This window comes from Pseudopipra pipra, chromosome 1, assembly GCF_036250125.1.
Source record: "Pseudopipra pipra isolate bDixPip1 chromosome 1, bDixPip1.hap1, whole genome shotgun sequence".
Lineage (NCBI taxonomy): Eukaryota > Metazoa > Chordata > Aves > Passeriformes > Pipridae > Pseudopipra > Pseudopipra pipra.
Genome location: NC_087549.1, coordinates 96,355,457 through 96,618,293, shown reverse-complemented (window position 1 = coordinate 96,618,293; position 262,837 = coordinate 96,355,457). Strand labels below are relative to the sequence as shown.

The 262,837-nt window shown below is 41.9% G+C and overlaps 9 protein-coding genes and 1 long non-coding RNA gene across 26 annotated transcripts; 2 read left to right on the top strand and 8 right to left on the bottom strand.

Annotated features, from left to right (window-relative positions):
* Nucleotides 1–9,890: 9,890 nt before the first annotated feature.
* On the bottom strand, nucleotides 9,891–29,876 carry ADNP2 (ADNP homeobox 2). 2 transcript variants are annotated; one of them, XM_064666535.1, is made up of 5 exons: nucleotides 29,718–29,876; nucleotides 24,394–24,549; nucleotides 22,612–22,731; nucleotides 19,113–19,202; nucleotides 9,891–15,225 (listed from the first exon to the last, which is right to left on the bottom strand). In XM_064666535.1, the coding sequence occupies exons 3-5, from the start codon at nucleotides 22,717–22,719 to the stop codon at nucleotides 12,238–12,240; spliced, it is 3,186 nt and encodes a 1,061-aa protein (XP_064522605.1). In that variant the 5' UTR covers nucleotides 22,720–22,731; nucleotides 24,394–24,549; nucleotides 29,718–29,876; the 3' UTR covers nucleotides 9,891–12,237. The 2 variants fall into 2 exon arrangements, with proteins under 2 accessions (XP_064522605.1, XP_064522596.1); XM_064666526.1 differs by having other exon boundaries at nucleotides 24,390–24,549; nucleotides 29,718–29,875.
* A 20,850-nt stretch (nucleotides 29,877–50,726) lies between these two features.
* Nucleotides 50,727–59,520, bottom strand: RBFA (ribosome binding factor A). The gene is made up of 7 exons (XM_064666366.1): nucleotides 59,391–59,520; nucleotides 58,230–58,272; nucleotides 57,419–57,595; nucleotides 56,050–56,162; nucleotides 54,757–54,841; nucleotides 53,014–53,087; nucleotides 50,727–51,378 (listed from the first exon to the last, which is right to left on the bottom strand). The coding sequence occupies exons 1-7, from the start codon at nucleotides 59,507–59,509 to the stop codon at nucleotides 51,000–51,002; spliced, it is 990 nt and encodes a 329-aa protein (XP_064522436.1). The 5' UTR covers nucleotides 59,510–59,520; the 3' UTR covers nucleotides 50,727–50,999.
* Nucleotides 59,521–59,920: 400 nt separating this feature from the next.
* LOC135419692 (probable 2-ketogluconate reductase) lies at nucleotides 59,921–65,094 on the bottom strand. Of its 4 annotated transcripts, XM_064666423.1 has the most exons (7): nucleotides 64,991–65,094; nucleotides 64,682–64,751; nucleotides 63,607–63,991; nucleotides 62,518–62,689; nucleotides 61,321–61,499; nucleotides 60,659–60,755; nucleotides 59,921–60,279 (listed from the first exon to the last, which is right to left on the bottom strand). In XM_064666423.1, exons 3-7 carry the CDS (start codon nucleotides 63,986–63,988, stop codon nucleotides 60,126–60,128), a joined length of 984 nt encoding a protein of 327 aa, XP_064522493.1. In that variant the 5' UTR covers nucleotides 63,989–63,991; nucleotides 64,682–64,751; nucleotides 64,991–65,094; the 3' UTR covers nucleotides 59,921–60,125. The 4 variants fall into 4 exon arrangements, with proteins under 4 accessions (XP_064522493.1, XP_064522483.1, XP_064522480.1 ...); XM_064666413.1 differs by lacking the exon at nucleotides 64,682–64,751 and having other exon boundaries at nucleotides 64,991–65,075; XM_064666410.1 differs by lacking the exons at nucleotides 64,682–64,751; nucleotides 64,991–65,094 and adding an exon at nucleotides 64,500–64,622.
* Nucleotides 65,095–66,444: 1,350 nt separating this feature from the next.
* LOC135419686 (probable 2-ketogluconate reductase) lies at nucleotides 66,445–75,765 on the bottom strand. Of its 2 annotated transcripts, none has more exons than XM_064666378.1 (6): nucleotides 75,645–75,765; nucleotides 73,193–73,577; nucleotides 71,319–71,490; nucleotides 69,169–69,347; nucleotides 68,898–68,994; nucleotides 66,445–68,041 (listed from the first exon to the last, which is right to left on the bottom strand). In XM_064666378.1, exons 2-6 carry the CDS (start codon nucleotides 73,572–73,574, stop codon nucleotides 67,885–67,887), a joined length of 987 nt encoding a protein of 328 aa, XP_064522448.1. In that variant the 5' UTR covers nucleotides 73,575–73,577; nucleotides 75,645–75,765; the 3' UTR covers nucleotides 66,445–67,884. The 2 variants fall into 2 exon arrangements, with proteins under 2 accessions (XP_064522448.1, XP_064522459.1); XM_064666389.1 differs by lacking the exon at nucleotides 75,645–75,765 and adding an exon at nucleotides 73,980–74,087.
* Nucleotides 75,766–76,085: 320 nt separating this feature from the next.
* Nucleotides 76,086–84,671, bottom strand: LOC135419662 (probable 2-ketogluconate reductase). 3 transcript variants are annotated; one of them, XM_064666344.1, is made up of 8 exons: nucleotides 84,552–84,671; nucleotides 83,364–83,644; nucleotides 82,610–82,851; nucleotides 80,075–80,459; nucleotides 78,662–78,833; nucleotides 77,686–77,864; nucleotides 76,855–76,951; nucleotides 76,086–76,458 (listed from the first exon to the last, which is right to left on the bottom strand). In XM_064666344.1, the coding sequence occupies exons 3-8, from the start codon at nucleotides 82,802–82,804 to the stop codon at nucleotides 76,302–76,304; spliced, it is 1,185 nt and encodes a 394-aa protein (XP_064522414.1). In that variant the 5' UTR covers nucleotides 82,805–82,851; nucleotides 83,364–83,644; nucleotides 84,552–84,671; the 3' UTR covers nucleotides 76,086–76,301. The 3 variants fall into 3 exon arrangements, with proteins under 3 accessions (XP_064522414.1, XP_064522420.1, XP_064522424.1); XM_064666350.1 differs by lacking the exon at nucleotides 82,610–82,851; XM_064666354.1 differs by lacking the exons at nucleotides 83,364–83,644; nucleotides 84,552–84,671 and adding an exon at nucleotides 81,641–81,750 and having other exon boundaries at nucleotides 82,610–82,741.
* A 13-nt stretch (nucleotides 84,672–84,684) lies between these two features.
* Nucleotides 84,685–94,558, top strand: TXNL4A (thioredoxin like 4A). 3 transcript variants are annotated; one of them, XM_064666462.1, is made up of 4 exons: nucleotides 84,685–84,784; nucleotides 84,987–85,160; nucleotides 93,201–93,304; nucleotides 94,003–94,558. In XM_064666462.1, the coding sequence occupies exons 1-4, from the start codon at nucleotides 84,698–84,700 to the stop codon at nucleotides 94,172–94,174; spliced, it is 537 nt and encodes a 178-aa protein (XP_064522532.1). In that variant the 5' UTR covers nucleotides 84,685–84,697; the 3' UTR covers nucleotides 94,175–94,558. The 3 variants fall into 3 exon arrangements, with proteins under 3 accessions (XP_064522532.1, XP_064522552.1, XP_064522542.1); XM_064666482.1 differs by having other exon boundaries at nucleotides 84,688–84,796; XM_064666472.1 differs by lacking the exons at nucleotides 84,685–84,784; nucleotides 84,987–85,160 and adding an exon at nucleotides 86,385–86,462.
* Nucleotides 87,033–99,741, bottom strand: HSBP1L1 (heat shock factor binding protein 1 like 1). 3 transcript variants are annotated; one of them, XM_064666496.1, is made up of 4 exons: nucleotides 99,588–99,741; nucleotides 99,342–99,408; nucleotides 98,332–98,429; nucleotides 87,033–89,805 (listed from the first exon to the last, which is right to left on the bottom strand). In XM_064666496.1, exons 1-4 carry the CDS (start codon nucleotides 99,636–99,638, stop codon nucleotides 89,725–89,727), a joined length of 297 nt encoding a protein of 98 aa, XP_064522566.1. In that variant the 5' UTR covers nucleotides 99,639–99,741; the 3' UTR covers nucleotides 87,033–89,724. The 3 variants fall into 3 exon arrangements, with proteins under 3 accessions (XP_064522566.1, XP_064522572.1, XP_064522571.1); XM_064666502.1 differs by lacking the exon at nucleotides 87,033–89,805 and adding an exon at nucleotides 97,162–97,534 and having other exon boundaries at nucleotides 99,588–99,736; XM_064666501.1 differs by lacking the exon at nucleotides 87,033–89,805 and having other exon boundaries at nucleotides 97,162–98,429; nucleotides 99,588–99,738.
* A 7,893-nt stretch (nucleotides 99,742–107,634) lies between these two features.
* On the bottom strand, nucleotides 107,635–112,243 carry LOC135419740 (uncharacterized). The gene is made up of 3 exons (XR_010433130.1): nucleotides 108,610–112,243; nucleotides 108,159–108,490; nucleotides 107,635–108,060 (listed from the first exon to the last, which is right to left on the bottom strand). It is a non-coding gene; the product is annotated as an uncharacterized LOC135419740 (long non-coding RNA).
* A 789-nt stretch (nucleotides 112,244–113,032) lies between these two features.
* SLC66A2 (solute carrier family 66 member 2) lies at nucleotides 113,033–171,263 on the top strand. Of its 3 annotated transcripts, XM_064666437.1 has the most exons (6): nucleotides 113,033–113,235; nucleotides 120,775–120,908; nucleotides 123,352–123,405; nucleotides 125,093–125,146; nucleotides 152,535–152,751; nucleotides 168,458–171,263. In XM_064666437.1, the coding sequence occupies exons 1-6, from the start codon at nucleotides 113,033–113,035 to the stop codon at nucleotides 168,663–168,665; spliced, it is 870 nt and encodes a 289-aa protein (XP_064522507.1). In that variant the 3' UTR covers nucleotides 168,666–171,263. The 3 variants fall into 3 exon arrangements, with proteins under 3 accessions (XP_064522507.1, XP_064522517.1, XP_064522519.1); XM_064666447.1 differs by lacking the exon at nucleotides 123,352–123,405; XM_064666449.1 differs by lacking the exons at nucleotides 123,352–123,405; nucleotides 125,093–125,146.
* Nucleotides 171,264–175,136: 3,873 nt separating this feature from the next.
* KCNG2 (potassium voltage-gated channel modifier subfamily G member 2) lies at nucleotides 175,137–231,799 on the bottom strand. Of its 4 annotated transcripts, none has more exons than XM_064666298.1 (3): nucleotides 231,470–231,799; nucleotides 200,862–201,685; nucleotides 175,137–177,527 (listed from the first exon to the last, which is right to left on the bottom strand). In XM_064666298.1, the coding sequence occupies exons 2-3, from the start codon at nucleotides 201,615–201,617 to the stop codon at nucleotides 176,733–176,735; spliced, it is 1,551 nt and encodes a 516-aa protein (XP_064522368.1). In that variant the 5' UTR covers nucleotides 201,618–201,685; nucleotides 231,470–231,799; the 3' UTR covers nucleotides 175,137–176,732. The 4 variants fall into 4 exon arrangements, with proteins under 4 accessions (XP_064522368.1, XP_064522390.1, XP_064522379.1 ...); XM_064666320.1 differs by lacking the exon at nucleotides 231,470–231,799 and adding an exon at nucleotides 231,061–231,174; XM_064666309.1 differs by lacking the exon at nucleotides 231,470–231,799 and adding an exon at nucleotides 230,705–230,981.
* Between the last annotated feature and the right edge of the window lie 31,038 nt (nucleotides 231,800–262,837).

The window sequence follows — 262,837 nt, the reverse complement described above, 5'->3', positions numbered from 1 at the left end:
GCTGGTCTCTAATCACATCACGAAATGCATCCATTCTGAAATACTGCCTTCCTGGTTTTAGAAGGCTGCAACAGGAGACAGGAAAAACTGTACAGGCAGAAAGAGTCAGAGGAATTAAATCATATAACATAATTACTATCATCATCATTATCATCATCATCTGTTAGAAAAGGCAAGCAGAAAAGAGAGATGGAAACTATTTCCATCCATAAGTGATGTAACGGGGATGCACCATCACCAACAACCTCAAGCACACATTTTCTAGCCCTGCTCTGGGAGATGGCACAGCGAGGCAGTGCTAGTGACAACAGCAGAAGTCTGTAGCTTTAGTAGCAGAGCAGGCAAGTTATGGCATGTGATGAGGAGCTGAGCTACCTGTCTCCTGGGCCCATTACTTGTGTTGTCAAAGCATCTAACACAGTCCAGATTGTAACAACACCGAATTATGTTACTCCATTATTTTATATTTACTTTTCTTTATTAACAGTTGCCATTTTGCAAATCTGAGTTAAATTTCTATGTTTAATCACCAAATGCTTTCTAGCAGCACAGCTGAGCCTGAAGCTGATTTACTGCCTCCTGTTTAGCTATTCAGATCATAGTGGTCTGTGGCTGAACCAGCCATCTCTGGTTGCTATATTGCCCATGGAGAGAAATAAACATTTTCAGGATGAGTCATATGTGTTTTAAATATATGTTGTAGGATAAGAAAAACTGTGCCCTAGGAAAGCCTTTCTGGTCAGAGGAGAGCTGCTCTTGCTGACCTTAAGAACAGCACACAGAGTATCTCCTCAACAGCAATACACAGAGCCAGGTTGCTTTATATTTTTCTGAGAAGGATTTTGTGTCAGGTTTAAGCATACTCAAAAATATGCAAGGGCCTGATTACAATCCAGTAGTATGCATCCGTCATGTGCATGTGCAGAAGTTTCTGTTGGCAAGTGTTTAAAAAACTTCAGAGGCAAACATGGGTGTGGGCAAGGACCAGAGCCTCAGAAATTCTCTGAACTTTTCACATCACTGTTGCTTCATCAAGGATATGTGTAGTACAGAAACACAAAATGTTAACCATTACTCTGGCCCTTCTTGCTCTGATGGTGTCACTCGTTGTCCACTATACCTTGTGTTCAATTTCTGTTACATAGCTAGAAGAAGCACACTCACACTTGCAATCAACAAGTAAATAAAATAGCAAATACCCACATTAATAAGCACACTGAGTTAACATCACTGGACCAAACTCTGGAAATGAACCAGTTGTTCAGTACTTGTTCTCAATGCCAAATTTCCCAAATAGTTCGTCTGAGCTTTCTTCGTACAGCAGTACGTCAGCCATGAACTGATTCAGGTGAAGATAAAGGCATTGGAAGCGGGGATGTAGCAACTGTGTCGTCCTATGATACTCTGATTTTTAACAGAAGAGGAGATATTTCATACCAGACCATAGCAGGAACATTTATTCTTAATGACCAGAAGAGAGATCTGTACCAGGGACAGGTCCTCCTCCTTCATGGAGGCTCTGGTCAGGGTACATTTAAACACTGCAGCCACTTGTAAGACCATGAGCTAGGCAGAGATGAATGAACAAGTACGCTGGGTCCTGCACTTTGGCCACAACAACCCCATGCAGGGCTACAGGCTGGGCACAGAGTGGCTGGAGAGCAACCAGGCAGAAAGGGACCTGGGAGTTTGGACTGACAGGAAGCTGAACATGAGCCAGCAGTGTCCCCAGGTGGCCAAGAAGGCCAATGGCATCCTGGCCTGGATCAGGAACAGCGTGGCCAGCAGGACCACAGAACTGATTCTTCCCCTGTACTCAGCACTGGTGAGGCCACACCTGGAGTGCTGTGTCCAGTTCTGGGCCCCTCAGTTCAGGAAGGATATTGAGGTGCTGGAGCAGGTCCAGAGAAGAGCAACAAGGCTGGTGAAGGAACTCAAGTACAAGTCCCGTGAAGAGAGGCTGAGGGAGCTGGGGTTGTTCAGCCTGGAGAAGAGGAGGCTCAGGGGAGACCTCATCACTCTCTACAACTCCCTGAAAGGAGGCTGTAGCCAGGTGGGAGTTGGTCTCTTCTCCCGGACAGCTATCAGTAAGACAAGAGGGCATGGTCTTAAGCTGTGCCAGGAGAGGTTTAGGTTGGATATTAGGAAGAAATTCTTTACAGAGAGAGTAATCAGGAATTGGAATGGGCTCCCAAGGGAAGTGGTGGATTCACTGTCCCTGGAGGTTTTTAAGATGAGACTGAATGTGGCATTTAGCGTCATGGTCTAGTAACCCCGGCAGTGCTGGATCAAGGGTTGGACTTGATGATCTCAGAGGTCTTTTCCAACCCAGCTGATTCTATGATTCTATGAATCTGTCAGGTGTCAGTGGGATGATGGGCTGGAGCTCCTCTCCTCTGAGGAAAGCCTGAGAGACTGTTCAGCCTGGAGAAGAGAAGGCTCAGGGGGATGACATCAATGTGTATGGATGCCTGAAGGGAGGGAAAGGAGAAGCAGGAGCCAGCCTTGTCTCAGCAGATCTTGCTGATAGGACAAGAGGCAATGAGCACAAATGAGACACCTCAAACTCCATCTGAACATCACTTTTACTGTGAGGTTGGTCAAATCACTGTTTGAAACAGGTTGCCCAGAGAGGTCAAATATACCTTCCATCCTTGAAGATAGTCAACACATGATGGGACACAGTCCCGGGCTCTAGGCAGCTCTGGTTCAGCAAGAGGTTGGATTAGCAGTCAATACCTCCATAGCAGTCAATTACCTCAATAATGTTGTAATTCTGTAATAAAGCTTTGAGTAGATGAAAAGTACCACTATACATGCTGACCATTTTGCTATTCTCTCTGCTTATTTTGCACTTTTAAAACATGGCCATTTGCAGTATTTGAAGCTCTAATCCATGACATATTTTGTCTTTGCAAGTTAACTCCAGATCAACAATTCCATTGCAGCAACACATATCACAGAATCACAGAACACCAGGTTGGAAGGGACCTCGAGTATCATCTGGTCCAACCTTACTTGGCAAAAGCATGGTCTAAACAAGATGACCCAGTACCCAGTCCAGCTTAATCTTAAGTGTCCAATGTTGGGGCATCCACCACTTCCCTGGGGAGATTATTCCCTTGGCTGCTTGTTCTCATTGTGTCTAATCATAATATCAAGTATCTTCAAAATGTTTTGCTCTGTGCATCCAACCCACCTGCAGCCATTCCACAGCACTGTGCTGCATCCCCACACAGGTATCTGAGGCCCTTGAAAAAAAGTGGCACTGAGTCAGCAAGAAGGTTGAATTTGTCCAGTCCTTACCTATTAGAAGTAGCTAAACATCCAACAGCCCTCCTGGCTTGAACAACCCTCTTGGTTTGTATTATTTGGGGAATTCAACCCACAATCTAGTGACAATAGTTCTGCATTTGAAAAGAATCAGGTGAGTTGAAAATGCATTCTATGCATATTATTTATTTCTCAAATGTACACCTTTCCTCATATGTTATGGCCTTTCCTGTGTTGTGAAATGAAAGGTCTTGCCCAAAATACACAGGTTAGTGGCAGACTCATAGCCATAACCCAGATGACTTTACTTTGTATGTTTAACACTAAGATCACTTGTCTAGAGTTCAGGACTACTTGTGTTAAAGCTTCAGACCTATTTTTTGAACTTTGTATTTATTCATGGCTTCAAAACGTTAATCTTTTAATATAGAAATCCTCTGCTCTCCAAAACACATATCAATTTCACGGGTTCAAAATCACTGCTGTGATGTCTTCATCATAGATTGTATTATTTTGATGATTTTTTTACAAGGCAGATCCAGTATGCACTAAGCATTTTAGAAATGCTTCTGTGGACAGGAACTGAAAGAAGTTTATAAGTTGTATGAGGTGTTGGGTTCAGATCTGTTTTTGCTGACAGCAGTGTACTAAAGTTTCTGAGAAGGAATTTAACTTTCCAGAAATTCAATACAGAAATAGCTATGTACAGTGTGGGAAGCATTTATTTTGATAGACTCAGGGGGACATCATGTTCTTGTGGTTTTAAAACAAACCTTCAAACATAAGATTAAAAATCTAAATGCTGCGGCCAGGGTTGTGTTCCCCACAGAAATCCCGTAGGTGGCATCACAGCACAAGGGAAATTACATTTCAGCTGCTTTTGATTTAGAAGGAATGCAGCCCATCTTGGGATTTTTATTTTTTAGTTGTTTTTATTTAAAGATAACATTTTCTACAGCTTCAACTCAACTTTTTGTGTCACTTCATTCTCAATATCAAATCTGCACAGGTCTGATAAGTCTCTCTGGTTTTATGCAAATTTATTTCTTCCTGCAGATACCCATCAAAAGGGGCTGCCCCAAGAATGTAATTCTCCAGTACCTAAAGTGGCATGTCGCTTTTGAGTGCTTTTGAGAAGGATACCTGACATCAAGGACATGTATGGATGCATTAAATTGTTGGGATGGAAATTAGTCAAATCCATAGTGGTCATTTTTGTCACCAGTAATCTAAAAAGTTAATTAACTGGGTACTTCAAGAGGCAAATCAGACACAGGCACATACACACACACTCTCTCAATGTTTCAGCCTTTGAGAGCAAAGAAGTGAGTATTTTCTAAGATTTTTTAAGACAAGTCTGGTTGTTGAAAGAACTCGTGTGCAGATGTGAAATTATCATGAGTAACAGTAAATTAAGCATTATTGCCTTAATTCAGAAGAGGGGGAAAAAAGCAAACGAAGAAACCAAGTTGTAGCTGGAGATGTCACCAGAGAAGACCAGACAGGAGAAGAGCATCTTAAACCTTCCACAGTGTTTAGCAGTGCCGTGAGCCGCTGGATAGTGTGACCGTTTCTCAGAAAGAGCAGGATTACTGCCATTACCATCTCAACAATAACCAGTAGATGTCAGCACCATTTTTTGTCCGATATCAGGGGCCTCCACAAGGGGAAGACTGCGAAGACTTGTGAGGAGCCAAGGTGCACGGACTGCATCCAGCCTCAGCTCACCACAGGGCCATTCTGCCCCTGCTGATCGCCCTCAGGGCACAGTGCCCCTCACTCCAGTTACAGCAACGTTATTTGTTTGAAGTGCAACAACCTGGGCACAACATATATAATCTCCTATCGAAAAGGAAAAGGATGTAAATTGGGCTGCGCCTTGACTGGATGCCTAACCCCGACACTCTGCTTCTCCCTTGCAGCCCTCCATGTGGATTCTGGGACTCCCTGCACTGGCTGCAGCATGAGCAGATTGTGCTTGCTCTGAACCCCCCCAGCTACATACACAGAGTCTCAGATTAAAACTGAGTTTGTACTGCTCCCACCCATTCTCCAGGCATGTTCCTCCAGGGGAGGTATCTCCTCAGAGATACCCTAACTTCTGGAGGCCTCAGACTGCACGTCCAGCATTACAGAATGCAGCTCAGACTGCTCAAGGACATGGGGTAGGTCAGGGAAAGCTGACTTACTTATCATACAAGCAGAACAAAAAAAATAGTATATTTTTATTTAGTGGTATGGAAGGAAGGAAGGAAAAAAATGGAAAAGGAAAAAAACTCCCTTGCAGGATTTACCACCTTGCTCAGGACTTGACACCAACATAGTATTTCCACCACAACTTACCTCTCCTATCTCGGCTCAGTCTGCTTATAGGATTTGTGAATTCTTTTGTCTAAAACTGCCTGTGTAAATTTTTGCCCTCCTAATTCCTTTAAAAATCCACCTCCTTTCACCCACAGAGAGGGAACATGGCTGACCATATTCCATGGCTTAACATCTTCTAACAGTAAAGTCACTGTAATCAGAAGTTTTTATAGCTGCAGATTTCCTGAAGTCTGTATTTCTCAGCATGATGCAAATACTCCAGCAAAACCACAAGTAGATCTAACAATGTTCAATCACAAGTAGTACAAAGCAAAAGTTATGCAAGTAACAGAGATCTGGCAGACCTCTTCTCTTCCACCTACTCCAAAACCAGACATAAAGGGGATAATAAAATGCGGAACCTATGCCAAGACTTTCAGGTAGTTCTATGAGCAGTTGACCTCATTGCCCCAGAGGGACAGGTGGCTTAGGGCAACAGAACCAGTAGGAAGCATCTGCTCTCAGAAAATGTCTTTTTTTTTTTAATACATCCTTTTGCTAAACTCTGTTCCCCCAGGAATCTTGAACTATTAAGAGGATTTTATTGCTGCTGCTGTTGTTCTAGGTCACCCCCTCCCCCCCCAGAGTAAAGCATTCAGAATTTTTGAGCAATTTTTTAAATATTTTATTAGATTATTTTAAAAATATTTTATTTTATAAATATTTCACATTTTATTTCTTAGAAGAATATTTTTTATTAGAAAGCCTCTGCTCCAAGCTTTCTAATATAGCTAGTAAAGAACAGAAATGGTGTAAGAAGAATCCAGTGGCAGAAGTCTCACTTGTGGAAGGACCTTTGCTCTGCCCAAGACTACATGGGCCCCTGGCAGCCCCAACCCCTTTGGTGCAGCAGCACCAGCCAGCCTGGTCTCGTGCTCAGAGGGGCTCTGGAGAGGGTCCCCCATGGCACTGCCTGTTCCCACAGTCCCCCAGCATCCAGGGACCACAGCTCCTCTTCGCATTCCTTACTTTCTGCAGGGACCTGCTCAGACCTGCTGCCAGTCAAGGTTTGGCTTAAGTAATGCCCTTGCAACCCTAATTCTCTGACCAGATCAGGAGAGGAGACTGAGAGCTCTGAAAAACTTTTAACTCAGTCCTTGGTCTCTAGAATAGTGTATGATGTCAGTCCTGTGGCAAATGGATGACACTGTGTCTATTTGATATGCAAATTACTTAATGAATTGTTAAGGGCACTTGTCCTTCATGACCTGGAAACGATTTCACAACACAGGAAAACACGTCCTTACATGCCAAAGGCATGTAAGTTGGTGTCTTGGCATTTTTCCACCTATCCACAACTGTGGATTCTTCTTCAGCTATTCATACAGCAGCTGTCAGTTAGATGTCGGCCAGATGAGAATCAGTGAGGAGCAGAGACAACGGCAGTCTCACTAGGAAGACTGCCCCCCTCCCAAAACCTTGCCCTTTCATTCTCATGGATCTATGCATGACACCATCATGCTGAGTGCAGCAGCGTTACCTAAAGCCACAGAGACGTTCCTCAGCCTCACCCATGCAGCACATGGACAGCAACTCTGCTTTAGACTTCTTGCTTTGTCCGTAACTTAGATTATAAAACAAACTGACACTGACTCTGACAATACAATTAAGCAGATCTTTCTCCAGAAATGTCCATGCCTGATGGTTTTCCATCACATAGATGCACTGCCAGCTGTCCCATACTCCGCTTGCTTAGTGCACCTTGATGCATAAAACACCCAGCAGTCTCAGTCTTCAAGGATGGCAAGAACTGCCAGCACTCCTGTTTAATGGACAGGCAGCCAAAATAAAATAAGAATACCTGCAAAGATACTTGAGGTCTCTTCTCCTTATTACAACACACTACTAGGTAAAACACTGTGTTAATAAACAGTAGTTTATGTGGAATTCGAGGATGGGCACACAACCCACTTCTGCGTGTTCCTGATACCTTCTCACACACACAGGGCAGCACTGGAGGCACACACATACCACAGACGCCCCCTCTAACTCAGTATGTTAAACTGGACAAATGCAAAGTAAAAAGAACTACATAAAACATGTTTTGGGATCTGCTACCCAAGTAAAAAAGAGAAATGGTCACAGCTGCAGTCTGCTTGTCAGATCTGAACAGACAAAATGAGATACCTAGGGACTAAGGCAAGGTGTTAAGACTTTAAATGCAGCACCACAGAATTCTGCTTCATAGAATCATAGAATCAGCTGGGTTGGAAAGGACCTCTGAGATCAAGTCCAATCCTTGATCCAACACCTGAGTATTGAAAACTCTATTATTTCATGGTCACTGTGCCCCAGATGGCCTCCGACCACCACATCTCCCATCAGCCCCTCTCTGTTTGTGAACAGCAGGTCTAGCAGGGCCCCATCCCTGGTAGGCTCATTTACCAGCTGGAGCAGGAAATTATCCTCTATACACTCTAGGAATCTCCTAGACTGCCTCTTCTCTGCTGTGTGGAGTTCCCAGCAGACATCCAGCAGGTTAAAGTCACCCACGAGAACAAGGGCTGGCGATTTTGAGACATCTGCCAGCTGCTTGTAAAATAATTCATCACCCTCATCATCCTGGTTGGGTGGTCTGTAACAGACTCCCACCAGGATGTCAGCCTTGTTGGCCTTCCCCTTGATTCTGATCCACAGGCACTCAACTGCATTGTTACTGACTTCAAGTTCCACAGAGTCAAGAGACTCTCCCACATACAGAGCCACCCCTCCACCTCTCCTACCTTGCCTACCCCTTCTGAAGAGCTTGTAGCCATCCATGGTAGCACTCCAGTCATGTGAATCATCGCATCATATTTCTGTGATGGTGACTACATCATAGTTCATGAATACCCTCAATTTATCCTTTTCACATACATTTTGCAGAGCTATGAGCGAAAATTCTCCTGACCTTTAAAAAATGCCATGAATAATTTTCATTAAGTTTTTTTTGGTCTCTTTTTTTTTTTCTCTTGCTATTAGATTGCAACTTTTTCCTCCATGTATCTGTACTTAGGAAGTATCAAGTACTTTGCTACTTATCAAGTATCTTTTCTACAAAAGCATATCCAGGGTCAAATCTGACAAATCAAGCTGCAGTAGACAATACTTTTATAGATACTTTTGTATCTTTTATACCCAACACTATCTAAATAAGCCCCTGAGCTTTCTTGAACTTTAAGCACTGAAGGGGAAAAACGCTGGATGCAATGGTGAAGGTAGGCACACTCTACACAAGCATACAATACAGAAAACCAATCACAAAGGTGTTTTGGTTACTGGCCCCTTCCAAAACGACAGTTTACCAAACAATATTAACTTAACTCCCAGCACACAGGCATATACAGAAGAAACATGACCAAGTCACATTATAATAATAAACCTTCCTACTACATATTGAAATAATAGGTCATCACGCTATTTCACAAGAACAAAACTCATGCCACAACAAAATATTTCTCAGACATGGATGACTCTTCAGACCAATATATTTCACAAGCAGAATATACGTAGGTGTATTTGGTGTTCTTTCAGTCCCATAAGGAACAACTACTTGCTACAATCATCCTGCAAACCAATCAGTATTCTTCCCAACTGGGCTTCTTTTACAGTGTACCAGAGAGCTTCATCCATATGCTTCAAGGGCTTGTATTCGCAAAGTCCTTTGCAGAGGGCAGCTCCTTTGTTTTCCATTCCCGACAGCACATCCCAGAAATATAAGGCCCTGTCCTTAGAAAAGTGCCGGAGAGTATCTACCACACTGCCGACGTGGAGCCCCAGACAGCAGCAATAGTATCTTCCCAGAGTTAACACTTTCTAACCTAATTACTTCACACATGAGAAGCCTACAGCCTAATTTAGTTAAAGCCACTGCTTTTTATCTTGGCTGATTTCAAGATCCTTGGCTTTCCTGAAAAACATGACCACACACTGTGTTCTCAGTCACCATTTTCAAAATTTATCTGTTTTTTCTTTATTTCTACAGTACTCACTCAATGAGAGCAGGAGCATTTAGTGATAGCAAATTAGTACCAAGATTTAAGAGAATCAGTCTCTAGGAAAATATGCAGCTATCAGGATATGACATAATAAAAGATACTACTATCATGCACTTAGGTCTACCTAAAGCGTCTGGATCTAAGTTCTACGTCCTACTTTCCTTTTGTTTCTTTTAACAGCCTTTTGCACCAAAAGAAACGTTCACATTAAGTTCTCTGAATGTATTAAAAGGGGGAAGGGAGAGGAGAGGTAATCATTTGCACACATACCTAAGAGAAAGTTAGAAATCTGGTTTATTTAAAATTGTGAAATCAAAGTACAATAAATAAAATGCTTAACATCAATACTGGATACTATGTGGAAAAACTCTGGTAAGACTGCACTGTTCCCTTGGTGCCTCGAGCGTGGATGAACCCTGAAATAACTTCTTAGCTCCCCACAGCCATGCTGTTACAGCTAGAATCTTTCATCATTCATGGTAAGCCTTCCCCAGATGGACGCTGCCAAATTCCTCCATTGGAGTTTCACCTATACCAGCAGAACTACCCCAAAGATGACAGGGCTCACCGGATCAAGGCTATAAGAGTGAGAATGAGTGCCTACATTTCAGAACTTCTATGGAGCATCTCTCTTCCTCACTCAAAACCCTTTGGAAAGTTTCATGAACTGTGCTATGGTCAAATATAATTTTTTTTATTTTTTTTTAATGAGCTATTATTAGACTGTAAGAACACATTGTTTCTTAATCACTGTCAGTTTTTGGGGTGGGGTGTGTGGATGATCCCATTAATGGTGCTTACACTTGTTTAACCCTGCTATTAAAGCACCACATTTTTCCAAACAGCAGATCCTCTCTAGTAACCATACTTTAAATACATTAAATACATTAAAACTCTCTGAACTAATCGATATGAAAATATTAAGATTTTATCCAAAATATAATTCCAAAAAGCTTATAGAACCTCAGAGAGAAAGTTCTGCTAAAAATGTCACACCTGTTCAGAAACAGCAGTAAACACATTCTGCATCTGCTTTAAAAACTATTGCACTGGGCAAAAGTATGATCACTATTTTAAAAAACAGAAATAAGCTTGGGCATATCACCCCTTCCTTGTAACAAACACTGGCACCAAGTGAATTCTTCTATCTTCTTCTGACAAAAAAGGGTGGGGAGAGGGGGATGAAGAGGAGGAAGAAAAAATAATTCATCTTACAGGTCATTTATTATGTAACTGGCTGTTAATTAAGATTGGAGGCACTCTTTGACAAGCCAGATGAAAACAAGCATATCCAGAAAGAAAGGACAGTACTCAACAAGGCCTCAATGTGGCCACCACTTCATGCTTCAACTCAAGTGAACCTTCCCAACAGCTTTTCTGTGATCTGTAACAGGGATGTTCCTTCACATTGAAGATAAGTCTGTTTCAGTTTTATACTATTCTGATGCTCTCTATAGGCTAATAAAAAACAACCACTACATGAATATCATTGGTTCAGGTACTCAACACTTTAAAGTCTTGATGCTACCAATTAATCCAGTTTCAGTCTGTACAATTTCTCATCCAAAGGACTTCAAGCCAGGGATCTAATTTGCTGGGGAAGAGGTTCTGCTCAGTTCCTACCTCATAAAACAAATTAAGCAATTTAAAATAAAAGTCAGATTTTTCACCAAATTTTGGCGATATTTGGATAGGGTTTCTACAGGTAAGTGGTGTGCACAGAAGTCATATACTCCATGTATCAAAGCAACCTGACACTCTCCAAGGCAGCTTTTCTTTTTGAAAAAGAAAATAAAACAAATGCTGCTACCAAGCCTAGAACAATAGGTATTTAAACAACCAGGCTTCAACACCAATAAAAAGAGTAAACACTTCTTGTTAGCAAGATCTTTTTAACAGATAATGACCATTTTAAGTCAGTTCATTATAACACTTCAATAGGCACCTGCAAGCCCCTCAATCCTCACCATGTTAATACTCAGAAGAAACTACAAGTCACTAGACTTAAATGGCACAGGTATTTTGATTGAGGAGGAAAAAAAAAGAAAAAAAAGATTGCCATTGCTACCAGTGCATTGAGAATTTGAAGGGGCAATGAATGGAAAGGCCGCAATCATTTTTGCAGAATCAGGAGGACTTAAAAACACAAATAATCACATACATGTTTTTCACATAGTTTACCTCGGTATTTTAACCAACTTACACATTTTATTATTGAGAGAAGATGACGACATTGCAGAAAAATAAATTTTTTTTTAACAGGACAAGTGTTTTACATGGTGGTATAAAAAGTGTAAGGGGAGCCTGAAGGGGAAGAAAGGGAAATGAAGTGGAACAAAAAAAAATTCACAAATAAAAAACCCAAAAAACAAACCCCACAACACTACTCCAGAAAAAGTAAAATGCTAAAACAAATTCCAGATGTGTACGTCTGAAGGTTTTAGCTTTTTCAAATACACAACTACGTGTGCCTTTCACAAGAACAGTCACAACTGAACGATACTTTCTGTACTACTGCACCCTTCAACAGGTCAGTCTGCAAGTTAAAACAAATAATATAATAAACTGCTAAACTGGTAAGTATGCAATTATGGATTGTTTTTAGCTGTTAGAAAAAGCTTGTTTATGTATCTAATGGTTCATCATTTAATGGTTCATCATTGAAAATCAAACTGTGCTTAACAGTTTTTAGTTCAGACATACTGAAACCCAGCAGCACAGATGGCTGGAGATTTTTTATCGCCTTCAAGCATTTATTCCTCATTTTTCCAAAGAATGATGCAACATCAATTTTCCACGCATATAGCAGCAAGGAAAGTAATTCCACCTCTTTTTTAGAAGGATATGGCCTCTTGTGAAAATAGTCTAACAAGAACTGTTTTTGCGCCTCATACGAATTGTGATCATACTGATTAGGATCTACCGCCAGAAAGCGAAGATCCTCACTAGAAGGAAGCTTCCTCACCTCAGTCCTAATTTTTTGTCGTTTGAAAGGCACTACCCCTGAATTCACTTCTTTCTCTGGAGACAGAGCTATGCCAGCACTTAAGCTCAGAGCCTGCTGTTCCTTATTCCTTTGGTCTTCTGCAACAAAGCAGGAATCCGACTGCCTTCTTTTCAGTATCACAGAAACGTGCTTTTCACCATTCACAAACAGCAGCTCTTTCCTCTCAGTACGCTCAAGCTGCATCTTCAGGCTTGAGTTGGTGTCTTTGTCTTTGGGAGCACTTCTACAGCGGAGCAAATGTACAGCGATAGCTGTTAAAGTCATATTTCCAGTGTACACACCACAACAGTGGATGCACTTGAAAGCAGGAGACTTTAAAATTGTATGTACAGTTGGCATTATATGATGCCTCTCTTTCAAATGTTTTTCATAGGTTTCTTTACCAGCAAACGTACCTAAGCAAAAGGGACAGGTAAACATTTTTCTGGTGCATCTCCTATTCACTTCTGCTGTCTGAGGTTTCACTTTGATGTAAACAGGGACAAGAATTGTTGAACTTATTCCAACAAGAACTGCCAAATGTACTTCTCTTTCACCCATGTCTTCATTTGGTAACATTGTATTGAAATCAAAGTGTGGAAACACCAGGCTACCCTGCCCATCGTAAACCAGTTGAAATCCTCTGTTGCTGTAATTCGCATGCAATTGCTTTCTGCCATTGTGTCTGGTTTTGTTGTGCTCCACGAGGCTTTTTAAGTCATAGAAAGTACCTGTGCAAAACAAGCAAGATAAGCCATGCATGAAGAGATGTTTCATGAGCTCTTCCTCACAGAGAAAACATTTACAGGCACAACACCTGATCGCCGTTTGTGTCATCCTTAGAAAGGGTGCGCAAGCTGCAAGTTTGTCAGGTTCCGGGATTTCTACTTTTACTTCGCGTGGTTTGTGGGCCACCTCCATGTGCACCTCGTAGACATTTGATGGGAAAAGCTCATTGCAAACAGGGCAAGTCTTCCACTGCTTGGCCTGTCTGATAGCCTGGCTTGTTTCAGGACCAGGAGGGGAGGCCTGTAAGGACACATTCTCAGAGGTCAGAACCATGGGAGGAGAGGGTGCGCCGGCTGGAGACTGGGACAGCTGAGCCACCGACCCAGACTGCATGAGCTGGATGGGCACCTGCGGGGGTGCAACAGTTGCTACTCCACCACCGGGAGGTACCGGCAAAGTAACTGAAACTGGGGACAGTGTGTACGTAGGTATACCATTAACCTGCTTTCCAGTGGGAATCAACTGCCTCAGTATAGAGCCTGCAGTCAAAAAAGTTGCGTTTTGAGAAACCGGAGGTTGAACTGGCTGATTTACTGGGATAACTGCTGGGGCAACAGGTTGGTTAAGCTGAAGAAACCCAGGTCCAATGGGCTGTCTGACTGGAACCACACCAGATGCAACAGGCTGGTTAAGTTGGAGAACACCTGACCCAACCGTCTGTGCCACAGGAAAGACTCTGGGATCAATGGGTCTATTCATGTTCCCAAGCGACTGGCTGACAGAGAGAACTCCTGGAGGAACTGGTTGATTCACTGGGAGGACTCCTGGTACAACTGGTCGATTCACAGGGCCGACGGGTTGAGTAATAGGTAGTGTTCCAGTTGGAACTGGACCATTTATAGTACCAATGGGTTGATTAACAGGAAAGAGCCCAGGCCTGACAGTCTGATTAAGAGGAAGAACTGCAGGGGCCACAGTTCTATTTATGGTCCCAACAGAATGATTAAGAGGGAGCCCATGAGAAACAATGATAGGCTGGGAAGGAGATGGCTGAATACTAATGTTCTGACCTACAGGAGGATTGCTGGGTATGAGAGCGACGTGTGACGGCGTAACGACGGGAGCAGAAGTTGTATGTGGAAGGCTACCAGAGGCACTTGGAACAGTCAGTGATCCAACTGCGTTTTGAACTCCTTTTGGCTGCACTGCACTCTGGTTTTGATTATTCTGTGGAAATGAAAGCTGGATGCAAGCTGGAGCTGTGACGGAACCTGCTGGGACAACGGCAGGCCCTGCAGATGGAGCAGCCACTGTCACAGCTTGGAGAGGCTTTGGAGCAATAGACATTTTTTTCACTAGTCCAGGTTTCTTAATATGTTCTGAAATCAGAGACCGAAGTTTGTTCTCTAGGTCTCGGTGTGTTTCAGCTGTCAAGACATGATACATTAAAGAATCTGGGCTGTTTGCAGAAGCGTTACACTTTTTACAGTAGTACTCAACTGAATTTGCTGTACTGTCGTCAGGTTTCTCACCAAAATATATACTTACTAAGTTTTCAAAATGGTTCATCAGCACGTGCTTCTTCATATTGTAATATAAGGTGTCTGTGAAACGACATTTTAGACACGTGAAGTTTATGATGTCAGTCCTAAATTGTTTCATGCCATCCAAAATGCTGACTGTATAGTTCTGTATTCTTTTATTAGATGAATGAAACATCCGGATGTGTTTTCCTACTACTTTGGGATGAGAAGAAAACGCACATTTTGGGCAAGAAACCACCATCTCTTGGTCCATTTCATCCTCATGGTAACGATGCAAGTGATTCTTGAAAGAAGTAAGCAATTTTGATGAGAACTTGCATAAGCTACAGCAGTACGGCTTTGTTCTGTATCTCTGCAAACAAAACAAAAACAATCACTTAGAAACTGCCACTTCCTACATTGCTGTTATCTCTTTAAAACTAAGTCTGCACCATCACCTGTCAAAAATGCCTTCACTGGACATATAGCATGTATCTTCTCAGTTTCTTCTGGTTTTGAAAAGCAGATTTAAAGATGACATACTTAAAGAGAGAAAAATCTGTGCCCTCTTTGCTTCATTATAATTTATTGAGAAGCCTTAAGTGAGTTCATTTCTACCCCAGTTCAAAAGAAGTAATTCTGAAGCCCGTTTTTAAAGATGGGAATCACAGAACAAGCTAAGAAGAATTTGTATGCCACCATACACAGGAGGTTAAGCCTTAGCAATTAGGAATAGCAGCCCTTTTAATATGACCCTTTTAAAGCTTTATTTAGTTTAGGGCCAGCTCCCATCTACTACAGAAAGAGAGAGAAGAGAGAACAGGCAGGATCCTTCTTCTTCCCTGAAGAAGAGCCTACTCTTCCCTGAAAACTCTCCAGAAGTACCTTCCCAGCAAAGCCAAAAATGACTAATTTTTTAAGAACATTCTTTTGGAGCTAAAATAATAATAGAAAAGCATTAAACCCCCTTTTACGAAAAAGCAGCAACGTCCTCTTTGTATTGTCTCATACCAACTGGACATCCCATCATAGTACACTCTAGCACACTCAGTATACAGCCTACAGATTCTTCTCAGGAAAGTATTTTAACTGTATAAGAATATACCTATCTATCTTCCACTAAGCAGTGGTTTGGTCCCTCCGTTATATGTCACATGATAGCATGACTTTTTGTATCCGTGTGAACATTATTTGCTCTTTCTGAAAAACTGCTACCCTGTCAACCATTTTTTCTGATCAACTTCTGCCAAAAACTACAGAATCACAGCAACATCCATGTGACAAATGTGCCCCCTCAGACATCTAGTGGAATCTCTCTGTTCCCTCTATGTGTGTTGTTCACCTCATTGATTTCTGCCCCTTATGAATCCAAAGGGAACAAGCTGTGCTGCCAGTACAGCATCCAGCCTAGTCAGATCACCCACATACATCTCACTGACACATTATGAAGAACGGTAACGAAATATGTGCAGGGTTTGTTTTTTTGTCATTTCATATAGCCATGGAGGTTATAGTCAGTCATCTACAGATAACAGATAGTCATCTACTAGCAGTACTACAAGAATGACCTGATGCTAACGAAAATCTAAGCTCCAAATGCAAGGGACAGGGTCAGATAATGCCACTGGCTGGCTAAGGCTGCTGAAGAAGTACACTGCTAAGGTATCACTGAATTATCTTCTATTTAGACTCTTTCGGTGTCTAATCCCAGCTGCTAGTAAACAGCAACAGAGAAAACTAGAAGATGCATCAATCTTACTTTTAAAGTATATTGCCTAGAGAAAGGCCACTGACACTACTGAACTAATGGACCATACAGAACATCATTAAAAGATGCACCTTACTTCTGAAGGAGTTAAGTGATAAAGAGAGGTGACTGCTTATTTTAACTGGTTGTCCAAGGCTTAGAAAAACTTATATGTTTTAAAATATTGGGCCTCTTGACCCCTTAGTTCCATCCCCCGCCCCATTTCTGGTTTGGGTCTTTTTGTCCTCATAAACTTGTACCATAGTGTCAGTGTTTCCTTCCTGCAAAGTCTGAACAATTGCTGTTAGATGCAATGAGAACACTCTACAGGTAAGTGGTCCAACTGCTTAATTAATTTGCTGTTCTGTAGCAATGATGTTCAAACAAGTTTCGAACAGCCCCAGTGCCTGCATACTGATAAGTCTAGGGAAATATGTTCCATGTCTTCTTAGTTCATTCCGGTTTTTTTGATGGAGGTAAAAATTATGAGACTTCACAAAAGAACAAAAAAAGACATCTTAGAAATAATTTTGCCAGCATGTTCTTGCATACTCATCTGATCTGCCTTTTCTGTTCACAAGTGCTACGACAGTCTACCAGTCCATCCCAGTTTTATAGAAAATTTGACAAAATAAGAATTTTAAGCCCCTCAGGAAAAACAAAGCATATTAGAGATTGACCAATACAACCTTCAACTGTAAAATGGAATCCAAAAAAAGGCTTATTAGAGATATTGAGGAAAACTTGATTAGTCCTACTCTGAAGAACATACCCCAGCACATAGTAACTCTTACTGTTGTGTAGTCTCACATTCCCCACAACCTAGAGACATGCAGAAAGACAGAACAGCCTCCAAGAACTGAAGTTCTTCCCGAACCGTTCATGTCTCCCTAAAAGCAGTACTAACGCTGGAAACCACCAACTTCATTTAAATAGGTATCTTCTCCGGCCTACTGAATTTCCAGTGTAGCTCAAACAACTTCTTTTCCCCTTATGGCAACAACTTTGGAACAGAACATCCTGAAGGACCACTTCTTCTCTTTAAAGTCTAGGCAACATGATATGTGAATGATATATATCAAAGAACCATGATTGTCTAAATAAAATGGATAGAAACAAGTTTAGTAACTAAAAGAGACTGCTTGGCAAATCTGCTCCACAGCAACGTATCACCATCTCTGCACTGAATTTCATCGATCAGATTCTAATCTTGTTTCTTGGACAGATACAGACACAGTTGGTCATGCTGACTAGCTGAGTCAGGACACATATTTCTCCCTTCTGGTAAGCGATCAGGTCTCTGCCTTGTCTCCCTCCAGACAACAGGGAGGAAAGAAGATTCCCTCTCTAGTGCACATTTCCATTTTCACTGAAATCATTTTGCCTAAAGCACTGGTGAAGGAAGATAAGCTTCACTCGGTCTATCTTCATCCTATTCTTCCCTATTTCATGTTTGAGGAGGAGGGGGAACCTCCCTTGCTCATCTAACACAGATCTCCCAACACTGAACTTCTTTCTTCAGTCAGAAGGTAGAGGAAAAGGCAAAAGAGACAAAATCAGCGAGACCAGAGCTCAGATAACATGCTGGATGGGGTCAGCAGACCTGATAACAGAAGATGTTTTTCATGTGCATAAAGAAGAAATAAAAAAGGGGAGGGAAAAAGAGAAACCATCATAACAATTAACAGGATTTATTCTATTCACCTAAACTAAAGGAGGTACTGGAGGTAACTGTAAGCCTTATCTGAAGTGGCAGGAAGAGGCTAGACACAATGTGTCCCCAGTCAAACAAACAGTCACATTTGACTCTTTCATCCACAAAGTCAGGTGAACAGATCAACCTCTAGTCTTAAATGTGTGAACACAACTTCAGGAAGGGAGAAATAGGAGACAAAGCAGACAAGGGTCCTGATGGGCGGAAGGGATCACTTTCTACTTAATGACAGCTTGGCCAAGACTGAGTGGCTTTGTTTGCTCAGCCTGTGCGCTGGGGGCTGCAACTATTCCACTTCGAAGCCTTAGTTTGTTTTAAAGATGGTAAAGGCAGATGTTTTAAAAGCTGTTTCACATACACAAATCTAACTGGAAATAGTCTTCCACTGCCACCCTAGGCCAAGCCACCAATGATAATTTCAGCTTAATCCACTTGCATCTATGCAATCTCATTTTCACCCTTCCAATGAAACAAGAGCCATGTTGTACACAAGAACATGTTAATACTACACATCAAATTAGGCTAAAAAAGCAGAACATTAGTGTGACATCTTAAATACTGATGCTCAAGGTTATAACCTTAAAAACAGCAAATGACATGTAGTCCTTATAACCAGACACATAACAGGGAAAAACACAGGGAAATGTAAGATTATTCCCTGACTAATAGCACTTAGAAAAAAAACTTTAAAGTTATTTTTTTACCATAAAAAACTGTATTCCAATTTCTGAAAATTACAAAATTCAGCAACTCCACATACATGTCTACCCAGAATTTCTAACACAAATTTTATACATACTTTCCTTTTACCCACAGGTTCCCAAAGAGAGACATCGCTCCACGAAGTGTTATAAAAGTAGCTTTCACCTGCGTCAAAACTTTGAAGATTCTGAAAGAAAAATGGAAACAAAGAAATAATCTCCTTTTGCAGTCTGTTTTAAATATAAAGAAATTCTCAACAGAAAATAAGGAAAAATAAAAAAGGAAAACCCACATAAAGAGAGAATGACTCAGAAATCCATACAGTCTTCAGATATAGGTCCCAAAACTCAGTTAAAAGAAATTACTTCTTTGACCACTCTTTGATTTATTTTACCTCAAATATTTGTTCATATGTCTGGCTGGTAATAGAGCAGGAATTCTGAACATTTCATAGTTACTGAAAATAATATACGGAGTGAAAATATTTACACTTTAATTCCATTGTTTCCAGCCAAGTTCACAGTGAACACTGAAATATATTTTCCCCCTCTACTTTCCTCCACCTACATCTGTAATATTTCACTGCTTACTTCCCTTTATTAACTTACCACAATGCAACAGATTTTAGTATTAAATCTTCATAGCATTGCTATGCTTTTTTGGAAAAACAAAAGACATTCACAGAAGCTTGTTTCCAAGAGCTGCACTACTTCTCCTCAAGCTGTAAAAGTAACAATAATATCATGTCTGGAACACCTGTGTCAAGGGAAGCAACTTTCCTTATAGCTTTCTTCTAATCAATCCATCAGAGCAGTTTATGTTCCTCAAGCCAAAGCCAGCTATTATCCTAAAAATCCTAAAGTTCGTCTTCAGTTTTCTAAGGCCCGCACATATCCAAACACAAACTTAATTAAAAAAAAAAAAACAAAAAACAACAACACACCAAACTAGATTCCTGTTTCCTAGGTGTTTCTGAAGACCCTAGGCTAGCTCCAACAGCAGACCAGAGGGCCTTAGATGAACCACAGGCTACGAATCCAGGCTTTACCCACAGAAAACCAGCATCGCTTTGCCCCTCACATTCTCCTTCCCTTTCACAAACCACTCTTCACTCAAAATTCTGCAGATATCTAGAGAGAACTAGATGTTTTCAATTCTGCACCAAACACCACTGGAACAGCAGAAGCAGATAATAAATACCATTTAAGTTCAGATCATCTGACAAGAGGAGTGGAATCCATAAACCTAATAGTTCATGGTAAAAAAACCCCCATGCAGTATTTATGTGAAATTTAGCATCAGCAGAGGATATACCAAGCAACAAACAGAAACAAAGCCTCTAGCAATCAATAAAATACAGAATCCTACTTCATGCAGGCTCTGTTTGCACTAGGCTCCTGTCCTTGCAAATATGAGTATTCCTTTGTGTTTAACAAATTACAGCAAGACAGAACATCATGCCAGTGATAATTTGATTTAAATTACATTATCCAAGAATTTAGAAAAATGTAGCTGAGTTTGCAGTAAGCTTTCTAGCTTTTTCAACAGTCAAGTTTGCCTGACAAGAACCCAGAAAAGCTCAGGGCAACAATAAACAAATCTGTTTCCATCTAATCAACACCTAGACACTAAATGAGTCATCTATTTGCCCTTCAGCCAAACCTTCTTATAAAAAAACCCAGAAACACCTTAGAAAGAACTCTTGCATGGAACAAGAGTAATCCCAGAACTTCAGAGAACTACGTTTGATAGAGAAAATTAAGAGACTTGAGATTTACTAAGAATTCTTCGGCCAAATATGCTGGAGCAAATTACACACTGCTAAAAAGAGTTTTCTTAAAGTTTCTGGCTTATCCAAAAAATGTTTTATTTCTGGTTTGAGGCTCCTAGACTTAAACACCACATTCCCACAAGCCAAATGTGTGTGATAATACACATCTAGATAATTTTGCTGCAACAGCTATTTCTTACAGAGAAATATTTAATGACAAATGTAACCATTCTTATCAATACAATCAGTCAAAGGTGCAAATGTCTATTGTGAACACTTGGTTTAAACAGAGGTCTGCTAACTTGTCTTCAAAGTCCCTTCAAACCCAGGCCATTCTATGATTCCATTCTATTAAGACCTCACACACCCTATATTGCCAAAAAAAATACCATCATCATATGAGCCAAGTACAAATCAAACTCTAGAAACCATTCTTCCTGCTGCTAAAGTTGTACCAAAACCAGCCCCAGATTACCTGGAAAAAAAAAAAATCCCTAAAATTATGAACTTGGTTAAGGGAGAATTATTTGCAAAAAACCCTAAGATGGTATTTTTTTGGCACAAATCTCAGTGCTTTTTCTGAAACGGAAATGTTTGCTGGCTTTCCCACCACCACCATTTATTAAAAATGAAGCAAAACCAATAAAAAAGCACACTAATGCACACTACACCCCCCCAAAAAACAACCAAATACAAAACACCTCATTCCTCATTCACCAATAAAGTCCATGTTGCAATCAAAGAGACTGCAAGCATTTTCACAGTAAAATCCTGGCACCATCAAAACATTTTTACTTCAGTCAAGACAGACTCAGGTTCTGAGTTAGAGGACTGATTACAAAACAATACATAACACAATAAAAACAGTAAGCAAATGGAAATTACTAGACATTACAATTTTCCCTGAGCTATTATAACATTTAGATACATCCAACATTGTTTAGCTGCAATAACCAAGAATGTTCCAAAATCAGTTATGCAGGTACAATTTTTTTTCCAATCATTTGCTTATACAGTTTCAAAAAAAAAACACCACAAAAGACATAACAGCACTCCTACAGAGTATCAAACCTACTTTAGTTCCACCATACAGAAGCAATCCAAACTCTTGACTGTGGTCAAGGTGAAGTCATGAATAAACAGCCAAAAAGACTGTGCACTAGCTCACTGAAATACACTACTGTTTAGTCATCGAGTTGTACTACTGTGTCTGCACTTTTCCTGGTATTAGGTTTGCCAATCTGCCGGTGTGCATTCCTCCTGATTGTTGCATAGAATTTTCTCCAGGAAGGGGCAGCAATGGTACTAGGTTCATCTTAATCTCCCTAGTACACTTGCATATACTTTTTAAGATGCAAACCCAAACCACAACTCAGTAAAACAGTTTTGGTATTTTTCCCTGGTCACAAAGTTTAAAGGCCTGCAACGAGATTACTGGGTTTAATTGCCAGGCTGTTTTCAGAAATGCCGACAATTTAAAAAAAAAATGAAAAAAAGCTGCTGCATAGAACATAAATAACAGTTCTTTAGTCTGTGGTGTTTTTCTTGAGGCTGTACTGTTCCTTCTGTTTAAACATTACTAGCAGAGAATATGCAGCACCATCTATAACACATCCTGTTGAGAAATACATTTTCTTTCAATGCTACATACTAACACAAGAAATTCCTCCCCTGGCATATGATCAGTCACTAATGAGTAATTCTTGAAGTAAGGACCCCCCCCATAAAGATCTATGGCAGAGGAACATCATAAATACACTAGAAAGTGAAATATTTTTTAAGGGTTTACATTTCAGATTGGTTTACATTCTTTCAAATGCTTTACCTTCAACGATTCCCTGCAGCTGTCAAGCCCAAGATCCACAAGAATGTCCTTCACCTTTTTTCGAGCCTTCCTGACATTATCAAGATTTTGAACAGGAATTTGAAACATTTTGCACTTTTCCTGAGGAAAAAAAACAACAACCTAAGCACAAAAAAGTGACAGAATAATTGAACACAGGCACTTGCATTTAACAGTGTTAAAACATAAACTAAAATCCAAACCAACATGGAATAGAATCAGCACTGCCAAGTCTACCATTAAACCATGTCCCTCATCACCACACCAACATATCTTTTAATACTTCGGGGATGGGGACTGAACTACTTCTCTGGGCAGCCCATTCCAGTGCTTGGAAACTCCTTCCGTGAAGAAGTTTTTCTGATTACCCAACCTAAACCTCCCCTGGTGCAAGTTGAAGCTGTTTCCTCTTATCTCTTGCTCTTTAGAAGAAGATACTGACCCTTTCCTGTCTACAGCCTCCCTTCAAGTAGTTGTAGAGAGCAATGTCTCTCCTGAGCCTCCTTTTCTCCAGGCTGAACAACCCCAGCTCTATCAGCCATTCCTCACAGGACTTCTGCTCCAGACCCTTACCAACTTCATTATCCTTCTCTGGACATGCTACTGCACCTCAGTGTCTTTCTTCTAGTGAGGGGCCCAAAACTGAACACAGGATTCCAGGTGTGGCCTCACCAGTGCCAAGTACGGAGGGACAATCTGGTCCTCCTGGCCACACTATTTCTGATACAGGCCAAGATGCTATTTTTTAAATATGAAAACCCAGAATTCTTAAACCAAAGAACTGGATTCATTAATATTTCCCAGTAGATCACTTGACTATTCTTAAAGGAAACAGAATCTGAATTTTTGAGGAAAAAAGTTCTTTATATTTCTTCTATCTACATAAAATTCCAAGTTTTTCTTTCAGATCTCCTTGTATCTACATGGCAGGAATACTTGTTTTGTGGGGTTTTTGTAAAAGAACATGAACACTAGAATTGTATTAAGTTCTATTCAGAAAATTACTATAATCTCACCCAGGAAGGAGAAATCCAACATCTTTCACCTTGAATGTTGGCATCAAGATGAGAAGTCTTTGGTAAGTTGTTTTGCTGTCATGTATGTACACACTTAAAATATAATTACTAGTAAAATCTAGATTTCCTGTACAAGGTTGTAAAGTGATCAGGTATCCCATGGGCTTAGATTTAGAAGTATATGCCTTTGTCAACTGTGTCAACTGCTTCCTAGATTACAGCAAAGTCCAATTTAGACTGAGATTTAAGAAACTAAAATGGGCACAGAATACAAAAGAACTACCCTGCACTGAAAAAGGTCACTGGGAGCTTCTCAGGTATTTGGTTCTTAAATAGTTGGCAGAGGATCCAGGAGCATTTACACCACCTTAGTCCTTATTCCTAAATAATTCATCCATCCAGGACAAGTCTGAACAAAAAAAAAAAAAATAAAGAAAATCCCCAAACAGCACTTCATCCTTGACAAATCTCAAACGTCTTGAAAAGCTATACTTAACTACAAAAAGCAAGATCCCTGTCAACAGAAAATCTTTGCCTCAGATGACAAGACTTTCCTGTAAACAGCTGCAAAATCCCCTCGCATATAAGACACCAGCTACAAACGAAGCCTCAATAACCCCCCCCCCCCAAACCCCACGAAAATTATTAAAAAGGTTTTTACTCTGAATGTAATCCCCACAAACCTTAATTTATGTACAAAACATACAATTGAGGGAGTTTGTCATTAAAATTCAAACAACTCACATACTATTCTTCTCTTCTTCTCCCCCAAAAGGAAAGGTGTGTAGAGAGAAGTCGAGAAGGAACCCCATTGACAGACGCTAGTCTTGTTTTCTAATGTTCTTCATCAGCAAGAAGTCCAGAAGACATTCTGATACCATTGGAGTGAGTGTAGAACAGGACCCTATAAAGAATGCAATAAATCAAGAGTAACTGATCTGGCATTCCATTAAAGTCCAAGGAATAAAAATAGGACATAAAATCATCTTTTTAAAGTGAAGTCCACTGGGAATTTGCTTAGTCTCTGGTCAAAGCTTTATGATCACTCCCTCTGTGATAGACGGTTATGCACATCAACCCCCACAGTCCACTGCAGGTAACAACAGAGCTGGCTGGATGTCACCATGCTCAGATCAGCCAGAAGATGTGGTTCAATAAATTAAGCACCACTGGAAACCGTCCCTCCATCTCAGTCCTTCAACTGATGCTACTGAAGAAGGTGAAGCAGATTTTTCTTGAGGCATGTCTAGCTCATAAAATAAAAATATTAGTCTACAATGTCTACAAAGATGGTGTAGTATGCAACATGCATGTAACTCAAGTTTTCTTAATCAGTAATCTTTCTGAGATGGAAATTATTAATCCAGAAGAAAGAAAGAAAAACACACACACACATCAAAAAAGAAACCTGATACAAATTAGTTATTTCCCAGTTCTCAAGTAGTTGGTCTTCAATCCAAAGGCCACTATGTGCAATCATGTGCAAGGTTAGTCAGCTGGTATTTAAACAACCTGCTTGGGAGTAAGGCTCTTAAGTTATTCCTCTAACACCAGAATCACAGAATGGTTTGGGTTGGAAGTGACCTTAAAAATAATCTAGTTCCAATCCTCTGCCATGGGCAGGGATACCTTTCAGTAGACCAAGTTGCTCAAAGCCCAATCCAGCCTGGCCTTGAACACTGCCAGGGATGGGGCATCCACAGCTTCTCTGGACAACCTGTTCCAGTGCCTCACCATCCTCACAGTTAAGAATTTCTTCCTAACATCTAATCTAAAATCTACCCTCTTGTGATTCTCTCTATCCATTAGACCATCAATGCCCCATCACAAAGGTCACAAAATCTCAACCTTCTAAGCTTATTCCCTCTAGCCCTCAGTTTAATTCCCTGATTACTATGCAGTTTATTATCCATAATCTTTTACCACTAATTTGTTTTTCTTGTATTTTGGATATTCTTCAAGCCCTAAGTTGCATTTTGGTTCCATCAATAACTACCATTTGTTGGTACACATCCCATTCTTAGCCAGCAAATTCAACATGACTAAAACTAAATCAGAGTTACTCTAGCCCGAGTCTTGATCCTTTTACTGTGCTGCCTACTGAAAAGATAAATCTATCCTTAACTACTTTTAACTGGTTGTTCCCAAAAAACCTGATAATCCATTGAGTTTTCACAGTCAGTACCATTTCATAAACAGAACCAAGGCAAGTTAATAGCAAAATAAAAGAATAATTTTAGCAGCTGATGTCTCAAATCCAGTTGTAAAAAATCTGTTCAACTCTTGCTCAGGCATTTTATCCATCAATCTATTCTGTATTTGCTGCTTCTTAAGAGAAGACCTCCATAATGATACAACAAACTGAAGTTTTATGCAACACTACAGGTTCCATTCATTTCTACAACATTTGTAACCATAGACTGTAACATATAAACACCTTCAGCTTTTCAGCAAAGATCATAAATACAACTCTTTCCTTCCAGTAGTACTGCAGTATTTTAAGGCTAGCCTAAACAACAAGGTAACAGTATCTTAGTAGTCAAAGTCACTAGTCTACCAAGTACCTATCTTCTGTCGTTTCTCCTCATTAAGAAAAAATTGCAAAAATACTAATATTTCACCTCTTTAAAGTGAGAAGTCACCACGAAATGGAAAGTTCCTATTTCTCCTACTCCTTAGAACAATACTCCTTCACCTTGGAAAGGACCTCAAAAGAACACCCAGTCCAGCCTCCAGTAAGCAGGCTCAGCCATTAACTGTAATCAGAGCACTCTGTTTCTCTGTTTTGGCCAGTCAGGCCCTGAAAAACCTCCACAGACAGAGGTTTGACAGCCTCTCTGGCAACCTCTTCCAATAACAGCCTGTGCTCACAGTGAGAGCTTTTTTCCTTACATCAAATCAGCACCACTTTCATTTGTGTTCCTACAGAAAGTAGGCATTTGCAAGCAAATTAAATACAGAGTTGGTATGGGCTGGAGTGGGGAAGATGCACAAACGTGCCCTCAATGTGCATGCGGAAACTCCGAGCAAAACCCAGTAAACCAGATAATCAGGCATTTCTAGAGTATTCAGGAAAAGAGGTAGCTACAAAGAAACACTGTTAAGAAGATCCACAAGAAAGTAGCTGCAATGGAACCCTTTCTAGACACCAGATAATCCACACGGAAGCCAGATCTCCAGATGTGTTCCTAGGAAGCTGGGCTTCACTAGTCCATTATTCACAGAACTGCTTATAGTAGGGAAATTATGAAAGGCTTATGGTATTTTGTCCTTTCATATTATCTGCCTTAGTTTTTATATATTTTATCTAGTAACTGAGAAAGATTTTTACAAAGACTTTTGTCTTTATAAAGGCTTACAGGTTTTGGGACATTTGGGTGGGAATATTTATAAAGGTTTGTTTATCAGCTTGTATTTCAGCAGTTATCAGAATTGATATGCACCAATAAAGAATTATTATCATTTCAGTAAAATCATTAGAAGTTGATAGTATTAGTTGAGAAAACAGTAAAAACTGCTTTACTCCTGAAAATGAAATGAGAGTACGTGATCTACTATTTCTAAAAATCTAAAGCACAGGAACACTGGGTGGCAGAGAGAGCAGCAAGGAGGACATTGAGAAAGTGACTACAATAATGGGAGTTCGGCTTGGCCATGTGGAGTTTTACTCTCATCAATTTTGTTGTTTCTGATAAGCTTAGAAGTCCTATAAGAGGTCACACCTGGGTATCTGCTTAACCACATATTATATGGTCGGTTCCACTTCCTGGACTCTTATCTGTGCCTTCTGAGAGACCTAACCGGATTTACAAGTACATCGGCACCATCAAAGCTTATCCAGCCTATGGAGGGAGAGGGAAGAAATGCTTATAGCTTCCTATCAACTTCTCTAGGTGTTTTAACAGCTTTGGGAGATTTGATACCCAGAAAGAAAAACAGTCAATTGATTAGAACAGATATTCTTCTTGTTTATTATTGAACTTGTTGTAAATTAAAATATATCTTATTAAAAAACAACATGAGCAGTTCTGGTCAACAACATAATTCCTCTTTATCATCTTAAATTCCAATTTCTATCCAAGTATAGTGTGATAGAACTCTCAGGTTAAAAAAATATTAAACTTTTCTTTGTGCAACTAAAGCAGAAACCTTTGGAGATCTGGAATCATAGAACTCGTTCTAAAGTTGCAATAATTTTGCTGTTCTCATGGCTAGAAATCACATACCCGTTAAAAAGGTCACGTAGCCCAACACAAAGACAGCCATCATTCAACAGTTGCTTACACAAGGAAGAGCACTAAGGTATGTGACTACATAGATAAAGATAGAGCACACCAACCTGCATCTTGCCTAATAAGTCAAATCAAAACGAATTTAGATCACTAATCTTACTTGCTGTGGTTTAAATAACTATTGTGACGGTTCATTAACACACGATCAAATCCCTGTTATCCAAGACTAGTCAGAAGAAGGGACAATACCATTCAAACTCATGGAGCCTTCCTAGAGCACTAACTCACACAACACTTTGACTCCCTTGGGAGTCCCTTCTGGGCATTAGCAAGAACTTTAACCCAGCAGGATTCAAGTTCATCCCAGGTGACCTAAGCATGTGCATGGAGGCTACTCAAATCCTGCAGGACTCATCAGCCCCATGTGTATGAGAGCAGAAGAGTCACACACCAAGCCCAGCTACTCTAGGAGGAAGTACAACTGCATTTGTACTGCACTAGTCAGTTTGGTATGACCCAAAGACTCTGCACTTCACAGATGCACAGAACAGTCCACAGCACAGATAATACAAAACCTTAATAATTCAGTAAGGGGACAGAAGTGAAAAAAAACCAAAGCTGTGCAACAGGTTTCAGTAGAAGGACTGAAGTGTTCAACACAAGCCAGCTCTACCAGCGTTCAGTAGGATTTAACCCAAATCAAGGAGCTCCCAATGGAAAAACATAAGGTATTAACGAAATTCTGCGTGCTCTTCCTTGTTTCTGAAGATTTGCTATAATCTGGAGGGGGTGTTGTTTTTTTACAAAACTTTCATTAAATGAACCATAGGAATTACAGGTCTTCTTACAGCTTATAATGTACCTTATTTTTTACCCACAGTTTGGCTAGATATTGTGCTAAAGAAATCCCCATTTCTTGATCTAAATTTAACAGAAAGTTTATTAAAAGCAGCAATAGGATTTCTAGAATATAGAGTATATATTCCAAGAGTTGGTCTTTACAAGCACTTCATTTTAAGTCTTTACAGTTTTAGGGGATCAAAGACTTACTTTTGACAATTGAAAACTATTAAGAACAACAACCAATTCCTCCCCAATAATTGACATGTCAGAACTTTATCAGTTCTGAGTTGTTTGTAATTTTGACAATACAGAACTATGAACCGCTGCAGCAGGAGTCAAACACGTGCCTTTTATTTCGTTTACAAACAAGGACAGCTGAAACTCCCCATTACCTGCCCTCGAGCACAAGGCAAAGCACATTTGGATGGTTTTCAAGGTTTGCATCCTGCGGGCTATGTTTGTACACACTATTCATAAACTTACTCTTTGTTTTTAAATGCATGCATTGCTGAGGTACCACAAGGAGAGTCAACGTAATTTTGCATCCCACTGACTTTTGTCATTAACTGATCCCATTAACTGATGGTTAAGTGCTGATTCTGCCCGCATGCCATTCCCACCATCCAACTAACACTTTGCTACAAACTGCTTCAAATTAGAACAATCCACTAGAAGTAATTAAAAATACTCGTCCACAGACTTCGAGACAACCTATTCGGCCCATTCCTTACACACCCTTACGCTGAAGTCCGGACTGGAATTAGCAAATAAAAAGCGAACCAGCCGCTCACAGGGAGGCATCGCGTTTTCCCGCTGCTAATCGCCTCCCTCGATGGCCGCGGCGGGGGCTGCGGGCAGGGAAAGGGTCCCGTCCGGTCTCGTCGCTCCGGGCGAAAGCGCTCCATGTTCGCAGCTCCCGCCGCGCAGAGCGCACGAAGCCTCCGAGCGCTCCCCGCCCTCCGCCCCGCCCAGCCCCGCCCCGCCCCGCCGCACGTACCCGGCCGGGCTGCAGGGGGAGCCCCCGCCGCTCCTCCTCCCGATCTGTGCTCCTGCTCCTCCTCCTGCTGCCGCCGCCCGCCGCGCCGCGGTCCCGCACGGCCGCCGCCTCCGCCGCTCAAGGATACGGCTCTGCTCCCGGCTCTGCCCTCGGCTCTGCCCGTGCCGCCGCGCCCCCGCCCGCAGCGCCGCGCCCGCCGCCCCGCCCCGCAGCCCCGCCTCCTCTGCCGCCGCCGCCGCTGCCCGCCCCGCTCACCGCGCGCCCCGCCAGGGCGGCGGCACCGCCGGAGCCCCGCTCAGCGCCCCGCTCAGCGCCCGCCCCCCGCGCCTCCGCCCGCGCCGCATCAGCCGCCAGAAAGAGAAAATGGCGCTCGATTTGTCCCAGGAAGTGACGTCGAGGCTCATTTGCATGCCAGGGGACAGCCAATGGGAAGAGACTGGAGCAACGCTCCCATTGGCTGCCCGGAGGAGCTGGGCGCGGCCGGGGGCGGGGCCTCATGAGGGGGCGGGCCCCGAACGACGCAGGGCTCACCGGCGTCCGCAAGGGGCAGCAGTGAGCGCTCTCGCGAGAGCAGTGACGTCACCTCGGAGTGGGCGGGGCCTGCTGACACCGTGCCCACCACGCGAGGCCGCCACGTGACAGCCCATCCCCGCTGCCCTGGTTCCGGGGAGTGGTGGGCAAAGCCTCACCTGCATGTGCTGGAGGCCCCTCTCAGGTCTCCCAGCCAATGGGGTGAGGCAAGGCTTGGCTGCTGGGCTCCCCATTGGCAGAGGCTCCTGCAGGGCGTGGTTCACACCTCCCCACCCTGGCACCTCATTGGCTGCCCTGGCACCGTGGTTGGGCTGGGGCACCTTGGTATGGGTGGGTGAGACCCGTGGGGCAGGTCCTGGGCACAGGTGCCTTGCTGGTGACGCTGTCCGGGAGAGTGGCCATGTCTCACCCATGGTGCTGGAAGGCGCCAAGGTCTGGTGGAAGGTGCATCTCTGCAAGTCTGTCCCTTGAGTTGCGTCTACTAGACATCTCCGCATTGATCAGCTAACGCAGTTTTTACTCCTTCCTTGATGGCAGATGGTTTTTGGTGAACGCGAGATGGAAACTGGGGCTCTCAATTTAGATGGTGAGGCGCTGGAACATGTCCAAAGAAGGACAACAAGGCTGGTTGCTGGAGCACAAGTCCTATGAGGGGAGGCTGAGGGAGCTGGGGTGGTTTAGCCTGGAGAAGAGGAGGCTCAGAGGAGACCTCATCACTCCCCACAACTACCTGAAAGGAGGTTTTAGCCAGCTGTGGGTCAGTCTCTTCTCCCAGGCAACCAGCAGTAGGACAAGAGGACGCAGCCTTAAACTGTGTCAGGGGAGGTTTAGGTTGGACATTTGGAAGAAGTTCTTTACAGAGAGAGTGATTGGACATTGGAATGAGCTGCCGAGGGACGTGGCAGAGTCGCTGTTCCTGGAGGTATTTAATAAGAGACTGGGTGTGGCACTTAGTGCCATGGTCTAGTTGACCAGGTGGTGTTAGGTCATAGGTTGGACTTGATGATCTCAGAGGTCTTTTCCAACTTGTTTGATTCTGTGATTCTGTGAAACAGAACCAATCTCCTGTGCTGACAGGTAACAGCCGTACCACAAGGACCAAGACAAACCAGCCAAGACAACATCAGCAGCATGGGTGGCTCTCCAACACCAAGGCATCTGATGTGGCTCTGTGGTCCGAATAGGCAGGTTGTGGCAGGAGGTGCACTGCAATGAAGGCACGTAGGGCCCTGCTGGATCCCATTCTTGGCACACTGGGACCCGCTCCCTGCCTCTCCACCACCTTCCGGGGACAGCTTTCAGTCTTCCCCCTCCCCACAAGGTTGTCCTGGCTTTGCTCAGGCCGTTTCCAAAGGGTTCACAAACTAATTACTTCAACTAGAGTTTCCCTAAGTGTTTGCCATGCCAATGAAAGGCTTGTTGATGGAAGCCAAGGGAAGTTTTGCCGTGGGTCTTGGCAGCCATACAATTTTGCTGTTTGTCTACACACAGCTCTCATGTAGGTCAATGTGTTGGCCAACTCATTTCCAGCCTGTGAAGGCTGCAGCAGCAGACTGACTAGTACCTTCTCAAAAAGTAATACAAATAAAATATTCACATTGACAGAAAAGTGTTCTGGGGTTTTTTTACAGTAGTGGCCACAAGATTCATTAACCTTTGTAGTCAACAGTCCACTAAGTACATTGAAATATAATTAGTTCTAAGGTTTTTTTCTGTTATTAAAAATTTATATGATATAAATTCATTAGCTATGTACTTTCAGCACTAGTGTATATGTAATAAGGTTGTAGGTAAAAACATTTATGAAAAAAGTGGCAGCCATCTATGAAAGATAAATTATCCATAGTAGATACAGGACCACAATATAAAAAATTGTTCTTACACAGTGCAAGAAGGGATATGTCCAGTTAGTTAAAATATAGGATTTAAAATAAAGGTATTAACTGCTGTCTAATAATTCATAAAGTAAAATAATTGAATATATCTCTGACAAAATGGAAATGCCCAATGGCTCCCACATAATCAACAACATTAGACTTCTGTTGCAACAAACCCAATAATTGCAGTGTTTCTAATAATGGTTATGTTAAAGAGATTAAGCGAAAGGTTAAGAGAAAACATTTGTGAAAGAGTCTTTCGTGGCTGAACATTCCAGCAAAACTGTGGAATACGTCCTCATTTTCATAGAACCCAGAATGACTGAGGTGGGAAGAGACCTCGAGGCCATCTGGTTCAACCCCACGTTCTCAAACAGGGCCACCTAGAGCTGGTTGCCCTGAGTATGCCCAGACATCTTCTAACAGGTAGTAAGAATGGGAGCTACTATATAAAGGGAGTAAATTAGATGTACCCACGTAATAACTTTTATTGTAAATTTGTTATCTGTTTGTCACCAGCTGCCAAATCCTGCAGTATACTCAGCAAACTCAGGTCCTATTTAAACAGGATGAAGGTGGCACTCATTCACTTGGGAAAGGAGGTTACATTTTCTCATTGCAGGACTGGCATCAAAGTGTACGCATTGGAAGCAGGTCCATGAGCCTCCAAAGCCTAAGATTTTCCAAAGTGAAGCCTGCAACTAGACTTCAAATTCCTCCCCTTGTAAAAAAAAAAAAAAAAACAAAAAAAAAACAAACACACAAAAACCAAACCAAACAAAAAACCAAATCAAACCAAACAAAAAGACCCCAACAGGAAAGCAACATGCAAAATCAATTTAAGAGGAGGATTTGGAAGAATAAAAAAATGTACAAGGTTAAGAGGGAGGAGGGGTGTATGTATTCATTTTTCCTGTAAGTCAACAGCAATTTCAATAGAAAAATAACTGGGCTTGAGGACAACACAGTGAAGACAAAAGCAGTCAGATACACACAATGTGAAGAAGAGTAAAAACTAAAAATATCAGTTTTTCTTAGATAAAAGTAATATCTTTGTTCAACCAAATCCAATGGGATGAGCCATTTGCTTTGGACATGCGTTTGAAAATGAGTACTTTTCCAGCTAGGAGACATCAACAAATTTGGTGATTATGTTTCAGTTACATGTAACTTTGTTGTCATATGGGAGTTAGATGTCTGTCTCGATACTTCAACAAGTAACATTTAACAGAAACAAGTAATATTTTTGCTTATACTGTTGGGCAGTTCAAATCTGGAGACAGTGACAACAGCAAGAGTGTTTTGGCAGCTCACAGTGACTGGCGAGCATCTTAGCCCTCTGTTCTCCTTCCTGTGGGTGAAATTCACAACTTCAGCGCTTTCTGTTAGCTCTCTCCAAGCAGAACAGCAGGAGCAAAGAGCATCTGTCTGCAGGGGTACATCCAACACCTGGGTAGGCAGAAGGGACTCCTCAGAGTCTATAGAAAAGTCAGGAGAACTAACTTCTATAGCTGCCTTCCAGGTCCTGGAGTAAGATGCCAAAGCAGTATTGACCTAGACAACTCTTCTGAGAAGGTGCAAGAGGGTGGAGGGAAGCTCTGTCTTTTTAAGAGGATGTGCAGCCAATACATTTTTCCTTCAACTCTTCAGTACATTTTCTACGTCAGCTTATATTAACGTAAAGCCAGCAAGATTCCCCTTCCTTTTGAAGAACATGTTGCAGCACATACCAGTGATCATCTTTAAAACTGCCTGATGAATATGTTCATTGGCCTATACTAGGTGTTTAGGGATTAATGTAATTACTTTACAAAATCTTTTCCCAAAAAGCAGAAGTTACAAGGTCTCCCTTTGAATAGTCTTTATGCTTAATTTGTCAGAAAAATGTGTTTCATTGCTTGTGGTAGTGTTGCCATGATTCCAGAGAAGCAGAAGACCTGGGAAGAGTTTCTGAAGGAGCCGTGTGCCAAGCCTCCCATTGCAACACCAGTCTTTTGCTCCCCACAGGAGCCTTTCTCTAATTCCGCTGAAAGCCCCTTACTGAATGCGATAGCTTTTCAATGAAGTTTTTATCATGAAAGAAGGAACTTCTCTTCTAGAAGAAGAAAAGGAAACCAAGAAGCAAAGCATAAAGAAAAGGCAAAGCACAATGCCAGGCAAGCAGAAGTAATGCAAAAAGTAACCATACTCAAAAAGTCAGGTTGTTTCTACAGCTTAAAGCACATTGCCAAGTCAGTGCTAGAGAAATTAAAAGGATGACTGAGTTCAAAAACTATGTACTATTGTACAAATAAAAATGGAAAGAGAAGATCATTCCAGGGAGACTATTCTCTTATCTAGCATAATAAAAATTTTAATCACTGCTTGCTGATTTCACTCTTTGCTGTGAGACACCATCATAGATAGGTGGCAGGAGACTTTCTTTTGAGAATGCCTTAAAATTCAAACTCTCATTTGGAAAGTACACAATGGTTCTTCATTTTTGTGCTGAAATTAGACACATTAAAACCAGTAGTGTTAATATGCATGTCTCTAGACTCAGTCTTCATTAGGTAATATTAACAAAACCAATAGATCATGTCATATGCCAGAATACAATATCTAAGCAAAACTAACCTGTCTTCTATATTTTTCCCTAAATCAGTTGTAATAATTCAATATGAATATTTTTATATGAGTAAACTGTAAAGATTTCCAGAGGAAAAATTTATCACAAATCTTTGTGATTCTGGCTGAAGTAATATCACTTTCTTCACTAAACAAAACAATGTTTATCAAGATGTTTTTGCCTACAAAAATTGATTTAAAATTGCTGCTAAACTATGTGATTATTCGACTGTAAGAAAGATGGATCTTAAAAATCCAGGTTATGTTGTAGAAAGAAATTAATAATTCAGACAAGCAAAGATGTAAAAGTAACTAGAAAAGAATGAGGAATCTTTCCAAGTCCATCCACTAATTAGGATCTCTGAACGTAATTCACACTCAAAATTATTCAAATCAATTTCAGGTATTTCTGAATTTCAAATGTCATTGGCAAATTTTCAGTTTCATCAAAAGCACTTTAGCCAAATTTGAAAAGAGTATGTCTGGAAATATTAAATATCTCTGGTAAAGAAACAAAATAAAAAAAAATTTGTATGGTAGAGCAGAAAATGAATTCTTCAGTAGGTACAAATATTCTACTTTAAGAATTCCACTGGGAAATACAGTTCAGTCTGCTTTTCATAATTTCTGAAGACTGGACATGCAAACAAGGAAATGTTAGAAAAAACCAATCACCCCTACTTTTGCCTTCAATTTGCACATACAATTCTGATATTTTCTTTTTCAGATATTCCCTGTTTTTAGAAGAGGAATTAAAAACCAGTTACAACAAGATATTAGATATTGTCAATCACTGCCTTTTTAATGTCAAACATCCATTCAAGTTTGACCGAATTTTCCCCAGGTTGTTCTGGAAGTACAGGGGTGTATGTCTATCAACACCGAAGGTACATAACTGGAGTTAGGAGTACACATTTGGTTCACACAGTAGGGCTAAAAAGGCTAATCAAACCTACTAGAACTTCAGCATTTCTACATTATTTTGAACTTTATTAAACTGGAGAGGATAATAAAAGAATAAGCTACGTTTTTTCTCACCTGTATTTTCTCCTTGTGTAATCAGCAAATAACTCTCCTATACTTCTTGATGTCATATACAATTTGCATGACAAATAAGTATTTATACATGCAGATTCCTATTCACCTACTCAGCCTTTTTCCTATGTCCCCTTAAAGACAGTGTTTCCATTAAGCAGGTATTCTGAGAAAGCTATAAACATGGATCATATTGCTTCTTTCTGAATTATGTGCATATTGCGTATCAAGTATTTTTCTTTATTCAGAAATGTTGTTTATCAAATTCTTGGAATAAATGTCATTTGTATATATATTTATTCATACAGTAGTTTAGGATGTAGTCTTTAAGGACAAGCAATATTGTGGGAGGGGTACCTTAGCTCAGCTCAGCGTTGTATGCTAGACATTGGATGGGAGATAAGATAAAACCTAAAATAACTGATGTTTAACAGAGCTGGGGACTAGTCTATAAGGGAATAATTAGGGTTTTGTTGTCACTAGATTTAATATTAAGTGGAGGAGTTTTTTAAATTACTTAACCAAACAGATAATATTGTCTAGTCATTGGCCAGATGTAAAATCAACATACTTCAGCTAATCTCAAGAAGGGCTGATTTTGGACAGACCCTGCCCAATGTTTGTGGAGTTCTTTGAAATAAATTTCAAAGAACTCATTTTTCCGGTTAGCATGTTATACACATACTTGAAATAATTAAGAGAATATTTAAATGTCTGATCTTGTGCTATCCAGATATAAAGGAATTTTCCCATTCATTTGAAAAGTAATAGCTTTTGGTCCAAAATAATTAAAAATTTCATTAAATATGGTGTTCATGGTCATTCTCAAAAAGTTCTAAGTTCCTTTTTAAAAACAAAATAACCCCATTTGAATATTTCTAGGGTTGAAAATCCTTTGCCCTCCACATAAGATAACAGACATTGAAATTTAAAATTAGAGTGCTTTAGCTATGTGACACCCTGAACAATCCCCTATCTTGTGTGGATTCAGAGGTTTCCTGAAACATTGCTGGGAAAAAAACAAAATTAAACTAAAATGAACCCCCAGAAATAAAGATCCCTTACTGTGGAATCATTGCAACCTCTCTAGACATCTTACCCACTGTCCAGCACTGATGACTGGCAGACTTGGTCTTGGAAATTAGATGCTTCAGCTGGGTAAGTGGGAAAAAAGTTGTGGTGCTTCTTCTTCCAAAGCTGACATATAAATCCAAGTCACAATATCTAAAAAGGTTTAAGAGGTTATTCTGTTATACAGCCTTTCAGATGGCTTATCTTGACATATTCCTAAAGAAGATAGAAAGGTTTACCTTATATTTTGTGAGATTAAGTTTATGTTGAGAGTGAGAGGTACACATGTCAGCTGATAGTACAGCAAGGAGATAACTTTTTGGTGCCTGGTCTTGACTAAAAATATGTGCATTGGAAAAAGAATTGATTGATTCTGTCAATGTATCAAAGCAAACTCTGAATCATTTAGGTGCATACAATTTCTTTTCTTCAAATCCAATGTATTGCTTCAAAAGAACATCGATGAATAGGCCAATTAGATGATATTCTAAGACTGCCTTATCAAGATTAGGGTCTTCATGTTATCTTATCCTGATAGTTTGCCACAAACTGTGGTTTGGCTAGAGACATCCAGATGAAGACTACTGGAATCTCAGGAAACTTGTAAAGGTCACAGACAGTAGCACATTCACAGCCAACAAAAACTGTTCAAGAAAAGTGGAAAAAATGTGAGATTGTTGTGAAATTTGGCTTAATACAGCTGAATAGATTTAAATGGATCCAGTTGCAGCAAAGGAGGAGCAGCACGGTGATGATTAGGAAGCATGTATTACTTCAAAGCACAGCACCTAGGGGTGGTTGTCAGGAGCCTAGTTCTTAATACCAGGAATGTGTTTGAAATTTCTAATATGAACGTCTCCCAGACAGGTCATTTGTTCAGCTTCCTCACAGTTCTCTGGAGTTCTCATCCTATGTGGCTGCCTAGGGAATTCTCCTTGAAGGACCTATGTTTCACATCTAATTAGGAGACTCTGGATCTTTTTATAAGCTAATCCAACTATCAAAGTCCTGTTTTCAAGCAGGTACCAAAACTGCCAGTCCCAAAGTGTCTGGTACAGTTACTTGAACAACCATCACTGAGATAACTAGTGTCAGGGAAGTTCATGTTGAGGATATCTGGGTAAAGGACTGTTCTTCCTGGTTCCAAATCAGAAGGAGTATCAATATCCTAGATGAAAAAAATCCTAGCTGAGCATGAGACCTATTTAAAACAGTAGGGTTTACTTTTGAGAATAGATGGACTAATGATGTATGGCTTTCTTTATCAACAGGGTTTTGTCATTGGGTTTCAGTGTCTTTAATAAGGTAAAAACATCCCTCATGGCTTTCTCCACATCTGGGTCTGGCAGAACACCTTGCTCTTTGTCCTGGTTTCAGCTGGGATAGAGTTAATTTTCTTCCTAGTAGCTGGTACAGTGCTGTGTTTTGGATTCAGTGTGAGACTAATGTTGAAAACACACTGATGGTTTAGTTGTTGCTCAGCAGTGCTTATCAAGGGCTTTTCTGTCTCCTATGCTCTGACAGTGAGGAGCTGCACAAGAAACTGTGAGGGAGCTTCTTGCCCAGTATATATAAACCCATATAAGCCCATAGAGCTTCTTGCCCAGTATATAAACCAGGGGGGAGTTGACTGGGAGAGACCGATCTCTGCTGAGGGATGGGCTGAGCATCAGGCAGCATGGTGGTGTGCATCTCGTCTCAGTTTAGCCCCAGATGGTAACCAAGCACCACGCAAGCACCACAGTGGAGTGGGGAAGAGAATCAGAAAAGCAAAACAGAGAAAACTCGTGGGTTGAGATCAAGACAGTTCAGTAGGCAAAGCTAAAGCCTTGCACACAAGCAAAGTAAAACAAGAAATTCATTCCCCACCTCCCATGGGCAGGCAAGTGTTCAGCCATCCCCATGTGAGAAAACTCTCTTCTGTCAATTTATAGAAACGGCAAAAAACTTTCGCAGGACAAGGAAACTTACAGAAAAGGATCCTTTATTTGCAGCGCTGGGTGCAGTCCCAAGCCGCCCGCCTGGAAAAGCACACCCCTCCAAGAGCCCGCGTTTTTTTTATACTCTTCAGTTACTCAATATCTTGAATATTCAGCAGGTAACAAGCATTTTACCTTAAAAGGGTACTTTTCAAACCGGCGGGTGGGTGTCACCCTCCCACCTGATTGGTTCCTCACTTGATTGGTCCCACCTGATTGGATCAGGGCATACCCCCTGTACATCTTGATTGATTGGTGACGTACCCCTCTGTACATGTACAGGGGGACCCCCCTGCACACAAAGACACGTGGCCGATGTAAATTTTCCATCTATATATTGTATCCTACCTCGGCCGCAATATTCCCTTGGTGTACAGCCCTGACGGGGCCTTTCACCTTACAATCTTCGCGAGACGCCTGAAATAAAATTAAATGGGAGGTAAGAAGGAAGTCCCAACACCCCGCTTCCCACTTACATAACTTTACTTATAATAAAACCAGATTATTTTATTTCTCATACCCAGGACAGCAGGGCTCCATCCCGTGGAACAGTGACTTGGAAAGACAAATATCATCACTCTAAATATTCCCATTCCTCCCACAGCTTTATATGCTGAGGATGACACCATGTGGCCTGGAATATCCCTGAGGTTGGTTGGGGTCCACTGCCCTGGTCCTGTCCCCTCCCCACCTCTTGTGCACCCCCAGCCTCCTCACTGGCAGGGCAGTAGGTAAAGCAGAAAATGCCTTGGCTCTGTGTAAACACTGCTCAGCAATAATGAAAACATCTGTATATTATCAACATTGTGTTCAGCAGAAATCCAAAACACAGCCCCATACCAGCTAGCTTGAAGAAAATTAACTCTACTCCAGCCAAAACCAGAATGCTTGGGCTTTATTTTTCTCTTTTTCTGTTTTCTCTCTTTTCATCATCATCTTCATCATCAACATCGTCACCATAGTTACTATATTTTACTTCATTTCAGTTATTAAACTGTTTTTACCTCTAGCCACAGATTTTTCCTTTTCTTCCAATTCTCCTTGCCACCATGCCAGGGTATAGAGTTGGGGGAAAGTGAGCAGGAGGCTGTTTAGTATTTTGTTGCCACTTGGGGATAAACCACAACACTCTTCTTTGGATTTTCTAGTGCCAAGCAAGCTCCAAGTTCATGCTGCAGTGTTTTCTTTAATGAGAGTCCTACTGACATTCTCAAGAGTCAGAAATAGTTAACAATTTGCCAAGAGAACTACAGAGAATGAGAAGAGAGTTATGAAACAGGGTCTTCCCTTATCAGTGAAACAAGACTCAGAGTTTCAAAGGGGGGAACCTGAACAAAGGAGCACCTGGGTCTTTCTCTTGAGTCATTGGCTCCTGCTGTGTCTCCCTACTCGCTGATGAGCTTCCTAAATGTTTACTGTTAAATAACAAAAGGGGATGTTGGTTACAGTTAAAAGGGATTGGAAACCAAAAAAAATATCTCTTTGTGTCAGGGCCCTGAAAGCTCCAAGACACTCTGAACCTCTTGCCCCACCTTCACCTGAGGGTTTTGTCTGTCTGCACCCAAGTCCAGCTCTTATGCATCCCAGGTGACTACCTGGGGTTCAACTGCTGGGACTGCTGGAACAAGCCTCTAAACGCGGTTCTTTTTCTCCACTAGTCTGTAGGAATACCTCTGCCTTGCTGACTTGCTCCTCTGACTTGACCTCAGACATGCCTCATCCCTATGGACCTGTTTGGTGACTGCTGGAACACAACTGCCTGTGGTTACCATCATGAGCCCTGCTCTGGTCATCTTGCTCAAGTGCTGTGAGACCACATCTTGTTGGGGAGCCCTGCTTGCCTGCCTTGCTGTCTCCCTTGGCTTCTGGCTCCCCTTGCTCTGTGGAGCTACTGTGCTCTGGCTATGCTCTGACCCTCAGCTCGGACAGCTTGATTGTGACAGGCTTATCCTTGTCAGGATCTGTAATGGGGGAAAATATGTGTCATTTTCCACTGCTGCCATCATTTGTAGCAGAGCTTCTGAACAAGGAGGGACATCTACCAGAGGTTAGGTGCCTTCTCTAACTTCAACTATCTCCAACAATTGAGGAAAACAGATACGTTCTGCAGATACCTGTTGGGCCTATCATAAAATGCCCAGAAAGTGTGGTGTCAGGTGGTACTCCTCTACCCCTTAACACAACAGTTAGCTTTCCTAACTCCTGGTCACCTAGGTGGTCAGTTTTAAACCTCTTTTTGTCACTTGGATCTCTGAAGCATCTGCTCCCAGACTGACTCATCCAGCTCAGGCAGAGACCCACATGTCAGTCGTTCAGGTACGGTGCTCTGTATCATGGTCCAGGTTCCCAGTGAAAAGGCTTGTCATCTCCTGAAGGGACAGGGTTTTCAAGGTACCAATTTCAAATCACCTTTACCCTAAGACAGTTAAAACAAATAGAGGATTTATTTGCAAGATCTAAGAAAAGCAACACAATCATGTCTGAAAATAGCTGTAACTAAAGAAAGCCATGTTTTATCTGCCTCCACTCAGAAGAAATATGAAAGGTCTCTCTTTTCTTACTTCTAGCCAGCTGATAACACCACTCTCTTACTAATCTATATGGTCTGTGGTTGAATCCTCTTGTATTTGCCCTCCTCCATTGGCACAACAGGCTATTTTTAGACCCCCTGGGTTCAGGCACATTCTTTTCCTCCTCCCAGAGATTACTAAAATACAATAATGCTTGGGAGGTAATGGTAATGCTTGTAATACTTCTCCCTGACATAATTGACAGCTTTCACCTCTTTGGAAATGCTCGCTTCCCTTTGGCATGGTTAAAAGTGGTGAATAGTGGTCTGGGCAGTATATGTAGTCAGTCATCAGTTTTCCTAGAGCTTAGTTAAGCTACAGGCAATCACTAACCCATCGAGAAAATAATGTCTTTTTCTTCTGCATGGGATCCAGTGAAATTCACAGGAGGAAGCTTGTTTTTCCCCAGAAACACATACATAACATAAAATGTATAATTTGATAAACACACTTCACATAACCACAAGCAAGGGAGGACAGCCCTATAGCTCTTTTCCCTGAGTGAGACTGTGGCAAGACAATACAGGTAGAGAAGGGTATGGTCTGGACCAGTACCTCCAAGTCTTTCCTACTCACCTCAGTTTTCCTGCTTACTACATCTTGTGTTGGACCACTGCTGCTACTCTGTTATATCCAAAAGCACTCCCACACTTTTAATGCTCTCTGACCCAAAAGTCTGCCCTGCATCACTTTCCCCCATACCTGACTCTAGCAGCATGGGCTCTGTCCTGTTCCTTACTTCAGGTGCTGATCTACCTGTGTGTTGGATAAGAAGAGACCAGAGTTTCTGAACAAAGGTTAATTTCTCATTCTGCCTTTTGCATTCATTCACCAGATGGTATTTCAATCAGCAGTTTCCGTCCATGTCTTCCTGAATATGAGACACTTCCTTCTAGGGTGGAGTTTCAAGCACCGGGCTGACTAGGATCCCAAAAACCAGGAAAAGAAAAACATAGAAAGAACCAGACTCCTCAAAAGCAGATCCAGATGTGATCAGTGTTCATGAGCAGAGGACAGAAGGCTGTTTGCTTGGTAGACAGAATCAGTGCACTTAGTGTGGCTTTGCTTGCACACTCCAAATGTCACAGTATTTCTCAGCCACCTGCACTTCTTTCACCACCTTTGTGTCTGATCTTCAACACAAGCCCAGAAATGCGATGTGTGCATTAAACCTACATGTGATTGTAAAAGACATGGTTGCATACAATACAGGAGTCATATAAAACAGCTTTGACCAGGAGTTGAATAATACTCAAGAAATTATGTCCCGTGGTGGGCTAACAAGCTGCTTGGGAGATAGCCAGGTGTTATCTAGTCAGTTATTAGCATACTCAGGTTTGTGGTATGTTAGGTGCTTCTACAGTGGGACCAGACAATCCTTCAACATTTAGGACAAAGCTCAAAAATCCTTTTCATTCAATGGAAGGATTAAAGAATTCTTCAGAGGATTGCAGAAGATAGGAATCTAAATAGCCATAACCATTCCTAGAGAAAAAAATGGAGTGGCAATCCCTAATTCCAGATCATTTCCCATGAAGGGTAATGTAAGAGCACAGAATTGCTGACTGGCTTGTCACTCAGGGAGCCTTGAGCAGCAAGCAGCCCATCACCTTCAAAATGAGAGGAAGCTTAGGAAGAAACAGGAATGGCAAAGCTCTGCTTTCATTTGTTTCAATTTTTTGCATAGATTCTGCATCTCCTATGTTTGTATGAACATTTTTTAAGGATTCTACTCTTTTCACATATACCTTAACTTTAAATGTGAAAGGTGATTTCTGGGAATGGGTGGGAGATAGAGAGCTCAGTTCTCTTGTGAGGCCAATCCTTGTAGCTGTGATACATGGCCACTGATATGCTTCCCCCAGGCATTCAGCCAGTGAAAGGGTGTTCTTCCACTTAGTTTCATGGGGAACTGGAAGTGTGCTCTGTGGCAGAACTATCATGGGTACCAGATGTTTCCTGGCTGCAGTGGATCACTGGGGAAAATAAGCAAATTTTGAGGGCCACTTGTTATTTGTGACAGAGTTACATCATTTGACTAAGTATCAGAAGTCCTTCAAAATGAAGAATGCCAAATCTATGAACAGAAATTCACGTTTTCAGGTGACTTGGGCTTTCCCCACAATTGGTTCAGTATGCAAGATGTCATTATTGATCTAAAATCCTTCTTATATTGTCAACTGGGTTGTGAAGCCAGCAGGCTGTCTAGAGCTGGAAACTGTGTTGGTGTTTCATATTTGTCCCTGCTAGCATGAACCAGTTCAGAGAACAGTGCAGTGCAAACGTGTGCAATCAGGCACACATTTGGATGGTCTAATCGGCTTTAAGCCTGTACAGAAATAATCACCTCTGCTAGCACCTTTCAGCAATAATAACCAGTTAGGCAACCAGACTGCCTCTTCACTGAGGTCTACTCTTGCCCATAAAAAAAATAAAAGCATACAAGTACTGTGCACCAAGACTGAGAAACTAATTTTTAGATACTTCAATTACTTAGAAGCTGTACTTAAATATGCCCAGATCTTTGACAGAGAAATAAAGAATGGCTTTATTTTCCGTCTTTTTAAGCACTCTTGTAACTTGCCTGTCTCCCATTCCAACGTCTTTTTCTAAACAAAAATCCCAATGAATCCTGACAGATAATGTTTGCCCACAATTTTCCATGCTGGAATAACTATTCACTGTCTTGTGGAATAGTATTGTTATAGCAGTCAGATAGCTACATAGGAAAGGGTGCAGAAAAATAAATTGTTTTCTAGGTAACATAAATGTGTCTATTAGTAATGACTTATGAGTACTGATAATCATCTGCTAAGCCAAGAGAAGCTTTTATATTTGCCCTGCTAGTCAGATATTTTGTGACTTGGTGTAAATAAGTGGTTCAACATTTTTTATCCTGTCTTGAAGTAGATTTTTAGAGTGGTACTAGTAATCAGTTCTAAAGTGCATACACTCAACAGGTACATATATACAACCTTAAAGATCATCTAGTTCCAACCCCCCTACCACGGGCAGGGATACCTTCCACTAGACCAGATCGCTCAAAGCCCCATCCAGCCTGGCCTTGAACACTGCCAGGGATGGGGCATCCACAGCTTCTCTGGACAACTTGTTCCAGTGCCTCACCATCCTCGCAGTTAAGAATTTCTTCCTAATGTCTAATTTAAATTTACCATCTAGGATTTTCTATATCCATTAGATCATCAATGCCCCATCACAAAGGTCACAAAATCTCAACCTTCTAAGCTCATTTCCTCTAGCCCTCAGTTTAATTCCCTGATTATTATGCAGTTTATTATCCATGGTTTTTTACTACTAATTTGTTTTTCTTGTATTTTGCATATTCTTCAAGCCTTAAGTAACACCTTTTTTCCATGCAAAACCACCATTTGCAGGAATGGGGCATCCACAACCTCCCTGGGAAACCTGTTCTAGTGCCTAAACACCCTCACAATAAAGAATTTCTTCCTAATATCTAATCTAAACTTGATCTCTTTCAGTTTGAAGCCATTCCCCCTTGTCCTGTCACTAAATGACCTTGTAAAAAGTCCCTCTCCAGCTCTCTTTGTAGGCCTCCTTCAGGTACTGGAAGGTGCTATGAGGTCTCCCCAGAGCCTTCTTTTCTCTGTGCTGAACAACCCAAATCCTCTTAGCCTTTCCTCACAGAAGAGATGCTCCATCCCTCTGATCATCTTCGTGACTCACTCCAACAGTTCCATGACTTTCTTGTGCTGAGGACCCCAGAGCTGGATGCAATACTCCAGGTGGAGTCTCATAAGGGCAGAGCAGAGGGGACACACTGTTTTTGTTGCAGCCCAGAATACAGTTGGCTTTCATGTATCCACTCCTTTTATTTTATTCCCTTTCAAACAGCAAGGAGTCAGGTTTCTTTTGTTGACGTTATTTTTGTGATTAGTTCCTACTTCAACCACTTTGTATACAGTTAGGCTAAAAGGGGTAGCGTGCAAGCAGCAGTAGAATAGGAGAAAGAAAGGCAAGGGATAGATCAGTTTTCTAAACCTGTTGCTATGAAATTCCAGATACATCCACAGAGCACAACACTGCAGGATTTTCTCGCAGTTAGCAACCACTCAGAGATGTACTGAAAAGCTGCAAAGCACTTTTCTAAGGTTTTTGTGTTGTCAGCCGCTAACCTATAGTCACAATGGCAGATCTCAGGGATATGCTAGGGGTAAGGGGAGCAAATTCATGTAGCTAATGTGTTCATTTTCTGTGTAGTGCTGCCACTCTTTCCACCCCATACCTTGCATAGATGGAAAAACAGCATAAATGAGATAATCTCAAAACAGTGCAAGGCCCTATGGTGTTTAAAGTTATTTGTGTTTTTATCTGTGTATGAAAGATTTAAGGAGGGCTGTAGGGATGGCCATTTGAGAACAGAAATAATTCGTGCAAAGTTGTGTAGAGCCTTTCTAAACACATGACTGGCACAAACCTAGCTGTCACTAGTGTTCCTGGGAAGAAACAACTGGTGGAATATCTTTACTGGATTATCACCTATGTAAAAAAAACAAACAAAATAAAATAAAACTAGTTAAGAGAGGACAATCCATGGGTTCTCCTGAACTTATGTTACTTGTAGTCACAATCCTTCAAGTCATCCAAGAATGTTAGCTCAGCATACCTCAATTACGTATTTATTGCTCTGCTTTACAACTACTAAACTGAGTTCAGTGGAGAGCACTAACAGTATTATATGTAGCTCATCCGACAGAACTGACGCTTCCAGTAAAAAAAGATATCAAGAGGCAGATGTAGCAATAAAAGTAATTAATTTTAAGAGTAGGACACTTAACATTGATTCTACAGATTACTGCAATTCTCACTTTCAGCTGGCCAGCCACCATATTCAGAGTATAACTGTCAGGAGCAGGCTAATGATCATTGTGTTGAATTTTTTCTAAATGGAAGCTTATCCCCCTAGACAGCAGTGCCACAAACTGCATCACATTGACCCACCAGTGTTTCATCTCCTGGAGCTTTCTCAGTGACTGACACTTTCTCTAGGGAAACTTCTAAAATGGAAATTCAGTTAATTCCAGCTGTAGTTATTTCCTTTTCTAGGAGATATTCAATTCCTTCATGTTGGAAGCCCACTCACACCGTTGCTCACACAGCTGGCAGAGGGCTGGATCTGCTGGTTGTGACAGCATGGAACTGGACTCTAGTGGGCTACCGATGGGTGGAAGCCTCATTAACACATCTCTCGGACTTCACCTTTCAGGCTTTGTTGCCATCAAATATATGAATGAATGAAGTTCACGGTCAGGTCATTTGAATTTAGATTGCAGAAAACCATTGTTCAAGAAAAGCAGGTTTCCTTGTCCACATCATATTCTGGATTTCATGGCACCCATGAAACAAAAAGAACTGTATCTCATGATCTATTTCTACAGCCCAAATATTCCATACCAGCTGAAGCTCTGACAGAAGAGTTAGATCCTATGATAAGAACTCGGTTTGAAGCACTGCACTGTAGAAATAGGTAGAACAACATCAGGTGAAGTGCCATGGGTTTCTGCTCCAGCCTGGAAATATAGGAGTAGGCAAATGTCCCCAGAGGCATGAACAGGTCACAGGGTGTGGAGTTATTACTAGAATTACTGGGGAAAAATTATTGAGACTAAAGTTATATCCACATCCTAGGAGAAGTTGTAATCCTAAGGAAACTTCCAGGGTGGAATGTGGTTAGCATGTAAGGAATCTGTTACCCGAGCAAGATGGCCTGCAACCTTAGTTGTTGGCAGCACTAGGGAAGCTTGATGCACTGACCTTAGGAGAAATAGAACGGAGGGTGGAGCAGAGTGGAGACACCACAGCCAGGCTCTGTTGTAAATCATTGCAAGTATGCAAAGTTAATGGTACCCTGTAGCTGATAAACCGCATAGCTTCTGCCACATAAAAGATATATTGGTTGCTGAACGAGCAATTGCTTAATTTTATGGTAAAATCATGTCCTGTGGATGAACTTTGCTCATTATAATACCAAAAAACACCTCCACCCCAAAAGCTACCCATATCCAAGGTACGACCACCCCTCACTGAGCATGCGTTCTATATTTTTCTACTCACCTGTACCACTGTGGACATTTCTTATTCCTCAGGTTCAAGAAGGAGAAATCCTACCTGGGGTGAAGGCAAACAAAGACTAAGCAGCTGAGTAAGGGCATGGAGGGCCTACAGAATAAGAAGATGACTAGCAGGAGCAAGACAAAGGCTGAGAGGGCTGACATCAGTTTCAAGAAAGGTAGCAAGGATGAAGTCCAAAGAAGAAAAAGAGCTACTGAAGTACAAGGAAAATGATGGTCAAGAACACAAAACAATTCAGTACTTCTTTCCAAAAGGAAGACCTCACCATCAACAGTGTAGTAGCAAATGTCCCTTGGTGCATTGGGAAGGAATGGTGAGGAAATTATGCATGCTCTCTACATCCCTGCAGAGTTCATGCAGAAAGAACCAAAACCCTGTCTTTCAGCTCTGGCATCACCACAATCAGATGAACATCTGTGGTAGAAATGCCCTTATTTACAAAGTCTGAATGTACATACTAATTTTGTACCCAACGTAGAAAATTGCAAGAATAGTACATTCCGTCATCTTTCAAGACTCAAAATACTAAATTCTAAAGGAATAAGAGATTTACCAAGCTTTTGGTTAAACTTTGAACATTTCCACATGAATGGAGGTAGACAGCTCTCAGAAAGATTAAAGTCAACAATGATCTCTGAAAGTTTTACCATGTGACTGGAGCACATTTTGTATGCCATATCTGAGTCTTGTCTTTTAACGTGTTTCCAAGGGAAACAGCTCAGGCATTTCTACCGCTGACTACAAGGAGAAAAAAAAATCCGCAGGAAAATGAACATGTATTGCTCACATCAAATGGTTTGTAACCATTTAGTTCTGGAGCACCTCCTGCTCCAGACTGAGGATTGGTCTTAAAGCCCAGATCTTTGGTCCCCTAGTGTCAGAGACATGGGGTTTGACATCCTGTGGAGATCCAGCTAAACTGGATAAACACAGAAGACTTTCAAAATACAACGTTTCCATGTGCTTTTTGCAAATGTGTTTAAGTGGACAAATCATCTCAAGATGATGCACAGCTCTCACCCCCATCAGAAGGTACATGCCTCCTTGCTACAAAGTGACAGAGACAATGCCCAGGCTGGGACATGGCAGCCAATTCCATCCCTTCTCCAGTGCAGGGCTGGGAAGAAATGTCATCAAAGATTTCCTTAGCATGTACTGGTAGGGAAAGGAGAGAGCAACAGGAGTCAAATCAAATCAAATTGAATCACAGAGCTGAGCTGGAAGGGATGAACACTGAGTCCAACTGCCTGACCACTTCAGGGCTGACCAAACTAAAAAGCATAGTTGCTAAAAGGCAAGGGCATTTTCCAAATGCCTCTTTAACGTTGATAGGCTTGGGGTATGGACCACCTCTTTTGGAAGCCTGTTGCAGCAGGGTTTGATCACCCTCTGGGTAAAGAAATGTTTCCTTATGTCAAGTCTGAACATCCTCTGAGGGACATAGCTCTGAGCCGTTCCCACATGACCTGGCACTGGGTCCCAGGGAGAAGAGGGACCTTTTTCCCCTTCCCCTCCTCAGAAAGCTGTAGAGAGCAGTGAGGTTGCCCCTCATCCTCCTTCTCTCCTAACATGAAAAACTCAGTGTCCAGAGCTGCTCCTCACAGGAGCCCTTCACCAGCTTTGCTGTCTTCCTCTGGATGCATTCAAGGACCTTCACAACCTTTTGAAATTTTGGGGCCCAGAACCACACACAATACTCAAGGTGAGGCCACACCAACACCAAATACAGCAGGATAATCACCTCTTTTGAGTAGCTGGTGATGCTGTATTTGATGTATCCCAGGACATGGTTTGCCCTCTGGGCTGCTCAGGCACACACTGCTGACTGATATTGAGCCTGTTGCCAACCACCAACCCTAGACCCCTTTCTGCTGGACTGCTCTCCAGCCAATCCTCTCCCAGTTTAGACTTGTGCCTGGTATTACTCCTTCTTCGGTGCTCCAATCTATCCAGATCAGTTTGGTATCATCAGCAAACTCACTAATGGCGCATTCAACTGTTGCATCCAAATCACTGATAAATGTACTGAACAGAATTTGACCTAGAACTGATCCCTGATCCCCCACAAGGGACTGGTCACCAGCCAGATATAGCCCCATTCACTGAAACCCTTGAGCTCTGCCCTTCAGCCAGTTCTTCACCCAGTACACCATGAACCTGTTCATCCCACAGCTGGACAACTTGTCCCACAATACCAAAAGCCTTGCAAAAACTCAGAAAAACTACATCCACCACTTTCCCTTCATGCCTCAGGTAGGTGACCTTATTATAAAAGATACTAAATTACTTAAACAGGACTTTTTCTATATGAAACCCACATTGACCATGACTGATGATTGCAGTGTTCTTTAAAGGTAAAGGCGTAACAGTTTTAAATGGAAAGATTTAGATTAGATATGAGGAAGGAACTGTGCACTGTCAGGGTGGTGAGACACTGGAAGAGATTGCCCAGAGAAGCTGCGGATGCCCCATGCCTGGAAGTGTTCAAGGCCAGGTTGGAGGGACTCTGGTCTAGTGGAATGTGTCCTTGCCTATGGCATGAGGGGTTGGGACTAGAAGATCTTTAAGATCCCTTCCAACTCAAACCATTCTGTGATTCTACTAGAGTGTAACCTCCCCTGTGTTGTCTTTCTTTACCAAAGGAATTAAATTTTCTGTATTTCTCATAGAATTCCATTTTACTGTCTTGTTCATTATAATTTCTTTGAAGCTTCTGCCCTTCTGAATTTACACAGTCATGCTGTTATTTTTACGTGCTTGAGTCAGAAAGCTTTATTCTCACTTTTTATATAATCTCCTATTCATTTTCAGATCTCAAACAGTTACTGGGGCATTCTTGCCTGCTGTTTTTTCTCAAGTTTTTGAGTTGCTAATACATTTTTTAAGTCACAGTCAATGCTTTGCCTGATTTTACCCAAGGGATGAGCGGTTCTCCATTCTCTTCTGGCTGCAGTTTCCCTTGCACAACAGTAATTTTCTAAATTTATTTTCTTTCGCATTTGTAACTTTACTGACCATAATTCCAATGAGTTTCACCTTGTAGAAAGAGTTCCCTCCATTAGACTGGGTCCTCTAGAGAATACCCTGTCCTGGTCTTTGTGGGCTGAAGCCTGAACAGCACTGTCATTATTTTGCTTCCTTCTTCCTTCCTGACCTCAGAACAACACCATCACTTTGTGATAATTTTTATCCAAGTCACTCAAAAGAAAAAGGCATTTTCTTGCAATATAGAAACTATAATTTTATTGGAAATAATCAGCACAACTGCAAGAAGTTTTACCTCAGTGCTGCAATTGGTGTATTTTATTATAAAACTGCTCTCTTGTTCAAAGTTCCACAACTGTAGCAGCTTGAAAGGTGATTAACAGAATATCACAAATGGCATTTTTGTTTTTCTTACATATGGAAGTGGTAAACAGGTAAACAACCTTTCAGTGTCTATGGCAGTCTTTTTCTTTTGCTATTGGTATCCTCCACTTTGAAAGGAATGGCTTTTTCACTTCATTTTAGTTTATCAGCAGGATGACTTAAATGTTTGTCATCATCCATCTCCAATTCCTTTACCTCTTCCTCCAACTCATAGTCTGAGACCGATTCAGTGTTATCATCCCAGTAATCAGCGTCATATTTGTCCAGTAAGTATTTCTGTGGTGTAATGTCGTCATCATCAGGATTCTTGGGTTTTCTCTTTTTCATTTTCTTCCGAATCTTAGAAAGCTGCTGCTCCTGCTCTTGCGTCCAGGGAATACTTTCTATATGTCTTGACACTTTCAGTCTTTTATAGTCCATTATCTGTTTATTCAGCAGTTCATGGTCAATACCAAACAGATTAGACCGCATGGGTGGCCCTGAAGATTGAGTTGCTGAAGAGAACAGTTTACTGTGAAAAAGAAAACAAATATTGGGAGGTTTCTCTCGTGCATATTTCAAGGGGTAATTTTGACAGCTTGAGTAATATGGAAATAAACTGGAGTTTTCGGTTTGACTTTATAAATTCCCTGTGTTCAGCACTGTGCTACCCGTGTTAAGAAGGAAGAGATACCATTGTATTGTATGTCCAAGGACAGTCTGTGTATAAGCCTGTCAACAGATTTAATGGGGGAAAGCCAATAAAACAATGACATTCCAGATGAAACTGCTTGTCTCTTGAAAGAGGGGTTACACAGGTAACAGAGTGAACACTGGACCTGGGAGCCCCAAGGAATTTAAGACTTCTCCCGAGCTCTTCCAAGAAGTGAGAAGCAGCAGCCTGTGCCCAAAAGACATCAGACCCATGTATATATGACACTTTATGCTGGACTTCAGTATTTCCACAAGACACAGAGGAAGATGTTAGGTGTCATGAGGGAAATCTGTCAGCAATGACTTCCCACTGGAAGTTATTTCTGATTTGCCCCTGATGAACCATCCTGTGAGACGCCAGGGCCCAGAAGGCATTTCTACCAACAAACTGCAGCACCCAAGTACAAAGGCTGTTGGCTTTGAGAGCATCCAGTCCACAAAATCACTATTCCAATAGACTGTTTAGCCCTATCTCTCAATAGCCAAAAACCCCTCACAGAAGAATGCTAAATTAACTTAGGGAGATTTGTCAGTAAACTTGTAACTCACGTATAACACACCAAACTTATATCAGAAAAAAATGACCAAGTAGAGGAGCACTGGTGTTCTTATGAGAAAATTACCAGTAAGCAACAAATATTACTGCTGCAAAGCATTTTTTAAAAATTTGATTATCATAAACAACATCAAGTCTTGGAATCTTAGAAATTCTACATTCATTTCCCTCACAAAAACCAGAACAAGTATTGGGTCTGCAAGTAACAAATCTGATGACTATGTCACTCAAGGTATAGACATGAAACACAGCTGATTTCTAAGACTGTGTTCTGATACCACATTATGGGTGCCTCTGAAAGAATACACACTGTGCTGTGACAAGTGACAGTTCAGTCATTCTCCACAGTTTTACAGAGGTTCGCTTATATGTAATAAAATAGACCTTCCTTTTCCATATTTTGCAAAGCTGTGGTCAGACCTGTGTACAAGAACCAATGACAAAATAGCCTATGAAAATGTGTCTACTCTAAAATATGGAAGTAAATCAGAGCATACATAATATGAAATATTTTCCCTTAATTTTAATAAATGGGTGTAACTTCGGTAAAGAAACTTAAGTCGCAAAATAAAATGACGTCCTCTACATTTAAGTTCTGGGATGATTACATACTAGTTTTGTCCTTGGCTATTCTATAGTCTCTTACATAAAAAAAAAAATCAATTAAAAAAATCTTATCTCTTCAAAAGATGAGATACTTTTCTGGTAAGGTCTTCCAAACAGACTCTCTCTTCTACTTTTTATTTCTTCATAACATCATTTGCTGAACTCTGAGATAATAAAAATGTACAAATCTAATTAAAATATACTTTCTGTCATGTCAAATGATACCCAATTTAAGTCGGCCAACAAAGATGAAAATGGGCACTTGTACAATTCTGATTCAAAAAGACCCACCTTGAATCATTTTCAAATATTTCTTCTTCTTCTTCAGGAGGTCCAAAATCAGCAATTGCCAATAAGTCCTCGACCTGTAAACACATGAAGGCAACATATTTTAAAGATCCTATATTAAATCTACTTTATGCACACCTGAAAGAAACGTAGCAGGAAATATTTGATTTTCTACATGTTTGAAATATTTAGCAAAACCATTTTAAAATAGCCTCTTCCATCATTCCAATAAGCATGGAACAGCTTCCACTCTTTGCCTGGGAAGTTTGTATCAAACAGTGTAATGTATCCAGGGATTCCTAGGAAGTTTTTTGCCTTGTACATTATAAACAATTGGCTAGGGATTGTGTGACATGTAATTTTTGGTTTATTTGTTCTCTTACTTCAGTCTTGTGAATCCTTTTTCACAACATCCTTACATTGAGATTTTTTTTCATCTCTTCCCACTTTCTGCAAGTTTGCATTTCTATTACACGTAATTATGGAGTTCCCAACTCCCTTTTAACATGGCACATATCCAGTAAATGCTACAAATCTAGTATATTCAGTGCTTACAGACTGTACATAATTGTGAAAATTTGGTCTCATCTGAAATTTTTATTGCAACTTTTCTTTACATTAATTCCCTTCTAATTCAGTGCATTATTCTAGGAGTTTAATTGGATGGTCTTTCCTTGACTTCCGAAACTTAAAAATCAGGTTCCATTACATTATTTCAAGCCCTGTTATTTGAATCTGTGGTTGATATAAATCTGATGAATTGCGAAGTAGGAGAATATGATCCATCTAAGTGCTTTCCAGTGTCATTCCCTGACAGAAGCAATATAAGGAGAGTTTATACTTGTCTTGTGTGAAACCCAGAATTTTTTTGACCACAGAAAGTTCAAGCAGTTCACTGCATTTCTAGAGTCTAAAGCTCTTGCTATTCTTTCCAGCCCTGCTCACACACACTGCAGGAGCCCATAAGTCACTAACAGTAACTAATTGGTTGTAATAGTAACACATGTAAGAATAGGGCACTTCAGGGCACAGAAGTGTGAACTCGTTCTTTTCAACTTCTATTCACATCAACAGCTTGAGGAGACCTTTTCATTAAATTCTACTCATTGATGTCATTCTTCTCTGGAAATCTCACTATTTAAGAGATCTCGCTTCACAGTCCTAATGACAGCAAATTTCTAGGAAACATCATTGTTCTAGTAATATTTCAAGTAGTTAGAACTATCAACACCTTGATAGAAAATGTGAAATAGTAAAGATAATTTTAAAAGCAAAGGAAAAAATGTAGTATGAGTAAGCTTACATCCCCCATGTAAAGATCTGCACTTCCCTAAAAACATTTTAACAATTCACAGATGGAAAAAGATTGGGGGAAAAAAATAAAAATAAACAAGTCACTGGTTAGATTCACTGGAATTTTAAATCACGTAACATTTAAAATGTGGAAGAAAGTTCTTCCAACCTCATTTCTATTATCATGTACATCAGGCAACCCTATACTATTCCTTAAAAAGGTAATTAAATTTTTTAGAATTTCTTTATTGACCTAATGATACAACCTACAATTCTTTTACATGGTATAGAAGCCTCAACTTTACTAAAGATTGTTTGTTAAAGTGCTTTGGAACTTGAAGAAGAAAGGGTACGGATAAAGAGTGATTTTGAATATAGATTGGTAGAGGACTTGAATGATCAGCTCTCTCCTAAATCATCATATTTGTACACTGAGTCAAAGAATAGAATTACCTCTTTCACAGCTGCAGCTTCTTTGTCTTTTATAAATATTATTGGGGGTACATTTCCTAGAATTTGCTGACTCTTCAGAAGATACCTGGCAAAAATACAGCATTCACCAGTATGAGTATCAGTAGAGCATCTCCAAGACAAGTAAAATGTGTTAAATTAATTCTAACAGTACCGCACATTAAAGATATGGTTTGCAAAACTTACGGTCTGATGGGTAGCTATTCAAGTTAGTGCTAAGCAATACATCACTGCAGAATCCCAACTTTGAATGCATAACATACAAAAACTACCAGCTGCAGATCCCACTGAGTATTGATGACATTAGTATTGATGATAATAGATTGTCTCTATCTATATGCACAAGTCTTTTCCCCACTTCATTTGGCATCCTTATCCCCACTGTATGGGTGAGAGCAGTGGGGGATAGAGTCCTCAGAGCAGAGCAAGACAACCAGTCCTACATGCTAGCTGCAGAAAGGACTGACAGGGCTCCCCTTGTCTTCTTCCCAGCCAGCAACTTTCCTTTTCAAAAAGTGGAAGCTGTTGGGAGTAGAAAAGAGCATTGTGCTGGAGCAGGAATTACATAGCCTAGGGAAACAGGTGGAAAGTAAAAGGGTTTACAAGTATGCTCCTATGTCACCTTCCACATAAAGTTAAATCCTGAACTTCCAACCCACTGGCTTGATAGCAGAGGGGAAGCAAGAAAGAGGGAGAGACAAAAATCTCAATAATACCCTGAAAACTTCCTGGACGCTGGACTCTGTGCTGAAAAAATGGGTAAAAGCATCACAATACATGGTAGCATCCTGAATTTTTTTTTTAACTGGTGCTGTGAAGAATTTCTGTAACATTAGTCACCCCTTCTGGAGGTCTAAATTGTCCCTAGCAATCAGAATTGCTCAATGAATCTGTAAGGAGATACTTGGAATTGCCAGTCCATTGTGCAGCATGCCATTCTGGCCTTCTGTCACTCAGACCATGTCCAGCCCACCACCTCTAGTACAACGGAGTGAAACCTCATCCACACTCCTCTTGATTTCTGCTCAGCCCACTCCAGTCCTGGAAAAGCACAGAAGCCAAATAAGCCAGCTGTGCTCTAGCAAGAGAATACGCAGCTGGTCTGTCGCAGCCACCCTTCCCTGTGAGGCTCATCACAGGAGATGCTCTGACTCTAAGTATCTAGAAACCTAAAGCATCCCAATAGGTCAGATATAGACTGTTAGAAATCCTTAAGAAATGGCACTAGTCCATGGCTATGAATTTATGCAGCAGCCTGTTTATCCCACAGAGTACCGTATACGTGGAGCGCTCTTCCGCAGCACACTTTCCACATGGCTTTCTTTCTCCATAGTAGCAGCAGGATTCCAGTACACACGACATGCTGAAAAGTTTGATGACAGGGACACCTGTAAAAAGGCAAATATATCTTTAAAATTATATATATACACACACACACTTCATGTACAATGAAGTCTCTGATGGATTGCAGAAAGCCTACTAGAAAATTTCTTCTGATAACAGGAGTAATGATATTGTACCAGAATCAGCTCAGGAGTAAATCAGGACTGACCTACTCCCTGCCATGTCTCAGTGCAGCACAACTAAGCAGTTATAAAATCTGAATTATATTCGGAAGGAGGTTGTTTCTTTCTCTCTCTCATGTTATAAATTGTTTTGGTTACAGCAGTACTTCCTGAGAATGCTGTGGTTTGCCCACACCAGCCAGTATTTTTATGTGCAGACATGCAATCCAAGTTAGACAAGCAACCCTCAAAGCCCTAAGAGACAGAAATATTATATGAAGGGTACTGCACAAATAGAGCCAAAAGACTCATCTTGCCCATGTAATTTTAATCACTTGCCTGAAGATGGAACAAATTCAGCTGGCAACAGCATCTATTTCAGTCACAAATAACAAACCTTTTCTTATAGATGCAGCTATGATGCGCAATTTCTTTCCCATCCTTCTAATAAGTCCATCATGCTTTTAAGCCAAAAACTAGTATAATTTAGTCTTTACAGAACAGCATATGTGGAAGATAAAAACTACAGACAACAAACAAGAATGCGGAAACTGACTTAGTTCCTGAATCAGAGGTTTAACATCCCTTTCAAACCCACAAATTACAGCATTAGCTACAATTAGGTACAAATCCCAAATCTTTCTCGAATCTTGCTTTACAATGACATTTTCTTATGCTTGCCTTTTTTCTGAACTAAGCTCATCCCTCACTTAGGTTTTCTGCCTGTAATATTGCTGGTGAGTGACACAAGGAGGTAACAACTCTCACACAGCTACAAGAAGAAAAGACTCTTGGAAAGATACTCTGGTAAAACCAGACTTCTTATGAAAAGTCAAGGTAAAGAGTTTATATCTGAGTAACGGGAAAAAAAAGTCATACCAGGAGAATAACCATTTAGTTTGCCTAAGTTGTATTTGCACTAGAGTGGCAAAGGTCTACTAAGCCAAGTACAACAGTGACAAAGCTCTCCCAGTGTGTACGCCAGAGCCTGATCTGGCTGCATTCTGCCACATTAGAAGCAATGCAGTAAAACTCCCCCTGCACACATCACAACACCCAGGGGAGCTCCTTTGGCACACCATGCTGACCTCATGGCACAGCCAGAGTGGCTCAACACAAGATGTAGCTTTAGCACTTGCCTTGCAGATTTCCAGCTTGAGATCATAAAATTCTTGACTGACTTCACAGGTAGTCACCATCTGTGACATAGCTTTATGAATAAGACCATTCAAGACTCTGCAGCGTATGTTATCTTCTCTCCTAGTTTTTGTCTGCTCATTTTTCATTAGGGCATCCAACTTGGTTGGTTTATACATCTTAAAAAACGAAACAACACATTAATCAGTAGTTACACACTTGTACTAGGTAACTATATACAGTTCTATGCACTCTACTAAGTATGCTCTTAGAATGTCATTATTGCAGCTGTGATGGTTTTATATAGGTCTTATGTATCAAGTGTTTCAAAAAAGAATATTTCTGTTCATAAAATCTCTGACCTTCGTGTCTTACAGTCTAAGTTTCTTAAGTTTCCTTACTATTTTGTAGCAAGTTATACAGGTTAATAAATCTGTTTTCTAAAATACAGCATGTATTGACTGAAAAGGATTGCTTGTTTGAAAAACAAACATTAAAAAACTTTTTTGCTAAACTAAGCTTGTAGAAGTTTTAACATAGATCAGTTCTCTGCAATGTACTCAAGAGCATGCAAAAGAGCATTGATGCTGGCACAGATGAAAAATCAATACAGAGGAAGAAACAGCCATGGGGAGCCAAACTGCTTCTCTGGATGGCAATCCTGGCATGTCGCAGTGAAACTGGAGCACCAGTGTACATTCACGAAATTCTGCCATTTCTCCCTCAGAAAATGCTTTCCCCAAGGTTGGAATCAATGGCAGAACAAGAAGTTTTTTCCTACTGGAACATAACATCTTAAGAGCTTGCACTTACCATTTTAGATCCCAGGGTAGGGCTGTCATACCAAAATTTCTTTCTTTTGGAAAAAGGAAAGGAAATCAGTTTTATCTTTCAGCAGCTCAGAGAAACAACGTATTCTCTGTGTAATTAAATGCCATCTCCCTGAAGGCACACACCACCACCTAGGTTTTCACGCCCACAAGTAGTTTTCCCCCCAGCTGGGGTGCAGTAGCAATGCTTCCCATGCACATAGACAGCAGGGGGAGGAGGGGGAAAGAGTAAAGTTTCTTCAGTCATAGAACCATTAAGGTTGGAGAGTCATAGAACCATTAAGGTTGGAAAATATCACTAAGATCATTGAGTCCCACCATTGACCCAGCACTGCCAAATCGTGCCTCCAAGCACCACACGTACACGTTCTCTGAACACTTCCAGGGACAGTTATTCCACCACTTTCCTGGGGAGCCTATTCCATTGCTTGACCTTTCTTCCCTTTCAGTGAAGAAATTTTTCCTAATATCTAATCTAAACCTCCCTCAGTGCAATTTGAGGCCATTTCCTCTTGTCCTGTTGCTTGTAACCTGGGAGACCAATCCCCACCTGCCTAAAACGTCCTTTCACATAGTTGTAGAAAGCGATAACGTCCCCCCAGCCTCCTTTTCTCCAGGCTAAACGCCCCCAGCTCCCTCAGCTCATCCTCATCAGACTTGTGCTCCAGACCGCCCAACAACTTCGTTGCCCTTCTCTGGACACGCTCCAGCACCTCTATGTCTTTCATGTAGTGAGGGGCCGAAAAATGAACACAGGATTCGAGGTCCGGCCTCACCCGTGCCACCGTGTACAAGGGGCAGTCACTGCCCGGGTCCTGCTGACCACATACTGCTGATACAGGCCAGGATGCCATTGCCCTTCTCGGCCACCCGGGCACACTGCTGGCTCATGTTCAGCCGCTGCCGACCAAATGAGATCGGGGGTGACTTGGCACAACACCGAAGCACCGATATCCGAAGAGCCCCGCGGCACTGGAGGCGGTGCCCGTAGCGCGGCTCGGGGTGGGAGGTTCTCCTTCGTGCTACCGGGGACCCCACAGCCCCTCTTACACCCCTTGTCCCAGCGCCCACAAACCACCCCGCCAAGGCACGGCCCTGCCCGGCCCCGCAGGAGGGCCCCGCCGCCCGCCGGCCCCGCACCTACTTGTTCTTGCGGAGCATTTTGCGCAGCAGCAGGTTCCTGGAGGCGCCCAGGGCGGCGGAGCCGTGCAGCGCCCGGCACCACCGCGGCATCGCCGCCGCCACCGCCCGGGCACCCCACATTCCGCCGCGGCGCCCGGCCCGGCCCGGCCCGGCCCTACTGAGCTCCCGGCTCCCGCGGCGGCTCCCCCTGTCGGCGCGGCGGCCTGGGCCGGCCCCGGAGGGAGAGAGGGAAGGACGGGGAGAGGCCGCGCCGCCCTCGGTCACGGGCCAACCTGAGGCCCGGGCAGGGAAAGGATCGCACACAGGCAGAGCCGAGCCCCGCGCCGGCGCAGCTGTGCACAGGCTCGGTCTCAGGAGAGGGAAAATGCACCCGAAGGTCAGGATTGCTGCTGGAGCGGCTGGAGCAGCCGCTCGAACGCGCCTGGCTGTGCCAGGCAGTTCCTCTAACTCGCGATTTACACGTTCCTTTAATTCGGTGTTGCATCCATGGGCAATTGTAGGGGGATGTGAGCAAAATAAATTACACTGGTGCAAGACTCTGGGGTTTTTCATTGAAGGTCACGACAAAATACTACAGGTTTTCCAGACAGAATTGCTGTCTGTTATTTAAACAAATTAAACATTATATATTTTATCCGTATAATACTCATGGGATAATTACATGAAAAGTGATCAAATTACTGTTTTGTCATGCCAGGATAACCACTAATGGCATTAATGCTAAGTGCAAGCCACGTTATGGCAACACTTCATGAGGGATAGGAAGACCTGCAATGCCCGCCTGTATGCTTTCTGTCATTTCCTCCATCATAATGCGGCGTGTCTTCTTGGTGGCACTTCCGATGTGTGGAGTTATTATGACATTCTTCAGCTTTAACAAAGGGTGATCCCTGGGAAAGGAAAAGAAATACCGAGCTAGGCACTCACAGCATATTCGTTATCTATTTCATCACCTCCAGGTAAGTCAGGGAAATATTTAAAATAATTATTAAAAAAAAAAAGCCAAACAAAAACAATTACATGACCCAAGCATACTCAGAGCAGTTCAAAGTGCTGCCTAGGTTGGTGGGGTTTTATGCAACATATCCTCCAAATGAGTCAATGTGATTTTTGTTTGGCTGGGACAGAAGGATTGGGGACCTATTGTAGTCCTAGTGCACATACATCATATACTCATACTAACAAAATTATGCAACTTCTCATGTGCTCACAAAATTTTACTGTTTGAAACTCACACATACACTCATTTTATTTAAGTACATGTCCTACCTTGGCAAAGGTTCAGGATATGTCACGTCCAGAGCAGCTGCCTTAATAACTTTGTTTTGAAGGGCTTCCACCAAAGCATCCTGATCCACTACCAGACCTGGGTTACAGTAAGAAGGTTATGTTTATTTTCATATTCTGTACTGTTCTCTTACCATCCTTTTAGTCACAGTGGTTAGGCAAACAGCAGGGTTAGCCATGATCACAGTGCAGAAGCAGCAGCAGAGTGTGATGGAGTGGGAGGTATGTGCATCAGTGTTGAACAGCCGGGAATTAGGAGCATGAAATAAAGTACAGTGCCAGGCTTTATATCAGGCTGTGCCACTATATTATTATTATTATTTATTTATTTATTTATTTATTTATTTATTATTAATGTGCAGCAACACTGCATTAAATAAATAAAAAGCTTAAGTAGGAGGTTATGTAAGTATACGTGAGCTTCTAACACTCCAAGCTCACTAACACTTCAGAGACTTGCTTGCTCGTTTTTATGGGAACACTCAAATGTTTTACTGTGATACGACCACAGTCATCTAAATAATCTAGTTATCAGAGAATTTGTGGAAAATTTTAGAGTGATGGACTCCGTATTAGAGTTGAGTTTTCCCAGGACTTGTCATGCCAGCAAACCTCAATTCAGTTTTGTTTATGTTGCACCTCACCTCTGCTAATATTAATGAGAGTAGCAGTGGGTTTCATCAGCTCCAGCTCCCTCTTCCCAATCAGTTTGTGTGCCTGTGGAGTTAGGTTCACAGCCAGCAACACAAAATCTGACTGCTGGAGCAAATCATCTATCTTTTTACAGTAAACAGCTCCAACAGCACTTTCTTCTTCTTTTTTTCTGTGGGGAAAAAGCCAAAATTTAACTTCAGCACGCAAGAAACAAGAAAAAGATCAAATCACCCTTAGAGAAAAAGTTTCTTAATTGTTTTCTTCACTCCACAGTGCAAAGCAGTTAGCTGGTTATCTGACCGAAATTCAGTAAAGACTAATGTTAAGCTGTTTCCCATAATACCAAGTGAACTGTACACAAACATGCAGTTCTATATCTGTGGGGATGGAAAGTAAGAAATGAGTATCATGTAAATGCACTGAATAAATGATAAAATAAATTAATTTGTATCACAGCTTCTGGTTGTAACAGGGAATTTTTTTCCAATCCAAAAGCAAGACTGATGTATTACAAGAATTGCCTTCTCTGGGAAAAGTAACTCCTGTGAAAATTGCTGAGGAAACCCACAAGACAGAGCAGAGGTTAAATCTTCAGAAATTTGTGTCAGCAGCAGCCTAATTGCTCTGTGCATCAGCGCTGATCCACTGAAACCACAAGCACAGCAGGACCTGCTAGTGCATTTGATCCCTATCAGGACAAGTCTGGGGCATGAACTGCTTGGCTTTCTTCAGATTCCCACAAAAGAATAGGATGGGATGGGCCTGATGGGAGCAGAGGGGCAGAGAGCACAGCTAGAAGACAGTAAACAGACTGGCAAGTCTGGCTTTTTATTATCAGCTGGCTCTGGAAGGGTGAGATGTCTCTGCCTGAATCCCTGCTTCACCTAAGTTGCAGGACTTATGTCCTCCCAGACAGTTTTCTCCTTTCCTTAGTCTACTGTAGTGTCACCACCATGACAGGAAGGATCAGGGAGCCCCAACTCCCAGGGAGACCAGTGAGATATATCTCTTCCATTCCTTGCTGACTTTCTTTCTGTATAAATTGGGAAATTAATGACCATCCTGAAACAAGTGTATGTATTTTGGCACTTAAAATAAAGAGCTCAGTAAAAAGTGAAAGCACAGTACAAATAACGTTTAAAAGCAGTGACAAAATAGAGTTGCTATGGAGCTGCAACCAGCTTTACCTCTGACTCCTGTTGTGATACAAAATCTTCATTTCAAAGGCTTTGGCTCTTTCAGCCACTTTGTAACCAATGGTGCCCATTCCCACAATCCCCAGGGTCGCTCCAGAAACCTCAACTCCCAACCAGTCAGCAGGGAAATACTCTGTGTCAGGGGAGACTGCCATCTCATAGCCTTGGAGGAGGAAAAGAAGGAATTATGTCATTTAAAGGATGTTCTGGCATCTGGTTATTTTTTTTTTTTTTCACTTTTTGTTGTAGGACAAGCAGAAGCACAGAAGCAGCAACAAAATGTCATCGTGTTTCTGGACAAAAAGTGAATAATGCTGCACTGTAGATGACTGCTGACACTGATTTCTTGCTTAGGATAGAAACATATCCAGCCTCTCTTTGGCAGACAAGGGAGGTAAGGCCAAAGCAGCAACCTCCCTTGGATGTACATCACACACCTTGCCCATCATCTCTCTCTGCCTGCAGTACAGGTTATTGCACAACTGAAATGCACCTCAGCTGCTTATTCATCAGCAGGGGTAATGAAAGTGGCAGTGCCATAGATGTCACTGACATTGTAAATACTGAATGGTGGAACTGATGGATCAGTTGTGGGATCATCAAGACTTTTAGGAAGGCCATCTGATGCCCAGCAACCTTGAAGATACATCAAGGTTGGCAAGGAAAAGAAACACAGAGCATGGTGGACAGATTTCTGGACAGCTTGTTTGTGGTAACTCACATACACACACGGCAGCTTGGCAAAGACAGGTTTCAAGCCTCCTTGAAAATATTTCCTTTTAATCCCCTTTTATTATAACTTGAAAAGCAAAGCTGAAGCGAACAAGTTCAATGAATAAGTGGCTGTGGGCTGAGGGACAAGAGGCCTGAATTTAGAGCTGTCTGAAAAAAGAACACATCTACCTTGCTGTATATGCCTTTTTGGATATGCAAGTTATTGTTAACAAGACAGATAACATTTTCCTTGTCCTGCATTTTCCACATTTCTACTTTTAAGCTTACCTTTGCATCAGCACACACTGTCCGCAGGTTTTGAAGTCACTGTTTCTACAAAAACACTAAAACCATTTCAGTTATTACCTTCCACAAGTCTCCTGGAAGATGCCAGCATCAGAGCCATTCCCAGGTCTGCAGTGTCAGTGGAAACAATAAATGGAGTGTTGGACACTTTCACACCAAAGCTAGAGAGGAGGTTCAGGTCCAAGTGATCTATTCCCACTCCAGAACTTGCAACTATCCTCAAGTTTGGCAAGCTCTGGAGCAGCTCTTTGTTAACAACTGGTTTGTGATACCACATATAAATAGCTCTGATCTTTTTGCTGAGAAGTGTCTTATTTTCAAGATATTCTTTCATGGTGATGAGATGAAAATGTTTCTGCAGAAATCCAACATGGTCTTCATATACTCCATGCATCCCTCCTATACAGTCAATTAGCACATAAGGCAGTTCCTGACCCTCCATGCCCTACAAAAGCAACGAGAACCAAAAGGACATGGTCTTAAGCAATCCATTATAGCTTTTTTTTATTAAAAAACAGGAATTGATTGGCTTCATTACATGCTGTTTTCCCACTACGGAAGAGTTGGCTAAAGATAATCACTCCCACGTGCAGGAATTTTTCAGTTCTTACTGTGTTATTCAGAAGGATGTTCAATTTCCATATTATCTTAATAATACAAGAAAACATTGCTTCTGGCATGCCAACTATGCTGACACTTAGACAAATGAGTTATCAGGTGTTACTCATGTTTAATAGTCAATATTTAAAAGCCAAAGTCTTGATAATTTGAGAATGTGGCCATGTGAGTGGAAGGGTATACTTTAACCCCCAAGTTCTGCCTTTGATTGCCACTTCTGCAACTATATTCAATAATTAGCTCAGGAAAAAAAATCTCATTTAATGTTAACAGAGCTATAATTTGTCAACTACGAACTTTGGAATTGCCGATTTACTTCCTGAACATAAGTTTACCCTTTCTTTTTTCGGTCTCCTTCAGTGTCCTGACAACTCTTCACTCTGACGACTCCGGAAAGAACCAAGTCTGTGACCGCAGGTTAAAGACGAGAGACCCGCAGCTGCCCATCAGCCCAAGGCGCTCCCGCACCGCTCCCACACCGGCGGGTCAGCACCTCCCGCTCCTCCCCCGACCTCACGGAGAGTATTCCCGGTCCAGGGCCCTGGCTCGAGGTGTTTGCAGCTGTCCCGGCCGGCCTGCCAGTGAGACTAAAGATACGAAGGAGCTGGAGCGGAAAGGGAAGGGCTCCGTCCGGCCCTTAACGACGGGGGGTCGCAGAGGACCGCGGGAGCCCCCCGTGCCCAACGCGCTCGGTGCTACCGACGGTGCCACCGACCCCCCCGTGGGGCCGCGGCCACCAGAGTCCAGGGACCTCGGCGGCCACCTGGCAGAGGCGCTCCCGGTACCCCGTTCGGGGTCCTGCAGCCCCGCCGCAGCTCTCACTCACCCTGCTGGCCCCGCTCGCCGCCGCCGCGTCCGAGCCGCGCCCCCCAAGAGCAAGGGCGGAGCGGGACTCGCCGCGCCCAGCCGGGACTGCCCGGACGCCTGCACCCCCGCCCGGGCCGAGCGGGTAGGAGAGGCGGTGCAAGGGCACGGGAGCTGCACTCCAATCCCTCGGGAAGCCGAGAGACAGCAACGGGAGTTTGCAAATGGTTGTGTGGTTTTTAAAAAGTGTGTCGTGTTTCTGCGCTATTTGTGATTTCAAAATAAAAGGGATTTTGCATTAATGCCCAGCACACTTTTTCCCCCCACAGTGTCTTCAAAGGCCAGCTGTGGTCTGGTGTCTCTGTTGGTCATTACACATAGTCATTGCACAGGAGTTAATGTGGGATGAAGAGTTGTCTCTGACCGGCAAACACCAGTGATAGCTCTCATTGCACACACGAATGTTTTTTCCAACCTAAATGATTCTCAGAATATCCTCAAAACCTCTCTTTGAGAGTAAAGCAACTGGGCCAGGCTTAGGTCCTTAGGCACTACAGCTCTTACCCCACCCACAGGCAGTCCTGTGTGTATCCCAGCTAACAAATGCATGAAAATTTTCTAGGCAAGGTTACTTGCACTGTAGATCATACATTGTTTTGGGTTGGAAGAGACCTTAAAGATCATCTAATTTCAGCCCTCCAGCTGTGGACAGGAATGCCTTTCACTAGACCAGGTTGCTTGAAGCCTCATCCAACCTGGCCTTGAACACTTTGAAGGATGTCCCTCGACCTCTCTGGGCAACCTGTTCCAATGCTTCGCTACCCTCTGAGTTAAGAATTTCTTCCTAATATTGAAACTAAACTTAACATCCTTCAGCTTAAAGCCATTCCTCCTTGTTCTATCAGTACATGCCCTTGTAAAAAGTCCCTCTCCAGCTCTCTTGTGGGCCCCTTTTAGATACTGGAAGGCTGCTATAACGTTATCCTGGAGCCTTCCTTCTCCAGGCTGAACAACCCCAACTCTCTCTGTCTTTCCTCATAGGAGAGGTGCTCCATCCCTCTGATCATCTTCATGGCCCTTCTCTGGACTCACTCCAATAGGTCCATGTCTTTCCTGTGCTAGGGACCCCAGATCTGCACACAGCACTCCAGGCGGGTCTCACGAGAGCAGAGTAGAAGGGCAGAGTCACCTTCCTCAACTTCCATCCCTGGAGATGGAGGCTGGGAAGCACAGCTTCAGTACTGGGTTTACTGAGGGTGCATTGAAATGATCCTCCTTGCTGGTCAGCAGCCACTGGGGAGGAGGCCTAGCTTCTGTGATGCCAGCAGCTCAGGAGCCAGGACACACTACTGCTGTGGGCACCAGGAATCCCTCTCCTTCCTGCCACACTAAGAAATAACCAGCCATGGGGTGCTGCTGTGTCTCTCCTGACTGCTGTAGTGCTTTTAAAAGAATGGATTACAAAATCCCATCATCTTGAATTCTATCAAATACATTTTAATACGCTGAACATTAAGGCAGTCAAGATTAATACCAAATCCTCTATAAAATTACAAATAAAAAGATAAAATACAATAACATTTCATAGTAATTATATAAAACCACATATTGTTCTTGTTATCCTGGTAATGATTTTTTAGTATGATTTGCTTACATGAATTTCAAGTTCAGACATTTAAAGCAAAAATTCATTAACTAGCAAGTAGGAAAAATTTACTAGCAATTAACTAGCAAGTAGCAAAAATTCATTAACTAGCAACTAGATTCTTAGTTAAGTCCACTTGAATTTTCTTCCTTAAAAAAACCCGAACAAACTATAAAATGCTTACACATTACCTGTTTCATATCCAAAACTTCCAAACTGCTTTGCTGATAAGATGTAATGGGTGATCTTTTAACTTACTGCTCACTGTTACCTGAGATCAAAGGACCACTGTAAAGTCCCTCTCAAAGTTATTCTCCCTATGAATTGAGAACGGAGGCCTATCTAAACATTTTAGTTCTGAAGGAAAAAAAAACCACTGAAAGCACAACATGGGAGTTTTTTCCTTTATATATCAAATCAACAAATTTGAATGAACAAAATGAAGGAACAATTTGTTAGAGGAGCCAGAAAATAATAATTAAAGGAATGTTACTGTTTTTTAAGCAAAAATCCAGGACATACCTATCAAATGTGAAGAAAATGGGTGTGTTATGTGGTTAGATGTGGAGAGAATCAGATGGCTTCAAAGTTTTTTTGTGCAACTTGAACATCTAATTTTAAAGCTATAGTTCAGGAGCTGATACATCTCTATTGGAGATACATCTGTATAGCAACATATGTGACAGAAGAAGACAATTGTACAAGAGCACTACCATGTTCTAAATATATTTAATTTATAGAGTACCTTATAGACCTCCACATAGTCTGTTCAGCTAAACCACATTGTGTTGCTGTGTGCTATTAGTTTTCTATAATAGAAAGGGATCTGTTATACCAGCATTGTACAGAGCACTCTGAAATGGGTCTGTGGCTATGTGAAGTATTGCGTAGTTTGTGAACTTCATCCCATCATTAAATATTACCACTGGTGTCCATGTAATCCTGCAGGGTGAGCTGATGCCTGCAGTGTTAAAAAGGTGCTTGTGCAATAACTGTTTCTTAGGTTTAGGCTTTTGAAGTATTGCGTTACCCTAAAAGACTTTCATGCATTTCCCAGCTGGGTTGTATAGACTAGCTTAAGCATGAAACTGGACAAGGACGTACATTTCCTCTGTCTACATTATGTGTAGGCAAAAAAAGCTGAGGCAGGAAATCTATATTCATAAGCTTGAAATAGGTTTGTCTTAAGGGAAACAACATAAGAATAAAAACCTTTAGAGCTGATAGGGGGAAAGAAAATAATAAAAAGAGATGTGTTATCCTTTCACACATCAATTAGGGAGCACTTCACTGGGCATGGGGAGACCATTTAGAGCTGCTAGTATGTTTTCAACTGCTTCCTCTGTTATCATGTAAGTGGTCTTGTCTGTTTTAATGCCGAGGTGAGGCGTTATAATGACATTCTTTAATTTTAACAAAGGATGATCTCTGGAAAAAAAGAAAAAAGAGTTGTTATCTACTGTTGTTCATCCAAATATAGAGGACTCCTACTTTAGCTTTTGCACTTTATTTGAAGTTAATTTGATATAACAAGTCCCACTTAGAACCACAGAACCTGATCACCTGTGCTGAAGTAATTTTGGACTGTAAGAGGACACGTTAAGAGTTTATACTGTGCTCTTTTCTCCAGAAACAGATTTTTGCCATTAGGCAGCAATTCAAACTATGTCAGAAGAGAGGATTAATTCTTCTGACATATTCACACTACACAATGGTCTGAGCTTTAGTTATTCATTCCCACACAGGCATAACAAGACCAAACTCCTCCCAAAGCCAAAATGCAGCCAGCGCAATTAACTCTGAGAGGCACCATCCTGGTAGAGGCATCCTTTAACAGAAGCCAAGCAGCTTCTGGGCCCAAGAGGGCTACAGTACTTCAGCCTCATATTGTGGAAGGAAGCCTGTGGGGAAGGACATCTGGGGGCAATGCAGCAGGTCTCAGAAGAGATGGCTGAAGCAGCTTTCACCCATTCATGGCAAGTTGCACCTTCTAATAAAGCAATCTGCAAGTGAAGCACTGCTGCAGCTTCACAGGGTGATTCTACAGAGGTGGTCTAATGCTCTCCCTGCCTCCTGCTGTTTTCTGGCACCCAGGCTTCCCCTTGGCCTGTTATCAGCCCCAACATCTGATCTGCATTCCATTCATATTCATGGCACTTTTATCCAAACCCCCATCCCAGGGAGCGCTGTGGCTGCCTCAACCACATCCCTGCCTGCTGCAGGGATATCTTCAGCCTTGGCAGGGCTCACCCATCCTTTCCAAGAAATAAGCAGAGATGACAACCTGGGCAGTGGTTCTGGGTAGGTTACATCCAAAGCCGCGGCCCAGATAACACCAGTCTGCAGAGCCATCACCAGCGCCTCTTGGTCAACTACTGCACCTGGTTTGGAATAAGAGTGTCTGTGAGTGCAACTTGTGTTTCAGGTAATGAGCTCAGAGTGAAAGGAGAATGAAAGAGGAGAGAGAGGAATTTTTGCCATGCCCACGTGCACCACCTGCAGAGTGGCTGCAGCTGGCCCATGCTTTCTGGCCAGTCAACTGTTCTGGATGGTACCTCGGCTGATGTTAACCAGAGTAGCTGTGGGTTTCATTAGCTCCAGCTCTCTTTTCCCAATCAGGTTGCGTGTCTGAGGTGTCAGGCTCACCGCCACCATAACAAAATCTGCCTGCTGGAGTAAGCTGTCTATCTTTTTGCAGTAAGTGGCACCAACAGCTTGTTCCTCTTGCGCTTTCCTAGTGGGAGGAAAAGTATTTCAGGGCATCAGTCATGAAAATATTCTCTTCATTGATGTCACCACTATACAAACTAAAGGATCTGATTATCACATCCATGTAGCAAATAGGTGGCAAATTTAGGCTCAGCTGGATGTTTAGACCCTTCTGGAAGGCTTCAAGCCCTACAGCAGGGGATGGATTGCATGCCTGCCTCTCAACCACTGCAGTGCAGAGTCCAGGGGCTTCTTATAAAGTCTGCAAATGGACTAAGGCTAAGCACTGGAGCAGATGGCAGCACATGGTCCATTCTCCATGATTCCCAGTGGGGAAGGTGCTCAAACCAGAGCAGTGTTATTCACCAGAACTCATCCATGTAAGCTCTGAGGATGCTGGTGGTCCTCATCCTGTTGGCACCCTCAGTAAGCCTGTCATTTTTCATAAGTGAAATCAGCAAGGCAGCTCTTAGCCAGGCTTCTGGCTGTCCTAGGATTTCTACAGAGTTAAGTGTTCAGCAGAAAAGTTATCAAAGTAGAGAGGGATTTATAGTTTTAATTTTTCACAATAAAAAGGAATACTTTCCCATTCTTTGTAAATTTAGCCTCCTGAACTTTGGGACCTAAAGAAGCAATGACAGGAGATCCTGTGTACAATTTTCTGCTCCTGATTGCAAGAGAAGGGCTTTATTTCCTCCCTAATCTAGAAATAAAGAGGTCACACTAAGAAAATAACTTCAGAACTTTGGATCATGTGTCTCCTAACACATGCACTTCATTAGTTTCTTTCAGTGTACAGGTCAATAACCAGAGAATACGTAGGAACAGAACAGACTGGAACTACAGCCAATTTTCAGCATGCAGAATGCATCTTGATTCAACACATAAGCTTGAAGTGTAAAGGTACTTTAAAATAAAAAGGTTTTTAATTTCTGTTGCACTGCACATTGATCATTCATCACAGCACTCTTACATAAATATTACTTTAAAGACTGAAAAATATTAAACAGAGGAAGATAGTGATGATCCACAGGGAAAAAAAAAGAGTTGTGCCTTTTGTTATATTTGTTTTGAATGGTTTATGAAGAAATTCTGAAAGATCTTAAGGAGGGTGTTCACTAGTACTTTTTTTAATGTGAGTTTGCTCAGCTGTTCTTCTGAGTAACAGAAATGCCAAGCAAGGCTAAAAATTTCTGGCCTCATTCACCCTTCTGATTTGACTAGGGCTAGCTAGAGCAGTGACCCTCCTTCTGCAGTCTGCATATGGAGAGAATCACTGAAAGCCACATGTCCTAGCATTGCAGCTTCTCCCTTCAGTCAGAGGGAGTAAAGTTCTCTCAGGGTAGGTCATGGTTTGTTCTGCTTGTTGTCTGCACCTTGCCTGATTGGAAGGGCCTCAAGTTATATATGGGGATCTTGCTTGCTTTTACAGTGAAGAGTCCTTGTGCTGAATGTCTAACAAGGATCAGATTCCCAGACTCACAAGTTAGGAGGGGCTAAAAATAAAAGGTGAAATAAGGTTAAATACTTGCTAAAATGGCTTGAGGAGAAAGAGGGTTTTCTCAAGAATAGCTCTCAAGTTAATCAAATTGTGGCAAGTATATGTTTCTTAGTTTTCCAGACACTGAGTTTCAACAAGATCCCTCAAAATATGCAGTAAAAATAAACAAAAGGTAGAGTTATGTGTCACTATAGTATGATATGATAAGAATAAAAAAAAAAAAGTACAAGCTTGATTTCCATTTTTCTGCTCATATCTGCAGGAAACCTTGAAATTTCTAATATAAAACCTCAATTAAGTTTCCAAGTGTTTAATCACCAAGTAACTCTTTACAGGACTGATTTAAGGCAACTATTCTCTTTTTTTTCCTTTTGTTTCAATCTTGGCCCTATTCCCTCAGTTTTTGCTACACTTCTGACATAATTCCTTGAAAAGAAAATACTGGCTACCTAGAAGAGAGTTTCTGCTGCACTTAAGGTCAGGACATATATTTACCTCTGTGTCCTGTTGTGGTACAAAATCTTCATTTCAAATGCTTTGGCTCTCAGAGCAATCTTATATCCAATGCGGCCCATGCCAATGATCCCCAGAGTAGCTCCAGAAACTTTAACTCCCAGAATATCAGCTTCACAGTAATCCATACTTGAAGAAATCGCAATGTGATGGACTGCAAGAAAAATACTCAAATATGAGAAGTGAACGGAGTCCAACACAGAGGAACAAGGCAAAAGAATCTGAACTTGTTGTGCTACTACAGCACACTTCTAATGATTACAAACGCATGATTTTGTAATGCCCTAGGTAACTCCCTAATATATCATCTTTCCCTCCTACCTGTATATATGACTTTCTCATTTATTCTTACTATACTACAGAAAGCCTTTTGATGTAATTTCTCCCAAAAATCCTTTTACTGTTTTAGACTTATGAAAATATTGCCCTGTTCTTCATCAACAATCAAAATAATTATTGCCAATAACAATGCAGAGTTTGGAAATGTCACGTGGAGAACACCACCAGATATTTGGTTTGCTTATTTAGAATAAGAAGTTTCCTGTTCATATCTGTCACTCTGCTTTGAAAGAAAAGTGCAACTGCTTTAAAAATCACTATGGCAATTTCCATAATTACCTGTTAAGCCTGCACAATTTTGGATAGTTCTACAACACATAAAATACAGTTATATACACAAAGTCAGCACTTATTAATCTGCTAGGAAGATGACAAGCTTCTGATACTTCAGTCTTCTGATATTGCCAGCTTATCTAGAACATAAGCAGAATGTTGTTAAAGTATAAAAAAAAAGACTCAGGGGAAAAAAACTCAGTCATGTGAGGGCAGAGCTGTCAGAAATGCCACCAGGGATAGTTTATGTAGATGGGAACAAGGAATTAATCTCCCCTTTAATCTGTCTCCTCCTTGTGACATAGAAACAGATTTAGAGTGAGACAACCCTCCTTTGAGTTTCTACGAATGCTGTGGTGCAGGATTTGGCAAGTCAAAGTCAGGTAAATTTAATAGGATAAACCTGGGGGATCTTTTCCTGAAGCAAGAGGCATTCTAACAAAGGCAAGAGTAGCTCTATTTGGGGAAATAGCAAGAAAAAATTGTTGAAAAAAATAGAAAGGATGTTATAAGCAGAAAAGGGAGCAGCTGCTTTATTACTCTCTATTGCCCCTTAAATGCCCCAATTCTGCACCAATCCATTTCAGTCCCCAAGAATATGCCCATGCCTCTATCAGCATTGTGGATCCCTTCCAACTTATTATTCTATGATTCTATATACCCTTGTTCTGCTTCACTGTTGTCTCAAACACTAATTTATTCTGCCAGCCTGTGGCTCCAGCGATTGATCTTTGGCATCTCCTTCTTTTGGTTATAGCATTGTAACACTGTCACATTGAAAAGCACATCTTATGTCGGTCAAATGTCATAGTCACTGAAAATGCACTGCTGCAGAAGGTAATGGAATTTAAAGGTTTTGTATGCAGAAAGCACACATCAGTGTGTTGTTCACCTGAAACTGTTACATTAAGTCTACAGCCATACTTATTTTAAAAACTAAATTCCAATTTCTAGGAACACTTGGTCCATAAAGCAGGAAGTTGTATTTAAATTAATGTGATTAGATTCTGGTCAAGTATTTACAACCCTGTGAAAACTAAATTCATATGATTTTATTTATATGTGGTTGAAATATAGGTTATATATGTCTATGTATAATGTAACAATTTAAGTACATTTATCACACTTAATTCACATTTTATGTGAAACTATGTGCATTACACATAACTCTATAAGAAAATTCAAGTTAATGGTAGGTAAATCTTGTATGACTTTTAGAAGTCACAAAAGAATTGAGATGTTACCTTCCACTAGTCTTCTAGCAGATGCTAGCAGCAAAGCCATCCCAGCATCTGCTGTGCTGCTGCAAACAGCACGTGGAGCATTAGCCATCTTCACACCAAAGCTAGCTATAAGTTTCAGATCCAGGTGATCCATCCCCACTCCTGAATTTGCAATCACTTTCAAGTTTGGCAGGCTCTGGAGGAGCTCTTGGTCAATGACTGGTTTGTGCCACCACATATAGATTGCTTGGACCTTTCTGCTTAAATGCTTCCTGTTTTCAAGCAATTCCTTCATGGTGATGAGGTAGAAATGTTTCCTCAGGAATGCCACATGGCTGTGCAGTATCCCACGTATGCCACCGATTTCATTTACCAAAAGCCCAGGTAGTTCTCCTCCTTCCATGATCTGCACAAAAAAGAAAGACACAAATCATCAGAAGACAGACATGTAATTATTTCCAGACATTTTAAAGAATAATCACTGTCATGTCCTGTTTCATGACATCTATAGCAAAGAGATCCTATAAACCATGTATTTAGATAGGAAAGTAAGCAAAGCAAGACAAGAAAGCAGCTGTTTTCAATATACTACCTGTTACATACATACATACATACATGTGTACACGCACACACATGGATATTCACACAATCAGGCCTGAACAAGTTCTGCCCTCCGTGGTCTCCAAGATTTCATATTACTGCTACCATGCTCAAAACACAACAGTTACTTCTCATCAATTACTTAGCTTCAGACCATCAACAGTCTAGTGCAGTAAATCTCCTTTGCTACCCCAAAATCAAAAATCACCTTGTCTAAGTAGTTTGGAAAAATGTCAGACCAAATCTAGTTCATGAAAATAAACTGCACAGTTTCATCATGAACTTTGAGTTACCAGGTTAATTTTTAAATGCATCATTGCAGATATTTTTGCAGTCTCCTGTCCTGGAGAAATCCCAGTGACTGCAGTGCCTTCTCCTGAGCCTATCATAAATTAACAAAATAATAGATGCTAAGGCAAGTGTTTTCCGAGAAGGACTTATGCACTCAAAACTAGTTGATATTTTTGGTTTTTTTCAGGAATCACTGACCATCTGGTTTTGGTTCCCAGAGGGTCTGTGAATTAACAGTTGCTTTTTTCGTTTGTTTGGGTTGTTTGTTTTTGTTTGGTTGGTTGGTTTGGGGTTTTTTTGTTGTTGTTGTTGTTGTTTTAAATAGACTATTTATAGCTGCTTTGATTTTCTACAGCAATCTTGGGAAGAGTGGGGGGTCGAGTGTTCAAGGGCTGAAGACCTTGGAAACCCCTATAGCAATACTTTCTGTTGCCTTGTTAGTAGTATTTCAGTATTTGCATTTGAATGTCTAATTCTTGGGTTTGTCTACACTTCCTGTGCTAAAACTTCATTTTACCATTCCTTCAAGAAGCCTGACCATATTGCAAAATAACAGAAAGGCTTCCTGACTTTAGGGGGGTGACAAACACTTTACTGAATTTTCTGACTTTGTTGCTTGCTCCTAGGAAAGAGAATGTAATAAAAAGCTTGGCCCTGGGCTGCAAATTAGGACTGACCACTTATTTCGCTTTAGGCTGTGCTCTCACCCATGTGATTTCAATGGTAGTTCACCATTGTTTCGTGGCCAGTCAAGATAAAAGCATCAATTTTTGTCTTCCTGGAGGAACAAAATCTCCTGGGATTTACTTTGTTTTTCAAAGGATCACCTCAGGAAAATCAAAGACACTTTTTGAACGATTGTCATTGCTTTAACATGTAGATGAAGCAGAATTCTCCTTACATTAGGAAAAATTTAGGCCTACAATTACTTCAAAGGACATTTCTTCAGTGTTTTGGTATAAAAATAGAATATTGCAATATTGCCTGAAAAATGTGTCAGGATACAGTCAAATTTCTGCAGAGAATTAAAGCTCATTCATCTTTAATAGATTTCAGAGTGTTACACAAACTGCTTGGTGTACTTGCTTATCATTCTGTAGCAGCAAGTACTGGGAACAGAACAAGGGTATGCAACACCCCAATTTTGAAGCCTCAGGTTCAACTGGGAATATTACTTCTATTTAAGGCTTCAAAAGAACCAAACTTTTAAAAAGGCTTTAGTTCATTATTACCTCGAATTCATGCCCAGAGGAAACAGTGCCATGCTTTCTCTAAGGGAATTTCTTTCAACTTAGTGAGAAAATAAACATTTCGGTAAAAGGTTTTACAGGGATAGTGTATAAACAAGGCAGAAGTATTTCACCAAAACACCCAGCACAAAGGTCCAGTCCACAAAAGCACCCCTACAAAGTAACCAGTACACCAGCTTAGTAAACACGAGTCATTGGTTCTAAGTTACTCAAGGAAAATTACGGTAAAGGAAAAAGTTAAAGAAAAGTAAAGGAAAGAGTAAAGGAAGAACAGAGATTAATAAGAATAGAGAAAGAGAAGAGAAGAAATAGAATAAGAGAAAAATAGTTACAGCCGAGGATCCGATGGCTCACACAAGGCCAGCCAGAAGAGAAACACCCCCACAGAGTGAGCCCCGTGGTCCCACATTTATAAGGTTCGGCCAGCATGGTCAAGCCTCGCAGGCGGGACATGCAGGTCATTGACCACTCAGTACGCCGCTGGCCAGAGTGAGGTGTGCTGGAGGCAATCACAGGCTCCAGGGGGCGTGCTGTGGGCTACGTGTGTCCTTTTCGGTGGACAGCTGCCCCACGCAGGCGTCTGGTGCTGCCAAGTGCTTTCTGAGGGCGGCTCTGACCTTGTCCCCCAAGGCCCAGCCCTTCCCCACCCCACTCCCTCACAGCGAGTTGCCTCCGACCCACATAAAAATGTTACATATTCTAGTGAGATTTGAATCCAGTATGTCGCAGAGTATTCACTAACAGACTGAGGATATCAAAGTGTATCTGCTCAGTTAAAATCTTCAAACAAATTTTTTTTATTGGTTCTGTTTTATTTTTCAGACTTGGAAATAACAGTACAGATCAAGTCTAGTGAGATGACAGTTTTGCAGTATCAGGACAAGCAGTGCAGGAACAGGTTGCTTTTTTTTTTTTTAGTTTAAAAGCGGTACTGTAAGAAATAGTGCCTTCCTATACACAGGAGATTTAGTGGTATCATCTGGCACACATCATTTGGGAAACACTTCACTTGGAATGGGTTGGCCATTGAGAACAGCCAGTATATTTGCTATTGCTTCTTCTGCCATCATATGGATAGCTTGGACTGTTGCAGTTCCAATGTGAGGGGTTATGATGATGTTTTTTAATTTTAATAGAGGGTGATCTCTGTAAGAAACAGAAAGAACAGAATGTGTTACAAAGAGAACTTACTTTGCTGCTATCCTATGCTAGCTGTGAGAAAGGGAACTTCGGGAAACAGCAGTGGCATGTTGAGATAAAAGGGCCACAAGCACAGAACTAGCAGAAAGCTGTGAGAAGCTTGCTTACTCATTTCTTTTTTCTCTGTTGGTCTTGTTGCCTTGCCTGTCAGTTAGGCTGGCAAAGAACTGACAGATGTGGGAAAGGTGAATACTTTGTCATTTAATTATGATTGTGTGAGATAGGCTGAGGTTTTGCCCTTATGCAGTGAGAGAGGCTCCCTGTGGAGATCAAGATTATGACAGCACTTTGCACACAGTTGAAACATTTCAGATTAAAAGAATGGGAAACAGGTTTCTTTACCTTGGCAGAGGCTCAGGGTATGTCACATCCAGAGCTGCAGCCCTAATAACCTTACTCTGGAGAGCTTCTACCAAGGCATCTTGATCAATAACTGCACCTGTATTGAAATGAAATCTTGGTATCACAATGAGTTAATGAACGTATTTTTATGGGGAGTAAGGAAACGTCTCAAGGGTCTAGTGAGAAAAATTAGAGGATCTGCATCTTGTTCAAAAGTAGAATGCCTTTCTAACAACCATCAACCAAACAAACCAGCGATTTGATTTATTAATCTTTAATTACAGAATGATTATGGTCCACTGCATGAGGTGCTTCTTGGGATGAGACTAGTTTCAGTCTTTTCCTCATTTTGACACTTCCTGTATTATTACAGACAAATCACGTAATCTCTTCATGCTTTCCAGTCTTTTATCTCTGCTTTGTTTACTGAAACTATAATCTTTCTCATATGCTTGTTCAGAGCCAACAGATCTGTCATCCCTTTTGAGGCTTCCTTTCTACAAGCTATTCCAAATGTTACATAATGTTTTCCCTTGTACCCCGTTCATCCTCGCTTAAGATAAACCTTTCAGTTACTTCCACTAAAAACCCCGTCTTTAGGATAAGGCTAAAGAGCCTTAGACATAGAGAACATCTGCTGAGCATCCCTAATTTCCACAGGACCTTTGAACACATAGCATATGGTCCACGATAAGTCGCTCATTTGTAGACTGCCAGCTACTTCATGACTCAAACAGACGGGTATCACAGACTGAGGTTGGAGAGGGGAATGTCAACATAAACAAAACACAACTTTAAGTGTGGAGCCACAGTTACTTCAGATCATCCTACCTCGGCTGATGTTTATAAGAGTAGCTGTGGGTTTCATCAGACTCAGCTCCTTTTTCCCAATCAGTCTGTGAGTCTCAGGAGTCAGGTTCACAATCAACATAACAAAGTCAGATTGTTGCAGCAAGTCTTCCATCTTCTCACAGTAGTGGGCACCAACAGCTTCTTCCTCTTCCTTTCTTCTGAAGAAAAAATGCACAAACCCCCAAACTGATGCAACTATTTCTAACTGGCTTCAACAATCAATTACCCCAGGAGAGATCCAGAACAGCACAGAGACTGAGAGGTTCAAGGACAAGTTTAAAGGAAAAGACATTGATAGGTGCAGATAGTGGAAGGGAGGCAGGAAGGATGTGGCCTAGAGGAAACAAGAGGCTAGACAAGTGGTGGGACACTGAAGGAGTGATGTATGCAAAGCACATGGGTGATATTAGGTATAGGAGGTTGGGGATGTAGTCAGATCCCACTCTTCTGTGTCCATGCCAATCCCTGTGGAGTGTTTCCTTGCCTGACATGTGAGTTAGGACTTGTGGTTGAAAAGAAATGAAGAGGAAGTGAAGCGTGAAAGAAAGGAAACTACAAATCTGTGAGAAATTAAGACCTTTGTCATTGGTGCTGGTGTGATGAGTGATCAGGCTAGGGTGAGGAGACTGGCTGGCTTGGTGGAACAGGGATGCTGCCAGAAGCCTGAAGAGGAGTCTGAAAGGACAAGGGACACCACAAGGGCACAAGGCCTGATTTGACTGGACAATATCTTCAGAAAGGGTACATGGCCCTTGTTCCAAACTGCTAATGTCTTAACCAGGGAAGAATGAGTGCAGGAGGCATGGCAGGAACCAAAGTGAGGAAGTGGCAGCATGCTGGTGCTTCTCATGCTGCTTACAGCTGTCACAAATGCATAGGAAGACCAGGGACACAAGTAGAGCTGTGGCTTCCATCATTGCCCCCTGAATTATACGCAGAAACCAGATGTTTTTACCTCCGGTTTCTGTTATGGTAGAGGATCCTCATGTTGAAGGCTCTGGCTCTCTGAGCCACTTTGTACCCAATGCTGCCCATCCCGATGATCCCAAGCGTCGCTCTGGTTACTTCCACTCCCAGCCAGTCAACAGCAAAATGCTTCGTGTCTGGAGAAACCGCAATCTGGCAGCCTGAATGTAAGTACATGCTGAATGGGTACAAATCAGCAATAAAAGCAGGTCTGGGGGACAGAAAAAGTTTATCACCATCACAGCAGCGAGGCTCTGGAGCACCCCTACAAAATAGCCTTGCTAATTTTGACCAGTTCATAGAAGGGCCTGGATGGTGCCAATCCCTGCAGCCAGGGCTGGAGTCAGTAACACAGCAGGGTCCTGACTGGGTATTGTGCTAGGAGGAATGGCTCCTCAGGGAAGTACCTCTTCCATGGCTGGTGCATTTTCTTTGAAATCCAAAAATAGCTTCTTTAACACTTACCACCCTGCAAGCATTGATTTCACTTTTTTTTATTTGGGGTAAATCTCAGCATTTCTCTCCTGGATCACAACCCAAAGCAGACTCACTGCTTAAGTGAGGGTGAAGGTTGCAAATTCCAGCTCAGCCAAGGATCTCTGTGAGCTCTTGTACACAGAACTTGAAGTTCAACAAGATACAATAGTGAGAAAACATCACCAGGAAAGATGCTATTTCATGCTCAGGGTTGGAGCAGCAGTGACAATAAGACTGAGTCCCTGAAGACAGAGGCAGCTTCTTGTGATAGTCTCTACTGACACCTTCCTTCCTCAAAAAGGCATTGTGTAGCAAGAACATGTGGAGAAAAAACCCTTGTGGGGAAAGGAGACTAATGGTGCTGGTACAGTGTGAAATAACTTTGTCAAAAGGATTATCAGCTATTTTAATCATAATGCTGATGCTCTTCAGCAAATACAACCCACTGGTTTAGATAAACTCATCACAGAAGCAGGAAAAAAAAAGGAGTTATACTAATTACCAGTCTAGAGATGGGGATATGGCCAATTATGTTTTGTACCTTACTATAGCTCCTAACACTTCTTTCAAGGGGAAATGGAAAGTGGTGACACTCCATTTGGATGCACTCTGTATTCATTTTTTACAGCTATAAACAACCCACCCAGTGAACAGCCAGAGGAGAATTAATCCCCAGGCATTATTCCAAACAGGATATCACAAGTGACTTCAAAGTGCATAATTTAGACAAAGGCCTTTCTCTAGTCACAGTTGCCTTAAAAAGAAGATGGACACACAAAGAGCAGATGCCTCTGAAAACCGAGGCCTCCAAAAATTTATCCCTGTAAAAGCATCCCAAATATTGATTTAGACAGATCATCTGAATCATAGCAAAAGTGAGATGTGCCAAAGAAGTAGCTAGATCCAGGAAAATTGAAAACATTACCTTCTACTAGTCTTCTGGCAGAGGCCAGCATCAAGGCCATTCCTATGTCCGCTGTTGGGTCCGCCACGGCGTGGGGGGTGTTGGTCACTTTTACTCCAAAGCTAGAGATCATTTTCAAGTCTAAGTGATCAACTCCAACTCCAGAGTTTCCAATTACCTTTAAATTAGGCAGGCTTTCTAGAAGCTCCCGGTCAATAGTTGGCCTGCACTCAAACACGAAAACAGATTGGATTTTTTTGCTCATTTCTTCTTTGTTTTCAAGAAATTCCTTCATGGTGATAAGGTGAAAGTGTTTCTTCAAAAGCGCTGCAAGGTTTTCTAGCACACCTTGAGTTCCTCCTATATCCAGAATCAAAACGCCTGGCAACTCTTCTTTTGCCATGACCTGCAACAGTGGAATAGAAGAGATACTCCTTTGTTCAGGAAAACACCCTTAAAGGAGCAATGAGATAGTGATCATTTAAATTCACATTTGTAAAACAGGAACTGATGGAACTCAATACTGCTTTTAATCCACAGTCACTTGGTACTAATGTGGTGCATCAGACAATTTCCCAGTACTTTTCCCGAATGCTGATTTAGACTACAACACCAAGGAATACCCGCACTCTTAGATCAAAATCCAGTCCTACAAAATGTTATTTGCAAATAGTTTCATTTTAGTCCTGAATCAATACTGATTTCATACAAATCTGGCAGCTTTTCAACCTTACTTACCAATGCACTTCTATAAACAGTGGTATGAAACAGAGGCTGCTCACAGTTTCTTGCCTATTGGTTAATGGTTGGTGAAGCTGCAGGTATTGTAGGGTGGCACTGAGCCCCAGATGGGTCTGACAAACATCTGTCAGGAATGGTTTAGCTCTAACAAATCTGCATGATGAAGGGCCATCCTTAGACAGCTGCTAGACTGCTTGCCTTCAGTGTTTCAAACATCCAGATCTGTACCTGAAATTGTGCAAAATTTAGCACATCCATGCCTATATGCTGAACCAGTGGGGAAGAGCACTAGAGGTGATAATGTAATTCCCACCAACAACACAGTCCTTCATACTAGAACTTTCTCTTGCCCAGACATTTCTGAGCCCAGTTCTCTCTACCACACTCCTACAAATGTACTGTATTCTGCAATAAGATGATACCAGCTCCACAGATAACCAAACGTCTAATTAGAGGCAGCCCTTATTGATAAAAATGGTAGTTGAAGATTTGCCGCATATCTTAACAATAGTTGTGCCTAATTTCCTACAATTCTGCTTGCTGTGCTCCACTGATGTTCAGTCTCCATCTCATACTATGTCCTATGCTTGGGTGCAGAAAACCTGATGTTGTGCTAACTGAATCAGAACAATTTTCCCCCGCAGTATGCTGATTTATTCTGAGCACACAGTACTGGGCAGAGATGTCCTGCTGCTTCAGTCCTCTCACAAAAACCTTCTGCAAGTAACCAGAATTCAAACCTGTGACAAAAAAGTGTCAGCATAGATTGGAAGTTTTTGTCAACCATATTTACCCTTGTCCTGAGCAAACTCAGACTTATCCCAACCACAACTATTAAATGCTTACAATCTCAACACCAATAATGCTGCTTTATCCTGGCCTTGACTTGCATTTCTTCCTCAGTTCCAGTCTGCTGCTGTACATGGGCTTGAAGGCGTCTCCGTGTTAGGACAGGTCTGCAATTCATCATAAACAATGTCTCTGATAATACTACCTAGTTCTGAACGGCAGCAAACAAGGCAATGAGATGAATAGTGCAACCAAATTGCAAAGGAAAACCATGTTCTGAAATATATATCATCTATTTTTTGCAAACTTAGGTTGTTAGCCCCATGTGGTTGTGAAAATTCAAATTTTCCCAGATGTAGTCTATATTTCTGAGAGTATCACACAACATGACCTTAGAAGGATAAACTAGATTCATCCTCCAGAATGAATGACACATAGAATAAAATACAATACAATAAAATTACAATATGATGTCATATTGTGACAGCATTGTCCGGCTTTTTGATCAAAACCTGATGCTCCTGCAGTAATTTACTCAGACCAGATGGCAATTAACCTGTATGCTGTTAACAGTGGTGGAAAACTGGGCACCAGATATCATCAACTGACTGGCAGATGCCAGTAAGACAGTGATGTTTTACACCATTTGCTTTCATCACCACTTCCTCCTCCATGAAGGGTAGAGTCAGAACTGCATTCATTTTAGAAGCACTTCCTACACTGCACAAGCACTAAGATGATCCAAGAGGGAGGAAGCCACCAGCTTTAAACAAAGAGCTGGTGCACTAGAAACAGTGCTGAACTAGAAACAGGCTGGCTGCATGTAATGAATCTTTTCATTCCTGTGGGCATGCTCAGTTTGCCACCATTTTAGCTATGTTTGATGTGCACGTGAACTGCAGCACTGGTTCAAGAACTGATGTTCTGCTAATACTGGGTACAATCTTAAAAAATTATACTGATAGCAGTAAACTAAAAACACTTAAAGGAATCTTGCAGAAGAAAGGGGGCTCTCCAGATACCAACCTTAGTCTCAGCACTTATTGTTCGTCTTCCAGCACTACATGGGCATGTCCTGTACCTCTGTTTGTAAATCACGCTTCTGTGACAGCGACGTCCATGAGAAGCAACAAGTTGATGAATAAATTTGTAAGTCAAATTTGTCTGGCCAGACATCAATGGAATCGGTTTCAACAGACTGAATGCCTTGCTCATGAACATAGTTATTCAATTATCAGATGTCTTGTCCAGTGTGCTAAATATAACACCTGTCAAGGATATGACAATTTTGGTTTTGCACTAGTATCATTTGCAGTACCACTAACACCCTTTTTTTTTTAAACTGTCTCTCCTCATATTTTGTATTTACGTAAGATTATATGCTTCTATGTACGTAAGCAATACTAACCCTATGTAACACTGTAATATAATGTAAATGAACTAAGTTCTGGTCCTGGCATTGAGGAGAAAATTTTGAAAATATTACTTAGTTTGAGACAACTGGGCAAACAAAAAGTACTGCATTAAAGTATTCATTTTAGTGCTAACTGAAGCAGGCCTTACTTCATCTGTGGAGCTTGAGTCACTCCTTACTTGTAGATTTCTTGCCTGGCACTGCTGTATGACTTTGGACTTTGCTAAATCACAGCAAAACAAACCTACATGATTTTTCCTAGCTCTGTTTTCAATTAAAGTTAACAGCATGCGTTATCCAGGATAAATTCCTCCGCTAACTTCTCTAAAGAAGGTGACTAATTACCTGAACAACCAAAGCACTAACCAGGGATGGTTTCTTTCTTACGACGTGCCTTTCACAGCTCGATCCTGCGGTAGCTGGAAGAGCGGAGAGCTCACAGCTCCTGCTCCCGGCCGGGCACACCCGCTCCTGCCCTGCCTCGCTCGCTTAACCCTGTCCTGCCCGGCCCGACCAGCGCCGATCCGGGAGCTGGCGGCTTCCAAGGAAGTTCCGGCACGCGGAGCACCGCCCGCCGGTGCCTCTGCTTGTCTGCAGTCAGACCAGGCTGCCTTTCGTCTCCTCTCCCGTCCCCGGCGCTGGACTTCCTAGAAATGAGATAAAGCCAAAGGAGGACTTTGATAGTTTTTTGAGAGCTCTGCAATTATGGGGCAAAGTTATTTGGTACAAATTCACATTGTTCCCCACAGCCCAAGCTCAAGCTCGTACTGTTTTTTTTATAGTGGAAACTGTGGTTTTCACCCTGTCTGCTGCGAGCTAAGCTTTTAAAGAAGTGTGCAGTGTAGAATAAGATCTAACGCCTCTCAGGAAGCAAACTGAGTGGCCTGGGATGCCCTATCCCAATGGCCAGCTCGATTCTGAAAGCTAATGCTGAAACATGCTGGTTTCACAGCTGATCACTTCCACTGGAACACTTATCCAGTGTGCTCATGTACTGGCATTTTGATTACAAGACAGATGAGAGAGCAATAAAGGCATGCAAGGGTGAATCTGCCAGAGGCTGGGCAGTGTAGCTGCCACTGCTGGGGGCGGTTCTGTGTGTAGTGTGTGTGCATCAGAGGTGAGGGCATGAAAATTTTCATTCCTGTGGGTTAACACACTGAGAGAAGTCTTCCATAACCAGGAGATGCATGCAGCTGCTCTCTCTGTTGCAGTATAACAGAATCATAGAATGGTTTCGGTTGGAAGGAAGGGACCTTAAAGATCATCTAGTCCCAAAGCCCCTGCTTTGGACACCTGCCACTAGACCAGATTGCTCAGCGCCCCGTCTTAACTTGAACAGTTCCAGGGCTGGAGCATCCACAGCTTCTCTGGGCATATCTCCTTGTTCGAATCCCATGGAGACACAGGGAGTTTATTAACATCGTAGAGTGGCCAGCAGCAGAGACACGGAGGTTTGGGCTCTGATGATCCCCATTCCATCCTCCCTGTGCCACCCAGCAGCACTGCTCGGGCCGGCCGCACCGATCCCCATGGCACGGCTCCAAATGGCACCTGCGAGGGGCGATCCCTGAGGCCCTGGCCAGCAGACAGGCAGCAGCACGTGCCCACCCGGTTGGATACCGGGCTCCTCGGGCAGACGGGCCCCCTGCCAGTTCGGGAAGGGGGAAGTCCCGCCCTCCGGCGGGGCGGAAGCGCGTATGTGCCTGCGCCGTGCCCATCCCTTATTTCCGCTTCCCGTCCCGACCCGTCCCGGCGCTTCCCGCCACCCGTATCTCCGAGGAAAGGTTGCCCGCGGGGTGCGCTGGGACCGGGGCGCGGCGGGATGGGTGGAGGGATGGATGGGGCGGGGCGGGGGGACTCCTTGCTGCCGCGGGGCCCGGCGAGGTGGCGCCATGGGGGGTGTGGGGGTGGTCGGTCCGGGGGCTGTGGGTGCCGCGGGAACCAGGACGGGCTGTCAGCAGCCGGGGCATTCCTCTCGTCCCGCAGGCTCGCCATCCGCCCGCCAGGATGTCGTACATGCTGCCGCACTTGCACAACGGGTGGCAGGTGGACCAGGCCATCCTGTCGGAGGAGGACCGCGTCGTGGTCATCCGCTTCGGGCACGACTGGGACCCGACGTGCATGAAGATGGACGAGGTCCTGTACAGCATCGCCGAGAAGGTAAACTGGAGCTTTCTGCGCCTTCTGCGTTCAGTGTTCCCCGTGGCTTGCTCGAAGCCCGGGGCAGATTGTATATAACTCGGGTTCTGGAAAGGTATTCCGGCTTTAGGAGGCAGTGGGAAAGCTGTTTGTTTTGCTTTCGTGAGTGTCTCCTAGAGTCACTGACTGACCTGATGTTTGCAATATTTAATGGGGTGACGAGATTTCTGAAATCAAGATCGCTGCCTTTTAATAACCCATCATTGAATGAACAACAGCATTCAAGCAAGAACAGGTACTCGATGGTAGGGCTGTGGCTCTAGGTAAGACAGCGCTCTCACTTGCAATGAAAATACATAGCAGCTTCAGGTTTCCATTTGAATAACTTGGAAAGTTACTTTCATTTTGGCTCTTAAAAATGGTGAGGTGCTAAACTGTACAGGATAGTGTTGATTAATTTGTCAGTGTTATTATTCTGATTAATCTGTCAGTGATATTTGTGGAGACAGCATTCCTCTTGAGTTGCATGAAGTGAATTAAATTTTAGGAGCCAAACTCTAAAGCTGTTTTCAGATGGAAACTGAAGTTACCTTTTCATATATTTGCTAAAGGTTTTGCATAGCGATAGATGTAGAAAATTGATAACTCTATAACTGAACCACATGAAAAAAAGGAGCAAAAAAATCTGAGCCATAAATGGTAACTTGGGTAGGAAAAGATGTCAGCTATCATAGAAATCATGGAATGGTTTGGGTTGGAAGGGACCTTAAAGATCTTGTTCCAACCTCTCTGCCCTGGGCAGGGACACCTTCCACTAGACCAGGTTGCTCAGGCCTCCATCCAACCTGGCCTTGAACACCTCTTGGCATGGGGCATCCACAACTTTGCTGCCTTCATATAAAATTCTAGGCATACTGCATAGCTTGATATGGTATTCTTTTTGTGGTGTACTCCAGTCTTCTGATGTTATTTTTAAATAAATTAGCTTGTGTCTTGAAAATCCCCACAATGAAAGATCTATACTTCCAGCCATGTGTTAAGACATAATAGAATACACTAAGGAGTTGTGACATGTTTTGGTTTAGTTGTTTTGTGTTCAGTGTGGTGGGAGTGTTTTATGCTCAGATACTGTTAGTATGGACTTGTGGCAGGATGCTTGGCAATTTGGCAGACATGCTGGCAGTTAGGGGTGACTGGGGGAAGAAAGAACAATGTAACTTCTTATTTAAAAATCTCCCTCTGCAGAAATGGCAAATTAAAGGGGGAGATCCTTCCTCATCCTCTTGCTTACAAGCCATGTTTGGATCTCTGCTGTTTTAAAGAGTGAGTAAAAGTTCCAATTGTACAGGTGTTTATACTGGAGAATAATTCAGAATGTTAACGTGCTGTAATTGCAGTAGACGTTCAAAGACAATGTAGTCATATTTTACATTTGTTACCATGGTGCATTATTCTTTTAGAGTGCAGCATATTTTTGGGTAGCAGTAATATTTATCTGTACTTTATGATAGGAAAACGGGAATCCTTTTGGGGAGGAGGAAACTAGAATGCTGTATGAAAATACAAAGTAAATTATATTCACTGAAACGTACTCCACTTGCCGTTGACTGTTTTCCCCCCAGTGTTACATGAAAAAGAAGCAAGGTTTCACTGAATGTCAAAACAAACAGTAATTGTAAGATGTTAGATTTTTTGCCTTGTCAGGGTTTCAACCAAACATGTATGAATTGAGTTTCACAAGTTTCCTCTTGAACACCTTTTTTCAAAATATACTTTTTTTTTCTTTAAAGGAAACTCACAATTATAAAAACCCATCCCCTGAAATACAGGGCTTTGTTTGCTAAATTAATACCCCTTGTTTAAGTGATAAACCCTGATTTATCTATGACTGAATACTGTAAATCAGATAACTGTTTTATTGGGTCAGTGTGGGTTTAGGGAGGATTGTTCAAATATTGAGCATTTATTTAACCATAATCAGAAGTGTGAGAAGCTGTGGCTTCTCCTCAGACATTAACTGTGCCTCTGCATTTCTGCTAAGGTTACATGGAAAGTGAGAGAGGAAAACAAAGTGGGGCAGGGAAAGAGGGAGCTATAAAAAAAGCGTATTGGTATTGTAGTTACTGGTGATTTTGTAATTAAAGTTGAGCAAGGCTAATCCATTTACTGATGTCTGTAGTTTTCAAAATTATTAGCTGTAAGTGTTGCTCTTGGCGGTATAATGTCTTTCTCTTTTCCCGTAGCAATTTATCACCTAAACTTACAGCATAATTAGCAAGAAAAAAAGATTCAATACAGACTTTTAAGTTTGTACTTACTCTGTTGAGTTCAGTAATGCTAGTCTGCTAGTTGCCTTCAACTTGAATGGTATGTTGCAAAAGCTAGTCTCAGTTCCTGTATTTTTTTCCTGTAAGTTCCTTGTCCATAAAATATGTAAACAGAAAAAAACATTGTCTGGAAACTGGTTAGGAAAATGAAAAGATGGAATCTTGTTTCAGTTTTTCTGAGATATTTGCTGCATGCAGTTTGGGATGTAAGGTTTGCTTCGCAAGGGCAGCTTAAATCTTAACCAAAAAAAAAAAAAAAGAAGAGTATTACTTACCTCTGACAGAAATTTCAGAAAACTTCATGATTTTTGCCGTTCATCCCAGTCATTAATCATTTCCATGTCAGTCTCATCTTGTAGGAATGCATAAATTTTTTTTTAGAATGATATAATTATTGAAGAAAGTCAGGAGGGAGAACTTCAGAGGACAAATAATACTGGCATATGATTTTTCCTACATCAGTGTTTCCTGTATACCAGCAAAGTGTGTGGTCTTCAACAAGATAGGATACAGAATCTGTACCTGATGTTAAAGGTGCTATAGATTCCTCTGCTGTATAGTCTTGAGCCATTCAGTTTAAATATTTAATAGTAGTCCCCAAGCAGATACAGTTCTGTGAAGTATTAAAATAGCCTGTAACTGTGGCTAGGCAATAATGTACTTTTGGGTTTTTTATATGTGTGTTGAGTAATGTCCCCAAGTTCCTCAAAATGATCACTGTGCTTCATGAGGATCAGCGCGGCCAAGTCAGATATGGCGATGCACTTTCTGAGCCCTTTCTAATAACCAATGGTGTGAAACAACGTTGCGTTCTTGCATCAACCCTATTCACAATCTTCTTCAGTATGATGCTCCAAAGGGCCATGGCGGACCTTGATGAAGAAAACGTTATCTACATTCAATATTGTACTGATGGAAGCCCATTCAACCTAAGGCGACTGAAAACTTTAAACCATCTTGTCCGGGAGCTGCTTTTTGCTGATGATGCCGCCCTCGTCGCCCACACAGAAGCAGCTCTGCAGTGTTTAACACCCTGCTTTGCAGACGCTGCTGAGCTTTTTGGACTGCAAGTCAGCTTGAAGAAGCCAGAAGTTTTCTCCCAACCTGCACCTCAGGAAGTTTTCCATCATCCCCATATCATCATTGGCAGATCAGAGCTCAAGTCAGTCCAGCAGTTTAATTATCTGGGAAGCATCATCTCCTCGGATGGTAAGATTGACAAAGAGATAGACAACAGGTTAGCAAAGGCTTATAGAGCTTTCAGTAAACTCCATAAAAGACTTTGGTGTAATAAACACCTGAAGAAAAGTACAAAGATTAGCGTTTATAGAGCCATAGTGCTGTCTACTCTTTTATATGAGTCTGAATCATGGGTCATTTACTGCCACCACCCATGTCTCCTAGAACGCTTCCATCAACGCTGCCTCCGTACAATCCTAAACATCCACTGGTCAGATTATGTGACTAACGCATCTGTTCTTGAACAGGCAGTGGTTATGAGTATTGAGGCCATGTTGCTGAGAACACAGCTGCGATGGGCAGGACATGTCTCCAGGATGAAGGACCACTGCCTCCCTAAGATCTTGCTCTATGGTGAACTTGCCACTGGCTGCCGCAAGAGAGGAGCCCCAAAGAGAAGATACAAGGACTCCCTGAAACAACATCTCAACCTTGGCCATATTGATCACCATAACTGGTCTACTCTGGCCTCAAATTGGGAGACATGGAGACATTATATGTAACGCTGCTGCTTCTTTTGAGAACACACGCAGGATCACTCTCAAGGAGAAAAGACAACGCAGAAAGAACCGCGTCTTGCCGATACCACCTAAGGAGGCTTTTTGCTGTGCCTTTTGCAACTGGACTTGTCTATCTCGCATTGGCCTTTTTAGCCACCAGCGCATTTGCAGCAAGCGTGGGTAGAGTCCTTCTTAAATCTTTATTCGCGAAGCCTAGCCATGACGATGAGTAATGTAGACTGATCTATGAAGCTACTGTAACTAGGGAGGAAAAAAACCCCAACCAGCAAAATTGAACCCCAACTCTTGAAAGGAAGTAATAAAATTTTGAATCTGTATTGCTCTTTGACTTAGTTTCCCACTCTGACTTAATTTCCTACTCTATCCTGTCCCCATGAACAGCAGCTACAATGGCCTGGAAAGACAAAGAGTTTTGAATTGAAAAACAGATAAAGGAGGTCAGAGTGTCAGACATAGTTAGTACCTGTCTCTTTTTTACTGCTGAAAATGCTTTTATCTTCAGGTGGTGGTGATGGTGTACAAAAGGAGGTCTCTCACTAGAGTTCTGGTTTTGTTTGTTTCAGAATGTAGCAGACTTAACTGTAAAAAATTTACTATATTTAGTGTATGTTATGAGGTTAAGTACTTTCAGAATAAAATTGTGTTATTACATATTCAACTTCTAAAATACCACAAGGTTTTTTGCCTATTGTCTGTACAGTAAAATTTTGGTTTACATTAACAACCTCAGTGTAGTCTTCATTCTTACAACTGCAACTGCTTTTATTTATTGTGGTTTGCTTGCTCAGAGTTGTATTTAATTCTTGTTCTAAGGTCTCCATACCATATCCTCAGTCACAACATAAGTCAGAAAGAAAACTTGTTAGCAACCACTGCCTTGACAGGACAGCAAAGCATGTTCTGTATAGGAATGTAGTTTTTGAACTGACAACTCTGTCTGAGCAATGGATTCAAGTCCCAACAGGGAGTGGTTAACCTTGTTTGTCTCCACATGCTTAGTAGCTCAAGTATGGATCAACTCCTGCATCCATACCAGCCTGAATCCATAAATACTTCAATATCTTTTGCTTAAATTGAAGCCTAAGCTAAAGCTTTGTGAATTAGAGCTGGCTGTGTGTGAAGCCAGCTCAGATGCTGCTGTGTACTGCTCCTATCTTATCTCCAGTATTGTGTCTGAGACAGTAAGCGCTGCTTCAGGCTGTAAAACTTGTCAAAAGTGTGCAGAGAGAGACATTTGAGTAATTCTGCAGGGCTTGTCTCGTGTTGAAATAAATGCCTCTTGGTGACAAGTTTGCCTAGTCTGGCATGGCCTCCAAATGGTAGATGCGGCCACTGCAGTGCTTCTGCATCACCTTCTCCATATTTAGCCTCTTGCCCATGTTTTTATCTACTTCCTTCTTAGGCCTGAATCCCAGCCTCTTGCTGCTACATGCACTGGAGTGCAAGGCCCATGTCATGAGCAACCTTGGCAGCCAGTGTCCAAATTTAACAAAACACGCCCTTATTCAATGGGCTTGCAAGTTAAGTCATTTTGGAGTGGTAATCTTGTCAGATTTGAAATTAAGAAAGCGAGTGGTAAAGAATGGAGCCACTTCTAAAGTTCAGAGTCCAGCTTTAAGGTCTGCTTTAGACTTCATATGAGCTTTTCAGCAGGCGACTGTCATCAGTTTCACTTCTATAAAAGTAGGTAGGAGAGAAGGAAGATTCAGTTAATGTCTTGGATATTTGGATTATGGTGATAACTTGGACATAGCCTGTGCAAAGGTGATTTGAGTGATCCAGGCCTTTTCAGTAAGATTTATATAATAACTTGTTTAAGACTTGGATAGTCTGTTTCTCTTACGAAATCTTAGGCTGATGATGTTCACTGCTATAGACAAGCATTTCTGGTTCTCCAACAGCTCAACTAAATTAAATGTGTATAATATAAAACTAACTTTAAAGGTTCTTTGTTGCTGTACTATCTGGCGTACACAGTTGTTTGAAGTAAAATTTTGGTTTAACAGTGCTTTTGTAGTGGTAGTCTGGTGCAACATGTAAATCTCCTTGGACTAATCTTTCAGTGAACAAAACAGGTCTTAAGAATGTTTTGTTAATGCTGGATTTACCTAAAAAATATTTTTGAATCGCCAAATTAAATAATTTTTCAAAGATTGTTTGCTTTGTCAAAATTGCTGAATATGTTGTAGAAATTTCCCCTGTGGCAAAGATGTGCTGCTGATGCTAAAAATCCAGAAGTGTGGAAGAAGAAATGATAGGATAAAATGAAAACAGCTCTTCAGGTGTTTTATTTTTTAAAAAAAGTACCAAAAACCCCACAACTGCCTTTTGCCTGCTAAGGCGAACCAGGGAGTAACTTCAGTCACTTCTCTGAACATCCCATTAAGCTTCTTAGAAGCCTTTAATATAAAATTGAAACAGGCTTGAAGGATCCCTTCAGAAGGTTTGATGTTATGACTAATTTGAGTTTATAAGGCTTTACCTCTTGCCTTAGATTTAGAATGTGGCTTAAATGGATGTTTTCATTAGACTACTGACTGAACCTAGGACTACAACTGGCTCCATAAAAGCACAGTAAAAACTGTTTAAATGCTGTTTCACTTCAGGAGAGATTTTACTTTCTTTGCTGGCAATACTTACTTACATCTTTGAAGTGTGATTATTGTTTATACTTTTGAAACCGTCTTGAAGCGGAAGTCCATAAAAATTTATTTACTATGTGCTTCTGTGTTTTTTTGCAAACAAACATCCCCATACTTCCTCAGGTAAAGTGCCTGCTAAGATGTCTAAGTACAGGGTACACAATGTATCATATTTTTCTTATACAATCTAATCCTGTTTTGTGAACTAAAACACTGTTATATCAAGCAGATATTGTACTCATCACTGCATTTCCAGACTTTTGATAGGAAAATGAACTGTCACAAACAGCAAGTTTGCCATAGATCTTAGACCATGTGTGTTTAACCCCAGTTTGGTAATTCTGTGTAGTCAAATGGGAAGGACCAAAATTGTGTTAGCATGTAATTAAGGATGGGGAGGCACACTTGTGCAGTCAGGGTATAATGCACGAGATTTGATAATATACCTTTCAGTTAAAGGTTTGTGTAATTTAGGTGACTGCTGACTTATAACTTAATGCGTATGAGTGTATTAATTTCTGCTGTACATATATGAGCTAAGCTTAGAAACCAAAACTTCCCCTAATTCCACTTAAGGTTAAATATGCTACACCTAGGAAACAAAAATGTGATGTGGTTTTCTTGCAGGAATGAAGGCATTAACTATGGCATTAAAGGGGAGGGATTCTTGTGCATTTAACTGAGTAATCTGCAAAATGAAAGCTGGTTTTGCCAGAATTGCCCAGAGAATAGCTTCTCATCAAGGTCTTTTTTTCATTAGCAATTACACTTTTAAGCTCCTGTTTTAGCTTTGCAACTCTCAAAAAAAGCTACCAGGTTTTTTATTAAATTATCAGTTTTATTTTAATTTAATGAGTTTTGTTATATTTAACGAGTCTTGATGTTATAGAGGGAGAAAAATGCTTGGAGGCAGGCACTAGGGCTTTGTACATCATTAATTTTCTGAAGTCTATAAGCAGCTGATGACAGAGGCAAAATGTGTCGGCTTGCACAAAGCAGTTATTCTATGTGTTTACAGCTGTGCATGTCACTGTGAGGTCTCAGCTCTGTATAAAGGGCATTTGTTTCTCTGGATGTTGATTTAGCATAGTATCTTTCCACTTGATACTGGATGTGAAATGAGCATCTTGTCTATATTTAAAAATATTTCCCATGTTAATTGGTTGTAGTGGTTAAAAATAAAAGCAAGGCTGTTTATTGTCATTTTATGACTTAATAATTTAGAAAATTAACGTTACAATAACGAAAGCTTATGTGTTTAAATCGGTACTACCAATAATGAAAGGTTTGGTAATATATATTGCTTTTGTATTTCCTTTTTCTTCTGTTTAGGTTAAAAACTTTGCTGTTATTTATCTTGTGGATATCACTGAAGTACCAGACTTCAACAAGATGTACGAGTTGTACGATCCCTGTACTGTCATGTTTTTCTTCAGGTACATGATGGTTCTAGAATGTAACTCATTTTTGTTTGTCAAATACAGTATCTCAGTAAATAATTTCTAAATGTATATTAGCATACTGATGCTTATATTTTCATTGCTTTACAAAAGAGTCAACTGATTAAATAGGAAAACGGCTTGGTTTTCAATTAGCCTAGTAACAGTGGTTGATAAGAGTACAAATTAGTGATAAGTGATTAGTGAAAGCTGGTTTTATTATCCATTGTTTTTAGTTTTAAATCTCAGAACACGTACAGAATGGTGTAGTAGTATGGCAGTCAAGCTTGTCAAATTTGCTTTAAAGATAAATCCAAAGTATGAAGGTTTTTTCGAGCTAAGGCATCCAGGGTGATGAGATAAACTGTCCTACTGACAAGCGTAGAAGTCTCTCTGGAGATAGACAGTATGGGAAAGAAATATACAAACAATGAGGAATATGCTGAAGGATAATTGCACTGAGTAGCCATTTTTGCCGGCATGATTGCCATCCTTATTGTTGCTTTAGAAATTGGCAGTAAAATGTGAGCTTGACTGACAGGAGTGGATATTCTCTCTTGGATCCTTATTTTGAAAGCCTGTTTATGTTATAAAGGGTTCTTTTGAATCCTACAAAGCATTTTAGAGGCATATAAAGTTTATTTCTGAAATATAATGCCATATTAACTTTGAGGTTTTTTTCTTTCTCTTTAAAGGAACAAACACATCATGATTGATTTAGGTACAGGTAATAACAACAAGATCAACTGGGCAATGGAAGATAAGCAAGAGATGATTGACATTATAGAAACTGTTTATAGAGGAGCCCGCAAAGGTCGAGGTTTGGTGGTATCGCCAAAAGATTATTCCACTAAATACAGATACTGACGTTTCTTTGGGCTGCCTTTTCCCTCAACTCTACATCCACTTGAATTTATTGTTGCGTGTGTACATATATGTATATTAAAAAAAACCAACCTACAAATCCTTGAACTTTGAGCATAATTTTAATTATTTAAAAGGTTTAAAATCTGTTTGAAAAGTAGAAGACTCAAAGCCTGTGACTGTCTTGACTGCAGTATTATTGTAGCTGAATTTTGGGGTTTTATTTCTAAAGACTTTACTCTTTGTTGTCCTTTTGGTATTATGTATTTTTGTACACAGAAAGCCTGTTTGGAGAAAAACATTTTGACTGTTTTTGTCTGCTTTTGTTACAAAAATATCTGGGAAAACTATATTCTTTTTAAAAGAATAAAGTGAGAGTTCCACATATTCACTTTAATTTTTTTCAGCTAATTAAATTTGTGAATGAGCACAGATGTAATTGGATGCAAATCCATTATGTTGGAAGATGAAGGCTTATCACTTTTCTCAGGATTTACTTGTGTAGAATATTAGCCTTATGTTTCCACTAAAAATGGGAATAAAACTCTAAGGTGCGTTGATTAATATTTAGCAAAGATCAGATAATTAATATTTGACAAAACTCAGAGAAAACATCTTCCATGACTTTGCACACAACCCTCTCCCCATCAGCTTAATTGACTTGTGGTGACAGACTCCTTTTACATGGTGGTTGTGCACACAGGAGGCAGTTTCAAGTACTCAGTAGATTCTACAGAGCCAAAGCATAATTGCTGTTCTGGAGCTGGCTGCACAGCCACCAGCTGAAGAAACCACGAGCCATGTCACTTGATTCTGTCACTTGATCTCCAGTTTGTCTAATGGTATACTAAAATGCATATATACTCGGGAGACTTGGACTGGATTCCACTGTGGCATGACTCTTGAAATTTCTATTTGCATTTCTGCCAACTTCTGGAGTTGGCGTTCTGTGGGAGTTTGTTTTTTAACATGATACATGCATATTTACAGGATTAATTAAAAAACAAACCAGCCTACGCAGAAATGAGATACCTGTACTTTTTGGTCCAGTTTGTCACAAGACAAAGCAGAATATGCTTTTTTACCATCAAGCGTATTTTAGAGGATTTAGAATGAGTCACAGAAGTAAAACACAATTCCTGCTGGAGTTAATGTGGTTTACAGTTGTGGTGGGCTGCCCTTGGCTGGATGCCAGGTGCCCACTGAGCCACTCTATCGCTCCCCTTCTCAGCTGGACCGGGGAGAAAAAACAAGATGGAAAATAACTCGTAAGTTGAGATAAGGCAGTTTAGTAAAGCAAAGGCGAAAGTTTGTGTGCACACGAGCCAAGAGGGAAAAAAAAATGTATTCTCTACTTCCCATTAGCAAGTATTCAGCCACTTTCTGGGAAGCAGGGCTTCAGCATGCGGAGGGGTTGCTCTGGAAGGCAATATTTGTAAAATAATGGATGACCCTGTAACACCCACTGGTGTGTTACCAACACCTTTCTGGCTACCATTGCAAAACACAGCACTGTGAGGGCTGCTATGGGGAAATGAACTCTTATCTCAGCTAGACCCAATACAACAGTGGTAATTCTGCAATCATTTATGTTGGCAGGGACCACCAAACTTGAGTCATAGTAGGTCCCACTTGCTTAGGTTGCCCAGGACTGTGTCCAGTGTTAAGTATTTTGTTTGAACTAGATGGTCTTGAAGGTCTCTTCCAACCGTGATGATTCTGTGATCTTTTAAGGATGGAGATTCCTCAGCCTTTCCGGAAGGCCTATTCTGCTGCCAGTGCACCTTCCTAGTAGAAAAACGTTCCTTGTATCTAGCTGGAATTTTCTGTGTTTCAGCTTGTCTCAAATTACTCTCTGGTGTAAAACACCTCAAAGAGTCCTCTAAGTTTTCCCCATGCTTTATTAGGGGGTAGTTGTTGGCAGCAGGAAACTGTAGTTTTTTCAAAAGGCTGAACTAACAGAATTCCAGAATTCTCTCAAACCCTTGTATGCTTTGTACTCCACCATATCTTGGTGGCTTTCTTTTGTAACTCCCTCACAATAGATATCTTGACCTGGTGAGCCCCCAAACTGAGACAATGCTCTAGGTGTGGTCTCATGGCAACTGAATGAGGGGAAGGACCTGCTGGTTCATCTTATGCCAATGCTGACCAGCAAGTGGCTGCAGCCTTTGCTGCCAGGGCACCCTGCTGACTCACAGTCACCCCTAGACCCCACTCCTTTCCTGCAAAGCAGTGTGCCAGCCAGCCCCTCACAACTGCTGTGTCCCAGAGCCCAGCTTAGCACATGCCTTTGAACTTCATGAGGTTCCTGATGGCTTATTTCTCCAGCCTGTCCTCCAGCACATCAGCCCCAGTGTGACAATACTTGCAAGTCTACACTGACTAAAGCATTGATTGGAATGATTTCTTGATATTAATGAAGACTCTAATAGATGCATTTATTCCTCATTAGATATTCACCTGGCAATACTTCAGTTTCTGCATTTATGGTGAAAGGTTCCCACTGCCTTTCAAGCTAAATCTTTCCTGCAGAGTGCCAATGTTTTGGCATTGGCATTAATGCAGATGTCCTGTTTTCTCTGACTCTACCACGTTGTGTTCAGGAATTATCTGACAACTAGAATTCCTCATTACCTCAAAGTTTATAAAATGAACTCTTTCATTAAAACAGCTGACATTAAAGCACTGAAATTGGCACAATCTGCATACCTGGGTGATGTTATCTGCATTGGTGTGTGGCTTTGGGTGGGCTTGTGAAAAGAGTAACAACTGAGCATCTCTACTCTGTGCAAATACTGCCATTTCTTTTAGTGCAGAATGGTTTATATTCATTTGACCTCTGAGGCACCTTTGTAGTAACATCAAATAAGGTGCATTTTGTGATGTAAAACATTTAAAGAAGCAAGAAGATGGCACATGCAAATAAAAATTTTTATCCTAGAAGGATCTTGTTATTCTGGAACATTACAGGTAAAAAGGCAACAAAGAAAACTTATTATTTTAATATTATTAAAATAAATGAAATACATTTTCATAGATTACAAAAATTTGTGATTGGATAAGTTCACTATATAGGATTTAGTTCTTTATCCAAAATAGTGGGTTTGCCTTCTCTGAAACTAAGTTCTTTTTCAGCTCCAGGAAATACAGTGCCACATTTAGATAAGTAAACCCATCATTCTACTTATTTTTCTGGGGCAATAGTTAAAAAAAAAAAAAATGAGATTCTGTCATGACATGATGCAAACATGTTTGTTTTCTCTTTACATTTTTTGTCAATGTGACACTGATTGTAAACTCCTGGAGTCAATTCAGTGCTGTTCTGCCTTTGTGTTTCTTGAACACATCCTCCTTTCAATGCTGCAAAGAAACAGTGAGTAAGTAGGTTATTTAATTATTCATGAATGTGATTCAGCATGAAAATATGGAGATCTCTGTACAGTTAAATACAACTTTGTAGATTGTCTTTCTGTGTTTCTGAAAATTATTTCATAGCTTATCACAAAAAAGGCATCACAATGAATAGAGGCCGAAATTACTTCAGAATATTTACAGACGTTTCTGTCTTTCACTGGGTAAGCAGTCTCAATCACAAGAATAATTGATGTGTCTCAATTTGAATCAGGAAAGTGTGCAACAACAGGAAGACAACATCACCTGCATCCACAGAACAGGGAAGCAAGGCCGTCTCATAAATACTAAGAGTGCATGTAAGAGGTGTGCTCTGAGCCATGCTGGGAAGCTGAAGCAGGTTTAAAAGCACATGTACATAAATTTATACCAGTGGGAATCCTCAGTCAGCTAGGTTAGCATACCTGAGGGACAGGAATGGTGGGCAGGAGCAGTTTAAGCCACATACATTTCATTACAAATATACAGCTTCAATTTACATACTTGGGATTAGTTTGCACTACCCCCCTCATACATGGCACTCAGCTGAAAGAGATGCAGCAAGATGCAGCTTTTCTTTTGTAAAACTGGTAGCATTCTTTGGCTCTTTGCAAACAGAAATCCAAGATAATTTTAAATATGTTTTTAAAAAGTACACTTTTGAATATGTAAATATGTAAACGTTATTTTCATGCTAATTCTTGCCCATCATTCAAAATTAAGTGGAAATATATAAAATACATAAACACTTAATTAAGTTTCTTTACTCTCAAGTCTTCATCAGTGTTCTCTTCTATCCCAGCCTCTGTCATCAGGTCAGCAACACGCTTCTCAAGGTCATTGATGCGCTCACCCATTTCTTCCAGTAAAAAGTTAAAGATAACTTATTTATAAATAAGAATTCTATAATTTTACAGGTTTTTTTTCTGTAAGAAAAACAAGCACCTTTTTTTCAGATGTCTCAGCATCTTACTTATCCACGTTTAATGCCCGATGAACAATGCTCAAGATTGTATTGTTACAAGACAATCCCACTTTCTTGCAACAGACAAGCACTCAAGTTCTTAATACCAAAAGCCTTTGTGTATATCCAGCAGTGGAGTATTTTCTGTCTAAAAGATTGTTTTCTTTCTGAGGAACTATTTTAGGTGATACCATACCGTCAACCTACACAATCAGAATACGAGTGCTGCTAAAACATTATTCTTCTCTTACACTAAAGCAGCTGCTTCCTGAAATGCCGAGTTTCAGGAAAAAATGTAATAAATGTGCAGTTTCAGAAAACAGAGGTTGTTTCTGTAAGTATATCAAATGAAAAAGCGCAGAGCCCCTTCAAGTCTTAATTTCTCTTTTTGAGGGCTCACCTTGCCACACTCAGGAGGCCAACAGCTGTTGTCAAACCAACACCACATGGCTAATTTGAGTTGCATTTTTGAAGATGGTTGTGGGTTTTTTTAATGTACCTTCAGAATCTTTGCATATAATTTGATGCTTATTTGAAACAACTGCCGCACAGAGACTACTCCGCTACTTGTAGTAAAACCTTTTTTGGGATTTCTTTCTTTAGAAAAGGGATAAATAAATGGGCTTGGGGGGGGCAATTCAGCTGTTTTTACATCATAGGTGTTTAGCAACGTCAATCATTACACGTTAATTTGATGTTTAGGAAAGAAGCCCATCCCGATGTTAGAAGCAAAGCTCGCCCCATACGGGACCCCAGCCGCAGGAGCCGCAGTCTTTCCGGCGGTGCAACTACACCGCGTTCCAAAGAGGATATTTCTCAGCGTTAACTTTTCCGTCAGAGCCTGAAAATTCTCCTGCAGCCGACACAGCAGATTTTCCGCCTGCAGGGGGGTGGGTGTGTGGAAATAAAGACAGCGAAGGGAGAAGGGGGGGGCCCGCCCGGCTGCCCGCCCCTCCCGCCCGGCCGTACGAGCAGACCCATGGCCAGGCCGCGACCCCCAGCCAGGGCAGCCCCAGCTCGGCCCCGCTCCCCACCAGAGCCACAGCCGGCCCCGCTCACCAGCTGCGGCAGGTCTCCGGCTCTGCGCGGGTCGGCGGCCTCCGCCGCCATCGCCTCCGCCCCCGGCTCCGAGCCGCGACCCTCGACCCTCGGCCCTCGGCCCGCCTCCCCGGGCGCGGTGGGACAGGACGGGGCGGGCAGCGAGCGCTCGGTCCCGCCCGACGCCGCCTCACGGATAAAGCGGGCGGGGAGAGCCCCGCGGCACTTCGGGGAGAGCTGGGGAATCCTTAAATAACCGTTCCTGTATTTGCCGAAGAGATCGGAATTCCGCACGGCAGTAACCAAGTAAGGATGCCGAGGTTTAATCTGCAGAGGCCTTATGGTTTCATAGGTCTAGTGGTTTTTTTGTTTGTTTGTTTGTTTGTTTTTTCTAATAAGGTTTGTTTCCTTTCCCCCGTGTAACTAGTCTTGTAATACGGAGTAAATACGGTAAAAATACCGTGGTGGTTGAAGTTCTTTGAAGTTCCTCCAATGTCGAAGGAGTAAACACCGAAGGCATCGGCAAGAATCACCTCTTACAGCATGTAGGTCATCCCTGCACTTTTGGGCTGCACAGCATAAAAATCTCCCGGTGCATCTATTGCAGAGGTGTATTGTTGTTTATGCAGATGACCTGAGTGCTGGAACTGTTGCCTGATGTAAATTAAGAGGTTTTCAATTTACTGTGCCTATATGGTTAGGAGCATATCACTGTTGGGCAATAGATTTCCTTAGTCGATTACTTTATAGGTATGCCAAACATGCGCCTTCATCCACAAAAATCTTCTGAGTTAGGAGTGACCTCAGTTGCTGGAAAGATTATCTCCTGTAAGCCTACCACTTAGAATCTTTCTTCATAAACTTAATTATTTTCCTTCTTGAACTTCCCCACCTCATTTGGGAGAGTGTGTTAAATTCTGGCATCAAAGCCAACCTCCGCATTGCTGTGTGCTTCCCATAATTGTGGCTTCTCCTCTCTACACCCTTACCTTTCCACTCTTGCAGGTTCTCCTCTTTGCCTTGTTGTAGAAAGAAAAATCAAGCAAGTTTTGGAGAGCTTGAGTGCTCTAGCAGCATTACTGCTCTAGCAAACTTCTAGATAAAACAATTTGAACAATATTATGCATATAGATATGCTTTACTTTTGTACGTAGCCACTAGCTGAAACCAGATAGCTTTTTTGTTCTGTTGCGTAAGTAATGAGAAACAGTTGTTGTTTCTTACCTGTTTATTCGTTGCTAATTTTCTTTCCCTTAGGGTTAGGTAGTAGCTGTACTATTTTTGCATTTCTGTTTCTGATAACAGCCATAGTCTTCCTGGTTTTTCCTCCTTCCAGAACAGCTACAAAAGCTTTCCTCTTAGGTAGCAGTATATTCCCCCAGAGGCAGTCGAAGAGGCTCTATCTGCTTGTGTCCAGTTATCTTGAACAAAGCCATAGAGTCCCATTTGCAGTGAAGAGCTTGCCAGGATAAAGAGCCAGCTGGAAATGCAAAGGAGCAAGCGTTATACATCCAACCAATTTGCAGGAATTCCACTAAATCCTTGTGGGGCCACATTTTAGCAATGGCCAGGTTATAGTTCAACTGAAAACAAACATGATTTTATAAAGGCTTTCAGTAACTAGCTTTTTGTTTTTGTGAGGCAGGTGAGTGGAGTCAGAACAAAAAAAAATATAGTGTCCAGGTGGCACAGCAATGGAGGATGGGCAATTAAAAGTGTTAAAAGAGACTGAAGGAAATATTTCACCGTGCATTTCCTTTTCCAAAGGTCTGGTTCGTTTACTTTGTGGGCTCGGTGGCTGATTTGAATATCCCTCCTACTTCAGATCTTGAGCTGAATTGGGCCAATAGTGCACAGCTGGGTTTTTGAAATAAAAATGGAAGTGTCTGTAAAGCTAAAAATGGTTGTGGAAAAGTTCTAAAGTTCAGAAAGCCTAAGAATAGAGAAGACAAATGGCAGGGCCAAACAGACTGCTTAACAATGAATTTACTTACAATAGAATTAGCCTGCTTGCTTTTACTCTGCTGTACTCTTGTCTCTCCCTCCTCAGAGGGCTCGGTAGTTCAGAGTTGGGCTGTTGCATACATTTCCAGGGTTTGAAATCTGGAAATGTAAGATGAGCCATATTTTAAAAGAGGTAGTCCGTGTTAGACGTGCACCCATGGACTAAGGGAAGCTGCGCAAAAACTTTTTGTTTCAAAAACAAAGGGTTAGCTGAGAACCAGTCAGCCACCAGTACTACCAGTGCTCACAAGAGTATGTACTGCAATTAGTAAAGAATACCTAATTTACTAAAAGGATAACAAGAAGTTCATTTTGGCAATGAATACAAAAACAGGTATTGAGGGGGTTTGAGAAAGGAGCAAAAGAGATTTGACAACAGAAATTCTTTTTCCATGCCTAAATATGCTCTGTGCTAGTTTCTTTCAATAAAAACCTTAGACTTCAGTCGCTTTCGGTTTAAATATGTCTTCTTGGTATGAAGCACATGAAGTAAAAATAAAAAATAAGGTGACCTAGAGGCTGTGGTGCCATCTGCTTCCATCCTATTTCAGAATCGCAGCCTGTGCTGTGAACTCTTTACAGTGTGCACTGAAATGGTATCCAAAGTATGTTTCTCGTGCTCTTTCCTAGGGAAATTCCAGTCCCTCCACTGCTGGAACGAGAAGTCAGGGTAGCAGGATAGGAAATAAAAGCATGTGTAAACATTTATAGTCCTAAGCTCCAAGTTCAATGCCACTACTATATGATGCCAGCTGTAAAAGCCTGTGGTGTGGAGCGATAAAGGAATTGTTTTGTATAAGTCCATTACTCTTGTTGTTTGGATGTTACATAAAATCCCTCCCCCTCCTCTTTGCTTACTAATTAGTTTTTATACACCGGGGTCAGGAATCCTCTGGTCATATACTCCAAGCATGACTGGCTAAGGGTTGCTTTGAAATGGAGGTGAAGACAGAGAGAGGATGTCTCAAAGAAAAGCCTAATTTTACGTGTGTGTTAAGAAATGAAACAGGAAATTTAGTCCTGCAATGAGACAAGAAGGGAAGTGTTCATGGATCATGATGGTAGCTTGTTTAGCTATAGATCAGAAGGCACTGCAAATTTTGGGAGTTTGCTTTTTTTTGATTCCTGGCAGAGGCGTGGTCAGTTGTAAAAGTTTCCTCTGCAGAGAAAAGGGCTAGGTACAAGCTAGTTCTTGCACCACAGTCACGGTGTTTCTGCTAACAAATTGTAGGGCTGATCTTTGAGTCATCACTCTTGGGTAGCTTCTCTTGTGTCACTTCACAGTTGTGATTCAGAGGGACACAATGTGCAACAAAAAAGTCTGGCTTTGCTAGGTCATCAGCTTTTATATTCTGAAATCCCAAATGGTGCTGATAGTTCTTGCAGCAAACTACAAACATTTACCTGATCTCTTGAGTCAGTATGATGCACTTCACTGGAAGCTTGTTCCACTGGAATACTTCCTGGTGAAGACACCACTTTTCTTTCATATGGTAACATCAGTAGAAGCAGCAAGTTGTTGTTATTTAAAAGCGTGGAAGGATGTGCTGAGTGAAGTGCAAATGCCTCAGGCAGAGGAAAAGGCATTCGGGTCAGTGGTGTCAGACAGCTCTGGTGCTCCTTTGAAAGACAAGACATTTGGGATGAATATTAAAAGCTTGGATGTTTGCTCAGGGTTCAAATTTCAGGTTCTGTATCTTTGAAGAGAAAAGGGTAATTCCAGCAGTTGAGAAACCTGATCCCTGATGGAGGTGTTCTGCTCTTAACAAAAGTGTTCCGTTTTTGGACTGACGCTCACAAATCCCCTTACTGTGAAATTTTTCAGTCAGCCCTTTTCTGCAAGTTTCTCCTGAAAACTGGCAAGGTTAAGAATAATCTTTATCAGAAGTCCAGTGTGTACTATGGGCATCATGTAGCTGTAACAGAAAACAGGGTAGAGTTTTCCCTATTAAGTGAGGAGAGGAGCAGCAGAAAGGTGACTACAGAGACTGGTTTTGTGTAATTCTTGGCTGTGTGAAATCACTCACCTAGCTACTGTTGTTGTTGACTGAATTATTAGGTGGTTGTGATAAATAAATAATTGTGATTCATGAAACAAATGAGTGATTACATCAAAATAAAACAAACGGATTGTAAAACTTAATTACACCCCCATAAAGAAATAAAACAGACCCTTACAAGGTCAAGGGGCCCTAAAACCTCCCTACTATCCTAACAATAAAATATGGTAGAACTTTAAATCTTTTAGGCGCCTGTTGGTCCAAGAATGCATGAATTATGACTGGTTGTAGAGATAACCATTTAGCTTTAGCTGTAAGAAAACCCATATATTAAATGCTTAGCAAAAAACCTGTAAAATGTATATGTATATGATATAATTAATATGCATGAGGTAGCTAAGATAAATGCCAAATGTACACTGTAGTAGGTGTGCAGATTTGGGAAATTTGTCCCCATTTCTGTCACCCAGCCAGCTGCTTGCTTTTACCATATAATAGACTCCTATTTGAAAACTTACAGAAACAAGACTTCATTTATCACAGTGGTAATACAGAAATCTCCAGCTATGTTTCCCAGATGTGGCTGGTAAGAGATGATGCTTCTCATGCTGCTTTCTGCTCCAGCCTTGTTCCGTTGTCTTTGGACAGTGAGGGAGGAGGAGCATTCACCAAGCAGTTCATCTCCTGAAAGGCTGCAGGGGGGAGCTGGGGGTGTTTGTCCCTGGTGGAAAAGGGAGCGGGGGTCTGTTTCTCTGGCCTAGTAGCCCACTGCTGGCATTGTGGACGCTGCATCTGGAGCCTGTGTTCAAATCAGCCTGCGGCTTTGCTCCTTACATGTGCACACAGGAGCCTTTTTGAAGAAAATGCAGTGTGTTACAGGCAGGGCTCCGCCGTGAGGGCAAAAGGAGGCAGCCTCAGCAACACAAGGACAGTGAGCTGACCTCAGGTGTTCAGATCCCACAGCCTGGCGTGGCTCTCTTCCAGGTACAGAATGTATGTTTTGTACACAGAGATTAAACATGGCACGTGGTGGAGTATGTGATGGAAAGAGTGTTTTTCAAAAATATTTTGTAAAAAGAGCCTCTGTTGAAGAGGCTGGAAGCTGGGCAAAGGAGGGAGTGTGGATCAGCTGGAAGGCAGGAGGGCTCTGTAGAGGGACCTGGATAGGTTGGAGAGTTGGGCTTATTCCAAGGGGATGAGGTTCAACAAGGCCAAGTGCCGTGTCCTACACTTTGGCCACAAGAACCCCATGTAGGGCTACAGGCTGGGCACAGAGTGGCTGGAGAGCAGCCAGGCAGAAAGGGACCTGGGAGTTTGGATTGACAAGAAGCTGAACATGAGCCAGAAGTGTGCTCAGGTGGCCAAGAAGGCCAATGGCATCCTGGCCTGGATCAGGAACAGTGTGGCCGGCAGGTCCAAGGAAGTGATTCTTCCCCTGTACTCAGCGCTGGTGAGGCCACACCTTGAGTATTGTGTCCAGCTCTGGGCCCCTCAGTTCAGGAAGGACATTGAGGTGCTGGAGCAGATCCAGAGGAGGGCAAATAGGCTGGTGAAGGGACTCAAGTACAAGTCCTATGAGGAGAGGCTGAGGGAGCTGGGGCTGTTCAGCCTGGAGAAGAGGAGGCTCAGGGGAGACCTCATCACTCTCTACAACTCCATGAAAGGAGGTTGTAGCCAGGTGGGGGTTGGTCTCTTTTCCCAGGCAACTATCAGCAAGACAAGAGGGCATGGTCTCAAGTTGTGACAGGGGAGGTTTAGGTTAGATATTCGAAAGAATTTCTTTACAGCGAGGGTGGTCAGACATTGGAATGGGCTGCCCAGGGAAGTAGTGGATTCTCTGTCCCTGGAGGTTTTTAAAAAGAGATTGGATGTGGCACTCAGTGCCATGGTCTAGTAACCGCAGTGGTAGTGGATCAAGGGTTGGACTTGATGATCTCGGAGGTCCCTTCCAACCCAGCTGATTCTATGGTTTGAAGATGCACATTTTGCTTTTCCAGAAGCTGTGAAGTACCATGGGTAAAATTCCCTGTGAGCAAACTGCAGCTATGGTCATGTTTCCTTACAGCTTCAGAGATAATTTTTCCCAGAGAAGATAACTGGTACAGGCAGTTTAAATTAGCCTCAAATTGTTGGAAAGCACTTCATATGGTTGCATAAAACATGAGTGGATTTGGAAAAATATGGAGAATAACACTGGGGAACATCAGGTGTAGGACACGTGCTCTAACAGCAAGGTTTGGGTAATAAAAAACCGAAGGGTGTAGAAATCTGATTATTTGGCTTTTTTTTTTTTTTTTGAGAGAAAGGCTTGCCCCTTCTCATATGAAAGAAAGAACTGTTGCAAATGTGCTCTTAGGACTGAAACCTTGACTGACAGTGGCCTGTCTGCTGCTTCTGCGAGACATTTGTGGCAGAGGGGAATCTGCTAGGAGTATGACAGGTATTTTATGCAGCTTTGGTGCTATAGGAGCCCTCCCACTCCTGCTCCATTTAGTGCTCCACAGGGCTGTTTGCCAGCAGGAGACTTGTGGGTGCATATTTCAAGCATGCCTGGCAAAAGGCGTCTGAAATTACAAGGACACAGAGGGACCGGAGGGTGCCAAGGGACACTGTCAGCACAGGCTAGCACAAGTGTCAGCTGAGCAGAAGAGTGTTGGAGACTTGGCCCTGCAGAGCTACGGGAAGGGGTGCAGTGGCATGGGCCCCCAAGCCTGTCCCCACTTTTGAGGCTAGCCAGAGGGGCTCAGAGGACATGTGAGGATGTTAATTTTCTTTCTGGGATAAATGCTGCATTAGTCAAAAAGGACCTGTAGCTGCATCTCCTTGGTGTTTCAGAAACTGCATCGTTTGTATCTGTCTCATCTAGATTATTGTCTTGGACTCAAGTGTTATTCATGCAATAATGTTGGTCTTTAGTTTTTTTTTCCTCCGTTCTGCACTCTTTGCTCCTGATAAGGGCAGCATAAATTTCGTTTTGTTCTGTTCTTATGTGTAGAAGATGTTCTTATGTGTACCAGAGATGCTGAGCTTATCTCAGCAGAAACAAACTATGTCTGTGTTAAAGTGTGTAAATGCCACCAGAAACACTTTTGTCCTTGTCCTAGAACAGAGAAAGAAAGAAAGAATAGCTTGGGTGCTGTAATGCTACTGACTCCAGGTCATATGGTGGTATTTTGAATCCTGATGAAGCTATAGTTTCTCTGTCATTTTTCTTATATCTCTCTGTATCCAAGCTACTCCACAGCTTCATCAAAAGGGAGAGAAAATGAGTCAGAGTGGGCTAGGGATAGTTCTTGTGAAACTTTAGACACTATATTTGCACCCTCACTTGTTCTTCAGAGATATAGCCAGTTTAAGGATTTCCCAAATTGCGTTTCACGCCCTGTGCTGGCTCTGGCTGGGATGAAGTTAACTTTATCCACACTGTTTTTGTGACCAAAACAGTGTTGGCAGCACGCCAGTGGTTTAGCTGTCACTGAACAGTGCTTGCACAGCATCAGGGCCTTCTCTGTTTCTCACTTTGCCCCCACTCCAGCAAATAGGCTGGGGGTGGGTGAGAGGGGAAACAGCCAGGACAGCTGACCCCAGCTGACCAAAGGAGATGTTGGACCACATAGCATCACACTCAGCAATAAAACCAGGGTGGGGGTGGGAAGTTTCTTCCAAAGTAGCTGTTGCTGGGAGACTCTCTGGGCATCGGTCTGTTAGTGGGAGTTGATGATTGGTTTTCTTTGCATCAATTATTTTTATTCTTTTTATTCCCTGTCAGACTTTTATGTCAATCCGTGAGTGTTTTTCCCATGGTTTCACCCTCCTGATTGTCTCCTTCATCCTGCCGGGAAGAGCAAGTGAGCAAGGTGGTGGTGGGCCTTCAATGGTGCCTGGGGTCATCCCACCACACTCCCTCTTTCCCATCTCACTCTCCAATATCAGCCGCTTCTTGCTAAACACACTGATCCTGTAATTAGTAAGTATTTTGCCCCAGGGAGGGGTGAAGTGCAAGAGAGAGGGAGATGCTGCAGGGCTCTTTCTGCATTGCGTCAAGAAAGGTTCAACAAGAAATAGCTTAATAAAGTAGGCATTTTAATAAGATAGAATAAAAAGAGGAATCTAGATCGTGAAGAGACCTTATGTCCCTTCTGATGCTGAGCACGATGCATTGGTTCAGCAATGAATGGAGCCTGCATGGTATTTTACCCAGACACACTGTGCAGTTCCCATCTATGGAGATGTTCCTCGCTTCTGGTCCTTTGAGCTATTACATATTTTCTTAAGAGAAAACAATTCCACTCCTAAAGGTTGTTGAGGTGAGAACTTTTGGCTTCACTTCTGGGAAAGGATGTGGAGGTTGGTTCTGTGGCTGGTGCTGAGCAGGAGCTGCCTGTGGGCTCCTCTGCTGCAACCAGCTGCTGAGGTGACCCTGAGGACATGGGACATGCCAAAGGCATATGAAGAGCAGGTGGGGAAGAAATGGTTGTCATCAGCTGGACCTGTTTGACAGAAGAGCAGGCTGTGGGTTAAGCAGTAATATGTATTACACAGGTAAGAAGTTGAACTGGGACTGCTGTTTGTTTATTTCTCCACTCACCTGAACTTTGCCCATTGTTTCAAAGATGTAATGGTTTGAAGAGGGGTTCATGTATTTCTGCCAGCTTTCAGGTTGATTTCTGCTCTGGCATGTTTGCTTTAGGGCTTTTTCTCCATTTGTCTGTGGAGATGGTCGCAGTCCAAGTACAGAGAGGAGTCTAATTATCTCGGCCTGCACAGCCCTGGTTCCTGCTCCCCAGTGCAAAGCATGTCACTACTGTCCAGAGAGGAGCTTGTAGGCTGGGCATGTTTGTCACAGGTCCTCCTTGGAGGTGAAGAGGTTGTTCCTTTGCATACTGGTGGGTGTTCCACATCATGCTTATATTCACTGCTCTGTTTACAAAGACCAGCACAGAAGGAGAAATAAAAAGTGGTGAAGATGTGCAATAAAACAGTATCTCTTATTAATGCTAGCTTGATTCTGTCCATCAGTTACCAAAACAGAGGCTTACCAGTGTTAAAAGGGGTCAGGAGGTAGCTTCTTCCAGCAGTTGCAGTAGGGTTGCTGTAGAAAATAAAAAAATGGAGAGACGAGGGCAGCTGATTTAGTGATAATGCATCATGGTAGGAATGGCCAGTTTCAAGGCACTTAAGACCCATTTACTTGTTTTATGAACAGTACAGTGAATATTTCTTTTTAATCTCCCCATTGCTGTAGTTGTAGAATGAGATATAATGTGATAATTGAAGGAAATTTGGCTACTGCAGGAATTCACATAATCCTTATGAAAACATTTATTGTGCAACGTGTTCAAGTAGTGACTTAGAGCTTATCTGCACTTGAGCTGACATCTTGCAGGGACTTGCTGTGCTTGCTTCAGTGCAACAGCATTCCTGTAATGCAGACTACAAAATAATTTTAATAGTCATCTTTCAAAATCAATTGACAGAACAACAGACTGGTTAGGAGACTGCAGCAATTTGCTATTTTTGCTATTGCAGTAACTACAAGTGAAGCACCAACAGCTGTCCTCCTCCTCCTCCTGTGAAAAACTGCAGAGGTAGCTAAATCTTGTGAAACTGGTCCAACTTGGGTGGTTGATTCCTGAATCCTGTTTGCTTCAATGTTGTCTTGCTAGGAATATGGCCACCTGGAGCCAAGTGTAGAAATGGTGCTTTGCTTAGTCTTTAAGTCAGTGGACCTATTTGCAGAACTAAACCTTATACAATAATTTTTACCGCCTCTACCAATGTTAAAATCCCTTTGTAAACATGCCATGTCTGTTCACCACTCTCGGCTTGCTTAAATTGTATCCAAAGATACATTTTTTATCAGATTTCTCTGATCTGGAATAAATATAAGTTCTTGTTATGTTTGGAGGTTTGGCAATTACATTGTCACCAAAATGTTAACTGTTACAAGCTATTTCATGACTAGGTGGCTAGAGCTGCTCACATACTCAATTTCAAATCTCCTACAGCAGTTGTCCTAAAAAGTTTAATATTAGTCTTCAAAGACCTAATATGAAACTTTCTGTCTGCTTCTTTTGTCTGAATGGGTAATGTAGTTTTAGCAGATAGAGATTATTTTTTTTTAATGGTGGAATTTTGCCAGTCAGTGTGGAAAAATAAACGCACCTGTTCTTTTTCTCTTCACTTGGAAACAGATGATTGCTGTCTGGCAGTGAAGCAGTACTGTTGCTACGATAGGCTCTGCTTTTATACCAAGAAAGCGGTCCTTCTCAGCTCCCTCTCAGTCACTATCTACCAGATAAAGAAATCTAGCTTGATATGAAGCCTCACAAGGCTGAGCATTCTCATGTGACTGCACTCAGACCTGCAGGTTGCTGAACTTTTCCTTGATGAAGCAAGACTCTCTTCAAACACCTGTTATCACCCAGGCTTTAGATAAAGCTCCTCTAAGGCACTCTCCTTCCGGAGGCTTGCTTGGTCTGCTGTGATTGGATGTTCCATGTGCTGGGTAGGATGGTATAAAGGAATCAGCAAGCACCTTGGGATGGCACCATTGCCAAAGAAAATTGCCCCTGGCTGCTTAGCATATCCTGAGACCTGAAGGGTCCCCCCCTGATCCTGGCACAAGCTTTTGTGCAGCTGCTCATCTTGAGGAGTTTGAGCCAACCTGTTATTCTTCCCCTTACCTAGCGTCTGGTGTCACTGATCAGTTTGCCTTACATCCATGGATTAACTACTAAACAACCAGGACATTTTCCAGTGACCAAAGCTGAGTTAGGTTCACACAGCAACATGCTGTAATTCAGAGTTTTTACCCTTAGAGTTTCAAGTAAGGGTGAACAACTTAAGTTAAAGTGGTTGTCTGTTTCCAGTTGATATTTAGAATCTTAATATTGTATGCGATTTGTTATTACCTGGGCTTAACAGCATCCTGGAATTATTCTGGAAGCTAGCCTGGAGATCTAATGTCAGCCTGGGCAGCTTCTTCTATGTAGGTAACCATTACTTCAAAATACCTATTTTCTCAAGATAATTTCTCAATGATTTCTCAAAATACATGTTGACATGAACAAAAGTTGCCTTCCTAGTCTGGGCTACTCTTATTTACAGGCTTGAGGCTTGTTCAGACCTTTGTGCTTAAGGAAAAATAATGTGGCAAGGGCTTCCAAGAAAAGTGTGGAAAGAAATTGGCATAACTGTCTGATGATAACAGTGCACAAGTGATATGTGGAAAGTGAGCCATTAAATAATAAAATATGTTTTAAATAATGCAGTTTACATAATTTGATTGTTATAGTCTGAGTCAGTCAGATGCTCTGAAGTGAGGAACATCAGGCTTCTCATCCAAAAATTAGAATTCAAAACCTCCACTGTGTATTTTTAACCTTGGCAATCAAACTTTCAGGTCTGTAGAGTGGAATACAGCTTTGTTTGAGTAGCAGAGCTACTGCTTCCCTGTAGGAAAGGTGAGTCGTAATGTTATCACCGGTCACTTCATCTGTGTAGGAGGGTGTTTTGGATGTTTTTGTGATGGTACCCCAAGAATGGTCTTTGAAAAATACACTCTGCAGTAATGTGTAGGTTCACGTGCTGCATGTATGCTGCAAGAACGTGCCTGGTGGCAGAAATGGTTGCAGTTGAGCAAGGTGCTGCTATGCAGGAAGTAAACAAAAGGCTTCCAAAAGCCTTGAAACAGACATTTCTATTTTTAATTCGGCTCCTTTTTCCCTTCAAGACTCACAACTAACATTTGCAGTTGCTGCTACAGGACACAAAATAATACATCACACATTTGCAGGAAACCCCATCTCATTTCCCACCTATTAGATGAGAAGCAGGGGTACTTAAAAGGTAGGAGGCAGCATGTCTATGAAAGTATTATGGGGAACCCAGGGAACAAGCTTTGAGGGCAGCTGTGCAGCCACTTGGATGCACAGTGGATGATACATCCTTTTTAGTGTGGCTGAAGTTTGCCATCACCTCAGTGATGCAGTGTCCATGCAGTCAATCTCCTTGCAACATCTGTGTGCAGCTGGCCCACTGCAACCAGCAGTACAGACTCACTGGTCACTTCGGGTAGAAGATGCAACGTTTTCCCTCCACCACTACCTTTTATCCATACTACTGAGGGAAAACCCCCTCTCTGGTACAGAAGATGTGCTGGTTAGTTGAACTGTGTGTAGTTAAGTAATGACTACGGTTCTGAGAGCCATGGAAATCACAGAATTGTAATAGAATCACAGAATGGTTTGAGTTGGAAGGGACCTTAAAGACCATCTAGTTCCACACCCCACACCCCCCCCCACCATCGAGAAGAACACCCCACAGTAGAGCAGGTAGCACAGAGCCCTATCCAACCTGGCCTTGAATACTTCAGGGATGGGTCATCCACAGCTTTTCTGAGCAACCTCTTCCAGTGCCTTACCATCCTCACAGTAAAGAATTTCTTGCTAATATCTAATCTAAATCAATCCTCTTTAATTTTAAAGCCATTGCCCCTTTGTCTGTGAGGCGTGACGGAGTTTTCCGTAACTCCTGGGTAGAAGGAAAAAGCCCGAGGCAGGGAACAGGATCCGGGGCGGCGGCTCAGGGGGGCCCGAGGCGGGGAGGGCGCCCAGGTGTGGCCGGGGGAGCCCGGCACCCCAGCCCTGCCGGGCCGAGCCGCCCGCCCTGTCCCGGGCCCACCCCGGTGCGGAGGCCAGGCAGCGGTGCCCCAGGCAGCGGGGGGGGCGGCACGGTGCCGGCAGGAGAGGAGGAAAGGGAGCGCGGCAGGGCCGAGCTCGCCGCCGCTCCCCGCCGGAGGAAGGGGCGGCCCCGGCGCTCATTGGCGGCGGCGCGGCCGGTCGCGGTGGCGTCACGGGCCGCCCGGGGACGGCACTGCCCGCCCGCGGAGCGCTGTGGGGATGGAGGCAGCGGACGGGGCAGGGGGAGCAGGTGCGGGGCGGGCGGACGGGCGGGCGGGATGGATGGATGGATGGATGGACAGCCGGGTGGACAGACGGACGCGCATGTTCGCGCGGCTCGGGATGCATGGGGCGGGGAGCGCGCGGGTGGGTTATGGAGGCGGGGAAGCCCCTTCGGAGAACCCACCGGGCGGCTGGGCGGGGGTGGCGGCGGCGCCGTGTGTCCGTGCCCTCCCCGGCCGCTGGCGGGTCTCCTCGGCGCTGGCTGCCGTGCCAGAGTCGGGTTTCCCCTGTGCGGCGCCGGGCTGGGGCGGTGGGCGGCAGCGGCCCCCACCCGTCCGCCGCAGGGCGGTGGTGCCGGCTCGGGAGCGGCCGGAGCAGCCCCTGGCAGAGCCAGACTGACGTCCCGTTCCTTTCCCCAGGTCCGGGCGCCGCGGGAGAGGGCGCAGCCATGGTGCCGCATCCCGGCCAGGAGCCCGCCCGCGGCTAGAGCCGGCCCCGGCCGGAGAGCTGCGGCGGGGCATCCCTCAGTCTGAGCGCCTCCCCGCGCCCCCCCGGCATGGAGCCGGGCGGCCTGGAGTGGCTGCTGGTGCCCATGCAGCAGCTGGTGTCGTGGGGCGCCGCGGGGGCCATGGTGTTCGGCGGCGTGGTGCCCTACATCCCCCAGTACCGGGACATCCGCCGGACACAGAACGCCGAGGGCTTCTCCACCTACGTCTGCCTGGTGCTGCTGGTCGCCAACATTCTGCGGATACTTTTTTGGTAAGCCGATGGTGTGTCTGCTCAGTTCTAAAGATTCTTGCTTGGTTGCTAGCTGTAAAGCTTTGATTAGAATATTTGAGGAAACAATGTGTTTTACATACTTCTCCCCCTCTGTTGAAGATCAAAATGCTGTCTTTCCATCAGTTTGTCAGTCTGTTTTAAGTAGAATGAATTGGGCTCGGGAGCACGGTCTGTTCCCCTTGCCAAATCTCATTATCAGTGCAGTGATTTCCAAGATGTAACTTTTTAACTTGTTGGTAAAGAGGTTTATGCTAAGTCAGGTCTTTTTTCTTGCTGACTGTGTTGTACATTTCCCCTGCCCCTCTAGCTCCATTCTCAGAGTGAAAGCCTCGGTCCCCGCATGCTTATTCTAGTGTCTAGTTGGCATAACGTCACTGGAACACTTGCCATATGTTCTTGCATTTTCCCGGGATGCCAGCTGGCTTCAGAGGGGGTTCACTTGTAGAGCTCCGATGCAAAACTACAGATGAAAATATTAATTCTTGGATAAGCAGGCAAAAGGTGGGCTGCCTTTCAAAGCAAGTTTCTTTTGTTTTCAACACCAGTTTCAGTATTTAAAAAAGCAAGTTTGTTTCCATATTTAGCTGCTGGACAAAGAAAATGTTATTAGGGTATCATTTCTATGAATCAATTCTATTAACGTCTTCCTTATTACCTCTAATAATAGAGATGATACAACACTGGGAATGTACATGGAAAACCAAAGATGAAATGGTCTGGGAAGTTACTGCAATTAAGAACAGTTATTCCGTGATTCTGTTTTGGCTACAAAATACTGCTTTGTAATCCACGAAGAACTGATAGGTGACAGGCTATCAGTTCGGTTTCCAGTTTCTTTCTAAAGCTCCCCTCCTTCTGTGTAATGGCTTCTTGGGTTCTTCTACAGCCAAATGTGACACTAAGTGCTGTACTGGAGTGGGAAAACAAGGGGCCTTTCTTGGCACCACAAGCTGGCAATCAAACGAAGAAGTCATCGCTAGATCAGAGCTACTTGTTGCATTGGACTTGTGTTGTCCTGGGGAGAAAAGCAGCTCTTGGAGAAAGCAGAGAGTGGAAGGGAAGTAGAGGAACTGTTGGGGGGGAGGAGAAGTGAAAAGCCTGAGTTAACAGTTTGAGAAATAGAAATTGTCTAATTTTTTGTTCCACCAGAGGTAGGCAAAATACGCAAAGTACTTACATCTGAATGGAGATGCTGGTAGTTTCTAGGTAACCCAGGTGAATGCATCTCTTAAGGGAGGCAGACTGTGGAAGACTATGAAAAATCTTCAGTATGAATTGATTTTAAGTTGGAGATGGTTAGGAGATGTGCGGAAGAATAAATACTGCGAGTAATGAAAAGTTGTAATTTATGTCAATGTTAAAAGATTTGTCAACACTTCAAAAGAGAGAGAATGCAGTTATATTGATAGGAGTATGTGATTTTTTTTACTGTGAGTATTTAAGCCACATAATAGTATCACTTCCTGGCATGTATAAGCACTATGTAGGCTCTGGTCATCTTGGAGCTTGGCAGGAAATGATTTCACCCAGCACATGCCCATTCTGTGGGGAAACGTAGGCATGAGCCTGCAGAAGCCTTGCTGTCTGTACTTGCAGAAACTAAAAGACAAAAGAGTATTCGCATAATGATAATTAAATGTTCCCTGAGAGAGAATATTTTGCTTGTCTACTTAAAAAAATTGGGCATCTCTGGTAGTTAATTATAAACACCAGTAAGTCAGGAAAACAGCACTGATGTTGGATGTTATCCTTGGGCATATGGCTGATTAAAGAAAGATAATAGAGCAAGAGCCTCTGATTTCTGTGAACGTGGTTAAAATGCATCCATAGAACAGCTTGGCAATTCCATTTTTGCATTAATTGGTTAATGTCAGCTATGGCTGATGCATTATTTGGTACACAATCTCTCGATCATATGACAAAACAGCAGAATTATATTAGTTGTGTATGTAATATTTATTGGAGGGAATGAAAAGTTTTTTGTTTATTTTGTTTTAAATTTATAAAGTCATTTAAATCCATTCTGGTGCCAGAACAGAACCGCTCCTATAAGCAGCTCTGTTCTCTGTATAATTTTTTTACCAGTTGGCATTTCCTTCCCTTCAGCAAACCAAGTCTTAATCTATGTCTCACTTCTGAAAACTTTACTGCCATATAGCTGCTGTTTTCAATTGGTTTTAGTTTCTCTTCATTACCCCTGGTTATTAAGCACATGATTTGAGCCAGTCATGCTTCCTGACTTCCCCTCCACCCTGATCCAAAAATAAATACTTAAAGTGGTAGACCTTAAAAACTTTTTAAGTTTTAATAAAGTTGCTTTTCAGGGCTTAGTTATTTCTTAGGATGGCTGATGTTTGTGGTGGGTTTTTTATTTGTTTTTCACTTCAAAGACACTTCTATAATTCATTTCTGTTGTTACTTTGAGATTTTCCCTGAATTTTGTATATTGAATTTGAGGCTTACAGAACAGACAGTTCCTGGCTTTTATGCCAGGTTGCCTCTGTATTTTCACTCTTGAGTAGTGGTGGTCTCTCTGTATTTTTGTCACTCAGAACGGACCCAGTCCCACCCTTGCCCTATGTCCCTACTTGTTAATCTCAGCTATGAGGGCAATTCCCTCACTTTCAAGTTGTGAAATGGCATATTCCACATGTTCCTATAACTGTACTTCTTTATCTCAGAGGGTTTTTTTTTCATTTTAACATCTGGTTTTGCAGTGGGTGAAGTTTGACCTTTTGTGTCCCCTCCAAATAGAGTATTTACTTCCTAATCTTCTGGCATATTTTACGTGTCAATAGACTTGCATCTGGTGTGTTGCACTGTTACAATAGTCAATGAACAAAGTACTAGTAAGATCAAGGATAACAATTCTGTTTTGACTTACCTGTTTTCACAAATTCGGTTCCTCCAATTAGACTGTCTCCAATGGTAAGCCATCTTTTAAAGTCAAGAAGTCTCAGTGAAATTCCTCTCCTCCTTGCCTTCCTTCCATCTAATCCCTTAGTTTCAGGGTGTGCTCAAAGAACATTAGTTTGCCAGTGATGACAGTAACACATTACCCATTAAGGAATTTTTCATGCTTCTCTTTTACATGATATCTCAAAATGTCATCTTTAAAGAGACGTTTTTGCTTTCACTTACGTTTGTTTGGTCTTACTGTGTTGCAACAATGAGTTACATGCCAGAACTGTGTGTAACAACATTGGGAAAAGGCTGGTCTGCAAGAATAAAATCTATGTATGTATAGCAGTGGGCATGATTCTACTTCATTTTGTTTATGCATACATGGAAAAAGAAACTAGAAGTTTGACTTGATGAAGTCTTGGGCCCTTTTAAAGAGGATTCTTAAAAAAACAAAATTTAAAAAAAAAATAAAAATTGAAAAGTAGACAGTTTGTTCTCACAGCATCACACAGCAGGGTCTGTTTACCAGTGTGAAAAGTAGATTTTGTGCTGTACTAAACTTGATACCAAGTTAACTTTATTTTTAGTGGTAATCTTTTGTTACAATTTTATATAACACATCAAAGCAATGTTTATTTTGGGGTGCCAGTATAGCTGCTGGACATGATTTATTATTGCATCAGCTGTTCCTTTGTTCTAGTCCTTCTGCCACTGTAAGTACTGCTCCTTCTGTCTGTCTTCTCCAGCCCCACAGTCAGTGTTTCTCTGGACTGGTCAGCCTGGAGAAGGTCTGCGCTCTGGATAGAGAGTAAGAGGCAGTGCAAAACTCAATGCCCTTGTAATTCTGGTACATGTGAAGGTATATGGTATGGCCTGCTCCAAAAAAATCTCATAGCGATTTTTTTCCCTCTGCATTTTTAATTAAACTCTTCATTAACATTTTTGTTAGCATATGTCTTACTGTACTCCCTGAATTAGCTCTGTTTTCTTGCTCAAGGGATAACCTGATGCTTTAGCTTTGAGGTGATTAATTATCTGTTTAAGCTGTCCTAGGCTGTTTTTGAAGTTGTGAGATGGCTTCAGAGTTCCTTTGTGGCACATGAGCTCAGTTGTGACCAAGATGGACATACCTTCTGGGTTCCTGTGGCCTGCAGTCTACCAGCTGAGTAGCTTTGCATTGTCATGATCAAGAACAGGAACAAGAAGGCGGGTGAGAGTTGTATAATCAGTTGGGGGTGGAGGATGCAGAAGAACTTACTTGTGAGTTCTCTGTCTCTTCCCCCTCTCTTCGCCCTTTCTTTTTTAAAACGGAGCTTATGATGAGATAAATTATGATTTCTTTTAATATTAAAATCAGAGTAAATAGCTAGAGGAAAAGGAACTGCAGATTTCTTAGAAATCAGCAGTAGGCATTTTTATTTGTATCTTGAGTGAGCACGGCCAAAAGTACTTATGCTCCCTGCTATTCTCAGAAGTTTTTGGACTTTTTTTTCAGTTTTGCATTTCATAAAATGGATGTCATAGTATAATATGGTTTGTATATTTTCCAAGAAGACAATATTCTTTCCAAAGATTTTGAGATGCAATTCTGCAGGCCGCTGTCCTAACCCTCATACAGCAATGCCACAGAAATCCAAACAACAGAAAATAAAACCGTCCAACTTTGCAGTTTTTCTCACAAAACAGTTGCCTTAAGACAAATTGTGGGAAGAAGTTCTGACAGTCAGGGAAAAGATGAGAACTATGGAATTGCTGTAACACCTACAGTGCCACGTGTGGATCAGGTCTCTGCTGTCTGGTGTTGCTTTGGCTTCAGAAGGTGTAGCAGTGATGTCTGTAGGACTTTCTGTGAAAAAGAGAAACTTTTGCTTTTAAGGCTTCTGTTACTAAAATGGATCTTGCCAGCTTTTACCATGTGGGGAATGTGGGATGATGGTATAAATCAAGCTGACAGTGTGACTAGAACTTTGAAAGATTGCCTTATATATATGGCCTGCTGGTGGAATCTTGCTCAGATATTGAGGGCAAAAGTGTTATTAAATTCCTCCTCCTTTTTGTAAGTGCTGGAGAGCAGGGATAAAATGCATTGTTCTTCTGTGCAGAAAGTAAAGTGGAATTTCGTGTGTCCAAGTGAAGAGCTTGGGATGTTTACCATAAAGTCTTGGAAGTTTACATATCAAGAAGAAACTCATACGAAAAGATCCTGTTGCAAAACTAGTTTGTTTCTTGTTCTTCCTGCTGATTAAATTCTGTAATTCCATTGGACGTCTTTCAGGACAGCTGCCATGCTGCTACCGTGGGCTATCTGTCATGGTCCTGGTGGTGTGTGGAATATCCTGTGTGCTTTCCATGTTGCCCTAGAATCTGTAACTTCCCAAAGACCAGGAAAAGTCTATAGCATCCAATGGGTGGAAGTTGAAACAGCATCCAGGAGTGTAGGAAGAATGTGTGATCTGTTTGCACCAACAACAGTCAGTTTCTTTTCAGAGATGTCTTAGGAAAAGAGATAAGCAAATCTTTTGTGTTTGGTCTAGTTTAGGCTTCTTTTGCACAATTGGCATTTGCTGTTTTGAGTAGGCCCAGGACTGGAATAGCAGGATTATTGCAACAGGATTGAATTGTACCAATGGAATTAAGTAGTTTTCTAAATGACTAGTTAGTCTCTGCTCTGGCTTGAATGTTCACTTCTCTTGTCTTCATCACCCTGAATATGCATTAGTCATTTTAAGGCTATGGAAATACTGATAAAATGTAAGCCCCTCCCTCCCTTTATTTGTGCATTTGACTAGTACAGGAAATAAAGAGTTCTTTTGTTTTTACAAACAAAATAAACAGTGTAGTCTGACATATGAAGTCTTGAGTTCCCTGTATACTCCAAGTGTCACTGTTCACTTTATGACACAACATTGTAGTTATTGGGTGAAAATGCAGAATAATAGTGGTGACCCCCTCACCCCAGGACTTCAAAGCTTCAAATTTCTGCAAGCCTGTTATAGTATCCTAAGGCTCTTCATCTCTCTCTGGTAACATACTTTAATTACTTTGATGTTCCTCCTCTCCCAGCTCTTACTTAGGCAAAGACAGGAATAATGTCTGCAAGGCAGAAAGTAAGCAGAACATGGAATAGCACGCTCTCCCTGCAGGGCTTACGTCTCGCAGTGCTCCTGGCTCAGGCTGGCCTGAGGAGTCTTAAACTGGATTAGTATTGCTTCGGCAGGCTCTAATATCAATGCAGAGTAGGGTAAGCAGCTTGGAGTGGTGTTTGTGTCCATGACCCAGAGCAAAATGAGTGTTCTGGCTTTGCTTTTACAGCTTCAAGAACCCAACAGTGGTCCTTGACGCTGGTATTCCCTCTAGTCTTGTTATCCAGGTAGTGTGGTGAAGGCCATGTCGTATTTGCTCTGCAGCTGGCAGCTGTTTGTTTTCCTGTATATGTGACCTAGTTTAAAGGGTTGTGTTGCCTGCAAGACTTGTTTTGGGGCTTGGTGTTTGGGAAGATGTATTTCATATGAGTATGTTTTGTTGATCTGTAGAGGGCAATAGTTGCCATGCCTGTGAGGCTTAGGACTCAGCATGATGTGGTCAGAAAGTGACCATAGTAACTGTGCTGTTAGGAAATTTAGAAAGCCTGCATGCCTCATGGTGCTGGCTGAAGGAGCGTAGCAGTGTGTTTTCACCGAATCACTTCCTCAGCACCTCTGTGTTCAAGGTATAATACCTGGCAGAAATAAGCACAGAGAAGCAGCTCACTGTGATGTGTGTGCAACTTTCCTGTTGTAATGCACTATATTTTGAGGGCTACATATGAAAAACTTCCACCCTTTAATTGTAATGCACTTACTGAGTGTGTGGTGAGGATTGCTGAGCTTTCATCAAGTAATGTAGAAAGAGGAGCTTGGTGCATCACTGATCTTCAGTGAAGAGTTCTCATTTTCCTGTTGCAGGATCTTGTGCAATCACATAAGAGTAAGCTCTTCAGTCAAGACTGGCCACAATACAAGTTTACCTCTCAGTTTTGTACAGGAAGTGCTCAGAAGCCCCCATCAAACATCATTTGTACTTCCTTACTTCCACCAGTCTTGGTCCAAATAAGACAAAAATTGATGAAATAATTCGTGTGTTCTGCAGACCTGGTCTTTCCACTCAGATGACTAGAGGCAGACAGGGCTGTAGGTATTTATTTCTTTATAAGGAGAGTGCTATTGTCTTTATGCCTTCACATTAAAAATTGAAAAATTGAGGAAGGTAAGTTTTGCACAGAAGTCCATGTGGAATCTACCAAGTGTGTACGTGGAGAGCACACGTAATTGGTTTTAATGTGGCATAACCCTCTGGTCTCTCTGTACTGACTTGACTCCTTCATGAATGTGGTTCTCCTTTCAAAATAATAGGCTTGCTGCTGGCTTTGGAAACAAAGTCTTAAGCTTCTGGCTTCAGAATCTCTAGGATCAGTTGAAATAAGATTCTCAGATACTCCTGCTCTGAGCTACTGTATGTTCATCTAGGTTTGGCTGGTGACTTCAACTTCCTCAGCCTTTCATACCTGTTGCTGTTAGCGTTTCCCTTTCCACATGCTTAAATGTTTTATGTATTTTCTTTTCTTTTTTTTTTTAGGTTTGGAAGGCGTTTTGAATCCCCTCTTTTGTGGCAAAGCATTATCATGATCATTACAATGTTACTGATGCTGAAGCTGTGCACTGAAGTACGAGTGTCCAATGAGCTAAACATAAAACGCCGCTCTTTTGCAGGTCAGTGACGGGAGCTGGCTTTTGCAGGATAAATGTTTTTGAAAGTATAGTGCACTGTATTTTGTACAAAAGTTCTATCTGAATTGCAATCCAGTCTCTTTTCTTGATAATTCAGTGTAGTGCTTTCTAAACATCTTTTTTGAAACAGCTTTTTTTTCAGGTAAATGTGTATAGATGGGTCTCAGTTCAGTCTAGAAATTGGAGTTTTCCTTAATATTTCACATCATGCTCTGAATATAGAGCTGGTTGTTATGCCATTGTGCTAACCCGGGTTGTTTTTTAGCTGTAATTTGTACTAAGTTCATAGTTATGATTATACTTTATCGTCTGAAATTTTATTTTATTGCAATTTATTGCAAACATTTGCTTTTGAAACTAATTTTCTACTTACTTGAGTTATTGACTGTCAAAAGGGGAGGTGCTGTCATATAGTTGCAAAACTATGTCTTTTTGTGTACCCTGAGGCTTTAGTGTGAGATTAGTTGGGATTTATGGGAATTTTCACATATTTCTTATTTCGGTTATTTGTTAATTTTTAGGCATTGATAATTTCAGTCAGGCCAGAGTATTATTCTTTATTTAATAAAATGTTCAGGCTTTGTAGAAAGTACCTGTTTTTTAACCCCCAGATAAGAAATGTGAGAGGGGTAGGTTTTTGTTTCTCTTTGTTGACTTTGGCTTACAACATTTTATGTAACAGCTTATTACCAACAAGAACAGAATTAACACTGTCAGCTTTTTGTCAGTTGTTTTGCCATTATGGATGTATAATTTACGCTCTCCATCTGTTCTCTTCCACACTCCCTAATAATTGAGGGTCTGATCCAATTCCAGATATCCATAGCCATCATTAGAAGGCAGCAGCTACTTGCTGTGCAGTAGGGTAGTTTATCTAATAGCTAAGGAAGCTACTCCCATTCCTGCTCATTGTGGAGTGTAGCGTGAAACTATTCAGGTAAGTGAATTCATATAGAAGAGGAACTGTACTCCAACTTCTAAACACAAGCTGCTCTGTTCACAGGGGTTGTCAGTCTGGCAGGATGAATGACTTAAAATCTACTTTCAGCCAGATTTAGCAGCAGTTAAAATCCGGGAAACATTTAGGAGGGGCATGTATGCTTTCTTCCTCCTTTGCTGTCTGTGCTAGTGGAGTGACAGAGAGGTTTCTCCGTTTGCCTTTTCTGAGAGGAAATTATCCTTGTGCATATTTACACACGCACACTGTAGCAGGCTGCTTCGGTAACCTTTGGACAAAAAGGGAGGCTTTTCAGTTTAGTATATAGCACTCTTTAAACAACTCTCCCTGAAAGACATACAGTCTTCTAAAGGATAATCAGTCTTTCCCTTGCCAGATGATAGAAACTCCTTAAGGTTGCATTGTGTCATTTGGTCCTTTTTCCAGAAACTCAGATTGTCACGTGGAATTTGCTAGAAAGACAGATTTTACCTATTTGTGGACCTTCATTATTTGTTTTCATCGAAAGGCTTGCATCCTCCCACAAACTTTGAGAACAGTTAAATTATTTTTCTTACCTGGGATTGATTTTTAGTAAGGACAACTATATGATGGCTCACAATAAAAATATAGATGTGTACAAAGCTCCTTTCAAGCTACACAGAATGATATGTTTCAAGCACAGTATGAGTAGGAGTGAGATCTGTGTTTCTAGTCCTACACCTATCTTATCTCTTAAATTTTATGGTGTTTCAGGCAAGATGATAAATCTGTATACTTACTTTCTTTCCTCATAGCTTACTGGGGCAGTGAAAAGCTATGTTTGAAGTCAGTGTTTTTGTTTAACCTTGCAGAAGCCTGAGGGGAAGGTACACTATTTCTGTATGATAATGTAATCTGTTATTTCTCACATGGCTGGCCTTAATTTTAAACATTTTTCTTCTTTAACTTCTATCTTCCCTTTGAATGTTTCTGCAAAATAATCTAAAATATTTAGAAAGAATATTTCAGTGGAAGGGAGTTTGCTGTTTTCTTAAATTACTGTTAAATGTGATACTTCCTCCAAGTCACAGAAGTATATGTTTACGAGTGTGTTTTGAATGATCTGGGAGTTGCCTTTTTTTTTCTTTTGTTTTATTATTCTCACAAATAAGGTCCCTTAAGTAATAACTAGTTCAGAGGGAATCTGGTTCCTATCTTGAAGCATTCCAAAGCAGTCTCTTCAAATCCTGGCAAGCTTGTTCTGTATTCTCTAACCTGTTTTGTGGTGTTACTGGGTTAAAATACGTATCAATAGCAATTCAAATATAGGCATAAAGCCATTCAGTCAAAATGCTTGTGCTTTCATTTGTAGGGTAACTATCATAGCACAAACAATGCAGTCTTCTTAGATGCTTTCTAGTAATGTTTGATTATTTTTTTTGTAGACTCTATATAGAGAACTTAAAAAGATTATCCAAGTTTTCTTAATTTTTTTCCTTTTCTCAGTTATTTCTCAATTATGGGATTCCCCCTCTGCACTTTTAGTATTACAAAGTAAAAGTAAGTTGAAAATGATGGAGCCCATCTTGTGCTGCTGCTGCCTTCTCTGATTTTTTGTTTTGGATACATAAACTTTATCCTTCTAGTACAAGTACTGATCGAAAATAGAGTAAGTCCTGTTTATATATCCAGCTATTTTATTATTTTTTTAAAACTTGGACTGTGTAACCTGTTTTTAACAGTTCGGATTGGGAAAAAACCAACACCCCAAACAAGCAAAATATGAAAACAACAAATACCCCCAACTTGATTTTAAAACCTCGAGTGATAGGATTGTTCTCTCTCCTGCGTATGAATGCTTTGAAAGCTACAAGAAGGAGTCTTCAGATAAAATCAGCAGGCATGAACAATACCTCTCATCTTTTGTCCTGTATTTAACATTAATTTAATTGCATTTTAACTGCTTTAATGGAGATCTTCTGGTACCATTGTTGTGGTAACAATAGCTTTCCTTATTTGTTCCCAACTTTTAAATTGTTGTCTGTGCATCTGTATGTATGCTGGGTTGTTTGTTCAGTGTAGAAAGATTCAGGGTTCAGTGGCAGGGTTTTTTTTTTGTTGTTTTTATTCAAAGTGTTTTATTTCTGGGGCATGCTAAAGAGCTGAATATTGAAAAGCAAAATGTGCATGTACTATGTTTTGACTTGAGAATCAAGAGATGGCTGAAGCAAGGTGGTCATAGATACAGAGAGCTGCAAACATCTGGTCACTTTTGAGAATGTTGGCAGGCCAGAGCAGTCTCTCCGTATTCATGGAGACAGACACTCTATGAAGAACCTTTTCTCTCTTTCCATGAATAATCCTTCCACGTCTCTTCAACAAAGATTTCAGTCATACCCAAGACATTGTGTCAGATTTTGAATCCCCTGAGTGTATGAACTATACTGAAAACTAGTGGACAGCATTTGTTAAAAACAGACTCTCCTTACTGTACTGCAGCCCAGGCTCTGTAAGCAGAGTATGGGCTCTTGTGTTTTTACATGGAGATGATTTCCTCTGATTGTTCTTCCAGTTTTGTCTTCCTTCCAACTGCTAGTTGTCCTAATCTGCTTTATAACTTGTATCTTATTATAGCACTCTGATCCCTTGAAGAGCTCTGTTTTTGGCACTGGAAAACACTCTTGTGTAATACATGGTTTTCAACTGGCAGAGGAGGAGGGTTAGAGTGAAAGTATAGCATGCAGCACAGGAGCAGATGAGGTCTGTTCTATTCTTGATGATGGGCTTTGTGAAAGTATTTTAGAATAGCATTTTCCGCTGGAGACAGGGCAACCCTATTGTCTCAGCTGTTTATACATACATGCCTACACACTCAGTGTTGCTGAGATAACAGCTTGTTTTCTCTGATCATGAAAAGTAAGAGTTTATATGGTCTAAAGTAAGAGTCACGCTATCTGTTACATTGTTTTTTAAGCCTTTATTTGCCCCTCCTAGGTACATTGTTGTAGGTTTGTGCATTGAGACTCTTCTGGGACTTCCTACTGCTTGACCCTATCTTAACATCGTGGGGTGGGAGCCTTCTAGAAAGCATGGGGACTAAAATTTCTAACATGGTTTGGTTTGGCTATTATTTTAATAAGTAAAGTGTACTAACTGACTAAACTAAAATAACCTCTGTTGCATTTAATTATAAAAGTCTGTTTGTCTTTCCTTTCTTTTTTTCCCCCCTCAATTATTTTTTATGTAGCTGCAGATAGTAAGGATGAAGAAATCAAAGCACCTCCCAAGAGATCCTATCTGGGTATGTACTGTACAAACCCATTCTGCATGAAGTTGTCCTCTTAACTACATAGTTCATGATTTGCTACTTTTTGTGACCAGTTTTGGAAATGATTGCATGATCATTTCTTTAGAGAACATTTGCATTACCTTTTCTTGACATACTAAAACCTGGTGTCTGATTTTTTTTTTTTTAATTTTCCCTTGCCCACTTTTAATATTCATAGAGGAAAAGATGCTTTCAGCTCTATTTCAGAAACCAAGTCTTTGAAGACAGTTGAATTGAACACATTGTGTGTCTCAGTGGTATCTTCCTTATTCCTTCCCAAGCTGGACAAACAAAATATTACATGATGCAGAGATCCACCTCTTCAGACTCAGTCGTCTTCCTTCAGTTCTTACTCTGGAGGAAATTATGAAAAATACAGAAATATCTTTCACCATTGTTCAGAATGCGAGACAAGAAATTTCACACAACACTTATATTCAAGCAAAATGCCCGAATCCTTGTGAAATTTACCTGTTCCTCTCTTTCATTAGAGCAGACTCAAAATTGTTATTTGGGAACTAGTAACACTTAAGATGAGAGCTTTGATTTCAGAGTTGGAATCTATGTTGTTTGATTTCCCTAAGGAAGAGGAAATATTAGGTGCAAACCAGCTTTGCAGTATTTTTCAACTCTTAGTAGTTTTAGTCAAGTCATGGTAATTTTGTTCTAAATAAGTTGGGCTGTTGCATCGAAGAAGTTATACTGACTAGAGACACAGAAGTTCCCCAAAGTTGATTTTAATTCAATTGATTCAGAGTCTCACATTGGTACCAGTTGTGCTCTGTTGGAATTCTTGAATTAGTAAGTAGTCAACTGAAAATGTACAGGGCAAAGAAGAACATTACTGCTGCAAAAGGAGAAGCTCTACTTCTATATTTCTCAACATACAGTTAATTAAACTGGAGTTAGCTCTGAGAAACACTACTGAGGAGTGATATTAACCTGAAAGCTTTTTCGAAACCATAAGACCATACCTGTTAAGGTTCCATAGACTCTCTTTTAATGATTCATCTTTTGGATCCTCCCTTTGAGATTTAGGGGCAAAATGCATGCTTTGGGAAATTTATCTTTTTTTTTGGTCTGATACCAGTATTTTGCAAAGCACCTTTTCCTTTTATGTTTTCAAAACATTTTTTTCTGGATTTGGTATCAAGCTATTTGGTTTTTCTGTTTGTCTTTAATTCTAGTTTGTAGTCATTCTCACTGGCTTGCAACACTAACCAATGGAATGTAATGTTTAAGCAATCCTGTTTAAGCAGTCTTGTCTTCCTTGTGCCTGCATTCCTTTTGTCTTTTACTAGTATTCAGCAGTGCTTTATTTACAGTGTCAGAGCTAGAAACAGCTGTCTGCTTCAAGTAGTTAAACAGAAATAAGTAACTTAATATGACCTTCTATTTGTTTCAGATTATTTTTTCTTGTCTTTTGGATTAAAAATTTGGTGGTTTGATAGCTTAAAAAGATGAGGGTTGTAGAGTAAAGCAGCATACCTCTTAATCCATCTGATTTAAGTCTGAAACATTTGGTTAATAGGTGTTACTTGAAGTTCATTTTAAAATTGCTTAGCAAAATGGGATGAATGGAATTATCGCTAAGGAACAAAACAGTCTTATGCTACTGCTCTCAGAAGTTTAAAGAGTGGGGTGGGCAAGTCTGAAATGTGATAATTCTTACTGGTGTAAATAAATTAGAAATGTTTTGAGGTGTTTGTGTATAATGTGCATACAAAAGTATGTACTGGTGGTTTAAAAAGTGGGATGCATGATGCTTTATGTCAGACTTCAATTTACAGAGGGCTTAACTGAGCTATGTCCTGCAGTGCTGTGTTTTGCTACATCTCTAGGGAAGCTCACTTAGAGATTAGGTAAGGGGAATATTTGCCATACTTTCATATGCTAGTGCATTCTCACTGTGTCCTTTAGTCAGTTTTAATTAAAACTTTTGTTCTAGAAAAACAGATTATTTTTTTTAATTTCCCTTGTTTATTTCAGTGGTGTAAAAAGTGTTATTCAGTATATTTTTAGGCTTCAGAAATTATTATATTACTTTCTTTTTCTGGTTATGTAGTAAACGCTCTGTATGTTGTGTTTCTAGTTGAAGATTATCTATGAACACTATTTTCGTTACAGAGCTGTTGAATGATTAATCTGAAAATGTACTGGTCTACCAGAGAATTTCAGGTGAACTTGTTAGATAAGTGCCGAGGTGTTTGTTTGGTGCCTCCCTTTGGATAGCAACTGAACTCCTGCTGTGCTCCCCGAGACTGCTTTTAGGTTAGTTTTATTGTCAGTAATCCAACAAACCACTTAATGCCACTGTTTTTCCACATGCTATCTGAAAAAGCCTTTATCTCTGGCACATGACTCTGAAAAGTGACTTTCTAGCAGTCTGTACTGAGGAGAGTTAAGGATGTGGGAGAGGGTTGATGCAGTTTGAGTGACCTAAGTAGATTAAATAAAGCTTACAGGATGGCCCCAGAGTGTAGGGTTTCCTGATTTCATACAGAAATAAAATTCTTCCCCCTTTTTTCCTGGACAAAGGACGGATTAAGAAGAAACTTGTAGCTCTAGTTCTGAAGGAATTATGCTTTATTCCCTGTGTTTTCTGATGCAGGTATCTAGTTCTGCCTAGTACCTGTTAGCAAAGCAACTGCTGAGGCTGAGCAAAGCTGCAGTTGAATGGTTTGATTATTTTTGTTTTATTTACTTGATGAGGTGTCTTAAAACAAATGTGAATAATTGAGCCCTGTGAGTATTGGAGAGAGTTGGGGTAACAGAAACACTAAATAAGTAACAAAACACTAAACGTTGCTCTAAACAGGCTGTGCCTTAGAAGTTGATGTGAGTGGTCTCATTGGTGTGGCAGGGGAGACACAAAGTGGATGTGAGTTGTTTGATTTTTTTTTTCCCCCAGATAGGTGGTTAAACGTTTTGGAAGACACTTCTAAAGGGTTCTCCTTCTTTCTCTGAAGGTGGTTTTAAAACTTTACATATTACCGAACCCTGAACCTGGCTTTTAACCCAAACAAAAACTCATCAAGTAACATTAAATTTTAAAACAGTAGTAATAAAATGACAAAAACTTAGATTCACCAAATATCTGTTGCAAAATATTTTCAACTACTTTTTTTAGAGCTGGAAAAATGTAAAGTGCCTGTGTAGTTGACTTCACAGACTTAGTATCTACATAATAATGAGGAGGAAACAGTAATGTGAATTTAGCAGATGCAGGCATCTGCTACTTAGTTTCCACTGGCAGTGTGACAGCCTGGTAAATAACTCATGCTTTCACCTCTCCTTTTGTCCACACTCTTTAGTTAACTCAGGGCATCAGTTAGCATGTGATAAAATAAGTGTTGACATATTCTAGAACAGCACTAATATAGTACATGTGCCATGAAAGATGTAAACTTTATTTAATCAGCTCTCTGGGTTCTTCTGTTCAGAGTGTTTGGTCTGCTTGGGTTCAGCAGGGGCGCTGGGCTTGGAGGCTGTGATATTCCATGGGTGCTCTGTAAGTAACATGCACGATGTGCTTCTCTGTCCAGGCCCCACAACCTGAGCAGAGACACAGTTTTCCTCTGGTGGTTGTGGGCAGCACTTTGGTTTCATTTGAAAGTATGTGACTTTGATACCATGCTGCCCAGTAGTTGAATTCCCTGTACAGTGGACATTTAAATACATAACAAAAAGCATAGTTATTGCTGGGCTGCAGCTGTCACACCTCTGTCACAATTGAACATGGAAGTGATCATGGAAGGGTTTAGATCCCTTCTACCCATGATTATATGTTTATCTAATTAAATCCTGTATTCCAGCGAGATACTTTCCTTTCAGAAAAGACAGCTGTAAAGGGAGAAATCCAAAGAATGTTTGATGATTGCTGAGGCCTCTGAGCAGCTATGACCCCTCCCTCTGGCATTTTACAGTTTCCTTAAGGTGAGACCCAGAAACACACACCCCTCAGTGAGGTGGTGGCATAAGGCCAGTCTGTTTCCTGCATGCTTGTTACCCGGTGGAACATAGAGCTCTATGTAAAAGTACATTCCTGACCATGGTGGTCAAGGAATGGATTTGCTTTTATTCTCCCATTTCCATGTGGTGGAGGCAACTGGGCCACATGGCTATGGAGGGAGGAGCAGGAGGGGAGAGGGAGGCTTGCAGTAAATATGTCCACAGACTTAGAGATACTGTGGTAAGGGATCCAGGTGGGCAGGTCACTCTGGGAATGCATGGCATCTAGGAGATTTATATCTGAGAGGTAAGTGGTGACTTGCATGAGAATAAAGGTGGCCACTTTAAGAAAGGCTAAAGGTGTTTTCTGTTCGTGGGAGACATGGGTGACCTTGGCAATAGAAGAGACTGACATTACCTGCATGAGTGATACATAAAGTATGAGGCAATAGCTTCCAAGTCTTAAACTGATTTCAGATATATTGTTCCATTTATGAACTGCAGATATAACATCAGTAGTTGTAGTAAAGCCACAAAGAATCATGCTTCTGTCCCTGTGTTATGGGCTTACCCCAGTAGGCAGCTCAGCACAACACAGCTGCTCACTCACTCCCTTGCAGTGGGTTGGAGGGGAGAATCAGAAGGGTAAAAGTCAGAAAACTCCTGGGTTGAGATAAAGACACTTTCATAGGTAAAGCAGAAGCTGTGCATGTAGGCAAATCAAAATAAGGATTTAATTCACTACTTCCCATCGGCAGGCAAATATTCAGACATTTCCGGGAAAGTAGGGCTTCATCATGGCTAGACAAACTCTGTAATTCCAGGCATCCCCGCTTCCTCCTCTTGAGCCTGCTGCTCTTGAGCCTTTCTGTGATCACTTGATGAATGTGTGAGCCAGCACAGACAGGATCTACTGTGTTTTGATCTACTCCAGAGCAGGGCAGGCATGTTTGATAGGGTGCCTCATACCACAGGCCTATGTTATCTAAACACAGATGTTTGAGTTTCCTGTTGGAGAAAGGTAAGGTGATGAAATGTGGTTTATATCAAAAAATAAGGCAGTATTTTTTCAGAGTCCAAGAAATGCGAAGGGCTTATGTCTTAATTCTGCTTGCTGGTTTATTAGTATGTGAAATCTGTGGAGTGCCTGTTATGTCATGTTAGTGTATGGGTCCTTTTTTTCAAGTTGCAGTCTTATGTTCTTAGTGAATATGCTTCCTGCTGAAATCTTACTGGGTCTGACTCATCTGAAAGTGGAGTGACCTGGATCTGCCAGGTAAATAGCTTTTTTGACTGTTGACCTGCCGTTTTCTTTGTGTAGGTAGTGTAACTCAGAGAGGAGAGGGGTCTTGTTCGGGTGGTAACACTTAATCGTTTTTCCAGGATTTTAGTTAGCACAGTGATGGTGGAACAGGCTCCTGCTGATTTCAGGCTTTGGATTGAAACTTAGTACCTTCATTTAGGTTGAAACTTGAATTGGTAGGCAGAGAGGTGATGGCCTTTGACAGACAACTTGGGGACAAAGTGTGCATTGTGCAGGTCTGAAATAGAAACAGTGAGCTTCAAGCTCTGTTCAGTTGGGAAGTTTTTCCCAAGTTTAGCCTGTTTACTAGACCAGTTAAGTGAGAAGAATCATCAGGTCATTGTTCCCTGTGGGGCTGAGAATGGAATAAACACCCACCGTGGAATGTGGATGGGTGAGTTGCATTTCAGGTTATATTTTTAGCATGCAGTGAAACCATCAGTTCTAGAGTGTCTATAATTTTTAATAACCATTGAATGAATTTTAGTTTCCAGACTTCTTGTTTGGCAACTTGACAAAAAAAGTTCTTTGAGACTTTACTCAGAGATGGCATCTTTGACAACTAAAACCTTATCTGACCATAATGTTTCTTTCTTTGAATTTGTATGTGGGAGTTGGTGACTGCTGATTGTTTCATACACATAGGTTTTTAACCAGCCCGGTTGGTACACTAAATGAAATATTTTACATTCGGTGAGAAGTACAGATAGCATCTTTGTGCTTTGAGGGCTGTATTGTAGAAAGTATTCTTTCAAAAGACTTGAGAAATTGGAACTGCTACCCACAACTTCTTTTGGTTCTTAAACTGAAAACTCCAAAGCCTTAAGGTGTTATTCTGATCTCATGTAATGTGGACAATAACATTTTGCTTATATTTTATTGTAGTGCACACAGTAACTTGTAGTCAAACTGGTTCTTCATGATAGTTTAAAAATTTACTGATTCTTAATCTGAAAGGTTCAAAGTACCACTTTGTAAAGTGAAATGTCCTCTGTTTTTAAATTTTTAACAGGTTACTTTTGAACTGACAGGACTAGATGTCCTGCAGAAGGCTCTTCCAATCCAAAGTACTTGAGATTTTAAATAAAATATTTGTAGTTTCCTTTGTCAGCCGTATGAGCATTATAATGTTTTGTATCACATGTTAATTCATTTGGCTCTGGTCATTGGTGGTAAAAAATGTGCATCTTCTCTATCCCTAAAACAGGGAGTTGAGAAGATGATGTTACATGTGTTTACTTGTGATCAGAGTAGAGAACCTGGAGGATGGTGTTCTGTTTTTGCTGCTACCACGTTTTGAAAGTATTATTTAAGTTTTGAGCTGACAGGCAGTAGGGAAAACAGCCAACCACAGACTCGTAAAATCTCTTCAGGGTCAGAATGGTTTCAGTAAGATGTTTTTTTGTGGTAGAGCAGTAGGTTCAGACTTGAGCCTTTTGACCCCTTCTCTTACACCAACCTTGCTACTGCTCTTGAATGGCTTCAATGTGAAATTGGAAGCAGGCTGTTCTTTTAGTTACTTCTAATACAGTTTACAGTGCAGTTTAAGAAGGTCTGCCAGGTTCAATGTAACATGTGAAGGGCCTGTGTCTATTCCAAAAGCCTACCTGCTACAAAGAGAAAGGGAATGGACAGGCAGGGCACAGATTAGATGGAGTGAGGGAGGCTCATGCAGTGGCGGCGCCTTTCCTTTGCTGTGCAGCATAAAGAGCACACTGCAGTGGCTGGGAGAGCTGGAAAGGAGGAGTACAGCTGTTGTTCTCCCAGCCTGTGTTTATTAAAAAAAAAAAAAAGGTGAGCAGGGGAAAGAAAAAAATCATTACCTGCTACCAGGAAATTTCAGTGTTGCCTTAAATTGAAGGAAATCTGTCCTTTAACATGGGGAGAAAAGGGAGAGGTGGTGAAGGTTACTCTCCATCTGGGAGTGAGCAGTAATATATAGAGGTATCACAGGAGGTTCAGCGCTGTGTTTCTGGAGTGTGGTGCCTGGGACTTTCACTCTGGCTGCTGGTGCCCCTGCCTGGCCCTCCAGCAGTCCCTGTGAGGCCTGTCATCCAGCTGTAGTGTGGTGGGAAGGAGACTGAAACAAGGTTGGAAGAGCTGTGCGGCAGCAGAAATACTACTTCTGGCACAAGCAGCACTTCCAGTTGGTGGTGTGGCGGGGAGAGTTTATGTGTTTATTTATTCTATTGACTGTGAATAAAATGTGAGTTTTGCTTGTGTTGCATGCAATTTAGGTGGAAGAAGGAGAGCTTCTAGCAACATCTAGCCACATGAGGGTGCTCTGGGGTTTCCAAAACTTGCCTGCTGAGCCACTCAGCTGGAGAGAGGAGTCTGATGTTGCTTTCAGGGCTGTGGTCGTAACTGTAGAAATAGTTTATAAACAGAGATTTTGCAAAAATCTTTTCCTTCATGGTGGGACCCAGAATATTTATGTGCCTTAATGACAACAGCAACGATACATCTAAATGTTCAAATAAATTGCTTTATCTGCTTGTTCTGCAGATCAGGGAACATGTATACACATGAAGCAGCAAAGATGCTGCTTCAGTTTGACAGATGTGAGAAGCTTTTGCAGTTACCTACTTGTTGAGCTTGTCACATGCCATTGTCACGTCTAGATCCGAATGGTGAGATTTATTCTTTAAGCAAGATCATGGAGTAATGCTTCTTGAGCTCTGTCAGGCTTAGTGCTGTGATCACTTCCCTGGGGAGCCTGTTCCAGTACCCAACTACCCTCTGGGTGGAAAACCTTTTCCTAATATCCAACCTAAACTTCCCCTTTGGTCCTGTCACTGGACAGCAGAGAGAAGAGATCAGTGCGTACCCCTTCACTTCCCCTTGTGAGGAAGTTGTTTATTGCACACACTCCCTGATTTGGTATTCATGAACTCATCATCGTCCAGGTTGTTAATAAAATATATTGAAGAGTGTAGGCCTTAGTATTGATCACTGTGGGCTGCTTTGTAACTGGTCATAAATTATGTTTTTCCTTTGAGAGGGAAAATTCTTTGAGCCTGATGACCCAGCCAATTTTCTACCTTTCTTATTGTCCACTTACCAATCAATATTTTGTTAATAAAGATACTGTAGAAGACTGTTAGCAGCCTTGTTAAAGGCACTGTAAACAACACCCACTGCTCTCCTCTTGCTCTTAAAGCCAGCCATCTCAGAAGTCAGTCAGGTTGGTCAGATGCAGTTTGCCCTTGGTAAAGCCCCACAGGCTGCCCTAGTCACCTTCTTGTGCTTCATGTGCTTTGAAATGACTTCCATGAGGACTTCTTCCATAACCGTGCCAGGGATGAGGTTATCCTGACTGGCCTTTGGTTCCTTGGATCTCCTCCTTGAAGATAGGTGTGACTTTTTTTAAACTTTTTTCCCAGTCATAGAAAAATCTCTCCCAATACCATGACCTATCAGAGACGGTAGACTAGCCTTGCAAAGACACCAGCCTGCACCCTCAACACCCTTACATGCATCCCATCTGTGCCAGATGGCTTGCATAAATTTAGGTACTCCCAAATTCCTGCTTTCCTGTTCTGTGGGTACTGCTTCACTCCCTCAGCTTTGCTAGCAGGGCTGAGGAGCTGTAGGGGGCAGACCTCCCTCACCAGTGAAAGCACATTAAAGCATTATTAATGCAAGACTGGAAGAGGCAAGTTTAGAGCCATGGTGACAGTTAGTTATCTAGCTTTCACTGTGATAGCCTGCTTTGCTGCTTGTCTGATCTCTTCCAGTTTCTGTAAGCAAAAAAGTGAGAAGAGAAACAATGATTTTCTAGATGATTGCCAAGTTGCCAGTTCAGTGCAAAAGATATAAGTAAAGAAATATTTAAAGGGTAACTCAACTTCCCACAGAGTTCAGAATAAACTTTCAATTTGAGGGGGTTTTAGTTGTTAGTACAGATGCCTAGATAGGTCACTTTTTTATTTTCCTAAGTGGTTTGTAAGTCTACATGACGTGGTGTGTGATTAAAGAAGCACTGTTGCCCAGTGCTGGCTGCCCAGACATAATGGATTGTCTAGACAGCTTGCTAGGAAAAAAAATTCTGGTTGCAGCACGTTTTTAAGATCTTGTTATAGATTGTGGTACATCTACATTTTGTAGATTTCATGTATTTTTAAAGAACCTTATCTTTGCATTTATGTAAGTGGTATAGAATCAACAGTTCAACACATGAACTCATCATCAGAGTCAACATCTGTTAACATCAAACTTATGTCCTGTACAGGAGATGGCGGCATAGCTTTCATTCAGTTTCTGCTGCTGACCCTCAAACATGGACTCCATATGAAAGACAGACATGTCACTCTGAAAAGCTGCTCAGTTGATACATGTGGCCTTGAGGACATCATTTGCTCAGGACTTTTGCCTTGCCATCTTCATTGCTGTATCAAGGGAAGACAAAATAAAGCTTTTCTATTTAGACACAAATGTCACGCTTTAATCTGTGATGTAGTATACTGACCATCCTGGAACAAAAACAATTGGGAATAGCTTTGTTTTACTGAAAGATTTCCATTTCCCCCCCCTTCCATGTTCCCACTTTGCAAGCAGTGATGCACCAAAGATTATTTATTGGAAATGGGTTTTCAAACCCTAAGAGGATATTTCAAGTGAGAAAGAAGAGAGATCTTAGCCAGTCTCCCTTGGCTCTTTACTTTTGAGAGATGACATAGGAAATTCCAGTTTGTGTCCCAACTCTGAAGCAGTAAAATTAAGCAGTAGAAACTAGGTGCTCTATATCTGTATCCCATGGGAATGCTAAGCAAGGATAAATTAAGGCAGAGGGTTTAGATGCTCCTGCTGTCCTATATGTTCTTGATCTCCTGTTACCACCATAAAAAGGATGCCTGCAATCAGCTGTGTTTAGCCCTCACCGCCCATTTAGTTTGTGTCTGCCTCTGCCCCTGAATGACTTTAGCCCTGTAAAGGCTGCAGCTGAGCAGTCCAGTCTAAGCCAGTGTCATGGCACTCACCTGGGGTATGACAGACTGAAGTGGAGGCTCCTGCTTGCACAAATAACCCAGAGTGTATCAGTGTGAGCAAAGTGGCTCTGACGGTTCCCCAGTAAGCCAGGCTGCAGGCAGGAAAGAGAGCCCTCAGTGGGAGCCTGAAGCCGGCATCCTGGCCCTTAGGCTGTTTAGGTACTGCTGGTCCCCTATCTTTTAATGTGTGTATCTGACAGTGTGATTTGCTCCTGACTTGGGATGGAGAGACATCTGGAATCTCAATGTTTCCTGTAAAAGAAGGCGGCATCCTGTCTGGTTCTCCCCTTGACTCCCCCAGTGGCCTGCAGAAGCTGAAGGCAAGTCAGTGTTTCTCCATGAATTGCAAAGGACCTGAATCCCTAGCTCAGGCTGGTGGGTTGGACTCCAGTATGTCAAGTCTGGTGAGATAAATACTGCATTCTGTGGTGCTGAGATCAGCACCGCGTCAGGGAAAACTGCCTGCTGCCATATTAAGTTTTTCTTATTGATTTTCTTTGGCAATAGTAAGTTCACAGTCACATTTATCGATGTTTATTTTTTTGTATCATTTTTTATGAACCTGCAGGCCCAAGGCATGCTGAAGAAGAGAAACCAAACCAAACACCCTTCTGGTATGGATACCAAGTTGTCACTTCTGATGTTTGGTCAGTTAACAGGTGCCCAAAGAGGTGACTTATAAATGCTAAAAAGAAGAAATTTGTGTATGAATTATCTGTCAGTTCTGTTCCTGTGTGCTGGGGAGATGGGCATTGCTGTGGAAAATGGCACAGACCTTGGCATTAAGTGTGAAGGCTATTTGAGGGGAATGCTGCAGTAGCGCAGACTTGGCCTACTTATAGAAGTTAATAACACCACTATTGACTCTGCCCTAGCTCATCTTCACTGAGACGTGGCAGTCAACTTTCAAAGCCAGGCAGTACATCATCTTCTCCCCTGCCCTCCCGCTTGATACTCCTTACTCTTGTGTGCACTCAGAAGGGATTATTGTGTTAGATTTTGGGACAAATTATGTAGCCATTTACTGGTGTGACAGCGCAGTGTCCGTAAGCAGTGCTGGTTTACAGCTACATTCCAGATCGCAACCTGGACTGCTGGAGGGTCATACAGGACATTGTGTCAAGGAAGAGAGAAAATTCAGGTGGAAGAATTTTTTTCTAAGTCGTATCAGTTTCTGAGTTCACTTCAGAGACTTGTCCCACAAACACTTCTTCCTGCTTTAAGGCCCAAATCCTCTCCCTTTGATTTCCACAGACTCTACTTCATTGAAGCTGGGACAAGGAAGTCTTATATTTGGTGTTGGAGCTGTCTTTGCAAATAATGATTTAAATTACCAAGCAAGAAATATGGGAATAAAATAAATTGAGTCTTGACTAAAGAAAACTTGGTTCATGTGGTGAATATGTATAAATGTAATACCTCTGTGTTTTAGTAATGATCCATTCAAGTGACATTTTTTATCATGTTAAAAATGCATTAAATGGTCACATATTGCATTACTTTTACTTGTAACTTATAACAAGCCATTTGGGTTGAAAATTGATTGAAAACAAATATGAAATAATTTAAATTTAAAAAATGTAAATGAACCCCAGTGTTTGTTCTGAAGGTTTTTTTTGTGGAAATGCTTTAAAAAAACCCCAAACAAATGAAATGGATATTATTTTTAGATAGGTTTTTAGTAGAATTAATTTACTCTTTTTTCCTCATCCTTTTTTTACTCTCATTTACTATTCAAAAACATGGAACAAAGCAGGTGTTATTCAGCTCCCATCAGTTTCTTGTTGTTAGAATAAATGAGATTTTTTTTAGGCTAAACTGAAAAAGTAAAAAATTGTTCTTGCAGAGGCAGACAAAGCTTACTAAGCTCTGGTTCCAGTGCACCAGCCATTAATTCTTTAGATGTAGCATTTGACTTGTTAAAACTGTGCAGTAATGAGTTAAATGATAATAATAGGTTGGCAAACATAGGCCTCATTAGAAGTGTGCATAATCACATTTCAAAATTTTATTTTGTTTTATGCTTCAGAGCAAATGTTTTTATCTTCAGAATGTTACTTTGTCTTGTAACTAAGAGTGTGGTGTGCAGTCTCTGTAGGAGGAGGTAGCATAATACTGAGTGAGGCTGAGGAAGAAAGGATGTAACTTAGCTCCTCGTGAGAAGCTGCTTCCTGCATCCTCTTGAATCAACAGCAGAAAAGGTGCTATTTTTTGGGGAAATTTATGGTGAGAGTCAGGGTGTACACAGTCTCCCTCCAAACACTTAGATTACTAGTAATCAGCATGTTTCCCTTTTGTGGGGGGAACAGCTATACCACCATTATTCCTGAAGTTATGAAGGTCTCCTTTCAGATGCATTTAATATGTGCCCTACTTTCTGTTTGCTCTGCTCCATGATCAGTATGCATTACATCTACTGCATCAGAATCCTATGTCCCCTCCCATGGGTAGGGGAAAAAAATCCAAATCCCAGAATTCCTTTCTGACAGATTTATTTTTACTTGCATTGTACGTTTAAAAAAAAATGGTCTTGTTCATCATGTCTGATTCCAGCGAGACATAGAAACCAGTGAAAGGAAGACAGATCCTGAGTTTTCAGAGAAATGTTTTTTTATTTTTAATAGCTGCTTAAAGCTGTCTTTTTTACTATAACCCATTGCAACTAAAAAGTCTGAAGAGAATTTGGGAGATGCAACATTTTAAATATTCAGAACATCTCTGTTTCTTCGCTTAAGGTATACGAGTGTCAGAATTTTTTTCCCATCAAAATAAGGACCAGTACTGCTGTTTCTAAAATACATAGACTGCTTTGGTTTTACACACACTTCAGTAGCCTTTACAAGCTTGCTGCGTTTTTTGTGTGTGCCTCTGTGTGTAGTTCATCTTTAAAACTTGATGTTTATATTCATGATAATAAAAATTATGCCATCCCCTTCTTACTTAAAGTGACTTTTTAGTAGGTTGCTTTTTCAATGTCACAAACTGCAGTTGTTGCTAGGTAAAAATTTTTTCCCCTCTTTGTCTCCAGTTTGTAGAGCCTTGGAAAAAAACAGCTGCTGGTCTTGAAATTCTCTGCTTCCCATCACCCTCATTTTTTTGGCCATGTATACAAACCACGAAAAACTTGCAATGACTCCTTGCTTATGTTGAGGTTTTCCACTGCTGCCCTTTCTTGTCTTTGCATGTGAAAATCAGGAGCAGTTATTTTAAGAAAATGTCTTTTGCCTTAGAATTTTTACTGTGTCTTCAGAGACACTCTTTACTCCCTAATGCCTTTCTTCACCCCCTGTTGAGAGTAGGTTGTAGTAGAACAAGTAACTGCACTTAGGGAATAGAGCAAACTTAATATTGAAATGGCTTAAAATAGTCTTATCCACAAGTTCTTCATTAAATTTCTGTGTACAGTAGATGTCAAAGAACTGCTCACGCTTTGAAGAGATTCACTATTTCTTCACAGCAGAACTCAGAAATTTAATGAGGGATTTATGGATAGGACTGTTGTTTGACAGCTCATTGTTTATGGTTCACTACATTGTCATCATTCTCTGCATCCCCTGCGCTCCTGAGTACACAGTGCGTAAGGGACACAGCATGGAGGGCAAATCCCTGTACCACTTGGCCAGGGATAAAAGGATGATGTCCTGTGGTGGCAAAGTCATCTCACTGATCAACATTGCCAGTTCACTGTCTTCTGCCTGTTTTGGTGTGAAGATTTTTTATTGTCCTTTTTGAAAGTAAAATTATTTATAAAAGGGCATAACAGCCAAAGTCGTTTGCCTCCAGCAATGGCTGGGTGCCAGGATGCTTAGCAGCAATGCCGAAGATATTCTTGATCCTCTTTTTTCTTTTTTCCCCCCACTCATTCTTGCCCCCTCAGTTGTACTGACAGAACAGTTTGTGGAATTATGTTTTGAACTAAATAAGTGAACAGATCTGGTTTAAAATACAGGCTTGTTCCTTTTTTTACGTGTAAAATCTTAAAAGGGAAAAACCCACTTTTTGTGGCTTCAGTGAGAAATGCTTCAAGGAGCTAAACATTTGTCCTGTTAACAGCTTGAGGGGGATGAGAAGGGCTTAAAATTCTGCTGTGAAATGTGCACAATTTGTGAATGCACACCTATGTCATCACCAAACTCTTCATGACAGAGCCACTTTATTAAATCTACTACCATTGCCTTTCTAATCAGATCTTGAAGATTTGTTAACTATGGAGTATTAAACCGCAGGAACAAGGTGTTCAGAAACTGTGGTATTCAGAAGTGGCATCTTGCATAACAACCACTGCTCTTGTCAAAACAGGGATTTATCTGTGGTCAGACTAAATAGCTGGGAAGTTGAAAGGGAAATTCTGTTTCACGGTAGCTCTGTCTCAGCTCTTCTAGTTACAAGTGCTGTAATCAATAAGGCAGTTTGCAAGCACTGAAGTGAAACTCTACTGGTCTCACTTCCTTTAAATTCTTTCTGCTAATGCAATGAAGTAATTTGGGTGGAAATTCCTACTGTTTGGGGTCAGTATACAGTAACTTAGATATGTGCAGACTTGCTGCTGTAAAATAGACTGAGTTTTGGTTTAAAGGTCATGAGGGAAGACTGCAGGTATGTAGGTTCTGGAAAACGTGCTACAAGAAGTCCTTTTTTATTCCCCTTTCCCTAGAAAGTCACATGGAGTTCAAAATTATTGCCAGCTTTATCTACCTACATTTTTTAAAAAAACACAGTAGGTGAATTTCCATAGTCAACCTTACAAATTTTGGTATACTTAAATTATGTTTATGGTAGCAAATGAGAAGTTGTAAGTTGAGATTTTTCTGCTACTGCTGGCCTGAAATTTGTGAATTGATTTTTGGTTGTCACTGGTGAATTGTCATGTCTTCACAAACACATGCATATAAATTATTTCAATTAATTTGTTTGGTCAAAATTGGTCAGAATTTTTGCTGACAGGAGATGCTTCCAGACCTGAATGGGCATTAGGGTCATGACCAGGTGCTCCCTCAGGACATGGAAAAACCTAGGTGGAAGGTCTTTAATTCAAATCAGAGATGTTAAAAATTTCAACTTATTTCCTAAATCCCATCTGTATGTTTGCCTCTCTCTTCATCCTCCCCCAGATTTCCCAAAGTCTTTCTTTTTATTCCAGCATAGAATAAAAATCCAGAAATACAAAACTTTTTTGTGAAACGGGATTCTTTTTCACCAGCCTACGCTATTATTATCAACTACAATAGATATTTGAAAGAAAGCCCTATGAAATGGAGTAGATTGTGCTATCTTTTTGGGATATAAGCATCTTTGTAATGCAGTTCAGGTAATTGAAGAAAACACGGCTGACATTTTTGTGTGTGTAGCAGGGACTGGGCAGAGGAGAGAGGCGAGGGGAAAAAAGAGCCAAAAGCTTCCTACAATTTCCTACATGCCTGTAGTAATTTTGAAGTGTTAAACTATTGATACTAAAATGAGTTATTCTGAGGTTAACTGAGGCAGTTGCCAAGAGATGTTTAGCAGGTCACGTCACATTATTTTAGCAAAGGAGTCAGCTGCACAAGGCATTATTCCGTTTGGATGCTAAATTAGTAGGGCCAGTTTTGGGGCTAGAATTTGTCTTGGCTGGTGGTGGGTTACCTAGGAAACTAGGTTTAAACTTTCCCCCAAAAGTCCTAAATGAGGAGACGACTTTATATTTTTAGGAAGAGTGTTTAGCTTTGTGTTGTAGACATACTTACACATGGACAAAAGGAGGGTGCCCGACTTCAGTATCTGACAAAAAAATAACATAAATATCTTCTTTTCATGGTGTCTTTACAGTAGAGGAGATAGGGTCTCAGGCAAGTCAAGGTCAGACAAGACTGAAAAGGAGAGGGATCATTTATCTTTAGGCATGTTACTGGCTACTCGGCATTCTCCCCAGAGTTCTGCAGTTCAAAAGGTGGAGAAGTATTACCTGACAGTTACTTCCAGAGTTGCTGTGTTGTACATGCAACCTGGCATCGTAATCCCTGGCATGGTGGTATCTGAGGCAACCTACATCTGGCCTCATGCACAGCTTGGCTTTGTAATTCTTAAATCTCTCTAAATACTCATCTCTTTAATTACAGTCTTTGAATGAGAGGGGGTATGATAAGTGCACATTGTTTCTAATATTATAGTAGTCTTGATATTTTCTGAGACTTAAACTGCAAAGAATCAGTTTCAGTACTATTCAAAAGAAATTAAAACTGTTTTCATAGAGAGTTTATAACTCCCAACGACTAGAATTTTAGAGCAAAGGCTGCCTGCTCTGCAGTGCTTAACTTACTCCATTTTAGTCTTTTTTAGAGACCTTTGTGTACTGCCTGGTAGCGCTGTGGGTGATAGCTGAGATAAACCATGCTGAGGATAGTGTAAAATATTGTTAAAATTACTGTAAAAATAGTAACCTGGTACTACACGTTCTTCTTGCTCTGATGTTCTCATTATCCCTGCTTATCTTGCTGTCAGAAAAAGAAGTCTCTTTCTATAGTTAGCATAGGAAGGCGTATCTGACCAAAAGAAGAGTGAGCTTAGCTCTTATCTGCCGCCTCCACCATCAGCACAGTTGGGAGCAAAGGCCTTACTTCACAGCTGTACTTGCAGATGAAGGGTTGGGGGACTTACTGCTTTAGTTTATCTGGCAGTGGGATTTTTGATGCTCTTGGTGTAGGAGGTGAGCAGAATCAGGAGTGTTGAAAACATTTGCTGCCCAGAATCATCAAAACTGTGCTTCCCATTTTGTGGCTTCCCATTTCACTGCCATGCTGCACCTTTAGAGGAGGATTTCCTCCTGAGGTTCGTCATCTCTCTGAGTCGCATGGTTTCTGAAGCTGTTTTTGCTGCTTTCACTCCACCTTTCAAGTACCTGGCTTATTTTCCATAGCACTAATTCCTTTGGGCCACAGTTATCTCATGCCGATGGCTTTCCAAGCCCCATGATCTGCCTAGTTATTAGGCTGCTTTCCTTTGTCAGTCAGCTTGTACGTCAGCTAATTGCTGCTTTTACCAGCTGTTGAGACAATCTCCTGGACACAGTGACTAAGAACGTCAATACGTTAGAATAGAAAGAGGAGAGAGTTCTGTACTGAACAGGCAAAAGTAGCAGTAACACAGTAGGTAATTTCAGTAGTGATGCTGCTGGGGAAGCCAGTCTCCACAGAGGAAATACAGTCCTATAACTACCTTGATTTAGATATATCTAGGCTTAAGTGCCTTGCCCTAGTAGCAATATTGGCATGTATGTATCTGTGGTGGTGGTTCTCTGTCATTTTTCTTCTCCTAATCTTACTAATTAAGCGTGGTGTACTAATACTCCAGGAGTACAGACCTGGTGTTTTCTCTCTCTGAACTTGGGAATCAGACAGAGTTTGGTTAGCATATGTTGCACGAGGTGGATTGGTAGGGGGTTGCAAGTGTACCTGCTGCAAGATTGCCTTGAAAGGATCTTCCATCTGGAGAACTCCAAGAAATGTCCTTACTTTGGAAGAGACTAGACCAGTACTTTTCTGCAGGCTTTTTGTTGGAGGGACTGGGGCAGGAGTTTGCTTCTGGCTTCCCCAAAATTGGTTACTCATAGTGATGTGCAGAGATGGCTGTGCTGTGCTGCTCCATGTGGATTTCCCAGCTTAGCTGTCATTCACCACCAGTTTTTGAGCCCAACAGCTGCAGCCTTCTTCACAGATACCATACTTGCTAAACCTTCCTCTGTATTAGAACAAAAACTCCTTTGTTCTTCCCTGGTTGCTTTTATAATTTTGCTTTATTTTCAGTGCTTATAAGATTAGCAGTTGTAATGTGAGGAAGAGGTGTGTATTTGTATGCAGGCATGTTTAGGTGTATATATAGACAAACAAATTAAAATTTGACAGGGCTGATAACAGTGCAGCACAAGTGATGTAAACAATTTTGCATCCTCTTGTAAGACAGTGGAAAATCTCAAAGGCGAGTTAAAGGTCAACCTAATTTTGTGGCTTTATATAACTGCATTTTTCTCTAAATTTTTGTTTTTCCTCTTCACCGTGAGACTCCTATAAACTGAAGCTCTGTACAAAGTAAATTACACTGCAGATAGCACAGCAAAATCTGCACAGGATGTGCCCAGGGTATGAATATTTTCATTTAGCTTTTCATAGAATCATAGAATCGATTGGGTTGGAAAAGACCTCCGAGATCATCGAGTCCAACCCTTGGTCCAAATCCAGTCCATTTACTAGATCATGGCACTCAGTGCCACGTCCAATCTGCGTTTAAAAATCTCCAGGGATGGTGAATCCACCACCTCTCTGGGCAGCCCATTCCAATGCCTGATCACTCTCTCTGTAAAGAATTTTCTCCTGATATCCAACTTAAATTTCCCCTGGCGGAGCTTAAGCCCGTGTCCCCTTGTCCTATTGCTGAGTGCCTGAGAGAAGAGACCAACCCCCACCTGGCTAGAACTTCCCTTCAGGTAGTTATAGACGGTGATGAGGTCACCTCTGAGCCTCCTCTTCTCCAGGCTAAACAACCCCAGCTCCCTCAGCCTCTCCCCATAGGACTTATGCTCCAGTCCATTCACCAGCCTTGTTGCTCTTCTCTGGACCCGCTCCAGCACCTCAATATCCTTCCTGAACTGAGGGGCCCAGAACTGAACACAATACTCAAGGTGTGGCCTCACCAACGCAGAGTACAGGGGAAGGATCACTTCCCTGGTCCTGCTGGCCACGCTATTTTTGATACAGGACAAGATCCCATTGGCCTTCTTGGCCACCTGGGCACACTGTTGGCTCATGTTGAGCTTCCTGTCAATTAGTACCCCCAGGTCCCTTTCTGCCTGGCTGCTCTTCAGCCACTCTTTGCCCAGCCTGTAGCACTGCATGGGGTTTTAATTCTTACTTCTGTGTGTTGTTAGCAGCAGGGTTAAAACTTTCAGACTAAAGTGTAACTTTTAAATTGCTGTTCTTTAAGGGTCACAAAATGGTCGATATGGGTGTCACTGCGAATTATCTCTGGTGAAGACCACTGTACTAAGTGGTATTCAGAGACTTCCCTTAAACCAAAGGCTGTAAAATCAGGGAAGTAGCACATTAATGGGAAAGGCAGGGTGTTATGAAATAGAATGTGGATTGTTTGACTTTTTCATATGTACCAGTGCATTAGTGTGGTATTTATAATTCCCTTTGGTGAGGAGTTAAGAGTGGATCTCATAGCTTCCGAAGGGGAAAGGCAGAGCAGTTGCTAATGCTTGTAGGTATGTTGTGCTGGGAGACAGTATGAAAAATGAATGTAAAGCCCTGAGTGGGGGAGGCAGTGCTGAAAACATGTCAGGCCACTTATGTGTAATTTTTTTTGAGAAGGAGGAAGAAGAGCGGGTAATAAACCTGATGGGAGGGAAAAAGCATGAACCTGATGTGACAAAACAGAGACCCAGCATAAAAGATTTTAGGAGATGATGACAACACATAAAATGAAGCAAAGAAAATCAAGTCAAGTATTTGCCTTCAAACTAGAGGAGATGACTGAGGGGAGATAGGGGTAATGTTGATATAGAAGAGGTTTCATCAGACTTGAACTTCTACTATCAGGTGTTCTGTCCTCCCATCAAGTACTGAAACCTCCAGTGAGCTTTTAAAAACAAAAGTTTTTTTTTTTGATCTTCAAGTTTTATGTGGGTGAGGCTTTCAGACTTTTTCTCTGCAATTAAGATGTGACATTGTCCCCCTCTCATGAAAACCTGCTGGTTACTTTTTGTTAACTAAAGGACTTGTGCGGGGCCTTTAAGGAGAGTGAAATCCTAAGAGGACTGGCTTTAAGGACACTGACATTAGTCTATATGTGGCCAAGGCAAGGCACTCTAGGGGCCAAGGGATGTCAAAAATGAGTTTCATTGAATGGGAGTAATTTGTTTAGTATAGGCTGGGGTGATATTTTCAGAAAGGGTTCAAGACCCTCTGGAATATTTTACTCCCATCTTAGATGTGCTAGAAGGGAAAAAGGGGCAGTGTTTGCCTACAAGTCAGCGTGAAGGCCAGATGACAACAGCCTGTGGAAGAGAAGGTTTGAGAGATGCTGAAGTACTGTGGTGACAGGGCTGAGCAGACACTTAGAAGTACACAGAGATACAGAAATTCCTAGCTCATGGGCCTGAAAGAATGGAGATGGAGAACACTGTCTCCTGATAGAGATGATGCAAGATGGTGGATTCCTGAACTTTTTTTCAAAGGACAGTGGTTTGGATCAGAGCTAGAAGTTTTTGGTGCTAAGCTCTCACTTCTTCTCTTTTGTACCATGAGTGAAAGATAACAAGTCCCTTTTCAGTCCCAGTGAGTGTAAAAGAAATGCTGGCTTCAGACAGCATTTGCAGGTTTCTATCACTTCTTAAAAAAGGAAGAAAGAAAATCTAAATCTATCAATTCTTGCTGTCTAATGCTACCTCCTTCCTTCTTTCTGGAAGAAAAGAGGAAAGTGCCTAGCTGGATATGTAGATAATGAGAGAGAGAGAGAAGTTACGGATCACCTGGTAACAGTCCTACAGAGCCTTGCTGCTCTTGTCACCCCAGTTATTTCCTGGGTGCCCTGTCGGGTATGCAGGAATTTCAGAACAGAGGATCAGAGAAACCCACCTTCTGACTGGGAGCTGCCCAGAATGAGCAAGATGAGAAGTGCTAGCCAGTGTCCTTCTCTGTAATCCTGCTGCTGTTTTAAAATGAGACAGCTGAAATCGGGATTGCCAGACAGCTAATGCCTGAGGCAAATGTCTGAGGATTTGCTGCTGCGGAGGACTGCAAGTGTAAAAGTCTCCTTTTCAGAATCCACTGCCTGGGCCCTGCCTTCTGTGGCAGGTGCCTCCCAAGTCCTCTTCAGAGAACATGGCAAAATTTATTTATTTTAAGATGCCACTGCTGAGTGCAGGAACTGTGTATAACTTAGAGCACTCATTTGAGGTGTGAGAGGTCTGAGTTAATTTCTTTTGTCAGCCTGGGGATACAAGTCTGCATCTTCCAGCTGTCCGAAGAGTTGCCCTCGTTGCCAGGCTGGGATGAGGAGTGGCATTCATATTTGCCTGCTGCTCAGAACTGAACCTCTTTTACAGCAGAGACCACAAGTTCTTGACACAAGCAAAAAAGCAAGTGAGGAGGAGGCTCTTGCACCGTAGCCCAGTAGCTAAGACCCACAGGGAGAGCGGAGAGTTACAGGTTCCAGCTCCTGCATATTTAAAGCATGTACATTTTACAATAAACAGACCATGGATAATAACCTGAAATAATTCTCATCCATGACTGCGTTTTGTAACTGTTCCAGGTTGGCTAAATTACCATTATCAGGCTCCTTCACAGCATCTAAGCCCTGAGGTTTTGGATTCTAGTGTTTTTAAGGGAGGAGCTGGACATCTGACTGCTTAGGCTAGACTCCTTTGATCATGTGACGGGAACAGACAGGTCAGGTGGGCAGGCACTGTGGTCCACAGTTAGATGATGGAAATTAGACATTCTTTGGACAGCACCACAGTCTCCCAAAACATAAGAATTATTAGCTGTATACTGGGGGGAGGAGGTAAACAGTCATCTGTTTAGAAAGGCACTCAGGGGTAGTGAGTGTCCAGCGTGCTCTTAGAATGAGTTAATGAGCAGTGTTTTTCATACAGGAGGTCAAGAGTTTAATTATGGGAGGCAGTTTGGGTGAATGACTGAATTAATGGTATAATAAGGAGCAGGAGAAAGCAAAGTAAAACCAGTAGCCTTCATAACAAGGAAAGAGTTTATTTCCTAGGTGAAGCTATACAAAGGGCTCAAATACAAACTCTCCCACCTTGCAAAGACAGGCAATATAAAATTGCGAGCTTTTCATTGACCTCAAACCCAGGAAGGAACCAACCAAAAACTGAGAGCTGGGTCAAATATCTAGGGATGAGTGTAAGTGTAGCACAAGGATGTAGGTACAGAATTAGAAAGGTCAAGACAAAAAATAAGATGCAACTAGGAAGAGAAATTGAGAGCTACAGTAAATAATTTTTAGGATGTCAAAGTCTTTGCTTCACTTTCCCAAAAGGAACTAGCATGGTAGCTGGCTTGGTATAAAATGTGTCTTGACTAAAAATAATGTAACTGTTTGGACCCCTGTGTCATCCTCAAGTGAAAGTTGATACTGTGAGAACTCTTCTTTGTGTTGCTTGGCATTTATCCCACACTAGAATCTTGAATTTACTACTTGCATTTTGTCCCAACTAGTCCTAACCATGATTATTTACAATGCTGTCTCTGCCTGCTTTATGTTTTTCATATCTGACACGCAATGTGCCTCCCAGAGGAGGTCTTTTAATCTCATCCCTCTTCACCCTCAAGCTGTGTAGAGTTTTCTCCAGTCAGTGCATAAAGAACCTACTGAGCTGCTACTTCCCCCAGCATCAGTAGGATTTTCCAACATAAATCTCTCATCTATCAATGGATTAACATACTTAAAATGCAGCTCACTGAGTGGATTAAAGAGCTCAGGCATGGGTAATAAGATACAGTACCTTTCACAGCAGTAATGCCAATTCCGATCCATGCAGGATGGTAGTGACTGGGAGTTACTGCTTGGACTGCGTCAGCTGAGTATGGTCACAAACTCACATCATGGATTTCTCTGTGGGCAGGATGGGGAGCTAGTGAATGCAGTGAGCTATGCAAGCAGTGCCTTCCTGTTTCAGGGAGTAGAAAGATGTGCATCCAGATTTAACTTGGACAGTTTTTAAGATGTTTGCTAGAAAAGAAATGTGGTACAGTGGGACTTCTTGTTTTGTCTTTTTAAAGAAAAGGGATGATGGGGGGGGGGGCAAAAATCCCAATATCATATTTATTATTCATAATTTTCTTCAGATATAAATAATGTTTGTAGTAGTATTTATGACTTCATTCAGTTCTGGAGCCCTGATTGGTGTCCTCTGATTATCTTCTTGGGACAGGACTAGTCTGCACACACATATGGATTTTGTTCTGTTCTTAAAACTAACTCCTTCTCTTTTTTTTAGCATTTAAAAGCCTTTTTTGTATGTACCTGTCACAGTACTCAGCACAACCAACATTTTTTTTCTTTGAAAGTATATCGCTCCCATTACTCCCATAATGTGTTTGGACCCCCTTGAGAAGGGAGCAACTTGGAAAAATGAGTCATAGTTTATTTCCAGACCTTGAAGTGATTATTTTCCCTTTGAATTTTTGAAACCATTTGTCAAAGAAAATAAGTTTTAGCCTCGATTAAAAAAGGAGCAATCATGTGGCAAAACACTTTAACAGTTCAAGTAAGGGCCAGAGAAACCCATATGAAAAGTCAGGTTTTTTGGTAATGCAGAGTGTGGTGGTGTGTAGTGTCCTAAAATAGACTTCTGCATCTGGAATATACATCTGTTAAGTAAGGCAATTAGTGATTATATATTGGGTTGTTTTTAAAATAACTCAGATGTTTTTCTGCAAGGCTGTTACCAAGGTTATCGGTTGTGATGGTTCTTACGTCTTTTTGTCTTCCCTTCTTCCCTGAAAACATAACCAAGGAAAATTTATAGCAGAAATTAGAACTTACTCAATAAACTAGTGCAGTGCAACAGAGACTGTCTAGCATCATGACAGTTTTGAGCAAAAGAGAATATCAGTCTCTTTCCTGTGCTAGTAATTAGCTCTCCTGCTTCAGCTGAAGTCCTGTTTCACACGATAGTTTTCTCATCTGTTCAAGTGTTTGCATGGATCCATGGATTTTGTAGCTGGCCTCATGGTAGCTATGTGAATGTTGACTTTTTTTGTTTCATGAGCTTCCTAAACTTCTGCTCTCCGCATGTAGTTTTAGTTCTTTGATTTTTGTTATGAAAATGAACTTGGGGAAATAAGGATTTGGTGTCTAGGGATGGGTATTTTAAAAAGGAGCCTTGAACATGTAGAGAATGAAGGAGGAAAACCACAGTGTATGCAGGGCAGACCTGACAGCTGGTAGGAAGGTTTAGTGAGTGAGGGACCAAGGGTCCTGCATGCCCATGGCAGCACAGCAACCAGATCCAAACTAATTCTGTTGAACCCAGGATTCAAGGTGTAGTGACTGCATAGCCATCTCGAGAGTCAACGTGGTCTCTTCTAGGGCTGGAACTGTCTGAAAGGATGTGCCCTCAGCACAGTAAGGACATTGACCTGGTGGAGCAAGTCCAGAAGAGGGCCAGCAAGATGGTTAGAGGGATGGAGCACATCCGCTATGAGGAAAGGCTGAGAGAATTGGGATTGTTCAGCCTGGAAAAGAGGAGGCTTTGGGGTGACCTAATTGTGGCCTTCCAGTACCTGAAGGGAGCCTACAGGAAATATGGAGAGGGACTTTTTACAAGGGCATGTAGTGATAGGACAGATGGGGAGTGGATTCAAATTGAAAGAGAATAGGTTTAGATTGGATATTAGGAAAAAATCTTTACTGTGAGGTTGGTGAGGCACTGGAACAGGTTGCCCAGAGAAGTTGTGGATGCCCCATCCCTAGAAGTGTTCAAGGCCAGGTTGAGTGGGCCTCTGAGTGAACTGGTCTAGTGGAAGGTGTTGCTGCCCATAGCAGGGGGTTGGAACTAGAAGATCTTTAAGGACCCTTCCAACACAAGCCATTCTGTGATTCTGTGATTCTATGCATTCTTGTCTATGGCTGCCACTGGTTGCTGGTTGCTGATTTTAAGATGTTGGTCTGAGATAGGACCTGTTGAACATTGTGTCAATGTTGAATGACTCTTGCGGGAAAGTAAAAGCAAATTTTCCACTCAGCATGTTTGACACTCAGCATGTTTGAATGCGAGAGCTCTGAAGTAAAATGAAACACATGTCTTCTTGAGGATTGAAAGCCAGTGCTTTAGCTGTCTGTGAAGAAACTAAAGACTGTGTGAGCACATCTCAAAAGGTTTGAAGAAATAATCTGGTAAAAGCAGTTATGTCTTAAAAGACATCAGTAGCTCTCCTTTTCTACACTGGAGGTTACTTTTTTAAATGACCTGAGACCTCCCCAACTTTTCTTTCTCTTAATCCCGTTTTCTTCTGCTGTTCACTGTTCTGGCCCCATTGTATGCCCAAAGGCCTCTGTCCCCGACAGCATCTCTTGCAAATGTAATGGTTGCATAGTGTCAGATTTGTTGCGTAGTGTCAGGCCATTTGCTTGCTATTGCTGGCGAAGCCGGCAAAAGTAGTTTAAATTTACTCTGTTACACCCCTTGCTACTTTATGTTGTGCAGGTGTAGCTCAGGCACAGTGAAAGCAATGGGAGTTTTGAATGTTTCTTATTCCTTCTGCTTTGTCAGAGGTTCTCCTTGACTTTCCTTGTCTCCAGAAAGTGCAATAGAGATAAATTGAATAATGATTTTCCTGCCTTTATGGTTGTGGTTCCTTTTTTCTGTTTCATTCTATTTTGTTCTTCCTTCATCTCCAAAAAGGAAAACCTTCACAAAGCTCCAGAAACGCATGATGCTCATGTGCTATGTGTCTTGCGTCCCTGAATTATTGAGGCCAAGGAGCCACTAACATAAAATACTGGAAGTTAACATTTACATTTACAGTGGGTTTGCCACAGTTTTTTTCATTCAGTCTGGGTGGTGGCTGATAATTCTACAGGTTGGGTATGGTCCTGGCCAGTTTTGCCTTCCTCTTTGTGTGGCAAAGTAAAATGATTCAGCTGGGTGCAGTCAATAGGTGTCCTCAGGAATGAGTTTGCCAGGTATTAAAAAGAGTTAATAAGGAGTGTCTGAGGGCTAGACTGATAATGATATGAAGGTGTGAAAAGATGCAGAGAATGAAACTATTATTTGACATGTATATGTATCCTTAGGCAGCTAAGTGCCTGTATTCCCATTTGCACTGAATTTGCTGTTAGTCCGTGGAGGTCAGTGTCTTCATTGCCTGAATTAGAAATAGGACTTTTTTTTGTAGCTTTCTTACTACTTCTGAGGTGGCAGCGACAAAAATCTTCTAGGGATGTGTGTTGCACATATTTGGGCTGGTTGTAATAACCCTGTTAGGACGGTGGTTCATCATCTTGGTAGTTAACAGTAGGTTGAAGTAGGTATTTTTAACTTAAAGTGCTTTTAAGAAAGGAAGGCAGGAACAGCACCTACAGTTATTGTTGCATTCTTATTATTAAAAATGATGTTATTATTTTGTGATACAGTCAATGGTTATGGGGTTTTATATTTTATTAGTCATCAATAAGATAGCTGCATATCTTCCAGTGGCATGCTGTTAATGTGCCAAGCAAATGCCATGGTTGGTTCATTTTTTCTCTCCTGCTCTCAAGAGAGGAAGTCGTGTGGTGCAGCATTTTGTTCTGATGAATGTAGAAATGAGTGTGCACCCTGCAGTCGTTGGTAATGGCAAAGGTGAGAGCAAAGCACATTTTGCCTTTGGAGTGGAAACTGGTGATGTCTGTGGGAGGCCTTGTTCCAGAGGGGAATCTTGCCTCAGTCTTGTACCTGTCTCAGTAAAACTGTACCAGCTGCACATGGCAACTTGCCCTTCACCACAGGTAGCTGCATAGCTGCACAGCACCAGGGAACAGAACTGTGAACTTCTCAGGTCACTTCTAAGTGACCTTCTAAGGAGCTTGGATTGAGGCAGTTTGAGGGTAGAGATAATGACCTAAGAGAGAGAACACTTACATTGCTGTGCTTGGGGCCTGTTCTAGGTATTGTGAAGTTTTTTGTGAAACATTTCTTATGCCAGAGTCCAGTATCCAGTTGTGGATGCCCCATCCCTTAATATCCAGATCTGGATCTTAGTATCCAGAGTCCTTCATGTTTTATACATGAAGGTATTTTCAAAATGCTTCCTTTTAAAAAGTTATTTTTATAAATATTTTGTTGGTTTGCAAGACTTTGTTTTATTGTTTCCTTATTGAACACTCCCCAAAAAATGTTTTTGAAATCAAGACTCTTAATTTTTCATGTTGTTTTTGTGTTTGATTTTTTTTTTTTTGTGAGCGTGTTTGGTTGGTTTGGTTTTATTTTTTTAATTATTTCCCTCATTTTCTACCATGCTCTATGGCCAAAGACTGACTGTGGCTCCCTCATGCTTCCCTGTTCTTCATTCCATCTGATTAACTTCGAGTTGGTTTAGAAAACATGTTTGATTCTTCTTCCATTCCTATTCTGTTGCAGATTTTGACTTGAACTATTTTTGGCATTGGAGCAAGTTTACAGACTATCTGCAGTGTGTCCTCACCTTCACTGGTGTGACTGGTTACATCACTTACCTCTGGCTGGACTCATCTCTCTTTGTGGAGACACTGGGCTTCCTTGCAGTGTTCACTGAGGCCATGCTGGGTGTTCCCCAGCTCTACCGCAACTACCAGAACAGATCTACAGAAGGAATGAGGTATGGTGTTTGTCTTACATAGCAAGTAAGTGTGCGTGTGTGTGTGTGTTCGTGTAGGTTATCTGTGTAGTGTTGGAATACTTCTCCAGGAAGGCCAATGTCATGTCTCTTATTTTTACTTGAAAATATGGCAACTGTCGGAGTAGACACTCTATCACTAGGAGCTGCTGCAGCACTGCTGAAGGCAGTGGGAGCTCCCTTACAGCTCTGAGGTCTGACCCATTATCCAAGTCCAGCTGGACACTTCCAGGGTGAAACAGGTTTTAGTGAAATAAACATGTGAAACTACCACTGTTGCCATTAGCAACATATTGCAGTCCAAGCCGTGCTACACTGGCAATTAGAAATGGACTAAAGAGATCATGCATATCAAAAGTAATACAGAGGATGAAAATATTTTGAGCCTGCAGCAAATAACTGTCAGTGTAACTCATATATTAGCTCGTCACTTTTTGTCACATATCTACTCATCACTTTTTCATAATCCATTATTACATTTGTAGCAAATAACATGAGTATTTATTTTTGTGTCAGAGCCTGAAACTGACATTTAAGAAAGCTCTAATAAGACGTTTACAGTCATTACTAGGAAACCCTTTATAAAAAAGTGTGGGACAGAAAACTTTAATCCTGTGCCCACTCTTGGAGTGTTAAATTAGATTATCTTTTCATACTGTTTACTGGATAACTCAGTGATAACACTAAGATTTCCAAATTGCAAAGGCAACTTGTAAAGCTTTTTGAGAGAGAAAACCTTCACTGTGGTACATACATAAGTGCACTGGTCTGTAGAAAAAGTACAACAGCAAGTTCACACCCAAACCAAAGCAATTTTGTCCTCTGTTCACATCGTTCCCTTTACTTGTTTAGCTTGAGCATGCTTATACTAGCTGTTCGAAGTTTTTTTCTAGCTTAAAATGTTGTTGAGGGAATGGTCAGAAATTTACTTTGATGCTTAAAGCATTTTCTGAGTGGGAGCCCCTTTGGTACAGAATGAGTCAGGATTTACTTCCAAACTATTGGGGTATATTTCATACACACACTGCCTTGGAAAATTCTGTTCCTGTGATATCCAGAAGGCAACTTACCTACCAGACCTTCTTTATGCTCTGGTTTGACTTTTCCTTTTCTGTTTTTTATCAGTGAATCATAATGCCATATTATGATAACCACTGCCAGGTAGTGTTTTGCTTTTCCTTAACTGCTTTCTGGGGACTTGAGTTTCAGTTTTCCAATTTCCTGTACATGCTACTTAGCAAAAGGAGAAAAAAAGCCCTTGTTCTTCAGAACAACGGTTTCTTTGTAAAGCTTTAAGCATAGAATTGCAGAATTCTCATCTAAAACTGCTTGGCAGGAGTGCTGTGTTTAGTCAAGATAAAATAGCATAAAAGCTTATATTCCCTTGCTGTTGAACGGAACTAGGTCAAGGATAGCCACTCCTCCTTATCCGTTGTGCCCAGAGGTTTTCCAGAGTGCATTCCCCTCTCCGGTTCTACTCCACAGTACTTCCTGTGGCATTGGACACCGATGAGTCTGGGGACTGATGGGACAATACACAGGTCTGTGCTGATGTACTGCAGTTGGAGTATGTTCATGCAAATGCAGATGCAAATGTTAGTGCTATTCCTTTTTTTCAGGCTAAATTGCAGTTTTATGTATGTTGCAGGTACCACATACAGTTTCTAGTCCCGTGCAAATGTAAATTGACTAGATTGTCTTTAAGCATTACTGGGCTATTCCTGCTGTGAGAGTGAGTGATTTCTGCTGGTGTATTGCCTTCTGTTGAAGGAGCTGTTGGAAAAAGTTCCTCTGAACTTCCCTTCCTGTGTCTGCTTCTCTGTCTAAAAGCACATCAGAGAAGACACCCCAGTCACGGAAGCACTGAGGGAGCATGTAACAGTCCAGCCAGGCTACTCTTAGGACTAAGTTTGTGAACTTGCATGGCTGTTTACCAGATGGGGACTAGCTGATGGCCACTGCTCTGTGCAGTTATTTACTGCTCAGTGCACAAATAAGATGTGTGTGGATGGTTACGCTGTCAGAAGCAATCACACTGGGGATCCTCTGCCCATCAACTGGGCCAAAATGGCTGGCTGCCAGCCATGCTCTTAGCAAGCCTCAGTGGCAGTGTAAAAGAGATGAGTTTCAAGTGTCTGTGTGACTTTAAACTTAATGGGGAGAGCAATGAGAATTAAGCTGCTGTATTTAATGACCTTTTGGACAAACATCACATCCTGGTTGGAGGTGGTAACTTCTTAAACCACAGTAATTATGTCACTTGTGGTGCACGAGTGGGGTCTGTGTCCCTGATAAAGATCACAACCTTTATTACTGCCAGAGAAGGGGCTGTTTGAAGGTCCTCATGGCTTGGCTGAGAAAAGCAGTAACGTGCATCTGTCTCTGAACTGGGACAGAATGGGACAAAGCAGCTGATATGTTAAGTCTGTTTAGCAAATAATTCCTTTAATAAATGTAAACTTACAGAAATGGAGAATAAGGTTACAATAGGTGGCCACATCTGATCAGAGCTCCTCATATCTTATTTTTATTTATGTCTTCATTTCTCCCTTCTTCTCTCATTTTCCCTCCTTTTGTAGCAATATGGGTACTAGGTCCTGTAGCATCCTACCCTGTTCTGAGAGAGTGGAGGCCAAAGGAGAAGTTGGAAAGAGATGGAAACAATAAAATCAGAAAGGGGATGCACGCTGAGTAACAGCTTTTGTAGAGGGAAGATCATGTAGTATGTACTGGTGGGCTGATGATTGATAGGCGGAAATTTTCCTATGATTAAGTAAACAACTAAGCTAGTCAAAGGAACAGAAATTTTCATTATGTTCTCTTTGACAATTCACCTGATTACTTTTGGAATTAGTACTTTATGGAAACTTAGAACTCTGTTCAAGTGTTTAAGTACTTCTTAAAAGTCGCAACCTAAAGAGTATAGTCATAGTTTTATAAATTATGGTACTAACCTTGAGAGAAGGGCTTTTGTAATGAATTGTGTTAATACCTATCAAAGAAATAATCACTTAATCTTCATTTCTGTTCAAGAACTAAACTAGTTCTGTCAAGTCACCTAGTAAAAGAGTAATTTAATGACTTTAATTATTGGGGTGGATTAGAATTATGATTATGTTGGAAAAAAGACAAAAGCAGCCTCAAAGTTTAAGAGCTTTAGAATATAGGAGGCATCCTGTTATATGAGAAAAAAAGGCATTAGAGGTTAAAATATTGCTCATTACTTGTAAATTTTCTTTATATTATGTAGTAAAATATTTCAAAATTTGATGCATCCCCTCTCCAATCTTTCAGGAGTCACAGATGCTGACTTTGCTACAGGTGGAATCTGATACTCCTCGTATTACTAACTGCTTTTGCTTTGTGACAAAAAACTTACAGGAATTTATTCTGTCATTTTAGCTTTGCGTCCTCACTCCTTCTAAGATACTTGACTCCCAGTCACTTTCTCTTTCTAATAAACTGCAATCATGAGAAAAGGTAGTGTTTAACATGAGGCAGTGGAGAGGGTAAGAAGGTTGGCTCTGAATCTGGCAGCAGCATTGCTGCACACAGCTATCAGTGCACACCTGCTGGTCAGTGCATTGGGAAAGTCACATCCTTGTGAGGACAACGGCTTTTGTGGAGCTCCTGTAGTGGGGGGAGTGTGTGCTTTTTATGCAGGGGTGGGAGAGCCTCTGAGGGAGGCTTGGACTCATGCAGACCATGTTATGATGTACTCATCATAATCCCAACAGGCCTCCTTCCACCAAAGGAGGAGGATGGAAGTTGTTCTTCTGTAAGTCTGTGACCAAGCTGTAGGTGTGTGGTCCTACACAAAGATGAGTTAACCCTGGGACTGCACAAGGGTCCATTTGCTCCAGGACAGTTTTGTTGTATTGCATTCCTGTCTGCTGCCCTGCCCTGCTCCAGAAAAAAATAACTTCATTGAAAGTTTTTTGCAAAAGCTTGTCAGAGTCACCTGGCAGTAACCTTTTGGACTGCTAGCTGCTGCTCCAACCCAATAGAGCAGTGGTTTCTTTTCAGTCACTGCCTGGAGTTCAGAGCTGCTGCATGGCAGAATCTCCTCAGGTCTAAGAAAGAGGTCTGGCAGTAGGCCTGAGCTGGGCTGCATATCTTGAAGTTTCAGAAGTCACAGTCCATTGGATGTGCTCATCAATTGTTAGTTTGGAAACGTAGGTTCAATAAAGTGAGGTCCTTTTACAGCAGTTGTTGAGGTCCTGATGTCTACTGTTGTCTCTTCTCTGACTGCACTCCGGGCACGAGATGGGCACTTGCTGTGCTTGACTCAGGGCTGCATGTGCAGCTGCAGGGTCATAAGGATGCAGCCAGGGAAGGGCTGTGTTGTTCCTCTGCCGGCTGTTTTCCGTGTCTCTCTTCTAGCTCATAGACAGTTTTCAGTCTGCTTGAAAGGAACCTCCTTTCTGCACAACTTTCATTGTCATGTTTGTTTGATGTTGGGTCAGAGGGTCAAAATTTCACTGCCTGGAGACAGCACAATCAGTGACTCTGCTTGTGTGTTGATAGGAGCCTGTCTTGAGAAATCCAGCCTGAAAAGGCTGAATGAGGATAATCAGTATTTAATTCAATCAGGTTATTGTGCTATGAAATAAAGAAAATATTAATTTACTTCCTCCTGTGGCAGTACTGGGTCAGTCACACTGATTATTCTGTTTTAAAAAGCACAAATCACTAAAGGAGAAGCAATCAGCATTTTTTGTCTCAGAAGCTGCTGGAGTCCAGAGTTGCAAATTTTAAGAATGCTTTTTCCATTCAGAAATGTTTTACAAAGTGCACTGCCACTGTGAGCTAGTTCTGAGAAAGTGTTTATCTGAAATGTGTCCAGTGAAATGAGTGTGGTGTAAAGAAGTTTGAAAGAAATAAATTATATTAAATGTATTCTATTATACATCTATATTTAATATAGTATTTCCTCTTTCCCTCTATAGATAATATTAAAAATACTAGAAGACAGTATTTCTTAGGGAGACAAAATTTTGTTGTGGGGGTCTTATATTTAAGTACTGCTCTGCAGCTTTTTCCTTTATGACACATGCAGCTCTTTATATCATTTTTTAGAGAAACTTTTGACTTCTGAGAACAGCGTTTGTTCCAGAGGAAAATCCTGGCTTTATTCAAACGCTGTGAAGATTAATGAAAGCTGCTAGATTTTTCTGCCTCTATTGAATTAGCCAGGTGCTGTGGTGAACAGATGTAAAAGGCTTTAGTCAGGACTGGCTAACCAATGTCTGTCCACCTCCTCTAGTGAGATTTGAGGTTTAAGGAGATGGGGCAAGTGCTCTAAAAATGCCACTGCTGTGGTTTCTTGGGATTTTTTAGCCTCAGGGAATTTTTTATTTGTGAATAAGTAAAACAGCTCCAGTGAGTTACTTCTTTGGAGTAATGCTATTTAAAAGAAAACAAACCCCTCAGCTAGAGAGAAGTAGCTAGAGTTGTGGATGTTTCTGCTCAGGCACCAACTATGCATTAGCTTCTTAAGAATAAATTTAGTTCCATTGAAAAGAGATGTTAAGAGACAATCCACATCTGTTGCGGCAACTCTGTTACCTATATGTGCTGCTTTGGGGAGGTTCAGTAAAGGACTGAGAGAAAATAACTGGAAAAGGACTTTAAAAATGCTAAAAAGAAGGAAAGTTAAAAGAGGATGATGCAGATAATGGCAGTATTGAATGGTATGAGTTTTTTCCTCAGAAATTGCATGGATCAGACCAAAAGAAATAGGAGTAGGGATAATGGATGCCTATGTGAGAGATTTCTTTTTCTGAGTATGCCACATACACAAAACAGACACAGTAGAGTGGTGATCTGAGTTAGTGGTACATTGTGTCCAGTCTGGACATCAAGGAAGATGCTGAATAGAGAGAGTCTGTTTCTCTCAGACTTTGGAGTTGTAGCCTCCAGGTGCTGATTAAAAAGTGTCTACTGTTAAAATAGCAGCTGGTTTATATATTAAACACACAAAACAGAGAAGGTGGAAGAGGGGTATTGGACTTGAGGGCCATTTTAGTTAAAAACAAACAAACAAACAAAAACCTGCCAAAATTGGCTTTGTGGATTCAAATCATCTGACCCAATAAGAAGCAGATTTTCACTGCAGAAAGCATTGTGTAGACAATCATAAGGGACTAATTTATAAAAGCGAAAGTAGTTCTCAAGGGACTAATTAGGAACTAAAAGGTGAATCTGGGACTCTGGCAAATAGAAAAATCAAGGTCTTAAGCGTGAGCCAGAATGTAATGGGTAAATGTAAAGTTATTAGCACTACTTAAAAGGGGTTTGTACTTTACATTCTATGGCCCATTACTTCCTTTCACTGCTTTACCTATTGAACTAAGTTAATGAAAACTGTCTGTCACTGTGCTTACAAATTGCCTGTTTTAAACTATACTTATCATTTACATTCCTGTCTGCTGTGATTGTCTTTTTTTGTCTTCTTAAATACTCTTTCTTTCTACTCAGATCCTCAGTTTTATCTGTGGGTCTACAAAAATTGTTGTCATTGCTTCTGAGGCTCCAGGCAGCATTCATACAATTTTTCGGGGAAGTTATACTTATTTCATTGTTTTGCTTTGATGACATTTCCTTTTTCCACTACTGTGGCACTAATTAGCTGCTTGATATTTTCCTTTATTGTAGCCTTTATATAAGATATTCTGAGGTTTCTCATTTCTGGACTTTGCATACACATGCAAGTTTGCAAGAGTTTGGGGAGTAGTTAGTAAACAATTTTCATGACTGGATGGAGCAGGTTTTTGTACAACTGTAAGGCTTAACTGCTAACAGCTTCTCTTCTCTCTTAACCTTTTAATTAGTGGTTCTAATAGACACCAGGAAGATCAGATTCCATTCCCGAATCTGCCTGTTTCAAAGTTAAGAGACTGAAGAAAGTAGTCTGTAGTCCTCAGAAGATTTCTAGTTTCTTCTCCCTTGGAAGTGTTACTACATCAGGAAAGTAAACAAACTTGGTTCAGTGCACTCAGGATGAGGACAGTCTGTTAGTATGTGAACAGATAGACTGAAACAATCTTGTTCTGATCCCAGGAAGCAAATGGATTCTCTCCTCTTTTTCAGACCCTCTTTTCACTTACAGCAGACCTGTGACTGATGCCCCAGGTTCAAGGACCTGCGCTTTCTGCTTGACTTTCTGCTGATATGTGGCCTCTGAGTTGCTCTGCTGGGGTCAGCACTTCATTCACCTCTCTTCTCACCTGCTGTGTCTCCCCAGAGCTCTTCTCTCAAGACCTGGAGCAGCACAGCATGAAGCTCCAAAGACAGTTCTTTGTGCCCTGTGCACTCAACACATCTGAGAATTTCAGGAACTGAAGGAAGAGGCAGGTAGAAAAATCCAGGAGGGAGACCTTCCTTCCCTCACCCTCACAGCACTTCTGACAGTGTGAGCAGCAGTATCCACTTCCCTTAAGCATCCCTAAGGTTGTAGCACAGTGTGGACTGCTAAAGCTCTTGCACATATTTGAACCTCTTTCTCATTTCTCTTCCCTTGGCACCTCATCTCATCAGTTCAAAAAATAAATTCAAAGCCAATGACTTCAAACTAAAAGCATTCATCTTTTACAAATAGTTCAAGGGTTCTGTACAGTAATGGGAATAAAGCTCTGCTAGCATGTTTAATGAGTGCTCTCTTCAGCTGGTGCTTTTCTCTGTGCCCTAAAAATCTGAATTAGAAGAGAAAATTTGTTGTACTTTTGTTGCAAAGCCATTCCATTGAGGTTGGGCACTCCATTTTTTGCTGGCAATTAAGTGTCATGCCAGGTATTTTACATGGTTAAGGTCAGGTCAAGGCACAAAAGGTCGGAGTTGAGCTTGTCTTGAAGGCACGTGAGAGATGAAAGTTTTCTAAAAATGTCTTTTTCCTCTGTTACCTAACAAATTTTGGAACAAAAGTGCCTCAATTCTTGAAATTCCAGTACCTGTTTTGTTTCGCCAGAATTCATGACAACCAGTTGTGTAAGTGGGATAAGGTACCTGCTTATGTGGTTGCAGAGTTGTCTCCCTCAGTGCAGTAGGACTGAGTGGGATTAGAAATTTGGAATGGAAGTAAACTGAGGTTTGAGTTTGAAGAAATGTAGGTTGAGATGCAAGGATGCAAATATCCATAATGGTAATACTGACTGTGATGAAGATCTGAAAATGAGCAGAGTCGTGAGTAATTTAAGTAATTAATAGATGAACCAGGACAGCAGGAGAAAGAGATTGAAGGACCTTAGGCCAGAAAGTGACTTTGCAGTTTGGTCCAGAAAGACTAGTAGGAAGAATCGGATAGAAAATGGGAGTGTTGGGCAGATACGGGTGGGTCAGCTACAGAGATTTTCTGTTTCAGGTGTGACCTGTAATGGTGCATTTGGTCCCCTGCTCCTCAGACATAGAGGAACAAGGAAAAAGAAGTTGTAGAGTACTAGAAATACTTTGTAGCTGTTAAGGTGTACCAGTTTTTGGACCTGTACAAACTAAACTTTAGGTATAGCTGCTTGAAATAGCCAGAGGCCATACCAGTGATCCTGGACTATCCACCAGCCCCTGTGTGGCATGTCTTGTAGTTTCCCCTTGACTATCCTTTCACAGACATGTTCTCACAAATACTGGGGTTTGGATGGGTATGCTACATGGGGTCAAAATGTGTGACACGCTGCCACTCTTGGAAGTTTAGAAGACAGATATTCATGAGGAGAAATAATTGGCAAATACCCGCATACCCTATTTTTCCATGACACTTTGTTGTTTAACTACATCTTTTTGGGTTTGTTTGCCTCATGATGTTGCAGAGTGAAATCCTCCATTTTGTCTTTCCTTGGTGATGTGTACAGTCCCTGAAAATGACAGAAACTTTCAGATAGTTTGCTCTTGGATTGCAGCCCACTGTGGTATCCATTCTTCATGGATAACAACTGTTTTAGCTTGGTTACAGAGGTCCAAAATAAATGCTGGATCTCTCTTCTTGCATGCTCTTCTTAACTCCTGCTAGTATCATGGGGCCGGACAAATGTCTTTCTCTTGAGGTGGTTGGTGCTGCTCCAGCCTCAGAGGAATTGTTGAGAAGTGAGGTAAGGCACCCACACTGAGTAGAGCACGTAGGACTTGTGAACAGTTTCATGCTTGGATTCCCAGCTGGCTGTGCAGTATTTAAAACAAGATCTATGCTTGTGCACACAGAAAGACTTGCCTTCGGGTTTCCAGATTTTTAAGCTTCAGACAATTTGGATATCTGATCCCAATGTTTTCTTATTCATCTTTTTTTTCTTTTTTTAATAATTTTTGGCAGATTAAAACAATTTGGTTAGCATCAGGAGAACTCCTTTTTTTGTTAAACCATATGGCATTTTGTTAGGAACAAATGCTCTGTTTATTAATTTTTGTTTGGTTTGTGCAGTGTTATAAATAACATGGCATTCGTGTTTTGTGTTTTCTGGTCTGTGTTTCACTGCTGTAGGCAGGCTAGCCTCTGATTGAAGTGCAGTGTTACGGATTCTTGTTTTCTTTTCTAAGCAGACTATTTTGGAGCTGCAAATGGGAGCTGAAAGTTTTCCAAAGTCAGGATGTTATAACCAAATCTGCTTTTTCTTCCAGACATTCCCCTGCAAATGGCTTGTGGGAGGTAATGGCTTAAAAGGTTTCAGGAGAGATACCTTCTGTACCCTCTTCCCAAACCCAAATGCGGTATTCAAAATACTCATTGACAGGCTGTTTCAATGTGGACTTTATTCCTGACGGAAATACTATCTTTTGAGCTCTTAAATGATTTTATTCTGCTTTTATATCCCCAATCATTTAAAGAACTGTCGTAATTTTTAACATATATGGAAGTCAAGTGCTAATATATGAAGAAATGTCTCTGAAACTGTGTCAGTCTAATCAGATTTTTTGATTCAGAAAACCTGTGTTACGGTCTATTACTTGGCCATGATGAGGGGAAGTTGTGGTGAATTTCCACTGATTCTTGAACAAAAAGAGACCAGGCTAATTCTCCTCTTTTTAGTTCCTTTCTCTGTTTAGTTCCTGTTGCCTGACATAAAAAAAAAAAAAAAAAAGAAGAAAAAAGAAGCAACTTTCAAAGTAGATAACAGTCAATAAGTTTTGCTAGTTTTTCTGTTGTTAAAAATAACTTAGGAGTTTTGAGTTCATTGACTATCTGAGCACAATTAGCCCTACGTTTGTGACTGTAGCAGGATGTAATTACATCAGGGCACCACATACCTCCTGTTGCTATTTGTGCTGAAATGTCTGGTCCAACCACTACAGGATTTCTCAACGGAAGTCACCATCTAATGTCTGATTCTCTCTGTGTCTTCTAGCTTGCAGGGTATTTTTGGGTTTGTGTGTTACGCTGCAAACATGCAGAGTCATAACACTGATGCGAGAAAATCTACAGTGCAAACAGGAAGCAAATACAGCCATGTCTTTCTTCTTGTGTGGGTTTTGTGCTGAGTACCAGCCCATGTTCTTCAGGCTGCTGCTCTGCAGCCCTTCCAGTGTGCTACTGTTTGTAAGCTGTTCTGATGGATGGTTGCAACTAGTCTTAAAACAGACTGGTTTACCTGGGAGGAGGAAGAGGGGCTTCACATATCATATGTTTTTTACAAGATCCTTCTTTTTGGTCAGTTTTGTTCTTTCAGGTGAAGGAAGAAGAAAGGCGTAATGACCAAGAAGTGGCTAATGTTGTGTGCAAAGACTCTGATAGAAAATCAGAGACTTGAGGCTGTTGCAGCCAGGTTTTGAGCAGAGGGAATGAAGATGCTGAAAAGCTTTGATTAGAGTAGCGTTAGTCCTGGATAAGATGGATCAAGCCTAAATATCTGGCTGATATCACTGTTCCACAAAGAGAAGCAATGGAAAATGTTTTGGACTTTTTTTTCTCTTTTGAGTGCACTTTATAAGCTCTTTCTACATCTAAATAATTCCAGAGGTATTTTGTAAAAATTATGGTTTGTTGGCTGACTGCAGGCACAATGTACTGATAGGTGGTTTTACCTATACTTACTGTCACTTCCAAGTCAATACACAACATACAAGGAATGGGAATGAATCAGATCGTTTCATGAGAGAAGTGAATGCTTTTTTCCAACATGTCATTTATTCATTTAGCAAATGAAGATGGGTATACAGCATGTTTATGAAATCTACTACCAGTAGTAGACAACAGCAGTGCCGTAGGGCATTTAGCAATCCGCCCTTAGTCTAGTGTCTGATCAGCAATGCTGGTGTCTCTGAGAATTTAGTTCCAACAGCAGAATAAATAACTGCTCTTTCAGGTTTTAAGTGCAGTTGAAAAATACCAGCTTTTCCTCTTTGTGGTCAGTTGCAATTTGTGAAGACTTGACACTTACTGCTACTACATGAGCAGCTCCTTATATTGAGCTCAGCTGTAAGGAAAGCACTTGCTTTTTAGGAGGTTTGTTGTCATTGGATACTGCAGTACTGATTTACATTACTGGGAAGTGCTATTTTTACTGCAAATCTGCCTCTGCCTCTGGCGATACCAGCTATTTGAGCACAGTTCCTGCCTCCTGCTTCTCAAGTTGGCATCTCTGTTGTCACCCAGCCAAATGCTGCCATTTGTTTATTTCTACATCTCCAGGTTGCTCTAAGGCGCTGCTCACCTCTAACCTGTTTGCTCACTTGCGCTAAGAGCAGTTGTGCTGTCCTAATAGACCATATCCTCCATAAGAACAAGGTGAGCATTTCCTGCCTTCCACATCTCCCCAGCTTAGCTTTGGACTATTTCAGGAAAGATACCTGTATATTTACTCCTAAATTCTGCTTTGCTGTGTAGCCAGTGCTGCACAGAACAGCTTCATTTGCGTGACTTTGCAGATGTCAGGAAGAGAGAGCATGAAGTTGGTCTTTGTGAGATAGGTTGGGACATTTTTGCTGCATGCAGCCTCTTTGTGCTGGACTGTCCAGTCTCAGGTGGTCTTGGTGGTGGGCCCTGACTGCCTCATCTGTGTTGACAACGCAGCATTTTCTCTCGCATTGTGAGGCCAAGGGCCAGACGCGCACCAGTAGCCTGTGACCTGCCAGCTCCCAGCACCTGGCACACAGCACTGCAAAGGTTGATGAGCTGAGGCCAGTTGTACGAGACTCAACAAGACCAAATGCCAAGTCCTGCACTTAGGTCACAACAACCCCATGCAGTGCTACAGGCTGGGGGAAGAGTGGCTGGAAAGCTGTCTAGTGGAAAATGAGAATAATACAAGAACTGCCTCTCTTCCCCAAGTGACTGGGTGAAGTTGAGAAGCTGTGGACAAAAACTGGCTTCTCTGTGCCATGTGGCATCCTGAAGTACCGTGATGGCTGGAAGTATGAGAACAGTGATGGTGTATCCATGCAATCCACCACACATAGTCATGCATGCACCATTGTGTTATTGTGAGTGACATTGCGTATGCAGCAAGGACAAAGCAATTGCAAAGCCCAGATAAGGGGAGAGGGCCATTACTGTACTGAGCATCTGGAAATGAGGACCTGACAGAAGTCATGTTGATGGTGTAAACTTCATTCACCCCCGTCTCCCAACCTCCTGAAGCATGGACCTGTGATGTGGTAGTGGGGCAGGGGCAGCTCTATTCCCCATCAGATGCCACGTGGACACTTGATGGGTTTCTCAGTGAGCTGAAACTTTCAGGCTGTGTGTGCAAATGGGTTCTGGTTGAGAGGGGAGAGAGCCAACAGCAGTAGCTTTTCCCTTCCCTGGGGTGGGCAGTGGAGGAATGAGACACATACTTAATTAGAGAGGGTGCTTTATAGCCCCTCCTCCCCCACCCACTACCAAAACCTTGCCACGCAAACCCAATACAACCCTGAACACCCTTGTCTCTGGTTCTACTCCTCTGTCTGTCCATCCCAAAATCAGATTGTTTCCAAGGACTTGTGTACCATGTTCCCATTTCTCTTTCAGTTCCTGTCATTCCCTGTCCTGCTCTAGTCTCTTTTTTCTATCCTGTTCTCATCTGACCAACCTTTTGGCTTCTCTGATGTCTCCTTGGCTTTTCTCTGTGGATCTTCATTGCCTTGTCTCACGTCTTGCGTGTCTGTCCCCATTTCCTTACCAAGTGGTTTGTGGTTACCCCACACACCTTTCGATCTGTGCTGGACATGTCCCTTTTGTTCAGTCCCTCTCTCTCCTCTGGAGAGCAGCTGGCACTCCCACGGTCACTGATTTGCATCAGCCCTGTACTCTGAGAACCTTGGTGCAGCTGCAGTACAAAGTTTTGTGGGACATCAAGTGTTTTCGGTTTGTTTTTTTTGTCTTTTTTTTTTCAACTTTATAGTACCTTGGTGATTGGCAGGTTTTCTCTGCTGTTTTATCTAAGCTACTAGACAGAGGAGGATGTATATTTTTTGGCTCAGTGGCAGGCCAGTGGTGTTAGCTCTTTAAACTATCTGTTGCATTTTTTAAAATCAGTTTTGCCAAGGTCAAGTTGAGTTTTTCCTGTGTGTAGAGCATTGTCATGTCCTATAGAGAACTCCAGGTCTGATGATGATTCCTTGAGTGTCAGGTGTATGACCTGAAGAGTGGGGCTCTGAAACATCAAAGGCTGTTGGAGCATGCACCAAGTTACCCAGCCAGTACTGCAGAATGTTGAGTTCACAGGTGGCTTCCTAGCAAAACCCAGAATTGCTTTGGCAAACTTGGCACAGCATGTGACACGGCTAGAGGTGTGCTTGGCTCCTGTGATGCTGCTGAACTGCAGGTGTCCGTAAGGTTTCCCTCAGTGATTGATTATTCTTTCTTTGTGGGGGTTAACTCTTTTGTGGGCTGTACATTTTCTGACAGTGTGTATCTTGTTCTCCACATCTGCACTGTGCTGTAGGATCACTTTAAAAAACCCAGCTAGCTTTCTCCATGGGGAATATGTGACAAATATCCTTTGCATGTTAAATTCCCACTCAGCTGTTCCATGGCATCCCTGAATTGCCTATCTGTCAACAGTGAGCAGTTGGTTTGATTGGCCAGGTTGGGCATGTGCTTTTAGTGAGGGTCCCCAGCCATGCCAGGACAGATTCACGATTAAATTGTGACCAGTTGCCCAGCAAACACTGAGGAGCTTAAAATTAGAGGAGGAGGAAAGTTTGCTGCCAGCAAGCAAGGTGCCAGTTTTATTACCCTCAGTGCTTATTGCCCTTCCTGATTAAAATCTCAGTCCCAACCACTGCCCGCATCTATAAAGCTCCTCTAAGTGTGAAGTAAGGTGACTTGGAGTGACTGGGAATGTGCACAGGGCAGGTGGTGCATGCTGTTTGCACCAAGCACAAATGATATTGTGGGTTCAGCAGTTGTTTTCCTTTTCTGATTATTTATTTACATTTTTAGAATGACCTTGGGTGGGGAATGGCTGCTCACTCAACCCTATGTCCTTGCTTGCACTTCTAGACAGAGACTCTTTGGAAGGTCCCAGTTGTGGACTTGTTTTATGCTCTCAGCTGCATGACCTGAGTTACAAAAAAGCTCTTGTTTCCGTAGTGCAATGGGGCTATATAAACTGATGCTCTTGGCCACCCTTCCCATATGGGGATAGAGTGGACTGCAGCATTTGGCTTGCAATAGCATTGTGTGCTTCTGTCCAAAATACGAATTGTGCTAGCTCCTGCCTGAATGCTTGAAAAATGAACATAAAGTCCTACCCTGCTGCATGGACCTGACGGTGTTTGATGAATTGGAGTCTGTGCTGGCAAAATGTAATTGCTTGTAATTATGACGAATCATGCGCAGTGCTCATACTGTGAACTACAAAGCTTTTGTCCACTGCCGCTTATTCAGCTGCTTAAAAAGCTCTCCTGATAAAGTGTATGAAGCTCAGAAACAGCCTTCAAGGTTTGGTTATTCGCATTTTGTTGAGGACACTGAAAAAAATTTGGTCTATTTGAACTCACTTCTATTCCCCAGAGTTCCTCCTGATGTGGGGGAGCAGAAGCTGGACTGCAGGACAGAGGATGGCTCAGCAGTATAGCAAAATGAAAGCAAGGAAGGCTATTAAGAGCATTGCTCTTGATCTGTGTCCTTGATAAAAATCCCTAGTGATGTTCATCCTTCCAGTAACAGCTGCAGGCATGTTGTTTCTCCTCTTTCTGTATTACTGGACAATCTGTCTTTCTGCTTGTTTTGGGTTTGCATTTTCTGCAATAGGGAGTGGTTTCTTCTATCTACCAGAAGTGTTTGTTTCAGCAGACTGTAAAAAGGTGTGCATGCATGAGGGAGCGAGTCTGTGTGTTACCTCACCTTGCTTGAGCACAGAATGGCACGCACAAGAAGTAACTGCTGGGATGAATTGCTGTTGTTTTCCATGTGCTGTACTACTTTGGTTTATGGTCCATGCTGTCAGCATGTGGCAGTCATGTTTACAGAGCACCACTGAGTCAAATGTCCTAGCTGGCTATTTTAAAATGTTGGGTACCTTCATAGCTACAGGTATTTGGAGCTGTAATTGCTGAGATGAGAGTGCTGCAGTTTGTGGAGTAGAGAATTTGATGCTCCCTTCCAGGTACAGTGCTGCACGTCTTGACTAGGCATGCTGTCTGCCCATGTTGAGGGGAGTCCCAACCCACTGTTGAGTATAAAGCCTTGCTGAAAAAGGGGGATCCTCTGGCACAGCAGGTCTAATTTGAAGCGAAGTTCTTCTCAGTAACTACTCTTCTCTTCCTTTCTGTCTTTTAGCATCAAGATGGTGCTGATGTGGACCAGTGGGGACACATTCAAGACTGTTTACTTCATCCTGAATCAGGCCCCTTTCCAGTTCTCCATCTGTGGACTCCTGCAGGTTTTTGTGGACATCGCTATCCTGTTGCAGGTTTACTTGTACAGCTACTACCCTCAGAAGCCTGTGTCCCACACTGCACACCCAGCCAGCACCAAGGCCCTGTGAGGAACTTAGCTGGACAGGTTGCAGGTCAACAGCGCTGTGGAGTCAGCCATGGCAGCTCCTCTTCCACTTGTAAATACTCTGGGGTTGCTGAGTTGAAAGCAGAAAAGAGAACAAGGGTTGAAAACCTGGCTGCACTTCCAGCTCAGGAAGTTTTATTTTAAATAACTTGCTCGTTCTGTTTTCAGACTTAGCTGTACAGAACTGTTCTTGGTGGGGGGAGGGGCACTTTATTTTTGCATACGTACCTATGAGCCTTATCAACTCACAAATGTTTGTATATTTAATCACAAGGGCTGGATGGTTTGTGTTTTTAATGCTATTTAAAAATGTTACACCACAAAAATTATAGGATATTTTGTCTGAAACTTTTACCTATTTATATAATATAAAGTCTGTATATTGGCAGGAAGTTTGTGGCATATACTAGCATTCAGTATCTCCACGATGGAGGAAGAAGAGCAAATCCAGGAGCTTTCTCTTTTCTCTGTAAGGGTGTCCGGTGGCAGAGAAGGTGAGGGCAGGAGGCCCTGAAAAGAGATGAGCAGCCAGAAATGAGCTGGTCATCAACATGCTAAAAAGTGAGCAGGTGTTCAACCCCACTGCAGGATCAGTGTGGCAGGAGGGCACATTAAGGAGGTGATGAAGGGGGCCTGAGTATGGATGATGCTGGAGCCATGATGGTGCTGGCACAGCCAGTCAAGTGGTCAGCCAAAAGGAGGAGCCAGCAGGAGACTGCAGGTAACTTAGGTAGTCATGCTTTGAAATGATGGGGTTTGGGAATAGCCCATCCTGCACTTGGGGGGCAGCACTGCCCCTGTGGCTGTACACAGGACAGAGCTGGGCTATAGGATGACTTTCACAGACCAAGGGGCCAGCAGATGTGTGTTGCCAGTATTGCCAAGCCAGTATTTCTAGATGGCAATTGAACCACAAAGGTAGAAGCAGGTCCACTTCCATTGGCTTAGATATTGAAAAGTTTGAGACACAGAAAAAGCTGTATCCTGTGGAGTAGGACTAGCACCTGACAGCTTGATTTGTTGAGGCTGAGATTCACGTTCATGTTGTTTAATGCTAAACAAGAACCAGTTTATGTTTTGGAGTGTTTCCTGCATTGACCCAGCAAGGAAGGAGTCCACATTTTCATTTTACTGTTGTGAACTTTTAGGCTCTTGGAAGAATCAGCAGGCTGTACTTAGGCAGAGGGACTGAAAAAGCTGAAAGAGCAGAGTTTATGTAGATGATGTCTCTAATGACTGTTTGCCATTAGGTCACTGTGCTCTTTCTGAGAGCTGCGTGTCACCAGCAGCTGCAGGTGGTGTGGGCCCACAGGGGACTGTGACTGAGCTCTGGGCTTCTGCCAGCTGAAGTCATGAAACCGCCCCGGGTGGTATGAGGTGGCCACAGTGAGACCCTTAGTCCCAGGAACAGCTACGCCTCTGCTGCTTCCTTCTTCATGAGGCTTCCTCCCTCTGCCCAGTGAGTCCTGTCTGACCACAGGAGAGGTGTTAGAGCTGGCATAGACTTTTCAGATTCACATTTTTTTCCCAGAATAGCCCAAAATGTTTTCTTACTGATGGCAGCAAGTCTGAGGTTTGATAACTTCAGTGTATAAATCAGATACTTCCCCTACTGTGCTTTATTTGGGAACCTCACAATTTGAGTCTGGACTGTCTTCATCTCTGACAAACTGTCCAGTGGAGGGGAATCACCCTCTGCCCAGGCACTGACTCCACGCTCTTTGTTCAATACCATACTCTTTTAGGCCTGAAGTGACCTTACAAAGACAATGTACTCGGCATGGCAGACTATGAATGTTTTGTTCCTCTTTCTTCTCCAATGTTCTGGTTGTGTTACAGGAACATCTGGGCTTTTGTCTTTTTTAATGGAAAACTTACTTAACAACTGGCTTCTTCAGTATGCTGCTTTAATGAGGATTGTATTTCTACTGTTTGCAAACAAACACTTTCTTGTGCGTTTTAATGGTCTGAAGGATTTTTTTAATAACTTGTAATGGTAAGATTTTTGTACATGGTGGTCCTTTTCTAATATTCTGTGAAACAGGGATGTAAGAAATTAATGGTTTGTAAGAAACATACTTCTGTATGTTATAGCTTCACCTGGGAATGCACACTTTTGGCCACCCCTTTGGCTTTGAACTACAGATATTACTGAGGATATAACAACTTCTGTTTATTCCTTTTGGGACTCTTCCTTGGGCAGATTCTTGAGTCTGTCATCAATACCCAAGCCAGCAAGCTCTGCAGACCAGACTCATTCACACCAGAGCTGCAAATGCTGGAAGAGAAGCCAGTGAAACCATGTCTGAGTCATCTTCTGTATGTGGCATTTAGCAAGGTAGGACTCTTGGCCAGGAACTCTTTAACTTCATCTTGCAAGGTACTTTAGGGACAAAGTGTTACAGAACTTCGGTTTTGTTCTCTAATTGTCAGGAAGTATCTGTATCCATGATCACCTCAGAGAATAAGAAATCAATTACTTTAGATACATCTCTTTGAATGTATGGCACATTTCATGGAGTTTATTTTTTCTGTCAGTTGCAATGTTTTTTTTAAATAAAAATTACCTATTATATATAAATTGCAGTGTTGCTTTGTTTTGTTCAGGTACAAAATGTGTGCTTCTTACCTCTTACTATAATTCATCTTGTCTACAGCACTGTCAGTAGGAATAATTTGTTTGCTTTTCCCCTCTGATGAGTGGGTAAGCACAAGGCATAAATTGTCCTGAGGCCATGATGCACAACAGGGATTCTGGATTTCTGTCTCCTGCTCTTCCATAGGTGAACTTAACCCTCGTGACCACATAACTCATTTGTTCTTGGGATGCTCATAGTAAAAACAAATTTACTAACAGATTATTAGGTAGCTTTAAAAAAAACCATTTCATGAAAATATGCGAGATTGAAGATGGGACACAGATGGGGGACATATTCTTTGCAGCCTCTGCACAGAAGATGAGGAGGAAGATGAACGTTCATCTCATGGTCAACTACTGTCCCAAGAGGAGTCTTGGCCACCCTCCCTGTTGATTCAGAATGGAAAAATGAGCCAAAACTGTCAGGACCAGCCTTGTGGCCACTGTGTACCTTCTGGATCTTGCCAGGCTGCTGTTGCAGGCTGTTCAGCTGCTCTGGCATGGGGAGGTGGTTTTGCTGTTGCTATGTGCAATGGCTGTGGAAGCTGGAGAAGAAGACTTGAGGAGGAAAGATGGCTGGAGGCACAGGAGAGAGGGTCAGGAAGGGCAGAAGGACAGAGGTGGGAGAGACTGAGCTTGCTCAAATAAGGGGCTGAAGGGAAAGACTCCCAGAGGGAAGGAAATGAAGGAAAATCAAGACCTGAAGGGCAAAGTTAGGTAAATCAGCAAAGTGGGGAGAAAAAGAGGAGGACAATGAGGATGGGGAGTACAACTTGCTAGTTGTGTTAACACTCTGCTGGCAGTGGAGACAATAACCCACACAGTTCCCACAACAGCCGAGCCTGCTCATTACTCACAGTGGCTGCACCATCTGTCCCAAATAGCACTGGCGTTACTAGCTGCTGTTCTGGCTTACTGGTGGGAAGCCAGTGGTGAGGCTGTCCCTAAATGAAACAACAGGGAACCCCATCTCTGGACACTGCAGCAGCCCGGCCCATGTCCTGCTGGCTGGTGCAGTGCTGGGCCTGGCCACCCTCAGGCAAATCTCTCCCTTGGCTGTGCACAGCAGATAGTGCTCTGCACTGCAGTTCCATACAGGAGGAGATTTCATGGTTAGATGTTTGGGATGCATGGAGTTAGGTGCAATTTAAAAACATTTTAAGACAAAAAATAAAGCTCACATTTGGGACTGGGTAATAAAAGTTGGCCCACAGGTTCTGTTTGTTAAATATGGTTGTGATCAGACTCACTCTTGAGAGCCAAGCAGGGTTCAAGGACCTGACTGACAACTGTAGCTTTGTTGGAGGCTTTCTGTGACAAAGCAGGCATTAATGTGTAAGTCAACAATATGCCAATAAATAAACAGACTGCCTGGATGCCTGTGCCAACAGCAGTAAATAAGAGACAGAAACTAGAACAAAATGTGTCCTGGAGCAGGGGCAGGTTTCCCTGTAAACAACCTTGTAGAGCAGCCAGTCCCCCAGTGAATGTCAGCATTTGGAAATGCCCTGATAGCAAACACAGACTTAGGACTTCAGATCTCTGTCCCTGCCCCTTCTGTGTCCCAGCTTATGTGGATTTGGCTCTTGTAGGTGCTGGCTTAGCTGTGCTATGAAACTAAGGGGCTTTGCTCGGCCTCAGATGGGCTAGCAGAATCATGCTGGATTTCTCTATCCATGAGGCCTTCCATGAGCCTCTGTCATTTTCCAGCCCAAGGCTTCATAGCCTTCTAAGGCTGTGGCTCGTAGGTGCCAGGGAGAGCCAAGGATGCTTTGCCTCCCTGAAGCATCTGCTGTGAGGCTGCCATAGCCTGTGCCCATTCTGGCCTCATCACTGTGAGACAGCAACTTCTGTCCAGCTTGCAGTGGAGGGGATGATACCAGTGTCAATATTTTTTTATGATTAGTGTTTAATTGAAGTTGCTATGAGGTAGGAGATGGCTGTGCACATGTGCTGTATGAGCAAAGTTGTGTTTGACTTTGTGCCATTTCCTTTAACTCTGTCCCTTTACCGGTTAATGCATCCTTAACTCTCACAGTCATGGTTTTTAGGTGATTATTGTTGCCAGCTGCCAGAATTTGTAGGTCCAGGTCCATGCATGTTGTCACCAAGGTGGACATGTAGAAGAGGCAGCTTTGCTCACATGTGTTGTGAATCTCTGTCCCATATGAGAGACAGGAATATTTTTTTTCCTTTTCTTTTTTTCTTTTTCCTTGGGGCAAAACTGGTGTTCTACAGTCATGAAGCACTAGGCTGTTCAGTGAAACAAGTATAACTACCCGCTGGCATTGGTATATGTGCAGACGTGTGGCATTTATTATAGTTATTATAGCTAGAGATAAATGGCCATAATCATCTGTGTGCTGTGTGAAAGAAAAACAACCACCATACACAACAAAACCAACACTCTCCAGCAGCTGATCAAAAGTAATAAGCATCACCCATAACAACAGCTGCCCTGGGTGAAACTCACTCTCCTCTGAGTATCTTTTATGTCTGGCAATGTGTGCATCACAACTTTATACAGCTTCCAAAAATAATTTGTTTAAAAGGTTCCTGGTTTATATTTGTTTCCTCATCTGTCATCTCAATAGATGAAATGAAACTTTATTAAAAGCCAGGCTTTGACTAACGGACATAATGAGTGGGTTTTGTCACTTTAGTAAAACTCTGTGCATGCTGGAATTAATTATGTGCCTTTTGAAAAATACAAAGAACTTGCTATTGTAGGACAATAGCAACTTGATGGAGCACAGCAATAATATGATGTGTGTCATCCGTCTGTTTTTCTATACAGCTGCTGAGCTGCAGTTTGCTGTCCCAGTGCTGGTTTTTTTCATGCTGCAGGGCCGAAAGTAGCATTCATTCATGGTTATTTGCTAGCACTGCAGGCGTGAAACTCTTCATTCTGCAAGGATGGCTACTCCAACATGGCTTTTCTAAGATTAAGCTAATGCTGCTGACAATTCGTGGGCTTCACCACCTTGAGGAGATGTATTCTGCACCGTCCATGCACACTAACCATGGCCCCTTCTTTCACACCAGAGCATGAACTAGCACCTTTGTGTGCATGAACCAAAGTACCATAAAAGGTGAACTTGTGGGTGTGAATCTGCTGGGTCTCACGTGAAGACTGAGCACCCAAACGCCACCAGAAAATGCAGTGCTGCCCCTTATCACCATGCCACACTTTGCCCCCTCACACTGCTCACTTTGCTAGTTTGCAAGCAGCCGGCTGCAAAGCTGTATCCCTGATGCCAAATCTTAATAAACCTTAATCCAAGAAGTGCCTGCATCAGGATTAAAAAAACCAATAAAATCTTTCATGAGTCACAGCAACCCAGTGCTGTTATTGCTTTGCCAGTAGTCTGAGTCAGCCCAAGCACCATCCACCAGCCCTTGGCCCTCCTCAGTGGCACACGGAGCAGATGTGTTCCCGGTGGTGGTGGGCCGTGAAGGATGGGCAGAGCCCTGGTGAGTGAGGCTGTGTTTGGTTTGCTTGTAGTTCAACACATCTGGGGGTTTGGAGACCCAATGCAGCCTGTAGGGTCTTGCTGTCTCCCTCTCTTCCAGCACTCAGCAGCGAGCTGTGTAACACACCTGCTGCTCTGAGCTCTGTAACCTGGCCCAGTGACCCTGCCATGCTGCCCAGGGCTCTCTGGCCTGACTGTGACTGCAGAGGAGCAGTATCAGCACTGCTGTGGGCCAGACAGAGTCAGCAGCATGGGACCTTGGCTGGAGGACTGGTGGGCATGGCTTCACATCAGCATGGCAAAGCACCACCTCCCCCCGCACCCAAATCATCAAACACATGCATTCAGCAACAAAGCTTTTATTTTTTATTAAAATAAAGTGTAACCTTTTAATTTCCCTTGCTTTTTTCCTATAAGGAATGGCTTAATATGAGAGTTTGCTGATGTAGGATTGGTGTGTTACAATGTACACTGAGGCAAAAAAAAACCCCAAACCAGACAAATCCCATCTTCAATGCATCAGCTTTTGTTCCTTTCCTGGCAGGAGGAGAATATGGAAGGTGACACTGCATGGCTTTAATACAAATGGGGTCATCGTTACCAGAGGCTGTTATGTTCCATCTCCTTCTGTTCCCTGATCATATCCTGCCTGTAGGAGCACTGAGAGACCCACACAGTATCCTGACTTGGACCACCTACACAGCTCCTCCAGGGTGGGGGCTGGAGAGCTCACAGCATCAGTAAGCAAACATGCAGATGCCATCATATGATTAATTTTCCCTTTAAATTGACTTAAATCTTTCAAGAATAATGAAAAAGCCAAAATGCTAATTCTAATGACAGGATTGTCTTTTTCTTAGTAGGAGGAAAAAAAAAAGGCTACTGCTAACTAGAGCACAGCTGCTACATTGCAGCTCGGACCAGAGCCCACTGGAGGTGTCTCATTGACTTCACTGGGTTTGGACTACTCCCGTTTGCACTTGACTGCAGTCAGTGCAGTCACCACTGCTGAGGAAGACTGCAGAGCTGGGAGTCACTGCTGGTTTAACATCACCCTCCCTTTCTTGGGCTGCATATAGTTCAGCTTGGTTCAGTCATCTGCTAAACATATTGTTTTATACACGAGAGACTGAAATACTTAACAGAAAGTGGGGAAATGGCATGATTTGTAATGATATTTGTTATATTCAACTGTTAGCAAAGGAAAAAAAAAACAAGTTAACGTTCAGTACCACAGTCAGAAAGATTGTTTGTATGTATATTTCAGTCATGGGGCTAAGATACAAAGCTTAGGATGGTAAATACACGTCTCTACTAAATAATGCAAACTGTTCTAGCACATGAGTCAGCGCTGGCAGCCCTGGCTGCGCTGCCTCGTCTGTAGAAGACAAAACCAAGCCCCTGGCAAAGCTGAAGGGATGCTTCTGCCCTTCTCTTGCCCTCATCACCCCTTGGCTTGTCTGAGGTTTGTGTTCCTTGGTGAAGCTGCCAAAACAAACATGCTTTGGGGTGTTGCAGCGTGGGGAGCCCCCTCACTCAGCCCCTCATACGTGAGTGCCACTGAGCAGGGCAGGGAGGAGGTGGCACGCTGGTTACTCTGCCAAATGGCACCCTGGTACAGGCTGTGCTTCATGTTACATTCTCCTAGCTGGCTACGTTCAACAGCTGCTCCTTGGGGATACCCAAAAATACCTGTTCAATAGGAAAAAAAAGCCCTAAGAAAAGCAATGGAGCAGAGCTGTACTTGGCAGAGTTTCTAGGGGTACTTTTCAGAGGGCTCTTAAGATCAAAAGTTGGTCTTTAGAGACAACTTTGTGTGTGTCTGCCCCTCATTTATGCAGTTCAGGAGGTTCTTCTTTCAGAACTGACCTCCCTTGTCCACTGCTTCTTGTGCTGCCAATGTATGTTCGCATCTGTTCAGGGTCAAGAACTTCTCGTCTTACTGGTCCACCATGGGTGGACTGTCCTGTCCAGCAACACTTGGTGGGAATGTGGCACTGAGGCCCCTTGTACTGTCATCACCTGGGAGTTCAGTGTTCTCTGGTAGCTTGCGCACTTGCCTGCTGGCTGCTCGTTGCTGCTGCTCCTTCAGCTCACTGTAGGAACGGGAAAAGGTATGAAAGATGGATGTGACTGGGAAAGCCATCAGCAAAATCCCACTTAAGATACTGCTCAGGGCTACCACCTGTCCAGGGATGCTACGAGGCACCATGTCCCCGTAGCCAACAGTTGTCATGGAGATCACAGCCCACCAGTAACTGGTGGGGACGCTGGTGAATTCTTGCTTGGCTCCCAGTTCACTTTCAGCCAAGTACACCAGCGGTGAGAAGAGGGCCATGGCGACACAAAGGAAGAGCAGGAGGAGGCCGAACTCCCTGGTGCAGCGGCGCACGGTGAGCCCCAGCGTCTGCAGCCCCAGCGAGTGCCGTGCCAGCCTCATCACGTACAGGATGCGCAGAGCCCGCAGGAAGCGCAGCACCAGGCCCACTCTCTCCAGGTACTTGTTCCCAGATCCCCCGCCAGGCTTGCTGCTGTTTTTTGTGGAGACCGTATCCACAATGAGAGAAATATAGAAAGGCAGAATGGCCAGGATGTCGATGATGTTGAGCGGAGTTTTCAGGAAAGCACACTTGTTCTCTGCCTGAATGGAACGCAGCAGGAACTCAAATGAAAACCATGCCACACACACTGTCTCCAGCACAAAGATGTCATAGCACTTCCGAGAGCATTCACCCTGGGGAGAAGAGGAGCAGGGAACACATAAAAGGGGAGAGAAAGAGATTTAGCCAGGGAATGAACCAAAGAAACAGAGAGTGGCAGCTCTTAAAGAAAAGTACCACGTGAAATTGATAGGAATTGTGACGTAAAATCATGGCTGCTGAGAGCAGTTAGAAGGGATAACTAAAACCAGAGGTACTACCTACATGTTTGGCTGCAGGACAGGCTGCCAATCTGGTGTGATGTTATCAGCTGTGAGCCAGACAGCCCACTGCTAAAAGGCCAGTGGCTCATGCTTCATTTCTAACCGAACGTTTAACACCCTTTAGAAAGGATTAGTACAGGATTCATGGATTGTAATAAATGTGCAATTCCTCCTTCCCTTCCTGATCAACAATAAATTGCTTATAAATGGCTCATAAGCACCTACAGCATTTTAAGTTATATGCTTGGAGTTATCTATATTATTCACTGAATATAGAACATATTTTATATTCCAGTGAGCATTTATTAACAGACTAGCCCTACAGTCAAAAGCTTATATAAAGTACTGATAAATGTAGGTATTTCTAGAAGAAAAAATACCACAAAATAGAGGGGGGGGGGCAGAGAGATAAGTATTTTTAGTTACCTCACCTGTAACAACCAGTGACCACAATGCCTTCCTCAAGCTTTCTGAGGCACTGGAAGTGGTGCTCTTCCCTGCAGGCTTGCTTAGTGGCAAATAAAGAGAACTCTAGCTCTTTAGTTATGATGCCTGTAAACAAGTCAGCCTTGGTGCATTGGAACAGCAATAAACAACAATGCTGATGATGGCTGCTCTTCAGTTATTAATTCAACAACACAAATACTATGACAATTCTCTGCTACATCACTGTTGGTAACTCCAGCTGAATAATAATCAGCTTCTCTCCACTTTGAGAGATTTTGATGTGGACAGTTATAGGTCTAGTGCTGTTTTCTCTGTTAAATGCTCATATAAACGTATGAATGCTCTGGGTGCTTTCTGTGGAAGGCAAGTGCATATTTATTTAAGGGAAGTGTATATTTATTCAGTGTGCCAGTCTGACTGAACAGTTTGTGAAAACTGTAAGCATGTAGGAGTCCATCCATGCTGGTGGGGTGTGTGACTCCCACTGGATGCAACAGGCATTAGGTCCCAATGTCCAACCTCATTTTACTTGCCTATGCTAAATTATAGCAATACAACATCATTCAAGAGTGGTGAGGCTGTGTCAAGCTGGTCCCCGTTTCACCACTGAAGAAGCTGGGAACCTGGCACATCTATTAACAGTTCTGCCCACATACTCACCACAGGTGTCTTTTGCTACACAAAGCCAAGAAAATTTTTACTGCACAGCCCCACATCCTAACTTCATCCCTCTCTCAGTGTGTATGCACAGGTTTTTCCCTTTTGGGAAAGAAAACATCAAAAGAGTGCTAAGACATTTGCCCTCTTTGCTAACTGCAGCATTCCCCAAAATGTTGTGGAGTGACTGGATACGTTTCAAGGGCTGCTGCACCACCAGCAGCAAGACCAGTGTCATCACACTGATTATAAAGCCGTGTGTTACCTCAATATGATAACCCAAATGCCAGGGCACCCTGCACATTCTACACTTAAGAAGAGACTGAGACAGCAACTAAGGAGATGTCAACAGGAAAAACAGATGTGGAAAGGAATCCTCAGAGCCAGCATTTATGGTTCTTGTATTAACCATGATAAAAGGTTGTTGTGCCTTGTGTTTATAGATTTTTTTTTATTTCACTTTCAATTGGCATATGATGTACCTCCCACTGTTACCCAGGAGGTCATGCAGATATGAAGAGAAAAATTGCTTGTCCTATTGAAATTGCTGTCAAGATTATTTCAGGGAGGAAGGATAATCTTGGTTTACTAGTGTAGTAGCTCAGATAGCCTGTCTTTAACTTCCTAAATTTGATACGTGTGAAGACTAGAAGAAGCTTAATTTATGTCTGCCTCACCAAACTAATTTGGTTGTAAGTATTTTTGTCACAAACATAACACATAGGACATCAGATTTTGTTTCTGGGAGCTTTGCTCCTCTCACAGCATAATTAAGCTGTCAGGCTCTCCCATCAGATGAAGAACCAAGATGCTTTCACACCATTGCACAAATCTGGCTCTGTGGGCCAGAGCCAAAGCTCACAAAGTCACTGGAAGGACTCTGCCTGTGCCACTGTAACTTCACAGAATCACAGAATATGCTGAGTTGGAAGGGATATGCAAAGATCATCGAATCCAACTCCTGGTCCTGCACAGGACCATCCCCGAGAGTCACACCATGTGCCTGAGAGCATTGTCCAGGCTTGGTGCTGTGACCACTTCTCTGGGAAGCCTGTTCCAGTGCCCAACTGCCCTCTGGGTAAAGAACCTTTTTCTAATATCCAACCTAAACCTCACCTGACACAACTTCAGGTCATTTCTAGTCACCACAAAGAGATCAGTCCCTGACCCTCCCCTTTCTCACTCAAGGAAGTTGTAGACTGCAGTGAGGTCTCCCCTTAGTCTCCTCTTCTCCAGGCTGAACAGACCAAGTGACCTCAGCCGATCCTTATACGGCTTCCCCTCAAGGCCCTTCACCTCTTCATTGCCCTCCTTTGGTCACTCTCTAATGGCTTAATATCTTTTTTATATTGCGGTGCTCAAAACTGCCACAATATTTAAGGTGAAGCTGCATCAGTGCAGAGCAGAGCGGGACAATCCCATCCCTCGACCAGCTTGTGATGCTTTGCCTGATGCCCCCAGGACAGGGTTGTCCCTCCTGGCTGCCAGGGCACTGCTGACTCATATTCAACTGGCTGTCAACTAGGACCCCCAGCTCCCTTCCCATGGCACTGCTTTCCATCATCTCATTCCCCAGTCTGTACAAACATCCAGGTTGCCCCATCCCAGGTGCAGCATCCATCAATTTCTCTTGTTGAACTTCACATGGTTGGTGATTGCCCAGTCCTCTAATTTGTCATGGTCTCTCTGCAGGGCCTCCATGCCTTCAGGGATGTCAACTTCTCTCCTTATGACTCAGAAACCAGCCATCAGACCAATATTGTCCCAGAGCCCTGCTTCCTAGGAATCTCTCATTGGGATATGCTTGCTCTCACACCTAAAGGCAATGGTTGCAGGTGAATTGCAGCACTTGATACTACCCTTGCAGGTGCACAGAAGGATCAGACTGAGATGTTAGGATAACAACCCAGAGAAGAATAACTCTGGCTTGAGCAAAGCAGCTAGCAGTGACAAGAAGATAAATAACCCAATGTGCAAATTTGCTTTCTCTGACAGGTATGCCACTACTTGGACCACCATGTATGGACACTAATATAGAGTTTGCTTTAAGATACCTATCTGACAGAAAGCTTTCTGGATGCTGATGTGCAAATGTAGAATTTTTGTGCCACTAACAGTTTTAGGAAAGTCACTGAAGCCTATGGAGGATTTAGCCTTGGAATAGACCTACAAAGTCACTAAGGTGTCTCATAGCTAATTTGGTACCTAATTCCCTCAGCACTTTCTATTAGCTGCATGTGGAAAAGAGACTGTCCAAAGTGTTTCTTTCTGTATATGAGTTTTGATGTGGGAACAAACAGGAATGAAAATTGTTCCTCATTAAAAGACTACTAGTGGAGATGACCTTTGGAAGACTCTGTCTGCCTTCCCACGCTCTGACACATTTATCCTATGTAGGTTCACAAACCTACACCTTTGCTATTTATGTCTCCAATCTTCCCGCAGAAATTACATCCTAAACGCAAGTGCAGGAGCAGCCTGGTAACCTTGGTTCAGCTGAGCTCAAGAGGCTTGGTGGTATCTGAAGCTCGGGTCACCCAAGGCAGCAGAACCAAGCTGGTGTATTTGCCCATCAAGGTAATGAAGAGCTGAAATGTGCTCTACCTAGAGCCGATGTTGGGCCCTGGCTTTTTTCCGCTCTTCCCACTATCCACAGCTGACAGCTAACGTGAATGCCAAAATGTTTATATCCAGTAGAGTGGAGTGATAATGCTCTGCTACACAGAGTTCATTTCAACAGGATGCAACAGTCCCCACTTTCAGCTAAGGCATAATTATCTCCAGCAAAGTGCTGATCTTTCTCAGTATCGTTATTAACCTACTGTAATCTGAACAAGCTAGGATGTGTCCAGAGGCTGTCCTGAGAATACGAGGGTCTGAATAGGCTTTTAGAAAACAGATCTGTGCATCAATCAACCTGCTAGAGGTCTTTTTTTCCACTAATTAAATGTCTTCCTGTCCCTTGGACCATGTTTCAATATCATCTGGTTATGACCTATTATAATCCTCACATGAAATCAAAAACAGCAACAGCAAAAATGCTCTTTGCGCTTCGTTTCTTTCAGCTGCAGCTGCTTTTCTTTGCAGTTTTTTCCCCCCTTGACTACAGCATTGGTTAAAAAAAACTCGCGATTTTTCTCTCTAAAACCCTTAACTCTGTATTCGAGTCCACCGGATGCTGTAACTCTGCTTAGAGTTTCGAGGTTTTTTTCTGATTATGAAATAAAACAAAAATTATCAGAAAGACACATGCACAGACGGAAAAAAAAAACCCCACCCAAGACTTAATCAGCCATTGGAACACAAGAAAAACAAGTCCTACCAGAATAGAATAGCATCCTGCCCGAAATAGGTCTGCATCAAATCTGTATGTTCTCAAAAAAGATCGAGCTATACCAGCTTGTGGCCATAAACATGTACATTAACAACTACATACTGCTTTTTACTTTTTATAAGCCAAATAGCTGGCTCTCATACCAATGAACCAGACTTCTTCACCTTGTAATCTGATGGATACATTTTTATCATTACATTTCCATATCTGGATTTCTGAAAATGGACCACAGGGAAAACAGTTGTTCTTTACAAAATGTATGTTTATTTATGTGTGTACATTTGTTTCTTTCAAACAGCAAGCAGGTTTTTTTTCCCTGTGCAGAAATTACTTGAGTATGGAGAAATATCTGCAGTTGCAGAGGATTTGGGGAGGCCATATATACTAATGTTAACTCAGGGCACAAGAAAACAAATGAAGGAAGCTTTCAGTGAGTAATTCTGTGCAGTCAAATTAAAGTAAATCACCTTCATTAGGATCTATAGAAATTTGCTGTCAAAACGCCAACTGCAGTATCTTTCTTCCGGAGAAACATTTCATTTGCCAAAGGCTCCTTTGGCAAAAGGAAAATTACAAAAAGAAAAACTGCTCTCACTGGAGTTCAAATCCAGCTGTACTCTGTATAGTCTGTCTAAAAGTCGCAGACATCTTTCGGAAACATTTTGGTTTGGCTTGCAGGGCTCCTTTCACTGGTACTTCCCCTTACTGAGCCTCTGAAAAATTCTCTGCTGTGTGTTGTGTGCCTTTTTGATCCTGCCTTTGTCCTCTAGTCTCCTGAGAAGAAATTCTGACTCTCCTCTAAATTCTTGCGGGCTTTGACACCATCTTCTAATCTCTCCAGCATTAGAAGATGTCAAAAGCCAGTTCACCTCTAACCGCCCCAGATCTTGTGTTGCTTTGCACACACGTTTTTGTATGGTCAGCAGTTCCACAGTATTTTCAAGGAAGAAGTTTAAATGCTGCCCACTTCGACCCCGTAGTGAAGATTTCCCTCCCTGTCAAAGGTATATGTTAAGAAAAAAAGAAAGCTAAACATGAGAGGCATTGCATACAAAAGTAAGCTTTAAAATCATGACATTTGTAAAATACTTCTTTTGTTCTCTTCACTTGCCCCTTGCTACTTTAGTCTTTTGGATCATGCATTTTAAGTGTTTCTCTGTGCACATGAGATCAAACTCTTTTTTAACAACAATGTAGAACTTGAAATTCTGATGTAACTGAGATCTTGGCATCAGAGATCTGAGTTAAGGGACTTGCAGACAAAGTCCCTGAGGCTGCTGCACAAGGTCTGCCCCAGTGCTGTAAGACAGTCCAGAGCCCAGAGGCTTAGGGTGTTCCCCTCAGACCTGAGTGAGGCTGAGCTGCCTGTTTAAATGAACATATGCAGGGTGATTCAGAGGACAGACACTCCTCCACTACCACTTATTCAGTAGCCCAACTCTTGGAGCATTTGCTGGGTTTGGGAGAGACTCAGCTCCTGCTCCCATGCCAGCAAGATGGCAGCCTGCAGCTGGCTCTGTCCCAGTGTGTGGGAGAGCCTGGAGCACGGGGTGCTGGGTCATTTTCTCTCCCTTGTCCCAACTGTCACTGTAAAATGACAAAGCCTTCCCTAAGAAAAATTCCAGCAAAACAGCAACATTCCCAGAAACATGCCTCACCAACAAAACCCCAAGATTTTGCTCATGCTGGCACTTTCTGATGAAAGGCAGTTTTCTGATGAAAAGTTATTTTCCGGTGAAAAGTATCCACATAGTTTTCACAGCAGGGATGAGTGCATGACTCCTGTGATGTGACCCACTGTTGGAAGAGCAGCATCCCACCCTGCCCTGGGGTGCAGGCACAATCCCCTTGCCACTGACCACCCACAGACTTGGTGATTGTAACTCAGTACATCTGCCATTAAAGCTGGGGTCAGGCTGAACTTGCAGTCAGCCCGCTCTGAGTATTTCTTGTGCTCCTGAACAAAGATGATTCAGATACTGTGCAGCCTGTCCTCAAAGCTGGCTGGCTGTGAAGTCAAAATAGCAGTTTCTGTTTTTAAAGTCACCAAGGGGCCATGAAAGGGCCCTCTGCTTCTTGCTATACACACTTTGATCAGTAACTATAGCTTAGTTCATGCTTAATCTTCAGCCCAGCTGCTAGCAAAGGTAACCAGAGCCTTGCCTTCAGTGGGAAGGGTTCTCTCTCATGGTGTGCAGCCATGTTATGGACACAAGACAGCTCTTGTACAATTGTCCCTGTTCAACTTGTCTTTGTTGAGGAGAAAGGGCAAGGATGTGGGTAGGAGCTACACCTGCTTACCTCTCTGAATTTCCTTTGATCCTGAGGCAGCACAGTCCCAAATCACCACTTTTCAAAACCTCTTGGCCTGCCATTTTTATCCTGCCAGTGAAGCTGCAAATAAATAAACATGGAACACCAACAGGAAAAAAGGAGATGACATAAGACTACAGCAACTGCTAGAAGGTAACTTCAGGGTGTGCTAAAATACGCAGCCAGAGTTTAATTAACTTGTGAAATTACATTATGTGCTACTCAGTTGCAGTCGTGCAGTCAAGAGGCTACTGAAATACAGCTACCTGCATGTGCCTTTCATTTCTGCCTCCAATTGCAACTATGAAGCCAAATGGCTGTGTTTTTGGAAAGCTTGGAGAAGGGAGTCAATGAGAGGGAAGTACAAGACCACGTGCATGAGGTCTTTACCCATGCACTGTGGTTGCCTATCACTAACCTGGCAGACTTAGGAGACATGGATGGCACTCCTCATCTAGGAGGCTGCAGAGGGAACCAGCTGTGTTTCCTTGAGTAACCCTGTCCAAACCAGAAGCAGCCTTCTGCTTTGGGCCATCTCAGCCCCAAACTGCACAACCAAAATTAGACACCTTGGGTTTCTAAGCCATAAATACTGAGCCTTGAAACCTGTTCAATTGACATTTTTTCCCTGAACATGCTGCAGATGTCTTAACAGCTGACTGCATGGACTTGGCATATACATCTGAATTGAGGAGAAATACACAGACACACCTACCTACTGGGCAAGACTGTTACTGTGATCTTAAGGCTTTCTTCCGTTTCCCTGCCTCCTTCACTTATGGCCCCTGCAATACACAGATATATTCTTCAGTCCACTGTACTGCTTCTTTTTGCCCTAGCAGAGTTGCTGGGAAGAATGGAAAGCAGGTAAGTAGTACTACAGGTGCAAAAAATGCCCTTTCATTAGTACCACCTTCTGAACCAGCTCTTCGCATGCCTGCACCCACTTTCAGCACACATTTCTCCAAAAGCAAAAGTAATTGTTAGAGGGAAACAAATGTTATCTGGCTCTACTTTATGGAGAGCAACCAAAACCTAAAATCAGCAAGAAGCAAGAAACACATAAAGAATAAAACAGATAATAAAATACCGATGAAACAGAACACCATCAACTTGCCTGATTTTCACATTCCTATCAGGAACAGCACAGTACCTCACCCAGAGAGGCTGGGGGGTGAAATGTCAAGACATCCAATGTCTTAAAACTCCTTGGACTCTGTAACCATGGCTGGGAGCAGCTTCAGGGAACAGTATGTGCTCCAGCAGCCAGCTGCTACTATCTCCCACTCTGATCACACCACACACCAGTGGAGAGGGGCTATACTATAACTTAAGGAGGAGTGATATACTCTGGGTAACATTTCCTTTAAGGATACTACTTGAGACTCTGCTACATTCTCACTGCCTGGTGACCTCCTCCTGGGCTAGTATTCCCTTCATAGAATCATAGAATCGATTGGGTTGGAAAAGACCTCCGAGATCATCGAGTCCAACCCTTGGTCCAAATCCAGTCCATTTACTAGATCATGGCACTCAGTGCCACGTCCAATCTGCGTTTAAAAATCTCCAGGGATGGTGAATCCACCACCTCTCTGGGCAGCCCATTCCAATGCCTGATCACTCTCTCTGTAAAGAATTTTCTCCTGATATCCAACTTAAATTTCCCCTGGCGGAGCTTAAGCCCGTGCCCCCTTGTCCTATTGCTGAGTGCCTGAGAGAAGAGACCAACCCCCACCTGGCTAGAACTTCCCTTCAGGTAGTTATAGACGGTGATGAGGTCACCTCTGAGCCTCCTCTTCTCCAGGCTAAACAACCCCAGCTCCCTCAGCCTCTCCCCATAGGACTTATGCTCCAGTCCCTTCACCAGCTTTGTTGCTCTTCTCTGGACCCGCTCCAGCATCTCAATATCCTTTCTGAACTGAGGGGCCCAGAACTGAACACAATACTCAAGGTGTGGCCTCACCAACGCAGAGTACAGGGGAAGGATCACTTCCCTGGTCCTGCTGGCCACGCTATTTTTGATACAGGACAAGATCCCATTGGCCTTCTTGGCCACCTGGGCACACTGTTGGCTCATGCTGAGCTTCCTGTCAATTAGTACCCACCCAGCCTGGTCTCAGAGGGCTGTTCAGCACAGGGGATTTGTTTATCAGAGTCACTGCCACGGAGAGAGGCAGTAAGGCAAGAAAAAAATGACTTCATCAAGCCACAGTGTCCTGCAAAGAACAGCTTCAATTTAGAAACGTTGATGTTCTTAGTATTTCTGACTAAAGTTACCCTGCAATTTTCTATTTCCAGATTTCCAGAATGTTTGTCTTTGGTTTGGCCTATTTTTTCAATGAAATTGAAAGTAAAAAAACCTCAAGAGAACAATGAAGCACCAGGAGCCTCCTTGCTGGCAAGCGCCCCCATCTTCCCCTGATTTTACACAAACTAGAAATCTTCCTGCTCAGTGCCCTCTCTTTTCTAGCTCTGATAAGAGTCATCAGAGCCTTGGAAGCTACAATGTTGTTGTTTTTTTAAATCCAGTATCTGTAAATTTAAGAAAATGCTTCATCCTGAGCTTTCACGTGAAGAAGCCCAGTTACACTGCAACTTAGCAAATCTGATTTCTGAAGAATTGTATTTTCTATCCTAGTGCTCTGAAAACAAGACAGACTCAGTTCTCACTTGGAAAAGCTTGAACAATGGCACTTGGCACTTACAGCACACCTGCTCCTCAGAGATAAGGTAGATTGCAAAAATAAAGATGAGGGTTATCTCCTGTAAGTGGCAGCATAAATCAAAACACTGCAGAACTAGAGCAGGGCCAGAGTTCTTGCCAAGGGCACTTAGGTGCAGTTGGAACAGTTTCCCCAAGGAATGAGAATTCCTACGCCCCACACTCCTCTGAAAGGACCAGCCCAAGAGAGACAGGGCTGTGTGACAAAGCAGTGGCATTCCCAGTGCTTTCACACCTACCAAGCACCTGGGAAAAGATGATGTTGTGGTGGCACCTGGCTGTGCTCACAGATACTCGCAGATGTACAGCGCCTAGAACTGTGGTCTTCCTAAACCCAGCATCCTCTCTCCTTTTTCTTCTCCTCAAGCTTCTCTCACACTAAAAAAGAATCTCAGTCTTGTTCTCTCCCTCTCTCTCTTACTAATCATATTAAAGAATAACTGATTCTTAATAGCATTTTAAAGTACATCTTCCCTCTCATTTCTCCCAGTTTCTCTATTCTTTCAGTTCCTGTTTTTCAAGCTCTTATCCTCCTGCCTCCCACTCACTGCTAGTCCCATTTTACTGACCCATATTAATTTTTCTGGTTTCTGCAACTCTGTAACCTGATATAAGAGTTGGGGGTGTCTGGTTTTTGCTCTTGGAGGAAAGGAGGACAGAGCTTACTGGTTTCCTTTTATGTTTTTTCCCAAACCCGTACTCCCCCTGCTCACTTTCCCTTTATACTCTTATCTGAAAGCAAGTGAAGGATTTGCCTATGTTGCCTGTGGGTAGATTTGCTTTCCTGCTGGTAGCAGCTCAGGCGCAGCTGGCAGTCAGCTCCCACATTGCCCTTGCACTGAAAGGCTGGAATTGTGCTGCTGCACTTGCAAAGAGGATGGATTTTCACAAGGTGGATCTGACCACAGCAAAACCACACACCCTCTCATATTCTCTCTTTCTGCTCAAGGCAACAGTAAAAACAGTGCTTTCTGTGACAGCAGTGCAGAATATAAGAACTTACCTTAAAATACCCAATATTTCTATGTATATGAAGGCAACTAGCTGCAGACTGGGAGAAAATATCTGCAGCGTCTGCTCACAGGCATGCAGTGCAGAGACCTTTTGGGAGGGTGCTGCAATTTCTCTTCTCATCACCCAGTGTAGCGTGTGCCAATTTTCCAACACAGCTCAGGACGCATTGGATGGCTGGGACCTTCACACTATTCTCTGTATTTCCTATTTGAATCCAGGCTCAGAAAATGAGCTGGAGTGGAGGGAAAGGGAGTGTTTGTGTGTGTGTATGTGTGTGACTGTAGGGAAAGGTGAGGGTAGAGTGAGTGAATCATCAGAGGGGTGGGCTGGCACGTATCCTGGTGAACAGCCTGTTTCTGGCTGGGGCTAAGCCCCACCAGTAGCATATCTCAGCCCCTGCAGCACCCCCTACAAACATAGTCAGTGCTGGACAAGATACCTTGGTTAGGATGCTACTTTCACTTGACCAGACTCATGCCATGTCATCCTCTTCAGTCAGCTTCCAGGCTTCTGAGTTTCTTCTGGCTGCCCTCACCTTTAATCACAATTATGAACTGTCACTGCTTATTTCATCTTCTGAATGCCTTCAGGTCTGAATATGCATGAGGGCCAAGAAAGTCCCAGACATACAGCATCATCCTCACTGGCACCTCCTGCACCAGCAAGCCAGGGACAGGAGGGTAATTGCTCATCGACCTGTAAGGTCAGAAGAGGCTCTTGAGCTGATCCCCTGTGGAGCAGAGGATCTTGCCAAGTGGCTCATGAATCATATGCATGGCTTCAACTGAGCTGAGCTGTAATGTTTAGAAAGACTGACAGAATGTATTTAAAAATTCTATGAGATGTATGCAAGCATGTCTAGATAAATGGTTTCCATTGTTAATTACCCACATAGTAACATACTATAATTTAGAGCATGAGTTTCTCTAGCCACAGGTTTCAATTATTGTTCACTGTTGCCCACAGACATTCTCTTATTCTGATTCTCAGTACATTAAAACCTCTTCTAGTGTCTCATTATAAAGCAGAACTTTCAGATTTTAAATAATTTTTTCAACTTTTTTTTCAACTTGCCTGCTTAATGGATACCAATCTGGACAGTATCTGAAGCCTCACACTTTGTCTCTTAACTAGCATGTCAGATGGGAAATCGTGTACAGCCAGAAGTTTTACCAGGGTCTCCAAATCCTTAGAGTCCCCACTTTCCAAAGGACTCTTTTGTCCCGGGGCCTTTAGGCTTTCTATGCTTAGGGGTTGCACTCTCCTAATGGCCATGCAGTTCCCTTCCCATGTTCAAATCAGTTCAGCTAAGCATGCCAGATACTTCTAATGTGTCATTTCCTGTACATTTCATTCAAAATTGCTTTATCTTTTCTCCCAGATCACCAGCAAAACACCTAAGTAGCTCTGGGCCAACACCAGAGACTTGCATGTGTTTCTGCTACTGGATGATGTCTTATGTTGGTTTTCTGCTACTACAAGATCTAAGAGAAATTCTGTAAACATTTAATATGGAAGATAAGTTTTTGAAACATGCCTTTTTCTTAAGGAAGAATCTCATGTGGCACTAGTTCAAATGTTTTACAGAAGTACTTACATCAGAAGCTATTTTCTTCTGAAAACTTTTTAACCTTAAAAAAATTATACTAAGTTTGATTAATATTCTACATAGACTAGAATTAACTATGCTATCATCCTCAAAAATGTGGCTGATTGTACTCAGTACTATCTTTTTGATGTTTTTACTTGGAGCTAATATCATGCTTACCTTTAGAAAATCCAACAGCCTTAAAGTTTTCTCCTGGTGCTTTCTCAAGCCTTTATTTAAAAACTATTGCAACAAATTGTATAACTTTCTTTTTTTTCCCCATTTGTATGCCACTCTTCTAACTCAATTTGCCTTGAATCTAAATGTCTCCATGGACACTGCAACAAACCCCCAGTTTCAAAAACGTTCATATTTCATCTCAATTGCCACATTTTAAGCAACAAAAATGTAAGCATTTATAAAGTTGAATGATTTAGTGCAATTTTTCTAAGTGCCACACAGATGAATCAGCTCATTACCTCAGCCTAGCTATATGAGGTCTAGCCAAATGTAAATCTGTTTGCTTTCTTTCATTCCAAACCTCTAGAATTGAAAGCAACATATCCTGCAGCTCTGAGATGAAATTTCCAGACGATATTTTTATTACAAATAAATGAACAATTTCTCTCTTTCAGAACACTGGGACTGTGCTCAATAAGCCCACAGAGCACAAGCTCTCTTGCAAAAGTCAGTGAAGCAATCTGTGGAGTACAAGAAGCTGTGCTGTATCCCCAGGATATTACACAGCAGGCTATGATGAGTAGCTATAGTAATTTTACAAACATGTCTGAAGGCCAAGTGACTATTATCATGAGATTGCTTCAGAGACCCCCTGGACGATTTGCCTGTAAATTTGGAGAATAAACCTATTGGTAGGTATAGATAGCTATGGTGGTGGAACCAGAGATATTAAAAGAACTTAAACATGAAGCATATTTTGCTGTGTGAGCCACATTGCACCAAACATAAACCAGTTAACAATGTGATGAAGTTACCAATGTTCCTATGAAAGAGTTTTAACTGTTTAATTATTTACCAGTAATGTTATATTGCAGCATACTTATACAATATTTAAAAGAAGACCTTAGCCTGCTATTTATTCATGAGAAAATATTCCGTAGACTGAAAGAGTTCACTGGCATAGAATAAAGTTATTAACAAGTCAACAGGAATTTTATCTTAGTCAACTCTTGCATCATCTCCAAGCAATACAGAGGAACACTCTCCTTTTTTTTTACTTCTAAGCCTAAAACACTGCAGAGACTGCAGTGTGGCTCCCAAAGTCTATATTGTTACCTACCGTCCTCTAAATCTTCCAGGGAAGCTCCTTGACCCATAAGGATGTCTCTCTTTACTTGGGAAAAGCAACCCAACAGAAGATGCTGCAGTGAGACCCAAGTTGTTAAGAGCCAGATATGAACAGCTTAGGCAGTGACTTTGCTGAAAGGGGGAATTTTGAGCAGAAGGTCTGCAGGCTCACTAAGGGACTCTGTGTAAACATATTCCACAGTGCTGTTTCCCCACCCACAATCCCAAAGCAACTATTAGTGAAAGAAAACACAGCATTCCTCTTAACCTTCCTGATACAACAGAGAAAGATTTTCTTACTGGGACCATGTTTCCTTTATCTTCTCTTGAAGAAGCTACCACGATAGAACAACTAGGTGTGTCCGCTAAAGTTTAGAGAGCTTCAGTGAAGCAGGAAGGGTGGATTTTTGTTTTTTTTTTCTGTAGGGGAAAGACTGCAGAAAGTAATTTCTTTTTTTCCCAAGAGGCGCCAGGTAAGAACTCTCCAAATATAATCATAACTAAATACAACCTGTTGTTATCCAGCACTCTGTCCACACAACCAATAACAAGAATAATCAATCATTCCTTCAAAAGTTTTCTATTCATTACCAGCTTAAGGCAGCCCTGCAAGGAGGAAGACCTATCCCTGAAAAGAGTTGGCAAAGCTGGCATATGGTGTGCTATTTGACCAGGGGGTTTCCAGGCAGCTGGGGTCCTGGGCAGCGGCAGTCAGAGCTGGTGCAGTGGTCAGTGTGCTGTGCAACAGCGATGCTGGGGACTGATAGCAGCAAATGTGTCTTCCTAGTGTGTGAAGAGAGCAATGCTGCACTCGGTAAAATACAGATACTGAGATAAAACAGCTGGACGTGGACAGCCAGTAAAGGACAGATTTAGATTCAGATCCACAAAGGATAGACTAATACATGTATTCTTTTACATTAAGGGCTGTATCATTCAGATAGCTCACAGACAAGCACAGTTACCAGCTGTCATAGTTTGAGATTGGCCCCCCCTGAGAGTTGGGGGCTCAGGGGTGATTGGGTGCCAGGGCAGTGTTCCCTGGAGAGCCAATCACCACTTGTCTTGTTCGCTTCTGCTGAAAAATCATATATACACAGCACCGGAAGCTGTTGGCATTCTGTTCTTCTGTTGGTGTCTACTGTGTGTAGGTGGAGAAGGCCAGGGGGTGGCTGGGCTCCTTCTTTCCCCCATCCGGGGGGAAGGGGAGCCCTGCGGCCCCCCCCAACTCTGCCTAGGCCAGAGTTAGAGACAGCATTTGGAGTGAGTGTTTATGAGGGATGTGACTCATAGCACCTGAGGTAAGAGGGAGGAGGCCAGGCCCTCTTCCCACCCCCTGCAGCTGCGGGACACTTGGGACAGTGTATAACTGGATCAAGCTGCCTGTGGCCAAGGCTAGGGGGCTTTTTCCCCTCCCCACTGCATTGAGGCTGGTGGGGGGTGGATTTTAAGGCTCAGCACTGAAGCAGAGCCAAGTGGACGGGCTGCTGATGAAACAGCTCGGAGCCAGGGAAAGGAATCCCAGGCAAAACTGGAGACGGACCAAAGAGAGAGGCCCAGAGGATGTCTCTGCCGTGATTTAAACGCAGGACAGCCAAAAACCCAGAGGAGGAATCAACATTCCAGGATGCATATGTTGATAAGCTACACTACAGCAGCCTACGAACCGAGGTATGAGACTGAGAGAGAGAGATCACACAGCAGACTGAGGAGAAAGGACTCAAAGCTACTTTCTTGGACTTAGTGAAGAGGAAAAACTTCCACAAACAGCTGGAGCTTGGTGAGGGGGGAGCGTTTGGGTCCCCGAACACTCCCACAAGGGACAGACTGGTTACTTCGCAACCTTGAAAGGCTCTTCCTGGACTAAAGTTAAAGGGAGGAGCTTAAAGGACTGACAGAAATGTAATATGTATATGTAGTTGCCTTTAGTTTATATAGTACTTATTTGTGTAAATAAATGTATATACTTCCCCTTCCCCCTATAGAAGCCTCTGGCCTGAAAGTTTCTCTCTGGTGTTGGGATAAATTCTGGGAAGGGGTGGGGGAGCCTGGAAATTGGATTTTGGATTTCTAATGTGGCTCAAACTGCCACACCAGTAAAATGATCAAAGGACATGATCAACACTTCTTGATATTTGCAAAGAACTTTCTGCGATTGGTCTTACAAATTCCATAGGAGTCAGATAAAAGATGCACACCACTCCAAAATCCCCCACAGAACTTGACATTTAAGTTTTAGATTGAGCAGTACAGAGGTTCTTGACTCCTTGACTTTAAAGCTGTCTGTGTGGCACACGGAAGCAACATTACTTTATCAAACCCCATCACTTTCAACTGCTTTCAGACAAACCAGAGCTGTCTGAAAGACAACTTGCACAGCAAATTTCTCTGACCATCAGAGAGGAGCTGGGAGACCATACTATGATGACTCAGACTTGCGAACTTTGTAGTTACTCCTCAGTTTTGGACTCTAAGGATATTGTACAGTAATTGCATCTTGCATGAGTCACAAGTTGGTCTCACTTGTGAAAAGGGTTTTCTTGCTTAGAAATGTAGCTCACAGACTGAAGCACAAAGAGTGCTTTGTGCACTCATGTACCCATGTACCTGAACACCAGGTAGATGTAGTTTTATTTCTGTTATTATGATGGTCATAGACATTGTGATTAAGATGTTCTGTCACAAAGCATTCACAATCTAAGGGCAGGATTAAACAAAACAGGTGATGGAACTACATAAGGCCAATTGAGAACCTAAACAAGAAAGCAAACTTTTTCATATTGCCAATGACTGGAGCTGTGGGTAAAAGACGTTCTCAGGGCTTGTAATTTGTTATGTGTTACCATTTTGGTTTAAGTACTATCTGAGGAGAAAACCTAATTTAAGCTTGTGAAATTAAAAAAAAAAAAGAAACACCATACTTTTAGTTAAAATACAGTTCTGCAGTGTTCTGAGTGCTACATCCCTTAAGCAAGGACATGTGAATGTGAAACTGAATATGAATCTCATGTGTCTATAAGAACTCCATTGTGCACGATGTAGAAAAGGCAGGTGACAATTGCTAGTGAGTCATTTGGTCTTTCCCTGGCCTCCAGCCAGATGTGGTCTGAAGTGTCTGGAGCAAACACAAAATGCAAACGAGCAATATAGGGGACAAGTACAGTAGATCAGTTCAGATGCCAAAACTGGTGATGCTGTTACAGCTCATAATTTTTGGCATTTAAACTGCAGAGCTGAAAAAACGGTATAACGAATTCTCAGATGATCCCCAGGGAAATTAGTTAGTCCAATTCCCCAAGACTCTTCTTATAAAAAGTCACCCTCAGTGCCTATACACTATAAATAGTTATCTGTAATACCAGCGGGGAGATTTTTTTTTTTTAAATGCATGGGTTTTTTTGACTGTGCTGTAATTTCTAGAACAGTTTATTCCACAAAGAAAGGAAAAACACAAGCTGCAATTTATTAAGACTTTCATTCATGAAAACAAACCATCTATGCATCACATGAGTCTCTAAGTTAAAATCAAGGTCTTGTTATCACATGCAGAATGACAACTGAACAGTCAGAAGAGAGAGAAAGTGGTAAAAATGAGCTCTCCAGCAATGAAAAGCTTAATTCCAGAGTCTCAAGCAGAGTGGCATTTTAGGCACTGCCAACAATTGTCTTACTCCTTTACATTACTTTTCACCAAAATAAGCAAATGATTTAATGTAAAAATGTGTTAACCCCAGCTACAAGGACCCCAAACTGCAAGAGTTTTGAGATAAGATAGTATTCAACAAAATGACATTTCTGACACACTGAGGCTGTGAATCTTGTATGTGTTCCTATTGAGCTACCTATTTAGACTACAAACCTAATAAAATCAACAGTTATAACCGCAGAATCACAGAATGGTTGAGGTTGCATGGAACCTCTGGAGAGCACCTGGTCCAGCCCCTTCTACCTGCTCAAACAGGGCCACATAGTTGCCCAGGACTGTGTCTAGGCAGCTTTTGAATATCTCCAAGGATGAATATGCTACAACCTCCCTGGGCAACCTGCACCAGTCCTTGGCCACCCTCACAATGAAAAGGTATTTCAGAGGTAAATGCTTGTGTTTTATGTCACCTCTGGTCCTGTCACTGGGCACCACTGCAAAGAGCCTGGTTCTGTCCTCTGTGACCCCTCCCTGCAGATATTTCTACACATTGATGAGATCCCCCCTGAACTTTCTCTTCTCCAGTCTAAACAGTCCCAGCTCTCACAAGCCTTTCCTATAGGGGAGATGCTCCAGCCCCTCCATCATCTTCATGGCTCTACATTGGTCTTTGTCCAGTATGCGTATAACTCTCTTGTACTGGGGACCCAGAACTTGACACAGCGCTCCAGGTGTGGCCTCACCAGCGCTGAGCAGAGAGGAAAAACACCTCCCTCGACCTGCCAGCAATGCCTAACACAGCCCAGAATACCAGTAGCCTTCTTTGTTGCAAGGGCACATTGCTGGCTCATGGTAAACTTGGTGTCCACCAGGACCCCCAAGGTCCTATTCTGCTGAGCTCCTTTGCATCTCAGTGGCCTCCAGCATGTACTGGTGTAAGGGGCTGTTCCTTGCCGGGTGCAGGACTCTGCATTTCTCCTTGCTGAGCTTGCTGAGGTTCCACAGGCTTCCTGAGCCCATTTCTCCAGCCTGGCAAGGTAATTCAGGACCTATCAGTCACTCACCTAAAGTTCCTGTCATCAGCAAATTTGCTGCAGGTACACTCTGCTTCATCCTCCAGGCCACTAATAAAGATGTCTAACAAGACTGGACCCAGTACAGAGCCCTGGGGTATGCCGTTTAGTTAGTGGCCTCCAACTAGACTTCCTGTCACTGATCACCATGCTCAGGGCACGGCCACTCAGCCAGTTTTCAATCCACCTCACTGTCTGCTCATGCACCCCTTACAGCAACAGCTTGTCTACGAAAAGCTATTGAGAATCATTATACAAGACTCTTTTAACCTTGTCTGAGATTACTTTTGTGTGTACCTTTGTGAAATGAATTCTTTAGTCACAAGATTGTTTAAAACACACATTCACCATTTATCTATTATCAACATTATGAAAGTTGAAGAACAGCGTGTAAATTAAGCTTAGAAGGTTAAATGGTTTTGGCTTCTTTATGAGCTATTATTAACTTCGTTATTTATAAACCTCTCTCTTTGTTGTAATGTTGTTTAGCTGAAGGTTATTGAACTGTAACTTCCTATCACAGCATCTTTAATTAGGCTAGCTTTTCCCAGTACGTTAGGAAGCACGGTGAAGAAGGAAGTATCACAGAATCACAGAATATGCTGAATTGGAAGGGACTCACAAGAATCATTGAGTCCAACTCCTGGCCCTGCACAGGACTATTCCCAAGGGGTCACACATGTGCCTGAGAGTATCATCCAAATGCTTCTTGAACTCTGTCAGGCTTGGTACTGTGATCACTTCCCTGCGGAGCCTGTTCCAGCACCCAACCACTGATCTGCTTCTCCTGTTTTACACTGTGGTATTACAAATGATTGAGCTCAGGGGTACTCAGGCCTATAAATGCTTTTGTGAATCAGAACAAATTATTTGATGTTAATGTCTGAGTTCACTACCCTTTCTTGTGTGATGAAGAAGGTTGTCTAACAAAAGAAAGAAGACTTCTTGAGATAGAAATGGTCAACATTTCTGTTTTCAACAAGAAAAAAAAATGAAGAGTTCAATATGATGACCATCTGGCTTCAAGTTGAATCTCTCAATGTCTTTTGGTTGTTCAGCTCCTACTGTGTTTAAAGTTTTTGCTGTAATGTATCCCCATCTGGTTTAAGACTGATGTATTAGCTGCTTTCCTTAAGTCACTCAATGCCTGGCCATTTGTTTACAGAGTTGAGAAGCCCACTTAAAGGTATCATACGCCTAAAATGCCTTAAGGATATTTTTATGCCTCTGGATATTTTTACGTCTTGGAGATGACTTTTGTGGTGGTCTTGAAAGAACTCAGTGACTGAGGGTTCCTGCTATGATTCTGTCTCAGCAGATTTTGCCTTTAGAGAAGACTTTTCACCATTAAATCTAAATCTTACATAGAAATCTCCCGTTCTGAAAATTTTGAAATTAAAAAATTAGCATTGTCTTGTTACTTTACACAGAAGAATGTGACTGTCCTCACAGGTTTGTTTTCTTTATACATTTGAAGTATCCATTTCCTGAAATTTCCAGAAGTAGCTATTATACATATTACTGGACCAGTGGATTTTATTTAATTTAATCAGGAAATAAAAGCTAAATGAGAAAAAATTGACAAAATATATGTCCTAGTTCAGTAAGTAAAACATAATTTAGTATCTGATTCTGTTAACTTTACTGATAATTGTGCAGCATCTGAAACACATGATACTATTTCCCAAAAAGAGTAACACAAGGTGAATCAAGGTGACCATTAGTAAGAACAAGACCTATACAGTACAGGGGAACACCATCCTTCCCATTCTTGTTAAACCACTAGGGATTGCAACTGTCATCCAGAACATCTGAACCATTTGATAAAGTTAACAAAATGTATGATTGAGTCTTCTGCTGTATTTTAAAAGAGATAGGCAGGCACCTTAAATAATTTCCTCACCCACTTGGTCATTACTTCTAACTTTCAAGATCCCACACTTGCATCTTGTCTGAGGTCATTTACATCTCTGCAGGACATCACTGGGTGTAACAGCTCATCCATTCAGATGGCATTAAAGGATTGGGGTACAGAAAATTGCTCCCACCAGCAAAACCACAGCATGGGTTTTTTCATGATTGGTTCCTCTGTCTTTCCCTGAAGCAATAACAGGAGAGATAGATGGCACACAGAGCTTTTGTTTTCTGTAAAAACACCAGCTCTGACACAGAACCATAACAACAGTAATGCCAGCCAGAAAACCTGGAAAATCCATTTTCTGCTTGTTAGGAGACTGCAAAACCAGACCAAAGAACTATCGCTGGGCACAAATTTTAATCTAGATACTGGGGACACAGCTCAGAATGATTAACATGAATTTGAACTCACATGATCTCTCTTCTCTCCACACCTGTTATGTGAAGAGCTGCATTGGCTTGCTAAGCCACATAGAGAGTACACACAAAGAGTTTGCAGCCTAGGTTTCTGACCTTACAAGTGATTCCATGTGGGCAGATGCCTGATTCCCTACCCAGCCAGAAGCGATCCTTCACCTGTCCCCTGTGCAAGACAGCCACCTTTGTCTCAAACAAAATACCCCTTTCCAATCTGTCCACAGACCTTCCCTGTGCAAAGAGCAGAACAAAGATTATTTGCAGGAGCTCTGTGCTTTTAGAATGTAAGGACACAGAAAAACAGGAGAATTTATTCTGATCTTCTCTGCATTGCAAGCATTTCGCTTTTGTAACTTGATCTGCGATTGGTAATTTATTTTTGATCGAAATAGAATGTGTTTAGCTGAAGGCTACCTACCAGGAGGGCACTGAGCTTTGAACTGAAAAAGTCTAAAAATACAAAATCCACTAATTCTCTTCCTAGTCTGTCCCAGTAATTAATCACTGTGGTATTAAAAATTGGCATATAGTTTCCCATATGAATTTCCCAGGATTCAGCTTTTATCCATGCATCATCTCCTTGCTTAATTTAAAGGTCTTTTAGATGATACAGTTCTCCTCCCCTCATAAAAAACCACTTATGTGCTTAATCCACTCACCTTCCTCCCAATAATGTAAATTAACTGAAATGTTCAAGTTTCTTACTGTATGGCATTTTCTACAGGTGTCTAAGATTTACAGGTTTTTTCATCCTCTTCCACTTTTTCAAAACACCATTAAAAATAGTAATGTGAGAGTCGACTGCAGCATTCTAATGCCAGTCTCACCAATACAGGCACAAGAAATCTTTCAGCTTCTAATCACTGCTCCTCAGCTTAGATACTCAAGGGTGACATTAACCCTTCTGACTTTATGCTGCGATAGGAACTTACAGTAGTTGTACCCTAAATCCTATTTAGAAACTCATTTTGGGAGTCAGACTCTGCTTTTACAAGAGCAAGTCTGCATTCATCTTTATTGCACAGTTTTGCATTTGATTATGAAAATGTGCTACTTCTAATGGTCCCAGCTTACCAAGAAATCCAGGCTTCTTTCATACTCTTGCTTTATCCTCATTATTACCCTGCTCCACCCAACAAAACATTATTAGCCAATTATTATGAGTCCCTATTTATGTTTATACCATTAATAACAATATAAGGTGCCTAACCTCTGTGAATTCTAGAAGTAATTGCTCAGCTCTCACTTAAACCCAGGAACATTTGAACACTAAATACACCTCAGTTTTCAACAGTAAAATATCCCTTGTGCTTAGAATTCCAAGATACTGGAGAACTGATGGTTAATTAGAGTAAAAGACGTGTTTTGGAAATGATATTTCTTTTAAAATTATTAGGACAATATAGCGTTAATTAGTACCCAGTATCCTCAACTTTTAAACCATAAAAAGCCTTTAAAATAGAGATCTCATAATAAATCATATATCAATTAACATACCAAATGTTTCATCTTTTTATTTGGCTGATACTGAGTGAGTCTGATTCCATATCAAAATACTCAGCTGATATGTAATCTCAACAGACCTGGCAAGCAAAGGGTGGATTTAATGGTACATGAGGTAATCAGTCAAACTGCAGTGGCTGGACCCATCTTCCATCAGCATACATTTTATTTCCAGTGCAACAAAACAGTGAATGACCACCCTCTTTTCTGCTAGTGGCATTGGGGGACGAGCCATCTAGCCCCTGGGTGATGGCACACAGGGAGATTGCTGCTTCCAGGAGCGCTTAGCCTTCAGCTGAGAGGCAGAACTTCAGGGGGTGAAGTAGTTAGTAGCTGAAGTTCACAACCACAGTTAATGACCATGGGGCTGGGAAATAAGCCCACACATTTAGTATCAAGCTTGGACTTGGGTAAAACCAGAGAGGCCATGAACTCTTCAAAACATCCCCACCTCCCAGAACCCTTAGACTGCATTTCAGCCTATATGTAAATAAAACATGATGTCCTCCTCTATCATTTTTCAGATAAACTCTCACTGGCATACATAGAATTAATCCTAGGAAAGTGAACTGCTTGCACAAAATAAGGGACTAAACCCTTAGGGAATTTGGTGAACTGAAGAATAAACAAAATATATGTAAGACTTGATTTTCAAGGGCATAAATCATCCACAGCTTACGCTTGAGAATACTAAACACATCTGAAAATTGGGACAATTGCTCTGTTTCTGCTGTTAAGTTGCTGCCTCAGCTTCCTTGGCCTTTATCTCACCCTATAACATCAAAATACTTTAGATATGGTTTTTACACTGGAGTACTGAGAGTTCATTCAAAGTGTTAAAGTACCCTTAGGGAAAACTGCTCTGTTAACTCTAAACCTAATCTCAAAACATTAAGCCCCAAGCAAGGCTGATTTTTATCCCCATGATAGCTGGTTTGTCATCTGGTTAGAGATGTCAGAAAACAAACCTGTTGGGCAAAACTATCTGCTGGTGTGAACTGGCAAAGTTGTCCTGGCAAGGCAGTGTTTGGCCCAATCTTCCCTCAGTTTGAAGTGACATAATGCTTTGTGTGCTCTACCCCAGGCAGCCCTCCACTCCTTATGTACTGAATGCAATACCTTCATATTTGCTGGAATGATTTTGCCTGTCACCTTCCCCGAGGAGACAAAATGCAAAACACGTTTTACTCCAAAAAAAGCTGCACTCACCCGATCTTCTTCTTCTCTGACATCTGGCATGGTGCTGATGCAGAGGCTGACTGCAGTGATGGCAACAAAAGAGATTGAAATACAAGCAAAGATCTTCCCTGGGATCCCTGAGTGGGGGTTCTCTACCATATCCCTAAGCTTTCTCATGCACAAACTCAATCGGCCAGTGTCCTGGAAGGCACATTGCGCAGCTTCACTAAATACCATCTCCCTTTCAAACAGCCTGGCCTCAGCTGCCTCTTCCTCTTTCTGTCGCAATCTCTTTTTACAGCACCACTCCAGGTGGTCTTCTTCTATCCCCCAGTACACAAGCTCCTCTTGGAAAGAAAGAGCGCACATCTCCCTGAGAAGCCTCAGCTTCCCAGCTGTCAGGAAAGTCATGATTGTCCTGAAGGCACTAGGATTACGGTCAAAAAAAAATTCATTGCAGCTAACATCATAATCATCGCAGATGTTCATGATCTCATCATAGTTGTTGCAAGACTTTAGCTTCCCAAGCCTGGTCAAGGGGCAGTTCTCCAAGGTGGTCCATGGAATTTTGTATTTAATACCGCCTACATTGATGATCACAAACCTGGACCGGTCATCGATGCGGGCTAAGCAGCACAAGTCTTCTCCAGGATGCAAAAGTTTGGCCTTTTTGTAGAAGAATCCTTTCTTGGTTTGCACTTCACACAGGTTTTCCAAGTTGTTGAAGGAGTAAGTGCTGAACTCAGGATCTGCATTCCCAGTGAGCAATGCCATTTCGTGATACATCTGTTGAGTCCATAGGGAGGTTGCGGCTACTCAAACAAAAGCATCTGAAGCTTGACCAGAAAGTCTATCTGTAAAAAAAGGATTTTAAAATTACAATAAAAGTAGGACATTGTTAGATGATAAACAATCCTATCCTCTCATCCCCAAGAAACTTTTCCCCGTGGCATTATTTTTCCCCCTATTATTTTAGGAGTATCTTTGCTTGATAGTTGCTTGGGGAAAGAACTTAAACTACAATCAGGTCAGAAGCCATGTTGATACTTCAAGAGAGTTTAGTCAGTGAATGAATTTACATTTTAGCAACTTAATAAAGAAACTTAGTTGTAAATTTTTTTTTATTATTTTGGCCCATCTACATAAAATTCCTATTACAAAATGCCCATAGTGTGAGAATAAAACAAACACCTACAGTACAGTCAGAAATGTAAATGCAGAAATGTGGGTAATTCCCAATTTAAATTCACTATGCCTAGGTAGCAATAGCAATGAATATCTGGAAGCTGAGAATCCAGCCTGCAGCCAGCACCCAGGTTTGGGTGCTTGAATCTCCATAGCACTATGGAGACCCATTTGCCACTGGTACCCCAGCTAATTGGATTAAAGCTATATTGGGAGTATCTACCAGAATAGCCCCACTTCTAAGGGTAGAAAAGCTTTTGTTCTATGCTGGAGTACCTGCTTTCCTGACTACTGACATCTCTGGTAGGAAGGTGGGCATGCTGTGTCTGAGCCGAAACCAGAGCTTGCCTGGGACGCTGGAGCTGCTGAAGGCTCTTCTGTGGGTTTGGCTGTAGGAGATGGAGAGGGTGCCAAGAAGCCTGGCAGCAGCTCTGAAATGGGATATCAAACCTAAGAATGAAGCCGAGCTGGAAGTGAACTGGTTGCTGCTCTTACTTCTGCATAGCACAGAACCCAACTGGTCACATTTAGCAGGAATTATGCATATTATGTATAATTCCAGGATTTAGCTTGTGCCTTCTGCTTACCCCTCCTTTACCAAACCACAATCCACATTGTTTCCTTACTTTCTCTAAAGCTCGTCACCCACATTCTTCAAAGCAGCCTCTCCGAATCAGTACTGGGGATGTCTTGAAATGCTACTATGTAATTGCACTTGTGAATCACCCAAGACTTCCTGAATTGCTCAAATATGAAGTAGGAAACAAGAAATCAGGGTTGGACTATTGGGATTCCACACAAAAGACCTGGACTGAGAATGGATGCAGTGATGGCGAACAGTCTTAACCGGGGAAGGTAAAAACCTTACAAGTTGACAAAAGATAGGAGAAAAAGCTGAGTAGTGAAGGATAGACTGACATAATTGATGACAGGATGAGGCAGTAACTCCATAATTTATAAGCAACATTCTCCAATTCCCTCTGAATCTCATGCCTCAGCTGGGAGAGAACAACAAACAAGTGGGTACCAGGAAAAATCAGAGAGCACACACATTGAAACACATTCCCAGAGGAGCATCTTCCTTTATCTTTAATCAGCGCAGTAACTCTTAACTCATTAGACTTAGTCAAAATTATCTCTGACAGAGAGTGGTGAATATTTGCTACCATAGCACTGAATCACCCTCTAAATATTCTTACCAATTGCACTCAAACAACAACACAGCAATAACAGTGGTACTCCTGCTTCAACATTTCTATAAGGACTCAGTCACTGAATTTTAGAATGGCATTTACATTGGATATTTGCAAAAGGTCAGGAAGGTTGGTTTATATACAAAAAGCTACAGTCATCTAGAGATACTTTTCAGCAGTGTGAAAATTTCAGAAGAGCTAATGATGCTAAAATCTCTCCAATTTCACTTCAGAGAAAGAAATAATTGTTTGAACATCTGTTTATACAGGGCAGCATGAGCAACAGAGAAAAGCTCCTTCACCTGGGTAAGGGCCAGTAAAGGGCAATAGGAGCAACACACTCTTACGGTGCTTCTACGGTACAAGCTCGAATGCAGCTGGGGTTGCAAATGCCACAATGAGTGAGCACTGTCAGCACAGCATATGCTTTAAAGATTTAGTCTCTTGTTGCTTTCTGTTGGTAAGATAAAATATTCGCTGCCACTACTGAGAGCTTTATGCTTTTGTTTTCATGCCTCACTTGTTCTACAAGTCAACATACTAAAAGTGGTTTACATTGTTTTGAGATCAAGGCCAGGATTTGCTTTTCTCCTCTCCCTCGTGTAGCAGGTTGCTGCATAAAGGGGCCAGATACATTTCATAGAATTATTTTGAATCTAATCTTACATGCACTTCTTCCTCCTTCTAAGTAGCAGCTAGCTCAATGTGAAAATCTGTAAGCATGTTGTTTGCTAGAAAATCTCTGAATCTCTGAATCTTTTATTTTGTGAATGTGTGGATATAAAATTACATTGGTTAAATGTAAAGCTTAAGGAAGGAGCTTTTTTTTTTTTTTCTTTTTTTGTATCGTCAGTGGATAAACAGAAAGAGAACAGAAGTAGTTATGGATAGTATTGCCTCTGGTTTAACAGGTTGATTCTGGACAGTACTGGTAGCACCAGGTGCTGGAGTTTAGCTACTATAGTGAATTTTCTGACATCACACTTCAAGATCCCAGAATCCATACTAGCATACCTTATTAGTTGGCAGCATTTGTTTTGGAAATCTCAGATTAAAAGATAAGCGTGTGAAGACAGTTGTATTTATTATTCTCCTTGCCATCTCTGTGAGATGGCTGACCAAGACCAGGGCTCAGATGTCAATGGAACAACATGGAAAAGCTTCTTCTGCCACATTAACTGTCTAGAGAAAAACAAAATACATCACTGTGGGTTCCCAATTTGGCATCTATCCTGAGAAGTAAAACAAGCCTGGAAGGTCTGTCTCTGATCTTATGTGCATGGAATGTATCATGACTCTCACTGAATATTAAAGGGTATTTGAAAATTATGTGGGTCTTAAAATACTCTCTGCATGCCAAGGTTATCTGATGTATGCACATGCCTGCAGTAAAGCATCCTATTGAAGATTAACTTTAAAAGCCAATACTTCCAGAAATGATACTACTTTATCATCCAGTTGGCATTTCTACCATTTAATCTGACACATGGGTGCAGGAAAGACTATTAAAGCACAGTCTGGAATAAGCTGTCCATCACAGGGATGAAGGACAGAATTTGATTCTATATTTGTTGTTCATAATTTTACAATGCTGTGGGAGAAATGCTGCATGAATGTTTCAGTTTGATGATCATATACAGGGTGGGTCATACATATTGTGGATTCTTTTCTATTTTAAGTAGAGTCAAACAATTTTTATTCACTAAGAAGTATTTTCTTTGGCCATCTATGTATGTGTATGTATTCATGCACACATGAATTCAGCCAAATTGTGTCAATAACAGACAGTTGAGATCTTCAAAACACAAGTATTTTCCATCAAAGATTTTAAAGATTAGATAAATGTGATAAGCACACAACTGCTTCTCCTTTTTGTTGAATTATTTTCTCAATTGAGAGAGGGCTATTTCCTGACTTACTGCCTTCTCACTTTTTCCACTCCCATCACTGCTCCTCACACAAACATTCCTCATTGTCCTATTCTATCAGTACTGTTGCATCTAAGTCACATGTGGCTTTGCCTGTGGCTCCACTGGTCTCAAGCTGCCTTGAATAAGAATGAAAAATAGGGCAAAACATCCCTGCTGACAGGCTGATCAGCCTGGCGAGGAGAGCTTTAAAACAGGGATGATGGGGAGGTAGTGGTGAAGCAAAGACTGCAGGGTACTATGGTCAAGAGAGATCTTGTGCTGAGGGTGACCGCATGAAGAATGTGCACATAAATGAGGGTATACCTACAGGATACCCTCATGGGCAAAGCACTTACAACTTTTCTGAGAAATCAACTGGACTAGGTGGCTCTGAAGTGCCTGTACAGTACTGCATGTAGACAGGGAGAAAACAAGAAAAATGCAGAGGTCTTTGTGCAGTTGCACAGAAGAATCTGGTATGGTGAGGGTGGTCAAACACTGGAACAGAATGCCAAGAGTGGTAGTGGAGTCTCCATCTTTGGAGATATTCAAAACCCATCTGGACACAGTCCCGGGTAACTTGTTCTAGCTGATGCCACTTTGAGCAGTGGAAACTAAAGCAGATGAAATTCAGGGTCCCTTCCTACCTCAACTACTCCATCATTTTGTAAACAGTCTCGTTTTAACTGCTGCTGTAAGTTACTAAGTACTTCAGGTTTACACTTGTACTACAATAGCAAAAAGAAACCGCGAGGCCTTTTAGTAATTAATGTTTCAAGATTTCTTTTGTGAAATGAAACACATTTTGACAGAGTACAGGTCATTGTGTCATAATTTAAAGCCACAGACAGGAAACGTAGATTAGGGTGATCACAAGATGTTTTCTCTCAATTCCAATGGGAGTTGAGTCAGTGAATCTGTTCTGCAGTGCTCAGCCATTTCCAGTCAGAGATGTGCTGAAACCTGACATTACTGTCTGGGACCAAAGTAATTCCTACTTCTGCCTGTGACATGATTTATAAATCACAACGCACACAATCACTTTAATAGTAAACTTTACACATGCAATTGATCATCCAATTGGTGATATTACAGCTAACACTTTGGGTGAGGAGGTTCAGGAGATCTGGGTTACTCTTCTACTCACTACAATTCAGTAGAACGTGGACTTCCAGTTATGAGTCCGTGCCAGGCACTGTTGAAGCATCTGCCCACAAGTCTTACAACATACAGAACAGATGGGGTGCAAGAAATACACAGATTTAAAAAACAAAACAAACCCCAGTGAAACAAAACAAAATAGATTCCTCTTGAACACTTCCGGGGATGGTGATTCTATCACTTCCCTGGACAGCCTGTTCCAATGTCTGACCACCCTACCAGTGAAGGAATTTTTCCTAATACCAAATCTAAACCTCCCCTGGCGCAACTTGAGGTCGTTTCCTCTTGTCACTTGCTACTTGGGAGAAGGGGCTGGACCCCACCTAGCTACCACATCCTTTCAGGGGACTACAACTTGGACACAAAATTGGGAACACATCAACCACAGCTATACAGATCCAAGACTTTCTACCTCGATCTCTAGACTTTTGTTAAAGCACCATTATACAAAAATATGGACAGTATTTCTCTCACGCTCTACTTTGAATTTTTATTTCAAGTTTCCTCAATATATTTGTACCCCAATGAGCACCTCAGGAGTCTGAACTCTGCCTTGCTACTTTGCTACTCTGCTTTGCTACTTCTATGTCATGAAAGTGCAGTTTCACAGGGAACTAAAGTGAGACTAAGTAACATTGGTTAAACCAGAAGCATCCAAGCATTTTTCTGCAAGCTTTCTGAAGTAAAGGAATCAGTGCTGGAATGAATTTTGAAAAGAGTCTATAATAAGAAAAAATAAATCAAAATAATGTAAGTATAACTTATTTGCTATATATATTGCCAGCTTTACTCCCAAAATGTTCAAGAAAAAAAAGCAATAAATGGAAATTAGAACAGAGTAAACCCACTATAATCTATAAAAGGACACACTCCAAAGGACAAAGGGGAGTTGGGTTGATTTCACAGTGAGTATTTTCTATGTAACCCCAAAAAGTTGAATTTTACGTATTTCTGTATTTATTATCAGCAAACTTTAATATCCCTGACCTCTTAAGCCACTGCTTAGGGAAGGCAGTAGACCAAGAAATTGGAAGGTACTAGAATTTTGAACAGTCCTTCACTTTGTCCACTACATCAGGGTTACAGGAAGCAGTGACACCACTTACACACCTAGCTGAGATGTCTCCATCTAACAGAGACAGGGGGGTTTCTTGTGTAGGCGTGGAGCAGAATAGCTAAGAGAATCTTTTTCAGAGAGTATTTTGGGGACCTTGAGAAGGATGCTGCATCAGTCAGTTCAGAAGCCCAGGAGACTCATGCTGTAATGGAGGCTGCAAAATTCAGCATGTGAAGCTGGACATTGTTGCATACTCTGAGTGTACATTTTCCTCAAAATTTTCATTAATTTAGTGGAGGAAAAAAGGAATACTTTTCTTCTCTGAACATCCCTAATCACATTTATGCCACACTATGTAATTAGCTGAAACAATTCAATTTGTTAAATGAACAAATCAAATTAACTTGACACCAATTATTCTGATGTGTCCATAGCTATTTGTCTCCATTAGACAGACTATGAGTTATCTAGTGTCACTGCACTACAGTTCTACAGAGTTCTATAGTGAGAGTATTAACACTGTGACATCTTTGAGAAATCAGAGATTTGATTCAATTACCTGAAGAATTGGATCTTTGCTTGTATCTTCATAGCAAAACCCAACATTATCCTGCACTTCCACAAGCTTTCAGTGCTCATTTATCTTTGTACCCTAAATAGAATGGAACTATTATTTCTATGAAGCTATTTGCACACTTCAGTTGCACAGCAGACAAAGGCAGGCATGCTAGATAAAAGGCAGACAGAGGAAACACCCGCTTGTTTTTGCATTCTCCCCAGAATTAGAATTCTGTTCAGTCTAGGGAACTTCAAGATTTCACAAAAGTCCTAAACACAGAGTGCTTTCCCAGTGTATTTCACTACACAGAACTATAAATAATGAACAAGAAGAGACTGCAAGGTTTAGGCAGATCCTACAAGGATTAGGCAGGTAAGTTTTTTTCCCCATAGGATTATTACTACTTACAACAAAACAGAGCATCAGGTTCAAAGCAAGCTTTATTTGTTTAAGTGTATTAACCCTCAGTTGGCTACAAGAAAAATACTTTCATAAAATATGCTTTCATCCTCAGTTCATGTTTCATGAATATGTGAACACACACCAGATATGCACCAAGTGGCTGATGTGCTAAAGTGAAGAGACTTCAGACCACAACCTCTATGTCTCAAAGTCTGAGAAGATTAGATTGCACATAGAGAGTTGTTTGATCCAGTTCCTGTTAACTGCAATCAAGTATACAGCGTCAAGAGCCTAAAATATAAACGTGTTCTGTCTGCACTTTCTTGATCAGTGATTGAGCCCTGTGAACAGGATAACTTTGACCCTGACTGGCAGCCACTAGATGGTGAAATTTCTATTCTTCCATGAAGCAAATACAAGTTTATTTTAAGGGCTTTAATGATTAATCCTTTTAGTATTCTGTTTAATCAACCAGTCTAAGAGACTCAGATAAGGTATTAAACTCGGTGCAAACTGCCAATCTGAAATATTTCTTTCCCTGTCCTTAGATTGCTGTATTTCAGAATAACCAATCGTCAAAATCCAGTTTTTAAGATATTTACTCCAGTCATGATTACATGCCCACAGCTGGCCTAAGGTACAATGTGAATGGCACCATTAAATGCAAAAGCGACAGACTGTGTAGTATGTTAAACCAGCATTGTTTATCCTTCTCACCCAGGAAATTAAACAGATTGTCTCATTTCTGTTGCCAAAATTCTGGAAGCATGAAAAACCAAAGGAGTTTTGGTGTCTTTGAGAATCACAGAATTAACAGTCAGGTATTCTGGTGGATCTGTAGATCGCTGCAGGGGGAAAAAGCAGTTTTTAGCTTGAGCTCTGCTCCTCCTCTAACACTGATCATTTATTTCTGATCTATCCTACTGGATTTTGCAATACTACATTTAACAGCTTCCCACCCAGATGATTAGTATGCTTGATTTAGTACAGAATACAGCAAATAGATTTCTGACTGGAAATAAGAAGTTTTGACTATGTGATGCCACCCTTGGCCCAGTTGTACATTCAGAAATTCACACTGATTTGCTGGGGCACTTTTCCTAATAACTTGTACCTGTCCTTATGTCTCTTTCAGGGCCATTCACAAGTTTGTATGAATAGTTGTTGGACACATATGTTCGAATATAACAGGATTAGAGGAAATGGCCTCAAATTGTGCCAGGAGAAGTTTAGACTGGATATGAGAAGAAAATTTTTCACTGAAAGACTTTTCAAGCATTAGAACAGGCTGCTCAGGGAAGTGTTTGAGTCAACATCCCTGGAGATAGTGTAGACATGGCGCTTTGGAACATGGTTTAGTGGTGAACTTGGCAGCGCTGGTTTAATGGTTGAACTCAATCATCTTAAGGGTCTTTTCCAGCCTAAATGATTCTATGAATAAATGCTCTTATTAACTGCTCACAGATTTCAGATGTAGATCTAGCCTTTTTAACTTCCACATGAAATCATTTGCAGAAAAGATAAATTGTATACAGATGCATCTTGCTTCTTTTGTTAGCTTTAATTAGTGAACACTAGATTTTATGCATTTTCATTGTTTTTTTGCAGATGACGTTCTTGTTCTCATGTGTGTTTCATAAGTCAATTATGCATTGACCTAAAAAATATTTCCATCTCTATTTAAACACTACCTTTGAATTCAACATGATTTCTGTTGAATATTAAAATAATTCCATAAAATACCTTTTAATTTTAGTCTCTTCAAGACTGTATACTTAATCCATGGTTGCAGTAAACAGGAACTGGATCAAACAAAATTTCACATGGAATTGAATAGCCTCAAACTCTGGTAAAAGTAAAGCTCCCAGTCTAAAGTCTGTCCAGTTTAGCCCGTCACTCTCTTTGTGCACATCTGGTGTCTCTGTTCAGACATTCAGGAAATACGAACTGAGGATGAAAGCACATTTCACAAACAGATGAGGGTTAATGCAGCTAAATAAAACATGGTTTGAACGTGGTGCTCTGTTTTTGTTTGTTTGTTTGTTTGTTTGTTTTTTATTGCAAGCAATACTAATTCCGTGGGGAAAAACTTTTCTGCCTAGTCTTTGCATTGCAGGCTCTGATGGTTTTTTATTGCTTAGAATATAGTCAGTTCCCTTCACTGAAATAGACTGCAAAAGAACTCCAAATTTTCAGACATTATGAACTCTTTAAATTTAGCCATTTGAGCAGGGTGTCAAATCAGCACAGAGACAGAACGGGTGAGATAGGGTTGATACACAGCTATTTCAAACTAAACCCACCCGTGATAATCCATTTCACAGTCTATCATTTGTATCAAGCCCCCCTCCAGTGAAGAAAAGAGGGAAAAGAAGTGGAGATCCATGCAATCCTGCTGTTCTCATTTCTCTGAACACAGAGGAGCAGAGAACAGAGGATACAGAAAAGACAGTGAAAACAGTGGGATGGAAGAGAAATATCACAGACAATTCAAGCATAGGTGAGATGGAAAAGAAACAGAGGACATAAAACACAAGGTGATTATCGCAGTTCTTCATTTTCGGGTGAAAACATTATAATATACAATTTACTTCTACTGTCACATGGAGTATACATACTTTATTTCAGTAATCTAGTACTGCAGTGATCAGTTCATCTGTGGTCCTTGAGAAGCAAACTCTCAGTTTATGTGTTCAGAAACTTCATTTTGGGCAAGTTACTGCCTCTATGACTCAGCCTGAATTCTTAATTCTGACTCCTAAATTAAATGTTTGCAGCTGTACAGCATAAGGATCCCACTGAGAACTCGTCTTGTTAGCCTCAGCTTTTCATTTAAGCCCGTGTACAAGCAACTTATATTATGGACACCACAAAGAGGATCATGAGATCTAGCCCTGCAGCAGAAATCATTCAGCCTCAGGGGACCAAAAGCTACCAGCAAAATAGTTTTCATTCTGGCACCTATAATTGGTAGGTGCAAAAAGAAGAGATAGGTTCTGTTCAGGAGGTGTTTAAGATTTCACTACAGCATCCAGGCCTCATTCAGGTTTGCCAGTGAAATGGCTTTCTTGGCTTGGTTCAAATTTCCCACTGCAATGTTTGTACTGCATAGCTCTGGAGAGAGAGGCTAATTATGGGTTACAATGCAGACACACAAACAGGTTTTACATCATCAACAGAAGTAGTATAACCACATTTACCCTCCATCTGGGTTATACTAGACACCTGTGCAGAACCATCACTTCAAGTGCCTGTCCAGGTGGCTTTACTCAGAGCTAGGGAATGGAATTGCTAGGGCAAGAGGCCCTGGCAAATTCCATTACCAATGGAAAGGAGGAAGGTGACGAAGATGGTGACTTGGGCCAGTAGAGTTGAGAAAATTGTTTCTTCATTCCACCTTTAACTGACCAGCCATTTCATTATGCAGCTAAGAGGATATACACGGTTATTTCACTTTGAGCAATGGAAAGCTGCTCGCATTTTCTTCTGTTGCCAGAAGATGCTACAGGCTCTCGAAGAAGCTGGAGACTGCCAAGTGTAGGAATAATTTTGCACCTCCTTTTCTTTCCGACTGTGCTTTCTGACTGCCAAAGGAGGCTTCCTGGAAGGTGCTCTGCAGTTTAATAAGCTGGTCTAACTCATCAGGTCATGTTTGCTGGGGCACTGTGGTACTGGCATAGTCAGAGAAGAAAAGCTTGATGTTTGGCTAAATGAGAAAGTCGGTGGAGTTTCATAGGTATTAACAAAAAGCTAGGCTCCAGCTCTGTTTCAAGCCTGTACTTTGGTCAATATTTGGTATGTCTACCACACTGCAGAACCTGGAGCATGGTCTTCTACAAAGACCCTTTCATCTCCCTCCACAGTAACAGCACTGAATAGAAGTGTTTCTAAGGCACAAGGCTTATGTGCTCAGCAGCTCTGCATATTTGTATCACACGATATAACATAACACCCCAGATTTATCTACCTCAATTTTACTTAACCTAAGCCATTACTTCCAAATAAAAGGTCTCTATTCTATTATTGTTTTTTTGCTAACAACCAACCTTTACTGTTAACACAAAAGACACACTGAAGAAATAAGCAAAGAAATAACTTTCATTCTCTCTCCTCCTGAAAATTTTCAATTAAAAAACACCTCAGAAAATATTAATTCATATCTACTTTGCTTGCTCATCAAGTAAAAATTAAACATGGATATCAGCATCTAAAAATCTGAATAAAGATCAGTAAATAAGTAGCTATCAGCTACTTAATAAAGATGTTTGAAAGAAAAGCATGTAATCTGATTTGTACTGCATAATTCTTTTTGTATTATTTATTTTACACTTTAAACTACCTTATTTTATTTAATGCATTCAGTCTCAATAGCTCACTAACATAGAATCATTTAGCTTAAGCTCTGATTAGGCAGTTGCTCTCCAGTTCAATCAGTCCCTTTCCCAAGAGTAAAATTATATTTGCCTGCTGAATACTTCTACATCCTGACAGGAACTTGCAGTCCCATTTGGTCTCAGAAATCCTGTGCTGAAGTGTATCATCATACTCCACAAGCCCAAGACTCAACTGAATCAACAGGAATTGAAGGGGCTATGGAAGTTGGCTTCTAGAGAGGTCAATCCTCAGGCTTTTGAGGGTGCGGAGTGGGGGGTGTCCCTGGGAAGACTTGTCAGACAGAATGCGAAAGATCCTACCAATGCTATACAGTAAACCCAGTTCATGAGATGAATTTCTGTGTCTCTGTCATCATTATAGGGATGTTTTTGTGGCTGTAAAGGATAATATCATGATCTAGAAGGGAAACAAAGTGTGAAACAAATATGAGATATGAGCAAACACAGATGGGTTTGCAGAAAGAGAGTGGGAGAGAGAAAGCACTTAGCTAAACCTCTTGTGGTCAACTAAGAAATGAAAATTGTACTGTTTTGAGATAAAATATGATAATGAACTAAAATCACTTGGTGGTTTTATGCTTACAACAAATACTAAATCAAAAAGAAATATGTAATTTACACTGTGAAGGAAGAGAAAAAGGATAAAAGGATAGAGATCAATACGGTATAAAGAAGATACTTCATTATTTTAGAGCCTAAGTCAAGCATTATTTTAGAGCCTAATTCAAGCATATGCTGAATCCCTGCACTTTTCTTGTAAGTTAGCAAGTGCCAAGCAGCTTGTAAGAAGCTCTCTGCCTCTCTCAGAATCAGGACCTTAGTCTGCTATATCACCTAAGAAAACCACGACTAAGTAAATGCATAACTGGTACCAAGCCCACGCTTACATTTATATAAATATATGTGAACATTCCCCTATATATTTTTTTATTTTCCCCCTATATATATGCATGTGTATGCACATAAATATATATTCCCCTGAACAGACAGGCAAACGACAGACATGAGATCTGTGACATGAAATGCTTGTGGTCTCCAGGCACAGCCTTCAGGAACACAGGGCCAGGGAGCACCAAGGGTCAAATCAATCATCATATCTCACTGGCTTCCAGTGGAAATGAAGAGCTTGAATCTGGTATCTGCACAGAGGCATCCAGCACAATTTGAGACACCTTGGGATATCTGAGGATGGCAGAAGTGCCATAACAGCAACAGCTGGATGCCAAGCACGATGCGCTAGTACATTTAAAACAGCACTGGATATCCATCTTTGGGCAAACAAAACTGTCCTAGGTAAATAGGTCCTTTGAAAATCTTTGCACACAGAACCTTTGGGGATTTATTTTTAATTTCTTGGCAGTGAAAAAAGATCCTCCATATTCATAACTTTTTGAAGTATGGCACTCTTGCATCAAAAGTCAGTGCTGCGTATCAACTGATTTCTCCATGGAGATAAGATATTCACTGAAATAGCAGAAGTGCTGTTAAAAAAATTAGTGGATTTCTACCATGTTGTGGTGCATGTAAACCTGAAAATTTCTGTAATTAAAGTTAACTGCTATTCTGGAAGAAGCTTTCCATAAGATTCACATTAGGCAGCTATATTTAATACTAAATGCTTCCTGGTTTACCCAAGCTGAACACATTAAACAATTTGCATTATGGAGCACAAGTCCTTAATTCTGAAGTCAAATATGATCCCTGCAGAAACCGGTTCTGCATGTATCCAGCCTGTGTGTGCAAATTTCCAATGTCCGTAGCCTGGTCAGGAAAAAAGGTACTTGTGATGGGAACCAGCTGGAAATAATGTATGTGCATAGTTACAATGTGTATATGGATGTGTGTATGAGTTGAAAAAGAGAGCACACTATTCCCCGTTTTTGGAGGGGAGACACCTTAGAGGCAGAGCTGTAATTATGGAAAAACTAATGGTCCTCGCATAACAAAAGGACTATGTTTTTCCTTTCAAAGTACTCACTCATCTCTTCCAAGGCACATACACACACCTGAGAGCCAAACCACCAAAAGAGAAGCCAGTTAAAGGATCGATGTCAGTAAGTGTCTTCTGCTGCTGGATGAACACTGTTTTCTAAAAACAGTGAATAGCCTTCCTGATCCAGAACTGGTAAAGCAGAAGAATTTTAAACTAAAATGCACTCTCCATGAATCACAATAAAAAAGTCCCAGTTTCCTTCAAACTCTAGAAATCCTACTACTCATTGTATTTACAAAACACCAAAGCCCAGCTATAAAAAATAAATAGAGCTAACCACCTAGATATCCCTTTCTGTAATACATGTGCTAGAATCTCATGCTCTTGGCCTCTTGCCTCTGTTCTATGTATACTCTGCATTCCCACTGACTTAAGACAATGGGGAATTTATTACAGTGACAGAAAAATCAGAGTTATTGAATTTGCCAGTCTATGAGAGTAAAGCAAGATACTTTTCTTAATGTACGTACAGGCATCATATGAGCATTAGTTTTTAGTTATTTCAGAATGCCTGAAAGTTGTGTGTTTGTCAGATTGTCATAAAACATCATAAATACACAGCTACAAACTGTAGGTGCAGTCTTGCAATATGGACAGGCTACTTGATCTAAATTATGAAGGCTCATTTTAATTCTGGATACGGAAGGATGTAGAATATCCTCGCTTCTTTTGCATATAAACCTGTTAAAATTTTCCGACTGATGGTGATTTTGCACACAGAGAACAAATGCTTCCTCAGCTTCAGCAAGACCTATTGGATCCTGTGTTGTTCCACCAAATAAGAGAAAGAAGAGAAAGCAAAGAATTAGAAATCACTACAAAGGAGCCTTCCTGAGCACTGAGTCCAAAATTATAGGGACAAGATGGGGACAAGGTGAGAGGAAAGACAACATGTTGCCTCATTTCCATCCTGTTTCACACTCCTAAAGACCTTTATTTCCAACCCAGAAAGAAAGGAGCAGTCAAGAATCCACAAAACCAGCCAAGCCACCCTAGACAGACAGTGGGGAGGAATTTTATAGATGTTAGAGACATTTTCATTCCAAATTCTCCTGAAAGTGTCTCAGCCCATCCAAGTGTTTAATGAGCAATCCCCTCAATGAAATCTTGAGCTCCATTTTTTTTCCTAAAGCATGATTAAAACACCTCTATCTATTAGCCTAATTTCTGCTATTTTCCTAATAAAAAAAAGGCAAAGGAGTTGCTTGTGGAATCTTTTCTTACTTCTCATAATCTCTCAAATCTCTTCTCCTTTTAAGTAATTTCTTTACTTTCTCCCCAAGCTATTCTTTCCTAGAGCAACATGCTTTTCCTTTTTTTATGAACTCTTTCACCCCAGATAAGTGTTTCACAGTATCAACCCACCATGCATCCGTTCCACCTCCTAATTACCAGATTCCTTCTGCAGACAGCTGCATAATTACATTATGTGATATAGCAAATATAAATCAGCTATGGTCATCATATGTTCTAAAAGATTGACCTGCAGTTGTTATCCACTGCAGAACTTCATCCCAATTACTTTCAGCCATCAAATCTAAGCCACAAAGTTGAAACTTGATTGAATAGAGATTATTGAAGTTGGGCTTTGGAAATGGTGATTTGTCATTTATTTACCTAAGTCCTACTTTCAAAGCTATTGTGATCTCACCCCCACAGGCCTTGAAATTGATTTCTGAAACCTAAATCACCTTTTCATCTAGCAAACCTTTCTTTGGTACTTGGTTCAGAAGCTGAGATTCACCCTGCCTTTTCATGTCTGGGTGTGTGCACTCATGTCACTTGCTCTTCATCCTTGCTCCCTGCTGAACATGCTGGTGCAACAGGGCTGGTGAGTTGCTATTACCACACAGGGAATGCATGGGCAACTAATGAAGTTTTCCTGGCACTTTCTAAAAGCAATGACTAACAGCTCTTTAAATTATCAAAAAAGTGGCAAAAATAAATGATATTTAAGGTTACATTTTCACCACCTCCTTATTTGTATATGCAAAATATGTCCACATAATTGCATCAGCTGATTAGTTATGCAGCTATTCAAATACCTTTTCATTCAAATGCACTTTTCAAGTGCAGCTATACATGGTCAAATGCAGATTTTTCATACCTGAATGACTGTAAACAAACAAACCAGAAGCCAAATGAAGATTTGGCTATTAAACCTAGGGGATATTGCACACTAAGAAACACGTTCTAAGTTTCAATACTGTAAATTATTGCTATCTCTTCATAATATTTTCAGTTTCTACATAAAAAGAATCACACTTGAGTCATTGAAAATAAATATGGTCAAAGACTACTGTGAAATTCAGAATGTGCTCTCACAAACAGAAAAAATAAACCTGTATAATAGGTACATTCATAATTTATTTCAGAGTCATTCTGTTTTGCTGACTTATATTCCTGTTGTTCTTAAGAGCTTTTCCAATTATTTATTTTATGCTTCAATAAATGTTACTTTAAATTGTTCCATTTCTTTCTGTTTAATTCTGGATATTTCATTGCTTGAAACTTCCAGTGAGTATTTGCAAGAGTTACATTTAACCTTCCATGTGCCCCTCTTTCTCACATAATCATTTACCTTCTAGGACAAGGACCGGTATCAAACTGTCTTTCTTTTGATTAGGCTTCTCTCTTACTGCTAGATAGCACGTGTAACCTTTAGACTTAAAGTTTAGTAAGTTTAACTGACTGTCAGCACTTTTTATGATTCCTCAACTTCTTTTCCCTCCACAGATTTATCTCAATTCATTATCCTTGCCAGTTCTAAAACCTTTCAAAATTTGGTCTGCTGAAATTCAATACCAGTGCAAGAGGACATAAGGATAGTCTTTCACCCTGACAAGAGATAACTACAAATTTCGACCATACCTCTCTAGTTAGCCTCAACCAGTTTTAATTCACCAGCCATTCAGTGCCTAGAAGTAGAACTTGGGCATACTATACAAACCATAAAACCAAAAGTGCAATCTTTTCCTAGAATATACATTTCTTTCCCTTTCATGAACATTTCTAAGTTTTGCTTCTCGTCATCACTTACAGCTTTTTTGAGTGAAATCACACCACCTGACTGCTTTCTCTAAGGCAGATGGATACAGATTATTTCACCATCTCTTTATTTTCTTTTTTTCTCCTGGAGGGCGAGGCCAGCAAATTTTGTACTAGATTAGCAACATGCTGGGAAGTCAAAATTGAAATGAGTATTCTGCATGCCTCCTGCTCTAATTTTTGCTTTGAAGATTAGTATTTCTTATGTTGAATTGAAACATGGGAAATAATGGTGTGTGGCCAAAACAGTGTATAGGAAAACATAATTTGTCAGTTACACTGAGTTATTTTTGTCATAACTGACCTTCTGGGTCTACTCCAACCTTATGACTCTAGTTATGCCAGTGACTTACTATCGGTTGCTTGCCAGCTCCTGGCAGTGCTCCATGACTTCTAGGTGATCACAGAGCCTGAGATCGAGCCTAAGGGAGCTTCAGATGACAATAAATTTGCAACTTGCCAGACCAAAGACAATTTGTCTTTCTTCTAAGCCCCAGTCTCATTCTACCTGTGCTTCCCCTTCCAGCCTGCAGACCTTTCAGAGCAGGAGGAAGGAGGTTATTTGAAGCATCATCCTGCAGATGTTTCCAAGATGTGTCCACAATTAAGCAAAGATTTCGCTTTGATTTTGTCCAGCTAAGGAGTGGATGAAAGTAAACAGACTTTTTTTCCCCCCCATGATTCTATCCTGCATTTACTTACTTATGAAATGCTTTCCAAATGTTTTCTCAAGGCCTAAAATCTTGATATGCTGCCTCCTAAAATTCTCCTCCAACATATGTTATTTGCCTTGAAGTTGATAGTGTCTTTCCACTTTGGAAAAATCTTCAGTCAGAGGAACCATGAGATTCTCTATTTCCAGACCAAATCCACTCAGTTATCAAGGAAAGAATTAGGTCTTCTACAAAATCAAGTTGGGGCACCCACAGAGGAAGTTGATCTGCTAAATAAGGAGGTGCTATTTTACACAGCGCCTTTTCAGAGCTGAACTGCCATATGCTGCTGCCTATCCCTCCTTCACTCACATCCTCTCTGGAGGAAATCAGCTCTGTGTACTTCAGTCCATTAGCTCAGTCTCCTCCAAAATGGCATGCACTTTACCTAGCTGCAGGTTAATGTCTTCTCACCCCACCCCAAAGTGCTGAAATACGTTTTTGGCATTTTAGGCACCCTTCAAAGTAGCAGATGCTTCTTTTCCACACGTTGCACCAAGTGATACAACAGGGACACGTGTTTCTCTGAGGGTCCATGGCAGGCTGAGTCACAGACATGAAGTGGTTGATGGGGGGAAGTGACAGACTCTCGCTCTGCATGTGACATTGTCTTTTTGTCTCAGATTTCTTGTGAGTAGCACATGGGGTTGAGAAGGTGGATGGAAGCCACAGTGTTGTTCTGATTCCTTTGCACTCTATCACGGGAGCAGCAGAGATAGGCAGTGGGAGAAGAACTCTGCTAGGCCCAGTCTAAGACTCTCTCTGTAACACGTTATAAAAACCCAACAGCTTCACTAGGTGTCATTAGGGCTGAGCAGTACTTCCTATATGAAGACAGACTTTAAAGATGTAAGGAGTCAGGACTGCCTAGTGCAATAATAGAGCTCTTATAGCTTAGTTCCTATCTTCTCTAGCCATGCATGTACACAACCATTAACTTCCCAGCCCTTCCTGGGTGCAATAAACCTATTGACCCAAAAAAACTTTGAAATGAAGCTCCAGCCAAAACCTCCCTCTTGCAGTCTCACCTAAGCCTTCTTTCCTGCTGTGTTCTGCATGCCAGCTCACAGAAGGCACTCCCAACATCACCTCCCTGGCTGAGGGACTTTGGTACCACTTTTTGCACATCTTGCCTCTGCAAAGCTTCAAGGGACTTGACTCTCTCTCACACCCATGCCTGCCAATCCACTCAAAAAAATAATAAAAAAGAAAGGATGCAAATGAGGAGTCAGGTCTCATACTTCCCTCTCTTCCCCCGAGAAGCAGAGCAGCTGTCACTCTGGGGAAAGGCAGGCACTGGCAGCAGCCAGAACTGTATCAGAGTCACTAAGTGCAGCTGCAAGAAAGAAAGCACCCATCTAACACATAAACACACGTCATAAATGGGCTTTGTCTTATTTTCTGTTAAAAATGTTTAGTTTCCTTTAGGACTATGGATTTAATAACCTCTACTGCTACTGTGTTTCAGAGACACTTGGTGGCATCTCAGAACACACGGTAAAAAATATGGATGGGAAATAAAAACTGATAAATGAGACTCCTTTTACATAATTATGAAACCCTAACCATAAGTGTACTAATATACTTATTGCTGTGCTGTTGAGAACCCACTGGTGTAGAAGAAATATAACATGGGCGAATAAGCAACATACAAATGTTTTAAAATTCATCCTTGGATCCTTAGAAACCAACATGTTGTTTTGTGGCACTCCAACACTTACCAGTTGGCTTGGCTGAAATCAGGGAAGAGGCAGAGGGACACTCTTTTATCACAGTCATTTATTGTCTTTCATCCTCACTCTCACTGTATGAGACACAAGCAGGCACCACTCCCAATGCAGGCACAGTATTGTGCTCCCTCTCGTCTTTGTCTTTCATCCAGCCCCTACCTGGGGCTTAGGAGTTCATTCAGAAACCTGAGGTAAAGCATTGTTGATCATAGCTTGTAAGGATCCACACCTTTTTTCAGAGACAGTCCAACAAATATGTAGCTGCTGCCCGTGAAACCACTTAAGGTGACAGCTGTTATCCCTGTGAATGGGTAAGTGAATGTACAAAATGAATGGAGCAAAACTCATGCCTGTGACTAGAGAGGACAGAAAATAATGCCAAATGCATGGATAAACAGCCTGAACACTGTTCTACTTTATCTAGTACAACTTGAAGTCGAAATACCAGTCTGTGGTAATTTTACACTAATTTATTTTAAGTGAAAGTGGATAATTCTACTTACATTATGACTATTTGAATACATTTAATGGCCAGCTGAAATTCCAACAATGACTCAGTCAGACCATGTCTTAGCTTTCATAAGTGGAAATAGGCTGAAAAAATCAGAATTTAATACAACATTCTTCACTGGAAAGTTCAAAGAACTTCATGATGCATATCCATGACATATCGTGCTCTTAGGAGTAGTTTGACCCTAAACCTCCACACTGCATTTTCATTTACATTCTGAAAACAAAGGGCCTGATTTCTTTTATACCTTTCTTATGCTATTTAATTTAACTGCAGCTGTGTGTCTCTTGCGTCATGATTTTGCACTGAAATCTCCAGTGATTCATAGAATAACTTAAAAATTGTAGAGTAGGAACTTTCTGTGATACAAATACTTTTTCTTTTTAATAATGGTCCACTTTTGAGAATTCCAAGAGTGGTATAAACTGACATACTCAAGATTCTCAAGAATTCATGGAAAAAGATAAGTAAGAAAATATTGCTCTCTGACAGGATTGCAAATTATTTCTGTGGATTTCTCAGAGACCTGAATTCTGTCTTCTCAACAGTTCTTCCGGTAATTGAGGTTGGTTGAGCTAAGGAAGGTAATACACAGCAATAACTAGGTTATTGAGAAAGAAACCATAATCAAAATTCTGTCAAGTAGGTCATTATGGGCCCCATATAGATCTTGTGACAAAGTTCAATGCAAAGATTGCAGTGTATGAAGCCAGGATCCTGGAGAGACCACTGAAGTGATGGTGGTGAAGTTTACAGTAAAGAAGGATGAAATCTATCCTGCCTAAGCTGCTGCTAACACCATGAAGGCCAGGATGGTGGTAACTGGATTCTTTCCTTCTTCCAGGGAGATGCAATCCAAGTTTAAACATGTCTTAATTTGCACAGGTCACCAAGGGCACATGCTATCACTGCACCTACTGTTTATCCCACTCCTGGTGCTTGTCAGCCTTCTACAATAAACAGTACCCTTAGCTTATAGTTATAATTAGTTAATTTACCCATATCTCCAGGGATAAGACAAGAACAAATGGACACTGTCCTTTTTTGCAAGGATACTCAGGCATGAATAATCAGAATAAAGGATGCCAAGGAAGCAAACACAGGGGGGAAAGGAAACATGTCACCAACCCTCTTTGATCTTTTGAATGTGCTTGAAAAATCTTCTCAAACAAGGAGGCAAGAAGAGCCCAGGGAAATGTTGACTCCAGAGGCTTCAGAAAAGAATCGGCCTGCTGTCATTATACACGACAAATCCTCATCTGACTTTGGTTTTTCACACTCATACATGCATATAGCAATGTGCCCCCTTATAACACTTTTTTAGAAGAATCTCAATTAATCCAGTTCATTAAAAGATATCAAAGTACAAGTCTTAGGTCATACACCAGTCTTCTCTCACCTAAACTAAAGGTAGATCCCTTCATTTGAGGAATAAATCAATTCTAGACAATCTTAAAAAAAAAAAAAAAAAAGGAAAAAAATTCCAGTATTTAGAATTGGAGTAGGTTGTTTAACAAGGGGCCATGTTTGATATAAACCAAAAAAGTATGCACATACACATGTACAGCATTGGAACAGGTATTATTTGTCAGTTTACCACAGACACTATCAGAGCTTACAGAGAAAGACAACGGTTATGAAAAGTGATTCACCGCACTTATTAACATGACAAAGCATAAGAACTCTGAACTAGTAATTAGAGCATATGAGATTTGATAAATAAAAGGTTTTTAAATGTTCTATAAGGACCCACTCTCAAAACCCTGTACTTAAATGAGCCCATCACCTTCAGGATACCGATGTATGCAGTAGGTTTGTTTGTGTGAATAAGAATTACTCATGAAGGGTCCCTTCCAACTCATACTGTTCTATGATTTTATGCCACTGGGACAGTGCAGAGAAGCAGCCAGCCTTTGATTGCAACTGCTCAGTTAAGATTTTCACCTACAGAAAACATAGTTTTGCTGTGCCAAGTCCAAGTAAGTGCATGTTTTGAAGGTATTTATGCTGATTCCCTTCCTGCAGGAGAAAAACAGATCTTGCTAAAATGACTTCCAGATGAAGCGTGCCTCCCTGATCATGCATGTCTAGAAACAGACAAAGTCAGGTAGTCCTGAGACTGCTCTTGCTTGACCCAAGTGAGGAACCACCATCTCGGAACTCAAAGTGAAGGGAAAAAAGCTAAGTGAGGATCACCTACTTTAATTGAAAAGTAATTAGGCAAGAGCACTAGAAGATTGTGGTGGAAATTAAGCTATATAACAAATTGTTGCCATGATTGTTGATGATCCTTGTGGGTTCCTTCCAGCTCAGGAGATTCTATGATTCTGTGATTCTAAGGGTAAAGTCTGACAGGATTAGACACTGAGTGTAAGCCCCTTCCTCAATTTTTTTTATTTTAAAATTAGAAAAGAAATAAAATCAGGAGTTTTACTCTTGCTTAACCCAAGGGCAATATATTATTAATCCTTAACTCTGAGAGTTTTAACTCTAGACCACTGTACAAGTACAAAGAAATATAAGTAAAAACATCTAGGACAAGGTGTGCTCTCATTTACACAAAGGTAGGTCTGGACAGGCTCCTCTAATTTACTGCAGCATAGCCAAGAAGAACAGAAGAACATTTCCCTGCCATGCAGCCAGGAATTGCTCCCATTGAAGAGCCCTTAACAGCATCCTGCAGAACAAATTCAAGTTCTTCCATAGCCAGAGGAAGCCTTCACGGCGTGAAGCCTCATAAAACCACCAGGAGAGGCTGAAAGCAAAATAAGGCTTTTAGAGAAACACTAAATTTAATACTAAACTGAGAAATATTTTAGTGACATTTACACTGAAGAATATACATACAAAAGGGGATATCCATTTGCAATCTACAATCATCAAATGCTGGGACTCTCGAAAGTGTGGAGAATATGCTGCTTCTACTCCTGGTGGATAAAGAAAAGGTTGTGCATGCTGTGCATTTCAAAGCCTCACAAGACTCAACCTTTTGTTTCTAAATCAGTAGGTATAAAATACCTGCTTCAAGACTATTTAAACTTGTCATGAAAACACTTTTCAAAATTTCTCTTTTTTCTCTCTTGCATATGTAACCCTGTCAGCTTCCTTATTCCATATATATTTGCAAAGGTTTTTGCAGGTTTTAGAGTCATACTCAGAAAAGTCCTTCCTGAAACCTTTGATGACTTTGTAGACGTATAATAACATTAAAAATTACAGCTCAAAGTCAAATCTGAATAAATGACCTTGAAAAACATGACAGACAAGAACACAGCAAAAAAATTATTCTAGGTACAGAACTTGTAGCAAATCAGCTTTATCTGAACTAGAACTGGTGCAACTAGAGTTGTTCCTGCCTTCCTGTAGGTTGAATAAGAAGCATTTGGATGATGCTGTCAAGCATGTGGTGTGAGTCTTGGGGATGGTCCTGTGCAGGGTTGTCTAAGGGTTGGACTTGATGATCCTTGTGGATCCCTTCCAACTTAGCATATTCTGTAATTCTGTGGTTCTTTTAACAGTGGAGACATCCCTAAGGCACTGATATGACTTTCCTTTAAACAATGAACACAATTTTAGTGAATGGAAGCTGGGAAAGATACATAAAACTTGGTTGGAAACTAAGAGATTGAATGTATTAATTTGAGTACTGCCACAGGAACTGTTTCCCTAATTAAACATAACAAGGTCAAGATTTTACTGTATGCTTCTGTATATTGAAAGCCATTCTATAAATAATACCATTCAAAGTAAGCATACTCATACACATCAATAAAAACCACAGACAAGCCTCTTGTGACTTCGCTCATTGCTTAGGCCAGACAGGTAAGGTCAGTCTTTATTTTGAGAGTGGAGGTAGGTTCAGAACAATGTCAACACACATTATTGTAATCATCATGCGTTATTGTACATCAACATGCACTATTGTAATCAATTTTAACAGCTTAACTGAACAACAAAGTCTCACAGACTGAAAAGATGGCAAAAGGTCCAGTAATGGTAGCAAAATGGTACTAGCCTGCCTGCAGAGACACGTTGCAAGTCTGCCATCAAAGTATAACTGCAAAATTCACAAAAGTCAGTCTTGATGGTCTACCATAATCTTCATTAACTAGAAGCACTTTATAGTGATCTCCAAAAGCAATAATTTCTGATGTCAGAAATAGAAACTAAATTTTCTGAGATATGCTCCATGTCCGAGGAAATACCTGCTTTTTCAAGTATTTCCTCCCTAACTTCTTAACATTATCACAGGCAGTTTGTGAGGGAAGAAATTCATTTGTGAGAACCAAGTCAAAATTTCATCCTGGCAGGTCAGGATAAAGTATAATTCCAACCCATACAGACTCTAGCCTTGGAATAATATTTGAAAAGCTCTAAAGAGGCTTGGATTTCACTCAGAGTTTTGTTGAATGAATTTATATTGTGATTGCAGGGTCTCCACAGAGGCTCTGTCTTCCTGGCTTTACCAGATGAAAAAATTGCACTGATAATCTGAAAGAAAACAACTGTTTCTTCTGCCGTCCATCACAATCTGTTCAGCATGGAGTACCTAGGATTCTTACACTTCACTGTGAGTTCAAAAACCCCTCATCTTCCCTCAAGCTCAGTCTATCCTTTATCTGACTATTTTGACTGTTCAATGATTTACAGTGTTGACATTGCACTTTCTCTAGAAGTTGTTTCCATCTCATTTCTAAAGCAGGATGTTCCTATTTTTAAAACTATATTAAAAAAAACCCCAACAACAAAAAACAACCCAGAGCTTTTTTCTATACACTGAAAAAAATCTGTCCATCATCATGATAACCACCTTCAGACAGTGGGACAGGTTCCTATCTGATGTTGCTTTACATCACTCATGCAAACAACATGACCTCGACTCATTAGTGCAAATCACGTATCATTTCCTTCATTAATCTGCATCACTTGTGTGGTTAAACCATCACATTCCCACTGTTGCTGATTCTGAATATAGTGTTCTTATACTATTGCTCATGCAATTCAGTGTTGCTTCAGCTGTAAACACATATGCAGTTTATCTGTGCATGAACTCCTTCCGCCTTAGGCCACTAACAGCCCAGTAATGCCAAACAAGTCTCAGAAACATGCTAGACTTGAAGTTAGGTCTAATTTTTAAGGGTACAAGGCTTGGTACGAGAAAATTATTCTCACAGTTGTGCCAAACTCCTAGAGGATTGTTTATCCTAAATCTCACTGGTTTACTTCTCCACCTTTTTCCTTAATCTCTCCAGTTTCTCCTTAAACTTCTTAAGATCACAGATGTCTTGTAATTCAGGCAGTGGGGTAAATATGCATAAAATGATGACGTGAGGAATCTGCTTCACAGCTAACAGACTATGTCTGCTTTACAGTACATCTGAGAAACCTCATTTTCAGTCCATCCCAATAATGTGTCTGACTAAAAACACTTTTAAAAAAAATTACAGGGTGGCAAGAGATATATACATGTTCAGCAACTAAACATGTTTATAAATCCTTTCTAGAGGCCCATGACTGAACCCCAAGTGTACCAAGCAAAGCCAGCATAGTGGTGGAGTTGGTAGTGTTAACAGTTAGACTTCATGATTTTAAGGGTCTTTTCCAACTTAAATGATTTTATGATTGTATTATGTGCAAGGATCCTTTTTCTCCCTGAGGAATAGTGGAGTTCAGACAGAAAAGGGTATCACCAGTACGGTCCAAACTATTCCCATGGTGTTCCCATTCACTGAAGGGTGAGCAGTGGGCATCCTGGCACAACTCTGCACACAGACAAAGATGGATCTCACCCATTATTCCCTGACCAGTCAATTTATTCTGCTCATAGAACCATTTAGAGAAGGCTGAGATAAACGGTTCTAAGTCAATTGCCAAAAACCCCTACACCGTTAGTATTTACAAAGTGCTTCTCCTGGCTACCATCTCAATCTAAATACTATTTGTTTCTTCAAGAAACACAAAGCTCTGAAAAAGAAGGTGAGAATAATCTCCATAAATACCAGCACGTGTAATTCTTCACCTTTTGAAACAACACTGAAAGGATACATTTTTAATGCTTTATTTTATCTCTATTGCTTTAATATTCCTAGAATCTTGGGTACAAATTTTTCCCTTTAAATGCTCATGTTTCTTCCCATTTGTCAAATATTGATTTACTTCCTGCAACCTGTGCAGAGTTCTAATTTAACACACTTCAGTTTTGATCCCTTGCTTTCAACGAACTTCACAAATTCTACTGAGCAGTCAGAAAGACACTGGTTAACCAAGTAGCACAGAGCATGGAGAACCATTATTTGTGCAGATATCCTGTAAACAAAGTGGTTTTACATTTATCTTGACCAATAGCTGGCATCACAGGTAACAGTCTTAATTATCCTTATTTTTAAAGTAGTTATTTAGAATACTGAAAGACAACAAAAAAGAAATCATTTGGGACCTTTTCTACTCGGGAGTAGGAACTCATTAGAACGGCTTGATTCAATTACAGTAATTGAAACTCCTCCTTTATTTTTCTGTCATTTGGAAAAAAATACCACAAACCTCTGACTTGCTTTAAAGCTTTAGATTTTATCCCCAAATGGTTGTGGAACAGCAAATTTGTTCATATAACTTGAATGATTATCAGAGATGCCAGTTCATGTTAAGAAGCTGGGAGGCTGTATACTCCTCATCATTGTTCCAGTGTGAAAAAACATAAGGATTTTGAATATTTAGTAATAAGAAAAATTCCCCAGAAACTGCTCTTCAGTGGAATGCATGCACCCAAGGATAGTGAAAGCACTGAAAGTCTGAAGACGTAAAGCACTCATCTTAAAGCACATCAACATTTAGTAAACCATGATGATTTTTGAGTTGGCAAGGGCAAAAGGACGATATCAAGAAAGCAGAGTGACTCTGGTCCCTCTCTCATCCTAAATAACATAGGGAGTGTCTGCCCATTCTCCCGGGAAGTCAGGGAAAAGCCACTTGTCCTTCATCAGCCAATATGACCAGCACCACAACCTTTACAAATGTTATTTTTTCCATTCTGCTCACCGTTTAACCACACCACAGAATCTTAATCTGCTTTGGCATCTTAGCCTATTGCAAAAGAAAAAAAAGTGAGGAGCAAGGAAAAGGTCTTCCACAGGCAAGTCACTGCACAAGAGGAACAGAAGCAACAGAGTCTGACTTTCCATAGGGCTAAACTGCCTCTTGAAATTGGACGTAGCTGCGTGGTACAGAAGCATATACCAGGAAAGCAGTACCAAGTAACTCACTAGGTTTAATTAACAGGTATTTAAAAATGCTTGATTCAAACAAAGCAGTAAGGTGGATTGATTATAAAGAGTGTCATAGTCAATTCGATAAAGATATTAACCTGAATAGGAAAACACGCAATAACAGATAACGCAAAACTAATGTCTTAACTGAGCAACTAAATTACTCAATGCAATTCAAGGCCCACTGAGTATTTAAAGAGGTACCTCACCAGAGCTGACAGGGCTTCTTCATTTTTTTTAGTAGAGCTGCAAAACATTTGAAAAGGAACAATCATCTACATGCATCTGAAAGTTTTTTGAACCCCCTGCTGAGACCCATATCTGCTGAGACTCATCTGTATCACAAATTTAACACTCTGCTCCTTGACTGTCTTTGTCATTTTTAAAATAGGAGAAAGGTTCCTCAATCACTTAGACCTTTAGAAAATTAGGTAGCCAGTTAACTGTTCCTTCTCTTAATACCATTCAAATCAAACATTTATTTTTATCATCCATTCAGTCTTAAAATGCTGCCTCTTTTTCTGCCTTGCAAACAATCTGAGGATCCAGGGATCACATCCAGCTCAGTCTTTCCCCCCGATTGCTCAAAACAAGAAATCAAATAGCTGTGTACATGCAAGTTCACAAGCTAAAAGCTATGTTGAGCTTTTAGAAGACAGTACTCTGAAATAATTCCTCACCTCAGTACTCATCCTGTACCAAGAGTACCAGTGCGTGATATTAGCACAGTTTGGCTATAGCATCATTAGCTCCTGTTGGCTCTTCTGGCTCTAGCCTCTCCAATTAGACAAGTCTTCTGCTAGAGAAGCCCAAGGTTTCCACAGTGTCTAAAAATCCATCCCAAACTCGCTTGATTACTGATCCTGTCTGATTGCAGACAGTTACGGGTTCAGTGCAAGACACAATCTAATTACTTTGGAGCAATTTCTTAGACTGTCCTGAAATCAGCATCAGGCATTTAAAAGGATTTCTCCCAGAATCAAACACAATGGCAAAGGAAAGGGAAATATGAGAAGCATCCGAAGATGATCACAATCCTGCCTAAGTATCCTGTTCAGCAAAGAAATGAAATTCTAATGAAACTCTTCTCTCTTCTGTTTTATCAACACAGAGCTGCTAAAGGGAAAATAAAGAAATGAACTCATACATTTTAGGGCTTCAAAAACCAAAGCCAGGTAAACAAAGCAGGGCTATACTAATGGAGACACTGACAACAGATATAGGCACCACGAGAGTCAGGGCTGTATCACATTTAAAAGCTGAGCTGAAACTTTTCTTCATCTGCTGTTCTGAAGCCATTCTGTAATTAAGCCCAAAGAGATGACAGACATTTATTGACAGTTAATGCAGTGCTCCTGCGATGTATTATTAGGCACAAGCCCAGAGGCACAAGGCCAAGTGCTGTTAATCTTCTAGTGAGTGCCGTAGTGTCTCAGATATGAACTGCCTGAAAATATCTAGTGATACTGCTAATGTTTTTTAAAAGGCAGAAGTCTTGAGTTTTCACAGAAACTGATACACTGATTAACCCACCAAAATGAAAGTGTAAAGGAAAAAGCCCTACAACAACTCACCCAGTTTTTAACCCCATTTCCCCACATAAGGAGGGATGTAAAAAAAACCCCCAAAACTACCCTCCTTTGCCTTACCTCATGCTTTACTTCGGCAGTGTCAAATCAGATCTTTCTTGCTTGGCTAAAAACCTTTCCAAAACAAGTGGAAGCGTCTATCAGCTTTTACCCAGGAGAAAGGAATTGCTGAATATTCAATCATAGGTTTCCTTCCAAATGCTCTGCTTGTTTGTTTTAGGGAAGTCTTAAGAAGAGCAAATAAAAGAGGTTTGAAATCCTCTGAGCAAAGCTGACTTCCCTCTCTGAAGGTCACCCTCAAGTCATTTCAGAACCGTGGAAATAGCCAGGAGGGGATAAGCAGACTCAAAAGACACCTTTTCTTCTGAAGTAACCTTGGTGACTCAGGCTGAACTAAAAACATGCCCTCAGGTGGAGGTTTGGCACTTTTCATGGACCCAGCCAATTTTCCCCTGGGAATAAAGGTGCGGTAATAAGTTTTTCTTGCAAAAGTAACTCCAGCACAAGCACTTCAAAGAAAGGAGATCTCTCTCCCGAAAGACTCCATTAGAAGTGATCAGGGTCGCCAAAGGTCTTACTGACAAATATCTTCTTCCTTGGGACAAACCTCAAGCCCTGTTTTCAGGACCAGTGCCGAAGCTGGAATACTAAAACCATACGGTGTAGATCTGAATCAAGACAGTCCCTTCACATTCCTTCACAATTTTAGGTCTGATCACACTAATAATATGCATTCAAATTGATAGTAATGCATTTAGCAAACACTTAACTATGACTGCTATTCTTATTCAGAGCAAATTTTGCTTAGTATTTGAACTGAAATTCATAATCATGTTAGCTAAACATATTTTTTAGTAGACGTTGCAACCTGACCAGAGACTTAATTTTGTGTAAACCTTGAGAAAGACTCGGCAAGCCACTGGGAGCTCTGCCTGAGCAAAAACTACAGGATTTGGGGCTCCCGTGCAGTTCCATGCCCGGGCACACCACCGTCATTCCAGTGACAGCTCCGCACACCTTGCTTCTGTAACTAAACGGAATCGACACCCCAAAACCCGAAGAAAGCAAGCGCACAAAGAAACGCTCCCGGGCAGCCCGGGCAGGGGCAGAGGCCGCGCCCCCGCTACAGCTCCCGGCGACCCCCGCCCCCAGCGCAGCCCCGTTACCTTCGCCGCCGCCCACGGGGTGCAGTGCCCGGGCAGGGCCGGCCGGCGCTCGGCACCGCTCGTAGCCCAGGGCTGACCAGCGCTGATTCTAGGGCTGACACCCGGGACTGACACCCGGGCTGACTCCAGCTCCCCCGGGACCGGGGCAGGCGGGGGTCTGGCGGGAGGGAAGGGGCGGGGCGGCCGCGCTTCGTCTCGGCTCTGGCAGCGCCCTCGCCCCGCGCACGACCTGGAGCACGGAGCGGACCCGGCAACTTGGCGGGCGGTGCCTCCGGCCAGCGGCGGAGTTGCCGCCACCCAGCATCAGTCCCTCGCCCACCGGGTGGCCTCGCTCGCCCGCCCGCAGCCCCTCTCACCTCAGGCACTGCCTCCTCCCCGCCGGGACCGGGGACGCTGCCGGCTGCTCCCCGCTCCATCGCCGCGCCCCGCTCCCGGCTCCCCAGGGCGCTCTGTCTCGGCGCGGCCCCGCTCGCCGCCGCAGCCCCATCGCCGGCCGCGGAGCGCCGCCTGCCGCCGGGGCACGGCCCCCTCCCTCCCGCGCCCCGCGCCCCGGGCCGGGGAGCGCCGGGGGCAGCCTGGCCTCAGCCCGCCCCGCGGGGCACCGTCCTCGCCGGGCAGCGGCGTTAATATTGTCACTAATGTACTTCACCAGCACCCCCTCCCTCCCCGCCGCCCGGGCAGCGGGCGCGAGTTGCCCCAAAACTCAGAGCGAGCCCGAACGCGACGCGCTTTCGGGAGGCGAACGCGCTCTGCCGGGCGCCGGACCTGTGCTGGCCGTGCCGCGGGCCCCGTGTGAGTTTCCCCGCTCCCAGCCCGCGGGTGGGCTCTGTGCCCCGGCAGGTGAGTGCTGCCAGCGAGCCCGCGGTGCGTGCGAGGCGCTTCCCGAGGTGGGAAGAGAGCCGATTCCCCGAGTTTCTGTCCAATTCCGGCGCAGCCGCTGCCCGTCGGGGAGGCGGGGGCGGGAGCGGTGCCGGCAGCCCGCGCCGCGCAGAGTTGGTGCTCAGGAAGAGCAGGATTTGGCACCGACCCTGTCCCGAGCGCCGATGGAGTCCGCGTGTGCTGGAGCCTGCCAGGACCCCTCGGGGGGCAAAGTGGGGAGCGACGTTCACAGACGTTTGGGCACAGACATTTCCCTGCTTCACGTGTTAGACCTGCGGGCAGGCGCCTGCGGAAATGTTAAGCCTTTGGATGCTGGTGTGTGTGCGGGTTCTGCCCGCCTGTACACCGCTTGTACACCGCCGCAGGATGCCGCTCCACCAGGCAAACAGAAAAACATACCACACTTGTAACTTTTAGGGTTTCAGTAACGAGGATGCTCTCCCCCGTCCTCCCCGCACCCATCGGTACCAAGTTATAACCTATTTGTAAGGACTGAATTACATTTCCTAAGGTGCCTCCTCTATCTCCTGCCAGTTTCTACCTCTGTATCTAGTACCTGCCTCCGGATTTTTGTCAGTTTTTACACATTTTATTTTATTTAGTGTGGATTCTGGCGTTCATTCATTAATTTATTTTTTTTTTAACATTTCCTTTCCTCCCCCTTAGGAAAAATTCTGGCTAGTTCTGGCATCTATCAGGATTTTTGCCTCTTAATACCAAAGCAAAGATTATGTGTGTATTAATTAGTTTATTTTCTCAGTTAGTGAGTCGGCTACAAGAATTTGCCAGGTCAAACTTGATAAAAACTGCCAGTCCCAGGCAGCCCCTTGTCTCTGCAAGGAGCCAGTTCTCAGAGAAAGCAGGATGTAGTTGTGTTGATACTATCTACAGATAGTATCTGCTATTAAGGAGGTTCTCTTTGTACATATATACGCATTTCAGGGGTTTTACTGATTATAGCTTACATTCACTACAAAATCTATCAAGTTTCAAGGGAACAATTCATTGCTCCTGAGCTATTTGGTTTTCAAGTTAGCAGTGAAGAAGCAATTGCCAATTTAAATATATTGCCTTCTAATTTAATTTCATATTTTGTTGTTCTTGCATTATGAAAACATAAAAAAACAGGACCACCCATTCAACCTTGCTCATGTCCTTCTCAGCTCCATCTTGGCTCTGCTTCTTGCATATTCTCTATGAATCAATCCTCTCTGCTCTCCCACTAAAGTCTGGGAGTCAGACAGGCATCACAATATCTGACCTTGTTTGTATCAATATTAAAAACTATTTGAAACAACTTGCCTTTCTCATACGGCAACATTTTTTTATTTTAATTTGTTTGCTGCTTGATAGCACACATAGGCTGTAACATATTTTCACTGGTATGAGATTTTCATACATTTACTTTTCAGTGCCAGTTCTATTTATCCATTTAGCTTCACCTCCATAATGCTTGTATTTTCTCAAAATAATCTATGCTAAAATATACTGATATATTAATATATATTTTTAGTTCCTCCCCTCCTGCCCCCCCCCCCCCTCCCCCCAGTTCCTAATAAGTAATTTGACAAGGCTAGGGACATCAGGAACCCACTTCTATTCACAAACTGATGTGGTATTATTATCTTCAGTAGTTACCTTTCAGTTTGCACTGGAGGTTAGTTGTGCATCCCCAGAAGTGAATAGTGAGCATGACTGCACAGGTGTAATTCCAAAGTGTTAAACAGTATTCCCCCTGCCCCTGGTTCCACTGAGTTGCAAATTCTTTACTACATGCAATAATTCTGAGTCTAGTTAAGAGTAACATTGAAGATCAATAGCAGAATGTCATTTATGGGGTCCATGCCACTTACCATTAAAAATAATACAATTCCAGTTTTCTAAACAGATGGAGAAAAGGTTTCATGGAGCAGTTAACTGGTTTGGACAGGATCAAAATGGTACAGTCTTGGCAGAACTGATATTGAAAGCTGGGTCTCTGAGTCCAGCCTTCTTGACACAGTGCTGTTGCTTTTGTGCTGCTCTGTGCTCCTGTTCCTGGAAGGCCATCTCATGTGTGCCATTCCTTGCCTCATGCACCACACACAGCTGCAGCAGGTGAAGCTACAGGCACCTTTCCAATTACTTCTGAAGACTCTAGCAGCAGAACTGGGCTACAAAAGGTAAATTGGCAGCTTTGTTTCATGCCCATGCCTGCAGAAGAGTACAATGGCCACCATTCTTTCTTACTCTTGTTCCTGGGCTTGCCTGGACTAAATGCTATTGAGTTTGGTTTACAATCAAGCCTTCCTACTGCAATTAAAAATACATTGATATGGTTTTCTGCCAGGAGCTCGCTTTATATGGAGTGTGGGTGCAGCCTCGTCAGTCTTCCAGTTAAAAAATTTCATTTTCTAGTTGGACCTGGTCTTGCTCCAAATGAAGTCACCATCTCAAGTCCCAGCTGTTTAAAAGGAGTACAATTAAATGTTTTGCAGGTGTGTTTACCCATTTCTTTCTGATCCATCCCACTGGTGTTGCAATTGCTTCTGCTCCGCAGATGGCAGCTTCAGTGGCGCTGACATGACAAACACAGAAGACATGGTACAGCTCAGTTTAACTTGTTCAATTAGTTTAAAATTTCTTAAATGTGTTTAGATGTTTTTAAAAACTGTAGCATAATAGCATAATACCACTCACGCTGCTCACCAAGAGCTACTTTCATAAAGCAAAAAAAAGCAGCTTTAAGTGCAATACTTGTAGGGTTTTTTTAAATCTGAAATCTGAGAAAAGCTGGAATATTGTCCCAGAGCTGTGAAGAGGGAAAGGATACCTTTTCCTTTACATGCAAAATAGAATAACTTGCTTTTTTTTTTTTTTTATTTGTTTGGATTATTTTAGCATCTCAGTTGTTATCACTGCCATGATGATTTTGGTGTCAGAACTCTTTTGGGATAAGTAGTATTAGGGATAAGAGTTTATGCATGTATTAGTACATGTGTTTTACGGATGGAGAAACTGAGCCATCATGGTTAAATTAGTTCACCAATGACCAAAGAAACAGGTTCTTACTGCCTCCAACAGTACTAAAGCTGTAATTTTACAGTTTCACCCTGGTGTCCCAGTCAGCCAAGTTGTTTTTGTCGCAAACTGGTATAAAAAATTGTCTCCGTCTGCCTGGAGGGACTAAGTGGAGAATTGGAAGCCTTTGCAGAGGATATGCCTAGAAACACTGGCATCAGGCAGGAGGCGAGCTTTATGTGTTACTCCTATTTAAAAAGTTAAAGAAAGTGATAGTGACCACGAACTTTGGGCACCTGGGGTGTGCATTATAGAAACTCGCTCCTTGGATACAGTGGCAGGGACAAAAGGAAGCTCCTGGAAGCCTAACTCCCACTCTTCAGCTCTCATAGCAGACAGAAATTCCTGGGATGGTTAAGTGAATGTGTCTGTGAAGACTGTGTTGAACGCTATTATTGTAATATTTTTGATCAATTGTCACAAAGTACTGCTGAGTGTGCTTTTGAAGGGAGAGAGAGGCAGATAGCAAAATTTTGGTACCTGTCATGGAGATAATTATTTTTCTAGCTGAAGGGAGGGAAAAGGATGGGAGGAAAACAAGAAAGGGAAATGAACCATCGCTTGCTTCAGGTAAAAGTGATTTTTCAAGCAGGAAAATAATTAAGCTGAACTTCTATTTACATGACTGCAACCAATTCCGTTCAGGGCAGCTGATGCAAAAAGATTTCTCAGAGCTAAGAAATTATATTGCAGATATCAATGCGGTAGGGAAGGATAATATAATTGTATCAAATGACAGAAGTCCACAAAAGACAGTAGTTTTCCCCTCAAGTTCCTTGTGAGTAAAGTGGCCATGTGCATGTGCAAAATATAAATGATCTATTATAACAGCGTCAATGTGTATATATTACATAAATATAATATTTTCTGTGTATCTTCTTTTGTATAAGAAAGAGAATTTAGAATTTTCTGCAAACTATATATAGAAATTATAAAGCCTGTTGCAAGCAGGATGTACATTTATATTAAAGCAAATTTTTCAAATTATTTCAGGGGAAATTACTCAAGTTGAAAAATCACAAGAGTTAAATAAAAAAAAAAGGAGATCAAGAAAGTCACTGAAGACATCACAGAGCTACTGTGGTGATGGCTTATGAACACTCCATATCCTTTTTGTGTGGAAATAATATTGCTATGAGTTACAGCTCTGATGCTTCCTCTTTTATTAGACATCAGGTTATATTTTTGCATCTTTGCTGAAGATCACAACAATGAATTTGTGTCTCTATAATCTCTTGCATCCAGTTGAAGAGCACAGTGGTAACATACAGCATACAAGTCAATTTCCAATTAAAGCTAAACTCAATTTTAAGATAGTATATGCAAATCTACCCTGAAACAGAAACCTCACTAAGCTTGTTATGTACAAAAGTGTTTATTTTCTTCTTGGTCTATTTATTGCCGGAGTCATAGGGTTCGTGGATGGGAGACTAACTCTGCCAAGCAAGAAACTCCTAGCTACTTGGCTCTGTGATTTGAAATGAGACCCAGATGTACATATTAACACTTATTAAAACAGGAACCTTATGGCAACAACGTGTATAGCTAGATTTCAGTTACTATTTCCAGAGCAGATGCAAACTTATGCTGTAAACTGTCCCTGTGTATAGATCTGTCCAAGCTGCCAAACCCAGGTGGCTGGCAGAGATGCAGGCCATACCACGTGTTCAGAAATTTCTTGTCTACAATGGGTTTGGAGTTAAAAATCAACATATGTCCGCCTCCATGTTGGTATAACAAATCCCAGAAGCCATACTCAGGCTGAAAAGGCATTTTTCTAGTGTGTAGACGTTTTTTGCCCACTCAAAACACTAAGGCAGAAAACATTCTATAAATGAGAAGAAATACAAAGCATAAACTGCAAGCAATTGGGAAATGAGGTTTTGTCTCTCAAACAGCACACAAGGCTCTGAGATGAAACCATACTTACTGAATAAAGACATGGTCCGGCAGCCAAACAAGTAGAAAACAAATGCAATAGTGTTAAGCTTGATCCTGCCCTGCCATGGGCAAAATTGCTTCTTAAATACAATTAATTGTGTAAATTCAACATCTTACCTCAAAGTATTATACTTACTGCATTACAGGCTTTGTGATCTGAAGGGTTCTCCTAAGCCATTTGGCTGAAGATCAAGGTCTATGAGAGAAGAATAATATCAGAATGATCTCTGTAGGGTTTATCTGCTCTGTGGTTCTCAGAAAAAAATTAAGCCAAATTCACTAGTTTCAGATTCTTGAAATGGATCATTAAGCCAAGCTAAACTCTTGTACTGGCTCTCTTATTCAGAACTATTGCTTTCACAATAAACTGCAGTTTATTCGGGGGAAAGAAAAAAGAAGTACATCCCCTTTAATTCTGAGTGTCAATACATAGAACTTTAAAATAGTTTAAAAAAATCACTCTGAAAGTTAATTCAGATTAATGTTTAATCATCCAGCATTCCTGTTCTCTGGATGCTTATGAGCATGGAAATCTTAATGTGCTATAAAGCAGCATTTAAATTTTTGTTGAAGGAGAATATGTCTTTTTCAGGGAAGAGTGAATTATCACTAGGAGTGGTATACAGGAAGAGCTGGTGTACAGTAAGTTTGCAGTGCCACTCACTAACTTCACAGTAACTTCCTCTATAGACATGCATCTAGGTAGATAAAATTTATGTATTATTCATCTTGCTTTGCACATATTGCAGCACTTTGGGTACAAAATGGATCAGAGCACAAACAGTGAATGATGACCATGTCAATGGTAGGAGCAAAATGGTGCTGAGGTTCCAACATCTGTGTGTTTCAGGAGTTTTTCCTTCGGAGTAGCTGCAGTGTGTTCCCAGGGTCTCAAAGCCCGTCAGTGGCTGAAGCATATCTTTCAGTTTAGCTCCTGCAGAAAGACCCTGGATTGGGCAGTGTGAAGCAAGGCACAGTAAATGGGGAGAATCAAGAAACTATTTTCAAAAGCACAGTCCTCATCTGAACTTCAACACTAGCATAGATATACCGAAATAGAGCATGGCTTCACAGAAGGGCTAGTCTGATGCTAACTTATCAGGGGTATGCTGTGAGTCAGGAGTGACCAGTGTCCTGGAGACCTGCTAGAGGATGGCTGGGGGACTCCCTGAGTTAGCAGAGAGGTTGGTATTTTTTATTTTATAGAAAAAAGGATGCAGAAAAGCACTCATCATATTGATGCCTATGGCACCATTCAGTCTGTCACAGCACTTGATGCAGAAGTAAATATGTAGCAAAGACCACACTATAAAGACTGCATTGAGAACTGGTCCTGAAGCTTTTCTTGCCTCAATCTGTTTGCCACGAGAAACAATAAATTAAATAGCATCAGAAATGCCAGATTCCTATATGTAATGAGCATGCAGCCCACAGGATTCACTAAGCAAGAGGTCAGTGGGCTTAATGAATTTGACCAGTTCTTTTTAAAGACTATATTATTAATAAAATTTCCTACTTCTTAGTGCAAGCTGAAGTTACTGCAGAGCTTTGAAAGAAATTTCAGGGGTCAGGAAAGGATGTGCTATTTTTGACTTCAGTGTTGTATTTGTTATCTCTGTACAGTGCTGTGAGCATCATCTTCTGGCCTTGAATCCACTTACCACCCAACAGACAGGAGTCAGGTAAATGATTTGCTCGTGTTGCTATCAGTGTCATGTTGCTGGTATGTGTGGCATCTTTTTCATAAGAAAACAACAGACCTAGTGCTCCAGCAGCTTGCAACACAGAGTAGAGAGAATACTGTGAGGCTTGCCAATGTGCTTTTGCTCTTTACATAGCAATTAAGCTTGAGAGAAAAACAGATGGCCACAGATGAGTCTCAGGCAGCTGTACACAAACCTCAAATATCCACTTAAGGCACAGTCACCTTTTGGGATTCAGGTAGCTGTTTGTAAATTGTTCACATGGATACTCACCTATTCCTGCCTACGACAATAGCACATGAAAGAGGTGGAAGGGCAGCAATATGTACAGTGTCATCTGTGAACTCTGTCAGATATGGATTTTTTAAAACAGGGAGAGTTAGAATTTGCAGATGACGGTGTGGATGCTGACATCCAGATGAGGGTGGTTTTGAGGAGATGGGGGAATGTGGTTACCCCGTTAATTCCATCATGGCTCACGTTAGCAGTGTGTCTTTAAAAACAAAATAGGATGTTGCTAAGACTTGTAAAGGAAGGTCTGGTGTATGTTACATGAGTTGTTAAGTTGAATGATTTTTAAATTATTATTTTTTTCAAATGCCAGTGGCTGAACTATAGCACAAAGCTGAACAAAGCCACTGCAGTGAAGAACATGAGTAATTTCAGCCATGGGACCTGCAGAATTATTTAAGCAGATTTGTGTGATAACTTGAGCTTTTCTCACAGTGTTTAGTCTTGATAAGAGCAAGACTGATGTCCTATCTACACTGCTTATTACGTTTACTGCTTGATAGCAATGGAGCTGCTGAAAACAAGCAAACAAAAATTGTCAGGGAAGTCAAGTGATTGAATTACCATGTAATGAATGTCCAGAGACACCAGGGGCATTTTTAGCAAAAAAAACCCAACAAAAAAAAAAAAGATTTTCAGAATTTGCAAAACTGAGGTGATCCCACAAAAGCACTGGGGGGAGCTGTGTCAGTGGGAGGTGTCACAAAAGAGCTGTTTGCTTTCAGCTCCTTCTCCTTTGTTGTGATGAAGGAACTTTCTCACTTCCACAGTGGGGGAACTGTCTCAGAGCAGAAGGACGGACAAGCAAGGAGAAGGAGGGAGGCAGTTTGTCAAGGAGCAGCAGCCACTTTGGGTGCCTTCAGCTCATTTTCTGAAGTGCAGCCAGTTTCAGAGGAAAGTAGCTCAGGAAAAAGTGGGTGCTAAGCTGCTTGGGAGTTGGCAGGCTGCCCCTCCTCGACCGGTAATTAACCTGAGCTAGGAGATGAGGCCACTTCTTGGTAAAATGCTTTTTGTCTTATAATGGTCATGATGGAGATGAAACTGCTTGGGAGGGCAAAATTGACTCACTTATCTGCATTATAACCTGACCAACAGCATTCACACCAGCCTGATCAAACTGTGCTTCGTGCTGGGGCTTTCATGAGCTGAATCACTGCAGGCAGAAAATTCCACTCATTTTCCACTGCCCTCTTTCAGATTCTTTGGACATGCAGTTTTATCAATTTAAATGGAACTCAGCTATCCTTTTCACATTGTTTTTTAAGCATTTTTTTAATGGAGAAATGGCAGCTCCTTTGGAGCCCAAGAGCATGCCTGAAACATTCAAACGAGTTCCAGCTGAGACAGCTCTGAGTACAGCAGGGAAACAGGGAATTTTCTTGACCGAAGAAGGTCATCCTATAGCAGGACATCTCTCCTTTCCTTAGCTATCTGTCTTCAGTAAAACCAAGGTGACAGATTAAATGTCACCAGCAACCTTTACACTTTTCCTTTTAATTAATGGCTTTTAAAGTGAATTAGCAGATGCATAAGCTTCGTCTTTATTATAAGTAATTTGCTATTAAATCCTATTTCACTATTTTAACTCAACGATGCTTTTGCTTCCTTACAGTACACATCGCAAAACACCCTTTCAAAGCCCAACTAGAAATTAAAATTGATTAAACACCCAGTACATTGCCCAAAGCCACATAAAAATTGATCATGAGTAGTTTCAGAATTTAGAAATGCTATTCTTAAAAATTTGACAGGTTCTTTACCCCTAAGAGAGTCGAGATAAGGATGTTGTTGTTTACAAAGATGCTGACTTTTAGCAGGCTTCACTCCCATGGTACACATGAAACTGGACGGTTAGATCATTTGGGCCAAAACTCTAGAGAGAATCAGTGCCTTGCTGGTGGGCTGTAGGCACCATTTTTTGTTGTTGTTTTTTGTTGGTTTGTGGTTTTTTTTTTGTTTTGGTTTTGTTTTGTTTTTTGTTTTGTTTGTTTGGGTATTTTGTGGGGGTTTTGTTTTGTTTTGGTTTTGTTTGTTGGTTTGCTTTTGGGGGGTTGTTTTTGTTTGTTTGGGGTTTGTTTGCTTTGATTTTATGTTTGTTTTGCTTTTTGGTTTTGTTTGTTTTGTTTTTAATAGCAAACAATTGCATTTTAACCTCTTGGTACCCACTAACTTTGAAGCTGAAATACTGAGAAAACAAGGCATTTAAGTATTACTATGAGAAAGAGCTACCCTAATACAGCACAGAAAAAAAGATACCCTTTGCCCTTCATATGCCCTCCAAAGTCCTTGAGCTGCAGGGGAGTTGGGGGTGCTCAGGAAGTTACTCTGATGACTTGAGATTCAGGCTTTGTTCCTTGAAAGGGCTGAAGTAGGTACAGTGGCTGGACTTGAGTTGGCCATCAGGTGACAATCTCAACACAGTTGCCTTCCAGGGGTACAGTTTTTCCTCCTATCTGTCTTCTCGTTCCAAGGCTTGTTCCAAGAAGAGCCACAGTTAATGATAATTTCTGCATAAGAGAAATATATTTACTTTTCCTCCCATTCCATTTATGACATTACCAAAGATGCTATTCCTAATTTAATTTTCTGGTTTTGAGATAAATATCATGCTCTGCTATAACCCCATTGAAGTCAACAGGTTTGTCTGAGCTTACACCTGGGAATGATACCAATTCTGTGTGTGTTTCTCATTGTGCCATTCTGCCTAGGACACTATTGTGGGGCAAAAGAGGACCACTCACAGCTGGGGAAGAGGGTCCAAGTTCACTGACTGGGAATTTGTGCCACCATCAGTCTGCCAGCTGTTAATCTCCTCCCTGACCCGAAGCCTTGGAGAGATATCACCTTGGTAGATCAAAAGAACATCGTGTACCAGAGCCTCATCACTGGACAGACTTAACCTTGCACTACTACAGAATCTAGCAAATAGCTTGTCAGTGGGAAAAATAAACCATTCAACAGGTTATCAATTAAAAAAATGGAGCATAATAAGGCTCAATATTCTGGTATGTTCTGCACCTTTAAAGCAACATTCATTCAAATGCTTTTTTTCATTCTATTATTTAATTCAATATATAATAATATAACAACTGCCCAGGAGCATGAACATGTTCATATGTAGGAAGCAAATTAACTCAGTAAATTGCTGACAAAACCAAACCAATCAAATGTTTGGGTTTCTCCCCCCACAATAACATCCTCTCATCCACTATCAAAAAAAAGATACTTGTATGAAAAACTTGTACTAGGGGCATTCTCCCTGGTACTGCACTATTCATGACACAAACCCGTGCAGTTTTTTACAGCATACAAGAAAATTATTTTTATCTGCAAATATTTCATAGTAGCTCTTTCTCGCATATGGATTATGGGTCATTAGTTACAATAAAAGAAATATCTGCTCACATACATTGCATGTAGCCACCTTGAAGGGGACAGTGGAAGCACGTGCCTAATGAGGTCACCCTGGGAAATTCGTGCACATTCAGGCAAGTCTGATTAACAAGTTTACAGAGACAGAGGCTGCAAGAAGATACTTCTTCATCACTTCTCAGGCGAGGCTGTACAGATGGCATTTTCTCCAAACTGTTCAACTTTGTGTTACAAAGTATTTAATATGCAAGTTCAACCTATTCTCTTCCAGGCTGAACATACTCCAGAGCCTGAATAAAACTAGTCTCAGGGAAAGTGTTAGAACAACATTTGCAGCTTAAATTTTCAGCGCAGACCCTGAAAGTTATCTTCAGACCTGCTCCTTGCAGGAAGAGTTTCAGTGACAGTTGAGATAAGGATTAAAGCTGATGGATTTCATGTCAGGATTTAAACACCTAAACATCATAATTCATTTGCTTGTGGTGACACAAGATGCTTGTGATCTAATAGGCATTGTTTCAAGCTTCAGCACAGGCTAAACTCTATTCAGTCTTGGATTAGCCATAATAAGACAGTTGCAAGTCACCAAAACATTGACTCAATTGCCTGGATACAAAAGGAATCGCTGGTCTATCTCCAGGGGCTAAAGGCAGGTACAAAAGTCATAAAAATCACCAAAACAAATGCCATTAAGGGGCCACTCAGCTTGACCCCTCAGCACAGGAAGCCGCAGAGAGGTAGGGCCAACTGTGGCTGAGAGCGAGAGAAGAGCAGCTTCATCCCAAGGAAAAATAGTGTTGACACATTCAAAGGTGCAGAAAGAAAGAAACAAGTTCAGTAAGTGCTAAGCCTTCAGTCAAATCAGGGAGTATGGTTTATTTCATCTCTGAAAGTTGAAAACTTGGCCATAAAATAGCATTCTTCTGCAGAAGATAGAATACCAAGGTGTTACTTGAACAGGAAAATACAGTTACAGATAGAAAAATGTATTGTCTGAAAGAGTTAATCAAAAGAAAAAAATATCAGAAGAGCTGGACATTACAGAAAATCTTGGACTGCCAGTGAAAAGCTAGGATAAAGTTTTATTTAAAAAATGGAAGGCACCATCTTTCAAATGAAACTTAAACCACTTCAGTTTCATTATGCATCACACATTACTCACATTACTGATCCACAGGTGAGCCAGGTCAAGTCTGAAGGAGAGCCATCACAGAACTTACAGCAGTGATGCAAAAAAACCCCCAAACCACCATACATCTTCAATTAAATTAATTCAGCTATAAGCAAAGTATGCACAGTCAAATGAGATCTGGCTCAGTTTTTTCAGAGAAAACTAGAAGAAGAAAAAGTGGGAGAAAAATGTATCCTTTTGCAAATGCATTTTTCTATGTTATGCTTTGAACTACCAGGTTTTAAATCATGACTGAAGAAGCCTGGGAAAGCACATTAGCACCTCTCCACAAATGCTGTGTTTGAACATGATCGTGGCTTGGGTAGAGGGGAATGAAAGATTTCCAGACTCAGTGTAGACAAAGCCTGAAGGCTGTTGGCATAAGCACAAAGCCAGAGTAGTGCTTCAAGAAAATGCCTTTAAAGCAGAATTCCGCAAAATTACATTAAACGGCAAACAGGAGACAGGGCCTTTGAGAGCAGTATCTCACAATTAGGTCACTGCTCAGTCACAGAGCTCTTTTGTGAATGTTGCAGGTGTTCCATAACAGGAGTCAGAAACTTGCTGAGAGCCAATTTGCCTGCCTGTTCCAGAAATCCTTCTGGATTCCGTGGTTCAGTTTTCAACATTGCAATTATCAGACTGCCAGGGAGACTGATACAGCAAATTGACTGTTAACCTCCAAAGGCGCTCACTGGTGGTCTTACAGAGTTAACAGAGGAGCTCTGGGAGGCAGCTGGCAGCATGCCCATAGCAGCATCCTCTGGGAGAGCAAGGGACCTACCAGCCGTTTCTGTATGCAGAGGGATACAGTGTGATGAGAAGTTATCAACTGCATTTAAAATATCCTGGTTTCTGTGACCAGCATTCTCCTTTCCCTGCCTCCAAGTCAGCAGAGGGCTTGCACATGCCCATATATTAAAGCACAAGCCGAGGTCCTATGTGTGTTTCTGACGTGGCGTTTGTAGACTGTGGCAGCCAGCTCTGTCAGACAATGCCATCCAAGTGAGTATTAGCCAGTAGTTGCATCATGGACCCAGAAGAGGATTTTACATTTGAAAGAGAAAAGACAAGGCTGCTGTGCGCTACCAGAGAGCTACCACAGCGGAGGTAAGTAAGGAAATGTCTGCCAATGTGCAAGGCAAGCGTGCCAGCTCCTGGAGTTTCAGGGAATGTGTTTCCATTTCTTTTCTTTCTTCTAGCTTAAACATTTAATTATTTTCAGAAAGGAGAGCATGTGAGCAATAAAAAAATTGTGTGCAAAGGACAGCACTTGCATTTTCAAGACAGCCTGTAGATGGGTGAGATGGCACCTCAGAGGAAGACGGATGCAGATTTCCAATCAAATCAGTCATTAAGCTGTGTGGAGCTAGAAGTAAAGCTCAGCACAGGCTTAGGTTTGTGTGCAGTGTGGCTGATTTTCCAGCTACTTCTTCAACTTACCGTGCTGTTCTGTTTCCTGAGCAATGTCTAGTGTGCTGGGCTGAGCAGACTTGGGTTGTTCATTGAGCCGCAGACAGGACCCAGCACAGATGGGGCCTTGGTGTACAGGATTTGGTGTATCAGTCCTGTGACTGCTGCTCTTGGGCTTCAAAGAGGCTTCTGCCACCAGAGCAGGGAGCAGAGATGGGACTGAGGTGAGGATCTGGGGAGCTGCAATGGGCTTGAAGGAACTCAAGTGGGATCTAGTAGCCAAGGGCAAGGCCTGGAGTCAGAGCAGCTCTAGCACATTTTGAGCAAAGCATCAACGTATAAGGTTGATGAAAGACTAGATTTGCAGCCAGCAGCTCAGGCATCCCTTAAACAAAGGTTGGTCCAACCAGAGCAGAGGCATGGCAAGGCTTTGGTCAGCTTTAGGTACCTTGAAGGGTGTGTCATCCTCCTTAGGGTCCTCACCATAGCCCTTGCGATGGACTCAGAGCTTCAAGGCTGTGAAGAAGTGGAGCACAGACCAAACTATTTTCAATCCCGTTGGTATTGCATGTGCTTTTGTTGAGGTGACATACAGGGAGTTTTTTTAATCTAATGAGAGCAACTGTTCTCTGATTGTCTGTCTTTAGTGCAACTAAAATTTTGCTTCTGTTTTATGATAAAGGAAATAGAAGAAAGTGTCAATAAACCTCAGAAACTGTTCTCAGGAAAATTCGTTATAGGTACAGGTGCTTGTGATTTTATAGTACATATTTATTTCCACTTACAATGTGGAAACAATTTTAAGGGTTCTGTATTATAAAATATGACTTATTTAATTTAAAACCAACTTTCAAGGCTAAGATGAATCTTTCTTTTACATTTTTTGCATTAGTGCTCTATAATCCTTATATTTAATTGTAGATTTAATTATGGAGTTGTCTTCAGCTTTTATTGCTTAGTCTCACCTTCCTGTGTAAGGTCTACTTTGAACAACCTGAAATTACTGGATGTGGAGCATACTGAACAACAAAATTCAGTAAACTGTCATTGGTATCTGTATGATGAATAGAGACTAAGAGAGTGCTGGCATATATACTGGCATATGACATCATTGTACCTAAAAGGAACTGTTACTCACCAGCTCAACATGTGGGATTAATTGGCTTTTCTTATTACCAGGGGGAAATGAACAAAAAGTTCAAGTTCCCCTAGCAAAATTATGCACTATCACTTATTAATATCTCTTCAGCAGGAAATACTGAATTGAGTGAGAACAGTTGCTTTTTATTTTTTGTCAGACCAATCCGCTTAGTCTGTGTAATTACAGGCTAAAACAAATGTATGTACCCTGACAGCCACTTGCTGCCTGTGGACCACTTTAATTGTGTACTGTCATGTGCTACCATGTTGTTACCGTGTGCTACCATGTCATTTTTTATTTTACATTAATTCAAGGCATTTCTGGCACTGTGGTTCTTTGCTGTGAGTTTCATTTTGCAGAAACAAATATTTGGAAATATTTGGTGCTCTTGTAAGGCCTACAAAGCTGCCCTCAGCACAAATATCTGTAGAGGTAGGGAATACTCAGTTGAGTATTTCTTCCTTTTTACTGTGTTTGTGTGAGCAATTCTGCAATAACATTTCCAAATTACAAAGGATCTGAAATTAATGATGAATGGAGAATGGCTGAGATGCTGAATAGCCACATAGAAAAATCTGCCATCACAAAGAAAAGCAGACAAAGGAAAGGTGTGGTATATATGCAATGCTTCCACAAAATGCAGGTGTGATCTCTAAATAAGCAAATTATAGTAATGTGAGATGTGTGGGCTGTTTAGTCTGTTTCTAAGTTTACAGGGAAAAACCCCAAAACCACATTATTAAAAGAAATATTGATAGGAATTGTTTTGCAAATGTCTTTTGCAGAATTCCTTCAGTATCGGGATAGGGGGAGTGTCCCAGGGATCTGGAAGTGTCCTGCTTCTCCCACTAAACAGCGAGAATCAATGAAACCCAGCTGGTCTCTAGCAGTATTGGCTAAGAAACCATACCACAGATGTAAACATTAGAAATCTGGCATAGCCCAAGGTTTCTAGAAGGTTAAAGATCAGAAAAAGCTATACATGATTTTCAGACTTCCTGCTCTAGGTTATGGTATGAACACCGTGAGAGGAACAGCCACTCTCCGTGCAAGCATGTAGGTCTTGAAAGCCTTGAGACCATTTCTGATAGCCTGAAGTCTGGGATTCTGTGAGCAGGGAGTGCCACAAATACAGAAGAGAAAATAGAACAGAAGAAGAGTAACTGCTTATCCATCATTTATTAATGAAGAAAGAGGGATAATTTGTTCCTCTTGAAGCAGAAAAATGACCCATTTTGCAGTTCTGGGACAGTATGCTCACAATGCATTGCAAATTTTTTTTATTCTTGTACATATGATTTAAAACACAGAAAAATATAGAGGGATCCAATCATTTTCCAAGAAGTTATTGGAAGAACGGAATTATGTTTCAAAAAATAAGACCCTGTCTTATGCTGTGAAAACCAGAATTTTACTTTCACAGGGTGATTTCCATAGCAGTCAGCACTGGGATAGATTTCTGACTAATTTCACTGGTGTCCTGCTTCTGGTGAATTTTTGCAGTAGCCGGGAGGGGGCATGACTAGGACCTGGAGATTATTCTATGCCATCACAGGTCATTTTCTGGGAACAGGCTCACTTCTGGTTCAGGGGAGTATGGCAGCATTGTCCTGGGCTGTGTAGTGAGCATTTTGCATGTGAATCACTCTCTCTCACTTGTACACTTTTGTTATTAATATTGTTGCTGTTGCTGTTTGTTTTCTTATCTCATTGCTGTTTCCAGTAAATTGTTCCTATCTCAACCCATGATCTCTGCCTTTTGTGACTTTAATTCTACTCTCCATCTGCCACAGGGGAAGGTGAAGGGGAAGTGAGCAAGCGGTGTATGGTTTCAATGGGAGCACGAAATTGGAGAATACTATTCCTGAACCATGACAATTGGAGATACAAAGAGTTATGAGAAGGTGTTGCTGAGCTTCTGATGCTAGAAAAAGTAATTTCTAGATTCCAGTAGTTTGGTGTAGCTTTGTCACAGAAGGAAGACAATCTATTTTTTCCTTTGGAAGGTGTTATCCTTTCAGAGACACAGAATTTAATTAAAAAATAAAACAACAGTCAATAAAGCAAAGCACAGAAATGTCATGGCTTTCTGAGCACCCTTCTTTTGGTCAAGGTTAATAGATAACAGCAAAATTACAAAATAAACAGCTCTGGGAAAACAATACGTAATACAGATGAAAGAATCTGCATTGGTCATTTCTTACAACCTCCTCGTACTGTTATATTTGAAGTTATTTGTAGAATATTCTATGAGAATGTCCATTCAGTCTTCATTTCAACATTATATACTAGGGTTAAGAGATGATCTCGTCTTTTGAAAACAAAATTCAAGATTATAAAAAAATGGTGAAAGTAACCACTTATAGGTCAGCAGGGACACTAGCAGAGACATTTGTTAAATAACATGCATCTTTTCTTTTATGCTTTTACCAGTTATCTAGAGTAGAGAATAAAGAATATATTAATCAAAGTCCCAGATATATTAAATTGAGTGAAATTACTAATATAAAGAAGATATGAAAAAAATAGGATAGAACTCATCCAGATAAAAAAATAAAGAGAGAAAGTGAGAAAATGAGATACCACTTATGGAGTAAAATCCAATCAAAATGAAAAGCTATTCTAAATCACAAGGAGAAAGAACAACCTAAGACATCCACAATCAGATAAACCTGCAGAGAAATTACATGGAAAGAATCTTAGGGGGCTGTTTTTGCAATGCAGGATAGCAAGGTAAAACAGCCAGAAAAACATATAACGAGGCTGTAATATACAGATAAAATCTTTTCACAGTCACACCTGGAATAGCCTGTTCACTTCTTTATGAGATGAAGAAGATATGATAAAAGGGAGAGAGTTCAGATCAGCGCAGCAAATGGATTCATCAAGGTCCAAAGTTTGGTTTACGAGGAAGAGTGAAAATACTTCAAAACACATGAGATGATTAGTTAGATTAAGAGGCAAGTACAGTCTAGGAACAAATGAGCAGTCTTGAAATATATGAAACCTATAAATAATGTTGATAAAGGGACTTAACTAGCTAATTCAAAGCAAACATAAATGAAGAGGTGAATCTAGGAAAAGAGGAGGTCAGACTATATGTCAACATCCTAACAACATACAACAGTAACTTGCACACTGAAATCACAGGAGACATAATGAAAGAAACTCCACTTGGCCCATTCAAAAGCTGAGAAAAACCCTGCAAGAGAAGGCAACTGGGAGCAGACAGATTCAGCTGCCCAGCTGGAAATGACTGATGTCTCCCTGCCCGTCCTCAGCCCCTCAGTTCTTGCCAGGGCCCCATCACAAGTCAGTGGTATGCATAGACCTTGGTTGGTGGCCCCTGCCCTGCCTGAGGCCGGGTAACTGCTTCTTACTCACTGTGAAACTCTTTCAGGCATGAATTAGAAGTCAGTCTTTGCCTGTCTTGGTTCAAGTCTTTACTGGACATACAATGAGTCTGTGTGGGAAGAATGGTTCTGCTTGTTTTGCAAATCCAGCTGTGCCAAAGCCAGACTGTTCAGTAGATGCTCATGGGATTTCTCTGGTCTGGCAATTACAAGAGTGTCAGTAGGAAAGGGTATCAGCTGGGAGTGAGAAGCCCTAACAGGGCAGCTGCAAAGCTGACCCTCTCTTTTTGAAGAAGTGCAGTTTTGTGCCCTGTTTCACAAAGCAGAAGAGAGCAGCAGGTAAGATTTGAATGGCAAATTGTGTGATCAAGGACTAACGCTTGGCAACCTGGAAGTGCAAACTGGAAAAACGCTTGCTAAATTTCTTGGCATTAATGTCCTGCTGCAACGTTAAGCCATATGGCATCAAAACCAAGTTGCTAGGAGGTAACGTATGCTTTGTCCATCTCTCTAATCCAAGGGGACATTTCCCTCAAATGCAGTTTTCTCTCCTGGTCAACATTTCCACACCAGCCCTGTGATAAAAGAGCATTTACTTATTAGGACAGACAACCCTATTTCATGTACAATGTACCCCAACACACAGTTCCTGTTTCCCTAAACCAACTTTTCTGTAGCTGTCAGTAAGGATATCATGTTATTCATTACACCTTTTATTAGTGTGCTGCTGTCTAACATTTCATTGTCTAACAGCATCCACTGTGTTAATGGTCATAGAGTGCAACGTTGAACGTGTATAGTGGGAAATAACGCACATACTACAGGCAGGGGGGCAATCGATGGGACAGTTTAATCTCCTGTTTCATTCCCCTGCTGCCATTAGGAAGTCAATATCATTGAGTGAGTATGCCAAGGCATCATCTTGCGAGAAAGCCTGTATTCACTGGGGTGTAAAGAAGTGATGAAAAATAAAGAGAACACAAAAAGTAAAACAATACTTACGTAAAAGTCTTCCAGACCCAAATTGGTCACACCATGTCTGCAGACAGATATTGGTTCCAGATAGAACATTCATACAGTAGCACTGAGTGCCTTTCAGCTTCATTTGCTAGGTGAACTAAAATGGAGTGACCTTTCAATGTTCTCCCTAGATAAACCTGAATCAGAATCCCAAACCCAAACACCCTCAAACACTGGGGACATTTGGATCTAATAGATAGATTAGCTAGGTAGTTAGGGATAAGTTTAGATATTTGTGGAGGAGGGAAAAGAAATTTTACAATGCGCTCCAGCCTCCTGCATAATCGTAATATCTGCATGGAAAAAAGTGTGCATGTGAGAAGGGGAGCACGACTAACTGAGACAGAGGAGAAGGAAGAGGCACATATAGGCAAAGGATAAAGTTTTCCAGGCACTGGGTAGAGGAGTTTCAATGGGGCACTGTGTGTGCCCAGCAGCATCACTTCTGCAGTCTTGTTTTGTCTTCTTGGCTTTGTTCTATCAGAGAGAACCTGGAAAGCTGGAAGCAAAACCCGAAAGGCAAGAGATTAAAGGTGCACCTCCTACCAAAGCCTGAGAGCTAAGAGCCACAAAAGACTGAAGTGTTCGTGACATTCTTGGCATTTGAGGAGTGCAAGCAGCGAGGTTAAAAAACTGGCAAACCTGACCCCTAAGAACTATTGTTCAGGTATTGGAAGGAAAAGCTTCCTGGGCATCAGTTTGCTAGGAAAACCTTACTCTAAGGAACTGGCTAATACTGTTAGCGCGGATTCTTTCCACTAACTCAACTAAATTATTAAGAAATTTATTACAAGACAATACAAGCAGGAGAAGAAGTGGGTAAAATCTATTGTGAGCCTTGTAGCAAGTATGGTTTTATGGACGTTTCTACAATGATCCTGGCCTTTATGTGCAAAAGGACATGAACTCCACCTGAAAGTGCACATACACAGTTTTGTATGGAAAAACACAAGGGGAGGTGTTTTTTGTCTTGTGGCACTTGCAGGCAGCAGTGCAGGGAGGGGCATGCACTCCAAGGCTGATGCCTGCAGCAGGACATGCGGACAGTTGAGGAGCAGCTGATTTTCCAAGGGAATGCCCTGCATCACTGGGCAGTGGGAGTTGACTTGTCTCCATCCCTGCTGTCCCTAATTTATTTGGAAGCAGGATACCAGATTACTGCAGGCATAGAATTGTGTGGTTTTCAGAGGACTGGACTCTAGAGCATGGTGGGCAGCATCACTCCTTTTTGCCAAAACAATAGGAAGGACAAGGGTCAGTAGCCCTCAGCATCAACACTGCTTCTAGTTCTGTTGTTTCTTTGCACTGGAGGGGGAAGCAGTAACACAGTTGTACCCCTTTCCCTTTTCTACTTTGAGAGGGAATCATGGGATGTGATCACAGCAGTGTGCTGCCACACATGAATATGAGAGCCAGGCACTCTCCAAAGACATGGCAAGGACATCTCGTCTTTGCTGAAATTAGTAGGATGGCAACCTTGGGCTTGGTGGCAATACAAGAATTCCATCCACTGTGTGTAAGTTGTGACAAATAATATTTACAAGCCTGGGTAACTCATGCTAGGATCCTATCCTAGTCCTGGGCAGGTCTGTCTTTGAGGTAACCACTACCCCAATGTCCTAGACAAGCCTCTTCCCATAGGAGGAAGGGCACATGCTGAGCACCTCTGGCAAGCTCTGCAGTCATCCAAGAGGAGATGAAATGGCATGGAGAGCTCAGAGGATGCACCCAGGCTGGTGGGCTGTAGTCATGCTGCTCAGCTGAGACTTTCATAATTATTCTACTTTATAACTAAAACCCCAAAACTTTTCTTTCTTTAACAACCAATGAAGACGCATGACGAAAATCAAGAGAAGATGTTGTACGTGGAAAAAGAGCTATGGGAGTGAACCAAGGAGCTTGTTTTGGGGATCCTTGGTGAGTGCATGCTTCTTCAGGGATCTGACAAGGTACCAAGTGGGGACCTCTGCAGTGTCCGCAGGGCACTCCCCTCCTGCGCCTGCATCCCTGTGACAGAGAGAATCAAAACCCTGTTAGAAACCATGGCAGAATGCAAAGCTTCCTGCACTGGGTACTGCAGCAACATGGCTAAATGCCTGGAAATGTTGCCATGATGCTAGAGACAAACCTGCTGCAGAGCACTCCCAAAGCAGGCTCTGTGTGGGGACAGCTGGGCAGGCATCGCCCACACCCCATGTCACAGCAATAACACGCCCTGTGCCAGAGAACAAAACCCTTCCTTCAGCATGAAGCAACCCCTGCAGTGATGGTGGAGAAGTGAGTTGTTTCATGATTCTTCTGGCACCTGAAGCCCTGCAAAGGGAAGCAGAAGGAAGGAGCATGAAGACCAGCATGAACCCCTCCCCAGAGATGGGGTGCATGGAGCATGGGTGAAGGTACCCACTTAGCAAGGGTGGGGCTCACTCACAAAGGCTTTGCCTGCAGAAGACTTGAACCCATGCCTGGGCTCACAGGCATTGCCATGTTGTGATTTTTAGTGAAAAAAGTGGTTAGAGAAAAAAGAATAAAATTTAGATCAATTATGCTGTTCAAAGTCAGCCTCTAAATTAATCCAATTATGCTACAGCAATCTTTGCTTAATGCCCAGAAGCTAGGAAATGATGGTTAGAGCAGTCATTGGGAAATCAGTTGATAATGACAATAACCAACAATGGAAGATGCTATTCTGAAAGTGAAGTGGTAGAGAGTGGGGAGGGGAGAGCAAACACTCTATTATTCATCCTTCACTTGAAATATATTGCTTAGCTATTAAAGGATAATGCACCAGAGCTAACCAAGCACAGTGCTGCCTCCAGGTCTCAGCAAGGAAGAAGTCGAAACTTGCTTATCATTCTTTACTAAGGAAGCCTCCCAGCACTGTTATTATGGAAGTACAGTTCTTAATAACCATTGCACAGCCGTGTTCTGGAACAGCTTGCCCACACAATGTCTCTACCTCTGTCAGGCAGGCTGCTAAAAGCCTATTTTTATATTTTCAAAATTTATGCTTCAAATCAACTTGGTGTAGCAGCTCAGCTTCAGGGCCTTGATGTTTTTCATAGAATCATAGAATAGTTTGGGTTGGAAAGGACCTTTAAAGGTCATCTAGTCCAGTTCCCTCCCTGCATTAAGAAGGGACATCAACGAGACCAGGTTACTCAGAGCCCCACCAACCTAACCTTGAATGTTGCCAGGGATGGGGCAGCCACAGCTTCTGCAGGCAAACTGTTCCAGTGTTTCACCACTCACCATAAAGAATTTCTTCTTTATATCAAGTCTGAATTTACCCTCTTTTAGGACCCCTGGTCCTATCACAGCAGGCCCTGCTAAAATGTCTCTCTCCATCTTCCTTATAAGCCCTCAATGAGGTCTCCCTGAAGCCTTCTCTTCTCCAGGCAGAACAACCCCAGCTCTCTCAGTCTATCTTCGTAGGAGAGATGTTCCATCCCTCTCATTATACTCATGGCCCTTCTCTGGACTTGCTCCAACAGGTGCTGAGGATCCCAGAGCTGGATGCAGTGCTCAAGGTGGGGTCTCACCAGAGAGTAGAAGGGCAGAATCACCTCCCTCGACCTGCTGGCCACGCTGCTTTTGATGCAGCCTAGGATACAGCTGATTTTCTGAGCTGCAACTGCACAGTGCCAGCTCATGTCCAACCTCTGATCCACCAGCACCTCTAAGTCCCTCTTGGCAGGGCTGCTCTCCCTTCATCCACCAGCCTGTGTTGGTACTGGGGTTTGCCCTGACCCAGGTGCAACACCTTGTACAATTTTTCTAGTTTGAGGCATGAAAAGATAGAGGAGGAGCAGGTGCAAGGGCTACCTCTGTGCACACAGATAGCCCTTCAGCTGTTCTTGAAAGCACCAATGAAGAACATGTTGATAATTTCAACATGTTGGTAATTTCAAGATGGGACATTAAAAATACTTTAAAACAATTGGCCCCAAATGCCTAAGTAATGGGTAGGGATTAGCAAGTGGAAATTCAGCTAATTGCCCTAGACAAATATTACTCAGAGCCTGCATCTGAGGTAAACTTCATGAGGGCAAAAACTGTCCAAAACAAGGGATAGTCATGAGTTTTGTGAGGGACTCATATTCATGCAACTGCATTGGTATCTGGTGTTGTTTGCATACCTCTCACCCCAAATATGTCTGAATCTTGGTCTAGCTTTCTTGTTTCATAGGATACTTCACAGTGAGACTTTATTTTTGAGCTCTAGCTCCTCTTTGAACTACATCATTCAGATCCTCTCTACTGGAAATCAGATGCACCCTTCAGTGCCTGATCTCACATATCAGAACATAAAGAATATATTTATAAGATACTCAACTCTGAAAATGCTTAGATGTAATTTCTGAGGCAGTATCCTTCCTTGTTAACACTGGAAGAACCTGTTCCCACTATTGCAGCCCACATGTTCCTCAGAAAACGTTTCTTTGAACTGTGTTAAAATTTCACAAAAGATTTGAAGTAGTCTCATTTCAACCCACTGGAAAAATCTCATATTGTTTACCCCATTACACCTCATTGCCTCAAGACTACTATTGTTATTCATAGCACCTCACATTCAAAATTGTATGTAAACCCTCACAGAGCTGTGAGCTCAGCTTAAAAATCACCCGGTATACTTGTTGGTGCCGAGCTTTTTCACGGTGCTGCCAAGACATGATTTCAAAATTTGCTTCACAACCTGAAGGAGCAGAGAAGAAAATTCACATTTTCTTTAAGTGCAAATTGAAATTCTTGTAGTTCGCAGACTCCAGGAACCATTGTTTAAAATGTAAAGGCACTGGTAACAGCCAGCTGTGTCCCAAAAGTATGTCCAAGTGTTGTGCAGCTATATTTACAGATACAAATCTATTCATTGATAATGACTAGCTCAATATCTTCCAAGAAAGCCAAGCAAACATCATAGCATGAGAGCTACAAACACTGAGCCTTTAGCGTCACATCAGGAAACTCTAAGCGATGAAAGTATTTTCTCCTTTGTGCTCTCTAGGTTTCCAAATACTCCCACAATGACCCAGAAGAGGACCTGAATTAGTTTTAAATTCTTACTTCTGATCTGGAAAGTGGTCCATAACAGCTTCCAGGGATGCCAGAGAGCACATCCTCAGCCAGTGTGAGCTCCTTGGAGGCTGTCAGAGTTCCCGCAAAGGAGCCACGGCAGTTTCCACCAGGCAGGAGCTGCCTCTCCGGAAGCCCCCATGGTGTCCTGAAGCCCTTTGCAGCATGAGGTCAAGAAGCAATGGGGGATCTCAAAAAAGTGATACATTTTGTGCCCCTAATACTAAGATCTGGATTCCAGATGAAGGTGCAGGATGATGGAGCTCATGCCGACCATAGGGACATGCTTCACCCAAATCCAGGTAGAGATCCATGTACAGGGGCTGTTTCATAGAATAGTTTAGGTTGGAAAAGACCTCGAAGCTCATCAAATACAACTGTTAACCCAGTACTGCCAAGTCCACCACTAAACCATGTCCCCAGGTGCCACATCCACACGACTTTTGAACACTTCCAGGAAGGGTGATTCTACCACTTCCCTGGGCAGCCTGTTCCAATGCCTGACCATCCCTTCAGCGAAAAAATTTTTCCGAAGATCAAACTAAATCTCCCCTGATGCAACTTGACATCCTTTCCTCTTGTCCTATCCCTTGTTATTAGGGAGAAGAAACCAACCCTCACCTGGCTATAAGCTTCTTTCAGGTAGTTGTACATAGCAATAACGTCCCCACCTTGGTCTCTTTTTCTCCACGCTAAGTATCCCCAGTTCCCTTAGCCATTCCTCATCAGACTTCTGCTCCAGATCCTTCAAGAGCTACATTGCCCTTTTTTGGACACTCTTCAGCATTTCAATGACCATCTTGTAGTGAGGGGCCCAAAATGTCCTGCTCGGGGTTGCTCCAGGGTGCTTGTAGCCCAAGGTGACTGAGGCATGGTCCAATTGCAATCTGCCCCTCTCCAGCACAGGCAGCATTTCTGCTGTTTGCTTTTTGAAAGCAGCAGCTGTTTCTGCATTGCTGCTCCTGCATCACAACGAAGCACTGTGGCCAGGGCTGCTCTTTGAACATCGTGCATTTTCAAATGGCAGCTGCTGCATCCCACCTACAGAGCGCTTGGGTTGTCTTCACACCAACACACTGGCCGTGGACATGGGGGAAGGTTACATGGTGTGTGTATGTGGAGAGTTAGTAGTTCAGCTGAGAGGGACGTGGCAAAGAGGCATGTGAAATCTATTAACTCTGCGGAAGCAGAGAGCAGCTGAAGGCTGCAGGCAGTACTGTAATGAGGTAAATGATATAAGCTGGGGATAAAACTGGAATTACTCACGGACTTATTCCTCAGCGCTTTCACTGCGTCTGTTAGTGCCTTAGCCTCACAGATGTCAAATGCAGGCAATTAAAAGTTATGTAAGGCCACAGCTGAAATTAACCCCCTGTGCAGCAGTCTGCACCCACTGGCAGGCAGATGAGCAGAGCCACCCTCCTGTAATGAAGCAAACAAGGGGCCTCCACTCAGTGGCCTGTGCAAGTTACAAGGACAGCAGTAGGTGTTGGGTGCATACAGCCCCGGGCATGTGCTGTAGAGGACAATTTCTAATCCAATGAACTGCTGTTTTGCCACCCTCCTTCCCCTTATAGACTGAGGACTCTCTCATGTAAGGACACAGTGTCCAGCTTTTGTTCAACACACCAGACTTCTCCTCCTTCTCCTGTCCTTAAAAGAATCCCAGAGTTGTAACATGCAGACATCTGTATAGTGCTGTCTTATAAATGTTGGTGGGTAGGGCGTGGAGCAGTGGAGGGTGTTCCATATTCCCCCAGAAAAATACAGTTTGTGCAGAGAGCCTTCTATCTTTGTTTCAGACTGCAAGTGTACAACCTTACGGAACAACACCAGCATCACAAAATTGCAGCATTAAATCCAATGCACATCTCTGGGCCATCCAGAATAGTTAGAGACTGTACCATGAGTGGTGACAATGCCTGATCAATACCTTTCCTTGCTGGATGGGTATGTTCAGACGAAATGCAAGCCAAACATATCTTCTGTTGCAAAAGATGCACAACTTTTAGACTTGTTTTCCATCCCACAGCCCACCTGGGGCCTGCTTTCACCCTGTTAGCCACCTTATGAATTTTGAAAAAGAAGAGTGATTTAAAGTGCAACGCAAAAACAAAGCGCTGAAAAGTGGCTTGGGTTACTGACAGGAAGATGTGTTTTGTGCAAGCAAACCGAAATGCCTTTTCGACCGGTGAGGGAAAAGTGATTATCAGTGAAGTAGATGGATGCTGGAAGACTCAGCTCTTGCTTTTTGAGGTAGGCTCTGAGGTGACACTGCTTCCTCGGGCAGCCTCCACCCAGAGGGAGAGTCAAGGAGGATGCTGGCTGATGGCTGCACCCTGTGGACTTGGCGTAGGGCTGCTGTGCATGTGGGTCCTGTGGTGGGGCTCCCCCTTGGTCTAAGAGGCTGGCTGAGAATGGGGATCCAAGGACAGAAAGTAAAAAAGCAGATAAATCAATTGGAGCATTCTTCGTTTGGTATTCAGTGTCAAGGAAAATAAAGTTTTTCTGTGGGTTGCAGCTATAAGATTAGGAGAGATGAAGTTGAATTATTAAAACATTTATTCACCCAAGTACATGTTGAGGTCTCTGAGGACCAAATACATTCACTTAATTAAAACAGAGAACTTCCCAAGCACCATTTATATTGGCACTAAGTGACATATTTAATACTTATGTCCTGAAGGGTCATACATATCCATTTTGGTATATCTGAAAAGATAAAAAGCTTTTCTGACTTCTTGCTGTACTCCCTGCCCAAAAAAGCACCAGCGCTTCGTCTGAAGGCAGCATGATGAGGAGGAGGCTGCTGCCTACAGGCTTTGTTGCTTACAGTTGTTCAATAGCAATGGTAGGTTGTGCTTCAGCAAGAACAGCTTGCCTGTTGTGAAAGAGCAACAACATCCAAAGTCCGACAGACAAGGCCAGAAAACAATCTTGGGGACTTAATGATGTTGGTCTCCCTCAGAGCAGGGAAGGGAAGGAGGACTCAGTCCTTCTGATAGTCCCACGCCATGGACTCATGATTAACATCATGAGTCATGATTAACATCAGTAGACACTCGTCACTACGATTTGCTTTATCAAGGTCTTCCCATGGCAGATGTAGAAGGGACAGAGGAGAAACATCTGCATTGCTCATGTCCCGCAGTAGACTTAGAGAAGGATGGGTGTTCTGTCATTGCCTATTAAACCTACATGGCTTTGCAATACAGTTACTGTCTGCCAGCTCTGGAAAGAGTTTGGCTCAGGAGGAGAAGATCTGGCTCAGGAAGAGAGCAGTGGTGACTCAGGAAGAAGGTCTGGCTCTATTCCGCCTTCCAGTCTCCTGATGAGACACGCTGACTCATGGAGGACAGCTCAGTGGAATAGGATACAATTCCACTAGGAATAGTGGAATATAGCTAGGAATATAGGACAGCTGTCCATCCCACAGGTAGGGCAACAAAATGCACTTTTACCTCTGGTGTTACAGGTTAGCATCTCTTGACCTTTAAAATGCCTCTAAACCTCCCCAATGGCTAAATCAGTCTAGCTTCATCTTGGGATGGAGATCTTTAGAAGTGCCATACATACTTATGTCTACCAGATGTGGCTCCTTGTCTTGCCAGGAAACAGAATTAGGATGGAGGGTGGAAAGAAAAGAGAATTAATCACGCAGGAAACATCCTCTGCCCAGGGAGCTTTTTCTCACTAGGTAACAGCATAGGCTCTGTGGGCATGAGAGTTGCAGGGGGAGAGAACTCCAGGGGGTTTAAAGCACCCATGCAAGTCAGCAATGTACAGTAACGCAAACACATCAAACCTGTCCTCTGCTCAGTGCACACTACAGAGTATGTTTCAAAATCAGGCTCCACCTCCCCAAGTACATGATCTTAGTGCTCTGGGGTTGGGGTCTACGCACAACCCCATTCTCCCCTGGGATCAGGTCATGGGCCATCTCTGCTCCCCTTCAGCATAACAAGAAAGTCACAAAGAATGAGAAGAGCAGAAGGGATAATTGGCTGTACCAGAAGCAGAGGGTTTGGCTTTTAGCTCACCTCTGTTTCTCCACAGTTCTAGCAATCCTGTGTTCCAAGTGCCTGGCATCCTCCTCAAACCTTGTTCCCGTATAAAATCTCAAGTGGCTCAAAAACTCCATGACATATATTCACACTCTCATTAACATGAGGAAGGGAATTCTCCAGTACAGTGTGTGGTACTGGACTTAGAAGACAATACGCTTCTGGCAATCATTCATCCAAAAGTTTCAGCTTTTTCAGAAACCCAAGAGTGACGACCACACCTGCTTTATGTCTCCGCTGTCTTAGCCAGCACGGAATAGTTAAGGAGCTTATATGACATATGCAACAGCAATCATGCTTCTTGTGCTTATTCTTTTTGCCCACCAAATCCCTTAAAAAAAAAAAAAAGTGAGGGTGATTGAGCACAGCCTGTGAACTCTCCATCCTTGGAGATATCCAGAAACTAACTGGACATGGTCCTGGCCCTCCCTGCTTAAGCAGAGGGTTGGACAAGATGACCTCCAGAGGTCCCTTCCCACCTCAGCCATTTTGTGATGCATATATTGACGACAACAGACTTTGACTTTCTTTTTGCTTGGAGGAGAAAGATCACAGGGTACATGTGGGCCCAGTGGAGACCGAGGAAAGCACCAGGCCTAGCTCTTGGGGACAATGACTTAACAGCTGCTGGGAATGATTCAGTTGATTTACATGGGAGCCCAGACCAGAAGCAAAGGTGAATTTCTCTGTATATGGTTATGAGCTGTATGTCATTGAGGATCAAAATTTCCCTAGAAGAAAGATGTTCCTCCCTCCACATGGAAGGACTCAGACCCAGCCTACAAGAAGGCAGTGGTTTCACTTATCTATTTGTCAATGCTCTGTTATTATAGTTCATCTATCTATCTATCTATCTATCTATCTATCTATCTATCTATCTATCTATCTATCTATCTATCTATCTATGTCTGTCTGTCTGTCTGTCTGTCTGTCTGTCTGTCTGTCTATCTAATGTATATAAAATAAAGCCAGCTGATGACTCTGAGTTAAAACAACTGTGGTAGCTACTTTTCACGTGTAGAAACTGAAACTTACCTAGATGGTGTACTCCTGCTGCTCCTGAGCAGGACTACCTTTCTGTACTTAAAGGGGGCTTATAACAAAGATGGGGACTGGCTTTTTAATAGGGCCTGTTGTGATAGGACAAGAGGTAATGGTTGTAAACTAAAAGACATTAGATTCAGACTAGATATAAAGAGGACATTTTTTACAATGAGGATGGTGAAACACCAAAACAGGTTGCCCAGAGAGGTGGTGGATGCCCCATCCCTGGGAACACTCAAGGTCAGGCTGGATGGGGCTCTGAGTAGCCTGGTCATCAGAAGATGCCCCTTATAATTCCAGGGAGGTTGGAATACATGACCTTCTAACCCAACATGTTCTATGATTCTACACCTTACCTGTGTGGTTGTCCCCGAAAGCTGCCTCTGTATCTACTGGGTTCATGTTTGGGGATCACGAGGTTTATGCTGGGCCAGCAGCTGGGATAGCAGCAGTACACCAGGATGAATAGAATCCTGTTGATAAAGCTTGGGCTGGCGAAGGAAGTATTACAGCTAGTGCTGGTTTTGGAACTTTTATGTGGAGATCAGATATGTGATGTGATTGCAAGAAGAGGCGCTGCATAAACTGTATGTTCTTTTTGTGTACTTTAGATGGGGAGTGGAAAGGCTGGTAGAACAATATGATAAACTAACAACTATTAATGGTGTGTGAGTAGGATGATCTCGTTAGAAAAAAAACGCAGAAAAATCCAGCCAGCTCAACAGGAAGAGCATAGGGTATGCAGCTGCAGCATATCTGTAAGTATGTGTGCCTGCTGTAGGTGATGCTGCCTGGGGGATTAGATACTGCTGCCTCCTGTTCATCAGAGAGGGAGGAGAGTGGAGGCTGTGCTGGGTGCTGGGCTCCAAACACTTCTGAAATGACAATAGAAGGTGGTACTGGATAGGAAAAACAAATGTATAAAAAGCTTGCTTGCAAGTAGTGAGAACTTGGAGTCTTCTCAAGCTGAATTTTCAGTTTCATGACAAGATCCACTTGCTTAACAAGACCACTATATATTCATTCTTCGGCTTGTCATCTACTGCAATGCTCACTATAGTAAAATTAGGCAGAGCTGAGAAATCTTTAGGTACAGCTCCAGGTTTGTGTGTATTTTCACACTTGTAAAACAGTCACCTATTCTGCAAGCAGTAGTGCCAAGAAGGAAACTTGAGACTTCCCACCCTTCACAGAGGATGTTACTATCTGAGAAGACTCAAGGACCCACTTCACATATGCACAAAACTCAACAGTGAAAGTATTTACACGCTTGGAGCTTTTCACATCTCGGTGCTAAGAGACACCATTCCCTCATCTCCCCCCCTCCCCAGCACATGCATAGGGAGAAAAGCTTTTTGCTTTTATCATGGGTCCCACTACATTCCCATCCCTGGAAACATTCAAGGCCAAGTTGGACAGGGCCCTTGACAACCTGGTCTAGTTGAAGATGTCCCTGCTCATTGCAGGATGGACTAGGTGACCTTCAAAGGCCCCTTCCAATCCAAACTATTCTATGATTCTATGATCCCCATCACAGCTGTGATGTCTTCTCATTTTCATAAGAACTGCTTAGGGTAAATTGAAAAAAAAGGAAAACTGCTGGTCTTTAAATCAAAATGATGGCCCTTCCTAGTTCCTAAATAACCATCAGATCTTAGGAGCCACCTTCCCCAGCCAGCAGCGATATTCCATGCTTAGAAAGCTTAACGAAGCAAGGTGCACTGTATGCCCCTCCTGTGCTCATTTCCACGCCTGGTACCTTCAGAAACCAGCACTGCCCACTAAGTTCAATACCATCACTGGGAGTCTGCTCTTTGCTTCAGTTGTGAGAGAGCCCTTGCTAGCAGCAGGTCCTTGCTAGCTACCTAATGCACAGAAGTAGGTCAGAAAGGTAGGATAAAACAACCAGGTCACTTAAATAAAGAGTTAAGGCCATTTCAGAAATCACATTTGTTGCTTTTCCAAGGATGCTCCTGCATCTTCAAAGAAGTGTAAGTTGGTGGGAGTGAGTAACAATTTTATACATCCAAAGACTCCTTGTTGGCAGGTTAGCCAGGGCATTTAACTTATCATCTACTAAATTTTCCATTTCTCTCCCCTGCCTCTGCAGAGATGCTGGTGACCAGTGTACTAGATACAGCCACTTGAATGAGCAGGAGTCTAATTCCAGGCAGAAAGCAGGCTCCCTGCCTTCTGGGTTGCTCTGGCAGTGAGCAATGGGTTGGTGCCTCTCGACTCTCCCTGTGCTCAGTCACCCCACTCCAAGGACTGGAGAGCACAGGTTGTTAGGGATACCTGAGTGGAGTTGTTGTCTGTGTCAACAGTTGTTGGAGTGTCAACAGGCTGCTTGGCTTTAATCCTGGCAGCATGCTTCCTGCTCCCGGGACCATGGTGTGCCATACAAACTGCAGGTTTCTCTAACTCCTAAACAGGCAGAGGAGCTGTCACTGGCATCAGACCCCTAGAAAGGTGCAGTTCTGTCTGGTGGATAGGCCTCACTTGGTGTTTGCACAGGGTACAGATGACACCAGGCCTAGTGGAGTGCTGATCATTTTTACAACTCCTGCCCAGACACACCCTCCACCAAGTTAAACCAAAACCATCAGCCATA

Coding starts and splice junctions, on each gene's coding strand:
- ADNP2 (XM_064666535.1), bottom strand. CDS start 22,719: ATGTTTCAAATTCCTGTTCAAAATCTTGATAATGTCAGGAAGGCTCGA. Junction 19,203..22,611: donor GCTGCAGGGAATCGTTGAAG/GTAAAGCATTTG, acceptor TTTTTCTTTCAG/AATCTTCAAAGTTTTGACGC. Junction 15,226..19,112: donor AACCTGTGGGTAAAAGGAAA/GTATGTATAAAA, acceptor TTTTGTTTGCAG/AGATACAGAACAAAGCCGTA.
- RBFA (XM_064666366.1), bottom strand. CDS start 59,509: ATGTGGGGTGCCCGGGCGGTGGCGGCGGCGATGCCGCGGTGGTGCCGG. Junction 58,273..59,390: donor AAAATGCTCCGCAAGAACAA/GTAGGTGCGGGG, acceptor TTTTTCCAAAAG/AAAGAAATTTTGGTATGACA. Junction 54,842..56,049: donor AAGAGCGCTCCACGTATACG/GTACTCTGTGGG, acceptor TATTTTTGCCAG/GTATCTTCTGAAGAGTCAGC.
- LOC135419692 (XM_064666423.1), bottom strand. CDS start 63,988: ATGGAGGGTCAGGAACTGCCTTATGTGCTAATTGACTGTATAGGAGGG. Junction 61,500..62,517: donor TATCACAACAGGAGTCAGAG/GTAAAGCTGGTT, acceptor TTTTCCCCACAG/AAAAAAAGAAGAAGAAAGTG. Junction 60,280..60,658: donor TATCCTGAACCTTTGCCAAG/GTAGGACATGTA, acceptor TTCCTTTCCCAG/GGATCACCCTTTGTTAAAGC.
- LOC135419686 (XM_064666378.1), bottom strand. CDS start 73,574: ATGGAAGGAGGAGAACTACCTGGGCTTTTGGTAAATGAAATCGGTGGC. Junction 71,491..73,192: donor TGCTAGAAGACTAGTGGAAG/GTAACATCTCAA, acceptor TTTTTCTTGCAG/TCCATCACATTGCGATTTCT. Junction 68,995..69,168: donor TCTGGTTAACATCAGCCGAG/GTACCATCCAGA, acceptor ATTCCAAACCAG/GTGCAGTAGTTGACCAAGAG.
- LOC135419662 (XM_064666344.1), bottom strand. CDS start 82,804: ATGTTCATGAGCAAGGCATTCAGTCTGTTGAAACCGATTCCATTGATG. Junction 78,834..80,074: donor TGCCAGAAGACTAGTAGAAG/GTAATGTTTTCA, acceptor ACTTACATTCAG/GCTGCCAGATTGCGGTTTCT. Junction 76,459..76,854: donor TACCCTGAGCCTCTGCCAAG/GTAAAGAAACCT, acceptor TGTTTCTTACAG/AGATCACCCTCTATTAAAAT.
- TXNL4A (XM_064666482.1), top strand. CDS start 84,698: ATGTGCCTGCGCCGTGCCCATCCCTTATTTCCGCTTCCCGTCCCGACC. Junction 84,797..84,986: donor GAGGAAAGGTTGCCCGCGGG/GTGCGCTGGGAC, acceptor CTCGTCCCGCAG/GCTCGCCATCCGCCCGCCAG. Junction 85,161..93,200: donor TGTACAGCATCGCCGAGAAG/GTAAACTGGAGC, acceptor TCTTCTGTTTAG/GTTAAAAACTTTGCTGTTAT.
- HSBP1L1 (XM_064666496.1), bottom strand. CDS start 99,638: ATGGCGGCGGAGGCCGCCGACCCGCGCAGAGCCGGAGACCTGCCGCAG. Junction 99,409..99,587: donor CCGGAGACCTGCCGCAGCTG/GTGAGCGGGGCC, acceptor ACCCCCCTGCAG/GCGGAAAATCTGCTGTGTCG. Junction 89,806..98,331: donor ACACTGATGAAGACTTGAGA/GTAAAGAAACTT, acceptor AATTTTTTACAG/TTAAGTCTGCTACATTCTGA.
- SLC66A2 (XM_064666437.1), top strand. CDS start 113,033: ATGGAGCCGGGCGGCCTGGAGTGGCTGCTGGTGCCCATGCAGCAGCTG. Junction 113,236..120,774: donor ATTCTGCGGATACTTTTTTG/GTAAGCCGATGG, acceptor TTTTTTTTTTAG/GTTTGGAAGGCGTTTTGAAT. Junction 123,406..125,092: donor TTTAGTATTACAAAGTAAAA/GTAAGTTGAAAA, acceptor TTTTTTATGTAG/CTGCAGATAGTAAGGATGAA.
- KCNG2 (XM_064666298.1), bottom strand. CDS start 201,617: ATGTATCACGAAATGGCATTGCTCACTGGGAATGCAGATCCTGAGTTC. Junction 177,528..200,861: donor TCAGAGAAGAAGAAGATCGG/GTGAGTGCAGCT, acceptor TCTTCTCCCCAG/GGTGAATGCTCTCGGAAGTG.